Source organism: Sminthopsis crassicaudata, chromosome 4 (assembly GCF_048593235.1).
Source record: "Sminthopsis crassicaudata isolate SCR6 chromosome 4, ASM4859323v1, whole genome shotgun sequence".
NCBI lineage: Eukaryota > Metazoa > Chordata > Mammalia > Dasyuromorphia > Dasyuridae > Sminthopsis > Sminthopsis crassicaudata.
Window position 1 is genome coordinate 188,044,117 of NC_133620.1, and position 288,358 is coordinate 188,332,474.

The 288,358-nt window shown below is 33.7% G+C and overlaps 1 long non-coding RNA gene across 2 annotated transcripts; it reads right to left on the minus strand.

The window, feature by feature from the left end:
- Positions 1 to 48,825: 48,825 nt before the first annotated feature.
- On the minus strand, positions 48,826 to 155,162 carry LOC141541211 (uncharacterized). 2 transcript variants are annotated; one of them, XR_012481687.1, is made up of 6 exons: positions 155,060 to 155,162; positions 132,015 to 132,170; positions 130,644 to 130,999; positions 119,530 to 119,663; positions 59,700 to 59,888; positions 48,826 to 49,424 (listed from the first exon to the last, which is right to left on the minus strand). It is a non-coding gene; the product is annotated as an uncharacterized LOC141541211 (long non-coding RNA). The 2 variants fall into 2 exon arrangements; XR_012481686.1 differs by lacking the exons at positions 48,826 to 49,424; positions 59,700 to 59,888 and adding an exon at positions 111,172 to 111,427.
- Between the last annotated feature and the right edge of the window lie 133,196 nt (positions 155,163 to 288,358).

A 288,358-nucleotide genomic window follows, 5' to 3' on the forward strand; every position in this document is an offset into this window, starting at 1 on the left:
ATTCCCCCCTCTTTCCCTGCCATTCCCCCTCTTCCCCTCCTTCTCTCTCCTTCTTCCTCTCTTTCTCCCTCTTCTCCCTCTCTCTGTCTCTCTCTCCTCCCCTGTCTCTCTCTCTGCCCCCTTTCTCTCTTTCTCTCTCTCTGTCTCTCTTCCTTTCCTCCATTTCCTTCTCCCTTTCTTCTTCTTTCTCTGTCTCTCCCACACCTTCTCCTTCTCACTCCTTATCCTCCCTCCCTCATTCTCTCTCTCTTCCTCTCTTTCTTCTCCCTTTCCTTTTCCCTCTCCCTCTTCTTCTTCCTCTGTCTTTCCCTCTCCTCTTCCCTCTTCTTCTTCCTCTCCCTCTTCCTCTCTTTCTACCTCTCCCTCTTTCTCTTCCTCTCCCTCTCCTTTTCCCTTTCTCTCTTCCTCTCACCCTCTCTCTCTCTCTTTCTCTCTGTGTCTCTGTCTCTCTTTCTCTCTGTGTGTATGTGTATTTGTTCATAAGTATGTGCACAAATACATATAGAGTTATACTTTATAGCATATTATATGTACATAAATAATATCATGTGCTATATTATAGGTTTGTGTCTAAATACATATTTAGCACTTGGAGAAAATTAGACATAATTTGATTATAGAGATTCACCAATTGACTGAAAAATGAAAAATAGAACAGAAACAAACCAGTGAATCATTTTGGCACTATGTAGATACAATATCAATGTAACTTAACAAAGACACACATATACACATCTACTTATTCTTTCTTTCATGTTAGAAAATCTTTTAAAAACCTATCATCCTATATCATTTATAATAGTTCAGTTACTGCCTACCTTGCTAAATTATGTGGCTATTCCCCACCCCTTCATCTATTCAAAAAGAAATATTAGACATTATTTATCGACCATGCATCATAGTTCCTTAAGTTGATACTCTGATATTAAACTCATCTTTCATTTCTAGTTGAATGGAAATTTGATATCTTGTGTTTTCATTGTCATAGTTGTTTTTGTAATCTCAAGTCCAAGAATACTATTTTACACATGATATTACTTAATATATGTTTGTGAAATTAAGTAAGGACTAATGAAATTACATTCATACAACTTGATATTTCAGTAAACATTTTGTTAATATTCACCTCTATAATTTACTTCTTGCTATTTCTCCCATACTCATTATAAAATCCTAGTCTCAGATTTTAGAGGTCATAAATTCATAGATCAAGAACTAAAGGGATCTCAGCAACCATTTGGTACAACCTCATCATTTTAAAGATAAGGAAAAAGACCCAAGGATGTTTAGTGACTTACCAAAAATTACACAAGTTATTATTGTCAAAAATGGAATTTGAATCTGCAATCTCAGGATCCATTGTCAATGCTCTTTGTTCTATAACATTCTCTTATATATTCCCAAACCCCTTACTTTCAAGTATGGTTAAATGCTCAGATTTCTTCAAGAACTTTTTTTTTCTTTTGATATCTGTCTGTACTTTTTCCACTTAGTTTAGTAAGAAACTAATCCTGTTGTAATCTCTCAGCTTCATCTTTTTCTCTGCCTTCATATTATCATAATTTTGGCCCTTACTTTCCTGAATCACAAGTCTTTTACCTATTCTTTTTCTTCTCTTTGCTTATTTTACTTCTTACTAACACTATCAGATTAATCTTCCTAAAACAGCTTTCTAATCTAGTAATTTATGCATATGAATTCTCATGAAAATCATTGTGAAACAACTACTAATTTGGCCTGAAGCAGCTTGTAATTTGTGAACCAGCCTTCTCCACAGATAGTAAATTGATTGAATAATTACTCTAGTTTGAGCCTAGTCCCTCTGCTTTTCTGAGCAGCCACATTAGTAAAACTTAATAGATTAAAGCACTGTCCTTGTTAACACTAATCATAGAACTGGTTAAAATAACTGGAAAATATGTCAATAAATTCAAGAATAGCATGTAAAATCTAGTCTCCTGTCAACTGCTTTATTTAAGCCTATACTGTTTTCATTTTATTCAGTAAAATAATTTCTCCAGATTTGCTTAACATACAGATTAAATAAATCAAATCTTTCAACAGCAATTCAATATTGAGTACCCATGATGATGAGCACAGTGCTAGGTACTGAAGGATATAGAATTTTTCCATAAAACATAATCTCTGATCTTGTGGAGTTACTTATGGAGATAAGTTGTTACTGCTGAGTTATTTCTCACATCTACTACTTAGCTGCCCCAAGGAGATAAGACACATCCATAACTGCCAAAAGCAATACATTGTAATCAGAATCATAGACATGCAAAATTAAGTACTATCTAATGTCTAAAAGAAAACATGTCATTGGGGAAAGTGGAAAAGATGAATAAAGGAAGGCTTCCTATTAAAGGGGATATTTGAGGTGGGCTTTTAAAGAATACATTGAAATTGAACAGGTCAAGTAGAGAAAATGTTATATCACAGAGAATAATTTCTTTTTTTTTTCCTTTTCTTTTTTTATTTTTCAAAGACAGGCCCCAGAATACTAGAGTGGTAGCCACTAGGATAGAGAGGAGAGTCTGAATGTGAGAGATGTTGCTAAGATAGATTTAGAACATGGTACTTAATTTGATATGACAGGTTAGAGAAAGGGAAAATTCAAATATAAGATCAAAGGTGTCAGGAAAAGAGGCAGAATGAATGGTAGTGCCATATTCAGAGAAAGTGAGGTCAGTTTGGAACATGTTGAATTTAAGATGGTAGTAGCATAATTTAGGTGAAAATGTCTGATAAGCAGTTGAAGATTCAAGTGTAGAGGTGTAAGAAAATGACATGGACAATAAATGTGGATTTGGTAGTCATGTGCTAAATATGGCAATTTATTCCAAGAAAATGAGGGAGATGATCATTCTAGAGAGAGAAAAAAGAAAAGAAAAAAAATAGAGGGATCCACACAGACCTGTGAACTTCACACCTGCATTTAATGATAAACAATTTTGTGATACTTTGAATCTATTCTCAATGGTAATGAGACAGAAACTACTATATTTGGACTCGTACATTTTATGTGAGCAAGTAGCAATGTATCTTAAGAAGATGAAGTCAAGAAGAGCAATTGGATGTAACCAACTCAATACCTACCATAGAAATACACTTTAAGAATATTCAGTTCAATTTGATGAGAGATAGCAAAGGGGGGTACCTTGTTTTGGTCAGCACAAAGATAGTCCCATTACGGCACAGTGTCTCCTGTAAATGAATTTACAGGCCTGAAAATCTAGATTGATAAAAAAAGGTTTATTGTAGGGATTTAGAAGTAAAGTTTAAGGTAGAAAGATGCCAGGGCCAAAGGTAGTCGCCAGGTGAGCAAGAACCCTTACATGGGCAGAAGGATACCATGTTGGGGTGGAAGGGCTCCTGCAAACAGAGAGCTCCAGTTTGGCTCTTTTTATACCTAAAGGGGACTTGTGGGTAGAGTCCCAAGCTCCTGGTGAGCTTTCAGTCAGGGTCAGCATTAAATAGAATTCAACAGGTTTAAACTGTGGGGGTTGGGAAACCTGAGCAGATAGTGGGTGCAGGGAAAACCCAAGCCAGCTCAGATCCAGTAGAGGCTGTGCCCGATTATCATTGGAATTCAAAAGGGTGCTTTTTTGACCAGGATTTGTGAATCAAAGGTCAGCCATGGAGGTTGGGGAATCAGAAAGGAATCTTAAAGGGATCTCAATCCCCATCAAATTCTCAAGAGATATCAAAGATAGACAGGGTTTCAAAAATACAGGAAATAATACAAATAGTATTATGACATTGTTTTAAGATGGAAAATACATCAATATCTCTTCACCCATGTGTTTGCTTCATCAATTCTATTTTTACAAAATCTTTATGAGAATGATCCCTATACAGCAATGAGGCTTTTACAGATTATTTTCTTTAATAGATCACATCATTATGGTCAAATAGAACTCTCTGACTTATAGAAAATATATTATCTTTCTGGGTCTATTTTTTTTTCCTCTAAGAATTAAATTCAATAGGATAGGATGCCTAAATATCCCTAATCCAACAAATCATCTCCCATGCATGATGTAAAATAACACAATGCTAAATGATGATTTTGAATATGAAAATTGTTTTGAATTTTTTTTCTGCTGAAAATTGCCATTGCCATCAAACAAATGGCATCTTTTGTAGTCATGAAGGATGACTTATGTAATAGCTAGAGAGAAGACTGAGTACCAACTGATGTTAGAGTTCTCCAAATGTTCCTTTTAGTTGATGACATTGGCTTAATTTTAACATGACCTGAAACTCTTGAAAGCCTCCTCATGAAATTCACAGCAAGTTGGTCTGATTCTCCTCTTAAGAGATGGTAAAGAATTGTAAAGTGAATAAAAAATGCCTAATTCCCCCAGACTAAGAAATGCAGGGGGTCAAGTAGCCTTTCAAGTTTGTCTTTAAAAATGATTAAGACAAATGAACTATATAGATGACCAATGATTTGGATTCAAAATTGAGCATGAGGGGAAAATTGATTTGAATCTATTAAATTATAGGTAAGACTAAAATTAGATGGAAGTATGAGGGGAAAATTGATTTGAATCTATTAAATTTTTGGTAAAATTAAAATCAATTAGTAATTTTGTTAATTTGTTTAGAGTATAAAAATATGAGCTCCTTATGAACTTTTTTCTTTGATTCCTTAATGTTAAATATGATCCCTGTAACATGCTGGGTGTTTACTAAATGTTTATTGATTGATCAGAGACTGTTATATAATAGGACAGACATTTTCTTTAATCATAATTTTGTTTACATAATTTGGAGGAGGAGAAAGATAATCTTATGTTATCTTCTGAATAAAGTTCAAACTTTAACTCTTTCCCACATGATTTTTTCCCACTAATAATGGAACAGTTTGAGTACAATTTGTGGTAGCTCAAGTTGGTAAAACTCTTCACCATTTTCTATAATAATGTGTCACACTTTTATATCTCCATATTTTAATTAAGTTCTCTCTACTTTAACCTCCTCCAGTTACTAATCCATCAATTTCATGAATTCCTAGTCATACTTTAAAGTTTCCTTGAAAGATTAACTGTTTCAGGAAGTCTTCTCTGATTTCTTTTAAAAATGATTACTCTTTGCATTGATGTAAAATGATCCAACAATTTGGAACTATGCCCAAAATGCTATCAAATTGTATCTAACTTTTGATCCAACAGTGTCTCTACTGGGTCTATACTGAAAAGAGATCATCAAAGAGGGGAAAGGACCACAATTTAAAAAAAAAATGTTTGTAACAGTCCTTTGAATAGTGTCAAGGAACTGGAAATTGAATGGATATCTCTCAGTTGGGGAATGCCTGAATTAGTTGTGGTATATTAATGTAATGTAATATTATTGTTCTATAAATAGTGATGATCAAACTAATTTCAGAAAATCCTGGAAAGACTGATGCTAAATGAAGTAAGCAGAACCAAGAGAATGTTGAACACAGTAACAAGACTATGTGATGATCAACTGTGATGGACTTGGCTCTTTTCAACAATAAGGTGATTCTAGGCAATTCCAATAGAATTGTGATGAAAAGTGCCATCCACATCTAGGGAGAGAACTCTGAAGATTGACTTTACATCAAAGGATGGTATTCATTGGGATTGAGGTCCTTTAAGATTCCTTTCTGATTTCCAAAGCCCTGTGGCTGAAGAAGCTGGGATCATTTGATTCACAAATCCTAGTAAAAAAAAAAAAAAAAGAAAAAGCACCCTTTTTGAATTCCAATGATATCAGGATTTTCTCAGCCTCCCACTATCTGCTCATGTTTCCCCAACCCCCACAAACAGCTTCTTCCTTATCTAAGGACTCATTGAATTTCTATTCAATGCTAACTCTGGACCACACCAGCCAGGAGACTGGGACTCCACTCACCTTCAAGAATATAAAAAGGGAACGCTGGGGCCCATTCTCTTTGCAGGAGCCCCTTAAACATGATATCCTTCCAGCTATGTAAGGGTTCCTGTCCACCCAGTGACTGCCTCTGGCCCTGGCATCTTTCTACCTTTACCCTTATTTCTAAACCCCAAATAAACCTTTTTTAAATCAATCTAAATTCCTTTACAAGGGTCTCTGCACCTTCAGTAGACTTCATTTAACTATGTATCCTTGCGCCGAACCAAAAGGGGTTCCCCCTTTCCTGACTCTCATCAGTATTTTATCCTTTTTGTTGTTTGTTTGTTTGTTTTTCCTTTCTCTTGTTTTTTTTCTCTTTGTTATGATTATTTTTGTGAGCAGCATGACAAATATGGAAATAGATTTAGAAGAATTATACATGTTTAACCTATATATATTATACATGTTCAGATTGCTTACTGTCTTGGGGAGGAAGAAAGGGAGAAAAATTTGGAACAAGATTTTGCAAAGATAAATAAATGTTGAAAACAATCTTTTAATGTATTTAGAAAAATAAGATACTATTAAAATGACTGTTCTTTCTTAAATTTCCCACACTATTAATTCATGTATATTAATGTATTTTGTAATTATTTTATATTTACATATCTTCCTATTAAATTAAAAAGAATTGTAAAGTCAGGAATTGTATTCTAATTACATTGTTTCACCTCCCCTAGAAACTAACTTAGGACTCTTAACAATAAAGTGAAATGTTGTACAAATGTATGTGAAACTGAAATGCACATTTTTTTTGCCTTTCTCAAAATCTCTTCATACAGAATCTTTTACTAAATGAGTACATAATAAATGCTTGTCGACTAGCTGATATTTTTATGATTAGAAGAAGCTTCAGGTGAGGCAAAAACTTCATTAAATAATACACAGATGTATACATATATACATATTCTTCATTCATATAAAGAAGACACAAGCTAATCTTAGACCTTATGAGGACTTGGAAGAGATCCTTATAAATTAAGGAATTTAAACTGATTCTTTTTTTTTTCTGAGACAATTGGGGCTAAGTGACTTACAAAGGTTCACACAGCTAGGAAGTATTAAGTGTCTGAGGTCAAATTTAATCAGGTCCTCCTGACTTCAGGGCTGATGCTGAATCCACTGTGCCACCTAGCTGTCCCCATTTAAACTGATTCTTAAAGAATACAAATTTGACTATTGTAAACAAACAAATTAACCTCAAAGGACATATGAAGGAAGACACTATCTTCATCCAGAGAAACAACTTATAAATAATATTAACATTGTTTTATATACATATCATAAATAGATACACACCTATACATGTACACAGATGTGTTTGATAGTAGTAATCTTCAAGGTGGGGAAGGGGAAAATAAATTTAAATGATAACTTTATTATATATTTAAAAAGAATAGCAAGTTGTACAAAATAGATCACTAGTTGCATGTGAAATCATCTTTTTTATTGTGCTCAGTTATGGAAATGCTTATTTTATTCACAAATTAAAAAGAAAAAAAAATTGAAACTTTAAAAAAAAAAAGTTAGGGATTTCAAGGGATGAAGGAGAGCAGGGGCAGCATTCCAAATGTGGGAGATAGCCAGCACAGTGGTACAAAGCTAGGGAATAGAGCCTTTTTTTTTTTTTTTTAATAAAAAACGGCAAGTAAGCTGACATAGCTGAACTGAGAAGAATAGATAGGAACTCGGTATATAAAGATGGAAAAAGTACAAAGAAGCAGATTTTAAAAAAATAAACAAAAAACTTTGGATGAAAGAACTTTTATTTGATCCTAGAGGTAATTCAAAACCTCTATAATGTATTGACTAGGTGGATGATGTGGTCAAACTTTAGCAGCTATTTGGTGGATAGATTAGAGTGAGGAGAAAATTGAGGCAAAAACGCTATGAAGGAGTAGTCAGACCATAGTAGGAGAGCCAAATGAGTGTAACATCTGTGTGATTGTAAATGTTTAACAAGCTATTGTCACCCTCCTAATCCCCTCCCTCTGCAAAAACAAACAAAAAAAACAAAAAAACAAAAAACAAAAAACAAAACAAAACAAAAAAAAAAAAAAAAAAACTGCATAGCATACCTTGGGGTTTAATCTGCATCTTTGCTCCAGCAGTTCTTTCTTGAGTATAGAAAAATCAAGAAAACATCAAATTAAGCCCTGGTTTTTAGCATTTGCTACCTTTCAAGGTGTAAATGTAAACATTGAAAATTTAACAATTGGCTGTCTGAAATCTCTTGAAATTGGCTCCAATACTCCCTTGGACAGAAATGTCACTAAAATTCAGAGAAGAAACACTATACTGGAGTAGAAGTTAGTTAACAGTGTCAAATCCCAGAAATATCTGTGATTAAAAAAAAAAAAAAAAGACTACTAGATTTGGTAAAGAGATCATTGGTAATTTTTGAAAGTGAAGTTTTAGTACAATGATGAAATCAGAATCCATGTTGCAGAAGATTTAGAAGAGACTGAGAGGAAAGGAGATAGAGGCACCAAGTATAAATGGATTTTTTTCTCCAATTTAATTGAGTGAAAGGTAGTAGGGATGGTTAGGATTTTTGAGGGTTTTATAAGGATACAGAATCAGACATGTTTGTAGGCAACAAGGAAGGAATCACTTGTTAAGGAAAATTTATATTAAGAATAGGAAAAGAATAAAGGAATAATAGTGAGAACAATTTACTGGCAAAGACTGGAAGGGATAAGATGGCAAATATATGTAAAGCAGTTGACCTTGGTAAGGACAACTTTTATAGAGATTAAAATGAAAGAACAAGTGGTTTGGAGTAAATGCAAGGGAGGTAAAATAAGGAGAAGAGGGAGGTTCTCCATCAAGAGAGGATTCTTGGCAAATGACCTCAAATATTTTGGTGAAGCTTGAAAGATGTGAGGATAGAGAAATGCTATGGGAGATCTGAAAACTAAAGAGAATGATTGGAAGATTTGCTGTAAGTGAAAGATGAATAATTCTCTAAAGAAGAATTAAAATCATTTATTTTCCTGAAGTAAAAACTTAGTGATGATTAGACAGCATAAATTTGTAGTGGACAAAAGAGCCTGATTTCTTGACTTCCTCCAGTTTTATGCAAGAATATTAAACTGATACTAGTTGGTGTATATAAACTAAAATTTAGCAAGTCAAAGGAGGAAATTCTAAAAGAGTGTGAACCTTAAGATAGTTTTTATCCTAACTGATTAGTTGAAGAGTTTTGAAAGATAGGACAATATACCTAGAATATGGTTGATAGCCTGAGGAAAAAAACTGAAAGGTGGGGGATTTGGAGGTCTTAGCAGATTAAATAACACTTGAGAAGAAGCAGGTATGTGCTAGAGGCACCTTGTATAAACACAAGAGAGCTAATAGTTAATTTTTTTTTTAAATAATAAGTTTTTATTGACTACATATGCATGGGTAATTTTTTACAATATTATCTCTTGCACTCACTTCTGTTCCTATTTTTCCCTTCCCTCATCCACCCCTCCCCTAGATGGCAAGCATTTTTATACATGTTAAATATAGTATATCCTAGATACAATATATGTGTGTGCAGAACAAACAGTTCTCTTGTAGCACAGGAAAAATTGGATTCAGAAGATAAAAATAACCTGAGATGAAAAACAAAATTGCAAAGAGTTTGCACTCATTTTACCAGTGTTAAGTGTGGGTCCATGCCTAATTTCTGTCATACTAATTTCCAGTTTTCCCAGCAGTTTTTGTTGAATAATGAGTTCTTATCCCAAAAGTTGGGATCTGGGGGTTTGTTAAACACTAGATTCCTATAGATTCCTATAGTTATTGACTATTTTGTCTTGTGTACCTAACCTATTCCACTGATCAATTAATCTATTTCTTAGCCAATATCAAATGGTTTTGGTCACTACTAGTTTATAATATAGTTTTAGATCAGGTACAGCTAGGCCACCTTCATTTGATTTTTTTTCATTAATTCCTTTGAAATTCTCGACCTTTTGTTCTATATGAATTTTGTTGTTATTTTTTCTAGGTTATTAAAATAGTTTATTGGAAGTCTGATTGGTATAGCATTAAATAAAGAGATTAATTTAGGGAGTATTATCATTTTTATTATATTCGCTCAGCCTATCGAAGATCATTTAATATTTTTCCAATCATTTAAATCTGACTATTTGTGTGGAAAGTGTTTTGTAATTTGGCAAATATAATTCTGACTTTCCTTTGGTAGATAGATTCCCAAATATTTAATGCTATTGACTGTTATTTTTAATGAAATTTCTCTTTGTATCTCTTGCTGTTGGATTTTGTTGGTGATGTAAAAAAATGCTATGGCAGAAACTAAACATGGACCCACATTTAACACCACATACTAAGATAAGATCAAAATGGGTCCAAGATTTAGGCATAAAGAACGAAATCATAAATAAATTAGAGGAACATAGGATAGTTTACCTCTCAGACTTGTAGAGGAGGAAGGAATTTGTGTCCAAAGGAGAACTAGAGACCATTATAAATCACAAAATAGAAAATTTTGATTACACCAAATTAAAAAGTTTCTGCACAAACAAAACTAATTCAAACAAGATTAGAAGGGAAGTAACAAATTGGGAAAACATTTTTACAGTTAAAGATTCTGATAAAGGCCTCATCTCCAAAATATACAGAGAATTGACTAAAATTTATAAGAAATCAAGCCATTCTCCAATTGATAAAGGGTCAAAGGATATGGACAGACAAATTTCAGGTGATGAAATTAAAAATATTTTCACTCATATGAAAGAGTGTTCCAAATCACTATTGATCAGAGAAATGCAAATTAAGACAACTCTGAGATATCATTACACACCTGTCAGATTGGCTAAGATGGCAAGAACAAATAATGATGAATGTTGGAAGGACTGTGGGAAAACTGGGACACTGATGCATTGTTGATGGAGTTGTGAAAGAATCCAACCATTCTGGATAGCAATCTGGAATTATGCCCCAAAAGTAATCAAACTGTATATACCCTTTGATCCAGCAGTGCTACTACTGGGCTTATATCCCAAGGAAATACTAAAGAAGGTAAAGGGACCTGTATGTGACAAAATGTTTGTGGCAGCCCTTTTCATAGTGGCTAGAAACTGGAAAATGATTGGATGTCCATCAATTGGAGAATGGTTGGGTAAATTATGGTATATGAATGTTATGGAATATTATTGTTCTGTAAGAAATGACCAACAGCAGGAATACAGAGAGGCTTGGAGAGACTTACATTAACTGATGCTGAGTGAAACGAGCAGAACCAGGAGATTATTATACACTTCAACAATGATACTGTATGAGGATGTATTCTGATGGAAGTGGATATCTTCAACATAGAGAAGAGCTAATCCAATTCCAATTGATCAATGATGAACAGAATCAGCTACATCCAGAAAAGGAACACTGGGAAATCAGTGTAAACTGTGAGCATTTTGTTTGTTTATTTGTTTTTTTGTTTGTCTTACCAGATTATTTTTACCTTCCGAATACAATTCTTCCTTTGCAACAACAACAAAATTTGTTTCTGCACATACATATTATACCTAGGATATATTATAAGACATTTAATATGTATGGTAATGCCTGCCATCTAGGGGAGAGGGGAGAGGGAAGGAGGGGGAAAATTCAGAACAGAAGAGAGTACAAGAGATAATGTTGTAAAAAAAAATTACTTATGCATATGTACTGTCAAAAATGTTATAATTATAAAAATTAATAAAAAAAGAACCAACTCAGTTTTATTTATTAACTCAATGTTTTTTCTTTACTTTCAAATTTATTGATATTTCCTTTTATTTTTAGAATTCAAGTTTAGTGTTTGACTGGGGATTTTTAATTTGTTCCTTTTCTACCATTTTTAGTTGCAAGCCCAATTCATTGACCTTCTCTTTCTCTATTTTATGCAAGTAGGCGTCTAGAGATATGGAATTTCCCCTTATTACCGCTTTGGCTATATCCCACACATTTTTGTATAACATCTCATTATTGCAATTTTATTGGGTAAAGTTATTAATTATGCCTATGATTTGCTGTTTCACCCATTCATTCTTTAGGATGAGATTATTTAGTTTCCAATTATTTTTGTTCTATTTTCCCTTGGCTTTTTATTGAATGTAATTTTAATTGCATTGTGGTCTGAAAAGGATGCACTTACTATTTCTGCCTTATTGCATTTAAGTTTGTGGTTTTTATGTATTAATATATAGTGAATGTTTGTATAGATTCCATGATCTGCTGAGAAGAAAGTATATTCCTTTCTGCCTCCATTTAGTTTTCTTCAAAGATCTATCATATCTAACTTTTCTAGTATTCTATTTACCTCTTTGACTTCTTTCTTATTTTGTAGTTTGATTTATCTAATTCTGAGAGTTCAAGGTTGAGATCTCCCACTATTATGGTTTTGCTATCTCTTTTTGCACATCTCTTAATTTCTCTTTTAAGAATTTAAATGCTGCACCACTTGGTGTTTGTTTAATGTTGATATTGCTTCATTATCTATGCTACCCTTTAGCAAGATTATAGTGTTCTTCCTTATCTCTTTTAATTAGATCTATTTTTGCTTTTGCTAGATCTGAGATCAGGATGGCTACCCCTGCTTTTTTTATGTCACCTGAAGCACAGTAGATTCTGCTTCAACCTTTTACCTTTACTCTGTATGTATCCCCCTGATTCAGGTGTGTTTCCTGTAAATAACATATTGTAGGATTTTAGCTTTTAATCCAGTCTGCTAACTGCTTCCTCTTTATGGGGGAGTTTACTCCATTCAGATTTATGGTTAAAATTACCAATTCTGTATTACTTGCCATCTTGTTAACCCCTGTTTATGATTTTCTCTTTTCCTTTCCTTTTACCCCCTCCCCAGTATTAAACTTGTGAGCACCACTTGCTTCTCATAGTCCTCCATTTTTAGTATGCCTCCCCACACCATAGAGTTCCTCCCCCTACCTTACCCCTTTTCCTCACAATTTCTGTAATCCCTTCCACTTAGCTTACTCCTACTCTTTTCACTCCCCCCCACTTTTCAATGAGGTGGGAGAAGTTTCACCATAAATTGAGTATGTCTAGTATTTTTCTCTTTAAGCCAATTCTGATGTCAGTAAGATATACACTATGTTCATCTCCCTCCATTCTTTCTCTCAGATATAAAGAGTCCTTTGACTCTTCATGAGAAATAGTACTTCCATTTTACCTTTTTCTGGGTACAATTTCCTTTCCACCTCTAGTTTATAGAAAAATGTATACATGTATTTTTAACATGTATTCTTTATATATCTTTATAGCAGAAATATAGTTCCCAATATTTCTTTTTACCTTTTTAGGGTTCTCTTGAGTTCTATATTTGTAGATCAAACTTTTTGTTTAGTTCCATTTTTTTCAATCAAAAATAGATGAAATTCACTTATTTCATTGAATGTCCATCTTCTTATCTTCTTCCCTGGAAGAAGATGCTCATTTTGGCTGGGTAAGTTATTTTTGGCTGCATACCAAGTTACTTAGCCTTTTGGAATGTTATATTCCAGGCCCTTCAATCCTTTAACATGGATGCTGCTAGGTCTTGGGTTATCCTTATTGTGGCTCCTCCATATCTGAATTACTTTTTTCTAGCAACTTGCAGTATTTTGCAGTGTGAGCTGCCTGCTGTACTCTCACTACTGCTGCTTGCTCTCAGCCTGTGCTCAGTCTAACTATGCCCACCCTTAAGCAAACATAGACCTTTTCTGGTGAATTTCAAGGATGTCTTCTGTTGGTAATTATTTTTTTCAGTCAGACACTAATTCCAAGACTTGTCATGAAATAAATTCTGAGAGCAAAGATGGAGCTTAAGTAGATGTGTGTTTCTTATCCGCCATCTTGGCCGGAAGTGATAGTTAAATTTTCTGTGTGAGCATTTAGACTACTAAAATTGGCCACCTATAAACTAGGACTTAGTTTATTGCACTGTTTGTTCTCTAGATTTAAAAAAGTGACAGAGAAAATATTAACACTACAGATTAAACCTAAAGTGTTTCATACTAATATTTGTTTTGAGAGCTAGTTATTAATATTTATCTATACACCCTTGAGAGAAGTTAGGCATAGAGAAGAATGAGACAGCCAAAGATCATGGATTTCATAGTTCTTGAACATGAAAGTAGCATACTTGTGATTGATGACAAGATAAATAATATGACTATCTTATATAGCAAAAGTGAAGCCAAATAGACAAATAGATCATGGAAGTATCATTGATGGAAGCACCTGGAAGTTAGGGTAGTTATTGAAGTGGATAAATTAGGTAAAATATGTAAGGGAAAAGGTTAAAGATTGTTTAGTTAAAATAAGGCAGAGAAGAAAGAAGGGAATCTAAAGAAGCTTAATAGTAGAAAATTGAATTTAATTGAGGGGGTAGGAATTACACAGGTTGATCTAGGAGAGGAGGAGGGTGATTACAGCATACGAAGGATCATGGAGAACAACAGAGAAAGGAGGAAATATACTAGTTGTAATAGATCTATGGTAGTAGAATCTGTGTGTGTGTGTGTGTGTGTGTGTGTGTGTGTGTGTGTGTGTGGGTGTGTGTTGAATGTCTATTCAATTCAAGATGTTCTATAGCATTATAATTCTTCTGGTGAATATATTTCAGGAACCAGATTTGAGGAATATTTTTTTAAATTTTATTTTTATTTATAAAGGTTAGGCAAATATAACCTTTTTTTTAAAGATTTGGGGACAAAAAAAGCTTCAAGGACAAGTGATTTAAAAAGTAATTTAATCACATGCCACTAATTATTTATTAAAATAAGAATTAATACATTGAATAATGAAACCCCCATTGGTTTAGAAATACATGAGCAAAGACTACTTAGATACTTTCTAAAATTTACAACTTTACCCAAAGCTTATGAGAAATAGAGATAATTGTCCTGTGTTTACAGTGAGATATATTAATGCAAATCACCAATTTGTAGCAATTAAAAAAAAAAAAAACTTCTCCTAAGAAAAAAAAACCTGTCATTATTAAAGATATTATCATGATTGATACATTTTCTGGGATGGCTGTACTGTATTATAAAATATTTTTGAGTTCCTCTTTAAAAAGATTTTCTTCTCTTACCATGTTGGAAAATCTATTCTTCCCTATTATTTAGAGAACTATATTGTAAAATGTCTTAAAATAGCAGAATTTAACACTCTAGCTCACCTGAATTTCACAAGTGATAGGCAAACAGGAATTCATCATTCTTCAGAAACATCCATTTTAATCATTCAATAATAAATATAGTACATAAAAATCAATGCACCTTAAATTGGACTATCATTTGGAATCTGGAACTACATAAATCTGGCCCTTTTGTTTTTGTATAACCATGACTGTGGAAACACTGAGAAGAGGACTTGGGGGAAAAGGGAGTGATGGTTTTTAATATTTCCCAAGCTCTTTCCTTGACTTGAGCTTCCCCCCAAATAAAGAACTATGAAAATGTTATTTTCATCTAAAATATTATTAAAAGATCATCAAATGGTCTAAATTCATATCATTCTTTAAACATTGTAATAATAAGAAACACTTGTTTTGAATGACTAGGCCTCTTGTATTAAAGGAATGCTAGTTTTCAATAAGGGGGTTAGTTATCCCATAGTAAGTGGATCTGCTCAAACCATATCTGGAGTACAATATTCTGTTTTGGGCAACACCATTTAGACAGAATATTCATTATCAACAATTAGTCCAGAAGGAGAAGAACAAGAAGGTGAGAAGACCAAAGAACCTATTATAACAGGATTAGTCAAAGTTAATGGGAATAGTTATCTAACAAAATAAAATTTTAATCTAGATATAGGAGCCATCAAAGGAGGCTCATGTAGAAGATGCAGGAAATAGGAGAGAGAATCCTGGGCTTGAAATCAGGAACACCTGATTTCTCATTCTATGTGTTTTAAGTTACTGAGCCTTAATCAAACTGAGATCTCAGCTAAAAAAAAAAAAGTCTCTCATAGCATCCAGTGTCATCTTCAGTCATTCTGATTGGTATCTGGCCACTGGACCCAGATGACTCTGTAAGAGAAAGTGAGGCAGGTGACCTTGTACAGCCCTAGTTCATTTAAATTCAATTCACTTGCAGGTCATGGCAATATCTCCCTGTTGCCATGGTCCTCTTTGAGAATGAAAGACAAAGCACAGTACTCTAGGACTTTTCAAATAAGTCATAGATGAAACTATGCATTGGCACAATAGTTTCCACATCAGGAGTTTCCTGACCTGATAAAATGGCATGTCTTTCATGTTTCTATTTTATTGGTTTTAAAGACACAAACACACAGAATTAGGAACAAAGTATGGAAACCACAGAGAGTCAAATACAAGAATACTGAAATAAAAATGCTTAACAATCACAGAAGTAGGATGTGCTACCTTAAGTGTATATGAGTTCCTCCTTCCCCTCTGCCTTTAACTAGGGAGTTTCCAAAAAACAGCAGGTAGATAATTTGTCTGAAATTCTAAAGTAGATTTTGCTCAGTTAGGGCTTGTAGTAGGTAGCCTCTGATTATCTGTATAAAATAATCTTATACACACATACACACATGTACACATACATACATACAAATACACAAATGTGCATATATGTGTGTAGGTATGCCCATATGTATGTGTATGTATATACATATATACATATATATATATATATACATATATATACATATATATATATATATAAAACATATCTGTCTGTATATATAGTCTTATCTAATCACAACTTTGGAACTATTATTCCCTTTTATAGATTATCACAACTAGTGTCAGATTTGGGATTCAAGCTCAGGTATCTACTAATTCCAAGACCAGTATTCCTCCAATTTCACTTTATTTTTTCCATTAAGTCATTTATGCTTTAATATGATTTAAAGTCAATATATCATCCCTCCCTGGAACATTACTCTGCTAAATTATAGCTTTTATGATATAATGAAAAGTATGCTTCTCAGTTAAAATTTATCAAAGATCAGTAGGTGTTAGAGATATTGGGAGATAGGGAAGGGAAATCAATTTTACTACATAGCACTAGTAGTTAACCACCTTACAATCCCCCAAAACTAACTCCAGCCCTGACTGAAGATAATTTCCATGCCATCCACGTCTAGAACTCTGTTAAAAATTAGATGAACACTATCTGTTGCAAGGTTGTTTCCATTTAAATGAAAGAATTCATTTTCTTCTTCTGAAGGCAACTGAAAAAATTCAGTTAATCATTCTATTCTTAGGTAGTAATTTAATATACATGCAATAGATACCTACTTATCCCCCTGAAGTTGGCATTCCAGAAACAGGCTTAATTCATAAACTTGAAGCTTTTAATATGATATCTGTCCTGTTATTATATGGTAAATATCTATTTCAAAGGGTGCAAGAGAGGAATAGCCACAAATAATCAAAAGACTGTTATCAATGCTCAGAAGATTATCTATTCTACGTTTGTATTTGTGAATTTATAAAAGTCCTTTTTTCTTTCTGGGGCTCAGTTTTTTAATCTTGAAAATGAATGGAGACATTTAAGCAAAATAATCCCTGAGGTCTCTTCTAGCTTCCATCTATTTCTGTATGTGTCTGTTAATTTGTCAATTTGTACAACTTCACTGAACACAGGGTGTGAGTTTCTAGATAATATAAGTATACCAAGTCAAGTCAGATCCTGAAACTACATTTTCAACATTTATTCCTTAAATAGCTAAGTTATATAAGGATGATAACTATTCAAAAATCCAAGAAAAAAATCTTCATAACATTTTCCCAAGCACCACTTAAGAACTCTCTAACATACAAATTACTAAAGCAGATTTATGGATGTCTGTTTGGTGACAAATTAGCCAGACATTCACTAAGTATAGCATTATTCTTTTCTAGCAACCCAAGATAATTTTCCTAATAGCTAAGGAATCCTCTAATTGCATTAACATGATCTGCTAATATTGATTTCAGTGCAACATCTAAAGAAAGCAAAAATCTTTCAACAATTAGATATTGGAACAGGTTGAAAAATGGGGGAAAATTAAATTTCCTCACTTTTTAATCATTATGTAAACTCATGATTCTGTCCTATCGCCATTGCAGATTCCTGGTGGAGCCAAAAATTTTAAGATACTATTTGTTTTCATTGTTTGGTTGATTGATATGCTGGTCATACAGAAGTGAAAAGAACTTATGTAATTACTGTTCCCTATGGCAATTGTGGCATTATATCACTACTTCATCCCCTTTTATCATGGGTTTAAAATGGTGACCATATGTCTAATCAGCTAATGTAGGTGGCTACTTCTTTGCTTTCCCCACAATCCTACAAAATTAACTCTGCAGTGAAGGGACATTGTAAGAATGGATAATATTTGTTTGGCTTAAAAGTTTCATATGAGCTAAGCTTTAAATCTGGAAGACACCTAGGAGGTCATCTAATCTAATTTTCTCATTTTATATGAAACCAAGGCCAAGAGAGGCAAAATTGTTGGCCCAAGATTATACAAAGCCTAAGTGATAGAACTACTTTTTCCATATTCAACTGTTTATTTTATTTTTTTGTTTTCAACATTACTTTTGCAAGATTTTTGAGTTCCAAATTTTTTTTCTCCTTTCCTCTTCTGCCCCTCCCCTAGATAGCAAGCAATCTGATATAGGTTATATATATACAATTATAGTAAACATTTCTATATTAGTTATATTGTAAAAGGAAAATCAGAACAAAAAGGAAAAATCACAAGGAAAAAAGTGAAAATGTTATGCATCTATCTGCATTCATACTCCATAGTTCTTTCTCTACATGTGTATAGCCTTTTCCATCATGAATCTCTAGGATTTTCTTAGATTATTTTATTATCAAGAAGAGCTATATCTATCAAATTTCATCATTGCAAAATATCCAATATTATTTTTACTGTATTACTGTGCCTTCAATACTCCCCACAACAATATTGTAATCCATCAGATTAAAAAAAAAACAAAACCTGACTCTACTCCTACTCTAGAAATCAATCCATGGTTTTATGGTATAGAAAAATCTACCAAATTCCTAAAATATTTTGTATTATTTTTAAATGCAGATAGTTCACAGTGGTTATAGCACTGGGCCTCAAGAAAGGAAGATTTTAATTGAAAGCCAACTTCAGATACATACTGTGTGATTCTGCACAAGTCAATTAACTTCTGTTCTTGTGTTTTCTCAATTGTAAAAATGGAAATAATAGTACCTACTTCCTAAAATAGCTTTGAGGATCAAATTAACTAATATTTGCAAAGTTGTTAGTATTTAACAAGCAAGCAATAAATGCTTACACACTCAAACTATTTCACAAATTTGGCTTAAAATAAGGTAATTCAAAAGCAAATCTTTAATTAAATGAGAAAAATACATATACAGAAATAAACTGCTGAAGGACAAGGAATATCATTTCTTTTTTATTAATTTTATAATTATAAAATTTTTTGACATCATATATGCATGAGTAATTTTTATAACATTATCCCTTGTATTCATTTTTCCAGATTTTCCCCTCCCTCCCTCTACTCCCTCTCCTAGATGACAGGCATTCCCATACATTTTACATGTGTTACAATATAACCTAGATACAATAGATGTGTGTAAATCCAATTTTCTTGTTGCACCTTAAGTATTGGATTCCAAAGGTATAAGTAACCTGGGTAGATAGACAGTAGTGCTAACAGTTTACATTCACTTCCCAGTGTTCCTTCTCTGGGTGTAGATGTTTCTGTCCATCATTGATCAGCTGGAAGTGAGTTGGATCTTCTTTATGTTGAAGATATCCACTTCCATCAGAATACATCTTCATACAGTATTGTTGTTGAAGTGTATAGTGATCTTTTGGTTCTGCTCATTTCACTCAGCATCAGTTCATGCAAGTCTCGGCAAGCCTTTCTGAATTCATCTTGCTGGTCATTTCTTACAGAGCAATAATATTCCATAGCCTTCATATACCATAATTTACCCAACCATTCTCCAATTGATGGACATCCATTCATCTAAGGAATATCATTTCAAACACATTCTACACCTCTTTGATACATTTTTGCTGATTTTGTCTTCCTAGTGGAAACATGATTTTTTTTTTAATTTGGTGATTGCACACAACTATGAGTCTTCAAAACATTCTTATGTGGTCTTAGTAAACAGAAATAGTTATCTTGTAATGAGATGAACTTGGTGAACTCTGGTTTCTGTGCATTTTGATTATAGCAACATTATTTCTCTATTTACTAATGATGAAAAGGGGATTGTAATCAAGTGATTTTTGCTCTTAAATTCCACAATGAATAAATGAGTCAATTCTACTTTTATGCCTGTGGGTACAATATAAAAAACATATTTTATCTGTATAAGTACTATTTGAGAATCATTGCGGAATAGTGGATGTAGATCCAGCCTTGGAGTCAGGAAGATGAGACTTCAAGTCCTGCTTCACATATATGCTGCCCATGTGACCATGGGAAATTTTCACAATATTTCCATTAGATCACCAGGCAATTCTGACACTCTCCATTATAGATAAAGTGCTAATATGTAGGTGTTAATATAGTTTTGTGCTGATGAAATTAGAGGTCCAGTCCACAAAATATATTATTAATCAGACATTCATTAATGTCAATTATTATATCGAAAACACCACATTTCCAGAAAATTTCTAGAATTCCAAAATAGTAATCAAAAGGGAAATTTTTTCTCAAAGAAAATTATTAAAATGGAATCATGATCCTATCCATTTTCTGAAAGCCCAAGATAATTGTTTAGATCATATTTCAAGTTAAATAAATGAAAGAAAAATACCACAAATTTTAGTTATGATCTTCCTTTCAGATAAACTCTTTCAACTGCAAATATGTATGATTTCATAGATATACTGTGGTGATTTGAGAAATATAAATTCATAATCATGATCCAGAACATTGTTTAGTATAAGGTGTATGTGTGTGTGTGTGTGTGTGTGTATTCCCTTCCCCCATTGCAAAAGTATACAAAGTAGCACTCGGAAGAGCTCCCAGATTACAGACCTTGGGAAATGAACCATTTTCTTAGTAGAGAAAGAATTAAATAGACAACAAAAATGGGAGCTTCCATTATTGCTTTGCAAAGAGCCTCTGGCATCCAAACAATGAAAGATTTCACTGTAATGTGAAATGAAGCCTCAGTGTCCAAGAAAATTCAGGATATCTAGATCATCTGGAAATGTAAAATGTTGGTACACTTTTTGATGTATCATATTTATTATAATCTGTACCTCTGTGTACATTAATTCTGAGTCAAGTGTAATTTTCAAGGAAGATCAAATAATAATAAAAATAGACATTTATTTTGTATTTTAAAGTTTTAAGATTTTTACATGCATTATCTCATTTAGGCAGCTCTTTTCGTAGTGGCTAGAAACTGGAAGATGAATGTATGTCCATCAATTGGAGATTGAGGGGAGGGAGTAGAGGGAGGGAGGGGATAATTTGGAAAAATGAATACAAGGGATAATGTTATAAAAAGAAAAAAATTACTCATGCATATATACTGTCACAATTATAAATAAAATTAAAAAATAAATAAATTATAATAAAAAACATAAATAATATAATACATAATAAATACATTTATATAATAAAATATACATTATGTCAATATTATGTTATACATGTGTGTATATATGTGTATGTGTACATAGGTATATGCATGTATAACACATACACATGCATTTATACACATGTATACATATTTATTTATATTCTTTTTTTTTCAACAAATTAGGACTTTGATGAATTTGGGTAGTCAGATCTCTATAAATGAACTCCTTTTTTTTCATAATAAATATGCTGCCTCTATTTTCCTTATGAATAATTTGGGGGAACTCATAATTTCAGAAGTAGAATTCATTTTAGAAGTTATCTATCCCAACCTCCACACTTTCTACAGATAGACTCTATAGAGAGTCTATAGACTCTCAAAGTGCAGAGAAGTGAATCAATCTATCAAACAATCAATCAACAATTCTTTATAAAATGCAGAGGAGCAATTATATTTAATTGCTGGGGACATAAATATAAATAATTAAAGAATTTTACTCATAAGAAATTTACATGCTAATAGACTTTCCTGGATCAGACAACTAGCTAGTTTCAAAAGAATAATCAGGACCAAACTTCTCTAACTATTTTCTTCCAATTACACTCCATTCTCTTTTCTCATAAGCCATAGAGTGTCAAGTGACTTTTTCCTTTCTCAACATCTGAGTTTAAGATGATCCCTTAGAAGCCACAGTATCCTAACTTCCTATCCAAGTACTAATAATATATGCTTGTAGACAACAGGTAAAGAATAATTATCTATGGCAGATAAGAGAGTAAAATCAAATATATTTTGAAATAAAAATCACTTTTGGTAGCCAAGATTCCAGTAATTGTCCATAGTTGTACCCACATATGTTTCAGTCAGATTTCTAATCTAGAGCTTAAGTTAGAACTCACTAAATTATGCTACCCCTTATCAAAGCCCAAAATCTGTCTAGAAATATTTTGAGTCAAACATATTAAGCAGCTTCTATTACATTTAACCTCCTCTGCTATACCTACACACTTTTTCAAATTAACTATAGGATTACTTCAATATCTTATTTTCAGAAATTTCTTGGGTTAAAGAAAGATGTGCTACTCTTACTGGTACTATTACTTCTAAGGATAAATAAAAGTTAATTATCTTCTGGATTCTTTGTGGGGGCCAAATGAGATATTAGGTGTTCTTCATAATTTATATTTTATCAGCTTTACCAAACAAAATGTGTAATCAACTGATTTAAGTCCATATTTGAAAGGTAGTAAATTGCACTGCTATTTAATCTGTTGATTTTAGGTTATAGTAACTGTACAATTACTGCTTGTTTGTTTACTTCAAATTGTTCACTTTCATAATATAAAGACAAACATGGTAACTGTAGCTTCTTTTGTTTCTTTGGCTTTCCTTCCGAAGCCACAGTCTTATCTGAAGCAAATCTATTTCCAGTATTTTCTGGTTAGACATCTATACACCTTTGGAAATGACTTCGATGAAGGAAAATTTATTATTGTTGTTATCATTATTATTGATTATTAATTAAAGCCATATATTTGCCCAGTGTTCATGCTCTCATCATTGATCTTATGCAGTAAATTATGTCTATGAAGCAGTATTTTATGAAACTCTGTCTACTATGTAGTCACAATGACATATAGTTTTGCCAACCTTCTTTATTATATAATTATAGTAACTCTATAAAAATATGAACCTGGATTCTTTATTAAATTGATTTACAGGTAATTTCTCAAATAGTGCCAACTTTTTAAAACTAGAAAAAACATTGCCCACTTACTATTAAATGCTTAAAGCTGTTTCACTTTAATGCTAACAATCTTAATATTTATAACATCACAGAGATTTGAGCAGCTGCTAAAATGAAATCCCAAGTGAATATTAAGTATAAGCATTAAAATAACATACAATTAGGAATCCAATCTTAATACTCTTAGAAGATACCTGATTACCAAATATAAATTAGAAGTCCATGATATTGATAGATATTTTAGTGAACTATGGAAGTATATAGATCTCTAGCTAATTTATAGTTCAAACAGATTTGTTTTTCTAAAATAACTTCTCATGTACTAGAACTCTGAGGAGAAACAGCTAATTTAAAAAGGAATTCCCTTACTTTGAACCCAAACTTTGAAATCCAACTTTGAACAATGAAGTCAAAAGCTTGTCTAATCATTGGTATGCTTTGTGAGTACTAGGAAAGAAATATGAAAATATATCATAAAGGTTTACTACAGTGGATAGAGAACTATTAATATTACTGGATTTAAATCCAGCCTTATACCTTTATTGGTTGTATGATCTTGGGCAAATCACTTATTCTGTCTGTCTCAGTTTCCTTAACTGGATATAATATGGATATAATAATAACACCTATATCCCAGGGTTATTATGGGGATCAAATGAGATAATACATAATATGCATTATATTGTATATTGTCTGACATACAATAGTTGCTACATAAATGTCAGTAATAATAATGGTCATTATTATTATACAGCGTAAACAAGCTGACACTATCCAAAAGTATCAGCACTGCCTTAAATCTGAATGTTCAAGGTATAGGAAGAAATTGTTGCATGCCTATTTGCACTTTCCTGCAATGTGACAAAATTGCAAGCACAGGATTTTGTAATCATCAGGCTAAGAGAAATGTATTATTAACATATTAAATGTAAAAGTTTTGCCAGCCATCAGGCTGTGTGATGCAAGAAATAAAGCAAGGCTGCCAAACCTAAGGCCCTCGTTTGCATTTTGTCAATCAAGGTAATGTTTATTTTTCTCAGGGGTGATTTTAAATAGCTTTGAGAGATAATTATTAAGAACAATAATGATTATTTATTTTAGAGGAGATATACATAGCCATCATATAAAAATAATGGAATTTATTGTATTACTTTTTTTGAGTTTTATTCCAAGGCCACCTCAGGTCCTGAAGGAGGGCTTAGGTTCTAAGAGGTAATGATAGGTTTGGATAATTCTCATCAGATCCCAGAAAACTAGAAAGGGTTTATGTGGGTGTTATCCAAGGTCTAGCAAGTTCAAGAACGATCAGTACAAGAATGCAGCAGCAAGAGGAAGAGGATTTTGACCACAGCAGCTTATGAGGAAGGTCTACCAAGTCCTGCAGAGATTGTGTTCCCTGTGCCAGGAGTTCTCATATAAATAAAATCACATTCCTTCACAGGCTAATTGTAAACTATTTCAAAGTCTGATTTTTTTTTTGTACAGCAAAACAACTGTTTGGACATGTATACGTTTATTGTATTTAATTTATACTTTAATATATTTAACATGTATTGGTCAACCTGCCATCTGGGTGGGGGGAAGGAGAGAAAAAATTAGAACAAAAGGTTTGGCAATTGTCAATGTTGTAAAATTACCCATGCATATGCCTGGTAAATAGAAACTATTAAAAATATAAATAAATAACTAAATAACTAACTAAATGAATGAATAAATAAATAAATAAAGGTATACACAAATAAATGGATGAATAGATAAATAAATAAATGGATGAATAAACAAACAAACAAACAAATAAATGAATGAATGAATGAACAAATAAATAAATGAATGAATGAATGAACAAATAAATAAATAAATAGGCAAATTAATAAATAAATAAATAGATAGATAGATAGATAAATGAAATCAAATCACAGATATTTTCTGACTTTGAAGTGGTGAGAGTATGTAGCAGCCAGAGCACTGGATTTAGAATCAGAATGTCCTGTATTGTCCTCAAATAGGGGTTCAAACTTTATTAGCTGTGTGACCATGGGCAAGTCATTTAACCATTCTGTGCCTTAGTTTCTTCATCTGTAAAGAGATCATAATCAAAGGTCACTAAATTCAGCTCAAGAAATATAGTCTTATGAAGTAGGATACCTTGAGTCAAAGCTTTCTAAAATGTTTTTTTCTCTCCATCTCAGGTGTTTTGTAAAAGGAAAATATGTTAAAATAATCATTAACACGTCAAGTGAGATAACTAAGGTTTGTAAATTATTTGAAATTCATTATTCCTTCCTGAAGCAATCTGAGATGATAAATAATAGATGTAATTTATTTGAGGAATAGGTGGAAATGTATTCCTTTTAGAAGTAGAAATACAACAAAGAAGTCTCTCTAATTTTCAGTGTTTTCACCCAGCATTTCCTCCTTATTCATATAACTCTGTAGTCATCCCTTAGCCCAAAGCTTCTTAAACTGTGAATTCTACCCCATCTAAGATCCCATTAATGAATGTGAGGGTGATCATGAAATTATGATTTATTATCAGTAAAGCAGTAAAGGCTTGATTTGTACATATAAATATATAACTATATATATATAACTATATATATATATAACTATATATATATAACTATATATATATATATATAACTATATATATATAACTATATATATATATATATATATATATATAACTATATATAACTATATACTTGGGTCATGTAAAAATTTCTTTAACCAAAATAGATCTTGAGTGGAAAAAATTTAATAAGCCCTGTTTTAGGCTTAACATTCCTTGTTCTCAAAATAGTGAGACTCACTTCTTACTAAAAGAGACTGATTTTTAAAATTCAAAGGAAGGGGCAGCTAGGTTGTGCAGTGGATAGAGCACCATCCTTGAATTTAGGAGGACAGGAGTTCAAATCTGGTCTCAGACACTTTACACCTTTTAGCTGTGTGACTCTGGGCAAGTCACTTAACCCTAGCCTCAAAGGGAAAAAAAAATCAAAGGACATGGAGGTGTTGACACTTTTCAATTTGTGTTTTCTGAGTGCTGAAAATTCTATCTAATGGTATTCAAAATGAATTTGATAAATGTACCATGTCTCAAAAGAACATCCTGATTTCTCATAGGTATCAAATCATAGTTATCGACTTTCTCTAACTATAATAATGCATTCACTTACAAATTCTTTGTAGTTGATCAATGATAGAAGCAGGAACTGCCCAGAGAGCTGACCAAATTTTATGTGGGTCTGAGTATCATCAAGGAGGGAATGGAAGAAGCAAATATTAAATGTTTTCAGTAACAGATATCATGCTAAATGCTACACATACAAATGTAAGCAAAAATCAAAAACAAACAAAATAAATCCTAAAGATGGTCCTTGCCCTCATGAAAATTACATTCTAAGGATGAAAAGAATACATGAAAAACAGCTGAAAAAAAGGAGAAAGGGCAAGTTATATAGTTTGGAGCATTATTTTGAAATAAAAAGTCAGTAGCAGAATCAAGAGAAGCCAGCCTGAAACATTTCCCAAAAGGGAGGTTCTAAGGGAATTTTACTATTTTGAAGAGAGAGGTTTTATAGAAAGATGTTACACATTGAGAGAAGCCACAAGAGTAAGTAAGTGAATAGTTCAGCCAAAAAGAGACCCCAGGTACTTAAGGAGCTCTAGGAAGAGTAGCATGGTATGGAATTCCAGAATCCAGGAAAAGAGTCAGGAAAGGTTCATAATACTATGAAGACACTTTGAAAATGGTATTATAAATATATTAATAAGTGCACAGAAGTTTTAATAAGCCAAGTTTTATCATTGTTACTTCTTCTCTGGCATCTTTACCTTTTTCATCATCACTGCTATTCATATGGAATATATTAGCATTTAACTATGAATGATCAGTAAGATATGATTAGTATAATGGAAATGGGATCAGAGTTTGAATCTCAGTTCTATCTCTTATTACCTGGCCAAATTGCTAAATGCACTCTATTTTTCGGTTTCTTCAACTTAAAAAGAGAGGAGTTTGGACTAATTGAACTCTCATTCTTTTCCCATCTCTAAATTTGTGATACTATGATCCTATGAAAATTAATTTATTTTAAATGATTTCATTGATAACTATAAAGTACCATAATGTATGGGGATAGACAACCTTCAATTACTATAGCCTAATGCTCTTTTATCTCAATTTAATGAATAAAACTATAGATTATATTAACTTAAGTAATATTAATTGAACATTCTCTGGAGTATTTTGCATATTTAACTCCTTAGGGAATAGTACATAAAATGTGTACATCTCCCTCCCAAATAGTCATAAGAACTATTTGTGCCTTACTTATATAACTTTTTCAGATCTTATTGGTCTGATCAGCCAGACAGTCATAACCTTGATCCCAACATTGTGATGTCATTTTGGGCCTCTTTAAGCACAAAATTCAAAGAACATTTTCAAATTTATGGTACATATGGTACACTTGCAGCTGTCTAATTTTACCTGAATTTATTGATGATGATAATACATATTAGAATAGCTTTAGAGTTTGCAAAATGCATTATGTAAACATCTTATTTTATGCAAACCTCTGTTAAGAAAGTTGTGTTATTATTCCCATTTTTACACTTGGGAAATTGAGGTTCAGAGAGACTAAGTGAATCATGCAGGGTCACACAGATAGTAAATGTCATACGCAGAATTTGAAGTGAGCTTTAACTCTATGTTTTATCTATTTCATCCAACCTACCAAATCTACCTCTGGATACAGATGTTAAGGACTGCATAATATTTGTTAAAATTGATTTGGAACTTTGAAAACTTCTACCTGAGATAATTAGCATTATTAAAATTCAAAGAGCAGATCTTATCAAGTAACAAAATTTCATTTATTTATAGAGGTTATAATTCCTATTTATTATTATATGATTACGTATTCATAGACTACAAAATTGTTGGTAGCTTGTATGAAGTCAGTCTGGAGATATGTGAAATCTGAAATATTTCAATATTTTTACAGAACAATTATTTTGGCAAAAGAAAAGAAGAAGGGAATAAGTATTAAGAAAAAGCCTATTATGTGCCAGAGACTGTGCTAAGCACATTACAATTTTCATCTCAATTAATCATTACAGTAATCATAGGAGACAGGGATTATTATTCCCATTTTACAGTTGAAGAAATTGAAGTAAACAGAAGTTAAATGATGTGCCGGGATCATCCAACTAATAAGTGTGTGAAGCAGAATTTGAACTCAGGTCTTCTTTACTTTAGGATCAACACTTTATGTATGGTACCACCTATTTGCTGATTTCTTAAAATTACTTGTGTTTTTTCTTAGTTTATTATGACTCTTTTAGATTGTATTCCAGGGGTGTTTTCTTTCTTTTTGATTAATTAAAATATGAAGCTAATACTAATTTTTCTATCAATATGGCACTTACTACCTATTTAATGTATCAGATGTTCATTTGATTAGTAAAGAAAAGTAAGTTTAAGAGATATTAACAAAATTATTTGAAATTCAAACCAAATATTAACATGGAGCCGTGTATTGCAATGGATTACACGTTAAGAAGCTATATAAGTACCACTACACACCTGTCAGATTGGCTAAGATTGACAGGAACAAATAATAATGAATGTTGGAGGGGATGTGAGAAAACTGGGACACTAATACATTGGTGGAGGAGTTGTGAAAGAATCCCGCAATTCTGGAGAGCAATTTGGAACTATGCCCAAAAAGTTATCAAACTGTGCATACCCTTTGATCCAGCATTGCTGCTATTGAGATTATATACCAAAGAAATACTGAGGAGGGGAAAGGGACCTGTATGTGCCAAAATGTTTGTGGCAGCTCTTTTCGTAGTGGCCAGAAACTGGAAGATGAATGGATTCCCATCAATTGGAGAATGGTTGGGTAAATTATGGTATATGAAGGTTATGGAATATTATTGCTCTGTAAGAAATGACCAGCAGGAGGAATACAGAGAGGCTTGGAGAGACTTACAACAACTGATGCTGTGTGAAATGAATAGAATCAGAAGATCGCTGTACACTTCAATGTTGTATGAAGATGTATTCTGATGGAAGTGGATATCTTCAACCTAAAGAAGATCCAACTCACTTCCAGTTGATCAATGATAGACAGAAACAACTACACCCAGAGAAGGAACACTGGGAAGTGAATGTAAACTGTTAGAACTATTGTCTATCTACCCAGGTTACTTATACCTTTGGAATCTAATACTTAATGTGCAACAAGAAAATGGTATTTACACACATATGTTGTATCTAGGTTTTATTGTAACACATGTAAAATATATGGGATTGCCTGTCATCAAGGGAAGGAAGTAGAGGGAGGGAGGGGATAATTTGGAAAAATGAATACAAGGGATAATGATATTAAAAAATATTACTCATTCACATATAATGTCAAAAAAATTTATAAATAAATATAAATTAAAAAAAAGAAGAAGCTATATAAGACAAGTGAAATGAATAGTAGCTTTGCATGCTTGTACAAATGAATTTATGGAATGGGGTGCCAATACAGCTACTTCACACATAAATTTTTTAAAAAGTTGCCTTTGTGAAAAACCTGCAATGTGACACTTCGTAGATAAAGACATTTGATAGATAAAGGATTATTAAAACCTAAAATATACTGACTTCCTTTTTTTAAATTTAATTTTATTTATTTTTAAAATTAATTTTATAATTATAAATTTTTTGACTGTACATATGCATGAGCAATTTTTTATAACATTATCCCTTGTATGCATTTTTCCTAACCCTCCCTCCCCTAGATGACAGGCAATCCCAAACATTTTACATGTGTTACAATATAACCTAGATACAATATAAGTGTGTAAATCCAATTTTCTTGTTGCATGTTAAGTATTGGATTCAAAGGTATAAGTAACCTGGGTAGATAGACAGCAGTGTTTTTACATTCAATTCCCAATGTTCCTTCTCTGGGTGTAGTTGATTCTGTCCATCATTGATCAGCTGGAAGTGAGTTGGAGCTTCTTTATGTTGAAGATATCCACTTCCATCAGAATACATCCTCATACAGTATTGTTGTTGAAGTGTATAGTGATCTTCTGGTTCAGTTCATTTCACTCAGCATCAGTTCATGCAAGTCTCTCCAAGCTTTTCTGAATTCATCCTGCTAGTCATTTCTTACAGAGCAATAATATTCCATAGCCTTCATATACCATAATTTACCCAACCATTCTCCAATTGATGAACATCCATTCTAACCACTACAAAAAGGGCTGGCACAAACACTTTGGCACATACAGGTCCCTTTCCCTTCTTTACCATTTCTTTGGGATATAAGCCAAATAGTAGCACTGCTAGATCAAAGGGTATGCACAGTTTATCAATTGGAGAACAGTTTGATTTCTTATAAATTAGGATCAATTCTCTACACATTTTGGAAATGAGACCTTTATTAGAACCTTTAACTGTAAAAATATTTTCCCAATTTGTTACTTCCCTTCTAATCTTGTTTGCATTAGTATTATTTGCACAGAAACTTTTTAGTTTGAGGTAATCAAAATCTTCTATTTTGTGATCAAGAATGATCTCTAGTTCTCCTTTAGTCATAAATTCCTTCCTCTTCCACAGGTCTGAGAGGTAGACTATTCTCTGTTCCTCTAATCTATTTATGATCTCATTTTTTATGCCTAAATCATGGACACATTTTGATTTTAAATTGGTATATGGTGTTAAGTGTGGATCAATATCTAATTTCTGCCATACTAATTTCCAGTTTTCCTAACAGTTTTTTTTCAAATAATTAATTTTTTCCCTAATGTTGGTATCTTTGGGTTTATCAAACACTAAATTGCTATAGATGTACCCTTTTTTGTCCTTTGCACCTAATCTGTTCCACTGATCGACCGGTCTATTTCTTAGCCAATGACAAATGGTTTTGGTGACTGCTGCTGTATAATATAGATTTAGATCAGGTATACCTAGACTACCTTCATCTGACTTTTTTTTTCATTAATTCCCTTGAAATTCTCGACCTTTTATTCTTCCATTATTTTTTGTTATTTTTTCTAGGTCACTAAAATAGTTTCTTGGGAATCTGATTGGTATAACACTGTCATCTTTAGTATATTCACTTGGCCTTTCCACAAGCACTGGATGTCTTTCCAATTATTTAAATCTGACTTTATTTTTGTGGCAAGTGCCTTGTAATTTTTTTCATATATTTTCTGACTTTTCTTTGGTAGATGAATTCCCAAATATTTTATGGTCTCGACATTTGTTTGGAATGGAATTTCTCTTTGTATCTCTTGCTGTTGCAATTTATTGGTGATGTATAAAAATGCTGAGCATTAATGTGGATTTATTTTGTACCCAGCAACATTTCTGAACTTGTGAATTATTTCTAATAACTTTTTATTAGAATATCTGGGGTTTTCTAAGTACATCATATCATCTGCAAAGAGTGACAGTTTGATTTCCTCATTACGTACTCTTATTCTTTTAATCTCTTTCTCACCTCTTATTGCTGAGGCTAACATTTCTAATACAATATTGAATAGTAATGGTGACAGTGGACAACCTTGTTTCATTCCTGATCTTACTGGGAAAGGTTGTTTATTTCCATTACATATTATGCTTACTGACAGTCTTAAATATGTGCTCCTGATTATTCTAAGGAATAGTCCATCATTCCTAAACTCTCAAGCATTTTTAGTAGGAATAGATGTAGGATTTTATCAAATGTTTTTTCTGCATCTATTGATATGATCATATGGTTTTTATTCATTTGATTACTAATATGGTCAATTATACTAATAATTTTACTAATATTAAACCAGCCCTTCATTCCTGGTATAAATCCTATTTGATCATAGTGTAGTATCCTGGGGATGACTTTCTGAAGTCTTTTTGGTAATATCTTATTTAAGATTCTAGCATCAAGATTCATTAAGGAAATTGGTCTATAGTTTTCTTTCTCAGTTTTCAATCTACCTGGTTTAGGTATCAGTACCATGTCTGTGTCATAAAAGGAGTTTGGTAGGGTCCTTTATCCCCTATTTTTTCAAATAGTTTATATAACCTTGGGGTAGTTGTTCTTTAAATGGTTGGTAGAATTCACATGTAAATCCATCTGGTCCTGGGGATTTTTTCCTGGGGAGTTGATTAATAGCTTGTTCTATTTCTTTTTCTGAAATGAGACTATTTAAGCAATTTATCTCCTCCTCTGTTAATCTAGGAAGCCTATATTTTTGGAGGAAGTCATCCATTTCACTTAAGTTATCAAATTTATTGACATAAAGTTGGCCAAAGTAACTCCTTATTATTTCTCTAATTTCCTCTTCATTGGTAGAAAGATCCCCCTTTTCATTTCTAAGACTAACAATTTGATTTTCCTCTTTCCTTTTTCTGATCAGATTTACCAAAGGTTTATCTATTTTATTGGCTTTTTCATAAAACCAATATTTTGGTTTTATTTGTTAATTCATTTTTTTTTACTTTCAATATTATTGATTTCTCCTTTTAATTTTAGTATTTCAAGTTTAATTTTTGGTTGGAGGTTTTTAATTTGGTCTTTTTCTAGCTTTTTAAGTTGCAGGCCCAATTCATAAATCTTCTCTTTCTCTATTTTCTTCAAATAAGCCTCTAAAGATATAAAATTTCCCCTTATTACCGGTTTAGCTGCATCCCACAAATTTTGGTATGATGTCTCATTGTTTTCATTATCTTGGGTGAAATTATTAATTGTTTCTATAATTTGCTATTTCACCCAGATGATATTGTTCAGTTTCCAATTACTTTTTGGTCTATTTACCCCTAGCTTCTTATTAAATGTAGTTTTTATTGCATTGTGATCTGAGAAGGAGGCATTTACTATTTCTGCCTTCCTGCATTTAATTTTGAGATCTTTATGTCCTAATATATGGTCGATTTTTGTATAGGGTCCATGACCTTCTGAGAAGAAAGTATACTGCTTTCTATCACCATTCAGTTTTCTCCAAAGGCCTATCATCCCTAGTTTTTCTAATGTTCTATTTACCTTTTTTATTTCTTTTTTATTTGTTTTATGGTTTGATTTGTCTAATTCTGAAAGTGCAAGGTTGAGATCTCCCACTTTTATAGTTTTGCTGTCTATTTCTTCTTGCAACTCTATTAACTTTTCCTGTAGGAAGTTAGATGTTATACCACTTGGTGCATATATGTTTAGTATTCATATGGCTTCATTATCTATGCTACCTTTTAGAAGGATATAGTTTCCTTCCTTATCTCTTTTAATTAGATCAATTTCTGTTTTTGCTTTATCTGAGATAAGGATGCCATCCCCTGCTTTTTTGGCCTTACCTGAAGCATAATAGATTCTGCTCCAACCTTTTACTTTTACTCTGTATGTATCTCCCTGCTTTAAGTGTGTTTCCTGTAAACAACATATTGTAGGGTTCTGATTTTTGATCCAGTCTGCTATCCAACTGCTTTTAATGGGATAGTTCATCCCCTTCACATTTACAGTTAAAATTACTACTTCTGTATTTCCTGCCATCATATTATCCCCATATTATGCTTTTTGTTCCCTTGACCCCCCTGAACCCCTTCCCCGATATTTAACTTATAGACCCCACTTGTGATGCACAGCACTCCCTTTTTAGTATCCCTCCCCCCTCTTTTTAAGTTCCTTCCCCTTCCCTTATTCCCCTTTTCCTTTTCCCTTTTCCCCTCCCCCATTTTAATGCAGTGAGAGAGGATTCTCAGAAAAACAAATATGTCAATTATTTACTCTTTGAGCCTACTCTGATGATAGTAAGATTTGTACAATATTTCTCCCCCTCTCTAAATTCCTTCAGATGTGGTAGATTTTCTATGCCTCTTCCTGGGACGTAGTTTCCCTCTTTTTATCTCTCCTTCCCCTTTTTCTGATACTATCCCTTTACTACTTCCCTTTTTTAAAATATAATATCAGTGAAATCAAATTATCCATGAGAACTTTCTGTATATGCACAACAGAGATACACTTCTCAAAAATTCTTTTTACCTTTTTCTGCTTCTCTTCAGTCTTGTGTATATAGATCAAATTTTTTGTTTGTCTGTTTTTTTTTCCTTAGAAACAAATGGAATCCCTCTGTTTCATTAAATGACCATCTCCTTCCATGGAAGAAAATGCTAAACTTACGTGGGTAGTTTATTCTTGGTTGCAATCCTTGTTCTTTCGCCTTTCAGAATATCAGGTTCCAGACACTTTGATCCTTTAATGTGGACCAGCCAGATCTTGAGTGACCCTTATTGTGGCCCCTTGATATTTGAATTGCTTTTTCCTCACTGCTCGCAATATATTTTTTTCTTATTATGGTAGTTCTGCTAGCCACAATGTTCCATGGAGTTCTTTTTTTAGGGTCTTTTTCAGAAGGTATTTGATGAATTCTTTCAACACATATTTTCCCTTCTGTTTCTGTTATCTCTGGACAGTTCACTTTGATTATTTCCTGTAAAATAGAATCTAGGCCCTTTTTTTTATCATAGTTTTTGGGCAGTTCAATGATCCTCATATTCTCTCTCCTGGATCTATTTTCCAGGGCTATAGATTTTCCCAGTAAGTATTTGATGTTATTCTCCAGATTTTCATTTTTGTTTTGTTTTGTTTGACTGATTCTTGGTTTCTCAATGAATCATTCACTTCTATTTGTTCAGTCCTGATTTTTAATGAGTTATTTTCTTCATTCACATTTTTAGTTCTTTTTTATATATGCCCAATTGAGTTTTTAAATGAATTATTTTGCTCTATTGCATTTTTTTCCATTTCACTAATTTTTTAGGGAGTTTTTTTATTTTTCCAATCATAAATCCTACTTTCTTGAGACTTTTTTTCTTTTCCTTTTTTTTTCACTTGTGCAAAACTTTATTAGCCCAATTGTTCTTCCTCCCTCTCCTCCTCCACCCTCCCATAGACAACAGGAAATCCAATATACATTAAACATGTTCAATTCTTCTAAACATTTTTCCATTTGTCATGCTGAGCAAGAAAAATCAGATCAAAAGGGAAAAAAGAAAAACATGAGGAAAAAAATAAACAACAAAGAGAGAAAATACCATGGGCTTTGTTCCATATTCAGTCTCCATAGTTTTCTCTCTGGGATGTGGATAGCATGTTCCATCCCAAGTCTATTGGAATTGCCTTGAATCACCTCATTGTTTTTTTTTTTTTTTTTTTTTTTTTTTTTTTTTTTTTTGTTTTGTTTTGTTTTGTTTTGTTTTTTTGTTTTTGTTTTTTTTTATTTAGAATTTTTTTCACAGTAAATATGCATGAGTAGTTTTTTTTTTATAATATTATCCCTTGTATTCATTTTTCCAAATTATCCCCCCCTCCCTCCATTCCCTCCCCCCAATGACAGGCAATCCCATACATTTTACATGTGGTACAATAAAACCTAGATACAATATATGTGTGTAAATACCATTTTCTTGTTGCACATTAAGTATTAGATTCCAAAGGTATAAGTAACCTGGGTAGATAGACAGTAGTGCTAACAGTTTACATTCACTTCCCAGTGTTCCTTCTCTGGGTGTAGTTATTTCTGTCCATCATTGATCAACTGGAAATGAGTTGGATCTTCTTAATGTTGAAGATATCCATTTCTATCAGAGTATATCTTCATACAGCATTGAAGTGTACAGCGATCTTCTGGTTCTATTCATTTCCCTCAGCATCAGTAGATGGAAGTCTTTCCAAGCCTCTCTGTAATCCTCCTGCTGGTCATTTCTTACAGAACAATAGTATTCCATAACCTTCATATACCATAATTTACCCAACCATTCTCCAATTGATGGGCATCCATTCAACTTCCAGTTTCTAGCTAAAACAAAAAGAGCTGCCACAAACATTTTGGCACAAACAGGTCCCTTTCCACTCTTTAGTATTTCTTTGGGATATAATCGCAATAACATCAATGCTGGGAAAAAGGGTATGCACAGTTTGACAACTTTTTGGGCATAGTTCCAAATTGCTGTCCAGAATGGCTGGATTCTTTCACAACTCCACCAACAATGTATCAGTGTCCCAGTTTTCCCACATCCTCTCCAACATTCATCATTATTTGTTCCTGTCATCTTAGCCAATCTTACAGGTGTGTAGTGGTATCTCAGAGTTGTCTTAATCTGCATTTCTCTGATCATTAGTGATTTGGAACACTCTTTCATATGAGTGGAAATAGTTTCAATTTCATCATCTGAGAATTGTCTGTTCATATCCCTTGACCATTTATCAATTGGAGAATGGTTTGGTTTCCTATAAATAAGGGTCAGTTCTCTATATATTTTGGAAATGAGACCTTTGTCAGAACCTTTACTTTTAAAAATATTTTCCCAATTTGTTACTTCCCTTCTAATCTTGTTTGCATTAGTATTGTTTGTACAGAAACTTTTTAGTTTGATGTAATCAAAATCTTCTATTTTGTGATCAATAATGACCTCTAGTTCTCCTCTGGTCATAAATTCCTTCCTCCTCCACAGGTCTGAGAGGTAGACTAATCTCTGTTCCTCTAATCTATTTATTATCTCATTCTTTATTCCTAAATCATGGACCCATTTTGATCTTATCTTGGTATATGGTGTTAAGTGTGGATCCATATCTAATTTCTGGCATAATAATTTCCAGTTTTCCCAACAGTTTTTTTCCAAATAATGAATTTTTATCTCTCATGTTGGTATCTTTGGGTTTGTCAAAGATTAGATTGCTATAGATGTACCTTTTTTTGTCTTTTTTATCTAATCTGTTCCACTGGTCTATTTCTTAGCCAATACCAAATGGTTTTGGTGACTGCTGCTATATAATATAGCTTTAGATCAGGTACACTTAGACCACCTTCTTCTGACTTTTTTTTTTCTTTACTTCCCTTGCAATTCTCGACCTTTTATTCTTCCATATGAATTTTGTTGTTATTTTTTCTAGGTCATTAAAATAGTTTCTTGGGAATCTGATTGTTATAGCACTAAATAGATAGATTAGTTTGGGAAGTATTGTCATCTTTATTATATTTGCTCAGCCTATCCAAGAGCACTGAATGTCTTTCCAATTATTTAAATCTGACTTTATTTTTGTGGCAAGTGTTTTGTAATTTTTCTCATATAATTCCTGACTATACTTTGGTAGATGGATTCACAAATACTTTATACTTTCAACATTTGTTTGGAATGGAATTTCTCTTTGTATCTCTTGCTGTTGCATTTTGTTGGTGATATATAAAAATGCTGAGGATTTATGTGGATTTATTTTGTATCCTGCCACTTTGCTAAAATTCTGAATTATTTCTAAGAGCTTTTTAGCAGAGTCTTTGGGGTTCTCTAAGTATACCATCATGTCATCTGCAAAAAGTGATAGTTTAATTTCCTCATTTCCTACTCTAATTCCTTGAATCTCTTTCTCGGCTCTTATTGCCGAGGCTAGCATTTCTAGTACTATATTGAATAGTAATGGTGATAGTGGGCAACCTTGTTTCACTCCTGATCTTACTGGGAAATGTTGCAGTTTATTTTTATTGCATATTATGCTTACTGACGGTCTTAAATATATGCTCCTGATTATTCTAAGGAATAGTCCATTTACTCCTATACTCTAAAGAGTTTTTAGTAGGAATGGATGTTGGATTTTGTCAAATGCTTTTTCTGCATCTATTGAGATGATCATAAGGTTTTTATTAATTTGATTATTAATATAGTCAATTATACTAATAGTTTTCCGAATATTAAACCAGCCCTGCATTCCTGGTATGAATCCTACTTGATCATAGTGTATTATCCTGGGGATGATTTTCTGAAGTCTTTTTGCTAATATCTTATTTAAGATTTTAGCATCAATATTCATTAAGGCAATTGGTCTATAATTTTCTTTCTCAGTTTTTGATCGACCTGGTTTAGTTATCAGTACCATGTCTGTGTCAGAAAAGGAGTGTGGTAGGACTCCTTCATTCCCTATTTTTTCAAATAATTTATATAGCATTGGGGCTAATTGTTCTTTAAATATTTGGCAGAATTCACATGTAAATCCATCTGGTCCAGGGGATATTTTCCTGGGGAGTTGATTAATAGCTCATTCTATTTCTTTTTCTGAAATGGGACTATTTAAGCAATTTATCTCCTCCTCTGTTAATCTAGGAAGCCTATATTTTTGGAGGAAGTCATCCATTTCACTTAAGTTATCAAATTTATTGGCATAAAGTTGCGCAAAGTAACTCCTTATTATTTCTCTAATTTCTTCTTCATTGGTGGAAAGATCCCCCTTTTCATTTCTAAGACTAACAATTTGATTTTCCTCTTTCTTTTTTCTGATCAGATTTACCAAAGGTTTATCTATTTTATTAGCTTTTTCATAAAACCAACTCTTGGTTTTATTTATTAATTCAATAGTTTTTTTACTTTCAATATTATTGATTTTCCTTTTAATTTTTGTATTTCCAGTTTAATTTTTAGTTGGAGGTTTTTAATTTGGTCTTTTTCTAGCTTTTTAAGTTGCAGGCCCAATTCATTAATCTTCTCTTTCTCTATTTTCTTCAAATAAGCCTCTAAAGATATAAAATTTCCCCTTATTACTGCTTTAGCTGTATCCCAGATTTTGGTATGATGTCTCATCATAGTCATTATCTTGGGTGAAATTATTAATTGTTTCTATAATTTGCTGTTTCACCCAGTCATTCTTTAAGATGAGATTATTCAGTTTCCAATTACTTTTTGGTCTATTTACCCCTAACTTCTTACTGAATGTGGCTTTTATTGCATTGTGATCTGAGAAGAAGGCATTTATTATTTCTGCTTTCCTACATTTAATTTTGAGATTTTTATGTCCTAATATATGGTCAATTTTTGTATAGGATCCATGAACTGATGAGAAGAAAGTATATTCCTTTCTATTGCCATTCAGTTTTCTCCAAAGTTCTATCATACCTAGTTTTTCTAATGTTCTATTTACTTTTTTAATTTCTTTCTTATTTGTTTTGTGGTTTGATTTGTCTAAATCTGAGAGTGCAAGGTTGAGATCTCCCACTTTTATAGTTTTGCTGTCTATTTCTTCTTGCAATTCTCTTAATTTTTCCTTTAAAAAGTTAGATGCTATACCACTTGGTACATATATGTTTAGTATTGCTATGGCTTCATTATTTATGCTACCTTTCAGCAGGATATAGTTTCCTTCCTTATCTCTTTTAACTAGATCAACTTCTGCTTTTGCTTGATCTGAGATAAGGATAGCTACCCCTGCTTTTTAGCTTTACCTGAAGCATAATAGATTCTGCTCCAATGTTTTACTTTTACTCTGTATGTATCTCCCTGCTTTAAGTGTGTTTCCTGTAAACAACATATTGTAGGGTTCTGATTTTTGATCCAGTCTGCTATCTGTCTCCGTTTGATGGGAGCGTTCATCCCATTCACATTTACAGTTAAAATTACTAATTCTGCATTTCCTGCCATCATATTATCCCCAGATTATGCTTTTTCCCTTGGCCCCCCCTGAACCCCTTCCCCAATATTCAATTTATAGACCCCCCCTTGTGACGCACAGCCCCCCTTTTTTTTTTAGTATCCCTCCCCCCTCCCTCCACGTCCCTTTCCTTATTCTCCTTTTCCTTTTCCCTTTTCCTCTCCCCCCCTTTAATGAGGTGAGAGAGAATTCTCTGAAAAACAGATATGTCAATTATTTACTCTTTGAGCCTCTTCTGATGAGATTAATATTCACACAATGTTTCTCCCCCTCTCTAAATTTCCTCAGATATGGTGTATTTTCTATGCCTCTTCCTGGGATGTAGTTTCCCTCTTTTTATCACTCCCTCCCCTTTTTCTGATACTACCCCCTCCCCTTTACTACACCCCCCTTTTTTTCTTTTATATCAGTAAGATCAAATTATCTATGAGTACTTTCTATACAGCCACAACAGAGATACAGTTCTCAAGGTTTCTGTGTACCTTTTTCTGTTTCTCTTCAGTCTTGTGGATGTAGATCAAATTTTTTGTTTCAGTCTGTTTTTTTTTCTTAGAAACATATGGAATTCCTCTATTTCATTGAATGACCATCTTCTTCCATGGAAAAAGATGCTAAATTTAGCTGGGTAGTTTATTCTTGGTTGCAACCCTTGATCATTTGCCTTTTGGAATATCAGGTTCCAGGCCCTTCTATCTTTTAATGTGGAGGCAGCCAGATCTTGTGTGACCCTTATTGCAGCACCTTGGTATTTAAATTTTTTTTTTTCTAGTTGCCTGAAATATTTTCTCCTTTGTGTGGTAATTCTGCAGCTTAGCCACAATATTGCATGGTGTTCTGGTGTTCTTTTTTTTTTTTTTTTTTACTTTCCCTTCTGTTTCAATTATTTCTGGACAGTTCTCTTTGATAATTTCCTGTAAAATATAATCTGGGCTCTTTTTTTGGTCATAGTTTTCGGGAAGTGCAATGATCCGCAGATTATCTCTCCTAGATCTCTTTTCCGGGTCTATAGATTTTCCCAATAAGTATTTGACGTTATTCTCCAGCTTTTCATTTTTTTGTTGTTTGTTTTGTTTGACTGATTCTTGGGTTCTCAATGAATCATTCATTTCTATTTGTTCCATCCTGAATTTTAAGGTGTTATTTTCTTCATTCACAGTTTTTAGTTCTTTTTGTATATGCCCAAATGAGTTTTTAAATGAATTATTTTGCTCTATTGAATTTTTTTCCATTTCCCTAATTTTTTTTGAGAATTATTTTCTTTTTCAAATTCAGAAATCCTATTTTCTTGAGACTTTTTTTGTCTTTTCCAATTCAGAAATCCTATTTTCCTGTGATTTTTTAACCTTTTCTAATTCACAAATTTTGTTTCCCTGAATCTCCTGTGAATTCTTTATTTTTTCCAACTCCAATTTCATAGCTTCTCTTTCCTTTCCCCATTTTTCTTCACACTCTCTTAGTTTTTCATATTCTCTTCTAGGACAGAGTTATGTGATGGGGGGCAGGTATTGTTCCCCTTTAGGTTGTTATCTGCTGACTCTCTGTTGTTACCTTCCTTGGGGTTGGATACCTGCTCTTTCTCTGTGTAGAATGAGTTAGTGTTTTTTTTTTTTTTTTTTTTTTTTTTTTTTTTTTTTTTTTTTTTTTTTTCTTTTTATTCATACTTAAAAAATCTTTTGGGGTCTGTCCCTGGGCTAGGAAATTATTTATTTATTTATTTACCATCTTCCTCCCAGACCAGATGGATGCAGCGGCTCCTGCGCCTGAGCTAAGATAGAGCTCTGGGAGAGAGTTCCCCACCCCCTTCCTGGAATGCCTCACAGGTGATTAGCACTGCTGTGCTTTGAGGGCAGCACTATGTGTCCTAGCGGCTTCCCTGAGGTTTGAGACGGAACAGTAAAGGCGACACAAAGCAGAGCCTCTGCATCCCGGTGGGGCGTGGATGTCAGCAGCAGATGAAGTGAAAAGCCCCTGCACTCAAACTGGAAGTGTCTGCCCTGAAACCGCGGTCCCTAGTTCAAAGGTTCCACTTCTCTGGGACTTCCCGGGGCTGAGTTCCACAGCCTCCAGCCAAGCAAGGCACTACGAGTTACAATCCACTTTTCAATCTCTTAACTACCCCCAGGTGAAAGCCTGGACAGCCTAAGTTGGCCACACCCACAGTGCCGAGATCTGCTGAGTCACCCCCAGGATTGGGGAAGATCTAATCTGGTTTTTAATTTTAAAGTGGCTTTGATTTCTCCTCTGAACTGCTGTTTTATAAGCAGAGAAGAGCTAACAGCCTGTGCCAGATTCTTCTATCTCAGTGGCTTCTCTGATCCCAGAGCCCTCCCCAGCACGATCGGCGCAGCGTGCCAGCACCCAACCGTCTGTGCTGGCCTTTCTTCTCCCTCCCCTGGGAAATGACCTTTCCTGTTGAAACTCCAGATTCTCTTCAGCTGGTAAGTCGTGCTTCCAGTCTTTGTGGATTCTATTAGTCCAGAGCTATATTTTGAGGCTGATTTTATCTAGTTGGTATTGAGGGAAGAAAGGAGCTTACAGAATTGCGTGTATCTTCTCTGCCATCTTGGCTCCGCCCCCTTTTTTATCTTTTCCAATTCAGAAATCCTACTTTCCTGTGATTTTTTTAACCTTTTCTTATTCACAAATTTTGTTTCTCTGTACCTCCTGTGAATTCTTTATTTTTTCCAACTCAAATTTCAGAACATTGTTATTCTCTATCATAATTTCTCTTTCCTTTCCCCATTTTTCTTCAAACTCTCTTAACTTTTAATAGTCTCTTCTAGGAGAGAGTTATGTGATGGTGGATAGGTATCATTCCCTTTTAGGGTATTATCTGCAGACTCTCTGTTATTAGCTTCTTTGCAGTTGAATATCTGCTCTTTCTCTGTGTAGAAAGTGTCAATTGTTCTCTTCAGCTTCTTACTCATTGTTAAAAATCTGTTGGGGTCTGCCCTTGGGGTAAGACGTTTATTTATTTATTTAACAGCTTCCTCCCAGACTGGAGTGGGTAGAATGCAACAACCCTGTGCCTGAGGTAAGAGAGAGCTCTGGGAGAGGGTTCCCCTCCCCCCTCCCCAGAAATGCCTCAGAAGTGTTTAGCATGTCTGAGCTGTGAAGAGTGACCAGTAGCTTGATTTCTCTTCTGAGCTGCTGTTTTATAAACAGAGAAGAGCTAACAGCCTGTGTCAGATTCCTCTATCTCAGTGGCTTGTCTGATCCCAGAGTTTTCCCCAGCCTGATCAGCACAGTGTGTTAGCACTCAGTCCAACCCTGTCTGTGCTGGCCTTTTTTTTTTTTTTTTTTTTCTCCCCTTGGAACCGACCCTTTCTGTTGAAATTCTAGATTCTCTTCAGCTGGTAAGTTGTGCTTCTAATCTTTGTGGTTTTTATCAGTCCAGCATTATTTTTGAGGCTGATTTAACTAATTGGTAATGAGGGAAGAAGGGAGCTTACAAATTCGCATGTATCTTCTCCGCCATCTTGGCTCTGCCCCCAATATACTGACTTGCGTCAAAAGATCTACATTTGCATCATGGTGAGTAGTCTATCCAAAGAAGTAGGTCACAACTTATTCATACTTAATTATACTGAGTTCATAGATTCATAAGTTTGTACTCTTTCATATTCACCATTGGGAGTTTACCCCTCAATAAAAATCATTCAATTTTTAAAATATATTTATTTCTTTGTGTCATTGATGATAGAGTCTTTTTCAGAATTAGAGATTAAAAAGAATCAGTTAATTTTGTAAATAAATAAATTTTGATGTTTTGTGAAAATAGAATATGATTATATATATATATATATATATATATATATATATATATATATATATGCATATATATATATGTATATATATATATATATATATATCAGTATATATATATATATATATATATATATCACTGGTTACTATAGGAGTCAACCAATATGAGATTATTACTCCTCCAAGAGACAATGAGGAAGGCATTCCATGGAAAATAAGAGAAATATTCTTGAGATAAGTGACCACAGGTTTTATATATATATATATATATATATATATATATGTGTGTGTGTGTGTGTGTGTGTGTGTGTGTGTGTGTGTGTGTGTGTATGAAAGTAATATTAATTTTGATTGGTGTGGTAATGAATGTGTGCATGTATACATATATACATATATCCATATATACACATATAATATATGTATATGTGTGTGTATACACACACATACACACACACACACACACACACATACATACACACTTGACCAAGTATATTAAGATAATTGTAGAGAATTTCCAGAGAAGAAGCTTCTTCCATTGATGTGAATCTTAAGCTGTCCCACGATGTATAGATTTAGGGAGTTTTCTAGAGTAATGACAGATTAATTGAAAGTAGATTACTTTCCAAGTTCACATTGCCAATATAAATTTGAATCCAGAGCATTTTAATCAAATGCCAGTCCTCTAAAGTTATTTGCAATTATAGGCTAGTTTTCTTATCCACTGGGATTCTCAGGGGACATTTGACTTTTCTGAGATTGGATTTTAGAACATGAAGAATATTAGAAAGCAAGTCATCATTCAATCTCTCAGGTAATGTAAGAATTCCTTCTCAGTATCACAGACTGTGCTTAAATATTTCTAGAAATTGCGGAGGAAAATGTGCATTTACAGTGATTACCAGCTGAGAGCTAAGAAAGGGTATAAATGGTTATCTAAACTTACATAACATATTATGAAATCATATCAAATGAGTTTTTGAATTATCCAATCACTGTTCTCCTCTTTAGCTATGAATGAATATTAGGATTACTAGGTGAGAACTCAGGTTGTCTGGAGAGTGACAAGGTGAGAATTCAGGTTGTCTGGACAATTACAAGGTGAGAACTCAGGTTGACTTGATAGAAGGAGCAAGCTCATTGGCTGAAGTAGTTCTTCCCAGAAGCCCTTGCATTATCCCACGCCCATTCTCTGGGAGGATAAAAAGAGGCAACAGTGGGCCTGGAAAGTCAGTCTGCCTGGAGAAGGATAAGAGCTGGAGGAGATTCAGAGCCAGGATTCAAGAAGAAGACTCTGCACTACATCTGGCTTGACGCAGCTCTCTGCAGGAAGGGAAGTCACTTCTCTGGACAAGAGTTAACAGCAACTGCCTGGAGACAACTACTGGAGTTCACTACAGGAAGAATCTGTCTGAAAGATTTGAGTAGACACAGCAGATCTCTTCCCAGAGAGGGATCCAGCAGCTTCTGGAGACGGCAGCTCACTACAAATGAAGGTAATGAAGGTACACACAGGTACAGGTAATGAAGCATTGATAGTTCCTTTGGTTTTCTTATCTGTGACTAGCGATGAACATGAAATGTATTCACATATTGACTTACATTTGTGGGATCATAAATTATTGTTATGAAATTGTTGGATATCTTCCAGTCAAATCATTATATGAAGGTTAAATCACCTATATAATTTCAACCATTAGGTTCCTACTGCAGGCTTCCATATACTTGGATGTCACTGTTAAAGCATCTTATTTCTTTTATTGATACATATCATTTTAAAGAAGTTCTTCCATATTATAACATCACTGTAATTTGTATCCACTGTTTCTAGTTTGCCCATTTAGAGCCAAGCAAAATGTCTCTTCTGTTTTCCAAATAATAGCACTCCAAATACTTGAAAATTAAGACTTTTGCCAATCTTTTTCTACTTTGTTTTTCCACATATTTCAAATATTTTCAAAAATAATTTCTCATATTTTTCCAATTTGACTTTTTCAATATTAGATTGTTGATGAATAGCTTTTTCTATTTTTGTTGTTTGCTTTTCCCCAATTGTATCATAATTGATGGTAATGATAGAGCAGAAATGAAGAATTCAGTAAACTTCTTTTACAACTAAAATTTTCCTATCAAAATAAATTGTAGAAAAATCTCACTAAATAAAGATTATTTCATTAAAGAGAGAGATCAAGATTAACAAAAGTTATTAAATTATCAATAACTAATATATCCATTTGCAAATCAACACAAATGAGTATAACAACTTTTGCTTACCATCAACTGAGAATCTTTTCAGGACATATGACTGTTCAAGAAAGATATATTGAAAACATATAGAAAATGATAAGGAAATTCAGCATTATTTTAATGATTACATCTATTAACATTAACACCAAAATTTTCATATCAACTTTCTGCTCATATGATCAAATCCTTGAAATTTCCACCAAAATTTTATTTATCTTTTCTTATGTATGAATTAATATTGAAATCATAACACTTCAACAATGGCTGATGCAGGCTAAGTTATATTCCTTTAAACACGGTAGAAATATAAAGAGAAATTTACCTCCACTTTTTAGTTTGCTAGCAAATTAGTAGGCATCAGGCAATGGAAATTAAGAAGGATACACCTGGTCATTATAATCACCTATAATCTTGGGCTTTCATTCTTTGATCTAGTTCCTGCTTCATTTAATATCCTATATGCATAAAAATTATCTATGTTTCTTATTTATTCTTCCTCAATGGAAGGTCTACCTACAAATAGATCATCTTGCATGGTAAGCTGCGGTATTTATTTTCAATAAGAAAATAATTTAATATAATCACTATGTCTTACTTCTGCATGTTCTATGCAGTAGCAAACCAATTTCCTTTAGTATAAAAGAGGAAAATTTATGACAACATCAATGGATGTTCACCATTCAAATTGCTATTGTATTAATTAAAGTTCACCATAAATGAAAATATTTTTAAATTGTCCTTTATTAAACAAAAGATACTCCAATTCTACAGGGATTTATGAGTTTATCAATATGAATACTTCTTCCAGTGATGCAGATTGCAATTTGTCCATATCTCCTCATTCTGTCTGTCTACTTTCCACATATTCCCATAAATTTCACCAAATACTTTTCACTCATTGAGCAGACAGCTTTCTCATAATTTCTTGAAATTGCTTTATAATGCTGAAATATAACAATTACACAATATTGATCCTTGTTTTATGAGACTGCTTCTTCTGGCACCATAAAAAATGTTATGATACAATTAATAAAAGCAAGAAACTTCATTCCTATGTACCAATCCGCTCAAAGATGACAAGTGCCATTTTGACAGAACTACTTTTCTACATCAATAGTGTAAAACTCAAAAAGAAACAAGGTCCCCCCCCCAAAAAAAAAAACATACATAAGAATCCTTGTCAGGAACCATCAAAATGTACACAGAAACAGCAGGATTGTGCAATGATCAACTGTCATAGATTTGGTTCTTCTCAATGATTCAGTGATCCAAGACAATCCCAATAAACTTTGGATTGAAAATACTATCCATATCCAGAGAGGGGATTATGGAGATCAACACATGATGTTCCCCCCCCCCCTGTTTTTTATTTCTTTTTTTTTTTCCTAATGAATTTTCCTCTTACTAATTTCCTCTCTCAACATATTCATATAGAAAATGTAAAAAAAAAAATGAATGTAGGGCAGCTATATGGTGCAGTGAATAGAGTACCAGTCCTGGAGTCAGTAGGACTTGACTTTAAATTCAGCCTCAGATATTTAACACTTTCTAGCTATTAAACCATGGCAAGTTACTTAACTCCAATTTCCTAAACAAACAACAACAACAACAACAACAAGAGTGAAGTGCATATATATAACCAAAAAAAAAAAAAAAAATATATATATATATATATATATATATATATATATATATATATATATAGCTGGGGAAAATAAAAACAATGAATTTTTAAAAGAATCCTTGACATCTATTGACTTCGAAAAATGGACATTAACATTATATATGTTTTATGAGATTTATATTTGATTTGAAAAATATTTCCCAAATAATTTGGTTATGGGAGGGTTGAGGATCATTTTTTGAAACCTCTCTTCTACACCATGCTTTCCCACCAACAATAGCAGTCAATTCAGCAGTATATCAAACTAACTAGCATTTATCATATTTTTACTATAAATCATCTATTAGATATACAAATAATGGCAAAAAAAACCAGTCCTAATTTTAAAGGCTTGTGGCAAATGAAGGAGATAACATGCATATAACTAAGTACATGCAAGACAATTTCAAAGTAGATAAAAGATAAATTGAAAGAAGAAACTAGAGGTTGACAGGATCAGAAAAAAAAAAAAAACCTTCTGCAAAAAAGTGAGGCTTGAGTTCAGTCTTAGAGAAGCCAAGAAATCCCCAATTCAGAGGTGAAGAACTAGATCACTGAGAGACCTCCAATGCAAATACACTTATATGAAAGATGGAATGTTAGGTTGAAAGAATATCAAATAGGCCAATAGAGCTTGATCATAAAGTCAAAGGAGAAAAGTGAAGTGTGAGAAGACAGGAAAGGCAGAAAAAGGTCAAGTGTTGAAGAACTCTAAATGCCAAATAGAGGAGTTCATATTTAATACTTTAGACAATCAAAAATCATGGGAGCTCATCAAGTGGGATAGAAGGTAGGAGTTGAAAAGTTCTGAAAAATCACTTGACAGGACTTCTGGCCAAGATGGCGGCGTGGAGACAGACAGCTGCTTGAGCTCCATGGTTTTCTCTCAGGACTTACTTCATGACAAGCCTTGGCGTTAATGCTTGACCGGAAAAGAAACTCACAAATAATCATTAACAGAAGACATCCTTGAAATTTGCAAGAGAAGGTCTGTGTTTGCTCGGGGAGCGGACAAAGAGACTGGGTACAGACTGAGGGGAGGCAGCAAGAGAGAGGCAGGAAGCTCACACAGCTCAGACCAGAGGGGGGAGGGGCACGATCTCTGCAGTTTCTAAGAAAAGACTTTTACCCCAGTTCAGATACTCCATCTTGGCAGCAAGCCAGGAGCAGCAAATTTAGGGCCTGGAATATAATATTCCAAAAGGCTAAGTAACTTGGTATGCAGCCAAGAATAACTTACCCAGCAAAATGAGCATCATTTTCCAGGGAAGAAGATGGACATTTAATGAAATAAATGAATTCCATCTATTCTTTTTTTTTTTTTTTTATTTTTTTATTATATATATATTTTTTATAATATTATCCCTTGTATTCATTTTTCCAAATTATCCCCCCCTCCCTCTATTCCCTGCCCCCGATGACAGGCAATCCCATACATTTTACATGTGTTACAATATAGTCTAGGTACAATACATGTGTGCAAATACCATTTTCTTGTTGCACAATAAACTTTAGATTCCTAAGGTACATGTAACCTGGGCAGACAGATATTAGTGCTAACAATTTACATTCACTTCCCAGTGTTTCTTCTCTGGTGTAGCAACCTCTGTCCATCATTGATCAACTGGAAGTGAGTTGGTTTTTCTTTATGTTGAAGATTTCCACTTCCATCAGAATACATCCTCATACAGTATTGTTGTTGAAGTGTACAGTGATCTTCTGGTTCTGCTCATTTCACTCAGCATCAGTTGATTTAAGTCTCTCCAGGCCTCTCTGTATTCCTCCTGCTGGTCATTTCTTACAGAGCAATAATATTCCATAACCTTCATATACCACAATTTACCCAACCATTCTCCAACTGATGGACATCCATTCATCTTCCAGTTTCTAGCTACAACAAAAAGAGCTGCCACAAACATTTTGGCACATATATGTCTCCTTCCGCTCTTTAGTATTTCTTTGGGATATAATCCCAGTAGTAGCGCTGCTGGGTAATTCCATCTATTCTTGATGAAAAAGCCAGATCTACACAAAATGTTTGATCTTCAAATACCGAACTCAAGAGATTTCTAAAAAGATAAAAAGAAATCTTGAGAATTATTTTTTCTGCCATAAAGATATGTAAAGAACACATGTATAATTTATCCTAGAAACTAGAGGTGGAAAGGAAATTATATCATAAAAAAGGGTAAAGTGGTGATACTACATCTCATGAAGAGGCAAAGGTACCCTATTATATCTGAGGGAAAGGAGGGGGATGAACATAGTGTGTATCAATAGACATATTCGATTTATAATGAAACTTCTTCCACTTCATTGAAAAGTGAGAGGGAAAGAGTAAGCTAAGGGGAAGGGAATACAGAAATTGTGAGGAAAAAGGGTAAAATAGGGGAGGAACTTTAAGGTGGGGGAGGGTACTAAAAAGGGGGGGCTGTGAAAAGCAAGTGGTGTTCACAAGTTTAGTACTGGGTAGGGGGGTAAGAGGAAATGAAAGGAAAAAAAGCATAAGCAGAGGTTAACAAAATGGCAAGCAATATAGAATTAGTCATTCTAACCATAAATGTGAATGGGGTAAACTCCCTCATAAAGAGGAAGCAGTTAGCAGACTAGATTAAAATCCAGAATCTTATTATATGTTGTTTACAGGAAACACACCTGAAACATGGTGATACATTCAAAATAAAAGTAAAAGGGTGGAGCAGAATCTACTATGCTTCAGGTGAAGCCAAAAAAGCAGGGGTAGTCATCTTCATCTCAGATCAAGCAAAAACAAAAATTCATCTAATTAAAAGAGATAAGGAAGGGCATTATATCCTGCTAAAGGGTAGCATAAATAATGAAGCAGTATCAATATTAAACATATATGCACCAAGTGGTGCAGCATATAAATTCTTTTTTTTTAACTTAATAATTTTTTATTATATATATATTTTTTACAATATTATCCCTTGTATTCATTTTTCCAAATTATCCTCCCCTCCCTCTATTCCCTCCGCCCGATGACAGGCAATCCCATACATTTTACATGTGTTACAATATAGTCTAGATACAATACATGTGTGTGAATATCATTTTCTTGTTGCACAATAAACTTTAGATTCCGAAGGTACATGTAACCTGGGCAGACAGATATTAGTGCTAACAATTTGCATTCACTTCCCAGTGTTTCTTCTCTGGGTGTAGCTACCTCTGTCCATCATTGATCAACTGGAAGTGAGTTGGTTTTTCTTTATGTTGAAGATTTCCACTTCCATCAGAATACATTCTCATACAGTATTGTTGCTGAAGTGTACAGTGATCTTCTGGTTCTGCTCATTTCACTCAGCATCAGTTGATTTAAGTCTCTCCAGGCCTCTCTGTATTCCTCCTGCTGGTCATTTCTTACAGAGCAATAATATTCCATAACCTTCATATACCATAATTTACCCAACCATTCTCCAACTGATGGACATCCATTCATCTTCCAGTTTCTAGCTACTACAAAAAGAGCTGCCACAAACATTTTGTCACATATATGTCTCTTTCCGCTCTTTAGTATTTCTTTGGGATATAAGCCCAGTAGTAGTGCTGCTGGGTCAAATGGTATGCACAGTTTGATAACTTTTTGGGAATAATTCCAGATTGCTCTCCAGAATGGCTGGATTCTTTCACAACTCCACCAGCAATGTATTAGTGTCCCAGTTTCCCCACATCCCCTCCAACATTCATCATTATTTGTTCCTGTCATCTTAGCCAATCTGACAGGTGTGTAGTGGTATCACAGAGTTGTCTTAATTTGCATTTCTCTGATCAATAGTGATTTGGAACACTCTTTCATGTGAGTGGATATAGTTTCAATTTCTTCCTCTGAGAATTGTCTGTTCATATCCTTTGACCATTTATCAATTGGGGAATGGTTCGGTTTCTTATAAATTAGGGTCAGTTCTCTATATGTTTTGGAAATGAGACCTTTGTCAGAACCTTTGTTTTTAAAAATATTTTCCCAATTTGTTACTTCCCTTCTAATCTTGTTTGCATTAGTATTATTTGTACAGAAACTTTTTAGTTTGATGTAATCAAAATCTTCTATTTTGTGATCAATAATGAACTCTAGTTCTCCTCTGGTCATAAATTCCTTCCTCCTCCACAAGTCTGAGAGGTAGATGATCCTTTGTTCCTCTAATCTATTTATTATCTCCCTCTTTATGCCTAAATCATGGACCCATTTTGATCTTATCTTGGTATAAGGTGTTAAGTGTGGATCCATATCCAATTTCTGCCATACTAATTTCCCAACAGTTTTTTCCGAATATTGAATTTTTATCCCTAATGTTGGTATCTTTGGGTTTGTCAAAGATTAGGTTGCTATATATGTACCCTTTTTTGTCCTTTGTATCTTATCTGTTCCACTGATCTACTGATCTATTTCTTAGCCAATACCAAATGGTTTTGGTGACTGCTGCTATATAATATAGCTTTAGATCAGGTACACTTAGACCACCTTCCTCTGAGTTTTTTTTCATTAGTTCCCTTGCAATTCTCGACCTTTTATTCTTCCATATGAATTTTGTTGTTATTTTTTCTAGGTCATTGAAATAGTTTCTTGGGAGTCTGAGTGGTATAGCACTAAATAAATAGATTAGTTTGGGGAGTATTGTCATCTTTATTATATTTGCTCGGCCTATCCAAGAGCACTGAATGTCTTTCCAATTATTTAAATCTGATTTTATTTTTGTGGCAAATGTTTTGTAATTTTTCTCATATAATTCCTGACTTTTCTTTGGTAGATGGATTCCCAAATACTTTATACTCTCAACATTTGTTTGGAATGGAATTTCTCTTTGTATCTCTTGCTGTTGCATTTTGTTAGTGATATATAAAAATGCCGAGGATTTATGTGGATTTATTTTGTATCCTGCCACTTTGCTGAAATTTTGAATTATTTCTAGTAGCTTTTTAGCAGAGTCTTTGGGGTTTTCTAAGTATACCATCATGTCATCTGCAAAAAGTGATAGTTTAATTTCCTCATTTCCTACTCTAATTCCTTGAATCTCTTTCTCGGCTCTTATTGCCGAGGCTAGCGTTTCTAGTACTATATTGAATAGTAATGGTGATAGTGGGCAACCTTGTTTCACTCCTGATCTTACTGGGAAAGGTTGCAGTTTATTTCTATTGCATATTATGCTTACTGAAGGTCTTAAATATATGCTCCTGATTATTCTAAGGAATAGTCCATTTATTCCTATACTCTCAAGAGTTTTTAGTAGGAATGCATGTTGGATTTTGTCAAATGCTTTTTCTGCATCTATTGAAATGATCATATGGTTCTTATTAATTTGATTATTAATATGGTCAATTATATTAATAGTTTTCCTAATATTGAACCAGCCCTGCATTCCTGGAATAAATCCAACTTGATCATAGTGTATTATCCTGGAGATGATTATCTGAAGTCTTTTTGCTGATATCTTATTTAAGATTTTAGCATCAATATTCATTAAGGCAATTGGTCTATAATTTTCTTTCTCAGTTTTCGATCTACCTGGTTTAGGTATCAGTACCATGTCTATGTCATAAAAGGAGTTTGGTAGGACTCCTTCATCCCCTATTTTTTCAAATAGTTTATATAACATTGGGGCTAATTGTTCTTTAAATGTTTGGTAGAATTCACATGTGAATCCATCTGGCCCTGGGGATTTTTTCCTGGGGAGTTGATTAATAGCTTGTTCTATTTCTTTTTCTGAAATGGGACTATTTAAGCAATTTATCTCCTCCTCTGTTAATCTAGGGAGCCTATATTTTGGAGGAAGTCATCCATTTAACTTACGTTATCAAATTTATTGGCATAAATTTGGGCAAAGTAACTCCTTATTATTTCTCTAATTTCCTCTTCATTCGTGGAAAGATCCCCCTTTTCATTTGTAAGACTATCAATTTGATTTTCCTCTTTCTTTTTTTTGATCACATTTACCAAAGGTTTATCTATTTTATTGGCTTTTTCATAAAACCAACTCTTGGTTTTATTTATTAATTCAATAGTTTTTTTACTTTCAATATTATTGATTTCTCCTTTTAATTTTTGTATTTCAAGTTTAATTTTTGGTTGGGGGTTTATAATTTGGTCTTTTTCTAGCCTTTTAAGTTGTAAGCCCAATTCGTTAATCTTCTCTTTCTCAATTTTCTTCAAATAAGCCTCTAAAAAGATAAAATTTCCACTTATTACTGCTTTAGCTGCATCCCAAAGATTTTGGTATGATGTCTCATCATTGTCATTATCTTGGGTGAAATTGTTAATTGTTTCTATAATTTGCTCTTTCACCCAGTCATTCTTTAAGATGAGATTATTCAGTTTCCAATTACTTTTTGGTCTATTTACCCCTAACTTCTTTTTTTTTTTTTTTTTTTTTTTTTTTGATAAAAGAGGTTTTTTTTTTTTTTTTTTTTTTTTTTATTTTATATATATATATATATATATATATTTTATAATATTATCCCTTGTATTCATTTTTCCAATTTACCCCCCCTCCCTCTATTCCCTCCCCCCGACGACAGGCAATACCATACATTTTACATGTGTTACAATATAGTCTAGGTACAATACATGTGTGCGAATATCACTTTCTTGTTGCACAATAAACATTAGAATCCGAAGGTACATGCAACCTGGGCAGACAGATATTAGTGCTAACAATTTTCATTCCCCTCCCAGTGTTTCTTCTCTGGGTGCAGCTACCTCTGTCCATCATTGATCAACTGGAAGTGAGTTGGATCTTCCCTATGTTGAAGATTTCCACTTCCATCAGAATACATCCTCATACAGCATTGTTGTTGAAGTGTACAGTGATCTTCTGGTTCTGCCACAAACATTTTGGCACATATATGTCTCTTTCTGCTCTTTAGTATTTCTTTGGGATATAATCCCAGTAGTAGCGCTGCTGGGTCAAAGGGTATGCACATTTTGATAACTTTTTGGGCATAATTCCAGATTGCTCTCCAGAATGGCTGGATTCTTTCACAACTCCACCAGCAATGTATTAGTGTCCCAGTTTTCCCACATCCCCTCCAACATTTGTCATTATTTGTTCCTGTCATCTTAGCCAATCTGACAGGTGTGTAGTGGTATCTCAGAGTGGTCTTAATTTGCATTTCTCTGATCAGTAGTGATTTGGAACACTCCCCACCCGAACACATAGCCTGGGCTTCCTGCAGTCTTCACTATTCTACGCCCTCGAAGCACAGCAGTGCTAATCACCTCTGAGGCACTCCCAGGGAGAGGGTGGGGAACTCTCTCCCAGAGCTCTCTTTTAGCTCAGGCTCAGGAGCCGCTGCATCCATCCCGTCTGGGAGGAAGCTGGTAAAGAAGTAAATAATTTCCTACCCCAGAGACAGACCCCAAAAGATTTTTTTTAAGTATGAGCAAAAAAGCTAGAAAAACCATAGATTCCTTCTATATAGAGAAAGAGCGGGTGTCCAACCCCGAGGAAGTTGACAGCAGAGAATCAGATAACAACCTAAAGGGGAACGATTCCTGCCCCCCATCACATAACTCTCTCCTAGAAGAAGCTCTTAAGAAATTGAGGGAGATCGAAGAAAAATGGGGCAAGGAAAGGGAAGTTATAATAGAGAATAACAATGTCCTGAAATTGGAGTTGGAAAAAATAAAGAATTCACAGGAGATGCAGGGAAACAAAATTAGTGAATTAGAAAAGGTTAAAAAAACACAGGAAAGTAGGATATCTGAATTGGAAAAGATAAAAAAGTCTCAAGAAAATAGAATTTCTGAATTGGAAAAAGAAAATAATTCTCAAAAAAAAAAAATTAGGGAAATGGAAAAAAACTCAATAGAGCAAAATAATTCATTTAAAAACGAAATTGGGCATTTACAAAAAGAACTAAAAACTGTGAAAGAAGAAAATAACTCCTTAAAAGTCAGGATGGAACAAATAGAAATGAATGATTCACAGAGAACCCAAGAATCAGTCAAACAAAACAAAAAAAATGAGAAACTGGAGAACAACGTCAAATACTTACTGGGAAAATCTATAGACCTGGAAAATAGATCTAGGAGAGATAATCTGCGGATTATTGGACTTCCAGAAAACTATGACCAAAAAAAGAGCCTAGATTCTATTTTACAGGAAATTATCAAAGAGAACTGTCCAGAGATAATAGAAACAGAAGGGAAAGTAGATGTGGAAAGAATTCATCGAACTCCTTCTGAAATAGACCCTAAAAAAAGAACACCACGGAATATTGTGGCTAAGCTGCAGAATTACCACACAAAGGAGAAAATCCTGCAAGCAGCTAGAAAAAAACAATTTAAATACCAAGGTGCCACAATAAGGGTCACCCAAGATCTGGCTGCCTCCACATTAAAAGATAGAAGGGCCTGGAACCTGATATTCCGAAAGGCAAAAGATCAAGGACTGCAACCAAGAATGAACTACCCAGCTAAGTTTAGCATCTTTTTCCATGGAAGAAGATGGTCATTCAATGAAACAGAGGAATTCTATATGTTTCTAAGAAAAAAACCAGACTTAAACAAAAAATTTGATCTACATCCACAAGACTGAAGAGAAACAGAAAAAGGTACACAGAACCCTTGAGAACTGTAACTTTGTTGTGGGTATATAAAAAATACTCAAGGATAATTTGATTTTACTGATATAAAAGAAAAAAAGGGGGGTGTGGTAAAGGGAAGGAGGTCGGTTCAGAAAAAGGGGAAGGAGTGATAAAAAGAGGGAAACTACATCCCAGGAAGAGACATAGAAAATACACCATATCTGAGGGAACTTAGTGAGGGGGAGAATCATTGTGTGAATCTTACTCTCATCAGAAGAGGCTCAAAGAGTAAATAATTAACATATTTGTTTTTCAGAGAATTTTCTCTCACCTCATTAAAAGGGGGGAGAGGAAAAGGGGAAAGGAAAAGGAGAATAAGTGAAGGGACTTGGAGGGAGGGGGGAGGGATCCTAAAAAAAAAAAAAAAAAGAGGGAGGGTTGCGCGTCACAAGGGGGGTCTGTAAATTAAATATCGGGGAGGGGGATCAGGGGGGTCAAGGGAAAAAAGTATAATCTGGGGATAATACGATGGCAGGAAATACAGAATTAGTAATTTTAACTGTAAATGTAAATGGGATGAACGATCCCATCAAACGGAGACGGATAGCAGATTGGATCAAAAAGCAGAACCCTACAATATGTTGTCTACAGGAAACACACTTAAAGCAGGGAGATACATACAGAGTAAAGGTAAAAGGTTGGAACAGAGCTTATTATGCTTCAGGTAAAGCCAAAAAAGCAGGGGTAGCTATCCTTATCTCAGATCAAGCAAAAGCAGAAGTAGATCTCCTTAAAAAAGATAAGGAAGGAAACTATATCCTGCTGAAAGGTAGCATAAATAATGAAGCCATATCAATACTAAACATATATGCACCAAGTGGTATAGCATCTAACTTTCTAAAGGAAAAGTTAAGAGAACTGCAAGAAGAAATAGACAGTAAAACTATAATAGTGGGAGATCTCAACCTTGCACTCTCAGATTTAGACAAATCAAACCACAAAACAAACAAGAAAGAAATTAAAAAAGTAAATAGAACATTAGAAAAACTAGGTATGATAGACCTTTGGAGAAAACTGAATGGCAATAGGAAGGAATATACTTTCTTCTCAGCAGTTCATGGATCCTATACAAAAATTGACCATATATTAGGACATAAAGATCTCAAAATTAAATGTAGGAAGGCAGAAATAATAAATGCCTTCTTCTCAGATCACAATGCAATAAAAGCTACATTCAGTAAAAAGTTAGGGGTAAATAGACCAAAAAGTAATTGGAAACTGAATAATCTCATCTTAAAGAATGACTGGGTGAAAGAGCAAATTATAGAAACAATTAACAATTTCACCCAAGATAATGATAATGATGAGACATCATACCAAAATCTTTGGGATGCAGCTAAAGCAGTAATAAGGGGAAATTTTATATCTTTAGAGGCTTATTTGAAGAAAATTGAGAAAGAGAAGATTAACGAATTGGGCTTACAACTTAAAAGGCTAGAAAAAGACCAAATTATAAACCCCCAACCAAAAATTAAACTCGAAATACAAAAATTAAAAGGAGAAATCAATAAAATTGAAAGTAAAAAAACTATTGAATTAATAAATAAAACCAAGAGTTGGTTTTATGAAAAAGCCAATAAAATAGATAAACCTTTGGTAAATTTGATCAAAAAAAAGAAAGAGGAAAATCAAATTGATAGTCTTACAAATGAAAAGGGGGATCTTTCCACCAATGAAGAGGAAATTAGAGAAATAATAAGGAGTTACTTTGCCCAACTTTATGCCAATAAATTTGATAACTTAAGTGAAATGGATGACTTTACCCCTAACTTCTTACTGAATGTGGCTTTTATTGCATTGTGATCTGAGAAGAAGGCATTTATTATTTCTGTCTTCCTACATTTAATTTTGAGATCATTATGTCCTAATATATGGTCTATTTTTGTATAGGATCCATGAACTGCTGAGAAGAAAGTATATTCCTTTCTATTGCCATTCAGTTTTCTCCAAAGTCTATCATACCTAGTTTTTCTAATGTTTTATTTACTTTTTAAATTTCTTTCTTGTTTGTTTTGTGGTTTGATTTGTCTAAATCTGAGAGTGCAAGGTTGATATCTCCCACTATTATAGTTTTACTGTCTATTTCTTCTTGCAATTCTCTTAACTTTTCCTTTAGAAAGTTAGATGCTATACCACTTGGTGCATATATGTTTAGTATTGATATGGCTTCATTATTTATGCTACCTTTCAGCAGGATATAGTTTCCTTCCTTATCTTTTTTAACCAGATCTACTTCTGCTTTTGCTTGATCTGAGATAAGGATAGCTACCCCTGCTTTTTTGGCTTTACCTGAAGCATAATAGGCTCTGTTCCAACCTTTTACCTTTACTCTGTATGTATCTCCCTACTTTAAGTGTGTTTCCTCTAGACAACATATTGTACGGTTCTGCTTTTTGATCCAATCTGCTATCCGTCTCCGTTTGATGGGAGCGTTCATCCCATTTACATTTACAGTTAAAATTAATAATTCTGTATTTCCTGCCATCATATTATCCCCAGATTATGCTTTTTTCCCTTGACCCCCCTGATCCCCCTCCCCGATATTTAATTTACAGACCCCCCTTGTGACGCGCAACCCTCCCTCTTTTTTTTTTTTAGTATCCCTCCCCCCTCCCTCCAAGTCCCTTCACTTATTCTCCTTTTCCTTTTCCCTTTTCTTCTCCCCCCTTTTAATGAGGTGAGAGAAAATTCTCTGAAAAACAAATATGTTAATTATTTACTCTTTGAGCCTCTCCTGATGAGAGTAAGATTCACACAATGATTCTCCCCCTCACTAAGTTCCCTCAGATATGGTGTATTTTCTATGCCTCTTCCTGGGTTGTAGTTTCCCTCTTTTTATCATTCCTTCCCCTTTTTCTGAACCGACCTCCTTCCCTTTACTACACCCCCCTTTTTTTCTTTTATATCAGTAAAATCAAATTATCCTTGAGTACTTTTTATATACCCACAACAGAGTTACAGTTCTCAAGGGTTCTGTGTACCTTTTTCTGTTTCTCTTCAGTCTTGTGAATGTAGATCAAATTTTTTGTTTAAGTCTGGTTTTTTTCTTAGAAACATATAGAATTCCTCTGTTTCATTGAATGACCATCTTCTTCCATGGAAAAAGATGCTAAACTTAGCTGGGTAGTTTATTCTTGGTTGCCTCAGAGGTGTCTTGGTTGCCTCAGAGGTGATTAGCGCTGCTGTGCCCTGAGGGCGCTGTGTTTTAGCGGCTTCCCTGAGGTTGAGACTGACCAGTAAAGGCAGCACAAAGCCCAGCCTATGCGTCCCGGTGGGGCGTGGATGTCTGCAGCAGGTGACGTAAAAAGCCCCTGTGCTCAAACTGGAAGTGTCTGCCAGAAACCGCAGTCCCTAGTTCAAAGGTTCCGCTTCTCTGGGACTTCCTGGAGCTGAGTTCCACTCCCTCCAGCTAAACTAGGCAGTGTGTGTTGCCTTGGGCCGTATCCACCCACTTGTCAATCTCTTAACTATTCTCAGGTGGTAGCTGAGGCCATACCCCCTGGTGCCGAGATCTGCAGAGTCACCTCCAGGATCAGGGGAAAATCTAATCTGAGTTTTTAAAGTATTTTAGCTTTCTCTTCTGAACTGCTAAATAATTAGCAGAGAAGAGCTAATAGCCTGTGCCAGATTCCTTTATCTCAGTGGCTTCTCTGATCACAGAGCCCTTCCCAGCACAATCGGCAGAGTATGATAGCACCGAGCCGTCTGTGCTGGCCTCTCTTCTTCCTCCCCTGGGGACTGACCTTTTCTGTTGAAACTCCAGATTCTCTTCAGCTGGTAAGTCATGCTTCCAGTCCTTGTGGTATCTATCAGTCCAGGGCTTATTTTGAGGCTTAATTTATCTAATTGGTTGTGAGGAAGTGAGGACGTTCACAGAGGCATGTGTTTCTTCTCTGCCATCTTGGCTCCGCCCGTCTCTCAGCATCTAAATTCTTAAAAGAGAAATTAAGAGAGCTACAAAAAGACATAGACAGCAAAACTATAATAGTGGGAGATCTCAACCTTGCACTCTCAGAATTAGATACATCAAACCACAAAATAAATAAGAAAGAACTCAAAGAAGTAAATAGAATACTAGAAAAGTTTGATATGATAGATCTTTGGTGAAAGCTAAATGGAGACAGAAAGGAGTACACTTTCTTCTCAGCAGTTCATGGAACCTATACAAAAATTGATAATATATTAGGACATAAAAACCTCAAAATCAAAAGTGCAGTAAGGCAGAAATAGTAAATGCATCCTTTTCAGACAACAATGCAATTAAAATTACATTTAATAAAAAGCCAGGGGAAAATAGATCAAAAATAATCGGAAACTAAATAATCTTATACTAAAGAATGATTGGGTAAAACAGCAAAGCATAGACATAATTAATAACTTCACCCGAGAAAATGACAATAATGAGACATCATACCAAAATGTGTGGGATACAGCCAAAGCAGTAATAAGGGGAAGTTTTATATCTCTACAGGCCTACTTGCATAAAACAGAGAAAGAGAAGGTCAATGAATTGGGCTTACAACTAAAATTACTAGCAAAGGAACAAATTAAAACCCCCCAGACAAACACGAAACTTGAAATTCTAAAAATAAAAAGTGAGATTAATAAAATTGAAAGTTAAAAAAAAAAACTATTGAATTAATTAATAAAACTAAGAGTTGGTTCTATGAAAAAAACAACAAAATAAACAAACCCTTAGTAAATCTGATTTAAAAAAAGGAAAAAGAAAAAGAAAATTGTTAGTCTTGAAAATGAAAAGGGAGAACTCACCACTAATGAAGAGGAAATTAGAACAATAGTTAGGAGCTACTTTGCTCAACTTTATGACAGTAGCAGAAGTAGTCTAAATAGTCCCATTTCAGAAAAAGAAATAGAACAAGCTATTAGCCAACTCCCTAAGAAAAAAATCCCCAGGACCAGATGGATTTACATGTGAATTTTACCAAACATTTAAAGAACAACTAACTCCAATACTATATAAACTATTTGAAAAAATAGTGATTGAAGGAGTCCTACCAAATTCCTTTTATGACATAGACATTGTACTGATACCTAAACCAGGTAGATCGAAAACTGAGAAAGAAAACTATAGACCAATTTCCTTAATGAATATTGATGCTAAAATCTTAAATAAGATATTAGCAAAAAGACTCAGAAAAATCATCCCCAGTATAATACACTATGATCAAGTTGGATTTATTCCAGGAATGCAGGGTTAGTTTTATATTAGCAAAACTATTAGTATAGTTGACCATATTAATAATCAAATTAATAAAAAAAACATATGATCATCTTAATAGATGCAGAAAAAGTATTTGATAAAATCCAACATCCATTCCTACTAAAAACGCTTGAGAGTATATGAATAAATGGACTATTCCTTAAAATAATGAGGAACATATATTTAAAACCGTCAGTAAACATCATATGTAATGGCGATAAACTGGAACCTTTCCTTGTAAGATCAGGAGTGAAACAAGGTTGCCCACTATCACCATTATCATTCAATATAGTACTGGAAAAGCTAGCCTCAGCAATAAGAGCAGAGAAAGAGATTCAAGGAATTCAAGGAGTAGGAAATGAGGAAATCTTACTATCACTCTTTGCAGATGACATGATGGTATACTTAGAGAACCCCAAAAACTCTGCTAAAAAGCTATTATTAATAATGCAGAACTTTAGCAAAGTTGCAGGATACAAAATAAATCCACATAAATCCTCAGCATTTTTATACATTACCAACACAACCCAAGAGCAAGAGATACAAAGAAAAATTCCATTCAAAATAACTGTCTATAGTATAAAATATTTGGGAACATATGTATCAAAGGAAAGTCAGGAATTATATGAGAAAAATTATGAAACACTTGCCACAAAAATAAAGTCAGATTTAAATAATTGGAAAGACATTGAGTGCTCTTGGATAGACCGAGGAAATATAATTAAGATGACAATACTCCCTAAACTAATCTATTTATTCAGTGCCATATCAATCAGACTCCCAAGAAACTATTTTAATGACCTAGAAAAAATAACAACAGAATTCATATGGAACAACAAAAGGTCGAGAATTTCAAGGGAAGTAATGAAAAAAAAATAAATGAAGGTGGTCTAGCTGATCTAGAACTATATTATAAAGCAACAGTCACCAAAACCATTTTGTATTGGCTAAGAAATAAACTAATTGATCAGTGGAATAGGTTAGGTTCACAGGGCAAGATAGTGAATAAAAATAGCAATCTAGTGTTTGACAAACCCAAAGATCTCCACTTTTGGGATTAGAATTCATTATTTGACAAAAACTGTGGGGAAAACTGGAAATTAGTATGGCAGAAACTAGGCATGGACCCACATTTAACACCACATACTAACATAAGATCAAAATGGGTCCAAGATTTAGGCATATAGAATGAGATCATAAATAAATTAGAGGAAGATAGGATAGTTTACCTCTCAGACTTGTGGAAGAGGAAGGAATTTGTGTCCAAAGGAGAACTAGAGATTATTATTGATCACAAAATAGAAAATTTTGATTACATCAAATTAAAAAGCTTTTCCACAAAAAAAAAAAAAAAAAAAAAAAAAAAACTAATGCAAACAAGATTAGAAGGGAAGTAACAAATTGGGAAAACATTTTTACAGTTAAAGATTCTGATAAAGGCCTCATCTCCAAAATATACAGAGAATTGACTAAAATTTATAAGAAATCAAGCCATTCTCCAATTGATAAATGGTCAAAGGATATGAACAGACAATTTTCAGATGATGAAATTAAAAGTATTTCCACTCATATGAAAGAGTGTTCCAAATCACTATTGATCAGAGAAATGCAAATTAAGACCACTCTGAGATACTACTACACACCTGTCAGATTGGCTAAGATGTTAGGAACAAATAATGATGAATCTTGGAGGGGCTGTGGGAAAACTGGGACACTGATGCATTGTTGATGGAGTTGTGAAAGAATCCAACCATTCTGGAGCACAATTTGGAACTATGCCCCAAAAGTAATCAAACTGTGCATACCCTTTGACCCAGCAGTGCTACTACTGGGCTTATATCCCAAGGAAATACTAAAAAAGGGAAAGGGACCTGAATGTGCCAAAATGTTTGTGGCAGCCCTTTTTGTAGTGGTTAGAAACTGGAAGATGAATGGATGTCCATCAATTGGAGAATGGTTGGGTAAATTATGATATATGAACGTCATGGAATATTATTGTTCTGTAAGAAATGACCAACAGGAGAAATACAGAGAGGCTTGGAGAGACTTACATTAACTGATGCTGAGTGAAACGAGCAGAACTAGGAGATCATTATACACTTCAACAATGATACTGTATGAAAATGTATTCTGATAGAAGTGGATATCTTCAACATAGAGAAGAGCTAATCCAATTCCAATTGATCAATGATGGACAGAATCAGCAACACCCAGAAAAGGAACACTGGGAAATGAGTGTAAATTGTGAGCATTTTTAAAAAATTTTTCTTCCCACATTATTTTTTTACTTTCTGAATACAATTCTTCCTTTGCAACAACAACAACAACAAAATTCAGTTCTGCACATATATATATATATATATATATATATATATATATATATATATATATATATTGTACCAACAATATACTATAAGATATGTAATATGTATGGGAATGCCTGCCATCTAGGGGAGGGGGTGGAGGGAAGGAGGGGAAAAATTCAGAACAGAAGTGAGTACAAGGGATAATGTTGTAAAAAAAAATTACCTAAGTATATGTACTGTCAAAAAAATGTTATAATTATAAATTAATTTAAAAAATCATCTTGACAGAATAGTGGAGCTGGTTAGGATGGGGAGAATATTGAACTAGATCTATTAGAAAGATATTTGATTAAAAGGGAGAGAGAGAGAGAGAGAGAGAGAGAGAGAGAGAGAGAGAGAGAGAGAGAGAGAGAGCTTGAATTTGGGTTTTATCCAAGTGAATGGCAAAATAAGAGACAAATATCGGAGGTAATCTATAGGGAACAGTAAGTGACAATAGATTAGATATGCACAATGAGGTTGGGAGGAGTAGAAAAACATTATTCTTTATTTAACTTGATGTCCTTTTAAATTTAACATCTCTTCTATGGAGAAGGAGACTGGAGATCCCATATTTTTTGTGTGGGCACAGTCTGGAAATTCTTATAAAAACAATACACATGGTAGTTGGATTTTGATAACAACAGTCAAAAACAAGAATCTAGACTTAACATTATCCACTACCCTGAATCAGATGGTAAAAAAATCAATGAGCACAAGGGAGATATATATCATTAATTAATTAAAATATCTATATACAAAAGTTAACTTCAGTCCCAGGGGTGATATGATCACTGATAACATTCTGATGAAGAAAGGATCCTAAACGAATACATATTTTGACCTTATAGATGATGTTTTTCATTGCAAAGAAATTTATTATATAATTAACATTGTAGAAGGATCCCAATTCCATTTAATATCATTAGAAGACCAAAAGAACATTTAATTGTGATTCTTTTCCTCTCAATACCCCTAGTTTCCTATCAAATGAAAGTAACTTTTCATTAGTATAAGAGCACCCATTCCACTAGCACTCCTTAAGTACCATTATCTACAAATAATTAAATAGATATATTGATTGATGATAGATTGATAGACAGATAAATAAATAGGAAAAAAAAAAAACTAAGTGAAGGAATGAATAAAGATGTAGCCAAAATAGATATAAGTAAAATTGAACTTATACATGAATAAATAATTAAATGGATAGATGAATGAGAGAGAAGAGGGGGGGACAAAAAGGGAGAGAAGAGAGAGAAAGAGAGAAGAGAGGAGAGAAGGAAAGAGAGACATAGAGAGAAGAGAAAAAGAGAGATGGAAAAGCATTGTTTTTTTTGTGTCAGTTTTACTGACAATTGTCACCGGATTTCTCAGTTCAGCCAAGCATTATTTCATTTTTCTATTGCCCCTCCACTATGTAATTTTACAAGCTGAAAATAACATTTTCACTCTTTTCTCTCTTTCAGTGACCTTATTTTCATCTAATGAAACCGTCATCTGACCTCCAAGCCATCAGCCTGACTTTGATAAGCATGCTTTTCTAATATACTCTTTAAAACACATGCACACCTGGTCCAATTATATTTCAGGCATTCGGCTTTGTGCATTCGAATCTGCAGAATGTACAAAAATTGGAAGAAGATATTAAAAAGGGCACTGTCAGCTTGTCTAAGCCCTACATTTGATTTGCCTTTAAATTACTATAATCGGGAGGAAAACTGTTAGATGAACCATGACCCTCCCATGCTTTTGCAATTTATGAGAGAAAGATGAAAATGGTTTAAGAAAATGTGGGGGAAGGAATCATTTTGACTTCTAAGCTAGGAAGTGGTGAATGTCTAATCAGGCCTTTGTCCCAACAGGAGCTTTGGCTTGCATACTTGAAGAGAGTGATCTCAGGAACTCTATGAAGGAGTTTCTTTTCTTATTATAGTTTAAGTATTCATATTTTTTTTTACTTTCTTGTAGTTATGTTAACCAATTTTTAGGATGGACCTACTAGGGATTGCCAGAAGGGGTAAGTACAAGGAATAGAAACATCCAAATTCAGAATATGAGCATTTTCTCTCATTATAGTCATCATTTAATTCCCAAGATGTAAAATTTTACTTATCTCATTTGCAGAGGGTGGGGTAGAAACCTTGAAACAAAATTGATCAGAGTAACATGAAAACAAGAAAAAAAGAGACCACAGAAACATTATATATAATCCACACATAGATTTATATATTAGTAATATAGAAATAACTTTACCCACTACATGCACACAGGCATATAGGTAGAAAAGTAATTTAAGATCTAGTCTAGAAATCAAGTAAAGTTTTAAGCCTGCCTCAAGTATTTTAGTCTTGTAACCTTGAAATAGTCAGTTAAATTCTGTCAACCTTCATTTCCTTCTCTCCAAAATGAGAACAAACATTAAATTTATCTCACAGGGCTATTATGAGGGTCACGTGAGATAACATATATAGAGTGCTTAACAAACTTTAAATCATTGTAATAATGCTAATGATTATTGTTATTAGCATCATTAGACATATCTATGTATGTATCTATATACCTGGTGTATCTATATACCTATCTATCTAAATATCTAAACATGAAAACATGTAAGGAAGAGGGAATCAAAAGCAGTTCTGAGAGTAAGGAAGCCCATATTGCAAGGCCTATCTTTGATATATCCTGAATGTGTGATCCTGGACAAGCCAATACCTTTCAGTTTTATTATTACCAACTGAATTGTCCAGTTTCTTCCCTGTGAGTTCTCTGTACCATCTATAAAATCACAAGTACCTTACAGAGAAGAGAAAAAATACATAAATACATAATTAAAAGTTGCTTAAATATGCAAGATAGATATTATTACAGAATACTCAGATATATTATGAAAAGTATGATTGAATTAGAAGAGTACCAAATCTGAACTCAAAAGAACTTTGTAAAGCAATATATTAATTGCATTATTGTTGGTCAGCAATTAATTTTATGTACTTCTTCACTCTGCCCCCCCCACTCAAAACCAATATTTTTGCCTCCACACAGCAGCACTGAGCTCTTCTTTTCTTATGCATCTGCATCTGGAAATTAATATACTTTAACATTTTTAGTAAAACAAAATAGTAAGATATCACATATAAATAAATATACACAAACACGTATGTACATTCATACATGTGCTAATATACATCAGTATGTGGGTTAGTAATCAGATTAAAAAGAGAGATACAGAGACAGAGAGAGAGAGAGGAGGAAGGGAGAGTTGGGATAAGGAGTGTTAAGAAGAGACCCTTCAATTTAAAAAGTCTTTTGACAAAAGAGGAATTTACTTGACTAAGACCAAGACTGAGGCATCTCCTTCCCACAAAGCTGTGACAGAAAACCACACTTCTTCAAGTTTCTGAAATGCATTATTTCTCAACTTGTTTGATAATTTATACATGATTTGCAGGGAGAAGTCAACTTTTCTCACCCACAAATCCTAGATTCTTGTGCAACTACATTCCAGTTTGAAAATCACTTTTCCACTTAGTCTAATGCCTATGTCTGAATTTATTGATTGGATATATTATCCCTTTAACTGAGCTAGAAATGAGTAATCATTTAATCACTATTCCATTATGTTCACATATAGGCACATATATATATATATATATATATATATATATATATATATATATATATATATATATATATATATATATATATATATATATATATATATATATATATATATATATATATATATATATATATATATATATATATATATATATATATATATATATATATTATAATTTCTCATTATTTATTTATTATAGCTTTTTATTTACAAGACATATGAATGGGTAATTTTTCAGCATTGACCCTTGACCCTTGCAAAACTTTCTTTCCAACTTTTCTTCTCTTTACCCCCACTCCCTCCCCCAGATGGTAAGTAGACCAATACATGTTAAATATGTTAAAGTATATGTTAAATGTAATATCTGTATACATATTTTAGTTATCTTCTGTACAAGAAAAATCAGATTTAGAAATAAGGTAACCTGAGAAGGAAAACAATAAATGGACAATAATAGAAGGAAAGGAAATTCTAAGTTGTGATCCACACTCATTTCCCATAGTTCTTTCACTGGGTATAGCTGGTTCTCTTCATTACTGAACAATTGGAACTGATTTGGTTCATCTCATTGTTGAAGAGAGACATGTACATCAGAATTGATCATTGTATATAATCTTGTTGTTAAAATGAATAATGATCTGGTTCTGCTCATTTCACTCAGCATCAGTTCATGTAAGTCTCTCCAGGCCTCTCTGAAATCATCCTGCTGGTCATTTCTTACAGAATAATATTTCATAACATTCATATACCACAATTTATTCAGCCATTCTCCAACTGATGGGCATCCATTCAATTTCTAGTTTCTAGCCACTACAAAAGGGGCTGCCACAAACATTTTTGCCCATACGGATCCCTTTTCCTTCCATAAGATCTCTTTAGGATATAAGCCCAGTAGTAATACTACTAGATCAAAGGGTATATATGCCTATATTTTTCTATGTTTACATATACATGTGGATATATATGAATATGTATGTATACATGCAATGCTTTAAAAATAACAAAATACCAGTTTAAAATGAATTTTGTAATGAATTTATTGTACAAATTAATAAACTGGGCTTTTAAGAAGTTAATTAATTTGCTTGAGGCCATAAGATATAATTGATACATGTTAGAACTTAGTCTCAAACCTAGAATTTTGATATGGAGTCCAGGACTATTCCAATTACATAATGTTGTAATCAACAAAAGCTTAATATACCTCTAGGTATATTTATCATCAAATAACATCTTTAACAGAAATACTTTTATATTGGTTAACCCAAATGAGCACTTTAATACTGTCTTGTCTGATTTAATTTTGTACTCTAAAGTTTTTTGTTCTTAGGTTACTTATTTGTAATGTTAAAAAATCACCAGAATGTTATCAGTGGATTCAAAAAATAGAATACTATATAGACAAAAGTAAATCATTCCTGTTATGTTTAGAAAATAGAAAAATCATAAATCCACCAAAAGCAAGGAAATACATTAAATTTCTGTGGTAATGAAAGTAAACAAACATACACACATATTAATACTCAAATTCTATTTCCTATTTTGGTGGCATTTTTCTTCATTGATTATCAATACAACCAGTCTTTCTTGATATCCCTTTAGAAATAGAAAAATGAAATTTCATTTTAAAATTAAAATCAAGGCTAGTAGAACAGAAACAAGTCTATTTAAACTAATAGGTGAAAAGATGTAACTCTAATTATATAATCAACTCATGTTCTTCCTACAAAATCCATTATGCTATTTGGTAATGTGGGAGGCATGAGGGCAAGCAGGAAGATGAGGCTGGAAAGGAGACATTTCAGTGAAATACCTCTGACCTTAATAGAATTTTCAATGCTGGAACCTTTTTTCTTTATTTTAATAATGTTGTCAACCTAAGGTGACTTTATTGTGACTCTATTTTACATTATAATGTATTCTATTTATGCAATGTTTATCTCAAGAAAATCTTATCATTAAATCATTTACAAAGATGCTTTGAGGAACAAATTATATTCAATAACAAACAGGCCATATATAGAGAAATAATATCATAATCTACAAATCCTTAAAAAATAAATGTTTCATATATATGTATGCATGTATGTATATACACATTTCTTTTCCTTTAAGATTAAAAAAAAATATCCTCCTTACCTAACCTCTCTGTTTTAGGTATAAAATTTCATCAATTGTCATGTCAGCTGAACATGTATGTTATGTGGACAAAAGGACAAACCCCATTCTAAAACATTACCAGCACTCTACTAGAATTATAAGACATCTATTGGCTGTTCTTTTGCTGTAATATCAGAAATCGCATAGGCCTAATTCCGTCTAAATGCCTAGCTATTTGGTATAGTAAGATGTTGTTACTGAGCCTAAATGCTCCTCCCATTTCACACATAAAACAAGTCTGACAAGCTCTGTGTTAGATGAAATCCAAATTTCGCCTTTGGGGGATTCATATGTAGCCATTAGTCTATTCTTTTCTTTCATTGTTATATCTTCATTCCAGTGGTTGAAAGTGGTGTCATGTCCCCTTGGCAGAGAAGAAATCGTGCATCATAACAAATCGTGCATCATAACAAAATATTTCAAAAAAGAAAAATTGGTTCCAGAAAATACACCAGCCAATCAATACATTTCCACTAGTGACCAGCTTAATCACCCAACCCTCAAGTCAAAAGACCCTCAATTGAAATGCTGTCCTGTTCTCTGCCTTCAAAAATTCAAAGTCTGCTCAACAAAACATTGACCACTTTACAGAAGTGGCTAGATCTGGGAAACCAAGTATTGACTTACAAACGAAGGCATTGCTAGGCTAGCCAGAAGGGCCAAATGCTTATGCTTAGGAGTAATCAATAAAGAGTTCTTATTCTCAGCTTCATCTATTTATTTCTGTCAGTTGTCTCCTGCTGATTTTTTATATCCTAGAAATAGCAAAAATGTAGGGAGGATGGATTAGTTGTCTCTTAAATGAAGAATCTAGTTGACTTTACAAAGGACTAAAAAGTGACATTCAGCTGTACAAAAAATACTACTTTTTCTCCTTAGAGGATGAATACTTCAGAAGGCAAGGAACAATGCCTACAGATGTGGCAAATCAGAGTTCAAGGCTAATAAACACCTATGAAGTATCTACTCTGTGCTAGGCATTTTGCTAAGCCTGGGAATAGTAAGAAAGTCAACAAAGGTTCCTTTTTTCTTCACCTCACTGCAAATCCAACAAGCAACTCACAATATAATGGGAGAAAACAACATCCAGAAAAAAGGCTGAAAATAGGAATTGGGGTGAGGTGGGATCCTGTTATATTCTAGCTTCTAGAGTGGGAAATTATCATTAGTAATGAATTTCTAGAGTTGACATTCAGGAAAGTAGTCAGGAAAGATGGGAAATGATAACGAGAATTTCCTGGGTGCCATACTTAAAAATGGAAGACTTATGGAGGAGCTTATATCTGTTCATATTCCACTCTCCCAAGAAAGGGTGATAGGAGCTTATATTATATTTCATACATCAATTGTCCTTATTTTCTTAAACTAAATTCTAAGAAACTTAATTTTGCAAATCCATAATTGTTTGTTTCCTTTTTATAATGATTAGGCTAAAGCTTAGTAAAGACCAGGCTACATACTGATATGCATGCATATATGATCTCCTGTTAATGTCTATACTGCTCTACTAAATAACATCGATTCTTGATTAATATTTTTGAAATCTCACTGTCCTAGGAAGTCATGGGCACCAAGTACATATCCTAGCTCTAATACTGACTAGCTGTGTTAACTAGAGAAAATGCATTATTTTTCTACATTTCAGAATTTTCATTTTTAAAGTGATAATAACACTTGGGTCTATCTGACTCAGATCAGGGAAGTATTTGTCAACTGCAAAGCTTTATTTGAATGTGGATTATGATGAAGTTGAAGGCAAGCTTTAAAAAATTCTTCCAAGTGAAACACTAATATTTCTAATTCCACACACTGGTCCTGGAATTATAGACATTTCAGAATGTTAAAATGTCCTTTGCAAGTGATTGAACCCATGATTTTCAGAGCTCAGGAATGTTTGCTGTCCTCTCTTGACTGGAAGTTATTCATGCTACTCAGTATTTGTTCTCTTCATTGAATGCATATTTTTTGTTTTTCTTTTATTTTGTTTTTTAGAACAAAGATTTGGTGGATATGTAGAACAATAATTATATAAATAACAATTCCTGCTAAGCCATATATATATAGTTCATGCATTTTCTTAGCAGAGACACTTTTTTCCCTTTCCCTAAAAATATGATGATCATTTTTTCAATAATAGAACTAAATGGAATGTTGGACTCATAGACAGGAATAACTGGTTTCAAATCCTGGCTTTGATAGTAAATATGTGATGCTGTTCAAGTCAGTCAATAAACATTGATTAAATCAGTGGGTCCTCAAAACTTTTTAAAAAGGGGGCCAGTTCACTGTCCCTCAGACTATGGGAGGGCCCGTCTATAGTAAAAACAAAAACTTACACTCTGTCTCTGCCCCTCAGCCCATTTGCCATAACCCAGCTGGCCGCATAAATGCCCTCAGCCTGATGCCTCTGGCCTGCTGGGTAGTTTGAGAACTCCTGGATTAAATGCTTACTGTAATGTACTAATGGCTGGAGATATAAAATGAGTCACAAAACATTTCCTACCCTTGAAGAGCTTACAATCTAATGAAAAAGATGACAATGAAACAATTATATACAAATAAGCTGTATACAGGATAAGTAGGAAGTAATTAAAAGATAGGAGGTGTTAGAATTAGGAAGGATTAGGAAAAGTTTCCTACAGAAAGCAGGAATTTGGCTGAGGGATCTGGAAATCAGGAGACAGAGATGAGAAATAAACCTATTCCACATAAATAGGACAGAGAAATTACTCAGAGAAGAGGGAGTCTTGTTCAAGTCATATTGGCCTATTTTTCTCATAAATCATGTAAGTATGATAATACCACCTATCTCATAGTACTGTCATGGGAATCAAATGAGATAAGGCTTATAAAACATTTTGTAAACTTTACAATGCTAAAAAATGTTGGTGGTGGTCATGGAGATGAAAAATCCTAGGTCCAATCCTATTACAACTGCATAATAGTGACCAAATCATTTTATATCCTATTGATCAAGACAGCTCTCAAAGATTAAACATTTCAGAGATGTGAATTTGCAAAAACAGAAGTTTCCACAATGGAAGTTCCTTTACTAAGTCTGGAATAAAAAGCTGTATATGGAGGGATAAAGGAAAGAGAGGAAATAAATAATAGAACCTTTAAAAATGTTTTCTGCTATTAGTCAAGGCAAATTGAATAAACTAATAGAGTGTACCTGCCAACTGTTTATTCTGAATGCAATTTATATCAAGATTTCTTCACACTGTAATGGGATATTTTGTGCAATAACTGAAAGTATAATGTTTTTCTATGGATATTTTGAGGATAAATGTTTCAAGGGTGAAAAGAGAAAGCCTATGAATCTCAGGATCACAGCCTTTGGAGGAGAAATATTCTCTGATTTCCTACATAGTTGCAATGGAAAGTTATGTTACTGATGTCAGAAACAGGCAGCCTTTTGTTTGAGGGCTATCATGAGCTATATCTCATATGAACATAATTTAGAGCTGGAAGAGATTTTAGAGCTCATTTATTATAACCCCTTCATTTTACAAGTGAGGAAACTGAGGCCCAGAAATTTTAAGTCACATGGCTACTAAGTTGGCAAAACAGGATTTGGAGCCAGGTGTTTTTAACTATAAGTCCAATGTTCTATTCACCAAGTTACTTACCAGAAAATAAGTTAAAAAATGATACATTTGACACACAATGGTATTGGGTTTGAATATTTTCAGAAATTTGTCCAAAGAGAAAGTCTTTGTTAATTTTTTAGAAGTCATCATTTCACTTCTTAATATAATTATTATAAAAATTGCTCACAAGACATTTTATTAAAAACCCTCAAAAGTTTGTTTTCTGTTCATTTGCCTTTTTCAACCTCCTTAGCCAGATTCTGAAACCATTCTAACTGGGTTCCCCATACTAGGAAAATGCAGATACATATGGGTGCTTGTGGGACCACACAATCATACAGTATCAAGACTGAGGAGAATAAAGAATAGGAAACAGAAAAAAAGAAAGAAGAGGTATTTGAACTGAGTTTTTAAATGAACTACAATTTCCAAGAAGTAGAGTTAAGAAAGGAGAATATGTTCATACTCTGCACTTAACATCAAGACACTGAGAAATTCCATGGCTGCAATACCACATAGGCCATTTGACTGAAATACAGAATATCAAATGTATATGATTATGAAAATTCTAGAGTGTTCCTTCCTTTATCCCCTTCCTCTCCTACTTTCCCACAAAGTAAAAGATTTCTATAATTTCCTCTTTGAGGCAATTCTGAGTGTAACAGTTTCTTCACTTTCCTTTATCTCCCTCCCCACTTCTTCTCCACTGTAAAAACTTTTTCTTGCCCCTTTTATATGAGACAATTTATCCCATTCTGCCTCTCCCTTTCCTTTTCTTACAGTACATTCCTCTCTTTAAAATTTGTTTTTAAATATCACTTATATTCAACTCACAACTGTGCCCTCTATCTACATATACGTCTTCTAATTATTGTAATAAGAATTTTTTTATGAAAATATAATCTGCCCATGCAGGAATGTACCATTTAATATTATTAAATCCTGGAAGAAATGTTTTGTTTAAAATACGTTATGGATAGAATACTGGATTTGAACTCAGGAATAGCTAAATTTCAATCTTTGATGATTTATTGATGATTTTATTAGTCTTTTTTCCTAATATAGAACATATTCAAGTCATTTCTGAGCTGTCAGTAAAACACTCCCATCATCTCAGTTTTCAGTTTTATCTCCTGTTCTGAGGATGCCTGGAGCTTATCTGAGATTTACATATCTTAAGACCAAAAGGCCCTGACAGTAAAATCCTAGTGGCTTCCTCTGATTTATCACATCTTACAAGAGTGTGTTTGTTTTTTATTAATATATGATCCAATCTTTAAATCTAACTATCCCTACCTCCATCACACTCTTTTTTGTGTCTTTCTCCCTTTCTCATGTACACACACACACACACACACACACACACACACACACACACACATGCACCCATAACTATATTTATTACTCTCTCTAGAGACATATGGACATGTATATGTGTGTCCTTCTATGTATATGTGTGTATTTATATATGAGATAGAAACTCAAAATGGTAAGTTATTTAGATCTAGAATTAAGAAGACGGGAGAGTGGATGAGCTTAGGATATTTTAAAATTCTCATAGAGATCCAGCACAAACTTCTCCTTGAAATGAAGTTCTTCCTCTTTTTAATTCCAATATTCTTCTAGAAACATTGTATGGCTTTGTGTAATGGAACAGAACAGTGTTCAAGAAATTAAAGTCAATGAATTTCTAAAGGGCAAGGACAAGGCTCAAACTGGCTTATTTCTATACCATATCATATAAATAAGAAAGTAAAAAAGAAAAGAACAGCGGTAAATGTGATCAAAGAATTGCAAAGGAGATGAACTGGTTATATAAATATATAATTTGGTACAGAAAACTGATTTTTAGCCCTACTTCAGTTCAGAGCTTTTGAACTCAAGTACTCCACTAGCTTTAGCTTCCCCAGAATGAGAGATCATAGTCTCTATTTTCAAGAATCAATTACTTGGAGAAAATTTATTTTGCATTTTTGTTGTTCATGAGAGTGATTTAAATTTTAATATTGGTCCCAATAGCCCCCCCCAAGAAACTTCCAAGTACATTTGAAATTTAAATTAATCTTGGAGGGAAAAAATAGATAATTTTAAAGACAATGAGTGAAACATTCTAGATTTAAGAAAAAAATAGAAGCATTGTAAAGTAAGAAATAGAAAGAATTGAGCAAAGGTTTCTTGAGAAGCAGAAAAAAAGCAATAATGGAAGGGCTCAAAAATAGCAAAGATGGAACTTTTCAGATCATACAAATTCAAAAATCCTGGGTCTGTGTAAAGTATAAATTTGACAATCTTAATTCATATGTAAATTTTTATTTTATCATTAATCATCTACCAAAGTATTGGTGAAAATCAAAATATGTGTGGCACAATGGATAGAGCTCCAGCCCTGAAGTCAGGAGGCCTCAGACACAACACTTCCTAGCTGTGTAACCCTGGGCAAGTCATTCAATCCCAATTGCCTCAGCAAAAAAGAAAAGAAAAGAAAATCAAAGTATGTATAGAGAATCAACTGTAGTCTCAAAACTGTTTTAATGTTAGAGAAATTCTAGAGTGTTCAAAAACTGAAAAGACCAGATCTTTGTTATTTACCCCTAAGGAAGATATGATTTAATTTGAGAAATGAAGATAATGCTTAGATGATCTATCTATCTATCTATCTATCTATCTATCTATCTATCTATCTATATAATATCAATATGAATTGTAGACAGTGGGATAAAAGTTTGGGACATCAACTTGTAATATCCACTAAATTTCATTTGAAATACTGTCTATCCAATTTCAGAATCTAGAGAATTACTGATTTTTTCATTTGTGTGCTATACTGCAACCAATTTACCATTACAACTCCTTGTATTAGAAAGTATTTGTATTGAATTCTTTATGAGAATTGCTATTAAGTTACTGTGAGAATTTTAAAACTACATTATTACTCTTTAGTAGAAACATCCTTATTATTCTTTTTGCATTTAAATGGATCTATACTGTTTGCCTTTTATGAAAGCATAATACCCTCCATCTTCTTAGGGCAAAAATGCTTTGTGCCTTAAATCCACAGGAAGTTCATAGTCTGTGCTATTTCTCTGAGTCTTCTTCTCTTCTCATTTTGATGGCTGAGTTTGCTATTCCATTTGGTTTGTCCAGGCAATAACAAGGATCCATGAGGGAATTTCATGTGCCCTTTCATATGAAGAACTTAAAAGAAATTATCTGGATCCTTAAGGGGATTACCAATGTTAGAGGGACTGCCAGAGAATTTTTAAATTGCCCTCTGTAGAAAGGTTGTGTGTGTGTGTGTGTGTGTGTGTGTGTGTGTGTGTGTGTGTGTGTTAAATCCAGTCCTTATGTACTAAGGAAATTATCAGAAGAGTTTCCACCCAGAGAAAGGGGCCATGTCAAATTGTCCCAAATTCCTCTACAGAGAGTTTTATTTAACTTTGAAAACTCAGAGTAGACCAGATTTCTGTTTAAGAAAGAAGCCAGTTCTTTTGTTTTGTTTTGCTTTGCTTTGCTTTTTGTTGTTTCTGTCAATTCCAAATGGAGAAAGGCTCTATGAAACCAAAATGAATAAGCAAAATGATTTCTCATAAATTTTGTAAAATGCTTCTTATTTTGTTAGCTTATTCTAGTAACTTTGAAAAATGCCCCTTATTCTATTGATCTGCAAATTTTTGTATTTGGAGTAAATTGGATTTTTAGCTGCAAAAAAACTTTATTCTCATTGGTCTTTTTATTGAAATAATGTAACTTTTATATTGGAAAATCTCAACAGATCAACAACAATCTTCACATCTTTAAAATTGTCTGTCATTCTCATTAAAACTAATAAATATAATCTTGGGCTACATTAAGAAAAGCCTATCATACAGGAAAGAAGTAATTGTCTTGCTCTACTCTCTCCTGGTCAACCCATATCTGAATCATGATCTTTATTTCTGGCTCTGCCTATTAGGAACGTAATTAATAAATCACAAATATCCAAAGCAGTCTCAAGTATACATTGATTGATTAAAGATATGGTGAGGTGTTTAACTGGGAAAAGAGAATATACAGTTAGGTTAATTGTGTTCTAATATCTGAAGGACCACTATATGGAGGAAAGAATGAACTCATTCTATTTGACACAAAAGGCAAAATGAATTGTCATATAAAAAGGTGAGAAGAAACAGTCTTAAAATTAATGTCAGTCAAGAAAAAAGAATTTTTAAAATTAGATGCCTTGGATAGGCTACCTTAGAAGGCAATTGGTTTCTGTTTATTAGAGGCTTGTGAATAGGAGCTAGATGATTACTTTCTGGATAAATTATAAAAACAATTCTTACTAAGGTATGATTTGTAGTAGATGGACTCTGAAGTTCCTTTGTAATTTCAGAGTTTATGACTTGTTCTTTTTGGAATTTTGTATCTGAAGGACAAAACAGCCAGCTTATTATGTCCAAATTGTATTTAATAATCTAAAATACCCAAATAAACAGAAATAATCATATATATCCACATGAAATTATGTGTACATTTGTAGTATGTTTGAACATATACACTATATATCTATAAATATGTGTGAGGATTCACATATGTTTTATACACATGTGCATACATACATTCATATGAGTTTGTATTCTTAGATGTATGACAGATTTTACATGAAATAATAAAATTAAACAAAGTTATGCTTTGCTGACTTTGGAAATTGAATTAATCAGAGCAAATTAAGTTAAAGAATCAATAGAGATGGATTATTTTTGGATAGAAAACACAGATTTATGTGTGTTCTCACTGCTTATAGCACTGTTTATTAAATTTAACTTGCAAACTTTCAAATAAAATACATTACTGTCCATTTAAGTAATTCTTAAAATTCCATGTTGTCCCATACTACTAGATTTGGTCATTTCTAGAACACATTTAAGTAAAAATTAAATTTCTGAATGCTTTGATTGCCATGTTATATTTTAATCTTCTGGTTCCAAATTTGTGTGCTAAAAGATTATCATCCCCAAATGGTCTCCCGATAGATTTTATTATTTTTCTTCTAATGTTAACATGTAAAAATATAGACGTTCTGAGACACTCCTGAGAGTAATATCATTTCATTTTCCTTTATTTTATCCTGAGCATATTTTTACACAGTTTATTTTGAGGGTGGGAAGATTATATTTGTCTAATGCCACTTATCAGCAGATATTCAAAGGGAAAAACAAAATAAAATAAATAAAAAATATCTTGAAATGAATTTATGCTCCTGTAGATTCAGATTATGCCTCCCCACTTTTTCTTCAATTGGTCCAAATTAAGCACTATGTTTAAAACACAAATATTATTCAAAAATTTCTGGAGATGTCTGTGTCCCTTTCCTTTTCTTACCTTCATGTAGTGCCTTTTTATCAAATTAAATCAATTTTGTTCCTATGTGTTTCCAAACCACCCTCTATAGGGACCCAGGAGAACAGATGATGGTATACATTCATTCACTCATCAAGTCTTTTTGTCTGGCACATATCATTTCTATAACCCACATAAGATGACAATGTCATCTTTTAGGATCAGAATCACTATAAGTGATTGTTTAAATCTTTCAGCCACTAATCCAGCAAATTGAATTTCATTATAGTTGCAGCTTCTCTTTTCTCAATTAAAGATGCACTCTCACTTTTGGAATTAAGCTTCATTTGGGACACAGGATATCGTATTGCTAATGTATTTGACCTGAAATGTATTGAATAGTATATCAGCATGTAGATAATAAAAATATATTCTCTGAATTTGCTGTCTATTTATTAGTGGTTTATGACCTTCCTGAGAAAACTGGAGTCAATACATGTTCAATAATAATAATATATACAATTTATGTTGTATTTTAAGATTTGCAAAGTTCTACACATATAATATCTTATTTGATCCTAACAACAATGCTGTGAAGGTATTTTAAAGCAAATTTAAGAGACAACAATAGAAACAACATTGAACTTGGATCTCTAGAACTTTTGTTAAAATGTTGTTTCTGTCATTTACTACTGAAATGACTTCAGACAAGTTATATAACCTAAATATACCTGTTCCTCAGTTGTAAAATTGGGGAGTTTAACCATGTTCTCTGGCATACTTTCTAAGGAACTAACCCCAAAATAATACAAACAAGAGTTAGTCTTCCCCCAAAAAAATTATAAAAATGAGAATGTAAATATCTGACTGGCCCTACCACCCCCAAATCCATCTCAACCCCAATTTTCCCTCTCCATCAGGTCAATATTGCTTAGTTCCTATTATTTGACCTTAGTTTTCAAAGACAAATAATAATGACACAAGATAATATCTTGATTCCTATGTAAATCAGAGTTAAGGGAGGCAGACTTGTACAAAGTTGTAAGCCTCCTTCTTTCTTCCAGTGACCAAAGTCCAGTGGTGGGCTAAAAGTCATAATTACAGGTGATAATTTGGGATGTAGTGGATGACACTGGCATCGTTAATGTCTGACCAACCTCTAAGCATTCCACAGTTCCTGTTTCACCTGCCTTCATGGCCACTGAAAAAAATATGTTCACCTGGTGCTAACTGAAGTGAGCAGAACTAGAAGAACACAGTCCATGGTAGTGACATGATTATGTGATGATCAACTGTGATGGACTTTTCTCTTTTCAAGAATGAAATGATTCAAAACAATTTCAGGAAATTTGTCATGGAAAGAGCTATCTATGAGAAAAAACTATGGAGATTGAATGTGGATAAAAGCACATTATTTTCACTTTTGTTGTTGTTATTGTTGTTTTCTTTCTCATGTTTTTCTCCTTTTGATCTTATTTCTCTTGCACAGCATGATGAATATGGAACTATCTTTAGAAGAATTGCACATGATTGCTTGTTGTCTAGGGGACATGGTGGAGGGGAAAGAGAGAGAAAATATGGAATATAAGGTCTACAAAGAAGTAGATAGCCCCTTAATTCAGTAATGGTTTTGAGCCTTTGTATTACCCTCAATACGGTTTAGCCCATCTGCTGAGACAGTATATCTGGATGTGGCCACTGCACTTTGTACAATTTTTTGTAATCATAGGTGATAGTTGAGTCAAGGTAGATAATGAAAGTGGAAGAACAGCCTTGATAGGAGTTCAGCTATCACTCATAACAAAGGTGCTAATTTTCCTTGAACACCCCATATACTCTCAATACATGTTACACCATGTTCCTAGATCAATATTCTCTGTCTCTGCTCTTTCCTCTCTTCTTCCTCATATTGTCTGCCATCTTCTACCATCCTATCTGCTGTGCTTACATTGTTTGCCTCTCTATCCCTTTTTATGACTTGTCTCTATACTTTCTATTTTGTTTTCCTCCCCATTTTCTGCAGTTATTAAACTATGATTATTGCCTTGTTTCTCATTACCAACATTATCTTTCCTGGTAAGTACCCAAAGAACCTGGTATGCTTTCCTCTAGTCCATACTTCCTATCTCCAATATGTAATTCTTTTATTATCATTTTTATCTCTTTTGTGTTTTTTGGTAAATAGTATATTATGTTTTCAAATTACATATAAAGATCCTTTTCAATATTCATTCCTTGTAAGATTTTGACTTTCAATTATTCCCTCCCTTTCTCCCTTCCCCCAAAATAGAAAGCAATCTGATATAGGTTACACATGTGCAATCATATTAACATATTTTCATATTAAAGATGCTGTGAAAGAAGAATCAGAAAAAAGGGGGAAAGCCACCTCAAGCAAGTGAAAATAATATGCTTCAAAATCCATTCAGATTTCACATTTTTTTCTCTGGATAGTGATAACATTTTCCATTAGAAGTTTTTTGGAATAGTCTTAGATCATTGTATTGCTAAAAAGAGTCAAGTCTATCACAGTTGATCATTGCACAATATTGTTGTTACTGTGTACAATGGTCTTTCTCAGTTCATGTAAATTTTTCCAGGCTTTTCAGCTGTCAGCTCATCATTTCTTATATTTCCTTAGCATTTCATCATACTCATATACCACAACTTGTTCAGCCATTTCCAAATTAATGGGTATTCCCTCAATTCCCAATTCCCAATTTTTTGTCACAACGAAAAAATTTTCTATAAATATTTTTTATACATATGTCCTTTCCCCTTCTTTTAAAGATCTTTTTGAGCTATAAATCTAGTGTAATATTACTGGATCAAAGCAAAGGTATAGTTTGATTGTTCTGTGGGCATAATTCCAAATTATTTTCCAGAATGGTTGGATCAGTTCACAACCCAATTCATAATTTTGTAAATGAATTATCAATTTACATGTCTGCTAATTTTCACTGGAGAAGAATTTATATTTGGAGTGCCAGCAGCTAAATTAATTATGTAGGTCTAATTTTATGATTTTGAACACCCTTTGCCCCTTTTCTTCTACCATGTAATCATTACTGTAGAAGAAAAAGTAGACCACTCAGGACTGAGGGCCATTTTGTATTTTTTTTCCTGTGGTGATATAATCAAATGATTACCAAGAGCCAAAACTATTGATGATAAGGTTCCCTACATTAAGCTAGGCTGGTATTAGGGAATATAAATGAAAACTACTATCAACAATAATGGACAGCACTAAATAATATTCAACTAGTGGCAACATTAAGACTTAAAGTAAAGTTCCCTGGTGCTTGGTTGAAAGATTTTCTACCAATCCCATGTGCTCAAGCATGTCCACTAATTACAACTTTCAGTAATTGCCTCACTTTAGAAAACATCACTGTCAACAAAGATAGGAATATTATTTTGTGGATCTTTGTTATATGTTATTGTTTTTAAAGTAGTACCCATGTACACGCTTACACTGACAACATTTTGCTTCCTAATCATAATGAAACTCAGAATCAGAAAAGGGAACCTCCTACTTAAACTTATAAATGTGTGCTACAAAAAAAAAAATTGTGATAAGGGGGAGAACAGTCCTCTATCTTTCAAATAACCAAAAGCAAAGATACATATTTGGTATGTAGAAAAATGCAGATTTGAAAATCCCCTTTATAAAGAGATTAGCAAGTACCTCTGTGTGAAAACAAGGTAGGTTGTGCAGCACTGAAATACAAATCAATTGTTTTTGATCTAACACTAGCCAGAAGCCTTACTGTTAATTAAAGGGATGAACTCAGGGTTCCCTCTGCTACAGCTCATTAAAGAGTTCATCACAAATGTTAAAAAAAAATTCTCAGGATAAGCAAATTCCAGAGCATTACTACTGAGAGAAGGCAGATGTCCATCTGGTTAGGATTATCTATAATTCAAGAATGAAAGGGGGAAAAAAGATATATTACTGAGGTAAGGAGATGGGAGATGAAGAGGTCATCATAAAGATTCCCCAATAGGCTTCAATTGACATTTTAACAAGGAATAGCTCAATGTCAAATAAGTAGGTTAGGTAATTCATCTTTTTTCACCTATTGAATTCATTGTATTTTTTCTTTTTTTTCTTCTATTTAGGATTTTAGGTCAAACATCCAATTCACGTTGGTAATCCTTCCCATGTAAAAAGATCCAAAAATCCCAAGGGATTTTATTGCACCGCAAACTCAGTGTGAGAAGTCTTGAGAATAGGAAGCTGAAATGAAGGAACAAAAATTAGTATGAACTTGAACTATGTGAATGGAAATATAACATTTCACACAAGGGACATTATCAGCACCTCCTAAGCCCTGATCATTCTGTAGCCAGAGAATTTTGTCCCATACAAGGCAGCTAGGTTACATGATGGATCAAATAATAGACTTGGAGTCAGTAAGATTTGAATTCTAGTCCTGCTTCAGATGCTTATTAGCTGGATGCTCTTATATGAGTCACTTGGATCTCTTTCTATTTTGACAAAGCAACTGGAGTTAAGTGACTTGCCCAAAGCCACACAACTAATAAGTGTTAAATGTATGAAATCAAATTTAAACTCAGAGACTTCTGATATATGGCCCATGTTCTATCCCTTGTGTCATACTTGACCTCTCTAAATCTCAGTTTTTTTCATCAATAAAATGGCAAAAATTTACTTCACAGGATTGTTGAGATGATGAAATAAGATAATATATATAAAGGGCTTTGAAAACTTTAAAACACTAAGTATTTATTGCCATTCTTAGTATAGTTATTTAAGAGGAAAATGGAAGATGAAAAATATATAGAAGATGAGGATGAGAATGAGATTATACACTTTACCATGCATTAATAAAAATGAGAGTCTTCAATAGATGTAGAAAAAGCTTTTGATAAAATCCAACACACATTCCTATTAAAAACACTAGAGAGTATAGGAATAAACAGACTTTTCCTTAAAATAGTAGCATCTATTTAAAACCATCAGCAAGCATCATATATGTAATGGGGATAAACTAGAACCATAACCAATAAGATCAGGGGTGAAACAAGGTTGCTATTCAATATTGTATTAGAAATGCTAGCCTTGGAAATAAGAGAAGAAAAAGAGATTAAAGAAATTAGAGTAGGTAATGAGAAAACCAAATTATCATTCTTTGTAGATGATATGATGGTATACTTAGAGAACCCCAGAGAATCAACTAAAAAGCTATTATAAATAATCCACAACTTTAGCAAACTTGCAGGATACAAAATAAATCTACATAAATCATCAGCATTCTTATATATCATTAACAAAATCCAACAGCAAGAGATACAAAGAAAAATTTCATTTAAAATAACTGTTGAAAATATAAAATATTTGGGAATTTATTTGCCAAGGGAAAGTCAGGAATTATATAAGCAAAACTGCAAAACACTTTCCACACAAATAATGTCAGATCTAAGCAACTGGAAAAATATCAAGTGCTCTTGGATAGGTAGAATGAATATAATAATAAAGAAGACAATATTATCTAAACTAATCTATTTATTTAGTGCTATACCAATCAGACTCCCAAGAAACTATTTTACTGACCTAGAAAAAATAACAACAAAATTCATCTGGAAGAACAAAAAGTCAAGAATGTCAAAAGAATTAATGAAGAGAAAAGCAAATTAAGGTGACCTAGCTGTACCAGATCTAAACCTATATTATAAAGCAGCATTCATCAAAACCATTTGGTACTGGCTAAAAAAAATAGTAAAGCTGATCAGTGGAATAGGTTAGATTCAGAGAACACAATAGCCAATGACTATAACAATCAAGTATTTGACAAACCCCAAAGCCCCAACTTTTGGAATAAGAATTCACTATTTGAAAAAAACTGCTGGGAAAACTGGAAACTAGTAAATCAGAAAGTAGGCATAGACCCACACCTAACACTGTATACCAAGATAAGGTTGAAATGGATACATGATCTAGATATAAAGAACGATACTATAAACAAACTAGAAAAACATAGGATAGTTTACCTTTAAGATTTGTGCAGGAAGAAGGAATTTGTGAGCAAAGAAAAAGTAGAAATCATTATTAATCATAAAATAGATAATTTTTATTATATTAAGTTAAAAAGTTTTTGTACAAACAAAACTAATGCAGACAAGATTAGAAGGGAAAATATTTTTACATCCAAATGATAAAGGCCTCATTTGTAAAACATATAGAGAATTGACTCAAATTTATAATAGTTTAAGCCATTCTCCAATTGATAAATGATCAAAGGATATGAACAGACAATTTTCAGATGAAGAAATTGAAACTATTTCTATCCACATGAAAAGGTGTTTCAAATCACTATTGATCAGAGAAATGCAAATTAAGACAACTCTGAGATACCACTACACACTTGTTAGATTGACTAAGATGACAAGAAAAGATAATGACAAATGTTGGAGGGGATGTGGGAAAACTGGGACACTGATTCATTGTTGTTGAAACTGTGAACAGATCTACCCATTATGGAGAACAGTTTGGAACTATGCTCAGAACGTTATCAAACTGTGCATACCCTTTGATCCATCAGTGTTTATACTGGGATTATATCCCAAAGAGATTCTAAAAGAGGGAAAGGAACCCACATGTGCAAAAAATGTTTGTGGCAGCCCTCTTTGTAGTGATAAGAAACTAAAAATTGAATGGATGTCCATCAAATGGAGAATGGCTGAATAAATCATGGTATATGAATGCTATGGAATACTATTGTTACTATAGAAACAGGATGATTTCAGAGAGGTTTGGAGAGACCTACATGAACTGGTGCTAAGTGAAATGAGCAGAACCAGGAGATCATTATACATGGCAACAAGAAGATTATATGACGATCAATTCTGATGGACATATCTTTTCAACAATGAGATGCTTGAAACAAGTTCTACTTGTGCAGTGATAAAGAGAGCCATCTACACCCAAAGAGAGTACTGTAGGAACTGAGTGTGGTTCACAACATAGCATTCTCAGTCTCTCTGTTGTTAATTGCTTGCATTTTTTTTTCTTTCTCAGTTTTCCTTTTACTTCCTTCTTGATCTGATTTTTCTTGTGCAACAAGAAAACTGTATAAATATGTATAAAATAAAAAAGAAAAATAAGATTCTTTAATCTAGAGGTGAAAATACAGAATGGCAAAAAGCTTTGTTTAAGGTGATAAAAAGGTTTCACACTGGATTTGAGATAGAACTAGTTCTGATTAGTCTATAAGACAGAACTAGAATCAAAGTATATAAATTACATGGAAACATATTTTATAGCAGGCCAGAACTCTGAAAGGATATACTTGAATCTAAGACAGCAGGGTGCTTGTAGTTAAGTACCTATTCAATGTGAGATGGTCTTACTCTAAGCACATACTTGATGTAATGTAATGATGTGGTCAATCTAGTTGGCATATACTTAGGGTATTATGGTGATATGATGTTCTACAGCTGCACATGTCCAGTGTGGTGTGGTGATGTAGTCTTGCTAGGGAATTTAAGGGAAGTCCCAGGGACAGAAAGTTCTATCTCAACTGCAGCTCTTAGCAGCAGCTCTCAGCCACAGAAGACTTCAGGTCCAGACTCCAAACTCCATTGTGGACCACTCCTGTAGGGACTCTCCTGTCTCCTTCACTTCTCCATCCTAAGACCAAGGACTTTGCCTGATCCTGAGGTTCTCTAGAGAGCAGGCTTGGACATTACAATATTTCATCTTAACTCAAGGAAAGCTTCTTCACAATTGGAGTTTTTCCAAAATGGAATCATTTGCTTCAGGAAAAAGTGTGTTAATCTTGGTCCTGGAAAATAATACAATAAAACATCCAACTTTCTCAGTGAATGGGGTGATGGAGTACAGGAATGGAATGTTGCATACACTGACATATTCTATTATTATATTGGTTGTTTTTATTAACTGTTTTTCATTATTAAATTGAGAGCAGCATTTGGGAGCAAGCTCTACATAAAAAACACTACAATGAGGAGAGAAAGAGAGAGGCAGAGACAGAAACAGAGAGAGAGAGAGAGAGAGAGAGAGAGAGAGAGAGAGAGAGAGAGAGAGAGAGACAGAGAGAGAGACAGAGAGAGAGACAGAGAGAGAGATAGAGAGAGAGAGGAAGGAAGGAAGGAAAGAAGGAGGGAGAGAAAGGGGGGGAGGGAAGAAGAAAGGAGAGGAGGAAGAAAGGAGGGAAGGAGGGAAAGAAGAAGGGAAGGAGGGAAAGAAGGAAGGAAGGAGGAAAGGAAGAAAAAAGAAAGGTGAGAGAGGAAGAGAGAATGAGAGAGTAGAAAAAGAGAGGAGGTGAAAGGAGAGAGGGAAAGAAGATTAAAAAGAAGAGAAAGGAAAGAAGGCAGGGAGCTAGAAAAGGAAAGAAGGGAAGGAAGGAGAAAATGTACAATGATTTTGGTACGTGGAAAACCTAGTAAAGATATTTTGAGAGAAATTTTCTACTGTCCTCTATTTCTGGACATCAAAAACCAGTAACAGGAGAAAAATCAGTTTAACTGAACCAATTTCTTAATTACTATTGTGTGTTCCATATCATGCTAAGCACTTAGTATAGAACATTTAACTACTCATAATGTAAAGACTATTGCAAAACTGTTCAAGATGTAAGAGATGCTAATAAGATTAGAGAATGGGGGGGAAGGGGAGGGTTAACTATATTTTTTTTGTTATCATATGCCAAACATCTTGAAAGAAGTGAATGTACTACCTCATAGACTATTTTACTGATTTACCAGGAAAGAAGATTGCTGGAACTGTCTTCCCAGAAATCTGCCCGAGTCAGAATAATCAAAAGTCTTTATTCTTGGTCTTTTGAGGTTGGGGTCAGGGGATTAGATCTAGTAATCTCCACACCTCCTTCCTCTCTCTCCACCTCCAGGAGAATGCCTCAATGTCCCTCCTTCTACTCTACCCACTCATGTCACTTCCCCTTCTTTTTCCACACCCACCAATTGAGCCAACACAGAATAGTTGGGGAGGGTTATCCTTCAAACATGTTAATAGAGAATTGTCCAATTGGCAATTAGTCTCACGTGCTCCATTATCCAAGTGCATTTTCTCAGTTCTAGCCCTTTACAGAAGATAATGGAAAGAAATGGATGGTCACTTTCTTTTCTTTTAAAAGTACTAAAATGGACCTCTTCTAACTGTGTGGGATGGGAGCAAGATCCCTTTTCTCAAATTAATTAATTAGAGCCATCTTCAGGTACAAAGAAAAAGCATTTATTTAACCCCTGCAGGGAGAGATCTAAATATATCTGGGAGCCATCCCAACTTTCTCCATGTGTTCATTGGATAGAAGGAACTAACCATCCTTGCTCAATGTTGTCTGCTTCCTGTGGGTACATCATTTCCTATGGACATGACTTCTTGAGAGTATGATCTTTAGAGACCATGGACTCCCTGCAACTCAGGGTTCAAGACTGTGAATAGGAATCATGTGACTTCCTGACACATGAGCCCCAAGACCTCATCTTCCCACTCTGGGTATAGGGATCATGTGACTTAGGCCTAGTCTCAATATTGAGAAATTTTCATCCAATCCGTCCCATTCATCACTAAACATCTTAATACACTTAAATTAACTTGTTGGTAATATTGAATGCTAAGTCTTTTATTAATGATAACTTTTATTTGCATTACTTTCCCTTCCAATATTAGCAATGTCCTTTATATATATTTAGTGACTCCAACCATTCTTATGTTTCAGCTCAAGTGCCAGACTACCTTGATCAATAAAACCCAAAGTAATTTTGTCTTCCTGTGACCCATTAGAACACTTACCTAAATTACTCATTTTACTTATAAAAAAGATAAAATTTTATCATCTTTTTGTCTTTTCTTCCCACATAGGCTATAAACCTCCTTGAGGGAAAAGATCATGTTCCTTATACTTGTGTATACTTTTCTTAGTGATAAACATAGTGACTTCTGAATAGTAAGTGAAGTGAAAAGTCATAAATAATTTAAAAAAATATTCCTTTGGAGGGCAGCTAGTTGGTGTAGTGGATAGAGCAGCAGCCCTGAAGTGAGGAGGACCTGAGTTCCAATCTGGCCTCAGACACTTAACACTTTTTGGCTGCATGACCCTGGACAAGTCACTTACTGTTAGGTTCTTACTAAGTGCTAATGAGATAATGAGATGATAGGTTCTTACTAAGTACTAAGTCTGTACATAACAATTCTCTAGTTCCACCCTTTAGGGGAGTTTTACCCCTGTGAACTCCTGGGGAGGAGCTTGCATGCTTAGGAGGAACAAGTTCATTGGTGGAAGTATTTCCCCACGCCCCACTGAGTTCTTACACGCCCATTCTCTGGGAGGATAAAAGAAGGGCAACATTGGGCCTGAGGAATCCACTCTGGGATAGAGTTGTGGCACCAGGCAGGCTGAAAGGAGACCAGTCTGATTTGGTGAAGGACAAGAGCTGGAGGAAATTCAGAGCTCCCAAGAAACCTGCACACAGAGGAAAAGATTTTACAGATCTCCTCTCAGAGAAGGATTATAATTGAGCAGATGACCAGACCCTCACAATTCAAGAACTTTATATATTAGCACCCAATGTGGGGCAAGGACTTTTGCTTATCCTGACAAGGACTTATTCTGAGCCCTTCAGAGGAGCTAGACCGGACCATTGCAATTTGGCGCCTGAACAGGGACAGACACAATCCTGATTCCAGTGGAAAAACCTCTGATTCAGATTCCAGTGGAAACAAATTTGTTAAGCAGAAATAACCGTGAGTAACAAGGAAACTTTGTTAAAAGATTAAGTGAGTGTTCTAATAGACAAATAAGGAACTTAACTTGTTAAGGGCTAAACCAGCAATCTCTTATAGCTTATAGTGTAAGAACATCTGCCCCATGTTGGACAATCCCTCAACCTCAGCCATTTCAGCCTCAGTGGCAGCCTCAGCTCCACCCCCAATCAAGAATGGTACTATAGAGAGTATAATTAAAATAATTGAGGAGCAGAGTTTACTTGTAACCTGGGTACAGATTGCTAAACTCTTGGCTGCATTAAGACGCACGTCCTCTTGGTTCTTAGAGGAAGAAAAAATAGATGTAGATAATTGGAAGCTAGTGGGATTTGAAATGAAAGAATTTCACACAAAAAAATGGGCCTCGTTCAATTTTTGCAGAGGTATTTTATATCTACAACATAGTTCAGTTAGCCTTAAACTATCGAGCAAGTTGTAGAAGAAGGAAAAGTTTTAAAAATGAACAGAGGAGGAAGTGTGAGGAAAAAAGGAAAGATCAAGATCTTTCCCAAGAGCAAGAGGATTTAAATGGGGAATTAGGGTGTGATGACTCTGAGTCTCTTGAAACTTCCACCCCACCTAGAGAGCAGATTACTGACAGGCCCACATCAACTCCACCTTCAGGAGTGGAGGAAGAAGGAGGAGGAGGGGAAGAGGCAGAAACACAAACAGAATTGCCTGTGAAGCAGCCTATGAAAAGATTAGAAAAAGCATTTGTTAAAGTTAAGAGAGAAGGACAGGATATAGTGATTTTATACATCCATATCCTGTGATTGAGGATATTGACTCTGTAGGTCATAAAAGGAGAAAATATGCAACTTTAGATTTGAATAAAATTAAAGATTTGAAAAAAGGTTGTACCCTTTATGGGGCTACATCAGCTTATGTTAAAATGTTACTAGATGGTTTGTCTTATGAAGTCCTAACCCCAAACGATTGGAAATCCATAGCAAGGACATGCCTAGAAACTGGAGAAAATTTGTTATGGCTTGTGGAGTTTCATGAATTATGTAAAATCCAAGTAAGATGCAATTTGGAAATAGGAGTTAACACACAATTCCCTTTTGAGCAATTAGCTGGTGAAGGTCACTAGGGAGAGAATTCAGAACAGGTTAAATATACCATGAGCAAATTGCTAAAGCTGCAATAAAAGCTTGGGGTGTCCTCCCTGGACAGAAAGATCGGGAAGGGCTTTCAGTAAAATAGAGCAAGGTCCCAATGAACCTTTTGTGGATTTTGTGGGATGTTTGCAAACTGCTGTCAAAAGAACTATTGGAGAAAATGCAGCTACATAAATAATGACCAGACATCTGGCTAAGGAAAATGCCAATGAGATGTGCAAAAGAATTATATAGGGATTAGACAAAGATGCTCCTTTAGAGGAGATCATAAGACGATATGCCACAATGGGAACAAATGCTTTTTACACCTGGACTATGATGAACATGGAAAGACAGGGTCCCTCCTGGCAAAGGGCTTGTAGAGAAACTCAGTGATGTTTTCAATGTGGAAAAATTGGACATCTAAGAGCTCAGTGTAAATATGGAGATAGAGGGAGAAGACAGGATGAAAGAAGACCTAAAACCCCATGTCCAAAATGCAACAGAGGACTCCATTGGGCATCAGAGTATAGAATAATTCAAGGAAATGGGATGAGGGGCCCAGGTCCAGGGTTCCAGGCAAAAAAGACTTGGTGTATGATGGAAGCTGATGTTACACCCAAAGAGCCTTTAGAAGGTCAGGACCCTGATAAACCAGCAGAAAAGCAATCACATGGCAGAAAGGGATTACCTGATAAAGTCACCCAAAAGGCAATCAGGTTGCAAAAATCGATTACACTTGGGGAGAATACAGGCCTTTCAAACAACATGACTGTGTCCAGTGCAAACAACTCCAATGTAATTGCCATATGATGAGAAGAGATTTAGAAAGTGGTAAATAGAAGGAAATTAGATAGGTTAAATGCCTGGGAGAGAGGCTTTGCTTATATTTTAACAGACAGAAGGAAACAGATGAAGAAGGAAACAGATAGGTGGCCACAAGCGCCTGGAGAAAGACAGAAAAAGAGAAAGACCTCAAAACAAAGGAGAAAATCTAAGAAACATCTGACACTGAAAGAGCATTCCTAATAAGAAGACTGTTAAAGAACTTTAAAACCAGCAGGAATCATTGGATTTCCTAACACAAGATGAGACTAATGGACAATGGACTTATGGACATTTATAAATTCTCAATTTATGATTATTTGATCATGTTAATATTACATACTTCTAGCATGTTTTATGTTACTATGTTACTATGTGTTTATATAATCTATGTAATTATGTGTCATGCCTCCCATATTGATAGATTTATGTTTCAAGGTCATGACCACCCTATGTTCTAAATCAAAAGAAAGGGGGAGATGTTAGGTTCTTACTAAGTACTAATGAGATAATGAGATGATAGGTTCTTACTAAGTGCTAAGTCGGTACTTAACAATTCTCTAGTACCAGCCTTTAGGGGAGTTTTACCCTTGTGAACTCCTGGGGAGGAGCTTGCATGCTTAGGAGGAGCAAGTTAATTGGTTGAAGTAATTTTTCCCAGAAGCCCCTGAGTTATTCTATACCCATTCTCTGGGAGGATAAAAGAAGACACATTGAGCAAGAGGAGAGTTTTGCCTGGGCTAGACCTGGGATGGCTCTCTAGAGGAAGAAAGAGTTGGCGGCAGTTCAGACAGCAGATCTCCTCCCAGAGAGCGATCGGCAGTTTCTGGAGACAACAGAACATTACAACTTACCCCAAATTGCCTTAGCCAAAAAAAAATTCCTTTGTGAAATTGATAATAGTCACTTTTAAAAGAATCATTAATAAAAAAAGAGAGGTAGAAATTAAAACAACTTTAAGATACTATGTTGTGCCTATCAAATTGGCAAAAATATCTGAAAGTTTCAAAATTATTTATAACCTTTAATTCAATAATCTAATTGTTGGAAATAAACACAAAAAAAGTAATTAAACAAAATTTTAAAAGTCTTTTTTTTTCTAAGATTTTTTAATAAAAATATAAAATAATTACAAAAATCAAGGACAAAACCTAGAAATAATCTAAATATTAAATGATAAATAAGTGATAGAATAAATTGTGGAATACTAATCTAATTGTATTCAGGCCAATTCACAGGAACTTACCAAGTAACACTGTGCTAGAAAAATTCTATTTCTATTCCATAGGGAGGAAAAAGAAAAAAATGAAACTTTATTCTCAGGCACTTGGCCTTTTAGAGATTGGATCTGAACCCAGGTTTTGCTGAGATTTGTTCATTATCTACTATGCTGTTAACTCCTGCTGCTTATCTCAGTGGGGGTCAACTGTTTTTTTACCTTCTCCAGGTCTTTGGATGTCTTCAGCTCCAATTATCTCAATTAGAGAGCTACCTCTTTAGAGGTTCCCCAATATAACACCCGAGTCACTCAAGTATGTGGCAACAGGTCTTTATTCAAACACTTTATACAATGGTGTTCTCTGACATTCCCTCTAGCTTTCCCTCTGGAGTTCCCATCTTTCTTCCTGGAGTTCCCTCCAGAGTGCCCTCTCCCCCTGTCTTCTGCAACCCCCTTTTTATAGCCCCAAGGTCATATGCCTGAGAGTGCATGAGTTTGAGCATGATCAACAAGAAGAGCTCAGAGACTTTTCCTCATTAATAAGGTTTACTCAATACCTTCAATGCCCTGTTTATCAAGCTCAGGCAGAGTAAGCTTCAAAATGCCTCTTATACTCTGCCCTTAAGATCTGCCCCTGAATCTAACACTATGCCACGCTTTTTAAATCAAAATCATGATAAATTAATTAGTCAATCTCTGGCATGGAATTCTATGGCTATATATTTTATATTAGAATATAGAGTTCTCAAGGTATTTGCCAAGGAGATTTTGGGTTGTATGTGTTGTAAATTAAATAAATGTCTTGATATAACTCTTAATAAATGAGAACTGTTCAATTAAATTAAATAAGTAATAGTAGAAATAATAGATAAAATGTATAGAGTTGGTATAATCTAGGCCTCTATCAGTTAGCTATATATATTGCAACTTTGAATGAGTCATTTATAAAAATGATCTTTCCATTTAAATAATTTTGCCATCTAGGCAAGTACAGTTGAAAGAACTTTCCTGGGCATTGCTGTGAAGATTTCTAATCCTTTTCTACAACAGATCCCTCTGCATATGGTTATATTTCTAGGGTCCTCTTCCTTACCTCCTCTCTCCTATTATTTTTCCCTATTTTTACTGCCTTCCTCCCTTCTCCAGCCCATTCCACCATCAGATTATTATTTCCTTTTCTTAACTCTCCACATCAGCTAGTTAACATAGTAGATAGAAAGCTGGGGTCTATAGGCAAAAAGATCTGATTTCAAATCCATTCAGACACTTAGGAGATGTGTGGCCTTGATCTTAACTTCAGTCTACTTCAGTTTCCATAACTATAAAATAGGCACAATAAAATCTACCTCCTAGTATTGTTATGAGGATCAATTGAGATTTCTATAAGACACTTAGCACAGTGCCCCCTTCCCCAGTAGCAGTATATATATATATATATACATATATATATATTTATATACTTTGCTTGCTCCATCATTTATTGTAGATTACAAGAAGATTGCAGCTAAACTTGCAGAACATGTCAAATAGGATAATTTCATGTGTGCTCCAGTTTTGCTGACACAAAGAAATTAGAAAGCATTATTAACGATTATGAAATATTTGTTAGAAAAACAAAAGAAAGTTTTTTTTTTTAATAACCATTGCTAGTCAAAAGCAAGCGTGATGATATGAAAATAGGATGTGAATTTCTAACCATAGTTTAAAATATAAGAACAAAGGTTTCCAGAATAGGGTTGGAGTATACCTAATTAGGGCTTATCTAATGTCTTAAAAAATCTAAATAAAATGGGTTTAAATTTAAAAAAAAAAAAAAAGGAAATGAGAGAAAAGTATCTATGTACATCTACTCAAACTACAATCATAAAGAAATAGGTACAATTTTAGAAGGAGAATGTAAGTGAAAATGCCCAGAAATGTATGCCAGACAAAATTCATAAAGGGCCTTACTATAATACTCATGGCCTCAGACATTTATGCACAAATGTAAAAGTTTATTTCATAGGCCCATTGAAATAATGCAATGAGGCAAATTTGACTTTACAGATATTGCTGAGATTAGGTGTGATAGCACTTATGCACGAAAATGACTCTGAGAAGGAGAAAACATTATTCAAAAAGAACAATGTACATAAAAAGAGGTACATATATGGCATAATGGATGATTTGAGTTTGATTCCCACCTCAGATTCTTCTTGGGCTATTTATGCAAATCACTTGATTTCTCTCAGGTGAGTAGACATTTATAAAATGGGGATAATGATAGTACTCTCTTCACAAGATTATTGATAGAATTTACATGTAAAGTGATTGTCAAACCTTAAAGAACTGTTTAAATGCTAGTATGAAAAGATATAGAGGAAAAATAATATCACATAAGATTTTTGTCATGTGTAAGTATTGTGACTTACTCTCTTCCTCTGTCAGGAAGAAGAAAACTCTCCTATCAGATAATTCCAAGGAATAATCTAGAAATTATTCAAGGAATTCTAGGAAAGAACTGTTTATAAACCCCTTTGATCCATTCCCCAACCTCTGAGTATCCTTAAACAACCTTTTAAGATATTGATTAGCATATCTTTAGGCAGGTCTGGGACCTGGTTCCATCTGGCTCCTCTGAGTTCCAGTCTTTAATTCTTTGGTCTCTCTGAGAAAAACCTCTAAGGTTGTATTTCCTCTACAAAAGATATGATTATGATGAAGACCTTTGGTAAATTCTTTTCTGGATTAAGCCTACTATAAGATATTTTCTTTCACTTGCTTATAGAGCCTTCCTTTAATGGCATCGTTCTCTTTTATTCTATCTAACTCTGTGGTCAATCGAAATGATGTAAACTGTGTCCCCAATCTTTGGGAGCAAGGGTCAGAAATGAACCTTTTGGGAAGTGTGCTCCTGACTCCCAAACCCTCCTGGCTTCTAGAGTAAAGAGATGGTATGAGGGTGTTTCAATTCAACCAGAAGGAGAAAGGGTGTATCCCCTTCTTCAAGGGTTTGTTCTTGTGAGCCATAAGAAGAGGTGTAAGAATCAGGGACCTGGGAGATCAAAGGCACTACCACCAGGGGTGAACAGGCAGCAACCCCAGTAGCTTGATGAGCAATCCTATTTACCCTTGCCTTGAAGTGAATCTCCCTTCTGATGTCCTTTACAAAATATAACTGAAAGCTCTATGGATTTATGGACTTGTAGTAGCTGTAGACTTTCTCCTGCATATTTAATAGGAGAATTGTTTGCTGTTAAAAGTCCCCTTTCTTTTGATATAGCTCCCTGAGCAGGCAAAATATGAAAAGCATATTTGGAGTCTATATAGATGTTCACTCTCATTCCCTTCCCCAGTTCCAAAGCTCTGGCCTTAGCAATAAGTTCTGCTTTCTAGGCAAAAATCCCAGGGGGCAGTGGCTGAGTCTTCAGAGTGCTATTGAAGGACATCACAGAATATCCTGTCTTTCTTTCCCCATTTTCAAGAAAGCTGGACCCATCTGTATTATCTGCTGACTGAATGTCTGGGAACAAAGTTCTAGGATTTAGAGTATGGCAGAACCAGAGAGTTAGATTGGGGGTATCTAGCAGGAGAGAGCCTGATATCTAGTAAGCCTCCCACTAGCAAGACACTGATGCCTGTTGGCTTCTAAAATGCTCTGGTGCCATAGGGTAAATTTTGAGGCTTCTTTTCTAAATCACAAGAGCTATTCTAGGGAAACTAAGTCCAGTTCTTTTGAGAAATAGGCTACCAGGCTGGGATCTCCCAGGGCAAGGCCCTGCCTTTCAGGACTGCATATCAAGATAAGAATTCAGTGGCTCCAAATCTCCTAACTCTAGCTATAAGTTTATGCTTAAGAAATGTTTCAATCCTGACTAAGTCTGGAGTGGCACAAACAGAGAAATCCATTTTCTCCCAAATTTCAGAGGGAATATGGGAGGGCTTTGGAAGCAACACAAAAAGGTCATCTGGAGGTCTGAGAAGAGAAAATTGGGTCCCCAGTTTCATCATTAAATCATGCCCCACTAAGGGAGCAGGATAGGAAGGAATAATAAGAAATGAGTGTTTAAATAACAGGTCACCAAAATGGCAAAGCAGAGGGAAAGTCTCCAAACAATTCTTAAGTTCCCCTGCAATCCCCATTCTATGGGGGGAGGAGCAAGCAAGACCAGAATGCCAGAGCAAGAAGGAAGAAGTCCCCATAGCAAAAAGAATTTCAATGGTCTTACCAGCCACATCCTGGTGTTGAGCTGTCATGGTGGAGAAAGGGGGAGCTTGACCAAGCCCCAAACTCCTGCTGGAGGACAAGGCATTGGGGGACCAGCTTGTCCCCTGTAGGCAGTTTCTCCTTCAGTGCTCCTCAGGGCAAGATCTTGGGGAGTTTCCTCGGACAGTTTCCATGATACCTAAAGCACAAAACTCTTTGTTTCCTGGAAATGTCAGCTGCCAAAAGTAGAGACTGTTCTCCATCTCTCCCTTTAATTCTGCAGTCTTTTTTCTCTGCTGCAGTTTGATCCCTATCATTAAAGACTCCAACAGCTGTTTCTAACAACAGAGTGGGAGAAATTTGAGGGCCCAAATCTGGCTTCTGTAGCTTCCTCTGTATATCTGTGGCAGATTGTTTAATATTAACATCTCCCCAGGAAACATCAAGGAAGGCATTGGGCATGGATCCCTCAACAAATTGGGTGGGATCCTTAGAGTAATGGCCAGGTTTTTCCTTAGTCTGGAAGAGATTTGACATTGAAAGAAGCACCTCTGCTCTAAGTGTTTCTCCCTGAGAGTCTGCTGCTTCTCTTAGAGGGCAGAGGTTAGAAGGGGTGGCTGAATCCTGAGTTTTCTGAGGAGGAAAAAATGGGTCCCACTCCTTGTATCAGAGGGAATGAGGAGTGAAGGGCTAGGAAGTCTCAGGATCTGGTTCAGGCAGTGAGGCAGATAGAGTTAAAGAAATATTGGACATAAGGTCCTGTTCTAGAAGGGATTCAGAAGTCTCCTGATAAGGACTGCATAGGGGTGCAGAGGAAGGATCTTGTGACCCAAGAGGAAGGAGGGAGTTTGATTTTTTTCTAATAAATTTAAGCAGCATCATGCAGTGCTGCTCTTTTAATTTAAGCTTTTTTAGTTTTGAGATCTTTTAAGCTGAATTTATCTCTGTTTTTTAAGAGACTGCCTAAGGTAGAACCTTTAGGGATAGAGGTAGATTGTCCCATTTTGCCACTAACCTTAGATTTCCCTGATTCTATAGCACCTTGTTCTTCTCTTAGACATCTTCAGAGAGGGAATTGGCCAAAGCTCCCTGATTTCTGTTAGAGCACAGGAATTCCCAGCCAAGGAATTCTACTTCTAGCATGGAATTCCCAACAACCCAAATTTTCCTGGTAATTAGGGTGTCTTAGCTACAGAATAGACAACCAGCAAAAAAGGCTTACCTTGACCAGACCCTCAGGGATCTCCATATGGTCCACCAAATGGTCAGGTGGAAGAATTTGGGGTAAGAGATTCCCTTTAGTCAATGTCGCAAATTCCTTGCAAAAGAATTCACAAACCCCAATAAATAAAGGCAGAAGGTTTGTTGCAAAGAATGGGTTTATTTATGCTAAGAAAGCAGTACTCTAAGAAAACTTTCTTAATGGGCAAGGTCCTGTTAGGACTTCTGTAAGGATGAGTTGACACTGAGAAGAAAATATCTTCATCAGTGGGCTAAGTCCAGAAAGGCATTTAGCAAAGATTAGGGGTTAAGAATAATCTTTTATTAGCCTTCTGAAGTTTGAGGTTGAGGAGATTAAGGACTAGTTTTTTCAATTCAATAGAGGGTGGTGATTATACCCCTGGACAAGATCTCCAATTGAATAATATTACTTATTATGAATGGGTGTGGCCCCTCCCAGAGCCTGAGAGGGTTTGGGAGTCAGGAACACCCTTTCCCCAAAGGTTCCTTTCTGACCCTTCCCTCCAAAGATTAAAGGGGACAGAGTTTACATCATAACCTGCCAGTTAATAGCTTACTCCCACCTCATGGAGTATTTCCTTTCTTCTGGTTAAGTGTGAGTTCCCCAGGATAATTTGTCTTTTCCTTGCTAAATATATGCTCACCCAACTTTATTGCATATTTGCCTCTCCTGGTGTTTATTTTACCTCTTATTTTTATCTATAACCTCTTCCCCTAAATAAATCTGCCTTTTGTTAAAAAGAATGGGCATTGTGAATTTGTCACATGTTTATTTCAAACTAGGCATTGTTACCCAACCTCATCATGAAGGGAAATTGTCTCCCACATAAGTGATTTTTATTTCACTCATTTCACACTTTTCTATTATATGTTCTGACTATATGCATGAATTGAAAGAACAAGAGTGACAGTTTTGTTTAAGACATATAGAGCCCGTTATGAAAATAAGTGCATAAAATACCATTTTCATTGGTACAAACACTTATTAAGCACCTACTCTATATCAGACTTTTGCTAAGTGTTAGGGATATAGAGAAAGTAGGAGAGAAAGGAAGTCCAGTTCCTGCTCTCAAGGGGCTAAAAAGACTAAAAGGGGAGATAACATACAAATAACTCTATACAAACAAGATATGTAATGAATATATTGGATATAAAGGAATCATAATTGTGATCTGGAAAATCTTGTAGAAAGTAGGACATGAAGGAAGCCAGGGAAGGAGAGTAAAGGAGGAAGAGAGCTCTGAGCAGCAAGCAAAATCTCTATATAGAGTTAGAAGGTGGAATTCTACTTCATAAGGTAGAATGTCTTATGTGAAGACCTGTGAGGAGACCAAAGTTACTATATTTACTGAGTACATTGTATGGGGTAGATGAGAGTGTCACTTTCCAGATGAGGAAACTGAGATAAACAGGGTTAAGTGACTTACCCAGGGTTATACAACTAGTAAATATTTGAAACCAGATTTTTAAGCATAAAGGATATGATAGTAGGAAGGACTTTGAATGCCAAACAGAATATTTTATATTTGATATTGGAGCAATAGTGTGACACTGAAATTGATTAAATAAGGGTGGTGGGGGAACATCTCCTGACCTGTATTTGAGAAGATTAATTTGACAGCTGAGTGGAGGATGAACTAACATGAGGAAAGAAGATAAGCCAGCATGCTATTGGAATATGATAGGAGTGAGGGAATGGGGCTTTATTAGGCTGGTACAAAAAGGGAAAATTTACAAGATTTAGCAGTTCTTGTATAGGAAAAGAGAAAGAAAGGGAGGTCATCTTCACTCCAAGTCCATTACCCCATTCACTATACAAGGTTGACTCTAAGTGGAAGTACTTGAATATTGGTTCATTGACTGAAGAATCAGTGCTTTCTGTTCCTTTCACTCAAATTGGACCCTAATACATAATTATTTTATATACACACCACACCTTTGTATACACACATACATATACTTATAGAAATACATATATATATGTATATATGTATACATATACATATATTTATATATCACATATATATACATATATATATATATATACAACTACATATGCAAATACAAATATAGGACATATATGTATATTACTTACATGCAAAGATATAAGCTATTCTAAAGATCTTAGTGGAATCTTGCTGTTAAAACTTAAAGCTTCCACAAACATACACACAGAAATACACACGCATACACACAATGTAATTCCATTAGATTTTAAGTTCCTTGAGAATGGGGATTGGTTCTTTCCTCTTTTTCAATCTCCTACATTTAACCTGGAAAATAATAGATGCTTAATAAAATTAATTAAGTGATTTTAATATATTTATATATAGATATATAAAAATTTATGGCATTTATATTAAAGTATTATAATACTTTAATTTAATTAGTATTATAACATATAATATTGTTATCTTTGCTGTAGTACATGTAATGTATGTATGCATTATTTATTATTCTTTAGTTTCAACTTGGTCTGACTCTTTGTGACTCCACTGTGTTATGGGACCTCCCTGCTAGTGGCTCCTAGGGATCTAATTCTGACCAGTAGAATAGATCCCGTCATGTGAGAGAATGATAAAGATACAATGAGACTGAGAGGCAATTGCATTCTCTGACCTCTCTCCTCCTCCTCTTGCCTCTGATTTATTTCATTCCCAATTCACAGGCAACATCTGTGTCAGTAAAGACTGATTTGCAATTCTTCCAAGTGTGTTATTATTCACAGCTGTGGGGGCTTTCAGAGAACTGTCCGACCCCATAATGTACAGTTCCCTTTAAGCCTTTACAGGGTTTCTGGGTTTGACTTAGGTGTGGTCCTTAACACCACAGGGTTTTTTTTTTTTTTTTTTAGCAAAGATGTTGGAGCGGTTTGCCATTTTCCTCTCCAACTCACTTAAAAGATGAAGAAATTTCTTGTATAGATTACATAGCTTATATAGAGACACATATACAGACATGATACAAGTTTGCACACATATTACAAATATGTATACATATTTGTTTAGTTATATAGTATAGATAATGCTTAACTCCAGACATGTGATGAATTAAAAAGGCATTTTATGGTCCTAGGAACCTAACTCTCCTAATTATCTATTAGATTAATTCTTTAAGAAAATGTACTTTGCTTTCCCAAAGTTTATTTGGAAATTATTTATTTGGATCATAATATTTACAAGATTGGGACTGCCTACACTCTTATTTCTTAATAATAGTTACTGAAGATTTGAAAGTCATATACTAAGAAAAAAAATAAGTAGAGGAAAACACAGCTGTAATCCTTGATTCTGCTCGCAACTATATTGCCTACTGGCTGCAATAATATGTATGAAGACAAGATCTTTCTTCCTCATCCCAAATCTCTAATCTGTACTTGCAGACATATCTGATCAAGTGTTCTAGAAAGTGAGTCCCCTAATCCTATTGGCCAAACAGCCCAAGACTGGACCACCAAACATGGCTTCTCAAATATGGTTCTCTTCCTAATTTTAGCTTTTTGACCCAAAGCATCTGCAAACCAAAGAAGGCAAGCTTATATCAAATCTATTCAAAACTACAAATATGTTTTTGTAGACAATGCTAGTTTTCTGGACTCACAAGCCTCTCAAAAAGAAAGGAATTCTTCCAAAATTTAAAAGTCAATCATGTCTTGAATTATTATTTTGGTCATTATAGATAAAGATACAAAAGATGGGAATAGACATATAGATATGGCTATATCTTTACATATTTAAATCTCTCTATATAGGTATGCACATATACATACCTACATATACATATATGTTTAATAGGGGAAATATTAAAATGCTTAGCAAATATCTATTAAAGCCACTAAGATTCCTGGAATTAAATTTGATGTTCAGGAATAATCTTACAAGGTAAGCTTCTAAAGCTGTCAAAAATGAAATAAAACAAATGCAAATAATAGAGACCTTTTTAAAGAAAATTATAGCATTCAACCTGCAATCATATGTCTCACTGGAACAAATGTGTTAATATAGCAAACTTGCTTATTTCTAAATAATATTTGCCTAGGCTTTTAAGTAGAGAAAAATGAATATAGTCAGAAGGAGAAATAGATTTTGAATAAGTCAGATGATCTAAAGGAAGCATGGATTCACTTATTGATCTATAGCTATCTATCTTAGTAAAATTTTTCTTACTCTGTCCTTATAAAATTACCAATTTTGCCCCCATTATAATCTTAAAATATGTTATTTGATGTTGTCATAAAAATGTTAAGACTCCAACATGGAGACATTTAGGCTAAGTGACTCTAATGACCATAACCATATAAACAATGACATATAATTGTCCACTCTCATAACATCCATACATCTGCACACATAATAGTTTGAATAAGCATATATATATATATATATATATATATATATATATGTATATATATATATATATATATATTTTTTATATATATATATATATATAATCACATATGGTATATGATGTTCTACATAAGACCACGCTGTAGGTAAGCAATTAGTGATACTCCATGATAGTGTTGCTTTTACCAGATATATAGAACATACATTAGTTTAAAAAGTGAAAAAAAAAAATTAACAACATTGGGAAAAACAAAACAAACAAACAAACAAAAAAAAACAGACAAACTTCTCCCTAATCACACTTTGTCCTATATTACCAATACTACCATACATACTACCAACTGGTTGGAGTACAAAGGTAAAGAACATATGTGACCAAAGCATATTCATTGGAGGTATACGTGTTCAGGATACAAGTAGTCAGAACAACTGAGAGCTCCAAAACTGGAAAGTTATTTTTGTCCTCTGGTGACTTAATCATTCTGCTCTCTTGCTCACTGCTAACCATAATGCCCCTGTTCTCTGCTGGGAATGTTATCACCATTGGGCATAACTTCTCTGCTTGGCATTTCTGTGGGTTTTGAGGTCGTTGATCTGCCCTCTGCTATCGGTTTCTGAGTTTCTGCTCTTCAGAGCCATCTGTTAGGTCCTTAAGGTCCATCTGTAAAAGTAGTAGTAATTGCAATCTCTCCCTGATATCAACAGTCTAACAGATCATTAGTTCATGAGCCACCACACTTAGCTAGGGACATTAAAGACATTGTTTTGTGATAAAGTCTACGTTTTAAATTGTCTATGTTTGGTAATCATTTGAAGTCCATATTTCCAAGCAAATATCAATCTTGGGTGTTAACAAAGTATTTTGTGATACCCACTTAAATTCTAGTAAGGGTCCTTTGTCCCAGTTTCTCTATTATCACCCACAAATACCAATACAAAACATTTCAGGACTTTACCAAAAAAACAATCCCATAAGTATTTAGTGGAGACTGAAACAATTAGGATCCTTCCTCAAACTTCCCAAATATCATGCAAATGAAGCTGAACTACATAAAGGCTAAACAAAGAAGAGTAGGCCATTACCCTCCATTCTCCAGTCCCATAATATTTTCTTTATTATTGAAGAATTTATCCACTGCCATTATGTAAATCTGAGTATACCTATGATTCCCTTTTCCTTTATAAATATAAGTAACAGGAAGCTGCATGGGTAAGCTTCCTCTTAAGGAAGCTGCCCTATATACTAGACTATGGGAAGTACACATATGTACCCTGATTCCCTTTAGTAATCGTTCACTTACTTGGTTTGTTAACTCATCACTTATAAAACACTAATCCATTTCCTTTAATCTATTAGAATTTTTTAGTGTCAGACACATAAGATGTACATGCCTTATATATAAGAACAACCATATCTTTCCTGAATCAGCTTGATTTCTTTAGGGTGAAGCCCTAATGAAGAATTTTCTTTCCACATTATGCATGCCTGTTGGAAACAAAACAGCAAACAATAAAGCTGGGTTTTGATATGTGTTTCAGTCAGTATGCACACATGCATGTACACATACATGCATGCATATCTTCATTTAAATGCTGGCTATAGTTCTACTCTTTTCAAATTCAAATTATAAAGAATTAGTAAATACCTACCAAATACCCATATTACACTATTCACTGGTAAAAAAAAAAAAAAAAAAAAAACACACACACACACAAAAGAAAAAGTCAGCCCTTTCAAGGAACAATATGTATTATGCTTTCCTATCATCATTTCATTTCAGCTTAAAATCAGGTAATCTAGATTCTGCCTTGGAATTCTTATGGGCTAATGATGCATGCTGGGATAACTGACTTTAGGGACACAGTCTCTGTATCCTACATGCCTGCTATGATAAGTAAATCTTAAAATAATTCTGCAAGGCTTGGTTTGACATTGTTGCTATATAAGTCTTCCTTTTCTGTCCCACTTCTACTGTAAGGATGGTTGTCATTGAGGTGCTATATGTTAATATAGGTAATATACATAGTTAATACATACTACTATTCTTGTATTATTTGAGAAGAAAATAAATATTCTTGACATGGTATTTGATTTAATGATTGTTAGGTTTTCATCCATTCTGTTGATTTTGTTATAGTTTTATTTAGATTTATAGTTAAGATAATATTTTATCTATCCAATTTTTCTTTCACAATTTTGTATGTTCTAAAAATATAAAAATAATATTAATAGCTTTTAAACTTTCCAGTCAAAAATGTAAATGAAATGTGGTTGTTTTTAGTTTGGGAATTTGTTTTTAGTTTCAATTATAAAACTATGTTAGATGATTACCATGTACTGGAAATAGGGGCCTACTTGATATCAATCATTTTATTTATTTAAAAATAAAAAGGAAGCATGGCATAATGGATAGATGATTGCCCTCTAAGGGCAAAGTTCAAGTTCATATAACCAATAAAGTCATATGACCAGGGGGGGATTCTGGAAAATTCACATTATTTTTAGATTGCAAAGCACATACTAATCTGCATTAATAGAAGATCATTTTGTATTGGTTAAAATACAAGTTTGATTTGAAAAAAAAATGTCAATAATATGAGAAATGCAATTAAAGTTCTCACTGACTTATGTTAAGTCATTTATTTGTACATTGCTGGTCTCCTCTCTCCATCACCAACATTTTCATCAATGTTTTCATAGTTCCAATAATCCATGCTGTTCAATGAAAAACATATTCAATCTTAATAGGAAAAAGCCAGTGGTTTGCATACTGAAGCAATTGGAAAGCATCCTCAGTGTAGCTATTCAAATGAAGGATTGGGTTATTTCATGGAATATACATAATATTCTGTTACACTCATTTGGCAACCCTATGCCAAAAACAAAGTACTTTATATATTTTGTATATTAGCATCACTCAATCCAAAGTGTCACACAACAGATAAACTCTGAACACTGTAATCATATCAGATATTCAAAAATTTGTTTGCTATGAGACATAGAATATTTATAAATGGGAGTCTATTGTTGCTGTTCTAACTCATCAAGGATTGTGAAAATAAATATATCTGAATTATCAAAACTGTGATGTATCTCTGTAATGTCCCCACTAGCTTTCTAGAAGGCCTTGGGACCAGCCTTGGTGTCAGCAGAATAATCACCACATGAATAGTCAGGAATAAAGTCCAAAATCTTCATTATCTCCTTCACAGTCTGTCTCCTTCTCCTGGGGCTGAGCTAGCTTTCTTGGGGACCTTCAGACCAACCTTAGACTCAGTGGAGGAATGCAGAAGGCAGGAGAGCCACCAGGATGATGAGAAATGGAATGTCTCTGTCTTCCAGTCCTTGTTGGCTCTTATATACCATATTGTAATTACATAATTACAACATACTGATTATGTGTGAACTTAGAGAACCATTACATCACCACACTAAGTCCAAAGTATATATATAAACTAGATAACCATTGTCTCATCAAGTCTTCTGAGTTAACATCTTGTTTCAAGTATACTTCTCCAGAGTTCTGGCACTCTACATATCTCATTAATTTTAATTTTCCAGGAAAAAGAAGTATGGATGAAGCTAGTGTTTTCTATCGATCTTATTCATTAGAGATTATAGATATAACAAGCATGGAATCTATGATTCCATGACATCTGGTCCTAAAATCTTGAAGACTTAAGAAACCTCTCTGGGTCCCTGAAACATTTATGTTATCAAAACAGAGCAAATTCTGTATGTCCAGATTTATCATTTCTGAGTTCCCTATTGTAGTGATAGGCTTACTACTTTGCTGACCAAAAGGAAACAACATAACCACAAAATAACTTGCTTTGCCTCCAAAAGAAGCCGGCTTTCTCAATATAGGGATGATAGACATTTTAATTTATGAATCTGGCACTATATCATTAAATAAGAAATATCAAGTTTTAAGAATACCATTGGTGTAGCCAAATGACTGTCTATCAATAATTATGAATAGCATTGGGTAGAAATGAAAAGCAGATCAGCTTAGGCTCCATATAAACAAATACTTCCTAATAGTTATAGCTATCTAAAAGTAGCAAAATCTTTCTGAGGAGATAGTGGGTTCTGTCTCATGGAGGTTCTCAAGCTAAAGCCGAATGATATTTGGCTATTTCACAGAAGGGAACTTTACAGAAATGTGTTGGCTTAGATGGCCTAAAGCCTCTTTAACTTTAAGAATGAATGCTTCAATAATAGATAAGTCCTTCATGTCAATTTCAAGTCAAAAATTATACTTTTTTTCTCCATGGATTAATCCACCACCTAATTAATATTTTTTTTGGTTCTATCTCCCACTATTACTACCATCACTACCACCACTACTACTATGCTGCTGCTGTTATCTTTATATAACACTTATAAGTTTACAAAGAATTTTACATATATTTTAGGACTTGTAAAGGAGTGTAGAGGGTTAAGGAGTTAATTTATACACACATATGCACAAATGACATGTGTATAAGTACTTGTACATTTATACATATGTGTATATATTTATGTGTGTATACACATGTGCGTGTCTATGTGCATTTAGAACTGAAGTAGACTTTAAAGGTAATCTAGTCCAACCACCTCATTTTATATCAGGAACTCTGGTCCAGGGAGAGTGAATGATTTATCTAAAGTCATAAGTAGTAAGTGGTAGATTTTTAAATTGCATTTGAACCCAGTCTTCTGGATCCAAATTTTTTTTTTTATATATATATATATATATTTTATAATATTATCCCTTGTATTCATTTTTCCAAATTACCCCCCTCCCTTATTCCCTCCCCCCGACGACAGGCAATACCATACATTTTACATGTGTTACAATATAGTCTAAGTACAATACATGTGTGTGAATATCATTTTCTTGTTGCACAATAAACATTAGAATCCGAAGATACATGTAACCTGGGCAGACAGATATTAGTGCTAACAATTTACATTCCCCTCCCAGTGTTTCTTCTCTGGGTGTATCTACCTCTGTCCATCATTGATCAACTGGAAGTGAGTTGGATCTTCTTTATGTTGAAGATTTCCACTTCCATCAGAATACATCCTCATACAGTATCGTTGTTGAAGTATACAGTGATCTTCTGGTTCTGCTCATTTCACTCAGCATCAGTTGATTTAAGTCTCTCCAACCCTCTCTGTATTCCTCCTGCTGGTCATTTCTTACTGAGCAATAATATTCCATAACTTTCATATACCACAATTTACCCAACCATTCTCCAACTGATGGACATCCATTCATCTTCCAGTTTCTAGCTACAACAAAAAGAGCTGCCACAAACATTTTGGCACATATATGTCTCTTTCCGCTCTTTAGTATTTCTTTGGGATATAATCCCAGTAGTAGCGCTGCTGGGTCAAAGGGTATGCACAGTTTGATAACTTTTTGGGCATAATTCCAGATTGCTCTCCAGAATGGCTGGATTCTTTCACAACTCCACCAGCAATGTATTAGTGTCCCAATTTCCCCACATCCCCTCCAACATTTGTCATTATTTGTTCCTGTCATCTTAGCCAATCTGACAGGTGTGTAGTGGTATCTCAGAGTGGTCTTAATTTGCATTTCTCTGATCAGTAGTGATTTGGAACACTCTTTCATGTGAGTGGATATAGTTTCAATTTCTTCCTCTGAGAATTGTCTGTTCATATCCTTTGACCATTTATCAATTGGAGAATGGTTTGGTTTCTTATAAATTATGGTCAGTTCTCTATATATTTTGGAAATGAGACCTTTGTCAGAACCTTTGTTTTTAAAAATATTTTCCCAATTTGTTACTTCCCTTCTAATCTTGTTTGCATTAGTATTATTTGTACAGAAACTTTTTAGTTTGATGTAATCAAAATCTTCTATTTTGTGATCAATAATGATCTCTAGTTCTCCTCTGGTCATAAATTCCTTCCTCCTCCACAAGTCTGAGAGGTAGATTATCCTCTGTTCCTCTAATCTATTTATTATCTCCCTCTTTATACCTAAATCATGGACCCATTTTGATCTTATCTTGGTATATGGTGTTAAGTGTGGATCCATATCTAATTTCTGCCATACTAATTTCCAGTTTTCCCAACAGTTTTTTCCGAATAATGAATTTTTATCCCTAATGTTGGAATCTTTGGGTTTGTCAAAGATTAGATTGCTATAGATGTACCCTCTTTTGTCCTTTGTATCTAATCTGTTCCACTGATCTACCGGTCTATTTCTTAGCCAATACCAAATGGTTTTGGTGACTGCTGCTATATAATATAGCTTTAGATCAGGTACACTTAGACCACCTTCCTCTGAGTTTTTTTTTCATTAGTTCCCTTGCAATTCTTGACCTTTTATTCTTCCATATGAATTTTGTTGTTATTTTTTCTAGGTCATTAAAATAGTTTCTTGGGAGTCTGATTGGTATAGCACTAAATAAATAGATTAGTTTGGGGAGTATTGTCATCTTTATTATATTCGCTCGGCCTATTCTGGATCCAAATTTATCAAGTTATATGCCACACCACAATGTCTCTGCCTAAAGGCTTCCAGTTAGGAGGAACTCATTATATCAAGAGACAAGTCATCCCACTTTTAGAAAATTTTGTTTATGCTTTTTCCTCCTTGCCTGAAGCCTAAATTTCTTTCAGAAATGTCTACTAATTATTCTTAATTTTATCTTCTTAGATTAAGAAAATCAAATATCATTTCTCTTCCAGATGATTGATGATGAATTCTCAAAAACAGTGATTATCTTTCTCTAAATCTTTTCTTCTGTCACCCAAAATCCCCAGTTCCTTTAAAAATTACCCTTGCATGATGTGAACAGAAATCAACCTTTCATCATCCTGGACACTTGCACTGGTATTGAGAAAAAATATATCTACATTCTTCCTAAAATATGGCATCCAGAAGTGAATACAGCAGTCCAAATGTGTTCTGACATAGGCAGATATATATTTCATGTATTTTCAAGTATTCCTCAGTGTTTAAAACACTCTCATTCCATTATTCTCTCTTCATCCAAGTGATTTTAAGCCTTAACTGCCATTAATTTAATCTTGTTCATGGTCACTCTTTTTCTCTCAACCCAACCCTGCCAATATGCCATTTTAAAACTTTCTACCCCTTCCACTATACACTTTGTAATATCTGCTCCATAAGTAGCAAACTAGCTTTCCTCTTAAGCCTTTTCCATTCTTGGTCTTTGCATCTTTTGACTATTACTAACATCCAGCTCCCTCATTATTATGCAACTTTTCTGAATATCTCTTCTAGGACTGAGTGTACTTTCACAATACTCCTCAATTGACTTGTCATGAAAGGCAGTTTGAATATCCCATGTTCCTAATTGCTACTAAAGGATTCTCCCTTTATCACCATCACTCAATAACTACTCTTCCTTTGAGGTTCATTCAATCCAAGGTTAGATGGCTAAATTGTGGTGACTATTGGCTGTTGAACTGTAGGATATTCTTCTTCCTTTTTCAGTGAATTCAATTTCTAAATCCTTTCTCATATTTTACTTATCTCCAAATCCTTATCTTATATTCAAGAACTTCAAAATTCATATATTAGAACTATCTTAAACAATCTTCTATTTCCTTAGCTTACTCATTTGCTATGATCTAGTCTTTCAATCCACCATAGCTTTCTACAGAAATGGTCACACACTCAATCGTGCCATTGACCCAAAAGAGATCACTTTTGAAATTCCTTTATCTGATCATCTGCTGTTATTTTAACTCTTCCCTCTGCTTTGTAATATAAGATCTTGGTCTTCATCTGAGGATGACTTCCAATCATTCCCTCCCTGGCTAAGTTCTCTTTCATTCCTCATCTAGACTCCTCAGTGAATTAGTTGACCTCTATACTGTTCTTTTTTCTCACTTCCCTTGCCAACTTATCATACCTTTAACTGTGCTCTACCAAATCTCAAACCTGGCTTACTCCCAACACCTGCTAACTTTACTTGTACTCATATGCCATTGAATGAAGTTGGAGAAAATCATGAAACTGCTGAATGGCTCTAGTATAAAATTGTTTTATATACTCTGAACTGGGCCATCATTGTAGCAAGGTGATCTTTTTATACCCCTCTAATTGACTTCTCTATCACACTCACTGCATTGGCTAGTGCAAACCTTTTTATTTCTCTCAAATATCTTAGTTTGTGCCCTGTAAGGTAAAAACCTTATTTAGCATTTAACTTTTAAAAAAAGAGCTCATTTTCTAAGAGCTGTCTGTTCTCCCTTCCTTCTTGTATCAGATTACTATGTTAATAACCTCTTCTTTATGTAGCTCTAAAAGTTTTGTACAATATTTTACAAAAATTATCTTATTTTATCTTCACAACAGGCAGATGGGATTATTATTTACATTTTATAAGTGAGGAAACTGAAGCAGATAAAGTCACTTGCCCAGGGATGTACAGGCTAATAATTTTTGAGGTCAGGTTAGAATTCAGGCTTTTCTAGATTCAGATTCAGTGCTCAAAATTTTTTACCACTTTTTTCTATTTCATTGTTATCTCATATAAAAATGGATTTCTTCTTTTTGCCAAGGAATACCCCCACATGGACACATGACCCCATTCTACTTTGTGTTCTCCATCAGACTGCCTCACCAATTGTCCTTATTCATTTGTCTTCAACAATTTCCTATTGCCTCCATGTGTCTTCCATTGTAAAAAACAAACAAAAAATCAACAAAAAACCTTAATTGATCCATGATCCATACATTTGTAATATTAACTGTCCCATACCTCTCCACCTTTTATGGTTAAGCTCCTTGAAGAGACCATCTATAATAGGTGTTTCTATTTCCTTTCTTTTCTCTGGGTATCACCACTTTGGGGTGACAATGGCTCAGGCAGAAGCGGACATTTATATGGTATATTTAGCACAATCATCTCACAACACTGTTAGGTAAACAATACAAAAAATACTATCCTTATGATATAGATGTGGAACATAAAGCCCAGAAAATTTAAGTGATTTATCCAGGGTCAAATAGCTAGCAAGTTCTAAAAGAGTGACATGAATCCTGCTTCTTCTGATTCTAAGTCCGGAATTCCTGTATAAGAAATATTGGACTTGGAGTCATAAAAAGGGGAGTTCAAATCCCATATCTAACACTTGCAAACTGTGTAAACTTAGCAAGTCAATTAACATTTCTAATACTTAATTTGCTCATCTCTAAAAAGAGGATCATAATCTCATATATTTAACAGTTATAATTTTAAAAATCAAACCAGAATAGGGAAAAGACCTTGGAAGAAAGTTTATGGAGAGAAGATTTCCCATAGTGTTCATTCTGTTATGCCCTTTAATCTACACAGTGGTCTGGAGAGAGTGTGAGCTGAGAAAGATAAGGCCAGCTTTGAGGGGCCTCATTCAGTCCTCCAGTGAACAATGTTGTGGATCAAAGACAGTAGTAGAGTCAGGAATTCCTCGATTTAAATCAAATCTCTGATGCTTACTTTGTAAACATGGGCAAGCCACTCAACCTTTTTGAGGCTCAGTCTTCTCATCTATAAAACAGAATAATAACTTCTGTAATATATCCATAATGACATGATTGTTTTGAAGTACTAATTATATAATGATTCTTAAACACCTTGTACACTTTAAATTGGTGTACAAATAAAAGATAGTAACACTATTCATTGGTTGTGTAATATAATAATTATAAAATATTAAGTATTATATAGTGCCTGCCCTGTGCCAAACATTGTGTTAATCACTTTATCAATATTTTCCTTTGATCCTCACTACAATTCTGGAAGGTAGGTGCTATTACCCTCATTTTCCAAGTGAAGATAAGCAAAAATAAAGTGACTATTCAGCGTACCACAGCTAGTAAATGCTTGAGGTTAGATTTGAACTCTAAACTTCATGTCTCTAGGCCCAGTGTGCTACTCACTGTGCTACTCACTGTGCCACCTACTATGAATAAGAACTATTCAAAAACCTTATTTACATAGCACAAAATATACATATCTGACTAAAGAAGCTCAAATACACATTCATTGGTACACTATTATGTGCTAAGTTTGAATCTAAATTATTTCCTCTTCCAAAGGTCATTACAAACCTGGGGAGGAGGGGGGGGGAATTCAAATCAGCATGATTTTATTTTTAAGAAGAAATATTCATGTTCCTCAACATCTTAAAATCTCTTTCCATTGAAAATACTTTTGAAAAATGTCATGGATTTACAACTTACAATTAGAATCTAAACTGAAATCACCACAGTATTTACTTTCAAGTAATTTAAAATTATTCTCAGGCATATAACCATCTATGTTTCATTGACCTCAATTTAAATCAGTTAGATTGAGAGGTTTCTGATCTTTTCCATATCACCCATACTGAAAATATCAGAAAAGAATACCCCCCATTATCCAAAAATATATATGAAAAAGTCACAAAGATATCCCTAGGGAAATTGAAATTGTAGTGAACAAACAAGTGTCACAGTTTGAGGTTCTTTAGAGAAACTAGGAATAATAAAAAAAAATTTAATATAGCCCTATGTCATTAGTGAGAGAATAGGAAAAGGGCAATCCTAATATCAAAGTCAAAAGCTATTTTCAATTATTTTCTCACTGCATTAAAATTTTTGAATGGCTTGAGGGTTCTCCAGACCCTACCAGCTCTAAAATTATGATTTTTCTGAATTTCTACCATGTTCTTTTTTAAAAGGAAAATTATGAATTTTTAATTGTGAATCTACATTATAAACAAAGAATATTTTTACTTATCTGGAATATGGGATAATAATAGCACTTCTCTCAGAGAACTATCATGATATAAGTTATTTGTAACCCTGAATGGATAGATTCAAAAAATGTTAGCTGTTATTATAAAAAAAAATAATGTGAAAAGGATAATGTTGAAGATATATAATAACCTAGTTGTCAATTATCTATAAATACCCAAGATCCACAGAATGACTAAAATGATTGCATTTAGTTAAAGATAAAACGATTTAATTTGAGGGGAAAATTTTTGTCATACTTACTGCAAAGGCAAATTCTGCTGAACTCAGTGGCATATGATTCAGGCAGTGACTGCAATGACTACTCCCAAGACAAAGATCTAGTCAATGTATATGACCGCAGGTCATACATCAGTCTTTCTAATCAGGGAAATAACTATCCTATGAATAGCAGCTCTTAAAAAGCAACATTACTGACACTGTTTATCCATGGACAGAAGCTGGCATTAAATGCTTAATTCAGATTTTGTACTATCTTCAACATGTAAATGAATGTGAATTGACATGTCATGAATTGACATTTCTAATTTTACAATGGGCCAAAGGGGTTTTCCCCTCTTTGGCTTTCCATGTGATAATGTAATAACATTACCTCAAAATGAGCAAATAGAAAAAAACATAAATAAAGCTCTTTTTTATTCTGGGAAGCAATCAGTCTTATTTCCTCAGAATGCTTTTAATGTTCCTAACAAAGTACTTTTAATTATAGCAGCAATGACCCATTTTGAATGGAAACTACATCTCAGCTGTTTTTTATGACAAGCTAGAGCTCAGGGAAAATGTATATATACATATATATATATATATTTTTTTTTCTAGAACATTCGAGCAATTCTTCAAATGATTTTGAGCCTTCAATTAGGAAAGCAGCACTTACATGGGATTGGGGGAAAGGCACTCATACAAAACCTCCAATTTTACTTTGCTGGATAATGATATAAAGCACAAGGCATCACAAAATAGAATGAGCTTTTAGAGCTTTCTCCAAAATCTCATGAGCTTAAATCAGATCTTTCTGCATCTAACACATGCCTTAAATTTTTACTGATCATGAAGAAAATTGCTGAAAGACAACAATCTATGACTTGTTAGTTTGTAAGACTTTTATAATACTGACATAGAATTGATGAGTCTTGTTGGATACAAAGGACTTGCTGTCATAATATGTATGACTCTCATAGAAACAAGATCCAATTATCAATTTAAAGACTGATACAGACAACTTATTTAGAATAAGAGTTTACTCTTGTTCTTTTGAGATGCCTCATTTTGACAAAGAGATAACTGGAATTACTAAAAGATGTCTGTGCTAGTAGGGGTCCAATGTGTGAAGTCTTGAGTATTCATTGCCTAGAGACAGAACCTAGTTAAATTTGGTGGGATTCTTCATAACTCTCTAGGAGATGATTTTTTTTCTGACATACAAACTTAAAACAATGATTTAAGAGAGAACCCATCACTATGTAGTCATGTTTGCTTGAATGCTAAAGCTTAGAAATCTAACATATTGTTTTAAGATAACGGTTAACCCAATTTTGTGCAGAGATGCTATCATATTCATCTGAGTAGTCTGACTGGTTTATACTTAGAGAGGAGTAGAAGAGAAAACATTTCAAATTTCATATGAAAAACAAAATAAGATCTTGCTGCATTTCTAGGAATTAATTTTTTTCTGAGCAACAATCTGTGTTATAGGTAGAAATTAAAAAGAAAAGAAAAGCCATGGTTTCAAATATCACCTCTGATGTGTACTGGCTGCATCTTTCTGTTCCAGTCTGGAAACCTCTCAGTGTCCCAAGAAAATTTAAAGAAATTAATGTGCAGAGCAAGTGCTCCTTTGAAGTAGATTTCCTTATAACAGTAAAATTATAGAACAGCATACAAACAAAAAAGCCAAAAATTATTAGTATTCACTACTTTTTCTTATCAAAATATTTATTGAGCTCAATTTAATAAACATCATTAAGCACTTACTGTGCTAAAGCACTGTGCTAGATTATGAAGATGCAAATAAGAAAGGGAAACATACCTTGCCTTCTTTTGGAATATACGTTCCTCTAAGGTTGAGAATGTGTGTGTGTGTGTGTGTGTGTGTGTGTGTGTGTGTGTGTGTGTGTGTGTGTGTAGATATAGATAAGTTATTGTTTGTTCTTCATTCTTAAAGAGGACCATGACAGCAAGACAGTGATTCAGTGAATTGAATTTAAGTGATGGAGGACTATGCATATATATATATATGCATATATAGTTATATATATATATATATATATATATATATATATATATATATATATATATATATATATATATATATATATATATATATATATAACTGGAGATAGCACAGTGATGATGTAAACTGAAGGTAACTGAAGCAAAAGAGAGGAGTAACAATTGGAATCCTGAACATTTTGACTGGGATTTTGTCCCTTTAAGGAAAATAAGGAGTCTGTGAGAAGGGAAAAAAAAAAGCATTACAGGCATAGTGAATAAAGAAAGGTATGAAAAATGACATAGAATTAGGAAATAAAATACCAAATTCAGATAACAATTAGAGATCCAGTTTGGCTGGGTGATACAGGGCTTATAGGAGCATGAAAACCAGTGGAGGCTAGTCAGGTTGTAAAGGGCTTTTAATACTATGATGAGTAGATTTTATTATATCATATTTGTAATTAAGGAAACACTGGAAATTTCTGAGAAAGCAAGAGTTGTAATAAGGAGAGTTTAAAAAAGGGAGACTATAACCTCCATTTATTAATCCAAATGAGTGGACAGCCTGCTAGTGGACATGGGGGAAAAGGGAGAGTCAAAGAATCAAAGATGATATCAGAATTGCAAACTTTAGCAAGTAAAAAAATGCCAATGGCATTTGATAACATAGTAAAAAGATTGCTACACCTGAAGTCAGAAAGATCTGATTTCAAATATGACTTCATATTTTACTAGCTGTGTGAACAAAATTATCACTTAACATCTGTATGTTTCAGTTTTCTCATTTAGAAAATAAAGATAATAATAACATGTAGTTCCCTGTACGATGGTAAGGATATAATTAGACAATATTTGTAAAGCAATCTGCAAAACTTGAGTGCTATATAAATGTTATTCATCATCATCAGCATGATGGTATCCTCAACATAGCTATAAAAGAAGGAAATTTGGGGGGTAATGGTAAAGTGTTCTATTTGGGGAGTCAATGAGATGTGCTCCCTTCACCCCAACTACTTAGCTGATATTTCTCCCTTCAGCATTACAGTAGATATTGAGGGTGATTTGCTAATGCTATATAGTACATGGACTATACCAAAACTTCCTAAACTGTGGGTTATGCTCCCATACAAAGTCATGTAACTGAATATGGGGGTTGCAAAATCAATAAAATATATCAAATATTCTGCCAAGATTTAATTCTTTATATAAAAACAAAACATACATCTGTTTCATTAGTATGCAAATTGGTTTTCACCTTTAATAAATTGTAAAATGATATGTATACCAAATATTTGTTTTAAAATAAAGTTCTTTGAGATTTATTTTTCAGTAAATATTTGATTTATATACCTATTTTATAAATTTATTTATGTGAAGTCATGTAAAAGTTTTTTTTTTGGGGGGGAGAAAGTGGTCATAAGTGGGAAAAGTTTAAAAAGCGTTGTGGTATGCAGTGTGTTTCCCCCAATAGATATCAGTCTATATAAATTAGCCAGATTTAATTAGCACTTATAAAGGTCTGTTTACTAAGGTGATAGAATAAGCACAGTTGGTACAAATCACCTCTCCAAAATTCTGTAACATATTTTTAACACAAAAACATGTAGAGTCCTAAGAAAAAATGGCCTCACACATAGAAAGTATATGTGACAAAACAATCCTGGTTACTAAAATTTCTTTCTTCCCTTAATATATTACTTATGAAATTTCCTTTAGGATTGATGCATTTTCTACTATTAGGCTCCTTATGAAGTCTCTTGCTTTACTCAGTATGTCTAGTTGATCCCTGGTCCCTAATGTTCTAAGTATATTTATAAGATGTCAAATAAAAAATTCAAATCTTCTGCCCTTCTGAATACAATTAGAAGGGGAAGACTGAAGTTGCAGCCACAGTCATGATTTTTCTTTTCTACTCCTCAAAACTATTCCTCTCATAAATATGGATAGGATGATTTTTTCCTCTCCATTCTTAGTCACTTAAATTCAAGTTTCCATATTGGCTTCCTATTTTATATAAAAATCCACAGAGCACAATCAATTCTTTTTAACCAATCTGAATGCATGTCTTCTGCAAAATCATTTCATTTCACCTAATGCCTTTCAAGGGTTTCTAATTGACCAAAGACTTTTCATACTTATTCTAAAGCCTTTGATTGTTTGGTATTTTCAAAATGGATTCTCAAGCCTTGGATCTCAAATCTGGTTCACATCTCTCATTGACTGGCTAAGCAAAAGTGTTCTCACAGGAATTTAGAGTTGTCAAGTGGAAATGGATGATTGAATGATTGACTTAACAAACCACATCATTCTTACAGAGAGAGAAGAACAAGTTCCCAGATATAAATTTAGGGGATATCTGTGTCCAGAGAGTAGGAAATCAGTGATAATTGATCTAGAAAACTGATCAAAAGCATTCAGAAAGATATACGGAAAACCAGGAGAAAGCAGTGTGACTAAAGAGAGAGGAAGAGAGAATATCAGGGAAATAAGGTTGTTCCAAAAGAATGGGAAAGAAATAAGCATTTATATAGTACCTACTATCTTCCAGGCACTGTGTTAATATCATTTTTATGATCTTTGCAAGAGCCCTTACAGATAGGTTCTGTTATCCTCATTTATAAAATGAGGAGATTGAAGCAAAATGAGGTTGAATAACTTGTTTAGAGCCTCACAGGTAGTAAATATCTGAAATTGTATTTGAAATCAGGTCTTCCTGATCCCAAGAATATCTCTCCATTCACTGTGCCAACTAACTTCTCCTTTATACCCTCTTATATAGAGTCTGAAGCTACAGTGAAGTTAAGTACAAAGAGAATTAAGAAAATTCTATTGGCTTAGCATTAAAGATACTATTGGTAACATTGGAAAGAGTAGTTACAGTCAGTGGTGGCAACATTATTTGTATATTGTGAGGATTTTGAGAAGTAAGTAATGAGTAAAAGGAAACAGAAAGGATATATAGTATTTTCTAAGGTTGGGGCTATGAAGGAAAGAATAGATTAGACAATTTTGAGGGGATGAAATGATTCATTGGAGGCATTTTTAAGAATAACAGAGATCTGGACTTCCGGCCAAGATGGTGACGTGGAGGCAGACAGCTGCTTAAGCTCCGTGTTTTTTCTCAGGACTTACTTCATGACAAGCCTCTGAATTAATGCTTGACCAGAAAAGAAACCCACAAATTATCACCAACAGATGACATCTTTGAAATTTGCCAGAGAAGGTATGTGTTTGCTCGGGGGAGGGTCGAACAGACTGGGTGCAGACTGAGGGCAGGCAGCAAGAGTGAGACAGGCAGCTTACACAGCTTGGGCCTGATGGGGAAGGAGTGCAATCTCTTCTGTTTCTGCAAAAAGACTTTTACCCCAGTGCTGATACTCTGTCTTGGCAGCAAGGCAGGAGCAGTAGAGAAGGTGTAATCACCGGAGGTGAAGAACAAAACCCTGGAAAGCTAGCATCTCTCCAACCAGCCGCCCCCACCCCCACCCCCACCCTCACCCTGGGTGACTCAGCACATTTTTAGAGCCTCAGAGCACAGACTCAGCACAGCCATTGCTATCCTGTTAGTGCCTCACTGCTGTCTCCCACAGTCTATACAGGAAGCTCAGTAACAATATCCAGCCCCATCCCCCCCCCAGAAACAGATCAATTGTTTCTCTTGTCAATTTGTTTTCTTCAATTCCAGCTCTGACAAAATGAACAAAACATACAAAAGGCCTCTAACCATTGACAGCTTCTGTATGGAGAGAGAGCAGACTTCAAATACTGAGGACACTAAAAGCAGATTGTCTCCAGAGGAATACCCTAAGGGGGATATGAGCTGCTCCTCAATACAAAAGAATCTTATAGAGGGAATCAAAAAAAGGTTCTCACAAGAGAACTAGAAGAGAAAGGGGAAAAGGAAAGGGAAGATTGGCAAGAGAGTCTGGAGAAGTTATCCAGAGGGGATAAAGAAAACAAATCATTGAGAAATAAAATTAGTGAGCTGGAAAAAGAAAACAGCTCTCTAAAAAATAAAATGGATGAAATGGGAAAAAAATTCCATAGAAGAAAAAAAACTCACCTAAAAACTCAATTGGACAATTACAAAAAGATATAAAAAAGTGAGTGAAGAAAATACATCATTAAAAATTAGACTCAAACATGTAGAAATGAATGACTCAAGGAGAAACCAAGAAGTAGTCAAGCAAAACCAGAAAAATGAAACAATTGAAAAGAAAGTAAAGTACCTTATTGGAAAGACAACAGACCTGGAAAACAGATCCAGGAGAGACAATTTGAGAATAATCAGACTCCCTGAAAAATGTGAGGAAAAAAAAAAAAAGCCTGGACACTATTTTCCAGGAAATTATCAAAGATGTTTTGGAAACAGAGGGTAAAATAGACATTGAAAAAAATTCATCACCTACTGAAAGGCACCCTAAAATCAAAACGCCAAGAAATATAGTGGCCAAGTTCAAGAACCATCAGGCAAAGGAAAAAATACTGGAAGCTGCTAGAAAAAAGCAATTCAGATATGGAGGAGCCACAATAAGGATAACCCAGGATCTAACAGCGTCCACATTAAAAGAACAAAGGACCTGAAATATGATATTCCAAAAGGCTAAGGAACTTGGTATGCAGCCAAGAACAACTTACCCAGCAAAAATGAGCATCATTTTCCAGGGAAGAAGATGGGCATTTAACAAAATAAATGAATTCCATCTATTCTTGATGAAAAAACCAGAGCTGCACAAACTGCTTGATCTTCAAATACAGAACTCAAGAGATATCTAAAAAGATAAAAAGAAATCTTGAGAACTATGTTTCTGCCATAAAGATATGTAAAGAACACATGTATAATTTGTGCTACAAACTAGAGGTGAAAAGGAAATTATATCATAAAAAAGGGTAAAGTGGTGGTACTACATCTCATGAAGAGGCAAAGGTAACCTATTATATCTGAGAGAAAGAAAGGAGGGGGATGAACATAGTGTATATCAATAGACATATTCGATTTATGGTGAAACTTCTTCCACTTCATTGAAAAGTGAGAGGGAAGGAGTAAGCTAAGGGGAAGGGAATACAGAAATTGTGAGGAAAAGGGGTAAAATAAGGGGAGGAGCTTTAAGGTGGGGAATGGATACTAAAAAGGGAGGGCTGTGAAAAGCAAGTGGTGTTCCCAAGATTAATATTGGGTAGGGGGGTAAGAGGGAAGGAAAGGAGAAAAGCATAAGCAGGGGTTAACAGAATGGCAAGCAATATAGAATTAGTCATTCTAAGCATAAATATGAATGAGGTAAACTTCCTCATAAAGAGGAAGCAATTAGCAGACTGGATTAAAAGCCAGAATCCTACTATATGTTGTTTACATGAAACACACCTGAAACAGGGTGATATGTTCAAAATAAAAGTAAAAGATTAGAGCAGAATCTACTATGCTTCAGGTGAAGCCAAAAAAGCAGGGGTAGCCATCCTCATCTCAGATCAAGCAAAAACAAAATTTGATCTAATTAAAAAAGATAAGGAAGGGCATTATATCCTGCTAAAGGGTAGCATAGATAATGAAGCAGTATCAATATTAAACATATACGCACCAAGTGGTGCAACAGAGAGTCTTGGCGAGACATCAACTGATGCTGAGTGAAACAAGCAAAACTAGGAGATCATTATACACTTCAGCAATGATAGTGTATGAGGATGTATTCTGATGGAAGTGGATATCTTCAACATATAGAAGAGCTAATCCAATTCCAATTGATCAATGATGGACAGAATCAGCTACACCCAGAAAAGGAATACTGGGAAATGAGTGTAAACTGTGAGCATTTGTTTTTTTGTTTTTCTTCCCAGATTATTTTTACCTTCCGAATACGAATACAATTCTTCCTTTGCAACAACAACAACAACAAATCTGTTCTGCATATATATATATATATATATATATATATTGTACCTAGGATATAGTATAAGATATTTAATATGTATGGGAATGGCTGCCATCTAGGGGAGGGGGTGGAGGGAAGGAGGGAAGGAGGGAAAAAATTTTGGAACAGAAGGGAGTATAAGGGATAATGTTGTAAAAAAAAATTACCTATGCATATGTACTGTCAAACAAAAATGTTATAATTATAAAATTAATTAAAAATAAATAAATAAAGGAATAGAAGATATCTGATTTTATATGGTTGGAAAACATAGAGAAAGAAGAAAAATGAAGATGATAGAAAGACAATTTCTTGATATGAAAAGGATGGAAATAAGAAGAATATCAGATATGGCAAAGAGGACTATCTCTTTCTCAGAGACTGAGAAAAAGGAGAATGATGGGTGGTGGAATTGGGGAGAAGACCTTATAGCTAATTTATAGATATTTTTCTTAATTCTCTCAATAAAATATTTAAAAAAATATCCCTTGAAAGAAGCAAAGTTGAGAACAAAAGAATAGACTTGGAATAGCCCTAGTGTTGAATGTAACTAAGATTAGTTACTTTCAGGGAACAATAAAATTATGGCCATGTAACTATCAAAACAATTAGTTAACATGATTTTATAGAGCAGTAACTTAGCACAGCTTTATGACTTTCCCAAGTGGGGAAAGGTTTAGATTTTGACTTATTCACTGGGAAAATGCAATATATATTTTACCTTGTCAAGGGCAGTTTGAAAATGCTGAAGAGATAAAAGGGGATTAATGCAAAGATAATGAACTAGGAGAACAGGAAGAAATAGAGGAACTGCAAGGCCAATGATAGATTTAAAATAAGTGAGATAGTGGAGGAAATGAAAATACATAAGTTTATGCTCAAAGAGGGGAATTTCATCATCACCAAGCTGTAAACTATTTGAGAACAGGGATGATTCTTTATTTATAATAGTGTTTAGCACAGCTCTATGCTCACTATTCAAACCTGACTACCCTGACAAGTGATATTCCTAGAGGGCATTTGACTTCTTCTCCAGTCCTGTTCTAGTAGTAGTGCTAAAGGGATAATATGGATAGTTTCTCTAGAACTAGAGCTCACAAGCATACACATGCATCTGCTTTCCCCAATATGATTATAAATTAACATCAATTAGCTAATCAGACTTAATTAACTTTTTGTTAAGAATAATTACAGAAATGGTATAGTAAGAATAATTAGTACAACTCCCCACCAATATCTATCTATCTATCTATCTATCTATCTATCTATCTATCTATCTATCTATCTATCTATCTATAATGTGTATATATATATATTCCAATGTAAGTGGACTCAACTTATATAGCTCATATCCCAAAGTTGTGTTTTCTCAACACCTGATTACTGAATATTCTTTTCACCTTAATCTTAGTGTTCTCCTTCAGTGTAATATTTTCTGCTTGTCTCCTTGTAGAGTTCTAAAGGTTCCTTTCCTCAGTGTGTCTAATTTCACTCTGGTTCCCATTGAAGCCGTTGCATTCAGCTATACTGGAGATACTGCTAAAAATCTATTAAAATATTCCTATCTTTTAAGGCTTAAAAAGTGTTCTGGTTAATGCAGAGAAAGAACAGGGAATAGAGTTTCTTTTTTTTCTTCCTTTTCTTAAGTGATAACCTCTCAGGAGGGAACTATCTTCTCCTCTAACCTGGATGGCCACTCAAATGCTAAAATCTGAACTGGCTTGCTGTGTTTCATATAAGCTCCACAACCCTGAGTCCCTTCAACAAATCTCACTGTATAGCTCACTGACTTTCACTCCTTTCAAACTGAATAAGAATTGGTCACACCTACTTTAACTGTTCTTGATTGAAGAGGTGTTCTTACCTGATTAAGGTAGTTACTATGAAAGGAGTGGTTTGATTGATTCAGCTGTCCATATATTACTATCTCTGCTACATGCAGCAGATACTTCATAAAATTTGGTTGTAGAATGAATAAATAAGTCAAATTTTTCTGAATGCACATTGTGCGTATGAATATACTATCTAAATATATGTAAATGTGTGTATATGTGTGTTATGTGTATAGTACTTTTTATATTCAATTGTATTTTATTTTTCCAATTACATGTAAAATAGCTTCCATTTATTTTTATAAAGCTTTTTATTTTCAAAACACATACATAATTTTCAACATTAACCCTTGCAAAACCTTATGTTCCAAATTTTTTCTCTCTCCTTTCCCCCTTCCTCCTCCCCTAGATAGAAAATAATCCAGTATATGTTAAAGCATGTGCAATTCTTCTATACATATTCCACAAATATTATGCTGTACAAGAAAAATCAAAAAAGGGGAAAATGAGGGGGGAAAAAAACAAAATACAAGCAAACAACAACAAAAAAGTAAAAATAATATATTGTGATCTACACTTAGTCCCTGTAGTCCTTTTTCTTGGTACAGATAGTTCTCTCCATTACCAGACCCTTACAAGAATTGGCCTGAATAACTTAATTGTAGAAGAGTGCCACATCCATTACAATTGATCATCAAGTAAACTTCTTGTTGCTATGTACAATGCTCTCTTGGTTCTATTGACTTCACTTACCATCAGTTCATGTAACTCTCTCCAGGCCTCTCTGAAATCATCCTACTAATTGCTTCCTATAGAACAATAACATTCCATAATATTCAGATATCACAACTTATTCAGCTATTCTCCAACTGATGGGTATCTAATCAGTTTCTAGTTATTTGTACTACAAAAAAAAGGCTGTTTCAATGTGGGTCCTTCCCCCTTTTTTATTGTCTATTTAGGATATAGGGCCAGTAGAATGTGTATAGTGCTTGAAGGTAATTTTAAGCCATACTGCCAACAGTGTGAAATCAGCAAATTCATGTTTTAATTAGATATTTTCCAAAGGCACAAAGTAGGGTTTTAAGTTTCATTCCTTTAATCATCAATTGAAGAAAACTTTTTGCAAATTACCATGAGTTCTGAAATACATTTTATTAGTCTTATCCAACAACAAACAGAAATAAAAGAACCCCAAAGCCCTTTACAGAATCTGCCCAAAAGAATGGGGGAGTCCTGGTGATTAAAATTATTCATGCAATTTCCTCCAACTGGGGGGCAGGAATTGTTAATAAATAGAGCCAATTAAATATTGTTAATGTCCTAAGTTTGTTAATGGTGTCAGATAGTTTCCATTTTCATAAGACACTGAGCTCTCCAAAAAGAAATTGAATAAATGAAAGATTTCCAAATTCAACTCCCTTGGACTGAAATTTTCTTGTTTCATAAGACAAAGTTACATGTAGATGAGATGGATTCAGATTTACCACAAAATTGGATGAAGATTTGAAACTTCACAGTGAGAGAAGGGGTTGCTGAATCTACAGCAGTCAGCCAAGTTCTCTCCAAACCCCAACTCCTTATTCCCCAACCTCCTGAGGAAACTTTGAAAAGGAAGGTCAAAAACTTCTGATCCTAGTCCCTTTGTCTAAAGACCACCAAGAGGCAGTTACATGCCTTCTGGGATCAGCACAGCAAAGCCACAAGACACAAATTGATTTTCCCTATTTCTTTTAACAGCATTTGTAGAAGATACTTTTGTGGCAAAATCAAAGGAAACTTGATAAGCATGACCTGTATTTAGAATATCTTTCCTTCAATGACTCCAGTGAGTGGTTTATAAATAAAAGCTCATTCACTTAGACCAGCATTTTCCAAATTGTATTCTGTGTGATCTGAATAGGGACTATATAAGAAAATGTCGATGCTAGCATTTTTTTTCTCTGAAATATTAAATAGAAAGTTAGACTTCAAAAAATACTGTTGAATGGCAAATTTCTGTTTTTAAAAAAGCAAAATGTTCTTTATTTTTTCAAACTTTTTTTTACAAACTCCATTATCTTAGAGTTATTATCTATCTATCTATCTATCTATATCTATATCTATATCTATATCTATATCTATATCTATATCTATATCTATATCTATATGTATAGTTTCCTTCTAACTAGTACTTATTGTTTTCAAAAATATATTTCAAGTTCCAAAATCTTCTATAATTTATTTTCAGAAACCCCATCAAAAAGTTAATATGACATAGACAACAAGGTCATTTTCATTGTTTTGATTATGGGGGCACAGAAACTCATTTAAAGGAAGTGTGGCAAATTAATTAAGAGTCTAGAAGTCAAATGCCTATGAGCAACTTGGTAGATCTTACTATTACATGAATCTTTTTCACACCTTCTTTCATAGTACATTTTCCTGCTTGAATCTGTATTTCATTTAAAAAAGATACTTTTAAGCAACCTATAGGTTTTCAGTTAGTTTTATAATCTTGTAAAGGTGCTTAATTTTATTGAGTCTCACATCTCCACTTTAAAATGAGAGAACTAGATTACACAAAAGATGCCTTTCAGCCATAATTGTACAATCCCACACCCTCCTCTTTCACTAATAAGTATTTCTTTTTCCTCTCATTTCATATGATCTAGTATGTCACCAAACTATTAAATAAATCCTCATCAACAATCCATGATGAAAATAAGTTGGACTTAAAACTCTATTGCAGAATAACCTTTATATCCTGCCTTCCCATGCCCTATACAATCTTTTCATCTTCTCTTCATTAGTTTTCTCCACAAATCTTCTCCTGGAGTTGAACTAATCATTCTTGTCTAATACTTATCTTTCCCATTCCCACTTTGTGTTATTCCTCATGCTACAGTTATTTGACCTTCATTCTTGACATGCACATGAATTGTATTAAAGTGAGGAAGGGCAATGTAAAGTCATTAGCCTCACTTTCTCCTCAAAAGTCATCTCAGTCTAGTAACAAGATAAAGATGAAGCCAAATGGAGAAGGCCCTCTCATTCTGAACAACATATCTAGTGTATTCTCTTCCAAAGCTCTCAGCTGCTATAGCAATTATCACTCATTTAGCAAACTATATATACATATATATATACATATACATATATATATATATATTTGTGTGTCTGTATTCATATATATATACATATATACATATATAAGTACTTATATATGTGTGTGTATGTGTGTGTGTATATATATATATATATACACATATGTTTACCAAAGTCATATGGGTATGCTTCTTATTTTCTCAATCACATCTTTTGAGAAAAGGGACCATGCCTTCTTTAGATTTCATATACTCCCCAGTGGATTTATGTAGCAGAAGAACAATAATATGAAATAGTATAGCCAGGGAGTATATGAAGATGGGCACCAAATCCGGTCCACCATCATTACAAATAAATAGGCAGTAGAATAGTGGAAGTACTTGATTTGATATAAAGAACATGGGCTCAAATCCCAGCTCTATTGCTACCTATAGAACCTTGGACAATTAACTTCTTCCTTCTCGGATTCAGTTTACTTGTCAGTTATCACTAATTCATCTCTAAAATTCCTCCCAAATCATTGTTATGAATAAATGACCAAGTACTTGATAAAATTGCTCTTAGTTCATTCTTTTCCTATTACAAGTTGTTGTTCAGTCATGTCTGACTCTTCATGATTTAAATTTGGGGTTTTCTTGGAAAAGATACTAGAATAAATTGCCAGTTCTTTCTCCAGCTCTTTTACAGATGAGGAAACCTGGTTATGTGACTTGGTCAAGATCCCACAAGTAGTGAGTTCATAAACAACTTTTTACTAATTTTACTAATTTGTAAATCATTTAACTAGGCAGATTTGAACTGAGGAAGATGTCTTTCTGACTTCTGTAAATAGATAACTGATAAACACATTGATAAATAACAGTTTAACTTTTCCTTCATTAATCTCATCAGATATTCCAAAGGAGCTAAGTGATGCAATGTATAGAGCAGTGGGTCTGAAGTTGAGAAGACCTAAGTTCAAATATGACTTCAGACAGTACACGCCTCGGATATTTGATTTTAGGGAAGTCATTTAACTTCTGTATGGTTCAGTTTCCTCAGCTATAAAATGAGAATAATATTAGCACCTACCTAAAGGATAAAATGAAATATTTATAAATTTAGCATAATATTGTACAAAGAGGAGGCAATTGATTGCTTTTTCTTATTTCTTATTAACATCTATCTTCATGCTCACAAGAGTCTCTTCTCCACTCAAATAAGTAATGCAGATCATTGATGGCTATTTTTTTCTCTCTCTACCTGCTACTGGAATATTGACAAAAATTGTGTTTTATTGGTTGAATAATCATCCCAGTAGGGCTGGTTTTTTCTCATGCATTTTGTAGATGTCCACTGTGGGTACTAAATACTGTGACTATTATTATAACAACAGAAGGTCTTTATATTTTTTACAACAAAATTAAGAAGCATCAGATAATTTTAAATTAAATCACATGGAGAGAAAAGAAACTGGAATACACATAAGAAGCTACTATAATGCTATTGCTTATATAGACTTTTTTCTATTTGGAATCAAATAAGTCTATAGATTCACCTATATAAATAAGCAATTTTGATCCCATACTTAGACAGTTTGCTTTAGTTTTAAATATATCCTTCCCATTCTCAGTCTTGTAATAAACTAGGTGCATCTTATACAAGGGAGACTAAAAAGAAAAAAAGAAGTTGTGCCCATGTAGGCAACTGTAAGGACACCAAAGATTACTTTTTCAAGATACTTATCTTATTTTTCCAACTGGATTGCAACTTCAGTCAATTATAGTATGTCAGACTAGTCACAAGATTTCTGAATTCTTAGGAGCCATTAAAAGAGGTCACTCAAGTCATATTGTAAATGCTAAGGATTTTCCAAGTCTGAGAATCAACACATATTTTGGCTTTCAGGTTCTTTCTGAGTCCTAAACTTTAAAAGAACCAAGTGTTCAGAGTACATACTATCAAATTTACTTCAGGGTGAAAACAATTCAGTGCCCTGAGAATAAAATATGAAATCTTGGCTTGAAAACCCTTCACAGTTTGGCTCCAATACTACTTTTCCATGTTTATTGCACATGAATCTCCTTAATGTAGTGTAGAATTCAGCCAGATTGGCCTAACTACTGTACCTGATATACAACATTCCAACTATCACTTCAGTGCCTTTGTACATGTTGTCAAGCATGTCAAGAGTGAAATGCTTCCTTATTTCAATCTCTTAGAATCACTACAAATTTTAGGTACCACCTTTTATACAAGATTTAGAGATTTCCCTCCCATATTTTGTATGTATTTTGCATTTACTTATGTAAATGTTTCCTGCAGAAGAAGGGAAGCATCTTGAGTGCAATAATTATTTCACTTTACGATTTGCATCACTATCATTTTGTACACTATTTGACTATAATAAGTATTTCATATATTAATCATTAATAAGGAATGAAAGAATAGATCAAGTATTTATACTAGTTGCAATGCTGTAGAAGTCCTTGAGGACCATAAAAATAGACCATGTCTGAAAAAGAGCACTCTGTCTATCTGCAAATGTTTTATAATAGCTTCAATCACCACATGTCACCTGTAGGAGTCTGGGTTCTGAAAATACCTATAGGGTTTGATTTGTTGAAAGAGAAATATGAACTATAGCATCAATTTATGCTTATGCACTCATTCCATATGCAACTCTTCTCACATTGTTCCACTATAGTTTCTCATACAAACAAGAAGGAAAAGTTAGTCATTCCTTTAGATGAAACTCCTTTTTCACATATCTATAATAAAGAATGGTTCATCCTAATGTACTTCAATAATAAGCTAATCAACACCTTAATCCCTGTTGGAGAGAAATTAAATATATGACTATACACAGTAACATTATATTAATGTTGAACTATTGAAACAAATATCTTCCATGTATACATATATACATATATATATATATATATATATGTATACTGTTGGGTTAGAAAAGAGTAAAAAGGAACATTCCTATCTAACAGAGGACAGTTTTTGTTAGCTCTTTATTTTAGTCTTTCAATCATTTTTTTTTCTTCATGCTGCATGTTAATAATAGCAAGTCTTCTGTTTTCTCAGGCATCTAAAGCAAATGAAAGGTTTTTCTGTTATTGGTAACCCTCACATGAACTCACTGATCGATGGTTAAAAGGCAAAAGGCTCCAAACAACATATGTTGCTAAAAAAAAGCCCTAGGGTAGGGAGCATAATTTTGATTTAATAGCAGCAGAGTCTAGGCAATGTGCTACTATCCATATGATCTCACAAGAGCATGACTGAAATGGACAGTATTTTCAACTGTGATAGAAATAGTTTTATTTTCAGCACACTAAAAAAGAGGAACATATTTTTAAGAAAAAGTAGCAGAGGTAGTAGAAAAACAATGTGGAAATATTATGAATATTAACTATTCCTGATTGCCCATCTTCACTAGAAAAATAGAGGATTCAGACAGTAATTTAACCTATGGGGCTTTGGTAAAGACATATGCAATCTTTTATAAATAAAGCAGCATTTAAATACTGATAGAAATATTTTAAAAGTAATCAAAATTTCAAAGTGTATAATTATATAAACCAATTCATATAAGCTACTTTAATGAATGTATTTTAATTTAGGGTCACACTTGTTAATTTATTTAGTTGAAGACTATAACATAGCATAGTAACTAACTATGGATATTTCTGCTTTAAAAGCACTGAGAATTGATTTCAAATCATTTGAAATGAAATGAAATGAGTACTATATCAACCACAGATTTGTAGGATCAAAAGATCATAGAATAATAAAACAGGAAGGGTCCTTAGAGATCATCTAGTATAACCTGTTCATTTTGCAAATGAGAAACAGAGGCCCAGAGAAATACAGTAAATTACTTAATACTTCAAAATTTCAATTTTCGGGAACAACATAATTTGCTTGTTGCCTTATGTTTTGGTCAGATCACATTTGAAGAACCATGTTTCATTCTGGTATAGCACTTTATGGAGGACATTTGCTATATCAGAAAGTTATTAGAAAAGAATAAAGAGTAATTTTCTTATTCAGCAGTTTTCAGTTATATCCAACTCTTTGTAATTCCATTTGGGGTTTTCTTGGCAAAGATACTGGGAATATTTGCCATTTCCTTCTCTAGCTCATTTTGCAGATGAGACTATTGGGGCAAAGAGGAATAAGCTCAGGGCCACACTGCTTATAAGACTAAATTTGAACTCAGGTCTTCCTGACACCAGTCCCAAAATTCAATTCACTTTGCCACCTATCTATTCTGAAAAGGTATAATGAGAAATATACAATTTATGTTAAATACAGGTCATATATAATAATGAGGAGTGTTTAGCTTAGAGAAGAGAAAATTTATGAAAATATAATCATTGACTTCCACTGAAAGGCTTTGACCTGAAAGAAGGATTTGATTTATTTTGTTTGGTCCCAGAAGTCAGAACTAGAAGCAATGAATACTCTTTTCAAAGAGGTGTGTTTATGTTCTATATAAGTAAAAATGTCTTAACAATTGGAACTCTCTAAGGTAAGAATGAACTGCTTTAGGAGGTATTGGTTTTCCTTACATTAACAGTATTCAGGCAAAGATTGGCTAATGACCATTTGCCTATTAAAAATGAGATTATTTTTCATATATATATATATATATATATATATATATATATATTATATGTTTGTGTGTGTATACACATGTACATATTACCAGTAAAGTCTCTGCCATTTCAGAAATTTTCTAATTATCTAAGTAGTGGAGCCAGAATTACTTGCATGCTAAAAACAGATTTTGTGACAATAGGAAACAACAAATGAAAGTATTCTAAAGTAAAAGTTCTGTTTCATTATTGAGGATTCACAGAATAGTGACAAAATGATGTTTTAAGAATGAACATTAACAATAGTGACATTTTATAAGTAGAATATTTTATATTACCTTGAAAATAGAAGGAGGAAAAATGAGCCAAATTCCAAAATTGAGTCATCTTTAACAACCCTCATGGGAAAAGAAAACAGGAAGACTGTCTTGAAGAAGAGTTGCCTTGACATGCTTGACCAGAACAGATGGGCCAATAGTAGAATGACAGCACAAGGCAATGGCAGAAAAAGCAGACAACCTGCCAGACCTGGAGCCCTCCATTTCAAGAATTAAATAAACTTTTCAAGCTTCCAAGCTGATAGCCACCCAGCAGGATGGAATCCCCATCAAGGCTTTCCAGACGGTATTATATTTTGGCCGAGTCCTCTGTCCAAAATTATGGTCCAAAACTCATAAGCAAGCTGTGCGATACCCTGGATTTGCAATAAGAAAAGCATTCCTATTGTTAGAAACTCATCTAAACAGATAGATATCATTTGGAAAAAATAAAAATACAAAATCAATGCCATAAAGACCAAATCATTTGTTAATGCCAGCAAAGGGAATATGTATATATATATATATGTATGTATGTATGTATATATACACGTATATATGTATGTATGTATATATACACGTATATATGTATGTATGTATATATACACGTATATATATATATATATATATATATATATATATATACACATATATTGTCTGCAAATAGAGTTTCTCTCTTCTGTCTCCCCAACTTTAGGAGTGAATCATAAATACATTGTAATGCAACCTGTTTTGAGGCCTTATTCTTTTTGAAGTGTGTGTGTGTGTGTGTGTGTGTGTGTGTGTGTGTGTGTGTGTGTTTGTACTCATTTCTCACAGTCCAGAGTGTGAAGCCACCTGGATACACAAATTACTGTTGGCAATTGGCACTATTTTCCTCACTGAAAGCCAACTCCTTGACAAAGGACTGTCACGGGTTATTTTCATTACCAGAGGCTTCACTGTTCATTGGAATCCTGACAGGAAGAAAAGAAAAGTAATTTTTTGTATATTCATCTTTGTTTCTATTCAAAGGTAATAACTCCATTATTATATAAATTATTATATCAGCACTTCATAGTTTAGAATACGATGTCTTAAATTATAAGGGTATTATTTTTTTTAGTTATTCTTCTCATCTTTTCTTAAAGTTGCTTCTGGAAAATGAAAAGTTGTTAATTTTTTCTTCATTTCTTTTGCAAAATTCCAAAACAATACTCTGAAATAGTATTATAAGAGATCACTAGTTCAATGGTTTAACTTAAGCTCTTTTGAAAAATATCTGTCCCTCTTAGAATGAATTAAGTTTAATTAGCTTTAAAAAAAAAAACACTATATGTCAAAAATTAAAGTTCTAGTCATTATTTTTTAAGTGTTGGAGAAATTAAAGACAAAAAATGAAATAGTGCTTACCTTCAAAGAGCTTGCATAACATTGGGATTGGTAAAAGTGAGTACATAGATATGTAAGTTAAAATTTTAATTAAACATGCAGACATGCACAAACATCATAAAGCCAGTAACTTAATGAAATTTGTCCCATCTCATATCCAGGAGTGAAAGGACTGATCTAAATGGACAAAACAGGAAAAAAAAAAAAAAAAAAAAAAAAAAAAAGAAAAAGAAAAAAAACCTCAGGTTTGTAAAAAGATACCTAATCAGATCAATATTAACATATTCAAAAAAACAAGTTTAAGGGAATGTTAATGCAGAAAGAATGAAAGCTTAGAATTTAGTAATTACTGGTTGTTTTTGAGTCCTTCCCAGAAAAGAAGCAGCTAAGTTTAGCAGCTCACTAACAAGAATACTCATCAAAACTGAGAGCTCTCACATAGGTTCTTTGTATGTATACCTCCTTTCCATTCTTCTCCCTTACTTGCCCCCAGACATTTTTAACTCAACTAGTAGATGGAGGGCTGTACCTGAAGTCAGGAAAACATGAATCCAAATTCAACCTTCAACTCTTTCTGTCTCAGTTTCCTCAACTGTAAAATGGGAGTAATAATAGCATTTGCCTCACAGGATTGTTGTGAGCAACATATGAGAAAAGATTTATAAAGTTTTTAGAACGGTAACTGATACATGGTAGGTATTTAATAAATTATTCTGCTTCTTCCCTTCTTATCCCTTCTTTTCCTCCTTGCTTTCCTCAGTTCACCTCCTGTCAAACATTCCACCTCCTTCTCCTAAAACATTTGAAGGCACACATTTCATTTCATTTGCTTGGGGCACAAAAAATTACTCTGTTCAAAGACTACAAAAAGCAGAACAACTTTGACTTTTGATATAGTATCTATATTAACATGTTATCATTTTTAAATGACATGCCATAAGATAAATCATGTTGCTCACTGACATAGACTAAAAAAGCAAGTTGTCATGCCAAGGTCAGAACAAATATGATTTTTTAAAAATTCAAAATACTGAATAAGCTCCCTAAAGTCCTTCCTAAAGTTTCATGTGGGTCCAGAAAAAGACTGACTTACTCTTAATCCAAACAAAAAGAAAAAAAAACTTAGATGTTTTCCTAACCTCCAGTTCAACCATCATTTCACTAGCCTGGGAGAAGTCATTATCAGCTTTTTGGGAGCTTCTTATTGTCTGACCTTTGATTATTGCTAATGATCCTCAGCTGCTCAGCTGCCTACTCTCCCACTTATGCCCCTCTTTTTGAACTTCTGTCTCTGATTAGACGTTCTCTCAAGAAAAAAAAATGTGTTTGATAAACATGACTGCTACTCCACCATATGCACCAAGGCTCCACTGAGGATGAAAGCCCTGGAGAATGTAACACACGGGAAGTAATCTGGTGTGAGAATCCTCTAAGGTCAAGCAAGATAAAAACTAAAGCTAAGTCCCCACTGCTTTTAGGGGATTAAACTTGTATTCTTTCATATCATAACTGCCCCCAAGTTCCATGGTAGTAAATGCACATGGATATCAAAGTAACAGAAGGAAATATCAATGAATGAGACTGGATTTCCAAAAGAAAATGACAAGCATTTAAAACAATAACTAAATTTTCTACTTACTATGGGCCCCTGGTGTATCAAATTCATAACAGTACTTAAATGAGAAAAGCTTACTTGCAAATAACAAGTAAAAATCACTTGTAACTAGAAACTAAAGTCATGCTGACTTTCCCCAATTAAAGAAATAACCACAGTGGGGGATCTCTTAATTCTACCTGCTTTACAAAGTTTTCCTAGATTGATCAGACAAGGACTGATTTTTTCCTCTCTCTGTCCTTAGCCTGGTCTTGGAATTCCCATGGCTAAACCTTTTCTTTTGCAATATATGCCAGAGTACCATAATTTCCAAATTCTTAGAATGTTTTAATCTTTAACCTGGAGATAATACCAATTCTTATAATGTTTCACTATGCATTGGTTGAATGTCTTCTTGGTCTTTACTAGTTCATCCTCTATCTTATAAATTTGTGTTAGTTTTGTGAAGAATTCAAACAGTAATTCCATTCAAATTAAGAAATATGGAAAGTGACAATAGGAAAGACTAACATTTAGACTGAAACAAAGTTTTTGTTTTTGTTTTTGTTTTTTCCCCAATAATACACAGGAACTACTATCAGGAAAGAACAGAGTTAAAGCAGCTCACCACACCACAACTACTGAACCAGAAGTGCAGAAAGATAATGCATTATCTTCTTCTCAGATTCAAAATTAGTAGGGATTTAACAAGCCTAGTAAAAAGACCACTGAGAATTCATGAAAGAGTTAGGACTACTATATCAAGTGCTGAGAAACTCAAAGTACACCCCTCTGGGGAATTTATTTTTCTTAAAATACATCTCAGAAGACAGGTAGAAAAAGTTCTAACAGTGTTTTTGGTTTCATTTGTTTTGTTTTGTTTTATTTTCACTGAAGCTAGTCCATTAAGGTGTAGGGTTATATTCATAATTAAGCATGGGGTTTATCACTTTTTCCATAAGGAAAAAGTCTTCACCTAGTCTTGTGCAAGGCACCAGAAAAAGAGAAAGCTACACAGATCATCCCCATCTTTGGTACAGATGGAAAAGGGGACAAAAAGGAATCCACAACTGAAGGAAATAAATTACCAGGACAAAGAAACTTGAGGAGAAAAATAAAACTCAGATTTGAATATAAACACATGACATTTAATATATAAGCATGGAAAGGTGTTTAAAAGAGGAGATTAAACTTTCAAGCTTACTTTATAGAGCTACGACCAAAAAAAAAAAAAAAAAAACCTGCTAGTTATTTCAGGTGATTCATATGATTATAAATGATACTAAATGATTTTATAAAGAATTCCCAAAGATTACTTAATCTTTGGCAAGATACTGCAGGAACATATTATGGTCTTATCTTTAATGCCCATTGAAAACAAGGGTTTCAGAATGGAAAACTGATTTAAGAAGTAAACAACTGTATTTTAAAAATATATCTCAAAGAGACTTCTGGGAACCAAGATGATGGAGTAAGCAATAAATTATCATAACTTTCTCATATTCTCTTCCAAACAACCATAAAATAGCACAACTAAATAAATTATAAAACAGAACCAACAAAAAAAACAGCAAAAATTACTGGTGAAACAATCTTGGAGCTCAAAAAACTTGAAAGATCAGCAGGAAAGATTTGTCTCATTCAGGTAAAATGGGAGTGTACCACAATATGGGAAACATCCCAGCAAGCCAGGAGCAAGCCTCACCTCAGTAAACCGGTGGTAGACTCTGAGTTGTAGTGCAATGGAGTAGGTGAATCTCAATACCAGTACACCTTTTCCCTGCCAAGTGTATCAGCATAGGTAGGGGCAACAGGCAAACTCCTGCTCTGAGAATCACAGCCAGACATATATATGCTTCATTGTAGCTTGAGGAAATGCAATAATAGTCCACCAGTTTCAGTACACATCAGACAATAACACTAGGACTCCAGCTCTCAAGTAAGAATTCTGGGTCTCCTAAATACCACCCTCTCCTAAAAAAATCCCCTCAGAGCAGCCACAGAGATTAGGATACCCTGTGGGCTTCAGGGCAATGTCAGTGCAACAACAGATAAAGGGCTAAGGCCTACAATCCCTAGAACAAGAACCCTGAGATAATTTGCAGAGCTCAAGTTTAAAAGAAAGGAAAAAGGCCAAAAAAATAAAAACACAACAGAAGAAAGTGACCATACAAAATTTTTATGGTAATAGAGAAGATCTAGACACAAACTCAGAAGAAGATAATAATATTAATACACCTATGAGCAAAAACCCAGAGAAAAATAAGAAGTGGTCTCAAGTCTAGAAAGAACTCATGGAAGTGTTCAAAAAGGAGTTTAAAAATCATATGAGTGGTAGATCCCTCCAAATTGGGAAAATATATGAGTGATCCTCTTGTATCAATCAGAGGATTATGGGAAAAGCGTTAAGAACATGAAAAAGAAAACAATGGCTTAAAAGGTAGAATTCACCATGTGGCAAAGATTAAAAATTCCACTTAAGAAAACATACATTGAAATTGAAAGCATACAGTTGGCCAAATTGTAAAGGGAAACAATTTCTTAAAAGTTAAAATTGGACAAGAGAAAGCTAGTAAGTCCATAAAACAACAAAATTCAATCAAATGAATTCAAAGAATGAGAAAATAGATGGAAATGTAAAATAGCTTATTGGAAAAACAACTGACCTAGAAAATAGGTCACAGTGGTGACAATATCAGAATCACTAGGCTATCGGAAAGCCATAGTCAAAAGGAGATCCTGGCCAGTATCTTTCAAGGAATTGTAGAAGAAAACTGCCTGATATCCTGAAATAAGCATTGGAAGTATCTCTTGATCACCTCAGGAAAGAGATCCCAAAATACAATCTTCAAGGAACAGTACCAAATTCTAGAACAATCAAGTCAAGGTAAAAATACTATAAGTAGCCAGAAGAAACAACTCAAATACTAGAGAGCCACAATCATGATTACATACAGGTCTTAACAGTTGCAAGATTAAATAATAGGAGGTTGTGGAATATGACATTTTAGAAGGTAAAGGAGCTAGGAATATGACCAAAGGTCACCCACCTAGTGAAATTGAGCATGATACTTCAAAGGGAAAAATAGTAATAATGCTTTAGAGAATTTTTTCATATGAATAGAACTGGTTTTAATTTCTTCATTTGAAAATGGTCAGTTTATATGTTTGGCCATTTATCAATTAGAGAATGGCTTGTATTCTTATACATTTGAGTCAATTTTTTATATTTTTTTAGAAATGAAGCCTTTATCAGAATCCTTGGATATAAAATTCATCTCCCCAGATTACTGCTTCCCTTTTAATCTTGCCTGCAACTGGTTTTGTTTATATAAAAAGGCTTTAACTTAATATAATCAAAATTATCCATTTTGTATTCCCAAATGTATTCTAGTTTTTCTTAGGCCACACTTACCTTTTTTCTCCACAGATCTGAGAGGTATACTATCCATTTCTTATAGTATTGCCTTTTATTTCTAAATCATGAACCCATTTCATTAGGCATTTATTCCCATCTAACATCCTATACCAAGGTAAGGTATAAGATGTTAGATGTGAATCAATGTCTAGTTTTGCCATACTAATTTCCAATTTTCTCAGCAATTTTTGTCAAATAATGAATATTTATCCTCGAAGCTAGAGTCTCTGAATTTATAAAACACTAGAGTACTATAGTCATTGATTATTATTTCTTATGAACTTAATCTATTCCACTGATCAGCTATTGTATTTTTTAGCCAGTACCAAATGGTTTTGATAACCTCTGCTTTAAAATATAGTTTTAGGTTTAGTATGGCTAAGCCACCTTCATTTGCACTTTTTTTCATTAATTTCATTGAAATCCTTGACCTTTTGTGCTTCCAGATGAAACTTGTTATTATTTTTTTAAGCTCTGTTAAATTTCAATCTGATTTATATGGCACTAAATAAGCAGGTCAACTTAGATAGTATTGTCATTTTTATTGTAATAACTCAGCCTACCTATGAGCACTTGATGTGTTTCCAGTTGATTATATCTGTCTTTATTTGTGTGGAAAATATTTTTTGTTCATATAGTACCTGTCTGTCTTGGCAGGGAGACTCCTAAATATTTTATATTATCTACATTAATTTTAAATTAAATTTATCTTTGTGTCTCTTGCTGTTGGACTTTGTTGATAACATAAAGAAATGTTGATGATTTATGTGGATTTATTTTGTATCTTGCAACTTTGCTAAAGTTGTGAATTGTTTCTAGTAGTTTTTGTAGTTCATTCTCTAGGATTCTCTAAATATATCATATCATCTGCAAAGAGTAATAATTTGATTTTCTCATTACCTACTCTAGTCCTTTAATTTATTTTTATTCTCTTATTGCTAAAGGTAACATTTATAATACAATATTGAAGAATGATGGTGATAGTGGGCAACCTTGTTGCACCCCTGATCCTATTAGGAATGGTTTTAGTTTGTCCCCATTAAATATGACACTTGCTGATGATTTTAATTAGATGCTAGTGATCATTTTAAGGAAAAGTTAAGTTATTCCTATATTTTCTAGTGTTTTAATAGGAATAAGTGTTGAATTTTGTCAAATTATTTTTCTGCATCTATTGAGATAATAAGATGATCTTTGCTAGTTTGGTTATTTATATAGTGAATTATGCTAATAGCTTTTCTAATATGGAACCAGCTCTGAATTTCTGGTATAAATACCACTTGGTCATGGTATATTATCCTGGTTATAATTTGCTTTAATCTCTTTGCTAAAATTTTATTTAAGATTTTTGCATCAATGTTCATTAGGGAAAGTGATCTTTAATTTTCTTTCTCTGTTTTGACCCTATCTGATTTAGGTATCAGAATTATATCTGTGTCATAAAAGGAATTTGTTAGGACTCCTTCTTTCCCTATTTTTCCAAATAGTTTGCATAACATTGGAATTAATTGTTCATTAATTACTTGGTAGAATAGACATTTAAACCTGGAGATTTTTTCTTAGGGAGCTGGTTAATAGCTTGTTCAATATATTTTGCTAAAATTGGAATATATAAGTAACATTTCTTTCTCTGTTAATCTGGGTAATCTATATTTTCATGTGCATCTCTATTTCATTTAGACTATCAAAGTTATTGGCATACATTCAGGCAAAATTGCTCCTAATTATTGCTCTAATTTCCTCTTCATTGGTAGAAAGTTCATTCTTTTCATTTTTGATATTAACAATCTGATTTTTTCTTTCTTTTTTTATAATCAAATTAACTAAATGTTTTATCTAATTTTCATAAAACCAAATTTTAGTTTTATTTAATACTTCAATAGGTTTCTTATTTTCTATTTTATTAATCTTCCTTTTATATTCAGAATTTTTAATTTTGTATTTAATTGGAGAGTTTTAATTTGTTTTTTTTTTTTTCGAGTATTTCTTCCGTTGCCTACTCAATTAATTGCAATTAATTGATCTTCTATGCAAGTAAGTATCTAGAGATAAAAAAAAAAACTTCCCCTTAGAGCTATTTTGGCTGTATCACATAAATTTTAGTATTTTGTTTCATTATTGTCATTATCTTGGATAAAATTCTCCATTTTGTCTGTGATTTCTTGTTTCACTCACTCATTCCCCCCTCCCCCAGGCTGGGGTTAAGTGACTTGCCCAGAGTCACACAGCTAGGTAGGAAGTGTTAAGTGTCTGAGACCAGATTTGAACTCTGGTCCTCCTGAATTCAGGGCTGGTGCTCTATCCACTGTACCACCTAGCTGCCCCCTCACTCATTCTTTAACAAGAAATAATTTACTTTTCAATTAATTTTTGGTCTAGGGAAAATCTTGACCCTTTATTATATGTAATTTTGTTATATCATGATCTGAAAAAGATGTATTTATTATTTCTGCTTTTTTGCCTTTGATTTTGAGTTTTTATGCCCTAATACATGGTCAATTTTGTGTAGATTCCATGTAGCGCTGAGAAAAAATATATATATATATTTCTTTGTCTCCATTCACTTTTCTCCAAAGGTTTATCATACCTAACTTTTCTAAAATTCTAATTGCATCCTTAACTTTCTTCTTATTTGTTTTGTGGTTTGATTTATCTAATTCTGATAGAACAAGATTGAGACCTCCCACTAGCAGAGTTTTGCTATTTATTTCTTCTTGAAGCTCTCTTGACCTCTCCTCTATGAATATGGATATTACACCATTTGGTGCATTATGTTAAGTATTGGTATTACTTCCTTATCTATGATATCCTTTAGCAAGATGTTGCTAAGAAGAGTAAGAGATTCTGCTCCAGCCTTTTATCTTTACTCAGCATGTATCACTCTGCTTTAAATATGTTTCTTGTTAAAAACAAACAAACAAACAAACAAACAAACAAACAAACAAAAAAAAAAAACATATTGTAAGATTCTGACTTTTAATCCAGTCTGCTATACACTTCCACTTTATGGGAAATTTCACTCATTCATATTCACAGTTAAAGTTATTAACTCTGTATTTCCCACCATCTTAATTTTCTCCAAGTTATACTTTTCTTTTTCCTTTTGTTTGCCCTACTCCCCAGTGTTTTGCTTCTGACCATCACCTCCTTGAAAAAACCCTTCTCTTTTATAGCCCTTTATCCCTTTCTTATCCTTTTCCCCTCTACTTCTGTTTTCCCTTCTATTGACCTTTCTCTTTCCTTTCCCTTTTCCCCTTCTACTTCCCTGGGGAAGAGAAATGAAAAGAATAAATGAAAATTTTACACAGTTAAAAGATTATGTGATGATCAATTGTGATGGACTTGGTTCTTTTCAACAATGAGGTGATTCAAAGAAATTCCAGTAGACTTGTGATGGAAAGTGCCATCCACATTCAGAGAGATAAAACTATGGAGAATGAATGTGGATCAAAGTTTAGTATTTTTACTTTTTGTTGCTATTGTTTGTTTGCTTGCTTATTTTATTTCCTTTCTTATGTTTTTTCTTGTTTGATCTGATTTTTTTTTTTGCACAACATATATGTTTAGATGCAGAAAAAGCATTTGATAAAATCCAACATCCATTCCTACTAAAAACGCTTGAGAGTATAGGAATAAATGGACTATTCCTTAAAATAATAAGGAGTATATATTTAAAACCTTCAGTAAACATCATATGTAATGGTGATAAACTAGAACTTTCCCTGTAAGATCAGGAGTGAAATAAGGTTGCTCACTATCACCATTACTATTCAATATAGTACTAGAAACTCTAGCCTCGGCAATAAGAGCCGAGAAAGAGATTCAAGGAATTAGAGTAGGAAATGAAGAAATCAAATTGTCACTTTTTGCAGATGACAAGATGGTATATTTAGAGAACCCCAAAGACTCTGCTAAAAAGCTATTAGAAATAATTCAGAATTTTAGCAAAGTCGCAGGATACAAAATAAATCCACATAAATCCTCAGGATTTTTATACATTACCAACACAATCCAACAGCAAGAGATACAAAGAGAAATTCCATTCAAAATAACAGTCGATAGTATAAAATATTTGGGAATATATCTACCAAAGGAGAGTCAGGAATTATATGAGCAAAATTACAAAACACTTGCCACAAAAATAAAGTCAGATTTAAATAATTGGAAAGACATTCAGTGTTCTTGGATAGGCCGAGCGAATATAATAAAGATGACAATACTCCCCAAACTAATCTATTTATTTAGCGCTATACCAATCAGACTCCCAAGAAACTATTTTAATGACCTAGAAAAAATAACAACAAAATTCATATGGAAGAATAAAAGGTCAAGAATTGCAAGGGAACTAATGAAAAAAAAAGTCAGAGGAAGGTGGTCTAAGTGTACCTGATTTAAAGTTATATTATAAAGCAACAGTCACCAAAACCATTTGATATTGGCTAAGAAATAGACTAGTTGATAATGGCATAGGTTAGGTTCACAGGGCAAGATAGTGAATAAAAATAGCAATCTAATCTTTGACAAACCCAAAGATCCCAAATTTTGGGATAAGAATTCATTATTTGACAAAAACTGCTGGGAAAACTGGAAATTAGTATGGCAGAAACTAGGCATGGACCCACATTTAACACCACATACTAAGATTAGATCAAAATGGGTCCAAGATTTAGGCATAAAGAACGAAATCATAAATAAATTGGAGGAACATGGGATGGTTTACCTCTCAGACTTGTGGAGGAGGAAGGAGTTTGTGTCCAAGGGAGAACTAGAGAGCATTATTGATCACAAAATAGAACATTATGATTATACCAAATTAAAAAGTTTCTGCACAAACAAAACTAATGCAAACAAGATTAGAAGGGAAGTAACAAATTGGGAAAAAATTTTTACAGTTAAAGGTTCTGATAAAGGCCTCATCTCCAAAATATACAGAGAATTGATTTTAATTTATAAGAAATCAAGCCATTCTCCAATTGATAAATGGTCAAAGGATATGAACAGACAATTTTCAGATGATGAAATTAAAACTATTTCCACTCATATGAAAGAGTGTTCCAAATCACTATTGATCAGAGAAATGCAAATTAAGACAACTCTGAGGTATCATTACACACTTGTCAGATTGGCTAAAGATGACAGGAACAAATAATGATGAATGTTGGAGGGGCTGTGGGAAAACTGGGACACTGATGCATTGTTGGTGGAATTGTGAAAGAATCCAACCATTCTGGAGAGCAATCTGGAATTATGCCCAAAAAGTTATCAAAATGTGCATACCCTTTGACCCAGCCATACTACTACTGGGCTTATACCCCAAGGAACTACTAAAGAAGGGAAAGGGACCTGTATGTGCCAAAATGTTTGTGGCAGCCCTTTTCATAGTGGCTAGAAGCTGGAAGAGGAATGGATGTCCATCAATTGGAGAATGGTTGGGTAAACTATGGTATATGAATGTTATGGAATATTATTGTTCTATAAGAAATGACCAACAGGAGAAATACAGAGAGGCTTGGAGAGACTTACATCAACTGATGCTGAGTGAAACGAGCAGAACCAGAAGATTATTATACACTTCAACAATGATACTGTACGAGGATGTATGCTGATGGAAGTGGATTTCTTCAACATAGAGAAGAGCTAATCCAATTCCAATTGATCAATGATGGACAGAATAAGCTACATCCAGAAAAGGAACACTGGGAAATGAGTGTAAACTGTTATTTTTACCTTCTGAATCCAATTCTTCCTGTGCAACAAAAAATTCGGTTCTACACACATATATTGTATCTAGAATATACTGTAATATATTTAACATATATAAGACTGCTTGCCATCTGGGGGAGGGGGTTGGGGAAGGAAGGGAAAAAATCTGAATAGAAGTAAGTGCAAGAGATAATGTTGTAAAAAATTACCCATGCATATGTACTGTCAAAAAAAGTTATAATTATAAAATAAAATAAAAAAAGAAAGTTCTTATATTTAAAAAAAATATGTTTAGAGGAATTGTACATGTTTAACATATATTAGTTTGCTGTTTTGCAGAGGAAAGAGGAGGAAAGAGAGAGAAATTTTGGAACACAAGGTTTTCCAAAGGTGAATATTGAAAACTATCTTTGCATGTGTTTGTAAAAATGAAATATTATTGAATAAAAAAATTAATAAAAATCGAATACTAAAAATTGTCTTGACATGTAATTGGGAAAATACTATTTGAAAATGGGAAAATTATTTCTGAGAATACAATTTGGATTTCTGAATTTCAGCTTACTATAGAGATAATAGTATCTTGACCCATTATAGAGTATGCTTACAAAAACTAGTAAAAAAAATGAGAAAGAGATTTTCATATATCTATCTCTAGATTGGTGAACATATCTATACAAAGATATGGATATATTCACCAATTTATACCATAAATATCAGAGAAAACCATATTCAGTAAGGAATCCAATATCAGGTGATTATATATACCTACACATATACACATAGGTGTTACATACTTATAACATATGTATATGCATCGATACATAGAACCTCAAAGTTTAATTAAAAAGCAAGATAGTTCTTAAATGAGAAAGTAAGTTTGACTTCGAAGGCATTAATGAGACTTTAGTTTGATGAATCTGTGGCTTGATTAAAACTGGAAATGTATTCCTTATGATAAAATAGGGCAGCTTTTTATATTGAGAAGGTTTACTCATTCAAGGATATCTTGGAGGCAGAGAAGCATGATGGAGAATATATAAAGATCTAATGTTATATAAGGGAAAGAATTTGTTCCAGAAGTCCCAGGATGCAATTTGAATCATAGAGCCTCCTAGCCATGTTACTTGCTATACTTGTTTTGAACAAACCTTTTAACCTTATAGCATTACTTCTTCCTTATTAAAATTAGGGTGTGGGACCTCTCATATCCCTACTAGCGAAAAATATATGATTCTATAATCTACTACACTGAAAAACAAGTTATTATTGTCAGAAAATACTGCAGAATACCTGAATAGTAAAGAAAAAAGATAAAAAGTTTAAAAAAGACAATAAGTCTAATAACACAGGTATAATAAAATAAATTAAATTTCAGTTATCTATTTGCTTTCACTGTCTGCCAAATAACAAACAAAAAATAAAATCTGACTGTCTGAATACTTCCTAATTTGCATTAGTAGTAAATGTATCCTTCTATAGGTAGATAAACCAGAAAGGGACATTGTTCTGGATTTTATTATTATAATTATGAAAAAAAAAAAACAACTATTGTTGGAAACTTTGGAAGAAAAAAAAAACACTCTTACCTAGAGTTTGTACTAAGCATAGTTTGCCATATATTTTTTTCTAGTTCTTTAAAGTTTTATATATAACATTGAATGAGCAAATTAATTCAGATAGTATTATAATATGTATCATTGTCTCAATTTACTTATGTCAATGACTATTTCTCCAAATACTTGAGCCTGTCTTCATTTTTCAATTTCAAAGTTGAATTTATAGAGTTCCTATATGTGTTTTGGTGATTATACTTCCAATTATTTTGTAAATTCTATAGTTATTTTATATAAAATTTATCTATCTCTTCCTGCTGATTTCTGATTTACATGGACTTATTTTATACTTTTTAAAGTTTATTATTATTGTTTCAATTAGTTGATTCTTTCAGGAACCTGTTTTATCAACTTCATAAAGCCCCAGTATAATAATATGTTTGATAGCTATTCCCTCAATTTATATTTTGCTTTTTCTATTTCTATTATAGCTGATATATCTAGCACTATATCAAATATTAGTGGTGATAATTGATTGCTAATAATCTCTACTTTACCCTCAATCTGTAAACTCATAAAAATTTGAAAATGACATGCAACAGAGAGACACAGCTACCACACTAGATAACAAAAGAATTTTGACATAAACATTGTGATTTGAGGACATTTTACCATCTCTATCTTCTCTCTTATTATCACCTCTATCTTAAATGATCAGTTCCTAGAATCTAAACAAAGCATGTAAAAAGTGAGTTAGATAGTGCTGCTATTGGGTTAAAACATATCTTCTATTTAATTCCATTTGGGGTATATACCCATCTCTTGATGGTCATTTTCTCTTTTCTTTGTCCTGTTTCATAAACATAATTATGAATTAAATGAAATAAGTCTTTTCACATAAATTCCTTGAAGATATTTTTTTTTGCTTTCATCTTTGTATTGGTAACAACTGAAAAAATGGAACTTAATAATTCCTTAAAGCATTTATTGGTTGAACTATTTGGCATTCTATCATTTCCATTTTCAATGATGCGTTTCAAAATTTTGTGGATGGGAAAAGGACATATGCAATGTATACTGAAATATTCTTATATTCCTAGACAGAATTAAAGTCAACCAATTTGCAGTGTATCAGCATAAAGGGTATGATAAAACAGCTTTAATCTCAAGAGAGAATTGAAAAATATTGCATTAGATTTAATAAATGTATGTCTTGGGCAGGTCACCCTAATTCTTTGGAACTCATTTTTTTCTCATTAAAAATAAGGAAATTAATTTTTAAAATCTCTACAGTTTCTTTTCATTATTTATCTTATAATTTTTGCATATAAAATATTTTCTAAATTATTATGTAGTAATAGTTTGAGGTGTTAACTTTCCCAGAAATGTGTGCATTTTAATAGGGAAGGTTTTTAAAAAATCAGTAAGAATTAAAGAATTGAAATTATTAATGTATAACATCAGAATTCTATATATCACAACAAGACAGAAAGAATTTTAGCCAAAACGTTGAAATTTAAGAAATTCCACAAGTAGCTAGGTATGAATTACCCATGATAATCATAAATAGAGAAATTTACTTCTCTGATCATTGTTAGTACAATACAAATCCTTTTTGTCATAAATATACTCATTATTAGCATTATCAACACAGGGCCTGCTTCATTATACTTGATATATCTTCTTGTGAACTCAAATACAAACATTCAATTATTAATCTTCCCTGGCCTTGGACATTCCTGGGCTACTCCCATTATATAGAACCAGATGGTGCTATTCCTACAAATAGTTTCAAGTAATTGGATGGAGAGGAAGAATTATGCTTTCAGAGGGCCTGTTTGATCTCAGTTAGAAACATAGGGAAATGAAGAAGAGGAGGGACTAAGAAAGAGACATAGAGATAGAGGCAAAGATGAATAGAACATTATTCCAGGGAATACAAATAAAGTAAACAAGATAGTTTCTACCTTAACAAAGCTTAAATTCTATTGGGAAAATATAAAACATAAAAGATACAGTATGGAAAGTAAATACAGTATCTTAGCTGGGTATGGTGAAAAGATTTCAGGAAATAGTAATGGGCAATGATTTGGAATCCTGTTTCTGGCCAAATAAGGCAAAAATTTCATATCTTAGAGCTGGGAATAGGAGTGAGGGACAGGGATAGAGATTAAGTTTCTTGTGGGAAGGAAATAGTTAATGAATAGGGTCATAGTAAGAAGTGATAATTATAATATATGGTTAACAGATCAGTGAGCTTTTCCTTCAATTATCAGGCTTTAGATTTAGCTTTTTCTTTTTGATTGTTGTTTTAATAAAGTTTAAAAATCTTGAAGAATAATATATAACTGTAATATTATTACAACTCACTTTGTGAGTTGAAAACTTGTAGAAAGAAAATACCAAAATGATGATTGGTTTTTAAAATATTTATACCAAAGAACATGCTTGGTGAATCATAATGAAATGTTGGCCTTGGTTCTTCTGTGAATGACATTTTCATCCAAGGAGTTAGAAAGTAAATAAAATGAAAATAATAAACTTGTTTCTTAAAAGTCTTTAAAAATCCTTCACCTTGGGTTATAGATAATGTGTGACCTCTTTTAAGAAAATAATTTAAATTCATCATCATTCACCACATAATGGCAGTGCACAATGGAAAACTCAGAAGCTGGTGCTAGAATAGATTTGCAATACTCATTTTAATTTTAACTCATATTATGAAATAAGAAAAGATTTTGTGCTAGAGAAAGGATGAGGTAGAAAGAGGAGAAAACATAAAAATATAAGTTGTTGAAGATTGTTCTAATAAATAACACAAGGGGGCACTAATATTTAGAAAAGATTTCTAAAGAGAACTGGTAAAGAAAGACATTTTGCATAAAGAATTTCATTTTATGGTTAAGTGAAAGATGGATATTTGCTGCTGGTTTTATGTGAGTCTATTTCTAAAAATGTCTTTGTTTTTACCATGTGGTTAGAGTGTGCATATTATTGATTGCCTACTGATATAATCCTATTATTTAATATAGTCTTTTTTTTATGAAGGCCATTGTATTTATAGGTGGAGTGAGAAATGAAGATACCCCAGTTCAACAACTAGCTCTAAAGTCTGATTTTTAAAGACTTTCTTACTACCAGACATCTTGATTTTCATGAATTATTCAAAATTTAAGGCTCCCTCCAGAATCATGATAACTATAAAACTACTCCTAGCATGCATTTCTATTTTTAAAAGAAAGTCTGATCCACAAAAGAGTAGAAAATTATATTTCTCTGTCTTTTTTTGTCTCTCTGTGTTTCTGTCTTTGGGAATCTCTAACTGCTTCTGCCTCTGTCTCTATTTCACTATCACTCTGTATTTCTCTTATCCCTTTCTCTTTGTTCATTCTGGTATTTCACATAGGAATTTTTCAAGATTCACTAAATGGTGGCAACTCCACATTTTAAGAAAAAAAGGGCCAGGACCAAGCTCAGAAGCTAATATGGCTTACCTGGTATTCTTGAAGTAAGGGATTTTTGTTAGACTGTAATTAAAATAAATTCTCTGCTATTACCATCTCTCCTCTCCTACATAAAATCTTCATAAAGAAAGTTAGAATTGTACTGTACCTTAAAAGATGGAATAGAAATGAAGAAAAAGAAACACTGGAAAAGCATAATCTAGATAGGGAGGGGGTTGATGAGGCCTTAGAAGCAGCAGGAATAAAATTATAAAAGTAGAATTGAGTAGCATTCATGCAGGTGAAAGTGAATAAAAACCAGTATCTTTAACAGAAATGTTTGTTGGAATGTAATGGGAAGAGTCAAAGCTGAAGGTGGATTTCTTTTGTAGTGTGACCTGCTTCAGATGTTCTTGTTTATGGGTGACATTGTACTAATAATATCAATTCCTATAACACTGTCAACTGTCATGGAAAAAAAAATCTGAAATTATTCAAAGGAGAGTGATTTGACCAATCTCATACAATAGATTAAATGGCAACATGTCTCCCGATTATAATATTCATTTGCATAGTTTCTACAATTTGTCAAAAAAAATAAATAAGTATTTCTGGGACAGACAGTAGAGAGGGCAATGAATTGAGCCCTGGTTGAAAAGGAGGAAAAAATTTGACTGTTTTGTCTTTGGAAAATTGCAAAGCTCTTTAATGACCTTAAACTTACTTTAAAAGTAAAGATTCAGTTTTTTTTTAATATCAGAATTTTATCCATGTTACCACATGGTAATAAATCAGGAAATACAAGTTTCAAAAAAATTTAAAAATGAGTATCACAAAGAGACACTCTTTTTCTTGGTCTTTAATTTCACTTGCCCAGAAATAGACCATTTCCAGACCAACCTATCTCCAATTCAATCATCATACTTGACCCTCTTCCATCAAAGCTGCCTAAATTCAATCACCTCAGGAACCTGGGCTCTAATAAGTTCCTGAAATGAAGCCAGCACATTACTTCTTAGACATTTCTAAAATCATGCTACTCTGTATAGTCCTTATCTATTCCTCACCTTTTAGCTTCTTTTTATGTAATGTCTGTTGTATTATAATGTAAGCTCCTTGAGGTAAGGCATTATTTTGCTCAAATTCATATCCCCAGTGTTTAGCACAAATATGTAGTTATGCGTACATTATATTTATTTTCATTCATTCAGATTAGTGAAGTCCATGGTAAGTGTAAGTATGCTGGACCATTTAACCAATGAGAAACTAAATGAACTAATTTCATGCAATTATATGGAAAAAAAAAAAGAAGACAGACTCGTCATATGTTGGGGGTCTGCATGACAGGGTGTCAGCTAGAATGCTCCATTAGTTCTGTTGCAGTGTCAGGAAAATGAAATGAAGACATTTAAAAATTTGGGCAAAGCCTCTGTGTTGAATGTATGGGTAGATATGGACAAGAGTCATCCAGAAAAGACAGTTGTCAAGGCGTTATTCTCTGTATCATCAGAGGGAACTACTAAGTCAATGAGATTACAGATGTTTTTGACTATTTCAGAAATGGGAAATATATTTGTATAGATAAGATGAGAATAGTTTGTTATTTTTAGGGGAAAAAAAACTAAGCAGAGTAATTCAAACTTGGTGAAGAGCTATAAGACTCATAGGATCATAGGATCATCATTTTAAAGCTTTAAGGGATGTCAAAGGTTACCTGGTTCAATATGTTCATTGACAGATGAAGATACTACAGGACGCCAAGAGAGGTTTTCTGACTTAACCAAGTTCAAAAAGAAAGTGTCAGTTATTCAATAAGCATTTATTAAACACGTTTGTTCCAAGAATTGTGCTCAGCATTGGGAAGACAAATAGAAGCAGGAAAAAAAAAAAAAAAAAAAGAATCTCTGCCCTAAGGATATTTATATTCTAATGAGGGGATATAAAATATAAAAAGAAGCTGAAAATTGAGTGGGGGAAAGAAGACATCAGCACAGCATAGTAGGAAAAGTCCTGTGGAGATGAGTTATTGAGTTATTAGTAAAGCATGAGAAGAAGGGGGGAAACTTTTTTTTTTTTTTTTCTGAGGCAATTAGGATTAAGTGATTTGCCCAGGGTCACACAGCTGGGGAATGTTAAGTCCGAGGTCAAATTTGAACTCAGGTCCTCCTGACTTCAGGGCTGGTATTCTATCCACTGCTGCCTAGCTGCCACAGGGAAAATATTTAAACAAGCTCCTCTCTTTCTAACTTGAAATCTAACATGATTTTACACACCTTCAATCTGTCCTTTTTAATATTTTTTAAAATTTATTTTTATTATTGTATTATCTTTTTCTGATTATATAAGTACATTAATTTTTAATACATATTTCTTTATAAATCAGGTTGAGAGAAAAATCAGAATAAAAGGGATAAGCCAAGAAGGAAAAAAAAAAAAAAACAGAAGAAAAAGAAAAAAAAAAAAAAGTGAACATGGCATGTGTTCATTTACATTCATGTCCATAGTTCTTTTTCTTTGAATGCAGACCATGTTTTCTATCCAAAGTTTTTTGGGATTTGCCTTGGATCACTGAACCCCTGAGAATAACCAAGTCTTTCATAGTTCATCAATACACAATCTTGCTGTTACTATGTACACTGTATTCCTGGTTCTAATCATTTCACTCAGCATCATTTTGTGTAAATCTTTCCAGGCCTTTCAAAAATCAGCTTGTTTATCATTTTTATAGAACAATAACATTCCATTATTTCTTAGGCCATAACTTATTCAGCCATTCCCAATTGATGAATCTGCCCTTTTTATGAGTGGGTTAGTCAATGTTTGTTTTATTAAGCATCTATATATGGTAGGGACTGCTTAATTCTAGGGATACAAAAAAAAAAAAGCAAAACACAATAAAAACAACAGAAGTCTATTCTCAACTATCTGATTGGAGAAACAATATGCAAACAGTTATAAATAAAGTATGTAAGATAAATATTGAAAATAATCAACAGAGAAAAGTAACTAGCATTAAGAGGGATTAGAAAATGCTTATAAAAAAGGATTTTGTAATACTAATAAAGTATAAAGCTATGGAATACAGTAGATAGAGATGAGGAGGGAGAGAATCTTAGATATAAGGGACAGCCAGTGAAAATGTCTAAAATTGGGAGATAATGATGTATCTGAGAAACAGCAAGGAGACCAGTATTACGGGATTACAGGATTAATGGAGTCAAGGAAGTATAAGGTATAAGAAGCTAAAAAAGTAGATGGGAGCCAGGGATTTAGGGTGACTTCTGTGAGAAATAAGAGCAATGGGTAACATACAGAGATGCTTTGAAAGGAAAAATGATTATAGCTACAGTATAATAAATAATTAAAGACGTCTGTGGTAGTGCAATAGTCACATCTAGCATGTTATTTCAATTTGCTGTTTTCATCATCTTAGTATATCACATGTATGGCTAAAAACTACATTTCTTTTAATATAGTCCTGGTCCTCTCCCCAAGTTCTACCCCCCAAAAAAAACAAACAAAAAAAATAACACAAGTTATTCGAAGGACAATGAAAAGCTACATGTTAGTTGTAAGTAAAGTAAAACATTTCTTATCATGTTTCATGTATAGGAAATATAAAAAAAAGTAAAGGAAACCATGTACTCTGAAAAGGGGTATGCTGGATATACAGTATAAGAAAGGCTAACACTGGCAGCCCATATATTATACTGGTACCCACACAACTTTTCAATATCTTTTTGTATTTGGGGCAGATAACTTTTGAGGAACTTCAGAAAGAAAACAAAAATTGCCTAAGATAAGTCATAGATATATTATAATCTCCATCAAGAACTCAAAATAAGTCATAATTTCCAGGTTCGCATATCATTTATTTTATTGATGACAATTTAATTTTAGTTTAGGTCCTTTCTGAGTAAATGCAGAGTTATCTTCAAGTTCTGGCAAAGTTATATATCTATAAATGTCATTTTCAGATTGTTACTCTTGGGAAGGTTTCATATAGGTTAGTTAGTTATTAGATTCATGGTGTGTGATTTTCTGTGAGCTTTACACTCAGAATATGGCCCTTCCTGACCTGATCCCTTTACAAATAAAAAAAAGGAATACAAGTTTTGGTGCCATAAACAGAGATGGTGGCAATGGGTGGTATAGTGACTCTAATTCTGGAATCAGGAAAACCTGATTTCTAAACTAGTACTAGATACTCACTAGCTGGGTAATCCTGGGTAAGTCAATAACTCTGTTTACTTCATTTTCCTCATCTATGGAAGCAGGTGGATAAGGAAATGAAAAACTCCAGTATCTTTGCTAAATACTGTCAGGAAGTAGGCACATACAACTGCCACAAGTGAATAACAACAAACATAGAGGAACAGGAAATAACTGAGAGGAAAGAGGAGACAGGAAGGAAAAGAGAAAGGAAAGAAGAAGAGAGAGAGTCAACAGGAAATTTGATTTAATGTTCAAAAGATTATGCTTCTCAAACATAAGAGCACTCTAACGTGTATTGTTATTTCATTTATTATAGTTTCTAGACTAGAAGAATAGAAGTATAATAACATATAATAAATGTTAAGAGGAACCATTATGAAGATGGAGGTGATTTTAACTTTAATTTTGCATGCATTCTATTTGAAGCAATGAAATCCAAATGACTTATAGGAAGTTGGAAGTATAAAACTAGATCAAAAGTTAAGAAAAGTAATATAATGTGTTATTTAATAATCAATATTTCTTTATAATCCATCTTATTCTCCATTTAATCAATCTCAACTTTTCAGCCTAGCTCAAAATGAAAACTCTTTCACATTATCAAAATAAAATTTTTACTCCTAGTCCCTGGGGCATCTGCTCACTAATTAGTGTAAAGTGGGACCCTCAATTTTGCTTAGATAAATAGAACAGTCAGCCTCTTTGGGGGTCTCCGTAAGTCTGGAATTTTCTTTTTAAAAAAATTGTTTTAATAATCATTGCTTTTGAATTATGTTGGGAGAGAAAAAATAGAGCAAAAGGAAAAAAAACATGGGGGAAAAAACATTCAATCTCCAGAGTTCTTTTTCTGGTTGCAGATAACATTTTCTGTCCAAAGTCTGTTGGGATTGTGTTAGATCACTGAAACGCTAAGAACCAAGTCTTTCATAGCTGATCAATGCAAATTCTTGCTATTTTTGTGCACAATGAATTCCTGGTTCTGTTTGTTTTGCTCAACATCAGTTTGTATAAATCTTTCCAGGCCTTTCTAAAATCAGCTTGTTCATCATTTTTATAGAATAAAAACATTCAATTATCTTCATATATCAAAACTTATTCAGCCATTCCCCAAATGAGGAAATAGTTTTCCAGATTTTTTTTTGTTACAACAAAAAGAGCTTCTACAAACATTTTTGCACATTGGATCCTTTTCCCTCCTTTATGATTTCCTTGGGATACAGACCCAATAGTGACACTGCTGGGTCAAAAGGTATGCACTATTTTAGGCATACCTTTTGGTCATAGTTCCAGATTGCTCTCAAGAATGGCTAGATCATTTCCCATCTTCACAGATCTGGTATTTTCAATCCCATCATTGTCACTGACCCACTGAGGGGGAACAGTTTGACTTATTATCAACAATTACATGTCTCGATTTTCAGATGAAGAAGTTGAAACTATATCCACTCATATGAAAGAGTGTTACAAATCACTACTGATCAGAGAAGTGCAAATTAAGACAACTCTGAGATACCACAACACACTTGTCAGATTAGCTAAGATGACAGGAACAAATAATGATGAATGTTGCAGGGGATGTGGGAAAATTGGGACACTAATGCATTGTTGGTGGAGTTCTGAAAAAATCTGGCCATTCTGGAAAGCAATTTGGAACTATGCCCAAAAAGTTATCAAACTGTGCATACCCTTTGATCCATCAGTGCTACTACTGGGTCTATATCCCAAAAAATACTAAAGAGAGGAAAGGGACCTGTATGTGCCAAAATGTTTGTGGTAGCTCTTTTCGTAGTGGCTAGAAACTGGAAAATATATGGATGTCCATCATTTGGAGAATGGTTGGGTAAATTATGGTATATGAAGGTTATGGAATATTATTGCTCTGTAAGAAATGACCAACAGGATGAATACAGAGAGGTTTGGAGAGACTTACATGAACTGATGCTGAGTGAAATGAGCAGAACCAGAAGATCACTATACACTTCAACAACAATACTGTATGAAGATATATTCTGATGGAAGTGGATATCATCAACATAAAGAAGATCCAACTCACTTCCAGTTGATCAATGATGGACAGAAACAACTACACCCAGAGAAGGAACACTGGGAATTGAATGTAAACTGTTAGCACTACTGTCTTTCTACCCAGGTTACTTATACCTTCGGAATCTAATTCTTAACGTGCAAAAAGAAAATTGGATTTACACATATCTATTGTATCTAGATTATATTGTAACAAATGTAAAATGTATGGGATTGCCTGTCATCTAGGGGAGGGAGTAAAGGGAAGGAGGGGAAAATTTGGAAACATGAATACAAAGGATAATGTTATAAAAAATTGCTCATGCAAAGGTACTGTCAAAATTTTTTATAATAATTAATATAATAATAAATAATAATAAAATTATGTCTCAAGAAACTGGAAACTGAGTGGATGCCCATCAATTAAAGAATGGCTGAATAAATTATGGCATATAAATACTATGGAATACTATTTTTCTGTAAGAAATGACCAGCAGGATGATTTCAGAGAGGCTTGGAGAGAACTACATGAACTGATGCTAAGTGAAATGAACAGAAACAGATTACTATATATGGCAACAACAAGAGTATAGGATGATCAGTTCTGATGGACGTGGCTTTCTTCAACATTTAGATGATCCAAACCAGTTCCACTTTTGCAGTAATAAAGAGAGCCATCTATACCCAGAGAGAGAACCATGGGAACAGAGTGTGGAACACAACATAGCATTCTCACTCTCTGTTGTTATTTGCTTGCATTTTGTTTTCTTTCTCAGTTTTTTTCTTTTTCTTCTTTCTTGATCTGATTTTTCTTTTGCAACAAGATAACTATATAAATATGTATACATATATTTGATCCAACATATATTTCAACATATTTAACATGTATTGGACTACCTTTAAGCAACTAAGGGAGAGGGTGGGGATAAGAAGGGCAAAATTTGGAACAAAAAGTTATGCAAGGGTCAATATTGGAAAAATTACCCATGCATATGCTTTGTAAATAAAAATTTACATTTAAAAAAAGCAATTGAATGTCTGATTTTTGGTAAACTATTATCTTGATCAAAACAAAAACCCTTGCCTTACTATACCTTTATGATATTTTTACTCACCACAAAAGTAATAGGCTGAGCCTTGAGACTCTCTGAGAGTATTTGAGAAGACAAATCTCTTTCTTGATTCTTTTAAATGACTTTTCCTTCCCATACTTGTCCCTGTATAATTAACAGAAAAATCAAGATTATTTAGTAAAATGGGACTACAATGACTTTTCTCCTAAGAAGTTGATCACTAAAATGAAAATAGTTAAAAGGAAAAATTTATCATTAATCCAGTAACTATTTAAAAGTGGATATGAGTTTTTAGTAGTTGTGATGGTTTTTATGGTTCAGCCAATATGGAAAAATGTGGAAAGCCAGTAGGCAAATCTAAATATTTCTATGTCATTTCCCAATATTCCCAAGAAACAGTTATATAAAGCATTTTTCATCTTTTCCATGGTAAATAGCATCAAACAATACACAGTATTGTATACCATGAGCTAAAAGTAGGATGAACCATAAGCAATTATGACTGATGATTAGACTAAAAGTTTTAGGATGAGAAATTGTGGTCTAACAGGCCCTGGTGATGTGAACATAAGGGGATATTATGTGCATTAAACAACATTTCGCCATCTATCCCATGCCTACCAAAGGATCAAGGTAAATACTCAAGCTTCCTTAGGGAACTGAGAAGATAGGGCTTAATGTAACCACTCTCTCATGAGCATCAATTGTGAAAGTGAAAGGAATATGTTATATCTTATCTAAAAACTTTACTCTTCACATACTGTTCTGCTGTAAGGTGAATTTGTTGCTTGTGATACACATTTGGAGTTCCACAGAATTAGCATGGTCTTCCTCTTATTTTGAAAAGTTGCCATGTTCACTTGTCAGCATGTGTGTTGCTTATAGTATTCAGAGATATAAGGTAGCAGAAACTTCCTTAAAAGCCATCTATAGGATTTAAAAGCAATGCTTTAATATGTCCTTGAGCCAATTCATCTCAATGTGCATTTCTCTTGTCAAAGCATTTTAATTATCCCTATTCTAGTGAGAGGCAATCCTTTTTTTGAACAATGGTAGAAACAGGTTGGGTAACTGAAAGTACTGTGACAAAAGCAAAAAAAGGTTCATCTGCCTATCAGGATGATAATGATGATGATAGATGATGATAGAAGATGATAAATCAGTAAGGAAATATCCTCACTAAATTATTTTAGAAAACAAACAAAAAAATGTTTCTTAAAGAAAATAGCAAAGGACCATTGGTGAATATGTTTTATAAATGACTACTAAGTAGATTGCAAAGTTAGGCCACAAAGATACAATGCAACTAATTCTAATAATCAATACTTTGTATACTCAATAATCAAATAGGAAGCCTAAAGCTTTTTTCTGAATCTTAGGAAATGGATTTTTATTTTTAAAAAGAATCACACAGAAAATTTCAGGAGGGCAGAGGCTAGAATTCATTTCTAAATACTCAAATACCTTTATTTAGGCATAGAGTAAGTACTTCAGAGATAATGGAAGAATAAAATAACAGCAGGCATTGTACACCTCCCTCATTAAAGACTGTCATAAAGACAGAATAAACCACAATACATCTTGGGATAAATTTACCTTTTCAGATTCGCATTTGATTAGATCTTTTGGATCACTAAAATGACTATTCTATGGGCAGCTTTAGCCTTGGATCTTGAGCAATACAATCATTTCCATTCTTTAGAGGTCAATTTACTCTACCACTTAAAGAAATAATGACCTAACCACTCTCTAAAATGTATACATAGGAGAATTACCTTCCATGACATCAGTGTAGACTCAAGGATATAGCTGTTTTCCATTTCTAGTTTACACACCTTTAATGATGTGAATTCTGAGAAGCTTTTGGTAACATGCAAATACTTATTAGCTCATTTTACACTTGTAGGTTTGAGAAACTGTTAACTTGGTAGGGGAGAAAATATTTTTGATTACATATCTAGACTAGATTTAAATTAATATAAAGTGTTTGAGCAAACTAATTCATCTTTTACAGTTGGCAGTGCAAGAAGTATGTAGGAAGTCATTTGGGCTGTCGCCATTAAGATAACAAAGATGTTTGATGGATCTGGTGAGAAAGTTGGAAATGTACTGTTGCATGAGAGAGTTGCTATTGCATCTGTAAATTCCTTGGTTAGTTTCATAACTCTTCCAGTCATGGACATCAAGGACAAAGCAGCAGCCTATCTGCCATGTTTACTTTATGTTTTCTAACTATTACTAAGTATGTACACTTTGTTAAAGTCAAACCACACAACTATCTTATTAGAAAGTCACTTTCTGACTCTTAGAAAGTCACTTAAGGAAAGTACTAAAATAACCAATTTCATTATATAATATCAACTGAACACAGACTGGCAACATTATTGCTGTAAATGGATATGGAATGAATTAAAACTGATAAGGGCAACAATGTTCCAAATGACAGTGATGTTTTCATTTGCATAATGTCATCTCAAAAGTGTATCAGTATTCAGCTTTACATTTCAGAAACTGTGTTGAAAACCAGAGTTTATATATTTAAAAAAAGACAGTTCAATGTCTTCATCAAAAGGTAAGTAGATTTTGCACACCTATAGGTTTTTTTTCTTATTCCTTATTGCTATTGACATTCATTTTTAAAGTTAGGATTTGGCATCAATTATTTGTTTCATTTCCCAGTTTGCTTTTTTTAATATTAAAATTATGCTTTCTATACTTTCAATAAATCATTTCTAGGAATAAAAATCCCTACCACAAAGTGGTTGTGTGTATATGTTTTATCTGATCTAGAGATCTAGAAAACTCCCCTTCCTTTCAAGCCCTTCTCTAGATTATTGGATTATTCTTTTTTGTTTTTATTCATTTTTCCAAATTATCCCCCCCTCTCTGCACTCCCTCCCCCCGATGACAGGCAATCCCATACATTCTACATATGTTACAATATAACCAAGATACAATACATGAGTGTAAATACCATTTTCTTGTTGCACAATAATCATTAGATTCCGAAGGTACATGTAAACTGGGCAGACAGATATTAGTGCTAACAATTTACATTCACTTCCCAGTGTTTCTTCTCTGGGTGTAGCTACCTCTGTCCATCATTGATCAATTGGGAGTGAGTTGGCTCTTCTTTATGTTGAAGGCTTCCACTTCCATCAGAATACATCCCCATACAGTATTGTTGTTTCAGTGTACAGTGATCTTCTGGTTCTGCTTGTTTCACTCAGCATTAGTTGATGTAAGTCTCTCCAAGCCTCTCTGCATTCCTCCTGCTGGTCATTTCTTACAGAGCAATAATATTCCATAACCTTCATATACCATAATTTACCCAACCATTCTCCAACTGATGGACATCCATTCATCTTCCAGTTTCTAGCTACAACAAAAAGAGCTGCCACAAATATTTTGGCACACACAGGTCTCTTTCCGCTCTTTAGTATTTCGTTGGGATATAAGTCCAGTAGTAGTACTGCTGGGTCAAAGGGTATGCACAGTTTGATAACCTTCTGGGCATAGTTCCAAATTGCTCTCCAGAATGGCCGGATTCTTTCACAACTCCACCAGCAATGTATTAGTGTCCCAGTTTTCCCACATCCCCTCCAACATTCATCATTATTTGTTCCTGTCATCTTAGCCAATCTGACAGGTGTGTAGTAGTATCTCAGAGTTGTCTTAATTTGCAATTCTCTGATCAGTAGTGATTTGGAACACTCTTTCATGTGAGTGGATATAGTTTCAATTTCATCATCTGAGAATTGTCTGTGCATATCCTTTGACCATTTATCAATTGGAGAATGGTTCGGTTTCTTATAAATTAGGGTCAGTTCTCTATATATTTTGGAAATGAGACCTTTGTCAGAACCTTTGCTTTTAAAAATATTTTCCCAATTTGTTACTTCCCTTCTAATCTTGTTTGCATTAGTATTGTTTCTACAGAAAAATTTAGTTGATGTAATCAAAATCTTCTATTTTGTGATCAATAATGATCTCTAGTTCTCCTCTGGTCATAAATTCCTTCCTCCTCCACAAGTCAGAGAAGTAGATTATCCTCTGTTCCTCTAATCTATTTATTATCTCCCTCTTTATGCCTAAATCATGGACCCATTTTGATCTTATCTTAGTATATGGTGTTAAGTGTGGATCCATATCTAATTTCTGCCATATTAATTTCCAGTTTTCCCAACATTTTTTTTCCGAATAATGAATTTTTGTCCCTAATGTTGGTATCTTTGGGTTTGTCAAAGATTAGATTGCTATAGATGTACCCTTTCTTGTCCTTTGTATCTAATCCGTTCCACTGATCTACTGGTCTATTTCTTAGCCAATACCAAATGGTTTTGGTGACCGCTGTTATATAATATAGCTTTAGATCAGGTACACTTAGACCACCTTCCTCTGAGTTTTTTTTTTTTTTTTCATTAGTTCCCTTGCAATTCTCGACCTTTTATTCTTCCATATGAATTTTGTTGTTATTTTTTCTAGATCATTGAAATAGTTTCTTGGGAGTCTGATTGGTATAGCACTAAATAAATAGATTAGTTTGGGGAGTATTGTCATCTTTATTATATTCGCTCGGCCTATCCAAGAGCACTGAATATCTTTCAAATTATTTAAATCTGACTTTATTTTTGTGGCAAGTGTTTTGTAATTTTTCTCATATAAATCATGACTATTCTTTGGTAGATGGATTCCCAAATACTTTATACTCTCAACATTTGTTTGGAATGGAATTTCTCTTTGTATCTCTTGCTGTTGCATTTTGTTAGTGATATATAAAAATGCTGAAGATTTATGTGGATTTATTTTGTATCCTGCCACTTTGCTGAAATTTTGAATTATTTCTAATAGCTTTTTAGCAGAGTATTTGGGGTTCTCTAAGTATAGCATCATGTCATTTGCAAAGAGTGATAGTTTGATTTCCTCATTTCCTACTCTAATTCCTTGAATCTCTTTCTCGGCTCTTATTGCCGAGGCTAGCGTTTCTAGTACTATATTGAATAGTAATGGTGATAGTGGGTAACCTTGTTTCACTCCTGATCTTACTGGGAAAGGTTGCAGTTTATTTCTATTGCATATTATGCTTACTGACGGTCTTAAATATATGCTCCTGATTATTCTAAGGAATAGTCCATTTATTCCTATACTCTCAAGAGTTTTTAGTAGGAATGGATGTTGGATTTTGTCAAATGCTTTTTCTGCATCTATTGAGATGATGATATGTTTTTTATTAATTTGATTATTAATATGGTCAATTATACTAATAGTTTTCCTAATATTAAACCAGCCCTGCATTCCTGGTATGAATCCTACTTGATCATAGTGTATTATCCTGGGGTAGGACTCCTTCATCCGCTGTTTTTTCAAATAATTTATATAACATTGGAGCTAATTGTTCTTTAAATGTTTGGTAGAATTCACATGTGAATCCATCTGGTCCTGGGGATTTTATTCTGTGGAGTTGATTAATAGCTTGTTCTATTTCTTTTTCTGAAATGGGACTATTTAAGCAATTTATTTCCTCCTCTGTTAATCTAGGGAGCCTATATTTTTAGAGGAAGTCATACATTTCACTTAAGTTATCAAATTTATTGGCATAAAGTTGGGCAAAGTAACTCCTTATTATTTCTCTAATTTCCTCTTCATTGGTGGAAAGATCCCCCTTTTCATTTGTAAGACTAACAATTTGATTTTCCTCTTTCTTTTTTTTCTGATCAAATTTACCAAAGGTTTATCTATTTTATTGGCTTTTTCATAAAACCAACTCTTGGTTTTATTTATTAATTCAATAGTTTTTTTACTTTCAATATTCTTGATTTCTCCTTTTAGTTTTTGTATTTCAAGTTTAATTTTTGGTTGGGGGTTTTTAATTTGGTCTTTTTCTAGCCTTTTAAATTGTAAGCCCAATTCGTTAATCTTCTCTTTCTCTATTTTCTTCAAATAAGCCTCTAAAGAGATAAAATTTCCCCTTATTACTGCTTTAGCTGCATCCCACAGATTTTGCTTTGATGTCTCATCATTGTCATTATCTTGGGTGAAATTATTAATTGTTTCTATAATTTGCTGTTTCACCCAGTCATTCTTTAAGATGAGATTGTTCATTTTCCAATTACTTTTTGGTCTATTTATCCCTAACTTTTTACTGAATGTAGTTTTTATTGCATTGTGATCTGAGAAGAAGGCATTTATTATTTCTTCCTTCCCACATTTAATTTTGAGATCTTTATGTCCTAATATATGGTCTATTTTTGTATAGGATCCATGAACTGCTGAGAAGAAAGTATATTCCTTTCTATTGCCATTCAGTTTTCTCCAAAGGTCTATCATAATTAGTTTTTCTAATGTTCTATTTACTTTTTAAATTTCTTTCTTATTTGTTTTGTGGTTTGATTTGTCTAAATCTGAGAGTGCAAGGTTGAGATCTCCCACTATTATAGTTTTACTGTCTATTTCTTCTTGCAGTTCTCTTAACTTTTCCTTTAGAAAGTTAGATGCTATACCACTTGGTGCATATATGTTTAGTATTGATATGGTTTCATTATGTATGTTACCTTTCAGCAGGATATAGATTCCTTCCTTATCTTTTTTAACTAGATCAACTTCTGCTTTTGCTTGATCTGAGATAAGGATAGCTACCCCTGATTTTTTGGCTTTACTTGAAGCATAATAGGCTCTGTTCCAACATTTTACCTTTACTCTGTATGTATCTCCCTGCTTTAAGTGTGTTTCTTGCAGACAACATATTGTAAGGTTCTGATTTTTGATCCAATCTGCTATCCGTCTCCGTTTGATGGGAGCGTTCATCCCATTCACATTTACAGTTAAAATTACTAATTCTGTATTTCCTGCCATCCTATTATCCCCAGATTATGCTTTTTCCCTTGACCCCCCTAATCCTCTTCCCCAATATTCAATTTATAGACCCCCCTTATGGACTCCCTCCACGTCCCTTCCCTTATTCTCCTTTTCCTTTTCCCTTTTCCTCTCCCCCCTTTTAATGAGGTGAGAGAAAATTCTCTGAAAAACAAATATGTCAATTATTTACTCTTTGAGCCTCTTCTGATGAGAGTAAGATTCACACAATGATTCTCCCCCTCTCTAAATTCCCTCAGATATGGTGTATTTTCTATGCCTCTTCCTGGGATGTAGTTTCCCTCTTTTTATTATTCCTTCCCCTTTTTCTAGGACGACCTCCTTCCCTTTACTACACCCCCGTTTTTTCTTTTATATCAGTAAAATCAAATTATCCATGAGTACTTTTTATATACCCACAACAGAGTTATAGTTCTCAAGGGTTCTGTGTACCTTTTTCTGTTTCTCTTCAGTCTTGTGGATGTAGATCAAATTTTTTGTTTCAGTCTGGTTTTTTTCTTAGAAACATATGGAATTCCTCTATTTCATTGAATAACCATCTTCTTCCATGGAAAAAGATGCTAAACTTAGATGGGTAGTTCATTCTTGGTTGCAGTCCTTGATCTTTTGCCTTTCAGAATATCAGGTTCCAGCCCCTTCTATCTTTTAATGTGGAGGCAGCCAGATCTTGGGTGACCTTTATTGTGGCACCTTGGTATTTAAATTGTTTTTTTGTAGCTGCTTGCAAGATTTTCTCCTTTGTGTGGTAATTCTGCAGCTTAGCCACAATATTCCATGGTGTTCTTTTTTTAGGGTCTATTTCAGAAGGAGTTCGATGAATTCTTTCAACATCTACTTTCCCTTTTGTTTCTATTATCTCTGGACAGTTCTCTTTGATAATTTCCTGTACAAAGAATCTAGGCTCTTTTTTTGGTCATAGTTTTCAGGAAGTCCTATGATCTGCAGATTATCTCTCCTAGATCTATTTTCCAGGTCTATAGATTTTCCCAGTAAGTATTTGACGTTGTTCTCCAGCTTCTCATTTTTTTTTTTTTTTTGTTTTGTTTGACTGATTCTTGGGTTCTCTGTGAATCATTCATTTCTATTTGTTCCATCCTGACTTTTAAGGAGTTATTTTCTTCTTTCACAGTTTTTAGTTCTTTTTGTAAATGCCCAATTTCGTTTTTAAATGAATTATTTTGCTCTATTGAATTTTTTTCCATTTCCCTAATTTTTTTTGAGAATTATTTTCTTTTTCCAATTCAGAATTTCTATTTTCTTGAGACTTTTTTATCTTTTCCAATTCAGAAATCCTACTTTCCTGTGATTTTTTAACCTTTTCTAATTCACAAATTTTGTTTCCCTGCATCTCCTGTGAATTCTTTATTTTTTCCAACTCCAATTTCAGGACGTTGTTATTCTCTATCATAGCTTCCCTTTCCTTTCCCCATTTTTCTTCCAACTCTCTTAACTTTTTAATAGTCTCTTGTAGGAGAGAGTTATGTGATGGGGGGCAGGAATCGTTCCCCTTTAGGTTGTTATCTGCTGACTCTCTGCTGTTAACTTCCTCGGGGTTGGATACCCGCTCTTTCTCTGTGTAGAAGGAATCTATGGTTTTTTTGGGCTTCTTGCTCATACTTAAAAAATCTTTTGGGGTCTGTCCCTGGGGTAGGAAATTATTTATTTACTTCTTTACCAGCTTCCTCCTAGACTGGATGGATGTAGCGGCCCCTGTGCCTGAGCTAAGAGAGAGCTCTGAGAGAGAGTTCCCCACCCCCTCCCTGGAAGTGCCTCAGAGGTGACTAACACTGCTGTGCTTTGAGGGCGCTTTGTTTTAGCGGCTTCCCTGAGGTTCGAGACTGAACAGTAAAGGCGACTCAAAGTCTAGCCTATGCATCCTGGTGGGACATGGATGTCTGTAGCAGGTGACGTGAAAAGCCCCTGTGCTCAAACTGGAAGTGTCTGCCAGAAACCGCGGTCCCTAGTTCAAAGGTTCCGCTTCTCTGGGACTTCTGGAGCTGAGTTCCACACCCTCCAGCTGAGCTGGGCAGTGTTTGTTGCCTTGGGCCGTATCCGCCCACTTCTCAATCTTTTAACTATTCTCAGGTGGGAGCTAGGGGCCACACCCCCCAGTGCCCAGATCTGCTGAGTCACCCCTAGGATCCAGGAAGATCTAATCTATCTTTGAATTTTTAAAATAGTTTAGCTTTCTCCTTTGAACTGCTATATTATAAGCAGAGAAGAGGTAACAACCTGTGCCAGATTCCTTTATCTCAGTGGCTTCTCTGATCCCAGAGCCCTTCCCAGCGCGATCGGCGCAGTATGCTAGCACCCATCTGTCTGTGCTGGCCTCTCTTCTTCCTCCCCTGGGAACTGACCTTTTCTGTTGAAACTCCAGACTCTCTTCAGCTGGTAAGTTGTGCTTCCAGTCCTTGTGGTATCTATCAGTCCAACACTATTTCTGAGGCTGATTTATCTAATTGGTTGTGAGGGAGTAAGGATGTTCACAGAGTTGTGTGTTTCTTCTCCGCCATCTTTGCTCCACCCCCCTTAATCGATTATTGGATTATTCTAATCCAAAATAATCTAATCCATGGACATCTTGTTTCTTTTTAAAGGAGCTACTATATTTCTATTTGTCATAAACGTAATACTTAGGTGGGAGGAGGCAGTTTTTCAATGTTCTTTAACATTTTATTCTTACTATGAAATTTGAAAAAGGAGAAAAAAAGTAGGTGTAGCCAAAATATGAAAAAGGAAAAGAGAAAAGGAAAGAAAGAGACAGAAGGAAAAATACAAAGAGGTAAAGAGAAGCAGAGATAAAACTGGGGATGGGAGAGACACAGACAGAAAGAGAGAGACATAGATAGAGAGACAAGAGACAGAGACTGAGAGAGATGGAAACTGAGAGACACACACAAAGAGAAATAGACAAAGAGACAGATAAAAGAAGAGGAAGCAGAAAAAGGAAAAGAAGAAGAAAGAAAAAGAATGAAGGAGAGAAGAAGAAGAGAGGGAGAAATCTATTATTGAATCTGTATCTATTGAAGAATGTTAAAAGTTTTCCTTAGAGCACTGTCTTCTTTTCTTAACTGAGCTTTGCAAGAAAGGAAATCTAAATTAGGATGAAATGATACCATAACGAGTTGTAGGTATGATTTTCATGAATGCATATCAAGCAAGAAGGATCATCCAAATTTGAATCTATAGTCCTTGGAGGAATTTCTGCTCAAGCATTAAAAGAGTCTAGAAAATGACAAATAGAGGATTCTTTTTGGTAGCCTCTGATTATAGCTGAGCTTTGGTCTTTGCTCCCATGTTGCAGAATTATATTATCCAATAGCTTAACAATAAGCTCACATTGCCAGCATGATCACCCTACAATTCTTCTTATGTACCCAAAAGGAATAGGATTTTTCACCATGTTTCTAACTTAAATATAGTAATGGTAAACTAAACCAGCAATTTCATTTCAAATTGATTGAAACCTGTATGTAATAGTTCTAGAAATTTATTTTCATATTCAGTTCTCAAATACATCCTTCTCCTCCTTTTTGGGTGATAGTCAAAGCTGCTTGAAGAATTTTCTGTATTTTTCATCTTCTACTCCTAACCCCAGGGCTCCATAGGGCTACAGATTTCTGCTAAATTCAAAATGACTACAACAGGCCACAGTCTGATTACTTCTGGTTTTCTATACAGACATTTTCTCTACATAAAATTATCACTGACAGAGAATTGATCCCAGGAATAAAATATTATTCCAGCAAGTGCTGTATGGTTGGTGAATAGAACTCACTCTGAAAATTAGTGTTTTTCATAGAACATTGCATTTGAAATAGATATGTGCAACCCAAACACTGCCTAAGACCATGAATATACACTGCCAATTCCCCAGTAAAGGCACAGCCAATGCCTACTTGAATATCCCCTGATATTTATGTATTGGATTTACAGCACTGAGAATCAGAAAAATGTATTCAGTCTTCACATTTTACCCCACATTACAGTAGAATGTTGTGCTAGATGAAAATCAAGTAAAAGTTACTTTTGGAATTGAAATCACCAAAAATAGCTCCAAATTATATTAGAGATTATATTAGAGACTTCTAACTTTCATCATTGTTCATTTAACAAACATTCATTGAATGCCTAATAGCTTCAAGAGACCAATTAGACATTGAAGAACCCCACTATAATGATAATATTTATGTAAACAGAAGTTTCTCACAACATAGCATGGGACACTATACATATTCTCTCTCTTCCCTCCCATCTGTAGTAAAGAGAACTATAGTTCTGCACCCCCATAACAGGTAGGAAATAAAAAAAAAAACTGAGTAGGGTCACTGTATCCATCTCTGGTGTAATGGTCAATAGAAGACATCTCTCTTCTCAATAAATATATGGCAGTATAAAAGAAAGTATTATTTGGATTGGTGACCACAAGAAAAATAAGATAAATGAGGGCAGTAGGGAGAACATTGTGAATAATTGAAGTCTTTATTAAGTGTTTATGATGTGCAAGATGCTATAACAACGTGGGACATAGGAGACAACTAAGATAAGGAACTACATTGTACTATACAACAAGTTCAACCAGGTTAGCAATGTTTAATGAACAATAAGTACTAGAATCCACAAGTAACCCATAGGTTGAGGTTAATTGACAGGTTTCAAATCTGTCATTAAGTGAGTGGGATTATCTACCGCAGGCATGTGAAAATTCCTCCTGCAGAAATCAGTGCATGCTTTTTTTTCCCCAAAAGCCATAAAATGGCTAAAGCAAATGGTCTAGAGAACTTAGAGTTTGGTCACACATCCAAGATACCATGGTCATCCACCACATCTCTGGACATCACTAGTCATCTGATCTTTTGTCTTGCCACTAGACTTTGGTGATTGGAGGAATGAGTGAGACTGATAACTTTGTGCCACTCTGCATCACTTAAATCCAATTCACAATCAAATTAACACATAATCCTCTGATATCATTGTTTCCCTTGGAAAATGAAGGACAAACAACAGACTTTAGGAGGAATAGTTTTCCAGTAGTGATGCCAAGATCACCTATTTTGAAGACATGACACGGGCTGATAGGGGGACCTGGCCTGTGTCTGCAAGCATTATATCTTACTTGGTCTCCCTTCAATTTTTCCCTTCTTCAATCCATTCTCCACACAACTGTGAAATTAAGTCATTAATCATGAGACTTCCAGGATGCTGGGATTTTTTTTTGTTTGTTTTTGTTTGTTTTGAGTTTTTTACATTCAGGGGGAAAATTTTTGGTATTTAAAGTGATTTTAAAATTATCTAGTCTATCTCTCTAGGATTATCACATTAAATTTATTCCCTATCACTTACTTTTTGCTCCAGGTAAGCTGCTCTGCTTAAAATTCTCAATGTGAAACATTTTATTCACTTTGTGCTTTTCCAAAGGCTGACTTCCCTGCTTGGAATAATTTGACTCCTCTCCACCACTTCATAAAATCCTTAGTTTCCTTCAACAAGCTCAAGTGATCTCTCCTATAAAAGGTGTTTCTTAATTCTTAAAATTGCAACTTTATCTTATGACAGGAAATAACAGCATTAATGTAGTACCACCTGTAGGCTACCCTCAACTTTAAATTCCAGGTTGTATCAGAGACGGTCAAGGTCATCCTACATTCAAGGTAATATGTTGGTATTCATGCTTGAAATTATATCTCATGACTTTCCACTGGTGTATTAGTTAATTAGGTTCAAGCAAAATCACTTCCTAAAATAATTCATAATGAGTAGTTGTAATTCTTCCTTCCCTCTATAATCCTAGGGCATACTATACCACTAATTAAACAGTGTTAAAAGGAAGAGTGGGCACACACTTGGGATATTAGAAGAGATACACACATAAGAAACATGTGTGGCCAAGGCAAATATTGTGAATGTTGAAGGACCCTAGTGTCTTTTTTATTTTCTTAAAATGTCCTTACATTGCTCCCCTTAGTAACCTCTTGGCTCCCTAGATAAATCCCCTGCAGCTGAACTCTGTTGACTGGCTCTCTGCTGGGCATAATGTCCTCCATACTAAGTGAACTGCTCCTCTGCAAGTTATCATTGTTGACAAGGCAAAGAAGGAAAGAGAGAAATCTCTCCTCCCTACTCACAAACTTTCACTATATTGTATTCTAGGAGAGACAGACAAGAACAATTCTTTAGGAAGAGCTAGATTCTTCTTCTATAGCAATTTTCTTCTTTACTATCAGAAGTTACTGACTCCTCAAAGTTTATATTTGATTTGTAAGGACAATAGGGTATAGCCGATCCATATAATTTCATTAAATGAGTTGAAGAATTTCTTACCTCTTAAAAGACTTCCTTTTAGGTTTTAGATTTTTTTGGCTTTCTTTTGTTTTTTAGTGGTTGTGGTGGTGATGGGGAGATTGTGTCTAAATTAATGTCTGATGTTACCTGTTATTGAACTAGTTGGAGATAAGAAAACTATAGATGGGTACAGTATTTACATGAGAATCAAGTTTTGTTTTTTTTTTTTTAAATTTTATTTTTTTACACATAGGCATTTGGGATTAAGTGACTTGCCCAGGGTCACACAGCTAGGAAGTATTAAATGTCTGAGACCAGATTTGAACTCAGGTCTTCCTGACTCTAGGGCTGGTGGTCTATTCACTGCACCATCTAGATGCTCCATAAATCAAGTTTTAAAAAACTTAATGTTGGTATGCTCAGAGATTATCATTATTATAAACCAGTGCACACCTGATGCCTTCAATCTCTATGAGATAAATTTTAGTGTCTCTCTGTTATATATAGGATCACATATATATTCCTCCTTTGGCCACTTGATTCCATTCACCTTTTATTCCCAACCTAATTTTTTATTACTTATTACTTTAATATTTATAATTCCACTCCACATATCCTCAGTGAAGCAATTATTTTTATTGTTCCAATAAATAACATTACATTTCCAATCTAGTTATCTTGCATTTCTGTAATTTTTTTTGACCTTGATTTTATCATATAAAATCCTAAGAATCAGGTATTTTGAATTTCTCAACTACTAGTGACCCTACCATCACCACCACTACAAAAAAAGTTAACAGTTATATGTTGTTTATGTTTTGTTGATCCTTAAATATACCCTTAGGACCCTTATGCTAACCTCCACTATTGCTGACAAATCAGGTACCCAGAATTTAGCTACATCTTCCAATTGAGACTCAAAAGTCTTAAGAGCCTTAGGGTTCAGTAGTGATCCTTCAATGCCTTTGGCTTCTGTGCTAAATCCAAAGATTTTCCTCTATAATTAAAAATTAAGAATCAAATTAATAAGTCTATCTTGTATACCTTTTAGAATGTTCTATTTACTAACAGGGCATAATGTCTGTGACATATTTTCCTATAATACATATAGAGTTCAGTGTAGAGTAATATCAAGACCATTTAGATAGCATATTTGATAAAGGTGGAATGCAAATTCTGGTCCCTAGAAGCTTTTTTATCCCATTTGCAAGGTGTGCAAGAAATTCCCTTTATGCATAGTAAATCTCTGTCATTCCTCTTCTTTTCATACGTGTCTCCAGCTACTATTATCCAAGGGAAAGAGTCTAGGATAGCAATAAGTTCAAAATTTTCCAGGACTTAGCACAGTGCCTGGCACATTTTAAGTACTTAAATAGATTTAAATATATTGATTTCAGATGTTTTGAATTTTGACAAGTCCTTCTTCAGCTAAGTAGGAATAAGGAGAAAGAAGACCTGACTCAGGCTAAAATAACAGCCTCTCCATTTCTCCCCTCATCAACTCCTGATCACACTTACTCATGGTTGCTCTGATTTCTGGAGTTCTCTGATTCCTTCTAACTCAATATTTTTATACAGGACTCAGAGCATGTAGCAAAATCTCTTAACCAATTAGAATAGACTTTCTGTCTAGCATCATTTCATTTACCAAATGTTTTTCAAAGACTTTTCACACAGTCTAATGCCTATGATTGTATTGATTAATTGGGCATCTTGTCACTTATTTTAAGTGGAGTGGAGTTGAGTAAATCAATCAATCTTACCCTTATATATGTAAATTCTGTCTAATCTAGTAAAATATAACATTTTAAAGCCAGAAACTGTTTCACTATTTTCTATCACCTTTTTCTATCTTTATTTTTGCTATCTATCCCTAGCACCTAGCATAAGTGAAATAATGAACATGAAACAAAACTACATACAGGAAAGCTTAATATAAAATGAATTAATCTTGTTTCTCACTATCAACAACATAAAGTGGATTAACTGGGCTAGCATTGTTTACTGTTGTAGGAATTCTTCAAAATAATTTCTCTTCCATGTTTCATTCTGACACACATTTTTGTGTGTGTGAATCCATCAAATTAATGAATTTCTGAACCCTGCTTAAGAATTTAAGTTTAACCTTTTGATTGTTTCCTCATGTCTACTTAGCAATCGTGCTGAAGAGGAATGTAATAGTTTTCCATCTAGTATATTTGATCTTTCTGTTTGTGACCAAAAACAATAAACTATTTTATAATACTTCATATCTAGTATTGCAAATTACCACACTCAAATGATTTTACTATTAAAATTATTATTTTATTTGGTTTTCAAAGAAGGATTTTAATTATTTTCCAGTTTTCTTCATATTGGGGATACACAGTATTACTTTCCCCCTAGGGAAACTTGATCATAGAAAAAAAAAAAAAAACAGAATTCAGTGGGCAATAGTATCAGCATTATTTCACTATGTTTCTATAATGTGGTTATCTTTCTTCTAGTCTGATGTTCTATCCACTGCTTCCTGTAAGTAGTTCAATTCAACAACCTATCTTCTTGCCCATCAGCATTTCTTTTCCTTTGATTGAGATGCATAGATCATAGTTCAATTGCAAGATTTATTTTTATTGACAGGAGCTATCCAAAAAGGCAAAAGAAATCCTATTGTTATCATATGAAAGTAACAGGTATATGTACTCATAAGTAAATGTGTGTGTGTGCATGTGCATGCACATGAGTGTGTTGTGCAATAGTAAAGTATGTTTGAGGCACAATAAAGTGAGTTCATCTGAATATCAGTGGTATACTTTAAAAAAAATCTCAAAAATGAAAATTTTTTTTGTTTACTTCCTCATCCACCCCTATTGACTCTTTTAAATCCATCCAACTCTGGGAACTGAGCATTATATAAGCTCCATAAATACCAAGTGAATGAATAAAAATTAGTACCTTGGGTTGGAGACATTATATAAAATGTAGTGTATTTTTGCAATAGTTTTGCATGAGTTTTTAAATGTTCTATTTTATAGAATCTCTTTAGTTCTCATAGTATATGATGAATGCTACTAAGTCATATTGGCCATTTGTCCGAGTATGAAAATCCATTGGTTGGTAAGTTACCATAGTGAGGATAATAGGGATTCCCAATTTATGCTTGTAAAAATTTCAGTCTGGTCATACCTAAAATATGGTGTTCTCTCTAGGAATGTTGTTTTAGTCATCTAGAATTTTCTTTTTATTTGATGTTGTAGTTAATTTGCTTTTCCTTCTGAAAGCATTACAAAAATGAAGTTACGCCAGTCTTTTGAGAAAACTGTAGATTGCAAAGGATGATGATATAATGATTAGAGATATCCAAAAATGGAATGGCTTGCTTTGGAGCTTAAAGAATTCAACGTCACTATTCATCTCTTCTCTAGCCAATATAAGATGATGTTATTAAAACAGTTTTTCCACTAACATCCTTTAAATGTCCTATTTGTATTTGTATTTGAGTGACTTTGGACAAATCATTTAAACTATTTTTTCTTTGGTTTCTTTATTTGTAAAATGATCTCTTAAGTTTTTTCAACTACTAAACCATATGATACCTATTTTTGAAGAGATTATCTTCTCTGGTTAAAGAACTTATGTTACTCTCTGAAATAAAGATTTGTCTTTTTTCATTATCAACATTCGATTTATATAGTATGACTGTGAATTACAGAACACTACAGTCTCTGATGATTCAAAACTGTGTATCTCCCAGAGGGCAATGGAGAGATGCATACTGTGTGTGTATAACTGACAAATAAGGGGCTATCGCCAAAAAAAAAGAAAAAAAAAAAAAAGAAAGAAATAAAATGAAGATGACAGAATAGCCATGTGATGAGAGTGAGGTACCCTATTCTCTGGAAACTTCACATGAGTAAGTGATAGTACCCAACAACATTGACTAGACCAACTATAATGACTTTATGGAAAGAGATAAAAAGGAATAAGAGAGTATGGATAGACATAGATGGGTTTTGATCATAATAACTGGAAAAAAGTTCCATATTACTGTTTGTAAAATTATTTGACTTGAGAATTTAAGTAATTCTGACTGGGACTTCGGCCAAGATGGCGGCATGGAGGCAGACAGCTGCTTGAGCTCTGCATTTTCTCTCAGGACTTACTTCATGACAAGCCTCAGATTAATGCTTGATGGGAAAAGAAATACACAAATAATCACCAACACAAGACATCCTTGAAATTCACCAGAGAAGGTCTGTGTTTGCTCGGGGTAGGGTCGAACAGACTGGGCACAGACTGAGGGCAGGCAGCTTACACAGCTCAGACCAGAGCAGAGAGGGGTGCGATCTTTGCTGTTTCAGTGAAAAGGCTTTTACCCCAGTGTGGATACGCCGTCTTGGCAGCAAGCCAGGAGCAGCAGAGAAAGTATAAATGCCAGAAGAAAAGAATAAAACCCCAGAAAGCCAGCATCTCTCCAGATCGGCCACCCCCACCCCAATCCAGAGTGACTCAGAGCGTTCTTAGAGCCTCAGAATGCAGCCATCCCTGTCCTGTTAGTGCCTTGCTACTATCTGTCTCAGTCTACAGAGGAAGCTTAACACCATCCAGCCCCATACTCCCCCAGAAACAGACCAATTGTTTATCTTGTCAATTTGTTTTCTTCAATTCACACTCTGACAAAATGAACAAAAAATGTAAAAGGGCTCTAATCATTGAGAGCTTCTGTATGGAGAGAAGACTTCAAATACCGAGGAGATTAAAAACAGACCCTCCCCAGAGGAATCCCCAAAGGGGGATTATGGTCTGCTCCTCAATACAAAATAATTTCATAGAGGAAATCAAAAAGGCACTCACAAGATAGAAGAGAAATGAGACAAGGAAAGGGAAGCTTGGCAAGAGAGTCTAGAGAAGTTATCCAGAGTGGATAAAGAGATCAAATCATTGAGAAATAAAATTAGTGAATTAGAAAAGGTAAACAACTCCAAGGAAAACAGGATTCATGAGCTGGAAAAAGAAAAGAGCTCTCTAAAAAATAAAATGGATAAAATGGAAAAAAAATTCCATAGAAGATAAAAACTCAATTGGACATTTACAAAAAGATATTTTTAAAAAGTGAGTGAAGAAAACACATCATAGAAAATTAGACTCGAACAAGTAGAAATGAATGACTAAAGGAGAAACCAAGAAGTAGTTAAGCAAAACCAGAAAAATGAAACAATTGAAAAGAATGCCAAGTACCTTAATGGAAAGATAACAGACCTGGAAAACAGATCCAGGAGAGACAATTCGAGAATAATCAGACTCCCTGAAAAAAGAGCCTGAACACTATTTTCGAGGAAATTATCAAAGAGAACTGCCCAGACATTTTGGAAACAGAGGGTAAAATAACCATTGAAAAAATTAATCGATAACCTACTGAAAGGGACCCCAAAATCAAAATGCCAAGAAATAAACTGGCCAAATTCAAGAACCATCAAACAAAGGAAAAAATACTGGAAGCTGCTAGTAAAAAGCAATTCAGATATGGAGGAGCCACAATAAGGATAACCCAGGATCTAACAGCGTCCACATTAAAAGAACAAAGGGCCTGAAATATGATATTCCAAAAGGCTAAGGAACTTGGTATGCAGCCAAGAATAACTTACCCAGGAAAAATGAGCATCATTTTCCAGGGAAGAAGATGGACATTTAACAAAGTAAATGAATTCCATATATTCTTGATGAAAACACCAGATCTACAAAATGTTTGATCTTCAAATACAGAACTCAAGGGATTTCTAAAAAGGTAAAAAGAAATCTTGAGAACTATGTTTCTGCCATAAAGATATGTAAAGAACACATGTATAATTTGTGCTACAAACTAGAGGTGAAAAGGAAATTATATCATAAAAAAGGGTAAAGTGGTGGTACTATATCTCATGAAGAGGCAAAGGTAACCTATTATATCTGAGAGAAAGAAAGGAGGGGGATGAACATAGTTTGTATCAATAGACATATTCGATTTATGGTGAAACTTCTTCCACTTCATTGAAAAGTGAGAGGGAAGGAGTAAGATAAGGGGAAGGTAATATAGAAATTGTGAGAACAGGATAAAATAGGAGGAGGAACTTTAAGTGGGGAGGGATACTAAAAAGGGAAGGCTGTGAAAAGCAAGTGGCGTTCACAAGTTTAATACTGGGTTGGGGGGTAAGAGGGAAGGAAAGGAGAAAAGCATAAGTAGAGAGTAACAAGATGGCAAACAATATAGAATTAGTCATTCTAACGATAAATGTAAATGGGGTAAACTCCCTCATAAAGAGGAAGCAGTTAGCAGACTGAATTAAAAGCCAGAATCCTACTAAATGTTGTTTACAGGAAACACACCTGAAACAGGGTCATACATTCAAAATAAAAGTAAAAGGTTAGAGCAGAATCTACTATGCTTCAGGTGAAGCCAAAAAAGCAGGGGTAGCCAACCTCATCTCAGATCAAGCAAAAACAAAAAATTGATCTAATTAAAAGAAATAAGGAAGGGCATTATATCCTGCTAAAGGGTAGCATAAAAAATGAAGCATTATCAATATTAAACATATACGCACTAAGTGGTATAGCATCTAAATTCTTAAAAGAGAAATTAAGAGAGCTGCAAAAAAGAAATAGACAACAAAACTATAATAGTGGGAGATCTCAACCTTGTATTCTCAGAATTAGATAAATCAAACCAGAAAATAAATACAAAAGAAGTCAAAGAAGTAAAGAGAATACTAGAAAATTTTGATATGATAGATCTTTGGCAAAAGCTAAATGGGGATAGAAAGGAGTACAATTTCTTCTCAGCAGTTCATGGAACCTATACAAAAATTGATCATATACTAGGACATAAAAACCTCAAAATCAAAATCAGGCAGAAATAGTAAATGCATCCTTTTCAGAACACAATGCAATTAAAATTACATTTAATAAAAAACCAGGGGAAAATAGATCAAAAAATAATTGGAAACTAAATAATCTTATACTAAAGAATGATTGGGTAAAACAGCAAAGCATAGAAATAATTAATAACGTCACCCAAGAAAATGACAATAATGAGACATCATACCAAAATGTGTGTGATACAGGCAAAACAGTAATAAGGGGAAGTTTTATATCTCCAGAGACATACTTGAATAAAATAGAGAAAGAGAGAGTAAACGAATTGGGCTTACAACTAAAATTGCTAGAAAAGGAACAAATTAAAACCCCCCAGACAAACATGAAACTTGAAATTCTAAAAATAAAAGGTGAGATTAGTAAAATTGAAAGTTAAAAAAAAAAACCTGTTGCATTAATTAATAAAACTAAGACTTCATTCTATGAAAAAACCAACAAAATAGACAAACCCTTAGTAAATCTGATTAAAAAAAGGAAAAAAAAAGGCAAATTGTTAGTCTTATAAATGAAAAGGGAGAACTCACCACTAATGAAGAGGAAATTAGAACAATAGTAAGGAGCTCAACTTTATGCCAATAAATTCGATAATGTAAATGAAATGGAAAAATGCCTTCAAAAATATAGCTTGCCCAGATTAACAGAGGAAGAAGTAAGTAGTCTAAATAGTCCCATTTCAGAAAAAGAAATAGAAAAAGCTATTAACCAACTCCCTAAGAAAAAATCCCTAGGAACAGATGGATTTACATGTGAATTTTACCAAACATTTAAAGAACAACTAACTCCAATGCTACATAAACTATTTGAAAAAATAGGGATTGAAGGAGTCCTACCAAATTCCTTTTATGACACAGACATGGTACTGATACCTAAACCTTGTAGCTTGAAAAATGAGAAAGAAAACTATAGACCAATCTCCTTAATCTCCTTATTGATGCTAAAATCTCCTTATTGATGCTAAAATCTTAAATAAGATATTAGCAAAAAGACTTCAGAAAATCATCCCCATGATAATACACTATGATCAAGTGGGATTTATACCAGGAATGCAGGGCTGGTTTAATAATAGGAAAACTATTAGCATAATTGACCATATTAATAATCAAATTAATAAAAAAATTATGATCACCTCAATAGATGCAGAAAAAAGCATTTGATAAAATCCAACATCCATTCCTATGAAAAAATATCTTGAGAGTATAGGAATAAATGGACTATTCCTTAAAATAATAACAAGCATATATTTAAAACAGTGAGTAAATATCATATGTAATGGCGATAAACTGGAACCTTTCCCAGTAAGATCAGGAGTGATATAAAGTTGCCCACTATCACCATTACTATTCAATATAGTACTAGAAACGCTAGCTTCGGCAATAAGAGCCGAGAAAGAGATTCAAGGAATTAGAGTAGGAAATGAGGAAATCAAACTATCACTCTTTGCAGATAACATGATGGTATACTTAGAGAACATCAAAGACTCTGCTAAAAAGCTATTAGAAATAATTCAGAACTTTAGCAAAGTTGCAGGATATAAAATAAATCCACATAAATCCTCAGCATTCTTATATATCACTAACAAAATGCAACAGCAAGAGATACAAAGATAAATTCAATTCCAAACAAATGTTGAGAGCACAAAACATTTGGGAATCCATCTACCAAAGAAAAGTCAGGAATTATATGAGCAAAATTACAAGGCACTTACCACAAAAATAAAGTTAGATTTAAATAATTGGAAAGACATCCGGTGCTCTTGGATAGGCCGAGCAAATATAATTGAGATGACAAAACTCCCTAAATTATTCTATTTATTCAGTGCCATACCAATCAGACTCAAAAGAAACTATTTTAATGACCTAGAAAAAATAACAACATAATTAATATGGAACAACAAAAGGTCGAGAATTTCTTTTATTTATTTATTTATTTTTTTTTTTTTTTTTTATTTCTTATTCATTTTTCCAAATTATCCCCTCCCTCCCTCCACTCCCTCCCCCCAATGGCAGGTAACCCCTTACATTTTACATGTGTTACAATATAACCTAGATACAATATATGTGTGTAAATACCATTTTCTTGTTGCACATTAATTATTAAGTTCCGAAGGTTTAAGTAACCTAGGTAGATAGACAGTAGTGCTAACAATTTACATTCGCTTCCCAGTGTTCCTTCTCTGGGTGTAGTTATTTCTGTCCATAATTGATCAACTGGAAGTGAGTTGGATCTTCTTTATGTTGAAGATTTCCACTTCCATCAGAATACATCCTCATACAGTATTGTTGTTGAAGTGTATAGTGATCTTCTGGTTCTGCTCATTTCACTCAGCAACAGTTGATTTAAGTCTCTCCAAGCCTCTCTGTATTCCTCCTGCTGGTCATTTCTTACAGAGCAATAATATTCCATAACCTTCATATACCACAATTTACCCAACCATTCTCCAATTGATGGACATCTATTCAACTTCCAGTTTCTAGCTACAACAAAAAGAGCTGCCACAAACATTTTGGCACATACAGGTCCCTTTCCACTCTTTAGTATTTCTTTGGGATATAATCTCAATAAGAGCAATGCTGGGTCAAAGGGTATGCACAGTTTGACAACTTTTTGGGCATAGTTCCAAATTGCTCTCCAGAATGGCTGGATTCTTTCACAACTCCACCAACAATGTATCAGTGTCCCAGTTTTCCCACATCCCCTCCAACATTCATCATTATTTGTGCCTGTCATCTTAGCCAATCTGACAGGTGTGTAGTGGTATCTCAGAGTTGTCTTAATTTGCATTTCTCTGATCATTAGTGATTTTGAACAGTTTCATATGAGTGGAAATAGTTTCAATTTCATCATCTGAGAATTGTCTGTTCATATCCCTTGACCATTTATCAATTGGAGAATGGTTTGGTTTCCTATAAATCAGGGTCAGTTCTCTATATATTTTGGAAATGAGACCTTTGTCAGAACCTTTACTTTTAAAAATATTTTCCCAATTTGTTACTTCCCTTCTAATCTTGTTTGCATTAGTATTGTTTGTACAGAAACTTTTTAGTTTGATGTAATCAAAATCTTCTATTTTGTGATCAATAATGATCTCTAATTCTCCTCTGGTCATAAATTCCTTCCTCCTCCACAGGTCTGATAGGTAGACTATTCTCTGTTCCTCTAATCTATTTATGATCTCATTCTTTATGCCTAAATCATGGACCCATTTTGATCTTATCTTGGTATATGGTGTTAAGTGTGGATCCATATCTAATTTCTGCCATACTAATTTCCAGTTTTCCCAACAGTTTCTTTCGAATAATGAATTTTTGTCCCTAATGTTGGTATCTTTGGGTTTGTCAAAGATTAGATTGCTATAGATGTACCCTTTCTTGTCCTTTGTATCTAATCTAAAGCTGTTCCACAGCTCTATTTCTTAGCCAGTACCAAATGGTTTTTGTGACTGCTGTTATATAATATAGCTTTAGATCAGGTACACTTAGACCACCTTGCTCTGACTTTTTTTTCATTAGTTCCCTTGCAATTCTCAACCTTTTATTCTTCCATATGAATTTTGTTGTTATTTTTCTAGGTCATTAAAATAGTTTCTTGGGAGTCTGATTGGTATAGCACTAAATAAATAGATTAGTTTGGGGAATATTGTCATCTTTATTATATTCGCTCGGCCTATCCAAGAGCACTGGATGTCTTTCCAATTATTTAAATCTGACTTTATTTTTGTGGCAAGTGTTTTGTAATTTTGCTCATATAAATCATGACAATTCTTTGGTAGATGGATTCCCAAATACTTTATACTCTCAACATTTTTGGAATGGAATTTCTCTTTGTATCTCTTGCTGTTGCATTTTGTTAGTGATATATAAGAATGCTGAGGATTTATGTGGATTTATTTTGTATCCTGCCACTTTGCTAAAATTCTGAATTATTTCTAATAGCTTTTTAGCAGAGTCTTTGGGGGTCTAAGTATACCATCATGTCATCTGCAAAGAGTGATAGTTTGATTTCCTCATTTCCTACTCTAATTCCTTGAATCTCTTTCTCAGCTCTTATTGCCGAGGCTAGCGTTTCTAGTACTATATTGAATAGTAATGGTGATAGTGGGCAACCTTGTTTCACTCCTGATCTTACTGGAAAAGGGTGCAGTTTATTTCTATTGCATATTATGCTTACTGATGGTCTTAAATATATGCTCCTGATTATTCTAAGGAATAATCCATTTATTCCTATACTCTCAAGAGTTTTAGTAGGAATGGATGTTGGATTTTGTCAAATGCTTTTTCTGCATCTATTGAGATGATCATATGGATTTTATTAATTTGATTATTAATATGATCAATTATACTAATATTTTTCCTAATATTAAACCAGCCCTGCATTCCTGGTATGAATCCTACTTGATCATAGTGTATTATCCTGGGGATGATTTTCTGAATTCTTTTTGCTAATACCTTATTTAAGATTTTAGCATCAATATTCATTAAGGAAACTGGTCTATAGTTTTCTTTCTCAGTTTTCAATCGACCTGGTGTAGGTATCAGTACCATGTCTGTGTCATAAAAGGAGTTTGGCAGGACTCCTTCCTTCCCTATTTTTTCAAATAGTTTATATAACATTGGGGCTAATTGTTCTTTAAAAGTTTGGTAGAATTCACATGTAAATTCATCTGGTCCAGGGGATTTTTTCCTGGAGAGTTGATTAATGGCTTGTTCTATTTCTTTTTCTGAAATGGGACTATTTAAGCAATTTATTTCCTCCTCTGTTAATCTAGGGAGCCTATATTTTTGGAGGAAGTCATCCATTTCACCTAAGTTATCAAATTTATTGGCATAAAGTTGGGCAAAGTAACTCCTTATTATTTCTCTAATTTCCTCTTCATTGGTGGAAAGATCCCCCTTTTCATTTGTAAGACTAACAATTTGATTTTCCTCTTTCTTTTTTTTGATCAGATTTACCAAAGGTTTATCTATTTTATTGGCTTTTTCATAAAACCAACTCTTGGTTTTATTTAATAATTCAGTAGTTTTTTACTTTCAATATTATTGATTTCTCCTTTTAATTTTAGTATTTCAAGTTTAATTTTTCATTGGCGGTTTTTAATTTGGTCTTTTTCTAGCCTTTTAAGTTGCAAGCCCAATTCGTTAATCTTCTCTTTCTCTATTTTGTTCAAATAAGCCTCTAAAGATATAAAATTTCCTCTTATTACCACTTTAGCTGCATCCCACAGATTTTGGTATGATGTCTCATCATTGTCATTATCTTGGGTGAAATTATTAATTGTTTCTATAATTTGCTGTTTCACCCAGTCATTCTTTAAGATGATATTATTAAGTTTCCAATTACTTTTTGGTCTATTTATCCCTAACTTTTTACTGAATGTAGCTTTTATTGCATTGAGGTCTGAGAAGAAGTCATTTATTATTTCTGCCTTCCTACATTTAATTTTGAGATTTTTATGTCCTAATATATGGTCAATTTTTGTATAGGATCCATGAACTGCTGAGAAGAAAGTATATTCCTTTCTATTGCCATTCAGTTTTCTCCAAAGGTCTATCATACCTTGTTTTTCTAATGTTCTATTTACTTTTTTAATTTCTTTCTTGTTTGTTTTGTGGTTTGATTTGTCTAAATCTGAGAGTGCAAGGTTGAGATCTCCCACTATTGTGGTTTTACTGTCTATTTCTTCTTGCAACTCTCTTAACTTTTCCTTTAGAAAGTTAGATGCTATTCCACTTGGTGCATATATTTTTAGTATAGATATGGCTTCATTATGTATGCTACCTTTCAGCAGGATATAGTTTCCTTCCTTATCTCTTTTAATTAGATCAACTTCTGCTTTTGCTTGATCTGAGATAAGGATAGCTACCCCTGCTTTTTTGGCTTTACCTGAAGCATAATAGATTCTGCTCCAACCTTTTACCTTTACTCTATATGTATCTTCCTGCTTTAAGTGTGTTTCTTGCAGACAACATATTGTAGGGTTCTGATTTTTGATCCAGTCTGCTATCCATCTCCATTTGATGGGAGCGTTCATCCCATTCACATTTACAGTTAAAATTACTAATTCTGTATTTCCTGCCATCATATTATCCCCAGATTAAGCTTTTTCCCTTGACCCCCCTAATCCCCTTCCCCAATATTCAATTTATAGACCCCCCTTGTGACGCACAGCCCTCACTTTTTTTTTAGTATCCCTCCCCCTCCCTCCACGTCCCTTCCCTTATTCTCCTTTTCCTTTTCCCTTTTCCTCTCCCCCCTTTTAATGAGGTGAGAGAGAATTCTCTGAAAAACAAATATGACAATTATTTACTCTTTGAGCCTCTTCTGATGAGAGTAAGATTTACACAATGCTTCTCCCCCTCTCTAAATTCCCTCAGATATGGTGTATTTTCTATGCCTCTTCCTGGGATGTAGTTTCCCTCTTTTTGTCACTCCCTCTCCTTTTTCTGATACTACCCCCTTCCCTTTACTACACCCCCTCCTTTTTTTTTTTCTTTTATATCAGTAAAATCAAATTATCCATGCGTACTTTCTATATACCCACAACAGAGATATAGTTCTCAAGGGTTCTGTGTACCTTTTTCTGTTTCTCTTCAGTCTTGTGGATGTAGATCAAATTTTTTGTTTCAGTCTGGTTTTTTTCTTAGAAACATATGGAATTCCTCTATTTCATTGAATGACCATCTTCTTCCATGGAAAAAGATGCTAAACTTAGCTGGGTAGTTTATTCTTGGTTGCAATCCTTGATCTTTTGCCTTTCAGAATATCAGATTCCAGGCCCTTCTATCTTTTAATGTGGAGGCAGCCAGATCTTGGGTGACCCTTATTGTGGCACCTTGGTATTTAAATTGTTTTTTTTTTCTAGCTGCTTGCAAGATTTTCTCCTTTGTGTGGTAATTCTGCAGCTTAGCCATTATATTCCGTGGTGTTCTTTTTTTAGGGTCTATTTCAGAAGGAGTTCAATGAATTCTTTCAACATCTACTTTCCCCTCTGTTTCTATTATCTCTGGACAGTTCTCTTTGATAATTTCCTGTAAAATAGAATCTAGGCTCTTTTTTTGGTCATAGTTTTCGGGAAGTCCAATGATCCACAGATTATCTCTCCTAGATCTATTTTCCAGGTCTATAGATTTTCCCAGTAAGTATTTGACATTGTTCTCCAGCTTCTCATTTTTTTTTTTTGTTTTGTTTGACTGATTCTTGGGTTCTCTGTGAATCATTCATTTCTATTTGTTCCATCCTGACTTTTAAGGAGTTATTTTCTTCATTCACAGTTTTTAGTTCTTTTTGTAAATTCCCAATTTCATTTTTAAATGAGTTATTTTGCTCTATTGAATTTTTTGTTCCATTTCCCTAATTTTTTTTTGAGAATTATTTTCTTTTTCCAATTCAGAAATCCTATTTTCTTGGGATTTTTTTATCTTCTCCAATTCAGAAATCCTATTTTCTTGAGACTTTTTTGTCTTCTACAATTCAGAAATCCTACTTTCCTGTGATTTTTTTACCTTTTCTAATTCACTAATTTTGTTTCCCTGCATCTCCTGTGAATTCTTTATTTTTTCCAACTCCAATTTCAGAACGTTGTTTTCCTCTATCATAGCTTCCCTTTCCTTTCCCCATTTTTCTTCCAACTCTCTTAACTTTTTAATAGTCTCTTGTAGGAGAGAGTTATGTGATGGGGGGCAGGAATCGTTCCCCTTTAGGTTGTTATCTGCTGACTCTCTGCTGTTAACTTCCTCAGGGTTGTATACCCGCTCTTTCTCTGTGTAGAAGGAATCTATGTTTTTGGGTGGCTTCTTGCTCATACTTAAAAAATCTTTTGGGGTATGTCTCTGGGGTAGGAAATTATTTATTTACTTCTTTACCAGCTTCCTCCCAGACTGGATGGATGCAGAGGCCCCTGCGCCTGAGCTAAGAGAGAGCTCTGGGAGAGAGTTACCCACCCCTCCCTGGAAGTGCCTCAGAGGTGACTAGCACTGCTGTGCTTTGAGGGCGCTGTGTTTTAGCGGCTTCCCTGAGGTTCGAGACTGAACAGTAAAGGCGACTCAAAGTCTAGCCTATGCATCCCGGTGGGACGTGGATGTCTGCAGCAGGTGACGTGAAAAGCCCCTGTGCTCAAACTGGAAGTGTCTGCCAGAAACCGCAGTCCCTAGTTCAAAGGTTCTGCTTCTCTGGGACTTCCTTTCCACCTCCTCCAGCCAAGCCAGGCACTATGAGTTACCGCCCCACCCACTTTTCAATCTCTTAACTACCCCGAGGTAAAAGCCTGGATTGCCTATGTCGGCCACACCCCCAGTGCCAAGATCTGCTGAGTCACCCCTGGGATCCAGGGAGATCCAATCTGGTTTTAAATTTTAAAGTGGCTTATATTTCTCCTCTGAACTGCTGTTTTATAAACAGAGAAGAGCTAATAGCCTGTGCCAAAGTCTTTTATGTCAGTGGATTCTCTGATCCCAGAGCCCTCCCCAGTGCGACCTGTGCAGTGTGCCACTACCCCACCGTCTGTGCTGGCCTCTCTTCTTCCTCCCCTGGGAGCTGACCTTTCCTGCTGAAACTCCAGATTCTCTTCAGCTGGTAAGTCATGCTTCCAGTCCTTGTGGATTCTATCAGTCCAACGCTATTTCTGAGGCTGATTAAATCTAGTTGCTTGTGAGGGAAGAAAGGAGCTTACACAGTGGCGTGTATCTTCTCCGCCATCTTGGCTCCACCTGAAAGGTCGAGAATTTCAAGGGAAGTAATGAAAGAGAATTAAATGAAGGTGTTCTAGCTGTACCTCATCTAGAACTATATTATAAACAACAGTCACCAAAACCATTTGGTATTGCTAAGAAATAGACTAGTTGATCAGTGGAATAGGTTAGGTTCACAGGGCAAGATAGTGAATAAAAATAGCAATCTAGTGTTTGACAAATTCAAAGATCCCAACTTTTGGGATAAGAATTCATTATTTGACAAAAAGTGCTGGGAAAACTGGAAGTTAGTATGGCAGAAATTAGGCATGGACCCACATTTAACACCACATACAAAGATAAGATCAAAATGGGTCCAAGATCTTATCTTGGTATATGGTGTTAAGTGTGGATCCATATCTAATTTCTGCCATACTAATTTCCAGTTTTCCCAACAGTTTTTTTTCAAATAATGAATTTTTATCCCTAATGTTGGTATCTTTGGGTTTATCAAACACTAGATTGCTATAGTTGTACCCTTTTTTGTCATTTGTACCTAATCTGTTCCACTGATCAGCCGGTCTATTTCTTAGCCAATTCCAAATGGTTTTGGTGACTGCTGCTATATAATATAGCTTTAAATCAGGTACACCTAGATAACCTTCATCTAAGTTTTTTTTTCATTAGTTCCCTTGAAATTCTCGACCTTTTATTCTTCCATATGAACTTTGTTGTTATTTTTTCTAGGTCACTAAAATAGTTTCTTGGGAGTCTGATTGGTATAGAACTAAATAAATAGATTAGTTTGGGGAGTATTGCCATCTTTATTATATTTGCTTGGCCTATCCACGAACACTAGATATCTTTCCAATTATTTAAATCTAACTTTATTTTTGTGGTAAGTGCCTTGTAATTTTGCTCATATAATTCCTGACTTTTCTTTGGTAGATGGATTCCCAAATACTTTATACTCTCAACATTTGTTTGGAATGGAATTTCTCTTTGTATCTCTTGTTGTTGCAATTTGTTGGTGATGTATAAAAATGCTGAGCATTAATGTGGATTTATTTTGTACCCAGCAACTTTGCTAAAGTTGTGAATTATTTCTAATAACTTTTTATTAGAATCTCAGAGGTATTCTAAGTATACCACTATATCATCTGCAAAGAGTGACAGTTTGATTTCCTCATTACCTACTCTTATTTCTTTAATCTCTTTCTCGACTCTTATTGCAGAGGCTAGCATTTCTAATACGATATTGAATAGTAATGGTGATAGTGGACAACCTTATATCACTCCTGACCTTACTGGGAAAGATTCCAGTTTATCTCCATTATGTATCATGCTTACTGAAGGTCTTAAATATATGCTCCTGACTATTCTAAGGAATAGTCCATTTATTCCTATACTCTCAAGAGTTTTTCATAGGAATGAATGTTGGATTTTATCAAATGCTTTTTCTGCATCTATTGAGATGAGCATATGGTTTTTATTAATTTGATTATTAATATGGTCAATTATACTAATAGTTTTCCTAATATTAAACCAGCCCTGCATTCCTGGTATAAATCCTACTTGATCATAGTGTATTATCCTGGGGATGATTTTCTGAAGTCTTTTTGACAATATCTTATTTAAGATTTTAGCATCAATATTCATTAAGGAAACTGGTCTATAGTTTTCTTTCTCAGTTTTCAATCGACCTGGTTTAGGTATCAGTACCATGTCTGTGTCATAAAAGGAGTTTGGCAGGACTCCTTCCTTCCCTATTTTTTCAAATAGTTTATATAACATTGGCACTAGTTGTTCTTTAAATGTTTGATAGAATTCACATGTAGATCCATCTGGTCCTGGTGATTTTTTCCTGGAGAGTTGATTAATAGCTTGTTCTATTTCTTTTTCTGAAATGGCACTATTTAAGCAATTTATCTCCTCTGTTAATCTAGGAAGCCTATATTTTTGGAGGTAGTCATCCATTTCACTTAAGTTATTAAATTTATTGGCACAAAGTTGGGCAAAGTAACTCCTTATTATTTCTCCAATTTCCTCTTCATTGGTAGAAAGCTCCCCCTTTTCATTTGTAAGATTGACAAATTGATTTTCCGCTTTTCTTTTTCTAATCAGATTTACCAAAGGTTTACCTATTTTACTGGCTTTTTCATAAAACCAACTCTTGCTTTTTTTTTTATTAATTCTTTACTTTTTTTTTTTTACTTTCAATATTATTGAGTTATCCTTTTAGTTTTAGTATTTCAAGTTTAGTTTTTGGTTGGGGGTTTTTAATTTGGTCTTTTTCTAGGTTTTTAAGTTGCAGGTCCAATTCATTATTCTTCTCTTTCTCTATTTTGTTCAAATAAGCCTCTAAAGATATAAAATTTCCTCTTATTACCACTTTAGCTGCATCCCACAAATTTTGGTATGATGTCTCATCATTGTCATTATCTTGGGTGAAATTATTAATTGTTTCTATAGTTTGCTGTTTCACCCAGTCATTCTTTAAGATGATATTATTCAGTTTCCAATTATTTTTAATCTTTTTACCCCTAACTTTTTACTGAATGTAGTTTGTATTGCATTGTGATCTGAGAACAAGGCATTTATTATTTCTGCCTTCCTGCATTTAATTTTGAGATGTTTATGTCCTAATATATGGTCAATTTTTATATAGGTTCCATGAACTGCTGAAAAGACAGTATACTCCTTTCTATCACCATTCAGTTTTCTCCAAAGGTCTATCATCCCCAGTTTTTTTAATGTTCTCTATTTACCTTTTTAATTTCTTTCTTATTTGTTTTGTGGTTTGCTTTGTCTAATTCTGAGAGTGCAAGGTTTTGATCTCCCACTATTATAATTTTGCTGTCTATTTCTTCTTGCACCTCTCCTAACTTTTCCTTTAGGAAGTTAGATGCTATACCACTTGGTACATATATGTTTAGTATTGGTATGGATTCATTGTCTATGCTACCTTTTAGCAGGATATATTTTCCTTCCTTATCTCTTTTAATTAGATCAATTTCTGATTTTGCTTGATCTGAGATAAGAATGGCAACCCCTGCTTTTTGGCTTTACCTGAAGCATAATAAATTCTGCTCCAACCTTTTACCTTTACTCTTTATGTATCTCCCTGCTTTAAGTGTGTTTCCTATAAACAACATATTGTTGGGTTCTGACTTTTGATCCAGTCTGCTGTCTGCCTTCGTTTAATGGGAGAGTTCATCCCATTCACATTTACAGTTAAAATGACTAATTCTATATTTCCTGCCATCATACTATCCCCCGATTGTGCTTTTCAAAAATCATTTAACTTTCACAGCAACCATGTGAATGAAGTAGAAGAAATATTATGATCCTGATTTTCCCGATGAAGAAATTTCAGCTCAGGCAGGTTAGGTAACTTATACCAGATCATCTGGTTAATAGAAGTTTTCTGACTTCTATTTTCTATGACTCTTAGTCAGTCATTTAAAATATTTGAACCTCAATTTCCTCACTAGTAAAATGAAGTAATTGTTTAACATGATCCCTGTGATCCTCTATATTTCTAAATTCAAAAAAAATCTATTACTTCAAGTCCTCTGAACTTTGATGTGTATTATGGTACTCTAGTTGCAAAACATCTAAACACACTTTGTATTTTTCAAACAAAAAAAATTTTTTTGAGGTAAAAAATAGATTGTACATATGCAGTGGGATAAGTACTAAGCCTCTGATTTCATCATATAGGGAACTTCCAGATGAGGACATTCCTCCTACCAATGTGAGATAGTAAGTACCTTATTTACAAGTTAGAGTGCTGCTGAGAGAACTGAGATATTAATGGCTTGCCCAGACTTAAATAGCCAATAAATATTAGGGGCAGTACTTAAACTCAACTCTTCCTGGCTTCAAGGTCATCTTTCTCTCCTGTCACATATAATCTATTTTATTTTTTTCCTCTCATTTTTCATATCTAATGCTTTTTTTCTGGGTTAATGATAGGATGGGAGTGGCAATGATTTGGGCAGTTAGATGCTATGGTGGATAGAGTGCTGTACCTGAATTCAAGAAAATTCATTTTTGTGATTTCAAATCTGTCATCAGACATTTCTAGTTATGTGATCTTGGGAAAATCACTTAACCTTGTTAGCCTTGGTTTTCTCCTCTAGAAAAAGAGCTGGAGAAGAAAATGGCAAACCAATCCAGTACCTGTGCCAAGAAAACCTCAAATGGGATAATGAAGAGTTGGACATAACTGAAAAATGACTCAGCAACACAACAAAATAAGCAATGATACTGTAAAATATGATAGTACAGAAATCACTTATATTGGCATTAAATGCAGTATGTGTTTGTGTAACTATGAGTGCACATGCATTGATTTGCCTTAAATATGTTTTACTTTTGCAGCACATAACAAATGAGAAGCTGGCAAAACCTGTGCCAAACAAGAAAAGTAGTTCACTATGGTAATAAAACAAAATATAATTCTGTTCTAAGCTCTTTCTTGCTTAAGAAGAAGTACAAGTTTAAAAATTTATTTTTTTTTCATTTTTGATGGTAGTTATGTCTCTATAGAATGTCATTCATTTATTCCCATATTTGACATTCATTAAACAGGCATTCCATAAAAGGTATTGTAATGGGTGCTGTAAGTACAAACAGATAAGATGCAAAAGTATTAATTCACTTTTACATGAAGCTTTAGGATTTATAAAGTATTTTAATATATTCATAAATCTCTTGAGGATGTTAAAATCAAAAATATAAAATAAGTATAAGACAGAATTATCTATAAGTTTGAAGGGGAGGGCCATACAAGGTGAAATAAGAACTCAGAAGAACAGGGACTTGACTTCTTCATGTACAACTATGCAGGAAAGTTTCATGAAAAAGGTGGGTCTTGAAAGAAGGGAGAGATTCCAAGAGATAGAGGTAGGGGGATTCCATGCTGGGGAAGTTGAGCAATATAAACAAATACATGGGAGTGGGAAAGAACGAAATGAAAATGATAAGTAGAATATAACTAGGTTTTGCTGAAAGAAAGAGCACAGGAAGCAAAACAGTAACAAGTGAGTCTAGAAGAGTAATTTGAACCCAGATTGGGGATGTCCTTGGATATCAGCATTAGGAGTTTATACTTTACTTGCCTGTTGAAATGTATCTACTGATATGTGTAGGAATAACATGATGCTAGCAGTTCATTAGGAAGATTATTCAGGCTTTAGCACAAAGGAGGGATTGGGAAAGGAAACTAGAAACAAAAGCACAAATTTGGAGACAATTAGAGCAGTTGAGTCAAGAAGAAGGTAGAGTCTGAATTTGAGTTATTTCAGTGAAATAGAGAGGAAAAATTTAGATATATAAAAGGTATTTCTAAGGTAAAAATGCCAGGAGTTGGAAACTGAATGCATATAGAAGATTATTCCTAAATCCTACGAGGTATCTATTTTATTTAATTTTCTCCAATTATATACATATAGAAAGACACAGAAATGTTAAAATACAATCTCAACAGCACATAGTAAGTTCATGGCATAACAATATTAAAATATTCCAGTACATTTTGCGCTAAACCACATGGATTTCTTCAGTTCTCCATTATCTTTATGCCTAATGGAGTTTATGATATCCATTTATTTTCTTTTGTAGTATGAGTGATAAGAACAAAGTCAGAAAGCTTTGAGTCTTTCCTAGTACACATCAGATTTTGCCAGGTAGCAGCAGCCAGCTGAATCTCAACCTAAGGCCTTAGATTTCCTCACAGGGTACCTTAATGCTGTTTGCCAGGCTTTAGCTGGTAGCATCAGTAGTAGAATAAATGAAAGAACCTTCAAACCTTTAGGGAGTGGGATGGTGAAGGTAGGAAAAGAGGGGTTGTTCAGGAGATGCTCCTGTTCATATCCACTGTCAACACTTTTGCAAACTGATTCACTTGCTGCCTGGAATTAATTACTAGCAACATGCAGTCCCTCTATCACTCCCCACACAAAGAATTTTACACATGAGTGAGAATCCTTATCTCCAACGAAAGGCATATTTCTATATTTCCTTACACCAAAGGTTGGGGGGAGGGAGGAGAAAAACATCTCAGCATTACTCATTTGACCAACACAAGATGTATCTGCCTAGTCCTTATGTTCCTTCTTTTCCTACAGGAGGCCAAGAACAATCTCTGGCCCTATAACACTGGCATATGATGGATAAAATACCTAACACTATATGGTTCCTCATCCCCCTCTTTATCTATGTAAATATTATAACAATAAATCCGGCAAAAGATAAGACTATATGTAAAAAAATTATTCACTGTTGCAAATATAAATGTGTTATTAATCATAAAATATTCAAAATATATTTACCAGCTGTTCATAAAAAATATTTTATTGTAAGGTAAAATGCCTTATTGTTACTAGTTAAGTTAACTCTCTATCATTTAAATAATTGTTATTTAGCCTAAACCTTTTAGGAGCCCTCTTTTAGAATTTTTTCATGATTCTCTATTAAATAGGCTAGGATTGGAAATGGGAAAAAAAAAAGGAAAGCTATCTGTTTTGCCTTTGGGGAATTGTATAGGGATTTTAGTGACCCTTAACTGGTCCTTGAGATAGAGACTTATCTCCTTTGTAATTATAATCTTCTGTGGAAGTTGCATAGCTGTGAGTCATGCCATACCATTATTACCAAATAGCCAAAGCTGAGGTCACCCAGAGAAAAACTTAAAAGTCAATGAGACAAGCATTTTAAGGTCTGTCATCAGAGAAATGACTGACCTGAATAAAAGATGAAAGGTTCATGTGTTTATAATGATATCCTCTGGGAGGCAGCATAATGAAGTCAAAAAAGTACTTGATTTAGAATTATAAAATCTCTATTCAAATCCTGGTCATTCAATTTACTATATCATCTTGTCAAGTCTCTGTATCTCCATTTCCTCAGTCAGAAGGGATTACAAGAGAGGATGCCAGATATCCCACCTAACTTTAAATATGTGATCCTATGGATAATATATAGATTCCTTTTGTAAGTCCATTTTAGGAAGAGAACTAACAGTTTTGTGTTTTGTGTTTATGTTTTGTGAATATCCTCACCCCTAATCCAAAGAAAACTTATTAGAGGACATGGACATAAGTCACACTAGAATAAGATAGCATAGATAGGCTACAACACATTCTAAAATAAGTACCCACATCACTAAGATCATAGATTCATTCAGGAATTACCCTTGGTATTTGTATTATACTCTTCCAAATACCATAAATCATTGCTTGTCTTGATTTGGTAAAGATTTATATGATTTTTGGAGCCAATAAAATCATTTAGAGAATAGATTAGTGAATCAAATAGCTGATCAAATGGGATTCAAAAACAATAAGAAAACCACTAAAAAGGACTTTCTGGCAAGGCACATATACTAGTTCAGAAGGAGTAACTTCCAGAAACGAATATTATTAACATTAGCTGCATCACTGGTATTATTGTATAAGGTGTTTAAATACCAACTTTGAAGTAGACAAACCTCATTTAGATGAATGCATTCTTCAGAATCTTGTTAAAGTAAAATAAAACAATAAAAGTCTCCTTTCTAATCACACCAGATATCCTAACACCACTGAATCATTATCGTGACAGGGAGGCTATATGGAACCTAACCAACCTTATACAAATTAGACTTGTTGGCAGACACACACAAAATTCATTGAGTAACATCCTGACATCCTGTGCCTAGTTTACTCAAGGAAGTACTGATTTGTTTGGTAAAGGTTTCCATCCTGTAAGCATTTCAAACTCAACACATCCAAATCAAAATTCATTATTTTTCCTCTCAAGTCAATCACTCTTTCTAAATTCCATATTTCAGTCCAAGGTACCACTTTCCTTCCATTAAACCAAGTAAACTATTTTACAGCCTTAACTTGGAGCTCTAATCCAACCCTCAAATTTTGGCAAGTTCTTTCAATTCTACCTTCACAATTTGTTCATTTCTTTCTACTGGAGAAATTGCCACTCTAGTTTTCATACATTCAGCATTTCTACTTAGATTATCATAAAATCTTTCTAATTGGTTTCTCTGAGTTTATTCACTCCCCAGTCTTTATTCATTTCAAGTACTTGATAAAACCATAGAATTTTTCAAAAGCATATATCTGACTATATTAAATCCTTGTTTAAAAAGGCCCATTGGCTCCCTGTGGACTTTTAGATAGGAATAATCTCCTTTATTTGGCCTAGAAAGTCCACAATCTGGTTTTAGCTTAGCTTTCCAGGCTTACTAGACTTTTTTGTGTACCTGTTTTCCTTCTCATAAAATCTAAGCTTCTTGAGGACAGAAACTGATTCATTTTAGTTTTTGTAACAGTGTCTGGTAGAGATTTCCAATAGGCAATTAGGCAATATAGTATTAGAACTCAAGGAAGAAGTCATAATTAAAGCAATTTTGCAAATAGCTTTTGAAATGTAAACATACTATCTCTATAAGAATCCATCTGTCCTCCCAGTTTGGCAAAATTCACAAAAGGATGTGAGTTTAATCATCACTTGGATCTTAAAAACTAAATTTGGTTCCTAATTTCCATTGCAGTTTCATTTTTTTTTTGTTTTTTGTTTTGTTTTGTTTTGTTTTGCAAAGTGCATGATTTTTTGAAGGGCATATAAACCACTTGATAGATCTATAATTTTAATGGGGATCAAAATAAGATTGATCAAACTACATATCAACTATCAAACTAGATTATGAAATCTATTTTCTTTTCCCTTTTGAAACTTGGCCTATCATTCAGCAATCATACATTTACTGAGCATTTACTATGTATCACTCCTTAGACTAAGCACTAGGAATGTAAATAAAAGCAAAGATTACCCTTGGTATCAATGATAACCAGTCTAATGGGGAAGATGACATAGAGTAGATGGCAAGTAAACTTTGAGGGAATGGCACTAGCAGTCAGAGAAGGGGAAGTCTGCTATAAAGAGTGGTGTTTGAACTGAGTCTTAAAAAAAAGCCAGGGATTGTAAGAAGTAAAATTAAGGACAGAGAGTATTCCAGTAATGGGGAACAACAGATGCAAAAACATGGGTACTGGGATGAAGTATTTTATATGAGGAATAGCAAATAGGACAGATGGCTAGATCCTAGTAAGGAATGATCAAAATTCACATATAAGATGACTAGAAAAAGACAAAGAAGTCAAGTTGTGTTAACCAAACATTGGATCGTTAAGGATTTTGTTACCATTTTGTTCTTCATTATTCTTTGAAAATTATTGACAACAGTTCTGGTTTTACATGTGCAAGTCAGATTATTGCCCTGGAATAAACGATATAATGAGACTTTAACTCTTTTAAATGATAGTTTCTATTAGATATTTTTCCTTACTATCTTTTTATATATCTTGAACTCAGTTATTGCTAAGCTATATTTATTCTACCACTTCCAGTTTTAAGATTATTTATATTAATAAAGGAAAAAATCCAAATTTAATAGTTCTGTTTTCTATCATAACATTATACTGTCATATAACAGTTACCTATCCCCTATTCTTTTCCTTCCAAATATTCCATCTTTAGCATTTCATAGAAGACACAGTTCATTCTGGAGTTTAATATCTGATAGCAATTCTGTGTTCAGACATTTTTCTATCCTTTTGCTATCCTCCACCCTTAGCAATTCCCTTGTTAATATTATTTATGGTGAAACTTCTAAAAATAACCTCACTGGAGAGTTTCCTGTGCAGTCACATTGAGTTTCTTAAATATCACCCCTCCCCATCTCTGTTTTTGTTTTTATCTTCATAAACATATTTCATTTTACTGTTCCAATTTTCATTTAGAGAAATTTCTAGCTTTTTGAATCATCTTCCTTATGAGGTTCTGTGACTTTGGATTTGTTTTCTTAAAGTTTCTAGTACAAATTTTATTATGCCTAGGATTCTTTTTAATGAAATCTTAAAATATGAAGAATACTCATTTAAAACAAATCAGCTGTACCATATCTAAAATTATATTATAAAGCAGCGGTTACCAAAATCATTTGGTATTTGCTAAGACATAGACTAGTTGATCAGTGGAACAGATAGTTTACTTCTCAGACCTGTGGAGGAGGAAGGGATTTATGACCAAAGAAGAACTAGAGATCATCATTGATCATAAAATAGAAAAATTTGATTATATCAAATTGAAAAGTTTTTGTGCAAAAAACAAACAAACAAACAAAACTAATGCAGACAAGATTAAAAGGGAAACAATAAAATGGGAAAACATTTTTACAGTCAAAGGTTCTGTTAAAGGCCTCATTTCCAAAATATATAGAGAATTGACTCTAATTTATAAGAAATCAAGCCATTCTCCAATTGATAAATGGTCAGAGGATATGAACAGACAATTCTCAGATGAAGAAATTGAAACTATTTCTAGCCATATCAAAAGATGCTCCAAGTCGTTATTAATCAGAAAAAATGTAAATTAAGACAATTCTGAGATACCACTACACACCTGTCACATTGGTTAGAATGACAGGAAATGATAATGATGAATGCTGAAGGGAATGTGGGAAAACTGGGACGCTGATACATTGTCCGTGGAATTGTGAACTCATCCAGGCATTCTGGAGAGCAATTTGGAACTATACTCAAAAAGTTATCAAACTGTACATACCCTTTGATTCAATAGTGATACTACGGAGTTTATATCCCAGAGAGATCTTAAAGAAGGGGAAGGGATCTGTATGTGCAAGAATGTTTGTGGCAGCCCTCTTTGTAATGGCCAGAAACTGGAAACTGAGTGGATGGCCCTCAATTAGAGAATGGTTGAATAAATTGTGGTATATGAATATTATGGAATATTATTTTTCTATAAGAAATGACCAGCAAAACGATTTCAAAAAGGCCTGGAGAGACTTACATGAACTGATGTTAAGTGAAATGAGCAGGATCAGGAGATCATTATATACTTCAACAACAATAGTATATGATGATCAATTCTGATGGATGTAGCCCTCTTCAACAATGAGATGAAATAAATCCGTTCCAATAGAACAGTAATGAATTGAACCAGCTACACCCAGCAAAATAACTCAGGAAAATGAGTGTGAACCACTGCATAGAATTCCCAATCCCTCTATTTTTGTCTGCCTGCATATTTGATTTCCTTCATAGGTCAATTGTACACTATTTCAAAGTCCAATTCTTTTTGTGCAGCAAAATAACTATGCACGTGTATACATATATTGTAATATATATATATATATATATATATATATATATATATATATATATATATATTTAACATATTTAACATATATTGGTCTACCTGCCATCTGGGGAGGGGATGGGGGGAAGGAGGGGAAAAATTGGAGCAAAAGGTTTTGTAACTGTCAATGCTGAAATATTATCCATGAATATATCTTGTAAATAAAAAGCTATAATAAAAAAATAAAATAACATAAATCAAGTCCAAATTCAGAAAGTACTTATTTCTTGCTATTTCATTCAATATGTTAATGAAAGAAAAGATCGATAATTTTGATATTTCAAGTCAATTTCCTTTTATGTTATTTATATAATTGGCTTATAAGAAAATATGCTAAAATTATTGGTTACCTGAGAAACCAATTCACCACAAGCAACAAGTTGAAATTAATGTCAAAACCTAGAGCTATATAATCATAGTAAGCAAAGAAACTCACCAAAAATTATAGAATTTAAAAGTTGGAAGAGACCTTCATGGTATACAGTGCAATCCACATAGCAAAGGAAAACCCACTATAGCATATTTGAAAAATGGTTGTACAATCTGCTTGAGGGCCTTGTTGAAAGGAAAATCCATCACATTCCTAGGAAGCCCATGCTACTTTTTAGAAGGTTTTAATTGCTAGGAAGCTTTTCCTTACATACAGCCTAAATTCTACCTCAACAACTTGAGTCTATAACTCTTGGTTCCATCTTTGGGACCAAAAAGAATAGTTACAGTACTTCCTCAACTACTTGAAGATAGCTAGCATGATCTTGTAGAGTTTTCTCATTAAGCCTAATTCCCCTACCCTGTATTGGTCAGTTTTGTTTGACATAAAAAATCCAAGTGTAACAAAACAAATAATTAGTAAATCACATTCCTATAAACAAATTAAGTAAAACAATGACAAGAATAATTATGGTGATAATACATGCAAGCTTATATAGGTAAAATATTTGTTAAAAGGAAGAATCATATTTTACTTGTAATAAATAAGCACCAACATTGGCCTTTGTATTTTACCTAAGGAATGTTATCATTGATCTTACTAATATTTTACTACTTAAAATTGTTTTCTTTGCAGTCTTTGGTTATATATTTTCATCCATGTGTGAATGAATGTTATTTTGCTTTTTTATATTGTTTTCATGTACATTGTTTTGGTCATTGAACATTTAATTATTTTACCTTTGCTTTCTATATCCTGAATCATTTCCAACAATTTCTTCAATTGTTTATATTATTTTATGACTCTCTTCTGCAATCCTGTGATACTGGATTCCTGGCAGTTCAAGAAAGAAGATACTCTTTTCCTCAGCTCCCAGAATTTTCTCTGGCTGTTCTTCATGCCTGGAATGGGATTCTACCTGTGCTTGGCCTACTAAACTCCCTATATTACTTTAAATCCCACTAAAATCCTTTCTTTCCTAGAAGGGATTCCTTTCCAGAAGCCTTGTCTGAGCCACTTTAATTCTAGTGTCTTCCTTCTGCTAATTACTTTCTATTTATCCTATAAATATAGCTTGCTCTTTATTGCCCTGTACATAGTTGTTCACATGTTATTTCCCTATTTGATTGTAAACTCCTTGAGGGCAAAAACCACTTACCTACCTATCTACCTACCAACCTACCTGCCTACCTATCTAATTGATTATTTTGATAGTTTTAGTGCTTAAAAGCAATACCTACTACATAGTATGCTTAATAAATGTCAATTTATTGATTTATGTTGCTTATAAGAACAGTACTATTAATAAACTAGGCCAGTTCTCCTTCTACTAGCTTTCCCATGGCATAGTAGAAAAAGCACTGGTTTCAGATTAGAAATCCTGACATTACTGATACAAATCTTTTCCCATTCTGGGACTCTGTTTCTTCCTCTATAAAATGAATGATATAATTAGATGATCTCTAAGAGCTTTTCTATTTCTAAATTTGTAATTCTATCAATATCTCTTTTCTATACATATATTTACTTACTTTCAAATTCCTTAGCATTTATGCCTGTTGCCTCATACTGTTATGTACACTACATTTACTTAATCAGCTTGCTGTCCCATCATCATTTTCCTTTTGTAAATCCTATCTGATTAACTATATGGCAAGACCATTAAGTATAATATATAAGCTTTTCTTGAATGCTACCCCATCTCCTGCTAACATCATATGATAGATACTCAATTTTTCTACTTTATGAATTTACTTTAAACACATGATTTATAATAGTCTGACACTCACACCAACAAAAATAAGTGTTTTTTTTTCAAATCATGGTTTTGTGAAAGTGTATTTAGTAATCTTTCATTAAGACTCACTACTAGAAGAAATTTACAATGAAAAATTTGGAGGTGTTACTTCATCATATTCTAAAACAGTCTGTTGTGAACCATTTTGTTTTAATAAGTTTTTGCAAGGAATGTTTCCAATCTCCTTCAACTTTAAACCATATTGGAGTCCCTTGAGTTTTCTGAAACTATGTGTAAAACTAATGATAAATAAATTTGTTTGTTTTTTTCTTTCTAATTCTTTCCAAACGGAATGGCAGTTTGCTCCCCCTTGTGGTTATACTGAGAATAGTTTTGTTGACCTTTGGTGCCTTTAGGTTTAATTTTATATAGGACTTAATTGATAATCTAGAATTTTAATGCAATGTCTTGTAAAAATAAAATGGAGAGTAGAAATTTGAAACATTTGGACATGAATGATTTATGAACTCATGCTTTAAATGTGTATCTAACATTAATTTGGATTTTCTCCCAAAAATTATATCTTTTTAAAAAATAACATATTTGATTTTGTTTTTAATTTAAAAGGTTTATATTGGTAATTTTCTTTTTTTAATATCCCATATGTTTCCATTTGGATCCATTCACATACCCCAGATACTTCTTTTACCAGTTTTTATTTTTTAATAAAGGAAGGAGAAAAGAAAAATAGAAAAAAAATCAGCATGTTAAAAAGTATGATACTATATTAAATATTACAACTGGAGATTCCTTTACCTTTGCAAAGTAGTAAGGACAGAAGTTATATTGCTTCTTTTAGACCAAGTTTATTTTCTATACCTTTGTATATAATATTCAGTTTCAATAGTTTTATGATTTTTGTTCCTTTTCTCTACACAGTTCCAATATGTATATTGGTTCCTTGGTTATGCATACTTAACTTTGCTTCATTGCAGGTAAGTCTTTTCATGTTTCTCTTTGTTCAATGTGTTCAATTTTTCTGATAGCAAAGTCATATTTCATTACATTCATTTGCCACAATTTGGCCATTCTCCACAGGGTATTTATTTTGCTTCCAGTTTTTGTGACTTCAAAATATGCTACTATAAATATTTGGGTGTATGTGAATTTTCCTTTTTTGGGGGACTCAATTATCTTCTCAGTAAGAATTCTGGGTCAAAAAGCATGACCATTTTAGTGACTTTATTTTGCTTATTATATTTCTAATGATTAGAAATACAACAATCTGTTCTTATTTGTAATGATGAAATTAAAAAAAAAAAACCACCAACAACTGACCAGGTGTTATAAAATTGAAGTAACAATGAAGGAAAAGAAATCAGAATACATTCACTTTGGGGAAGGGAATACATATCTGTACAATGATTGCTATGTACTAGGCACTTTGCTAAGTACTTTTTACAAATATTCTCTCATATGATCCTTTCAACAATCCTTTGAGATAGATACTACTATTTTTCAGTAGAGGAAACTAAGGAAAACAGAAATGAATTTGCCCAAGATCAAAAAGATATTACTTGATGGTAGATATGAATCCATGCCACTAGCAACATTTTTCTATTCTTGGCTGACGATCCATTTTGACAAGTCACCACCACCATTACCTATTTCACAGTAAACTTTATCTTTACTTCTGGAGTAATTTTTGAGTGATTCTCACAAAAGGCATGCACAAAAAGATATACAGTTTCAAAGAAATGAGATTGAGATGTAACAGACCTCCAAATGTTTATAGCATAAAAGATAAATTGAGAAGCACTTTATTTTTTAATTATACCATCATTAAAACATACCACACAGTATCAACATAAATTCTATGTCAAATTCTAAGATAGAGTAACTGTATCAAAATGTCAAAGTAGCTGCTGAACTTGAGAAGTCTTCAGTGAAATGTTTTAAGTGCAAAGAGGAGGAGAGCTGTCTTTAATTCAATATGTGAATATGCTGGAAAAGAAATGAAGTGTTTTTTGTTTATTTGTTTGTTTGTTTGTTTGTTTTTTTTCTGAACTCTTCATGCTGGAGAGGCCTTTCAAGAAAAATCTACAATATATTTTCATCTGATGCCTTTTGGTGAAGACTTTGCATCTTTTAAGCCTTTCTATCTGTCAGACACCAGTGAAAAGATGGATACACTCCAGTAGGTTTTGAAAAAGCTACTGAGTATTAAGAATAATAAATGAAAAAAAGAGAGAGAAAACAAATGGAAGTCAGTTGAAAGTTCACAGAGAAACCATGAAGACTTTTAAAATTTTTGGTTTTAAAAATTATATGATTTAAATTATGAATACTCAAACTGGTTTAGAAATTAGTAGATAGGAAGATTGGGATGGTTTTATGGACTTTTTATTCAAGTGATGATTCATTATAGATTCTGAAAGTGTGACCTCCCTCCCAGCATCATCTGCTTAAGGGTTACCTTTAACTATATTAGCAGGTAGTAGAAAAGCTTGGTGTCTCTAGAATTCTCTGGAGAAATTATCTCTAGTGATCTCTTGAAACAGGAGGGCAAAAAAGGCTTTCTTCTATTGATTGTGAGGAATAGAAAGTAAGACACATTGAGAAAATGATGGTAGACAAGGGAGGAGAGCCCTTCACATTGACAAAAGCCCTAGTCTGAACAGTGGCCAGCTGTTCCTCATATAGCCTTCTGCAACACACCACACAAGGCTTTGTTGTATGGAGTTCTCCACAGCCAATTAAAATTTGACATTTTGTACCCTGTGTAATTAAAATGCAAATGAAGGGATGAATTATGTTTAAAAAACAGATTATGCAGGTTAATTAAGATGAAAATATACCTAGACCCCGAGTTTATAGTGAAGTAGGCTTTAAAAGGAACTTGCTGACATGGTAGAATATGGTGTCTGAGTGTTTGATGTGTTCTGTAATGGAAAGATCCTTTATCTACACCAGAAATGAAGAGAGAAGGCCCCTAAAGAGAGGAAAATATAATTATTAAAAGCATTTTAAGTGGAGATAAGTTGAGAGGGGGTTACTCATTTCTGTGTAGGATGCATTTTTGAGGGTGCCATTTTGGTTCTGACAGAGAAAACATAATCTTGAAAATGTGATGTTTTCAAATTGCACAGAGAAAAAAAACATACAACAAATGCATTATTGGGAACTGTAGGCTTTTGTTCATGCACTCCAGTGATATTTCACTACCTGAGCAATTAAAGGTGAGCTTCTGGACAGAAAAGAGCTATTGGAGCCATGCTTCAGGGCAAGCAGTTCCCCTCCCTTCCCAAGAGAGAAGGTGAACAAAGCCAAGAAAAGTAGACACTTTAGAAATGACCTTGTATCTGTAAGAAGAGATACTACTAAAAGATTCATAGAAAAGAATAGAAAAGCAGCATTCATTTTCAAAATCAAAAAGTCAAATAATACTGTGTTTATGCATGTGCAAGTATATTACATAGATAGATAGATAGATAGATAAACATGCACACACACATATATTCCAAAGAACATTTTCTAATCTTTGCCACTAAATCATAACCCAGTACCTTGTTAATACAAAGAACCAAGCCACATTTCAATTTTAGCCATTAGAAAGATGGATACTGTGTAGATGGTGAAAACAACAAAGTAGCAATTAACTGTGTTCTGTACACAAGGAATGAAAATACTGCTTGTTGTAAGCTAGAAGACATAACATAGAATTCATAATTGGGAGGCACAGAACAATTAAAGTAGAAGTGAGAAAAGACACAATAGTTACTTTGAAATCAAGAGAATCATTACATTAGAAATTAGTCAATTGCAGGAGAAAATAGAGGAGTCCAGCTAGGATCATCAACATGGTAGGGAATCCTGGGGTTTCCAGTTAATGGTTCCATATTGATGAAGTACTTTACTATCCTAGGCATATATTTCTTAGTATATTTTGTGCCAAAGACCATTAAAAGGATAAAGGAGTATCAGGAAGAACCTAAATGAGTATTGCTTAGAAAAGCTCAAGTAATAGTAGTAGTAGTGATCAGAAGGATCTCAGAACAAAAATTTTTTTTCTATCAAAAAAATCATGCTCACTTTTCCTTCATTCACATTTTTCCCTCTGCTTCACCTCATGCCCTCTCTGCACTCCAATTCCTGATTTGTTAGTAGCAGAGAAGAAAATAATTTAAACAAATAGTAGGAAGTGAGGCATTATAAGGTTTTTTGGTTGTTTAATTTTGCTTTGTTTTTATTGTTTGTTTTTCTGGACTACTGTTTCTCCATAGGCCTTTCTTTACATTAGTCACATACCTTCCCTTTTTAACAAATCTTCTAGGAATCTTCCATATTTAAAAATCCTATGTTCTATTTAATCTTACTGATTCTGATATCCACATTTCCTTCCTCCCATTCTAGACCTTATCATAGACAATATGTTCCCAAATTATACAAGCAATTGGCCCTATTAATCAAATAGAGTGTTTATTTACTGTGAAGCAATGTGTCTTCAAATGTCATTACATGATTTACATATGATAGGCAAAAAGATAAATAGATAGACAAATAGATAAAACATTTATTGAACACATTATGCGTCAGGTGCTGTACTAAGTTGGTGATACCAATACAAGAAGACAACATGGCCTTTCCTGGATGTATTTTCCAGGTCAGTTGTTTTTCCAATGAGATATTTCACATTATTTTCAATTTTTTTTCATTTTTTTTGGTTTTGTTGAATTATTTCTCAATTTTTCATAAAGTAATTAATTAGCTTCCATTTGCTCAATCATTTTTAAGGAATTCTTTTCCACCTCTCCCATTTGGCCAATTTTGCTTTTTAAGGCATTTTTCTCAGTTTTTTTTTTTTTTTTTTTTTTTTTTGTATTTCCTTTTGTATCACTCTCATTTCTCTTTTCATGTTTTCCTCTACCTCTCTTATTTGATTTTCAAAATCCCATTTTACTCTAACAGGGCCTGAAGAAATCGATTCTTATTTTTCTTGGAGGCTTTGGATGCAGGAGCTTTGACTTTGTTTCTTCTTCTGAGTGTGTTTTGATATTCCTTGTTATATAGAAACCATAGAAACTTTAATGGTTTTTTTTTTCTATTTTTCTATTGTTTTTCTCTTGTTTGCTTATTCCCCTAGCCTATTGCTCAGCTTTTATCTCTTTGTTAAAGTAGAACTTCATTTCCAGGGTGAAAGGTGCACTGTCCCAAGCTTCAAGAGGCTTTTGTGCAGCATTTTTTGAAGATCCTTCTAGGGACCTGACTTCAAGTACTCTTTTCTGCCTTACTATTATGAGTGTGACTGTTCCACTGTGGCTATAAGTTCTAGTGTGCTAAAGAAACAGATTCCTTCCTCAGTTCTAATAAAAAAAATAAAATAAAAAAGACTTCCTTTGAGCTAAGGCCTCTGGAGACTGTTGCTGCCACAATCAACCATACTTACTCCTTGTTTGCTTGTTTTCCAAGACCCTCTCACCCTACTGACAAACCTTTCTTGCTGACCTTCCAAATCATCTTTGGTGTCTTTGGGCTGAGAGGTCTGGAAACTGCCAATACTGCCACTGATTCAGAGTTCATAAGCCTGATTCCTCCTTCTCTGATACCAACCTGGGAGCTGGGGCTGAGGCTGCACTGGCAAGGCCTGCATTGGGACTATTTGCTGAACTACTACCCTGGTGCAACAAACTTTTCCTCTTAGTCTTCTAAGTCTTTAGCAGAAAATTGTTCCATTCCATCTTTTTTTTAATGTGATCTGATTCTCTAAACTTTATTTAGAAACATTCTTTAAAGGAATTTAGAGGAGTTTGGGGCAGAGCTCATTGAGTTCCTGCCTTCATTCAGTCACTGTGGCTTTGCCACCAAACAAGACATCTATCCTCAAGATACTTATATTCTTTTAAGTATTTTTTAAATTTATTGAATAAGGCAAACATTTTTCTAACAATGAATTTTTTTTAAAAGATGGTATATGAAATGGCAAATCCACTATTCACAACTTGTGATTTCTTTCAAATATACAACAAAATTATCATTTTTAAAATTGTCTTCCGTTAAGATGAATACTATTAGACACAAATAGGTATGTACATACACATATGTCTGTATGTGTATATGTGTATACATACACTTCTATTTATCAGTTCTATGGATGCAAATAGAATCTTTCTTCATGCATTCTTAATAGTTAATTTTGGTATTTATAATAGATATATAATGCAAAGAAAATCAGTACATTAATTTGTTGTTAGTAGAATTGCAAAACAATCTAACAATTTTGGGAAACAAAGTGGAATTATGCTCAATATGTTGTTAAACTACCTATAACAACTGATATGATCTATTTCCAATGATTAAAAAAAGGAAAAGACTCTTGTGTTCTAAAAATTTTATATTAGCTCTTTTATTATGGTGGCAAAGCCCTGGAAATTTTAGGAATGTATATCAATTGGGGAATGACTGACAAATGATATGATTGTGATGGAATACTACTTTGCTATAAGAAATGATATGCTCAATGATTTTAGAAAAACATAGAAAGAGGCACAAAATAATTAAGAGTGAATAAGCGAAACCAAGAGAATATGTGCATACAATAACAGCAATATTGTTTTAAGAACAAATTTGAATAAATAAGAAGTTTATATTCTCATATAGAAGTACAACACATAAAAGAGAAGTGAGTGGTAGCGGGTTACTTCCTTGAGACAAGGTTATTAGTGAGAAGATACTAAGAGAATCAAGGGAATTAGGGGGATGAGAATAAGTAATATTGGGAACTGAATGAACTACATTAACTCCATCCTGTGACTAAATTCTGGATCTAGCTCAATTCTTTTTCTGTTCAGTGATTGGTTTAATCTGTTTTGTGAGAAAATTTTATTCAAATATGAGAATCATGAAAAACTTTTGTCACATTGTTTAAACCTAGCCCTGCATTGCTGGGAAGCTGGACCATCTCTATCTACTACTTAAATATTCTTCATTAAGTATCTAGATTATAATGATCAAAAATGGTTAGATCCAAAAGATTGATGCAAAGAGTTATCTCAAAATTATAAATCTCTTATTTGAAAACTGTCTCCATGCTGATTAATATTGTTTCTATGTTCTTTTGGTTAAATAGAGATCTTTGGGGAGAACAGAGCATCTCTTTTTCAGCTTTTAACAAAGTACCTGTTTACTTTTCCCCTCTCAACATGAAAAGGCCCAAATCTATCCTGCAATTAGAAATCAGATTATCTAAATTGGCATTTTAATTAATTGTTCTCTTTTGATGAATTTGCTTTATTTGATTGTTGTTAATACATAAAAATCTGCATTTCTCTGTATATTGGATCTGGTCTTAAATTGAGATTTAGTTCTTATTTGGTTTTCTGTTGTTGCTGTTTTGTGAGTGATTAGGGTTAAGTGATTTGCTTAGGGTCACATAGCTAGCAAGTGTTAAGTGTCTGAAGCCAGATTCAAACTCAGGTTCTCCTAACTCCAGGGCCAGTGCCCTATCCACCGAACCACCTACCTGACTCTAGTTCTTATTTGTTAAGCAATTGTCATGCATTACTTAATAAATTGATATGCATGGAAGCTTGAACCTTAGTTTTCTTAGTCATTTTGTCTTTTACTCACAATAGTAGAGCAGTGTGGAGAGTGAGTAGCCTTAGGAGTGAAATGAAGTGACCTGGCTTGTCCTTAATAAAATAGCAGACCCATTCAGAGACCCAGTAATTAGGATCTTGAATATCAGAATTAGGATCTTAAAGATCAGATTTGTTGCATAATAGCTAGATATCTCATAGCTTAGAAAAACCATCCTTTCCAAATGGATTGTAGTGTGTTATATGGAGTGAGTTATCAGTGATCTGATTTGGGAAATTATCAGCTACTTTTGCATCACTATCTGACTATTGACCATAAAAAATACTTTATATTATGACTCCAATCTGCAATAGTAGAGATGAAAGGTAATATTCTAAAGACTATTGAGACTTTTTGAGGAGAAAAAGTGAATTCTGATGAGGTTTCAATTGTTATGAAATTAAGAAAGCCTACTAATATTGATTCTTGTAGAGGCAATAAACCAGTGCAGAGTGTTCTTGAAAAAAAAAAAAAAAGGATCCTTTTTACTGACCTTGACATTTATGGGATAATGATGAATCCAGGAATCCCACATTTTGAAGTAGCCACAACGTGTCATTATGAGCAAAGGTCTAGAAATCTTGCCCTAAAAACAATTGTGTTCCAAGCTCTCTAGAAATATCTTTGTTACATTTCCTTCCCTAATCTTTCTCCTGATACTTTAGAGATGAAATCAGCTGCCTGAGTTTGGAGTGTTATATGTTATCTCAGTGCATATATATTGCATATAGATAGATAGATAGATAGATAGATAGATATGCATACTTGCAAGCACACATAATATATTCATACATGCAAATAGACATACACCATATGTTCTTTTACAATATGCATGATAATATATATGTACACAAATATAATGGGCAGGCATATATGTAGCTGCATACATAATATGCATATACAAATATTATAGATAGATAGATACAAACATATACATAACACATATATATCTCTTTCTGATCTGTTCTCCTGCTTCTCATGTTTGTAGGCTTTAGCTAGACAAATTTTTATCCTGAGATCATAATGCTATTATTTTATTCTTTTGTTTTAATGAGTTTGTAGCTTACCCATTCTTGTATTCCACTGATCTCAGACAGTTGACTTCAAAAGGCTTTGGTTTTTCTATATTCAGACTCAATATGATTTCTCCCCCATTTTGTCCTCGTAGGCATTTTTTGAGAGACTAAATGAGTTATCTGGATTTATATATTTACTAAGTATCTGAAATGTTCTAAACTATGTTGAACGTAAAGGTAACTGATAGGCCTGACCTGTCAGTGGGTTAGGTAGATGTCTGCCCTAAGCACATGCTTGGCATGGCAGACTGGTCAGATGAAAACAATTTGTTCCAATGATCTTCAGTAAGGCAGTAGAACGAGGCCCTGTGGAACATATATAGCTTAGTTAGACACTGAAGATGTCAAGGTCATCTACTATATCCTAGTGTATCCTAGGTCATCTCTTGTATCCTACTGTGTCATTTCCAGTTTCCTAAATTTTGACCTGCCACTAGACTTCTATGATTCTTGGAGAGTGAAACTGATGATTGCACAATTCTGTCTCACTTAAATCCAATTCAAATATGTCAAAACATATATGCTTTCTCTCTGAAAGCAAAGGAACAAATATCTGAAACAGGATTTTAACTTTGGTCTTCTTGACTCCATTTCTAGTGACCTATATCTTTTAGTCTCCTCTAAAAAGAATACATATAAATATGAACTACCTTTACCTCTTCCTGCTCTCTTAGAACATTAATGCTTTAATAACATAAAATATTCAGTACTTTAATTTCATAGCTATATATTTAGAAATAGTCAACTGTACAGACACTTGTATTAAGTGCAGTCCCTATAGACATAGGTCTGTATTAAACAGATATAGGTATAGATATGGGTATAGGGAATACACATACACACATATATACACATACTTATATATATATATATATATATATATATATATATATATATATATATATATATATATATATATATATATATATATATATATATATATATATATATATATATATATATATATATATATATATATATATGTAGGTATGAATATTTATGTCTGCATACGTATATACATATTCATGTGTAGATATGCATATTGTATATATGAATCTACATACATGTGAGATTTAAACTCGGGTTTTTCTTACTCTAAAGTCATTAATCTACTCTTCTAAATTGACTAAAAGCTAGAATTTATATAATACTTTGAGATTTGAAAATAATTGATCAACAGTATTTTCTTTGATAAAATAGAATCCATTTGGTAAAATGTATGAAGCTTTAAAATTAGGAAAAATATATGTATTTTCATAAATGAGTATCAAAAAAGCCCTGTGAAGTGATATAGTAATGCTCCAGTTTTAGAGATGAAGAAATTGAGGTTTGGAAAGATAAAGTGATTTCCCCCTGTTCCCTTAAGCAAAAAAAACAAAACAAACAACAATAAAAAAAAAAAAAAACACCTTTCTTATACATAACAGTTCTTCAGACACTTTAAGACTTCTTCTGAAACTTCTCTTCTGTAGGAAATTTTTTTTCTAATTCCTTCTATAGATTTTCCCATAGTATCAACTCAAAACCCACTCTTCTGCTTGCTCTTCTCTGAATATGTTCTCCGTGTTATCATAATCCTTCATAAAATGGAACACATGATTCAACAGTAAAATAAATTTTGTCTGATCAGGGCAGAGAACAGTAGAACAATCATCTCCCTAGTCCAAAATGCTACTCTTTTCATTGTATTCTTGATTCTCTCCTTATCACATCAAATGTCTTCATTCTTTCTTTTATCGTTCTCATTTTAAAAAAATGAAAACTCAACATTAAGCATAATCATTTCTCTGTCACTGCTTCAATCCTCATGAGGATACTTTTCTCACTGAAACACATTTTCTAATATATTGTGGTAGTTAGTGAAATGCACACAGTTTAATTTGAACTTTTTAGTTTTTTTCTAGATTTCTTTTTTGTTATCATAGTCATGAGTTTTAATAGAATTACAGTATTTCATTATGTTAACGAATCACAATTTACATAATTTGCAATTTCATAGTTTACAATTTTGGTTGTTTTCAGTTTTTTGTTTTGTAAGTTGATATTAATATAATCATGAAAATCTTTGAAAAGTTATTTTTCTGTTGATATATACACACATATATATGCATACACATTGCTGTCAGTATATAATAGCTGGCAAAATAACTATATAACATAAGAATAACACTTTAGATCTTCACCATAATGTACTATTTCAGCCCCATTTTACAAATGAGGAAATTGAGGTTCATATAGAGGTTAAGGGTCTTTCCCAGAGTCATACCACTAGTATCTGAGGCAGATTTTGAGCTCATCTTTCACACTCTAAGGTAATTTGATTCACTGGATACATACTTATTAACTTTTACTATTTACTGCTAGATGACTCTCAAAAAAGATTCTACATTTTTTCCAATTTCACCAAAAATTAATCTAACATTCTCATCCATACACCTAAATTGGATCAGAATAATTTAATTATTTTTGTCAATATAAACTGGTATGCCCAATATAAGCAGATAACAGAAATTTGTTGAAATTTGCAACTCTTTATTAGTGATGTTTTATATTTTGTAAAGTGATTAACTGTTTTTTTTCCTTTGAAAATTTTCTGCTTTTCTTTAATCAATTGTAGAATGAGAATTACTAATAGAACTTCTTTTGAACTGAACCCTATTGTTTTGTCAACATGAGGAAATCCCATGAAAAAGTTTTATATCTATATACTTACAAGCACAAAGAATTTTCAGGAACACTAAAATGTTACCTAATTTAATTGCGCCGGTTGTATAATTGTCAGAGGTGAAATATGAACCTAGATTTTTTTGATCCACTTCATTTTATTGCTTCTCAATTTAATTCTTTCAAAAATTTTATATGTCTTTGATATCAAGTTTTCATCTTATGCTATCTGACATTTTTTAAATCACCCTATGATTTTTTGATATTGCATATTTTCCTATTATCAACTATATGTAATATTTTAAAATTCTACTGTGATTTCTTTTTAAAACATTATCTCTTTTTCCAATTAAATTAGGTACTTTGTTCAGTTTTCCCCCATTGTTTTTATAGTTTATGTTTATGCTGCCTCTCATCCTGTTGATATTTATTGGGGTATATGATATAAAATACTTCTTCCCTGACAAATTGCTGGCCAAGTTTTCCAAAGTATATTTGATAAATAATTAACAATTTCTCTTGTTGTTGTTGTTGTTGTTTTAATTTTCTCTAAGGTTCTCAAATATTTACATTGTATGAATTTGTTTGGTTTTAGGTACATCTATTCCACCGATCTCTTCTTTCATTTCCCTCAGTATCAGATTATTTTTCTTTAATGATAACTTCTTTATATTATGTTGTAAATTCTAGAAACCAAATTATCTTTTCAGTACATCCCTTGAAATTCTTTCACAATGCATTTCATTAAAATTTGTGTCTCTTTCTATTAAGAAGTCCCTTAGTATTTGATTGATATTATATTAAATATATACATTAACTGGGGAGGAATACTACTTATTTCTCCATTAATTTGACCTATCTCTGAGCATGATTCTTTGCCTAAATTGCTACCTAGTTTAAAACACTGAATGGGTGTGGCCTCAGTCAAATTGAGACCTGTTGAAGATCTTATTAAAGAGGCCAAGATCTCCCATTTTATCCAGACTCTGCATCTGGCCACTGGACCCAAATGGCTATGGAGGAGATTGTGAGGAAAGTGACCTTGCACAACTCTCCTGTTTTTAAATCCATCTTACATGTATATCATGGCATCACCTCCCTAATGTCATGGTCCTCTTTGAGAACAAATGACAAAAAACAAGAAGTCCTTTTTAATTTGGGTCATTATATAGTTAGTTTTGTATAGGTTTTATATATTATGCAGTTGGTTAGTTTTCCAAATATGTCTCTATTAAGCTTTTGATTTTTTTTTTGAATTTTTAGATTTAGATCATAACTGAAAGAAACATTTCTTTTGTTTTGTTTTTTACCTCTTCGAGTCAATGTTAATCCCTTTAACACAGTGGTTCTTAACCTGGGGCCATGGATAGATTTTGTAAATTCTGTAGACTGGGATAGAAAATAAAAACACTTGATTTTCCATTATCATCTGAATGATATTTTTTAGTTATTTCAATTATAAATGTAAGCACTAAATATTATTCTGAGAAGAGTTCCACTGACTATCACAAATTGTCCAAGAAATATATTAACCTTAAAAGATAGAGGTAAAAGGACTTCTGGCCAAGATGGCAGAATGGAGGCAGACAGCTGCTTGAGCTCTGTGTTTTGTCTCAGAACTTAACTTTATGACAAGATTTAATGCTTGACTGGAAAAAAACCCCACAAATAATCACCAATATAAGACATCCTTGAAATTCACCAGAGAAGGTCTGTGTTTGCTCAGGGGAGGGTCAAACTGGGCGCAGACTGAGGGCAGGCAATGAGAGTGAGACAGGCAGATCACTCAGCTCAGCCTGGAGGGGGGAGGGTAAGATCTCTTCTATTTCTGCGAAAAAGACTTTTACCCCAGTGTAGATACTCCATCTTGGCAGCAAGCCAGGAGCAACAGAGAAGGTGTAAATGATGGTGGTAAAGAAAAAAACCCCAGAAAGCTAGCATTACTCAGGACTGGCTACCCCCACCCCCACCTGGAGTGACACAGCCTGTTCTTAGAGCCTCAGAGGGCAGACTCAGCACAGTCATCAAGGTCCTGTTAGTGCCTTGCCACTCTCTCCCTCAGTCTGTAGAGTAAACCAGGGAAGACCATCCAGCCCCATCCCCCCCAGAAAAAGACCAATTGTTTCTCTTATCAATTTGTTTTCTTTGAGAACTGCTCTGACAAAATGAACAAAAAATTCAAAAGGGTTCTAACCATTGACAGCTTCTGTATGGAGAGAGAGCAGACTTCAAATATTGAGGACACTAAAAGCAGATTGTCTCCAGAGGAATCCCCTAAGGGGGATATGAGCTGCTCCTCAATACAAAAGAATCTCATAGAGGAAATCAAAATGGCTCTCACAAGAGAGCTAGAAGAGAAGTGGGAAAAGGAAAGAGAAGATTGGCAAGGGAGTCTGCAGAAGTCATTCCACACATTTAAAAACAGAGTGGATAAAGAAAACAAATCATTGAGAAATAAAATTAGTGAATTAGAAAAGGTAAACAACTCCAAGAAAAACATGATTAGTGAGCTAGAAAAAAGAAAACAGCTCTCTAAAAAATAAAATGGATGAAATGGAAAAAAATTCCATAGGAGAAAAAAACTCACTTAAACACTCAATTGGGCAATTACAAAAAGATATAAAAAAAAGTGAGTAAAGAAAATACATCATTGAAAATTAGACTCGAACAAGTAGAAATGAAGGACTCAAGGATAAACCAAGGAGTAGTTAAGCAAAATCAGAAAAACAAAATGATTGAAAAGAATGTCAAGTACCTTATTGGAAAGACAACAGACCTGGAAAACAGATCCAGGAGAGACAAATTGAGAATAATCAGACTCCCTGAAAAATGTGAGGAGAAAAAGAGCTTGGACACTATTTTCCAGGAAATTATCAAAGAGAATTGGCCACACGTTTGGGAAACAGAGGGTAAAATAGACATTGAAAAAATTCATTGATCACCTACTGAAAGGGACCCTAAAATCAAAACACCAAGAAATATACTGGCCAAGTTCAAGAACCATCAGACAAAGGAAAAAATACTGGAAGCTGCTAGAAAAAAGCAATTCAGATATAAAGGAGCCACAATAAGGATAACCCAGGATCTAGCAGCGTCCACATTAAAAGACAAAAGGGCCTAGAATATGATATTCCAAAAGGCTGAGGAAGGTATGCATCCAAGAATAACTTACCCAGCAAAAATGGGCATCATTTTCCAGGGAAGAAGATGGACATTTAATGAAATTAATAAAAAAAAAAAAAAAAAAAAAAAAAAACAGAGCTACACAAAATGTTTGATCTTCAAATACAGAACTCAAGAGATTTATAAAAAGGTAAAAAGAGGGGCGGAGCCAAGATGGCGGAGAGGAAACACACGACTCAGTGAACGTCCTCACTCCCTCACAACCAATTAGATAAATTAAGTCTCAGAATTAGCTCAGGACTGATAGATACCATAAGGACTGGAAGCACGACTTACCAGCTGAAGAGAATCTGGAGTTTCAACAGAAAAGGTCAGTTCTCAGGGGAGGAATAAGAAAGACCAGCACAGACGGTGGGGTAGGGGCACACTGCGCCCATTGCGCTGGGAGGGGCTCTGGGATCAGAGAAGCCACTGAGGTAAAGGAATCTGGCACAGGCTGTTAGCTCTTCTCTGCTAATTATTTAGCAGTTCAGAAGAGAAAGCCAAAATATTTTAAAACTCAGATTAGATTTTCCCCGATCCTGGGGGTGACTCAGGCACAGATCTCGGCACCAGGGGGTGTGGCCTCAGCTACCTCCTGAGAATAGTTAAGAGACTGACAAGTGGGTGGATACGGCCCAAGGCAACACACACTGCCTAGCTTAGCTGGAGGGAGTGGAACTCAGCTCCAGGAAGTCCCAGAGAAGCGGAACCTTTGAACTAGGGACCGCGGTTTCTGGCAGACACTTCCAGTTTGAGCACAGGGGCTTCTTACGTCACCTGCTGCAGACACCCACTCCCCACCCGGACACATAGGCTGGGCTTCTTGCTGTCTTCACTATTCTACGCCCTCTAAGCACAGTAGTGCTAATCACCTCTGAGGCACTCCCAGGGAGAGGGTGGGGAACTCTCTCCCAGAGCTCTCTCTTAGCTCAGGCTCAGGAGCCGCTGCATCCATCCGGTCTGGGAGGAAGCTGGTAAAGAAGTAAATAATTTCCTACCCCAGAGACAGACCCCAAAAGATTTTTTTTAAGTATGAGCAAAAAAGCTAGGAAAACCATAGATTCCTTCTATACAGAGAAAGAGCGGGTGTCCAACCCCGAGGAAGTTGACAGCAGAGAATCAGATAACAACCTAAAGGGGAACGATTCCTGCCCCCCATCACATAACTCTCTCCTAGAAGAAGCTCTTAAGAAATTGAGGGAGATCGAAGAAAAATGGGGAAAAGAAAGGGAAGTTATGATAGAGAATAACAATGTCCTGAAATTGGAGTTGGAAAAAATAAAGAATTCACAGGAGATGCAGGGAAACAAAATTAGTGAATTAGAAAAGGTTAAAAAAACACAGGAAAGTAGGATTTCTGAATTGGAAAAGATAAAAAAGTCTCAAGAAAATAGAATTTCTGAATTGGAAAAAGAAAATAATTCTCAAAAAAAAAAAATTAGGGAAATGGAAAAAAACTCAATAGAGCAAAATAATTCATTTAAAAACGAAATTGGGCATTTACAAAAAGAACTAAAAACTGTGAAAGAAGAAAATAACTCCTTAAAAGTCAGGATGGAACAAATAGAAATGAATGATTCACAGAGAACCCAAGAATCAGTCAAACAAAACAAAAAAAATGAGAAGCTGGAGAACAACGTCAAATACTTACTGGGAAAATCTATAGACCTGGAAAATAGATCTAGGAGAGATAATCTGCAGATCATAGGACTTCCTGAAAACTATGACCAAAAAAAGAGCCTAGATTCTTTGTACAGGAAATTATCAAAGAGAACTGTCCAGAGATAATAGAAACAGAAGGGAAAGTAGATGTGGAAAGAATTCATCGAACTCCTTCTGAAATAGACCCTAAAAAAAGAACACCACGGAATATTGTGGCTAAGATGCAGAATTACCACACAAAGGAGAAAATCCTGCAAGCAGCTAGAAAAAAACAATTTAAATACCAAGGTGCCACAATAAGGGTCACCCAAGATCTGGCTGCCTCCACATTAAAAGATAGAAGGGCCTGGAACCTGATATTCCGAAAGGCAAAAGATCAAGGCCTGCAACCAAGAATGAACTACCCAGCTAAGTTTAGCATCTTTTTCCATGGAAGAAGATGGTCATTCAATGAAACAGAGGAATTCTATATGTTTCTAAGAAAAAAACCAGACTTAAACAAAAAATTTGATCTACATCCACAAGACTGAAGAGAAACAGAAAAAGGTACACAGAACCCTTGAGAACTGTAACTTTGTTGTGGGTATATAAAAAATACTCAAGGATAATTTGATTTTACTGATATAAAAGAAAAAAAGGGGGGTGTGGAAAAGGGAAGGAGGTCGGTTCAGAAAAAGGGGAAGGAGTGATAAAAAGAGGGAAACTACATCCCAGGAAGAGACATAGAAAATACACCATATCTGAGGGAACTTAGTGAGGGGGAGAATCATTGTGTGAATCTTACTCTCATCAGAAGAGGCTCAAAGAGTAAATAATTAACATATTTGTTTTTCAGAGAATTTTCTCTCACCTCATTAAAAGGGGGGAGAGGAAAAGGGGAAAGGAAAAGGAGAATAAGTGAAGGGACTTGGAGGGAGGGGGGAGGGATCCTAAAAAAAAAAAAAAAAAAAAAAAAAAAAGAGGGAGGGTTGCGCGTCACAAGGGGGGTCTGTAAATTAAATATCGGGGAGGGGGATCAGGGGGGTCAAGGGAAAAAAGTATAATCTGGGGATAATACGATGGCAGGAAATACAGAATTAGTAATTTTAACTGTAAATGTAAATGGGATGAACGATCCCATCAAACGGAGACGGATAGCAGATTGGATCAAAAAGCAGAACCCTACAATATGTTGTCTACAGGAAACACACTTAAAGCAGGGAGATACATACAGAGTAAAGGTAAAAGGTTGGAACAGAGCTTATTATGCTTCAGGTAAAGCCAAAAAAGCAGGGGTAGCTATCCTTATCTCAGATCAAGCAAAAGCAGAAGTAGATCTCGTTAAAAAAGATAAGGAAGGAAACTATATCCTGCTGAAAGGTAGCATAAATAATGAAGCCATATCAATACTAAACATATATGCACCAAGTGGTATAGCATCTAACTTTCTAAAGGAAAAGTTAAGAGAACTGCAAGAAGAAATAGACAGTAAAACTATAATAGTGGGAGATCTCAACCTTGCACTCTCAGATTTAGACAAATCAAACCACAAAACAAACAAGAAAGAAATTAAAAAAGTAAATAGAACATTAGAAAAACTAGGTATGATAGACCTTTGGAGAAAACTGAATGGCAATAGGAAGGAATATACTTTCTTCTCAGCAGTTCATGGATCCTATACAAAAATTGACCATATATTAGGACATAAAGATCTCAAAATTAAATGTAGGAAGGCAGAAATAATAAATGCCTTCTTCTCAGATCACAATGCAATAAAAGCTACATTCAGTAAAAAGTTAGGGGTAAATAGACCAAAAAGTAATTGGAAACTGAATAATCTCATCTTAAAGAATGACTGGGTGAAAGAGCAAATTATAGAAACAATTAACAATTTCATCCAAGATAATGATAATGATGAGACATCATATCAAAATCTTTGGGATGCAGCTAAAGCAGTAATAAGGGGAAATTTTATATCTTTAGAGGCTTATTTGAAGAAAATTGAGAAAGAGAAGATTAACGAATTGGGCTTACAACTTAAAAGGCTAGAAAAAGACCAAATTATAAACCCCCAACCAAAAATTAAACTCGAAATACAAAAATTAAAAGGAGAAATCAATAAAATTGAAAGTAAAAAAACTATTGAATTAATAAATAAAACCAAGAGTTGGTTTTATGAAAAAGCCAATAAAATAGATAAACCTTTGGTAAATGTGATCAAAAAAAATAAAGAGGAAAATCAAATTGATAGTCTTACAAATGAAAAGGGGGATCTTTCCACCAATGAAGAGGAAATTAGAGAAATAATAAGGAGTTACTTTGCCCAACTTTATGCCTATAAATTTGATAACTTAAGTGAAATGGATGACTTCCTCCAAAAATATAGGCTCCCTAGATTAACAGAGGAGGAGATAAATTGCTTAAATAGTCCCATTTCAGAAAAAGAAATAGAACAAGCTATTAATCAACTCCCCAGGAAAAAATCCCCAGGGCCAGATGGATTCACATGTGAATTCTACCAAACATTTAAAGAACAATTAGCCCCAATGTTATATAAATTATTTGAAAAAATAGGGGATGAAGGAGTCCTACCAAACTCCTTTTATGACACAGACATGGTACTGATACCTAAACCTGGTAGATCGAAAACTGAGAAAGAAAATTATAGACCAATCTCCTTAATGAATATTGATGCTAAAATCTTAAATAAGATATTAGCAAAAAGACTTCAGAAAATCATCTCCAAGATAATACACTATGATCAAGTAGGATTTATTCCAGGAATGCAGGGCTGGTTTAATATTAGGAAAACTATTAATATAATTGACCATATTAATAATCAAATTAATAAGAACCATATGATCATCTCAATAGATGCAGAAAAAGCATTTGACAAAATCCAACATCCATTCCTACTAAAAACTCTTGAGAGTATAGGAATAAATGGATTATTCCTTAGAATAATCAGGAGTATATATTTAAGACCGTCAGTAAGCATAATATGCAATAGAAATAAACTGCAACCTTTCCCAGTAAGATCAGGAGTGAAACAAGGTTGCCCACTATCACCATTACTATTCAATATAGTACTAGAAACGCTAGCCTCGGCAATAAGAGCCGAGAAAGAGATTCAAGGAATTAGAGTAGGAAATGAGGAAATCAAACTATCACTTTTTGCAGATGACATGATGGTATACTTAGAGAACCCCAAAGACTCTGCTAAAAAGCTACTAGAAATAATTCAAAATTTCAGCAAAGTGGCAGGATACAAAATAAATCCACATAAATCCTCGGCATTTTTATATATCACTAACAAAATGCAACAGCAAGAGATACAAAGAGAAATTCCATTCCAAACAAATGTTGAGAGTATAAAGTATTTGGGAATCCATCTACCAAAGAAAAGTCAGGAATTATATGAGAAAAATTACAAAACACTTGCCACTAAAATAAAATCAGATTTAAATAATTGGAAAGACATTCAGTGCTCTTGGATAGGCCGAGCGAATATAATAAAGATGACAATACTCCCCAAACTAATCTATGTATTTAGTGCTATACCAATCAGACTCCCAAGAAACTATTTTAATGACCTAGAAAAAATAACAACAAAATTCATATGGAAGAATAAAAGGTCAAGAATTGCAAGGGAACTAATGAAAAAAAACTCAGAGGAAGGTGGTCTAAGTGTACCTGATCTAAAGCTATATTATATAGCAGCAGTCACCAAAACCATTTGGTATTGGCTACGAAATAGACCGGTAGATCAGTGGAACAGATTAGATACAAAGGACAAAAAAGGGTACATCTATAGCAATCTAATCTTTGACAAACCCAAAGATTCCAACATTAGGGATAAAAATTCATTATTCGGAAAAAAACTGTTGGGAAAACTGGAAATTAGTATGGCAGAAATTAGATATGGATCCACACTTAACACCATATACCAAGATAAGATCAAAATGGGTCCATGATTTAGGCATAAAGAGGGAGATAATAAATAGATTAGAGGAACAGAGGATAATCTACCTCTCAGACTTGTGGAGGAGGAAGGAATTTATGACCAGAGGAGAACTAGAGATCATTATTGATCACAAAATAGAAGATTTTGATTACATCAAACTAAAAAGTTTCTGTACAAATAATACTAATGCAAACAAGATTAGAAGGGAAGTAACAAATTGGGAAAATATTTTTAAAAACAAAGGTTCTGACAAAGGTCTCATTTCCAAAATATATAGAGAACTGACCATAATTTATAAGAAACCGAACCATTCTCCAATTGATAAATGGTCAAAGGATATGAACAGACAATTCTCAGAGGAAGAAATTGAAACTATATCCACTCACATGAAAGAGTGTTCCAAATCACTACTGATCAGAGAAATGCAAATTAAGACCACTCTGAGATACCACTACACACCTGTCAGATTGGCTAAGATGACAGGAACAAATAATGACAAATGTTGGAGGGGATGTGGGGAAACTGGGACACTAATACATTGCTGGTGGAGTTGTGAAAGAATCCAGCCATTCTGGAGAGCAATCTGGAATTATGCCCAAAAAGTTATCAAACTGTGCATACCCTTTGACCCAGCAGCGCTACTACTGGGATTATATCCCAAAGAAATACTAAAGAGCGGAAAGAGACATATATGTGCCAAAATGTTTGTGGCAGCTCTTTTTGTTGTAGCTAGAAACTGGAGGATGAATGGATGTCCATCAGTTGGAGAATGGTTGGGTAAATTGTGGTATATGAAGGTTATGGAATATTATTGCTCGGTAAGAAATGACCAGCAGGAGGAATATAGAGAGGCCTGGAGAGACTTAAATCAACTGATGCTGAGTGAAATGAGCAGAACCAGAAGATCACTGTATACTTCAACAACGATACTGTATGAGGATGTATTCTGATGGAAGTGGAAATCTTCAACATAAAGAAGATCCAACTCACTTCCAGTTGATCAATGATGGACAGAGGTAGCTGCACCCAGAGAAGAAACACTGGGAGGGGAATGAAAATTGTTAGCACTAATATCTGTCTGCCCAGGTTGCATGTACCTTCGGATTCTAATGTTTATTGTGCAACAAGAAAATGATATTCGCACACATGTATTGTACCTAGACTATATTGTAACACATGTAAAATGTATGGGATTGCCTGTCGTCGGGGGGAGGGAATAGAGGGAGGGGGGGTAAATTGGAAAAATGAATACAAGGGATAATATTATAAAATATATATATATATATATATATAATAAAAAATAAATAAATAAATAAATAAATAGGAAAAAAAAAAAAAAAAAAAAGTAAAAAGAAATCTTGAGAACTATATTTCTGCCATAAAGATATGTAAAGGGGGGCAGAGCCAAGATGGTGGAGAAGATACACATGAATTTGTAAGCTCCCTTCTTCCCTCATTACCAATTAGTTAAATCAGCCTCAAGAATAACACTGGACTGATAAAAACCACAAGGATTAGAAGCACAACTTACCAGCTGAAGAGAATCTAGAATTTCAACAGAAAAGGTCGGTTCCAAGGAGAGGAAAAAAAAAAAAAAAAAAAAAAAGAGGCCAGCACAGACAGGGTTGGACTGGGTGCTAACACACTGTGCTGATCAGGCTGGGGAGAACTCTGGGATCAGAGAAGCCACTGAGATAGAGGTATCTGACACAGGCTGTTAACTCTTCTCTGCTTATAAAACAGCAGTTCAGAAGAGAAATCAAGCTACTTTAAAATATAAAGCCAGATTGTAAATCCACCCCAGTCCTGAAGTGACCTAATAGATCTCCTCATGGCTGTGCAGACTGTGCAGCCACTTTCTCTGCCCAGGGCTACTCTTTGGGGTAGTTGAGAGCCTGAACAGAGGGGACACAGCCTGAGGCAGCCTCTAATCCACATATTGTGGGGCTCAGTCTAAGGCAATGGAATTCTAGCAGCAGCAGAACTCTCAGAAAAGCAGAACTTCCAGAGAAGCAGAACCTTTGTAGTATGAAACATGGTTTCCGGGCAGACACTTCCAGTTTGAGTACAGGGGCTTTTCAAATCAGCTGTGGACATCCACGGCCCCAAGAGAGGCATTGGCTGGGGTTTGTGATGCTTTCAATGTTCAGCCTTAAACCTCAGGGCAGTCAGTAGGCCACACAGCGGAGACCTTCACTAGGGACTCCTCAAAGTTCAGCCATGCTAAACACTTCTGAGGCATTTCCGGGGAGGGGGGAGGGGAACTCTCTCTCTTACCTTAGGCACAGGGTTATTGCATCCTTCCCCCCCCCCCCCAGCCTGGGAAGAAGCTGGTAAATAAATAAATAAATAAACTTCTTACCCCAAGGGCAACCCCAACAAATTTTTAACAATGAGTAAGAAGCTGAAGAGAACTATTGACACTTTCTATACAGAGAAATAGCGGGTATCCAACCCCGAAGAAGCTAACAAAAGAGAGTCTGCAGATAACAATCTAAAGGGAAATGATACCTGCCCACCATCACATAACTCTCTCCTAGAAGAGACTATTAAAAAGTTAAGAGAGTTTGAAAAAAAATGGGGAAAGGAAAGAGAAGCTATGATAGAGAATAACAATGTCCTGACATTTGATTTAGAAAAAAATAAAGAATTCAAAGGAGGTGCAGGGAAACAAAATTTGTGAATTAGAAAAGGTTAAAAAATCAAAGGAAAGTATGATTTCTGAATTGGAAAAGATAAAAAATTCTCAAGAAAGTAGGATTTCTGAATTGGAAAAAGAATATAACTCACTAAAAATATTAGGGAAATGAAAAAAATTCAATAGATCAAAATAATTCATTTAAAAACTAAATTGGGCACATACAAAAAGAACTAAAAAATGTGAATGAAGAAAATAACTCACTGAAAATCAGGACTGAACAAATAGAAATTAATGATTCATTGAGAAACCAAGAATCAGTCAAACAAAACAAAACAAAACAAAACAAAAAATGAAAAGCTGTAGAATAACGACAAATACTTGCTGGGGATATCTATAGACATGAAAAAAAGATCTAGGAGAGATAATCTGAGGATCATTGGACTTCCCCAAAACTATGATCAAAAAAAGAGCCTAGATTCTATTTTACAGGAAATCATCAAAGAGAACTGTCCAGAGATAATAGAAACAGAAGGGAAAATAGTCATTGAAAGAATTCATCGAACACCTTCTGAAAAAGACCTATGGAACATTGTGGCTAAGCTGCAGAACTACCATACTAAGGAAAAAATGTTGCAAGCAGCAAGGAAAAAACAATTCAAATATCAAGGTGCCACAATAAGTGTCACACAAGATCTAGTTGTCTCCATATTAAAGGAACAAAGGGCCTGGAACCTGATATTCTGAAAGGCAAATGAACAAGGATTGCAACCAAGAATAAACTACCCAGCTAAGCTTAGCATTTTCTTCCATGGAAGAAGATAGTCATTTAATGAAACAGAGGAATTCCATTTGTTTCTAAGAAAGAAAAAAAAAAAAACAGACTTAAACAAAAATTTGATCTACATGCACAGGACTGAAGAGAAGCAGAAAAAGGTAAAAAGAACTTTTGACAACTGTATCTCTGTTGTGGATATACAGAAAGTCCGCATGGATAATATGATTTTACTGATATAATATTTTTTAAAAAGGGAAGTAGTAAAGGGAAGGGGACAGTATCAAAAAAAGGGGAAGGAGAGATGAAAAGAGGGAAACTACATCCCAGCAAGAGGCGTAGAAAATCTACCACATCTGAGGGAATTTAGAGAGGGGGAGAATTATTGTGTGAATCTTACTCTCATCAGAGTAGGCTCAAAGAGTAAATAATTGACATATTTGTTTTTCAGAGAATCCTCTCTCACCTCATTAAAGGGGGGAGAGGAAAAGGGAAAAGGAAAAGGGGAATAAGGGAAGGGTACAAGAATGGGAAAGGGACTTAAAAGGAGGGGGAGGGACACTGAAAAGGGAGAGCTATGCACCACAAGTGGGGTCTATGAATTAAATATTGGGGAAGGGATTAAGGGGGGTCAAGAGGAAAAAAGAGTATAATCTGGGGATAATATGATGGCAGTAAATACAGAATTAGTAATTTTAACTGTAAATGTGAATGGGATGAACTCTCCCATGAAACAGAGGCAGACAGCAGACTGGATCAAAAGTCAGAACCCAACAAAATGTTGTTTACAGGAAACACACTTAAAAGCAGGGAGATACTTTAAAAACCCCAAACCAAAAACTAAACTTGAATTACTAAAATTAAAAGGAGAAATCAATAATATTGAAAGTAAAAAAAAAAAAAAAAAAAAAAAAAAAAAACTATTGAAATAATAAATAAAACCAAGAGTTGGTTTATGAAAAAGCCAATAAAATAGATAAACCTTTGGTAAATCTGATCAGAAAAAGGAAAGAGGAAAATCAAAGTTTTAGTCTTACAAATGAAAAGGGGGATCTTTCCACTAATGAAGAGGAAATTAGAGAAATAATAAGGAGTTACTTTGCCCAACTTTATCCCAATAAATTTGATAGCTTAACTGAAATGGATGACTACCTCCAAAAATATAGGCTTCCTAGATTAACAGAGGAGGAGATAAATTACTTAAATTGTGCCATTTCAGAAAAAAGAAATAGAACAAGCTATTAATCAACTCCCCAGGAAAAAATTCCCAGGACCAGATGGATTTACATGTGAATTCTACCAAACATTTAAAGAACAACTAGCCCCAATGTTATATTGAAAAAATAAGGGATGAAGGAGTCCTGCCAAACTCCTTTTATGTCACAAACATGGTACTGATACATAAAACAGGTAGATTGAAAACTGAGAAAGAAAACTGTAGACCAATTTCCTTGATGAATATTGATGCTAAAATCTTAAATAAGATATTAGCAAAAAGACTTCAGAAAATCATCCCCAGGATAATACTCTATGATCAAGTAGTATTTATACCAGGAATGCAGGGCAGGTTTAATATTAGGAAAACTATTAGTATAATTGACCTTATTAATAATCAAATTAATAAAAACCATATGATCATCTCAATAGATGCAGAAAAAGCATTTCATAAAATCCAATATCCATTCCTATTAAAAAAGCTTGAGAGTATAGGAATAAATGGACTATTCCTTAGAATATTCAGGAGCATATATTTAAGACCTTCAGTAAGCATGATCTGTAATGGTGATAAACTGGAACCTTTCTCAGTAAGATCAGGAGTGATATAATTTTGTCAACTATCACCATTACTATTCAATATTGTATTAGAAATCCTAGCCTTGGCAATAAGAGTCAAGAAAGAGATTAAAGGAATAAGAGTAGGTAATGAGGAAATCAAACTGTCAACTCTTTGCAGATGATATGATGGTATACTTAGAAAACCCCAGAGATTCTAATAAAAATTTATTAGAAATAATTCACAATTGTAGCAAAGTTTCTGGGTACAAAATAAATCCACATAAATCCTCAGCATTTTTATACATCACCAATAAATTGCAACAGCAAGAGATACAAAGAGAAATTCCTTTCCAAACAAATGTTGAGAGCATAAAATATTTGGGAATCCATCTACCAAAGAAAAGTCAGGAATGATATGAGCAAAATTACAAGGCACTTACCACAAAAATAAAGTCGGATTTAAATAATTGGAAAGATATCTAGTGCTCGTGGGTAGGCTGAGCTAATATAATAAAGATGACAATATTCCCCAAACTAATCTATTTATTTAGTGCTATACCAATCAGACTCCTAAGAAACTATTTTATTGACCTAGAAAAAATAACAACAAAACTCATATGGAAGAAAAAAAGGTCGAGAATTTCAAGGGAATTAATTTAAAAAAAAATCAGATGAAGGTGGTCTAGGTATACCTGATCTAAAGCTATATTATATAACAGCAGTCACCAAAACCATTTGGTATTGGCTAAGAAATAGACAAGTCAATCAGTGGAACAGATTAGGTACAAAGGACAAAAAAAGGGGTACATCAATAGCAATCTAGTGTTTGACAAACCCAAAGATACCAACAATTGGGATAAAAATCATTATTTGAAAAAAAAAACTGTTGGGAAAACTGGAAATTAGTATGGCAGAAATTAGATATGGATCCACACTTAACACCATATACCAAGATAAGATCAAAATGGGGTCATGATTTAGGCATAAAGAATGAGATCATAAATAGATTAAAGGAACAGAGGATAGTCTACCTCTCAGACTTGTGGAGGAGGAAGGAATTTATGACCAGAGGAGAACTAGAGATCATTATTGATCACAAAATAGAAGATTTTGATTACATCAAACTAAAAACTTTCTGTACAAACAATACTAATGCAAATAAGATTAGAAGGGAAGTAACAAATTGGGAAAATATTTTTACAGTTAAAGGTTCTGATAAAGGTTTCATCTCCAAAATATACAGAGAATTGACTTTAATTTATAAGAAATCAAGCCATTCTCCTATTTATTAATGTTCAAAGGATATGGACAGACAATTATCAGATGATGAAATTAAAACTATTTCCACTCATATGAAAGAGTGTTCCAAATCACTGTTGATCAGAGAAATGCAAATTAAGACAACTCTGAGATACCACTACACACCTGTCAGATTGGCTAAGATGACAGGAACAAATAATGATGAATGTTGGAGGGGCTGTGGGAAAACTGGGACACTGATGCTTTGTTGGTGGAGTTGTGAAAGAATCCAACCAGTCTGGAATTATGCCCAAAAAGTTATCAAAATGTGCATACCCTTTGACCCAGCCATACTACTACTGGGCTTATATCCCAAGGAAATACTAAAGAAGGGAAAGGGACCTGTATGTGCCAAAATGTTTGTGGCAGCCCTTTTTGTAGTGGCTAGTACCTGGAAAATGAATGGATGTCCATCAATTGGAGAATGGTTGGGTAAATTATGGTATATGAATGTTATGGAATATTATTGTTTTGTAAGAAATGATCAACAGAAGGAATACAGAGAGGCTTGGAGAGACTTACATCAACTGATGCTGAGTGAAACAAGCAGAACTAGGAGATTTTTATACACTTCAACAATGATACTTGTGAGGATGTATTCTGATGGAAATGGATATCTTCAACATAGAGAAGAGCAAATGCAATTCCAATTGATCAATGACAGACAGAATCAGCTACACCCAGAAAAGGAACACTGGAAAATGAATGTAAACTGTGAGCATTCTGTTTTGTTTTGTTTTCTTTCTTTGTTTATTTTTACCTTCCTAATACAATTCTTCCTTTGCAACAACAACAATAAAATTCGGTTCTGCACATATATATTGTACCTAGGATATACTATAAGATATTTAATATGTAAGGGAATGCCTGCCATCTAGGGCAGGGGGTGGAGGGAAGGAGGGGAAAAATTCAGAACAGGAAGGAGTACAAGGGATAATGTTGTAAAAAAAAAAAATTACCTATGCATATGTACTGTCAAAAAAATGTTATAATTATAAAATTAAAAAATAGAGGTAAAAACCTTGCTAAAGCATCTATTTTCCCATTCTGCTGCAATTTTTAGAATTTAAAATAAAACTATGTCCAAAACCATGGTCACAGTGATTATCTATAATTTTTGCCCACTTCTGTCTTTTAACTATATATCTCTATAATATGAATTCCATTTTGTCAAATATTTTGGCCATTTTCAAGAAAAATTAACAATATTTTTATATTTAAAATTTCTTACAAGAAATATACAAAAGTTCCTTGATCTACATTTCACTTCCTATTTCTATAATTCACACCATTCATCATACTATAACAAATTTAACTTGTTTCTGCAATTTTCTTCTCATTATTCTTGATCCTATCAATATGTAGTATAAATAGGGTCTAATTATATAAAACTATTTCATTTAAATTCGGTTAAAAAAAAGCAGATGTCATTAATATTTTTAATTTGTTCATTCTTAGACTTTCACGGCTTCTGTCCTTTCACCATTTATATTTTAGAGACAGGAGCTTTCCATTTGGTTTTGATGTTTCCTTTTCTTTTCCCTCTCTTCCCCATATTTTTGGTGCCATTACTTTTCACTGTGATAAAGCATTTTCAATAACAATTACTATTAATGGGAGCCATGATGGAGGAGAAAAACCAGAAAGCTAACTGAATTCTCCGGTATCTCCCCCACAAACAATATAAAGTCAAGCCTCTAAATGGATTCTGGAGAGACAAAACAATTTTCTAGTACAAGATAAGTTAAAAGTACTTTGATAAAGTTGTGTCTCAGCTGATAAAAGGGGTGCACAGTCCAATGAAGAGGGTTTCCAGAAAAGTGAGTCCTCTGGCCCCAATAGAGAAGGCAAACTTCTAGCCCAAAACCCAGGGCACAAGTCACCAGTATTTGAAGTCCTGGAGCAGAAAGCCAGTTATGAGACCTCTGGTTTCTAGTACATGAAACATGGGACAGCCTACCTTGCTTCCATGCCCCAGAGCTCAACTTTTAAAATCACTAAATCAGTTAAAAATTAGCAAAAACTATAAAAAGGCCCTGAACATAGAAAATTACTATGGCAACAGGGAAGACAAAAACATAAACTCAGAAGAAGACAACAATGTCAAAATGCTTATATGCAAATGCTTAAAAGAGAATATGAATTGGTCTCAAGTCCAAAAATATTCTTAGAAGAATTCAAGAAGAATTTTAAAAATCAAATAAGTAAGGGGTTAAAGCTCAACTTTTAAAATCACTAAATCAGTTAAAAATTAGCAAAAACTATAAAAAGGCCCTGAACATAGAAAATTACTATGGCAACAGGGAAGACAAAAACATAAACTCAGAAGAAGACAACAATGTCAAAATGCTTATATGCAAATCCTTAAAAGAGAATATGAATTGGTCTCAAGTCCAAAAATATTCTTAGAAGAATTCAAGAAGAATTTTAAAAATCAAATAAGTAAGGGGTTAAAGAAAACTTGGGAAAATAAATGAGAGTTATGCAAGAGGGAGTCAACAGTAGAAAAATAAAGAACAAGAAATGCCTGAGAAAAATAATTCCCTAAAAAATACAATTATTCTTTGTAGAAAATACCTTTTTAAAAAGTAGAATTGGCCAAATGAAAAAGGTAAAGAAAATAACTCATTAAAAATTAGAATAATACATCCTCACTATGTGTCCCTGGGCAAGTCATTTAACCACAATTGTTTCAGAAAAAAAAAAAAAGAAAAGAAAAAGAAAAAGAAAAAAGAATTGGGTAAATGGGAACTACTACACATCAAGAACTGAGTCAAGCAAAATCAAGCTTTCATTGGAAAAACAACAGGCTTGGAAAATAAATATGGGACAGGTAATTTAAGAATTATTATAATAACTGAAAACATGATTTTAAAAAATGAACCTAGATATATCTGAAGAACTTATCAAAGAAAATTGCCCTAATATTCTAGAACTGAAGAGTAAAAGAGTGATTGAAAGAATCTATCAATTTCTTCCTGAATTAAATACCAAAATGAAAACTTCAAGGAATATGTTAGCCATTTTCAAGGAAATTATCAAAGAGAACTGCCCAGACGTTTTGGAAACAAAGGGTAAAATAAACATTGAAAAAATTCATTGATCACCTACTGAAAGGGACCCTAAAATCAAAACATGAAGAAACATACTGGCCAAGTTCAAGAACCATCAGACAAAGGAACAAATACTGGAAGCTGCTAGAAAAAAGCAATTCAGATATGGAGGAGCCACAATAAGGATAACCCAGGATCTAGCAGCGCCCATATTAAAATAATGAAGGGCCTGGAACATGATATTCTGAAAGGCTAAGGAACTTAGTATGCAGCCAAGAATAACTTACCCAGGAAAAATGAGCATTGTTTTCCGGGAAGAAGATGGATATTTAATGAAATAAATGAATTTCATCTATTCTTGATGAAAAAACCAGACCTACATAAAATGTTTGATCTTCAAATACAGAACTCAAGAGATTTCTAAAAAGGTAAAATCTTGAGAACTATATGTAAAGAACATATGTATAATTTGTCCTAGAAACTAGAGGGGGAAAGGAAATTATATCATAAAAATGTGTAAAGTGGTGGTACTATACCTCATGAAGAGAGAAAGGTAACCTATTATATCTGAGAGAAAGAAAGGAGGGAGAAGAACATAGTGTGTATCAATAGACATATTCGATTTATGGTAAAACTTCTTCCACTTCATTGAAAAGTGAGAAGGAAGAAATAAGCTAAGGGGAAGGGACTATAGAAATTGTGAGGAAAAGGGGTAAAATAAAGGGAGGAAATTTAAGGTGGGGGAGGGATACTAAAAAGGGAGGGTTGTGAAAAGCAAGTGGTGTTCACAAGTTTAATACTGGGTAGGGGGGTAAGAGGGAACTAAAGGGGAAAAGCATAAGCAGGAGTTAATAGAATGGCAAACAATATAGAATTAGTCATTCTAACCATAAATGTGAATGGGGCAAACTGCCTCATGAAGAGGAAGCAGTTAGCAGACTGGATTAAAAGTCAGAATCTTACTATATGTTGTTTACAGGAAACACACCTGAAACAGGGTGATACATTCAAATTAAAAGTAAAAGGGTGCAGCAGAATCTACTATGCTTCAGGCAAAGCCAAAAAGCAGGGGTAGCCATCCTCATCTCAGATCAAGCAAAAACAAAATTTGATCTAATTAAAAGAGATAAGGAAGGGCATTATATCCTGCCAAAGGGTAACATCAATAATGAAGCAGTATCAATATTAAACATATATGCACCAAGTGGTGCAGCATCTAAATTCTTAAAAGAGAAATTAAGAGAGCTGCAAGAATAAATAGACAGGAAAACTATAATAGTGGGAGATCTCAACCTTGCACTCTCAGAATTAGATAAATCAAAACCCAAAATAAATAAGAAAGAAGTCAAAGAAGTAAATAGAAAAGTTTGAGATGATAGATCTCTGGTGAAAGCTAAGTGGAGACAGAAAGGAGTACACTTTCTTCTCAGCAGTTCATGGAACCTATACAAAAATTAATCATATACTAGGGCATAAAAACCTCAAAATCAAATGCAGTAAGGCAGAAATAGTAAATGCATCCTTTTCAGACCACAATGCAATCAAAATTACATTTAATAAAAAGCCAGGGGAAAATAGACCAAAAAATAATTGGAAACTGAATAATCTTATAATAAAGAATGGTTGGGTAAAACAGCAAATCATAGACATAATTAATAACTTCATCCAAGAAAATGACAATAATGAGACATCATACCAAAATGTGTGGGATACAGCCAAAGCAGTAATAAGAGGAAGTTTTATATCTCTACAGGCCTATTTGCATAAAATAGAGAAAAAGAGGGCCAATGAATTGGGCTTACAACTAAAATTGCTAGAAAAGGAACAAATTAAAAAACCCCAGACAAACACAAAACTTGAAATTCAAAAAATAAAAGGTGAGATTAATAAAATTGAAAGTAAAAAAACTATTGAATGTATTAATAAAACTAAGAGTTGGTTCTATGAAAAAAAAAAAAACAAAATAGACAAACCCTTAGAAAACCTGATTAAAAAAAGGAAAGAGAAAAAGCAAATTGTTAGTCTTGAAAATGAAAAGAGAGAACTCACCACTAATGAAGAGGAAATTAGAACAATAGTTAGGAGCTACTTTGCTCAACTTTATGCCAATAAATTCAATAACTTAAATGAAATGGAAGAATGCCTTCAAAAATATAGCTTGCCCAGATTAACAGAGGAAGATGTAAGTAGTCTAAATAGTCCCATCTCAGAAAAAGAAATAGAACAAGCTATTACCCAACTCCCTCAGAAAAAAATCCCCAGGAACAGATGGATTGACATGTGAATTCTACCAAAGATTTAAAGAACAACTAACTCCAATACTATATAAACTATTTGAAAAAATAGGGATTGAAGGAGTCCTACCAAATTCCTTCTATGACACAGACATGGTACTGATACCTAAACCAGATAGATAGAAAACTGAGAAAGAAAACTATAGACCAATTTCCTTAATGAATATTGATGGCTAAAATCTTAAATAAGATATTAGCAAAAAGACTTCAGAAAATCATCCCTGGGATAATACACTATGACCAAGTGGGATTTATACCAGGAATGCAGGGCTGGTTTAATACTAGGAAAACTATTAGTATAATTGACCATATTAATAAGCAAATTAATAAAAACCATATGATCATCTCAATAGATGCAGAAAAAGCATTTGATAAAATCCAACATTCCTTCCTACTAAAAACACTTGAGAGTATAGGAATAAATGGACTATTCCTTAAAATAATAAGGAGCATATATTTAAAACAATCAGTAAACATCACATGTAATGGTGATAAACTGGAACCTTTCCCAGTAAGATCAGGAGTGAAACAAGGTTGCCCACTATCACCATTACTATTCAATATAGTACTAGAAATGCTAGCCTCGGCAATAAGAGGCAAGAAAGAGATTCAAGGAATTAGAGTAGGAAATGAGGAAATCAAAATATCACTCTTTGCTGATTACATGATGGTATACTTAGAGAACCCCAAAGACTCTGCTAAAAATCTATTATAAATAATTCAGAATTTTAGCAAAGTTGCAGGATACAAAATAAATCCACATAAATCCTCAGCATTTTTATACATTACCAACACCATCCAACAGCAAGAGGTACCAAGAGAAATTCCATTCAAAATAACGGTCGATAGTATAAAATATTTGGGAATACATCTACCAAAGGAAAGTCAGGAATTATATGAACAAAACTACAAAACACTTGCCACAAAAATAAAGTCAGACTTAAATAATTGGAAAGATATTAAGTGCTCTTGGATAGGCCGAGTGAATATAATCAAGATGACAATACTCCCTAAACTAATCTATTTATTTAGTGCTATACCAATCAGACTCCCAAGAAACTATTTTAATGACCTAGAAAAAATAACAACAAAATTCATATGGAATAACAAAAGGTTGAGAATTTCGAGGGAAGTAATGAAAAAAAAATTTAATGCAGGTGTTCTAGCTGTACCTGATCTAGAACTATATTATAAAGCAACAGTCACCAAAACCATTTGGTATTGGCTAAGAAATAGACTAGTTGATCAGTGGAATATGTTAGGTTCACAGGGCAAGATAGTGATAGTGATAGTGGACACCTGGACTATGATGAATGTGGAAAGACAGGGTCCCTCTTGGCAAGGGACTTCTAGAGAAACTCGGTGATGTTTTCAATGTGGAAAAATTGGACATCTAAGAGCTCAGTGTAGATATGGAGATACAGTGAGAAGACAGGGTGAGAGAAGACCTAAAACTCCATGTCCAAAATGTCACAAGGGTCTCCACTGGGCCTCCGAATGTAGATTAACCCAGGGAAATGAGAGGCGGGGCCCAGCTTCAGCCCCCCAAGTAGGGCATGATGGCAGCTGAGGTTACATCCAGAGAATTTTAAAACATGATCAATCAGCCAAAAGGTAATCAGATGGAAGAAAGGGATTGAAATTAGGAAAAATAAAGTTGTGTGCAGTAGAGACTATTGAGATACTCCCTGGAGAAGTGAAATCTGTTCCTGTTGAGCCTATGGATCTTTTGCCTCCAGGAACAGTACGCTTGACCATTTCACCTTCTGAGAGTGCCTACAAAATAGTATCTATCCATACACTGATGTAGGAAACTGGAGAACGTGTAGCTAATATCCCAGTCACTAACACAGGTATACAACGTGTGATTTATCAACCAGGAGAAGTAATAGCATCAGGCTTATTGTTACATACCCCAATAAGCAACCTGGTGATGGTCGCCTAGATGTGACTCCAATGAACAAAATCCAGGAATATATTGGACAGCAGCTATGACAGCTGACTGACCTATGCTTACTATTTATATAAATGGAATACCATTTGAAGGATTGGTAGACACGGGTGCAGACCGTACAGTTATTAGAGGTGCCAATTGGCCCAGTCATTGGCCAAAATTAAGGCAGACACCTACATGTCTGGGGTAGGAGGATCTATAGCAGCAGAAGTTAGTGGTAGGCCTTTGAGATGGATATTTGAAGGTAAAACAGGAGTTTTTACTCCTTTTGTGGTTGAAAAAATCCCCATCAATCTGTGGGGAAGAGACATTTTACAGCAGATAGGATTACAAATAAGCACTTCAGCTTTTTAGGCAGGGCTGCTGTTGAAGGCCTACCTGCACTTTCACCGGTTCCTATTCAGTGGAAGACTGATTCACCAGTGTGGGTAGAACAGTGGCCCTTAAGAAGTGATAAAATTCAGGCCTTATTAGACATAGTGAACAAACAACTTGACCAAGGACACTTGCATCCTTCTCTAAGTCCTTGGAATTCCCCAGTATTTGTGGTGAAAAAGAAATCTGGGAAATGGAGGATGTTAACTGATCTAAGAAGAGTAAATGAACAGATGGAAACTATGGGAACTCTTCAGCCTGGACTTCCATCTCCTACTCAGTTGCCAAGAGAATGGCCTCTATGGGTTATAGACATTAAGGATTGTTTCTATTCTATCCCTCTAGATAAGGAGGATATGAAAAGATTTGCTTTTTCAGTGCCTAGTGTTAATTTGGCTGAGCCTTATAAAAGATATGAATGGACAGTTTTGCCACAGGGAATGTAAAACAGCCCTACTATGTGCCAAATGTATGTTGCTGCTGCTCTTGCTCCAATAAGAAAAGCATTTCCAAAAGTAATATTGTTACATTTTATGGATGATATTTTGGGATGTGCACCTGAGGAACAAATGTTAGAAGCATGTCTACAAAAGACCATGGAAACACTAAAGTACTACAAACTGCATATAGCTACAGAAAAAATTCAAAGACATGCTCCTTTTCAATATTTAGAATATGAAGTATATCCTAAGACACTCACAGTACAAAAGCTTTCTTTAAGAACAGAGAAGTTGAACACCTTAAATGATTTCCAAAAATTAATAGATATCCAATGGATGGGTCCAGTGTTAGGCTTAACTACCAATCAACTACAACCTCTATATGACATTTTAAGGGGAGGCAGTGCTTTAAATTCACCACGCCAGCTTACAAAAGAAGCACCAGAGGCTTTGAGAGAAGTTGAACTGGCTTTATCCAAAGTGGTTGAAAGAGTCACTCAAAAACCCTTGGAAATATCAGTTTTTGCTACAAAAGAGGCACCCACATAAGTCCTTCACCAAGGAGACAGTGTGATTGAGTGTGTGAACCTCCCAGCACAACCAGAACAAAGTCTTACTCCTTACCCAGTGCTTGTGGCTAGGATTTTATTAAAGGTTATTAAGAGAGTAATATAATTATCTGGAATAAGTCCTGAAAAAATATACACCCACAGGTGATGGACTTTTGAAGAAAAGGTTTCTAAGGTTCCTCTTAAAGGACCAACAATCTTTGCAGATGCTTCCAAAGAAAATATTTGTGCTGTATACTCTCATGATTTAACCATAAAGAGAGTAGTCAGGACTCCTTTTCAATCCACTCAATAGAATGAATTATTTGCTATCATGCTAGCTCTGACTTATTACCCAGGAAACGTAAATATAATTACTGATTCAGCCTATTCAGTAGGTATAGTACAAAGAATTGCCACAGCCCAAATAAAATTTGCAGCCTCTAATATTTATCAGCTCTTTAAGGAACTTCAAGAGCAAGTGAGAAAACATCCAGGCAAGATTTATATTTTGCATGTCCACTGACATAGTGGACTTCCAGGTCCTATTTTTGATGGAAATTCAAAGACACATAGCCTTCTAACCATGTTAGCCAGTAGTCATTTATTTCAGGAAGTACAAGAATCTCATTCTAAATATCATCAGGCTGCTGGAGCTTTACATTTACAATTTGGAATAACAAGAGAGGAAGCTATGAGCATAGTAAAAAGCTGTACAGCTTGTCTTCCTTTCCATGCTCCTACACTCCCTCTAGGGAAGAATCCTCATGGTTTGAGACAAATGAAATCTGGCAAATGGATTGACCCACTATAAATCTTTTGATCATCTGTCTTTCATCCACATGGTAGTAAATACCTTTTCAGGATTCACTCTTGCAGAGCCAACAGCAAAAGAGACAGCCTGAGTGGTCACTGATTTCCTTATCCAAGCATTTGCAATTATGGGTGTGCCACAAGAAATAAAAACAGATAATGGACCTGCATATAGTTCTAAACATTTTGCACACTTCTGTGCTCAGTATAAGATATTACACATTACTGGAATACCTTTTAATCTGCAAAGTCAGACAATAGTAGGAAGAAGAAACAGAGACATTAAGACACTCCTCCAAAAACAAAAGAAAGAGGGAGCCACAGGTAGCCCTAGGGAACTTCTAAATTTAGTTCTCTATACCATTAATTTTCTAATTTTTGACAAAGATGCACTGGCTCCGGCAGACAGGTATAACCCACCAGAAGGGCAGTATCCAGTGGGAGCAGCTCCACTGTCCTTAGATAATCGCCGGGTGATGTGGAGAGACCCAGAAAGTGGTGAATGGAAGGGTCCAGATAGGTTCTGCCTGGGGGAGAGGGTTTGCTTGTATTTCTTCAGATGGAGAAGGAATCAGATGGGTGCCAACGAGTCATATTCGCCTTGTCCATCAGAGAGAGACAGAAAAAGAGAAAGACCTCAAAACAAAGGAGAAAATCTAAGAAACATCTGACACTGAAAGAGCATGGCTAATAAGAAGACTATTAAAGAACTTTAAAAACAAGCAGGAATCATTGGATTTCCTAACACAAGATGAGACTAATGGACAATGGACTTATGGACATTTATTCATTCTCAATTTATGATTATTTGATCGTGTTATTTGTTACATACTTCTAGCATGTATTATGTTACTATGTGTTTATGTAATCTATGTAATTATGTGTAATGCCTCCCATATTGATGGATTTATGTATCAAGGTTATGACCACCCTATGTTCTAAATCAAAAGAAAGGTGGAGATGTTAGGTTCTTACTAAGTGCTAATGAGATAATGAGATATTAGGTTCTTACTAAGTGCTAAGTCAGTACTTGACAATTCTCTAGTTCCGGCCTTTCCTGGGGAAGAGCTTGCATGCAACGGCTCTCTACAGGAAGAAGAATCTGTCTGAGAGATTTGTAATTGGAAAAATAAAATGCTAATAATTAGGGAAATTTTTGAAAAAAATTACCAAACCTGAATGAAAGTTATTCATAACTTACCTCTTTCTTACTGTTCTAATCTTACTACACTTCCTTCCCTCATTCTTAGTACTCTGTGAATCAATGATATTGGTCTCCTTGATATTCCTTGGACCAAACACTCCATCTCCAACTGTCACTCATTTAATAAACATTGAATAAGTATCTACTATGTACCAGGTATTGTACTAAGCACCAAGGATAGATATACTAAAAAGAAAGATAGTCTCTGCACTCAAAGAGCTTAGAGTGACATGGAGGAGAGAACACAAAGGGAAGCTGAAAATGAAAATGGAGGGGGAGGGGGAGAATAGAGAAAAGGTATACAACATATAGTAATATGAATTGAGAAATCTAAATACTATATCCCAGTAAGAAATTGTAATGCGCTGTTGTCTCCAGAAGCTGCCAATCGCTCTCTGGGAGGAGATCTGCTGTGTCAACTCAAATCTCTCTGACAGATTCTTTTTCCTGTAGAGAGCCAATTCAACTCTGGCCTAGAGCAGAGACTCTCTAGCTCTGGAGTGCTGCCCTCTTTTATGCTCCCAGAGAGTGGGTGTGGGATAATGCAAGGGCTTCTGGGAAAAATTACTTCAACCAATGGACTTGCTCCTCCTAATCATGCAAGCTCCTCCCCAGTAAAGGCCGGAACTAGAGAATTGTCAAGTACTGATTTAGCACTTAGTAAGAACCTAATATCTCATTATCTCATTAGCACTTAGTAAGAACCTAACAAGAAATGAAGAAAAATGTTCATTTTCACTTTACTTCCACACCTGTAATTTTCTTACCTAATCACCATATCTGGATTTCTGTGGCTTCCTTCAAGTCACAGTTAAAATACAACTTTCTATAAGAAGCCTTTCCTGATGCCTATTAATGCCAGTTCTTTACTACAATTGGTTATCTACAATTTATGCTATATATGTCTTATTTGTCTATAGTAGGTACTTCAAAAGAACTTATTGACTGACTGAAATTTTTCCATTAGTTGTCTTATAATGCAGAATTGCTTTGCACATTTTATTGAGCTGAACCTTTTTTTTTTTTAAATTTCCTTTTCATTTTTTTTTTCTGCTGGAATAGGAGCAGTACAAGTGGTCTAAGTCTTGAGTTGGAATGGATATGATAAAAAGAAAGTTGAGTTCTAGCTATTATTATTGTTTGTCCTTCATTTTCAAAGAGGACCAATGAATTATAGAATTGTAACTTGTGTATGAATTAAATTTAAGTGAAGCAAAGTTGCACAAAGTCATCAGACTCACTCTCTCTACCTGAGTTATAAAGTCCAGTGACTGGACAAAAGTTGGGAGTATTATCAATGACCTGGAATGCAGTGAATGACCTTGGTGTCTTCAATGCATGCTTCACCTACCTTCACAAACATTGGAACAAATTGTTCTCATCTACCTATTTTCTCAGGAAAAAAATTCACATGTTTGGGGCAGACATTCCTTTAATTGTCCAATGGGTTTGAGGCTGGTAGGGTATCCTTAACCTGATTTAGACCATCTGCTGAGGTGATTTTAACAAGGTGTGCCCCCTGAACATGCTACAACTTCTTGGAGCTATAGGCAAGACTTGGGTAGACACCAGTGGTAGATGAACAGTAATGAAAAGGCCTCACCCTTAAATAGTCCAAATGCACCCAATGAATGAAGAAAGCATTATACAGAATATGTAATTTTTGAGAAGGGGAAAAGTAGCAGGAATTCATGTTCACCAATTGTATACAGAAAGTAGAAAAAAAGGAGAAAGTTTCTGAAGAGAAATGGGGAAATCTCCCAAGGTTAAAGTATCAGTCCAGCAAAAGTTTTACAGCTGCTAAAGATATCTAAATTAGAAGTTACTAAATGGGGAGCCATATCCTCACAGTGGTACTTGAGATTATTTCTGGGTGATCAATCAATGAATCAGAGAATAAGGGAATGATTTGTATCATCCTCTCAGTTGCCATCCTTCTCTTCATTCTGCCATTGTATCATTTCCTGCATTTGGCTTCTTATTTTTGTAGAAGCTCTAAACCTCTCCCATTGTGCACCAGATGTGAGAACCTCATAATGGATAGTTTCAATCCCATGATCTGCAGTAGCTTTGTATATATTATTGCAAAAATATCTTGTCCAGCAATCTCATAATCCCCCATCTCCAAACAGATCAACTAATGACTATAATATGCACCCTGTATGGTACTGTGGGCTTCAGGTCAATGAATAAAAACATACCCTTACCCATAAATTGTTCAAGAAGAAGAGACATGAAATCTGCATCATCATTTCCCTAGAACCTAATTTTCTCCCAAAAATATTCTTCTCAAGAGTACTACTATACTTCCAATTACCTAAATTTGTAACTTTATTGTCATTCTTGATTCCTTATTTTCACTTATCACACATATCCAATAAGTTTCCAGATCATATTTTTTTTCTCTCTAGCATTTATCTCTTGCATCTATTTCCTTCTCTCTATTCACATAACCCTCATCCTAATTCAGGCCCTAATCATTTCTCACTTGGACTATTGCAATAACTTCCTAAACTTCCTAAAAGATCTCTGCCTCAAGTCTCTTTCCTTTTCAAAGTTATTTTCCTAATACACAAATCTGATCCTTTCCCTGATTAGTAAGTCCTACTGGCAGTTTATTACAACTAAGCTCAAATACAAATTCATACAAAGACATGTCAGTGTCTTTACAACATAGCCCCAACCTATTTTTCAGCTACATCATTGCCCTTCCTGAATGCTATGGCCTAGCTAATAATCTACCCCACCAAGTTAAAAAAAAATACTTTTTAATGGAAAGCTACAGGATAAAATGGGAAAAAATAAGAGAGCCTAGGTATTTTAGCAGACAATGCTTATTGACAATGATGAAAGAATTATTCTTCCAACAAGAGCTGGTAATGATAAGTCCTAATTTGCCATTCATATTAGAATGGATATATCTACAGACAATTAATTAAAGAATTTTTCCTATGCATTCTAAGAAAGGTTTCAGAGTACATGCATACCACCATGATAGGATACTTATATTGTAATCCCATCACATTGATTAGGTGAACTCATCAAATTATTCAGTAGCTCACTTGATTAATTCCCCCTCACCCTAATTGTTTTGTGGAGAGGGAAGGGAACTTGAAAATGTTTCCATTCTCTGTTACTATAGTTACAAAAAAGTTTTGTTAGCCATATGTATATATAATGAATAGATCAAACCTGAAGTCAAAAAGAACTGTGTACAAACCCTACCTTTGACAGTTATTCATTTTGTAGCCTGAATAAAATAGTAATCTTTATATAAATAAGAAAATACTTAATTTGTAGGATTATTGTTAGGAAAACATTAAAGAATACATAGATGTGATTATATTAAGTAAAGTGATAATGTTTACACAATAATATCATTCAATTGAAATTGTTCTCTCAAAATTATCAAAGGTCTTTTAGTTGAAAAAAAAAATCCAATAGTTTTATTTCTTCACATAATCCTTCTCAGCAAGTGATTTTCCTTAAACACAGATGTGATCAAGTCTCCCCCTGACTCATGAATTTCCACTTGCTTTGTAGTACCTCTGAAATTAAATAAAAACAGTTTTTAACTTTTAAAACCCTTCACAACCTTGTTCCAACATACACTTCCAGCTTCATTTTGTGTTACTCCCTCTCTTGACCTTGGAAATTTAATAAAACTGACAGTTCTGTACCTTACTTCCATTATTTCATAGATCATTCTGTGCTTTGCATTCACTGTGCTATGTGAATGGAATAGATTTCCTTTTCATATTGGTTTCACAGAATCTCTTTCCTCCTTCAAAATTCAGCTTAAATAATATCTTCTATGGGAAGTTTTTCCTGATCTTGTCAACTGCTAGTGACCTTGCTCACAAATAACACTATGTTCAATACTCTGTTTATATACTTTAGTTTGTTTCTTCTCATTTAGAATATAAATTCCTTACAAATAGATATTACTGCCTTTATTGGATTTGTATATCTAGCACAAAGCCTGACATTTAATAAATACTGGAATGAATATTTGAAATAGTTGAGTATTTTTCTCTAGATACTCTTTTCTGTGTGTGTGTGTGTGTGTGTGTGTGAGTGTGTGTGTGCGCACATACGCGCGTATATGTTTAATGTTGCTATGTTCTTTTGTTTATCTTCTTACCAACCTGACCTTTCCTCATTCCACTTTGCTTAATTATCATCTGAGTCACTGCTGTTAGGACAATGTCATAGTGGATGGAGTCATAGATATGGAGTCAGAAAGATTCTTCATGAGTTCAAATCTGGCCTTAGACAATTAACTAGGTTTGTTATCCAAATACATTAACATTGTTTTCCTCAGTTCCTTATCTGTAAAATGAGTTAAGAAAGGAAATGGTAAATTGCTACTTTGCCAAGAAAACCCTAGCATCAGATTGAAAAATGATTCAACAACAGAGACCCTATCTTTAACAGTGTTTTGTCTTTCAAAGTCTCTGTCCAAAGCCCCATTTTTTTTCTTTTTTAATAACGTCACCACTATTATTTTTATCAGTTGCTAAAGACTTCATTATCTTTTTGTTAAGCTCTTGCCTTCCAGAGGTTTTGTCTTGGCTCTGAATTCCATTTCAATGATCTAATGGAAATTTTAAGCTAATAACTTAAAATATCTTACTCTCAATTTCCTCAATTACAAAAAGAGATAATTTTATAATATGACATAAAATATATGTAATAGGTTTAGAGTCAAATATCAATCTCTGCAAATTGCTCAAATTGTAAATAAGCATGAAACTTTTTGTCTCTGGCATATTCATGGTGGCCAGTTGTGTTGATACCTACAGTACCAGAACTACCCTAGTGTCTCAAAAAATGAAATTTTCTATCCATTTTTGGCTAGCTAGAAAATATTTAAGGAAATTTTTATTTTTAGTTAATTATAATTTTATATTTATTTAATTTGATAAATAAAAATGTTATTATATTAAATAGTAAACAATCACCTTGTGTTTTTTTTTAATCCTGTAAACTCAACTGAATGCTACTTTTCTCTGATTCTCAGTTTACTCATCTTAAAATGAAATTGGATTAAATAATATGATCCTTTCAGGTTGAACTCCTTAGATTTCATGAATAAATAATTGTAAGGAGATTTATTTCCTAAGAAAAAAGAAATGATCCCATGTTTGGTGTTTTTCTATGGCTAAAGCAATATCTTTATTAACAAACTGTTTATAATAGTGAGGTCATACATTTTAAAAGTCTATACATTTATCATTTTTCAAGGTCACAATTCTTTATTGTTGCACTTCAATTCAATTTGAATAAACAAGAACTATTGGAAGAAATGTTCACTAAGTGTTCCAAGTAATAAACGTATAGCTTATCACATACAGTCATTAGCTAGTTAGTCCCAGGTGTTCAATAATAGTATTTCTCCAGACACACTCTTAATGTCTTTGTAGATATACACATCAGTTCATCTTGACATCAATGACCCTCATCATCAACATCAATTTATATTATTTGTTACCACAGTAGACTTTCATGCCTTGTAGAATATATATAGAGGGTGATATGAGGTCTTTCTTCTACAAAATAAGAGAGATCAACCAAGAACAACCTCCATTACTCACTTTCTCCCAAAATCTTTTATTTTTCCCCTTGGGTGAGTGCCTGTACCATTTTTCTGACTTCTTTACATAGAGCACACCATTCCACAGTTTGGATCAACAGCTTTTATCTGAATCCTCTTAAGCTTTTTTTTTTTCCTCTTTCTCCCAATGCAGAATGCACTTTATTAAGCCTATCCTACCCAGTCTTGACAAAACTCAATAAGCTTAAATTCTAAGGAGCATAGAATAGAAATTCTATTTCTTGGAGCATAGATGTCTTTAGAGAATGTTACCAAATTCCTTAACAACATTGGCAAAGATATTTAGGGTATGTGACGACATGAGAACCCAGATAATTTTTCTGGGCAAACAACATAAATGAACAAAAAGATGGTATACTGCTTCTCTTTTCTTTGTAGTTCTGGGAGCCGAGTCAGAGAATTTACATTCATATTTTACAATCCTTTAATCTAGGAATCAATGTGTAACCAGAGGCACAAAGTTAAAAGCTTACAATAACGAGATGGGGCAGATGGCCTCATTGATCCAGTATTCTCCTTTTCAAAAAATCCCTAAAAATACCTGGTAGAAGGATTGCTTAGGCACAAAGGATTCTCTTCTTTCCATCCCAACTATTTCTAATCTCTATGTGATCTACACATGTATTTTTCACTGCCTCAGGACTCTATAAAAGTGGGATTTTGTTTCCTTTTTTTTTTGGGGGGGTGAGGATTTTTATTACACCACTTGTCTTTTTCAAATGCACATTTGTAGCAGGATAATAATTCTATCAATTCACACTATGTTGTCATTTTCCAAAAACTTTCTCGTTTGATAACTCTCATTGCATATGTAGGATCATACGGTGATAGAGTTTCCCAATTAAATGAATTGAATTGCCAAATTTCAAATATCTTCATGTACATACAAAAATTATATATATATATATATATATATATATATATATATATATATATATATATATATATATATATATATATATATATATACTGAGGATTGACTAAATCTCTTTTCTTTTGTGTGGGTAAACTGACCCTGAGTGTGCCGGGCAAGAAGAGAATTGTCTACAGAGGAAGAGATTATCTTCTAAGAGAGTGCTTATTTTTGAGAACTTATTTGTACCTTAAGCATAGAATAGCAGTTTGGGAGGAGCTATCTCTCTTCTCTTTCTCCTATTCACAATGACCTCCATCAGATACACATGGCAGTTGGAAGATGAGCTGTTATGCATCCCTAGGAGACAAATTGAATATTTTGATTTTTAGAAAGTCACAAATTTCAGTGTAGAAAAAATTGGGAGAGAAAAAGATTGATATCTAGAGAAGGCATCCTGATTCATAGGAGATAGTAAGTCTCAAACTTTAGACTATGAAAAAATGTAAATGAATTTTGCCATTGTTCCTAGAATAAAAACATTAGTCATTTCTCAAGGATCCTGGCAATATGCTAACCAATAATTTTGTTTTGCCAAAAAGTGTGTTGACTATGACCAACCGGCAGAACTATGTCTCCTGCAGAGAGCAAATCCAGAGAACATCCGACCTTTTCTCCTGCAAGGAGCATTACAGATAAGTTGCAAGAAGAAATTAGTCACTCTACCATATCACAAGAGTTCTTCCTGTAAAGGCCCATCATGGGCAAATTTTATGCTTGATCTGTTTTTCCAACGATGGTGTATGTAGCAGAAGAGTGCTCTATTGGTGATGTAAGTCTTATTATGACCAATCAATGAATTCCTTTACTTTGAGTTGACTATCTTCTCAAATTTGATATTAAGTAGTAAACATGCCAGTGGGACTTGGACTCTAAAATTTTAGAAATATAAACAAGAGAATACCTTGAACTTTGGAAGATGACTCTTCTAGGGAATTCAATCAATACCTATGACTTGAGGGTAGTGGGATACAACCCAAGGGACATTACACCTGATAATCTGGAAGTATAGCCACTCGAAATTTAAAAAGGATACATGCTCGCATTTCATTATTTTCATTTTCTGCCTCGTAACCTAATAATGATGCCATTTAAAGCCTGGAAGTATGCTTTATCCCACATATCCTTACAGACTTCAAATATGGTCAAAGTCTGAAGTTCTTTATAATATTATCATCAATCATCTGATTGATCAGAAGTTCTCTGATGAACTCGCTACATATAAATTCTCTTCAAAATGAAAAAAAAATGGACAGATGCAATAGTATTGGTTTTCCTTCATTTCAGAATATGGCAGCTATAGGGTCTAGTCAGTAAACATTTTGCTTTGGAGTGAGGAAATTGTTATTTAGTTGCCTTTAGTCATGTCTGACTCTTTATTTGAGATTTCTTGACAAAGATACTAAAGTGGTTTCCTTCTCCAGCTCGCTTGACAGATGAGGAAACTGAGATCTACAGGTTTAAGATACTTGGTCAGGGACATATAGTTAAGGACATAAAGAGACACTAAATCTGAGGCCAGATTTAAACTTACAAAGATGAATCTGCCTGACTCTAAGCCCAGCAGTCTATACAGTGTACCACCCAGCTTTGTTCAAATCTCACTTCAGATACTTATTAGTCATGTGACCTGGAAAAGACACTTAACTTCTCTAACTCTCAGTTTTCTCATTTGGAACATAGGGATAATTATAATACCTACCTCTCAGGATTGTTGAGACTTTCAAGTGAAAGAACACGTGTATAGTACTTTGCAAATCTTAAAACATTATAGCTACAGTTACTGTTGCATTTAATTTGATGCAAGAAATCCCTTTTCTTAGTGCCAACATGGGTTATTTCAGAATCAACTTGTGCAATCAAATCACTGACTGATTAGAGTATGGATCAAAATTCATAACATGTAAAGGAAAAAATAAAGACAAGAAGAAACTGCATACAATTTCAACTTCTTTCATCCAACCAGCTGAAATAAGTTGTTGATTCTAAAAAAAAATGAGAAATGGACAAAAGTGGATTTTAATTTTCACTATTTCTTAGACAGTATAACGAATCCAAAACCATGATTATAAAGAGAAGACATAACCCAAACCAACAAAAACCTGATCCCCTTGTCAAGCAGATATTTAAGCCAGACATGGTACATACCAAATATAAACTCACTTACAATTTCATGATGATGAAGGAGGTTAATGAAACATAATGCTCAAAATGGCTGCCACCAAAGTTCTCAAAAGAAAGCAATCAACACTCATAGGGAAAAATGCTTTATATTACTAAGAAAAATGCAAATTAAAAAAATCTAAACTTCTACCTAATACTTATCAGTTAGGAAAAAAGTGGTGGTGGAGCAAGGAAGAAAATGAATTGTGGTGGGACCTATGATAGCACAAGCATAATAACACACTGTTGGTGAAAAAATGAATTGGTGCAAACATTCTGGATACTAAAAGGTTAGGTGACTTGCTCAGGTTACAATCTGATTATATTTCAGAGGTGGAATATGAAATCAAGTTGTTCTTTAAAAAGTTAGGGATTCTAAGAAACAGAGGTGAAGGAAGGTATTGCAGGTATGAGTAGGCACTAGAGGTAGCAAAACAAAAAAGTGAAGACAAATTTCATTTAGAACTTATGTTGGGGAGTGTTGCAGATCTGTTGGAAAAAATAATGAAGTACTATTACTCCTAAATAGAAAAAAGGTGTAGTTTTTCTGGAGGCAAATGGATCCATTGAGATTTTTTGAGCAAGTAATGATATGGTCAGATTTGTGCTTTAAAAATATTACTTTGACAGCAGGAAGAAACTTGAGGCAGAGAGACAAATTAGGAAGCTACTGCAAAAGTCAAAGTGAAAGGTGATCAAGTTGTGAAAGGGATGGTGGGCACATGCATGGAAAGAAGAGAATGTATACCAGGGCTAATATATCAAGATATGGCTAATTAATGAATATAGGAAGTAAAAAAAAAATAAAAGTTCCAAATCTGAGTAATTGGAAGGACATCAATGTTCTAAGAGAAAAAGAGAAGTTAGAAAGGGATGAAACTTTGGGGGAAAAGTTAATGAGTTGTCTTTTGAACATGTTAAATTTGCATAGCTCATGTGAAATGAACTTGGGTAAACACTAGGGTTAGTTGTGTAGATCTGAGAGTCCTATGTACAAAAATTAAAGAAAACCAATAATAAAGGTGATATGGAGAAAGAAAAAAGAGGGTTGAAAAAGAGGGAATGGAAAAAAGAAAAGAATAAAGCCTACACCAGAATAGAAATTTCAAATATGCTACCTGGAAATAGCAAATTGCCCACAATACTCCTAAGTTTGCAAGAACATATAAAAATACAATTAGGAAATATCTAGTGTAATCAGTGAAAATACAATAAAATAGATAGCTTTACATTTGAAATTTAAGTCCATATGCAACCCACAGATATTCTTTTGTATGATCTAATATCCTCATTCCTATTAAATACACTTGGGTAGAGTCACAATTATGTATCCACAGTTAATCAAATAAAGCATAACATATAATGTAAATGACAAAGGATTTATCATGGGACTCTTGGGAGATGCTTGATGAAAAGATCAAATGGAAGATTGACTTCCTATAGAAGTGATATTTTATAGATTCTATTTGTTGATGGCATTGTGCTTATTGAAACAAAACCCAGATCTTCAGAAATAAAATGATATTTACTGAAAAAGATTAATCTAGCATTCTAGAAAACAGTTAAATAATAGAAGAAGGATGAATATCCTTCCGATTATGAGATACATTTGGACAGCCAACCCATTGTATCTACCATGTATCTTGTACAGAAAGTACAAATGGACAACATATTAGATCCAAAATTGAATAGTGAAAGGAAAAGGTATTGAACCACATTTTAAAAACTTCTGCATATATTTTGTGATTTCAAACTATTTCTTGTTGACAAAGTACTTGTTTTTAGACTTCCATCACATCATTAATTTTCCTAAGGATATCTCCTACTTTCAAATTATGAAACACTAAACTCTTAAAAGAATTAAAATTGCAGATATCTCAAAGGGCAATTGAAGGATTTATAGTGCATATGAGTACAGAATGATTAGTGATCATGTTTATAAAGATATATATGAATGTGTGTGTATTATCAGTAACATTATATATAATGGGAAATGGGATTACTTAAGTCATCATAAAACTAAGTAGCAAAAGAAGTTGCATTGATAGCCATAAAACATTGCAAGATTCAGAGGATAACTACAAGGGCTTAAGGCAGAACTTGTAATGATTTGTAGGATAACATGGATAATTGTTCTGGATGAAAAGACTCTGGGTGACATATCTATTTTGGGAAAAGGATTTCCCTTATCAATGAGATAGTAGATTCAATAGAATCAAATTCAATGGAATCAAAGAAACTAAACCATGATATTTTTCTTTTTTTTCATCATTTTTTCTTGCTCATTTTTAGCTTTCCTCCTATCACCTGAAATATAAATCCATTTTTATTTTCCCCAATTTCCTCCTGAAAAGAGCCAGATCTTAACAATCAGAGGTGGACTGTACCTTATGGGTTACTTATTTCAACAAAATTATATTATAGACAAGGTCATTGAGTTCAAGAATGTAAAGTGATTAATCAACTTTAAAATTTCATCTTACACCTATCAGATTGACTAAAGTGATTGAATAGGAAAGTGATAAATGTTGGAGGGGATGTGAAAAAAACAACAACAACTGGGAGGCTAATTCACTGTTGGTGGAATAGTAAATTGATCCAACTGTTTTGGAGAGCAATCTAGAATTATACTCAAAGAGTTATTAAATTGCCTGTACTCTTTGACCTACAAATACAACTACTAGGACTGTTTCCTAAGATGATTAAGGGAAAAAGAAAATAACCCAAATGTTCTAAAATATTTATAGTAGCTCTCTTTGTGGTAGCAAAGAACTAGAAAGTTCAGCAATGTCTGTCTGCCAATTGGGAAATGGCTGAAGATGTAGTATATGATTGTGATCAAAAAGGAGACTAGGAAGGAAAATTATATAGTTAAAGAACAAGCTACACTGTTTGATATTGGGGAAAATATTTCCTCTCTAAATATTATATCATCTACAAAAAGAGAGCAAGGAATATAGAATTAAATGAGTTGATGAAAACAAAATACTTTGTAAACACAAAAGGCCATATGAACATAAACTATTATGAAGCAAATAAAACAGACAAGTAAAAGGCAAGAAGAAATGAGGAGCTCAATGATGTTGGAAAAACATGGATAGATTTGCATGAAATAAGGAAGATCAAAATAAACAGAAACAAGAGAATGTTGTACACAGTAATAACAATATTATTTCAAGAACAATTTTGAGTGACAAGTAATTTCCACTATTATAAATAACAAAATAACTACAAAGGACATATAAAGGAAGACATTATATCTAGAGAAAGAACTAATAAATAGAAGTATGCATAGAATATACACGTACACACAGTTATGTAATATATAATATTGTGCATATAGATAATACATATATATGCATAAACATATTTGTATCTAATTGGTAGCCATGTATAAAGTGGAGCTAGGGAAGGAAAAAATAAGAGAAAAGAGGTATATGATAAATTTATTATATATTCAAAGGCAATAACAAGTTGTACATTATAGATTTGCTGTTTCATATACAATAACATTTTCCTATTTTATTCTATTTCTATTCTTCTAGGAAAAAATATAAAAGTATTTATCCATTGTCACACACTAGCAAAACAAAGATTCCTATGAAGGTTTTCTGAATCCATAGCCACTGCTCTTTTCATTTTAGGATCTTACTTAAAAACTACTCTTTTCTCTAATTTAGAGATTCTTAACTTTTTGTCTATGGACCGTGAAGTATGATGGCAAGTTTTAACAGTAAGTTCTCTTAGGGGGAAAAAAGTATACACAACATACTTTCAAGTTTAAGTTTGTGGTATTAACATTTTCTCTACTACTTCTTAAATCTAGGTAATCAACAAAACAAACTCATGATGCACAGTATTCACTGATTCCTCAGGTATGAATGCTCACACTGAAAATAAATCATTTGCTTTTGTGAGAAGGTTATTGCTGATTCCAGCAAACCCTTCCAGGTATTCTTTGGTAGTCTGGTAAAACCTAAGTATTCCTTCTCAAATATTTTAATACAAATAATAAAATATTTAAGATTATATGAAAAGCAGTTTTATATATATATATATATGTATATAGGTATATAAGTATACATATATGTATTCATAAGTGTATACGCAAATTTATTTAAGAATCATAGAACATATGTTAAGAAAATAACCAAAGATGATTACACTCAAGTATACATCTCTTACTTTTTACAATTTAACTACTTAATTTATTCTTTTCTCCATTTCCTCATTCCTGAATCACCAGAGATTACCTCAATGATGTCTTGGTTAACTTCTCTAATTCCTGATATTCTATATCATATAAATGCTACATTCTGTGATTATACTTATTTCCTTAAACATTTCTTTCTTCATGTCACTTTCTGGCCAAAAACAAAAATCTTCAATGTTTCCCTTTTTTCTTATGCTTTGAATATTTTTATTTATTTATTTAAACTTTCTTTTACATCCATAATCCTCTCCCTCCTAGAAGCCCCTCCACTACCCATTGAAAAGACAAAGAAAATGATACCTATAGTACATGTGAAACTATATAAAACCTATTTCCCCATTAGTCAAGTTTTATAAAACAAACGTTCTTTTACTGATGACCCTTCACAATAGATTTTACCTCTTCAGATTTATTTATTATTCTCTCTGTTAAAATATCCTCCATTTTGGTCAGGCATGATTTTCAGCACACAATTATACAGGTCTTCAATTGTGTCCAACTTTTTATGATTCCATGGATAGTGTAGTCCACTGGATTTTCTTAGTAAGAGTACTGGAATTGTTCACCATTTCCTTCTCCATTGAATTAAATCACAAAGATATTAAGAGATTTACCCAAAGTCAACCAACTGGCAAGTGTCATTTAAACTCATGCCTTTTTGACTTTAATCTTAACACTCTACTTAGTGAGCCTTCTCACATTCTTGATAATTGATTCTAGATTCTTGAGCCTTTAATGAAATCATTCTCTTCTCTTCTGTTTAATCAATGCATTTAGCAAGGTGGTACCCAAGTGGTGAGAGAAAGCTTTTATTGTTCCTTACATATCTTGTTTTTTTTTTCTTTTTCTTTCCTTTTTTACTGGATTACTAACTCAACTTCCTCAATTTATTTTCTTTCTTTTTATCTCTCCCTGAATTTTTCCTGATTAAATTTCAATCTCCATTTCCATGTACAACCTCCTATCCTCCCTTTAGTATATGGTCTTCTTATAGAAGTATTTTCCTTTAAGGGACAAGTCAAAAGGAGCCTTAAAAACACACTCATCCACACCATCCATTCTACCAATTTAACCACATCAAGTCACATATATATATATATATATATATATATATATATATATATATATATATATATATATATATATATAGACAGATTATCAACATTCCCTGCTTCCTTTCATTTTGGGCTCATTCCAAAAGACAATAACTGAATACGTCTTTATTGTGTCAGTTCCTAGTCACCAAAATAGATGAAGATAATGACTCAAAGAAGCAGTCAAGGAAGGAATCCCTTATACTGCAGTCCTATAACTTCTTAATAGAGGAAGTCCCAAAGTGGGACAATAGCTGTGGAATTATTAACATCCCTACTTTAAAACAAGCTCTCACAACAAGCTGAGAAAAATGACCAATTATAGCTGTTGCTGGTAAATTATAGCTCCAGGCTAACTGACCCTGGTGACTACAGAAACTGATGAGAAAGTGCTCATAGCTGCACCACCTGCGTTCCTTTTTTGCCCCTACTGCACACCTGCAACCTCAGTCAAATGGTAGGTTCCAATGGCTAAAGCTGTGGCAGAGTTCCATGCATTTTTTTGCTTCCTAAAAGGTTGGATTGGGGATTTTATTGCATTTACCTGCTATAAGTGGCTATGAATTGCTCCCAGAAATTCTCTAATTTGCAAAAAAAAAGTTGCTGATCTACATTAATAGGAATTTCCTATGTAGAAGTTCTTAATACCAACAAACCTATAAGTCTGCTTGAGGGGGAAAATCATCAATCATGCATGGTCTTAAAACTATAAGTGAGCCAACAAAGACTTACACTAAGTTGATCAGAATAGCTAAGCCTTTCATATTCTGCCATTATTACAATATTTATTATACTATTTACAATGTTCTCCTGGTTCTTCTCACTTCAGTTTGTATCAATTCATATGTTTTCCCAGGGTTTTCTGAAACCATCTTTTTATCATTTCTTATATCACTATTTTTTCAGTCACTCCACAATTGAGAGGTATACCCTCAATTGCCACAAAATAAGTTCTATGAATATTTGACAAAAGCTGTTTGGGAAAACTAGAAAAAAGTTTGATAGAAATCATGTATAAATCAATGTCTCATCTCATATGCCAAGATAAAGGCACATTATTTAGGCATAATGAGTGTTATAATAAGCAAATTAGAGGAACATGAAAATTTTTACCCATCAGATGTATGGATAAAGCAAGAATCTATGACTAAACAAGAAATGAAAACCAATGTAGTTAAGATTAGAAAGAAAGAAAGAAACTAAGGGAAATTTTATAGGAAGTTTCTGTAATAAAAGTTTAATTTCTCAAATATTTAGGGGACATAGATACATTTATAAAAATAAGAATAATTCCATTTCCATTCTACTTCAGCCACATAGAGGGAAGATGATTTGATCATCTAATAATTGTTCCACTTCTACCAACCAGGATTTTGAAATTTCTCTCTCCAAGCACAATCTTCTATCCTTCAAAATCAACTGCCTCATCTCCCTTAAAGCTATTAAGTTAACCTTCTGTCTATATAAAAATATCCTTTGGTGACCTCATCAATTTTCAGGTGATCCTATATTTCTTCTGAATAAATGATTTCTATTGTAAATATTTGGGTATCATCTCTCTTCTGACTTCTAATCCTATAATTCCATTCTCTTGGAGAGTAAAATTGCAACAAGTCTAATGTCTTCTCTTCAAACTTCATTCTGTTCACAGCATCAGTAGTCCTTAAGATACCCTACTATCTTTCTAGTCTCCTTACTCTCATATATTGTATAATCCAATCACTCTGGCCTCCTCACACAAAATATTCCATTTCCTGATTCCTGACATTTTCTCTGACTGTCCCCCTATCCAGAATGCTTTCCCTCTTCATCTCTACTTCCTGAATATTCTGACTTCTTTCAAATCCCTAGTAAAATACCACCTTGTACAGAAAGTCTTTCCCAATCTCTTAATTCTAGTCTCCCCCATTAAACTGTTAACTCCTTGATAAAAGAAAGTTTTTTTTGTTTTTTTTTTTGTTTGTTTTGTTTTGTTTTTTATTTTCTTTATATCCCCAGCCCTAAGAATAATGTTTGATACAGAATGGGCACTTAACTGAATGCTTGAATACTGATAGACTTGCTTATGTACTCTGCTCATAGAATCTTTCCCTCGCTTCAAATCACATCCAAGACACTACTTTCTACATAAACTTCCCCCTATGTGTGTTCTCCTTCCCCAATGATCTCACACATGATAACATTATATGCATTTAAAAAATTATTCTCTTTAATTTTCTACCTACCTTAATACATATGTACTGTCCTTACTTGATAGAATACAAGACCCTTGAAGAAAGGGACAATTTTATTTTTACCTTTGTGTCTTCAGGCATAGCACAGGGTCTCCTACCTAGTAAATGCTTAATAAATATTTATTAAATTAAATTAGCTATTTTTCCATGGTACTGTGTGAAATCCTTACTGCCATTGTTCTCTTTGAACATTGCTGTCTGATGGTTTGTTCTGCTCATATTGTACTTTAAATATTCAAAAAGAAATGAGAAATGTTTTGGCCTCTGTTAAAAATAATTTTATCTTTAGAAATTTAAGTAAAAAAAAAATCAGAATTAGTTGCCAGGGAAGAGGGTCAGTTTACAAGGACTGTAGAAATATAGAAAAATATTGAGAGCTTTTGTCCAAGAATATGAAAAAAATAACTCCTAATTCCAAAAAGAAAACCAAGCAAGGGAAAGGAAAAATTCAACATGCTGGGAAAATAAAAGGTATTATCTGGACAGTACTAGAATATATCAGTTTAACTGAAAACAAGGTGAAGTGACAGAGGGAATACAGGATTGCAACAATCATAAAAATAATGTTAAAAATGCTAAAATTCAGAATGATCTGACTATAGTGTTAGAAGCTAAGGAGAGCAAAAAGTGCTTTGTCTTTGTTGTAGTTTAGGGTTTTTTTATGCTTATATTGAAATAAAAATGTTGAATCAAAGAAAGGATATATAGCTTTTGTTTAAGATGGAAAGAATACTATTATTGACAAAAGAAAGGAAACAGAACTAAATAATTATACTTGGTTTTGGATTTCTCTGCAAAAGACAATGATAGAACAAATATGACTAACAGGGAACTTAGGACAAAGATAAACAACGATATTTTTTAAATGCCTAGCTATCCTTGATGAACTCCAGTCACTCGACCAAAATGACGTACATCCTTAGGTCTAAATAAACAAACAAACCAAAAGTCAAAACTTGGTAGATAATTATTGTTAAGCCAATGTCATTGATCTTTAAAAGTTTATAGAGAACCAGTCTAAAATTCTTCTCAGCTGTACATGGCTTCTACAAAATTGACCATGTGTTATAGAATGAAGACCCTCTCTACTCCCCCCAAAAAGGTAAAAAAGTTGAAATAAAATAAAACATATAATTTATCATAATATAATAAAATTATATTCAATAACAGGCAATAAAAGAATAATTAACAAGTTTGGGGAGACAGCATAATTCTAAAGAACTGGTGGATCAAAGAAAAATATAGGAAAAAAAACAGGAAAGAAAGTAAAGAAAATAACAAGACTGAAGTTACATACTAAAACTCATGGGATGAGTGAGCAAATTTTATTATTTCTAAGCAATTTCACTTGGAAAAAGAAATGAAATAGATACTAAATGACAATAACAACAACAATTTAAATAATAACATAAAAATTCTCAACTAAGCAACAGAGTAGAAATTCTAAAATTAAATAATATATTATTTATATTAATAATACAAATTTAAAAAGTCCATTGAACTGAAAAAACCAGGAGACTTTAAATTTAATAAAATAAATAGTTTATTTAATTTTTAATTGACAAAAGCCTATTTTTTCTCATCAAATTTTTCAAAAACATCATTTGAAAAAATTGAAAAGAAAACAAATATGTCAGAAACTATTTTTTCAAAGTGCATGCTAACTAAATTGAGAACTTAGATGAAATAGATTCATTTTTGTAGAAAAACAAAATATCTATGTATTTTACAAAAGAAGAAACTAGATAAAAAACTGATATCAGCAAATGAAAATGAACAAGTTATAAATGGACTTCTAATAGGAGAAAATAGTCTAGGACTAGATGGATTCACAATTAGATTTTGTCAGTTTTTTAAAGTACGATATTTTTAAGATGGTTGTAATTATAAGAAAAAGATGACACTTCTGATCTCTTTCTATGATAAAATATGGACTTAATACTTAAACGAACAAACAACAAAGCAGAGAAAAAAACTTCTGTACAATTTCCCTACGTGACATTGCCACAATATTTTAAAATAAAATAGTCACAAACAGTTAAAACAACATATTAAAAGCCTTATACAGCATGACAAGGTTGTATTTATACCATTCGGGGTCCAGTGAAGAAAAGTATTGCTCCAAAATAATCAATCATACTAATAATGTAACTAATCAAATATTCCTAGGAATAAATATTTTCATTAATATAACAAAATGCTTTATCTAACTCCAACAGCAAATATTTCCTATAATAAAGAAAAGTGAGAGGTTTTATTAATATGATTAAGGATAAAGCAAAGCTGTTGGCCATGATAATCACTAGTTAACATGGTGATAGTAATGTTAATTGGAACAATAATTTAAACCACAGTAATTAAGAGAACAAGTATGGGCAAAAATATGTATTATTTTTTGAAATATGATGATTTACTTAGAAAAATCTAAAATTTAAAATGAAAATTAATTGAAACAAATTCAGCAAAATTTCAGGTTGTAAAATAAATTCACATAAATCATTAGCATTCCTTTATGTCATTACCAGATAATGAATCAGAATAGGGAGAAAAAGACATTCCTTTCAAAATAATGTAAAAACAATTAAATATTTAGGAGTGAGGGGCGGAGCCAAGATGGCGGAGAAGAAACACACGACTCTATGAATGTCCTCACTCCCTCACAACCAATTAGATAAATTAAGTCTCAAAATAAACCCAGGACTGATAGATACCACAAGGACTGGAAGCACGACTTACCAGCTGAAGAGAATCTGGAGTTTCAACAGAAAAGGTCAGTCCCCAGGGGAGGAAGAAGAGAGGCCAGCACAGACTGCTGGGTGCTAGCACACTCTGCCCATTGCGCTGGGAAGGGCTCTGGGATCAGAGAAGCCACTGAGGTAAAGGAATCTGGCACAGGCTGTTAGCTCTTCTCTGCTAATTATTTAGCAGTTCAGAAGAGAAAGCCAAAATATTTTAAAACTCAGATTAGATTTTCCCTGGACCCTGGAGGTGACTCAGCAGATCTCTGCATCAGGGGGTGTGGCCTCAGCTACCACCTGAGAATAGTTAAGAGATTGACAAGTGGGTGGATACGGCCCAAGGAAACACACACTGCCTAGCTTAGCTGGAGGGAGTGGAACTCAGCTCCAGGAAGTCCCAGAGAAGCGGAACCTTTGAACTAGGGACCGTGGTTACTGACAGACACTTCCAGTTTGAGCACAGGGGCTTTTCAAGTCACCTGCTGCAGACATCCACGCCCCACCCGGACACATAGGCTGGGCTTTGTGCTGTCTTTACTATTCAACGCCCTCGGGCACAGCAGTGCTAATCACCTCTGAGGCACTTCCAGGGAGGGGGTGGGGAACTCTCTCCCAGAGCTCTCTCTAAGCTCAGGCGCAGGAGCCGTTGCATCCATCCAGTCTGGGAGGAAGCTGGTAAAGAAGTAAATAAATAATTTCCTACCCCAGGGACAGACCCCAAAAGATTTTTTAAATATGAGCAAAAAAGCCAGAAAAACTATAGATTCCTTCTATACAGAGAAAGAGCGGGTATCCAACCCCGAGGAAGTTAACAGCAGAGAGACAGCAGATAACAACCTAAAGGGGAACGATTCCTGCCCCCCATCACATAACTCTCTCCTAGAAGAAACTTTTAAAAAATTAAGGGAGTTTGAAGAAAAATGGGGAAAGGAAAGGGAAGCTATGATAGAGAATAACAACGTCCTGAAATTGGAGTTGGAAAAAATAAAGAATTCACAGGAGATGCAGGGAAACAAAATTTATGAATTAGAAAAGGTTAAAAAAAACACAGGAAAGTAGGATTTCTGAATTGGAAAAGATAAAAAAGTCTCAAGAAAATAGAATTTCTGAATTGGAAAAAGAAAATAATTCTCAAAAAAAAAATTAGGGAAATGGAAAAAAAATTCAATAGAGCAAAATAATTCATTTAAAAACGAAATTGGGCATTTACAAAAAGAACTAAAAACTGTGAAAGAAGAAAATAACTCCATAAAAGTCAGGATGGAACAAATAGAAATGAATGATTCACAGAGAACCCAAGAATCAGTCAAACAAAACCAAAAAAATGAGAAGCTGGAGAACAACGTCAAATACTTACTGGGAAAATCTATAGACCTGGAAAATAGATCTAGGAGAGATAATCTGCGGATTATTGGACTTCCAGAAAACTATGACCAAAAAAAGAGCCAAGATTCTATTTTACAGGAAATTATCAAGGAGAACTGTCCAGAGATAATAGAAACAGAAGGGAAAGTAGATGTGGAAAGAATTCATCGAACTCCTTCTGAAATAGACCCTAAAAAAAGAACACCACGGAATATAGTGGCTAAGCTGCAGAATTACCACACAAAGGAGAAAATCCTGCAAGCAGCTAGAAAAAAACAATTTAAATACCAAGGTGCCACAAAAAGGGTCACCCAAGATCTGGCTGCCTCCACATTAAAAGATAGAAGGGCCTGGAACCTGATATTCCGTAAGGCAAAAGATCAAGGACTGCAACCAAGAATGAACTACCCAGCTAAGTTTAGCATCTTTTTCCATGGAAGAAGATGGTCATTCAATGAAACAGAGGAATTCTATATGTTTCTAAGAAAAAAAAAAACAGACTTAAACAAAAAATTTGATCTACATCCACAAGACTGAAGAGAAACAGAAAAAGGTACACAGAACCCTTGAGAACTGTAACTCTGTTGTGGGTATATAAAAAGTACTCAAGGATAATTTGATTTTACTGATATAAAAGAAAAAAAGGGGGGTGTAGTAAAGGGAAGGAGGTCAGTTCAGAAAAAGGGGAAGGAATGATAAAAAGAGGGAAACTACATCCCAGCAAGAGACATAGAAAATACACCATATCTGAGGGAACTTAGTGAGGGGGAGAATCATTGTGTGAATCTTACTCTCATCAGGAGAAATTAACATATTTGTTTTTCAGAGAATTTTCTCTCACCTCATTAAAAGGGGGGGAGAGGAAAAGGGAAAAGGAAAAGGAGAATAAGTGAAAGGACTTGGAGGGAGGGGGGAGGGATCCTAAAAAAAAAAAAAAAAAAAAAAAAAAGAGTGAGGGTTGCGCGTCACAAGGGGGGTCGGTAAATTAAATATCGGGGAGGGGGATCAGGGGGGTCAAGGGAAAAAAGCATAATCTGGGGATAATACGATGGCAGGAAATACAGAATTAGTAATTTTAACTGTAAATGTAAATGGGATGAACGATTCCATCAAACGGAGACGGATAGCAGATTGGATCAAAAAGCAGAACCCTACAATATGTTGTCTACAGGAAACACACTTAAAGCAGGGAGATACATACAGAGTAAAGGTAAAAGGTTGGAACAGAGCCTATTATGCTTCAGGTAAAGCCAAAAAAGCAGGGGTAGCTATCCTTATCTCAGATCAAGCAAAAGCAGAAGTTGATCTCCTTAAAAAAGATAAGGAAGGAAACTATATCCTGCTGAAAGGTAGCATAAATAATGAAGGCATATAAATACTAAACATATATGCACCAAGTGGTATAGCATCTAACTTTCTAAAGGAAAAGTTAAGAGAATTGCAAGAAGAAATAGACAGTAAAACTATAATAGTGGGAGATCTCAACCTTGCACTCTCAGATTTAGACAAATCAAACCACAAAACAAACAAGAAAGAAATTTAAAAAGTAAATAGAACATTAGAAAAACTAGGTATGATAGACCTTTGGAGAAAACTGAATGGCAATAGAAAGGAATATACTTTCTTCTCAGCAGTTCATGGATCCTATACAAAAATAGACCATATATTAGGACATAAAGATCTCAAAATTAAATGTAGGAAGGCAGAAATAATAAATGCCTTCTTCTCAGATCACAATGCAATAAAAGCTACATTTAGTAAAAAGTTAGGGGTAAATAGACCAAAAAGTAATTGGAAACTGAATAATCTCATCTTAAAGAATGACTGGGTGAAAGAGCAAATTATAGAAACAATTAACAATTTCACCCAAGATAATGACAATGATGAGACATCATATCAAAATCTTTGGGATGCAGCTAAAGCAGTAATAAGGGGAAATTTTATATCTTTAGAGGCTTATTTGAAGAAAATAGAGAAAGAGAAGATTAACGAATTGGACTTACAACTTAAAAGGCTAGAAAAAGACCAAATTATAAACCCCCAACCAAAAATTAAACTTGAAATACAAAAATTAAAAGGAGAAATCAATAATATTGAAAGTAAAAAAACTATTGAATTAATAAATAAAACCAAGAGTTGGTTTTATGAAAAAGCCAATAAAATAGATAAACCTTTGGTAAATGTGATCAAAAAAAAAGAAAGAGGAAAATCAAATTGATAGTCTTACAAATGAAAAGGGGGATCTTTCCACCAATGAAGAGGAAATTAGAGAAATAATAAGGAGTTACTTTGCCCAACTTTATGCCTATAAATTTGATAACTTAAGTGAAATGGATGACTTCCTCCAAAAATATAGGCTCCCTAGATTAACAGAGGAGGAGATAAATTGCTTAAATAGTCCCATTTCAGAAAAAGAAATAGAACAAGCTATTAATCAACTCCCCAGGAAAAAATCCCCAGGGCCAGATGGATTCACATGTGAATTCTACCAAACATTTAAAGAACAATTAGCCCCAATGTTATATAAATTATTTGAAAAAATAGGGGATGAAGGAGTCCTACCAAACTCCTTTTATGACACAGACATGGTACTGATACCTAAACCAGGTCAATCGGAAACTGAGAAAGAAAATTATAGACCAATCTCCTTAATGAATATTGATGCTAAAATCTTAAATAAGATATTAGCAAAAAGACTTCAGAAAATCATCTCCAGGATAATACACTATGATCAAGTAGGATTTATTCCAGGAATGCAGGGCTGGTTCAACATTAGGAAAACTATTAATATAATTGACCATATTAATAATCAAATTAATAAGAACCATATCATCATCTCAATAGATGCAGAAAAAGCATTTGACAAAATCCAACATCCATTCCTACTAAAAACTCTTGAGAGTATAGTAATAAATGGACTATTCCTTAGAATAATCAGGAGCATATATTTAAGACCTTCAGTAAGCATAATATGCAATAGAAATAAACTGCAACCTTTCCCAGTAAGATCAGGAGTGAAACAAGGTTGCCCACTATCACCATTACTATTCAATATAGTACTAGAAACGCTAGCCTCAGCAATAAGAGCCGAGAAAGAGATTCAAGGAATTAGAGTAGGAAATGAGGAAATTAAACTATCACTTTTTGCAGATGACATGATGGTATACTTAGAGAACCCCAAAGACTCTGCTAAAAAGCTACTAGAAATAATTCAAAATTTCAGCAAAGTGGCAGGATACAAAATAAATCCACATAAATCCTCGGCATTTTTATATATCACTAACAAAATGCAACAGCAAGAGATACAAAGAGAAATTCCATTCCAAACAAATGTTGAGAGTATAAAGTATTTGGGAATCCATCTACCAAAGAAAAGTCAGGAATTATATGAGAAAAATTATAAAACACTTGCCACAAAAATAAAATCAGATTTAAATAATTGGAAAGACATTCAGTGCTCTTGGATAGGCTGAGCAAATATAATAAAGATGACAATACTCCCCATACTAATCTATTTATTTAGTGCTATACCAATCAGACTCCCAAGAAACTATTTCAATGACCTAGAAAAAATAACAAAAAAAATCATATGGAAGAATAAAAAGTCAAGAATTGCAAGGGAACTAATGAAAAAAAACTCAGAGGAAGGTGGTCTAAGTGTACCTGATCTAAAGCTATATTATATAGCAGCAGTCACCAAAACCATTTGGTATTGGCTAAGAAATAGACCGGTAGATCAGTGGAACAGATTAGATACAAAGGACAAAAAAGGGTACATATATAGCAACCTAATCTTTGACAAACCCAAAGATACCAACATTAGGGATAAAAATTCATTATTCGGAAAAAACTGTTGGGAAAACTGGAAATTAGTATGGCAGAAATTAGATATGGATCCACACTTAACACCATATACCAAGATAAGATCAAAATGGGTCCATGATTTAGGCATAAAGAGGGAGATAATAAATAGATTAGAGGAATAGAGGATAATCTACCTCTCAGACTTGTGGAGGAGGAAGGAATTTATGACCAGAGGAGAACTAGAGATCATTATTGATCACAAAATAGAAGATTTTGATTACATCAAACTAAAAAGTTTCTGTACAAATAATACTAATGCAAACAAGATTAGAAGGGAAGTAACAAATTGGGAAAATATTTTTAAAAACAAAGGTTCTGACAAAGGTCTCATTTCCAAAATATATAGAGAACTGACCATAATTTATAAGAAACCGAACCATTCTCCAGTTGATAAATGGTCAAAGGATATGAACAGACAATTCTCAGAGGAAGAAATTGAAACTATATCCACTCACATGAAAGAGTGTTCCAAATCACTACTGATCAGAGAAATGCAAATTAAGACCACTCTGAGATACCACTACACACCTGTCAGATTGGCTAAGATGACAGGAACAAATAATGATGAATGTTGGAGGGGATATGGGGAAACTGGGACACTAATACATTGCTGGTGGAGTTGCGAAAGAATCCAGCCATTCTGGAGAGCAATCTGGAATTATGCCCAAAAAGTTATCAAACTGTGCATACCCTTTGACCCAGCAGCGCTACTACTGGGATTATATCCCAAAGAAATACTAAAGAGCGGAAAGAGACATATATGTGCCAAAATGTTTGTGGCAGCTCTTTTTGTTGTAGCTAGAAACTGGAAGATGAATGGATGTCCATCAATTGGAGAATGGTTGGGTAAATTGTGGTATATGAAGGTTATGGAATATTATTGCTCTGTAAGAAATGACCAGCAGGAGGAATACAGAGAGACTTGGAGAGACTTAAATCAACTGTTGCTGAGTGAAATGAGCAGAGCCAGAAGATCACTGTACACTTCAACAACAATACTGTATGAGGATGTATTCTGATGGAAGTGGAAATCTTCAACATAAAGAAGATCCAACTCACTTCCAGTTGATCAATGATGGACAGAGGTAGCTACACCCAGAGAAGAAACACTGGGAAGTGAATGTAAATTGTTAGCACTAATATCTGTCTGCCCAGCTTGCATGTACCTTCGGATTCTAATGTTTATTGTGCAACAAGAAAATGATATTCACACACATGTATTGTACCTAGACTATATTGTGACACATATAAAATGTATGGGATTGCCTGTCATCGGGGGAAGGGAATAGAGGGAGGGGGGGATAATTTGGAAAAATGAATACAAGGGATAATATTATAAAAATATATATATAATAAAAAAAAATAAAAAAAATAAAATAAAAAAAATAATTAGGAGTAAGTATATCTATTACAATGCACTGCCTAAGTGTATGGATCTAAATGTAAAAAAATGTTCTTTGTATATATAGAGACATACTTCAATAATTTGGGAAAAAATCATTACTTGCTCATGGGTAGGTTGAATCAATATAATGAAAATGAAAACACTACCCAAATTAATTTTATTAAGCTATACCACCCCATTACCAAAGTAATATTTTATAGCACTAGATAAAATGATAATGCAAATTTTTGTGGAAGAACAAAAGTACAAGAATCAAAGGAAATTATGAAAAGTATGACAATGATGTGGGGATGTCTTATTCAATACCAAATTTCATTCTTCTACAAAGCAATAATTAAAATCATGTGGAATTTATTAAAGAAGAAAACATTATTTAAAAAGATTAACTGCACACCTACAGAAACAAATATAATAGCATAAGAACTCAGTCCCAAAAAATTTTGGGAAAATTAGAAGTAATTTGGTTTAGAGTAATATTTCATACAATATAACCAAGAAAACCTTAAAATACACATTATTTCCATTTAAAAGGATGACATCATAAATAAATCAGAGGAGCAAAGAACAAATTAGTGTTCAACTATAGGGATATGGAAGGATTGATGAATAAACAATTGATAAGGGAAAAAATGAGCATTTTCTATTGAAATAACAGAAGTTAGGCACAAACAAATCTGGTTAAAATAAGAAGGAAAATAGGTGAATAGGAATAAAATTTTGTATCATTCCTTTTACAAAAATCTCATATTCAAGATTTATAAGAAACTGGTTCAAATTAATAAAGCTAAGAGCCAATCAACAATGGTTTTAATGGTCAAAACATGAAAATTCACTTTTCTTTTTTTTTCTTTTTAAATTTTTAAAAATTAAATAATGATCTTTTATTTTCAAAATACATGCAAAAATACTTTTTACCATTCACTTTTGGAAAACTTTGCGTTCCAAATTTTCTCCCTCCCTCCTCCACCCCTCCCCTAGACAGCAAGTAATCCCAATATATGTTAAACATGTACAATTCTTCTTCATATTGATCATGCTGCACAATATATTTCTACCATGTTTAACATATATTGGATTACTTGCCATCTAGAGGAGGGGGTGGGAGCAGAGGAAGGAAAATTGGAACATAAGGTTTTGCAAGGGTTAATGTTAAACAATTATCCATGCATATGTTTTGAAAATAAAAAAAAGTTTTAGTAATAATTTTAAAAGATCATGATGCATATGAAAAATTACATCCCAATGGTGTTGAAATGTGACCCAGAAGTACTTCTATAGCCAAGACGGTAGAGAAAAGTCAGGAAGCTGCTCAAGTTTTCTCTTTTTCCTCAAAAACCATATGAAACCAAGCCTGTCTGGTGGAATGAAACCATTGTCCAGCTCAAGATAGACTGAAAAAGCTTCAAGAATTATCAGTCTCACTGGGGTGAAAAGGGTGGTCAGCCCAGCTCAGATAGATTGTGGGAAAGCCAATGAGAAAGTCCCAATCACAGCAAATCAGCAATTAAGCCTTCACACCTGGCTCAGTAGAGGAGCAAATAAGTAGGCCAGCTTTTAGTACCAGCTCATGAATCAAATTCTGGGAAATAAGGCTCTTTCCTGAACAGAGTAGAGAAAGCTACTCCCTGCAATATAAGGATCCCCTGTGTTCAAAGCCAAGGCTCAGAGCTACACAGGAGCCTTGGAATAGCATCCCCTATACTTCAGGAAAAGACCTTAAACTTAAAAGCAAAAAAAAAAAAAAAAAAAAGAAAAAAAAAAGAAAAGAAAACGAGCAAGAAACAGAAAAGAACCCTGACTACAGAAAGCTACTACAGTGACAGAGATGAGCAAAACACAAACTACTCAGACAAGGAAAAAAATATCCACAGAAGAAATCTCAAAGTGTGATATAAATTATCTCAAGCCCAAAGAGGCTTCTGAGAAATTCTCATAAAAGACTTTAAAGGGCAAATAAAGGAGGTAGAAGAAAAAAATTAGAAAGAAGATGAAAGATATGCATGAGAGTCAACAACTTGGAAAAGAAAAGAAAAAAAAAGCCTGAAATGATGAAAACAATACCTTAAACCAGGGGTTCTCAAACTACATCTTGTAGGCCAGATGCTGAGGATATTTATTCTGCCTGCCAGGTTATGGCAAATGGGCTGAAGGGTAGAGACAGAGGGTGAATTTTTGTTTTTACTATAGTCCAGCCCTCCAACAGTCTGAGGGACAGTGAACTGGCCCCTTATTTAAAAAGTTTGAGGACCATTGCAAAACAGTAGAATAACCAAATGGAAAAAGATATACAAAAGTTAACTGAAGAAAATCACATGTTAAAAACTAGAATAGGGCAAATGGAAGCTACTAAAATTGTAAGACAGCAAGAATCAATCAAACAAACTAAAATGAAAAAAAATGGAAGAAAATGTGAAATACCTCATTGGAAAAACAACCAACCTGGAAAATAGATCCAAAAGAGACAATTTAAAAATTATTAGCTTACCTGAAGGCCATGACGAAAAAAAGAGCCTGAATAGCATTCTACAAGAGAAATTAAGGAAAGCTGCCCCAACATTCTAGAAAAAAGAGAGAAATACTGATTGAAAGAATCCACTGATCATTACAGCAAAGAAATCCCACAAAGAAATCTCTAAGAAATATAGTTACAAAACTCCAAAACTACAATCTCAAGGAAAAAAGTATTGCAAGCTGCCAGACAAATATCAAGAAGCAACAGTCAGTATTACCCAGGATTTAGCAGCTTCTACAATAGTATCAGAGGGTCTGGAAAACCATATTCTAGAAGGCAAAGGATCTGGGGTTACAAAAAAGTTAACCACCCAGTGAGACTCAACATCATCTTTCAGGGGAAGGGATGGAACTTCAATGAAATAGGAGACTTTCAATCATTTCTATTAAGATAAAAACAAAAACTAAAACAAAAAACAGAACTAAACAGAAAATCTAATCTTCAAACATAGGACTCAAGAGAACCATAGAGAGGTAAATGGGAAAATATATATTATTTAAAAGTGAAACTATTCACATCTGTAACTCCTGAGAACTGTATCTATTATGAGGGCAGACTAAGGGGAACATCACATGGACTGAGGGTGTGGTTGTAAATGGACTCTGAATGACAACATCAAAAAAGAAGATATTAAGGGGTGGGGAAAGATCTGTACTGGACAAAGAGGAAAGGAGAGTTATAATGGCACAATTAATTTACATGAAAAGGTGCAAAAGACCTATTATAATCAAGGGAAAAAAGAAAGGGAGATGAGCATTGTCTAAAGCTTGATCTCATCAGTTTGGGCTCTAAGAGTCAATAACTTAATCATTCGGTTGAGTATAGAACTATATCTAAGCCTATAAAGAAGGAGGCAAAAGAGGAAAAGAAAAGGGAAGTATAGGTAGAAGGGAGAACAGAAACACCAGGTGAAAAGGTCAGAGAAGGGGGGAAGAGATAATAGAAGATAAGGTAGTAGATGGAATGAGTTAAAAAAGCACTACTAAGAAAAGCAGGGAAAGGTGATAGGAGACAAAATAGTGTTTGCAATGTCTTAAAAAACACACAACTGAGGACAAGGTGGAAAGAAAGAACAAAAATATATACAGGGGAGAGAAATACAGAGCTAGTTAGTAATCATAATTGTGAATATGAATGAGATGAATTCACCCTTAAAACAGAAGCAATTATCATAGTGGATTAAAAAACAGAATCCTACAATATGTTGTTTACAAGAAACACATTTGACACAGAGAGAAACATACAGAGTAAAGGTAAAAGACTATGGGTCCATGATTTAGGCATAAAGAGGGAGATAATAAATAGATTAGAGGAACAGAGGATAATCTACCTCTCAGACTTGTGGAGGAGGAAGGAATTTATGACCAGAGGAGAACTAGAGATCATTATTGATCACAAAATAGAAGATTTTGATTACATCAAACTAAAAAGTTTCTGTACAAATAATACTAATGCAAACAAGATTAGAAGGGAAGTAACAAATTGGGAAAATATTTTTAAAAACAAAGGTTCTGACAAAGGTCTCATTTCCAAAATATATAGAGAACTGACCATAATTTATAAGAAACCGAACCATTCTCCAATTGATAAATGGTCAAAGGATATGAACAGACAATTCTCAGAGGAAGAAATTGAAACTATATCCACTCACATGAAAGAGTGTTCCAAATCACTACTGATCAGAGAAATGCAAATTAAGACCACTCTGAGATACCACTACACACCTGTCAGATTGGCTAAGATGACAGGAACAAATAATGACAAATGTTGGAGGGGATGTGGGGAAATTGGGACACTAATACATTGCTGGTGGAGTTGTGAAAGAATCCAGCCATTCTGGAGAGCAATCTGGAATTATGCCCAAAAAGTTATCAAACTGTGCATACCCTTTGACCCAGCAGCGCTACTACTGGGATTATATCCCAAAGAAATACTAAAGAGCGGAAAGAGACATATATGTGCCAAAATGTTTGTGGCAGCTCTTTTTGTTGTAGCTAGAAACTGGAAGATGAATGGATGTCCATCAGTTGGAGAATGGTTGGGTAAATTGTGGTATATGAAAGTTATGGAATATTATTGCTCGGTAAGAAATGACCAGCAGGAGGAATACAGAGAGGCCTGGAGAGACTTAAATCAACTGATGCTGAGTGAAATGAGCAGAACCAGAAGATCACTGTATACTTCAACAACAATACTGTATGAGGATGTATTCTGATGGAAGTGGAAATCTTCAACATAAAGAAGATCCAACTCACTTCCAGTTGATCAATGATGGACAGAGGTAGATACACCCAGAGAAGAAACACTGGGAGGGGAATGTAAATTGTTAGCACTACAATCTGTCTACCCAGGTTGCATGTACCTTCGGATTCTAATGTTTATTGTGCAACAAGAAAATGATATTCACACACATGTATTGTACTTAGACTATATTGTAACACATGTAAAATGTATGGTATTGCCTGTCGTCGGGGGAAGGGAATAGAGGGAGGGGGGGTAATTTGGAAAAATGAATACAAGGGATAATATTATAAAATATATATATATATATATATATATATATATATATATATATATATATATATATATATATATATATATATATATATATATATAATAAAAAAAAAAAAAGGAAAAGACTAGAAACAGAATTTAATATGTTTCAGCTAAAGTTAAACAAAAGCAAGGTAGCAATCCAGATCTCAGATAAAGCAAAAGTAAAAATAGATCTTATTAAAAGAGATAAGGAAGGAAAATATGTCTTGATAAAGAGTACTGCAAATAATGAAGTAGTACTAGATATGTATGTATCAAGTGGTTGAGCAAGTAAATTCCTAGAGAAAATTTTAAGTCAGTTACAGGAAGAAATAAACAGCAAAACTATTCTAGTGGGAGACCTCAATCTTCCCCTCTCAGAGTCAGACAAATCTAACCGCAAAATAAACAAGGAAGAATCTAGGGAGGTAAATAGAATCCTAGAAAATCTAGATATGATAGATCTCTGGAGAAAATTGAATAGAGACATAAAGCAAAAAATACTTTTTTCTTGGAAATCTATAGCACCTCACAATCAAATGCTGAAAGGTAGAAATAGTAAATGCTTCCTTTTTAGATCACAATACAATATATTCAATGAAGGGCCTGGGAAAGATAGGCTAAAAACCAATTGAAAATTAAATAATCTACTTCTAAATAATGAGTGGGTCAAACAACAAATCACAGACATAATCCATAATTTCATTTAAGAGAATGACAATAATGAGATAATATACCAAAATCTATGGGATCCAGCCAAAGCAGTTCTTAGGGGGAATTTTTTATCTTTAAATAACTACATGAAAGAAGAGATCAATAAATTAGGCATGCAATTTAAAAAGCTAGAACAATAAAAAAAATTTAAAACCCAATTACATACCAAATTGGAGAGTCTGAAACTCAAGATTAATAAAAAAAAAGAAATGAAGAAAAATATTGAGCTAATAAATAAAACTAAGAGTTGGTGTTATGAAAAAAAACAACAAAATAGATAAACCTTTGACTAATTTTATCAGAAAAATGAAAGAAGAAATCAAATTACCAGCATCAAAAAAAAAAAAAAAAAGAAAAAGAAAAGAAAAAGGTAAACTTATCGCCAACGAAAAAGAAATTAAAGCAATAATTAGTAGCTATTTTGTCCAACTATATGGCAGCAATCTGATGATCTAATTGAAATGGATGAATATTTACAAAAATGTAAATTGCCCAGATTAATAGAAGAGGAAATAATTTACTTAAATAGTCCCATTTTAGAAAAAGGAATTGAACAAGTCATTAATGAATTCCCTAAGAAAAATCTCCAGGCTCAGATACATTTACAAGTGAATTCTACCAAATATTCAAATCAAATAGTATGTAAATTATTTGGAAAAATAGGTAAAGAAGGATTACTGCCAATGTCCTTCTATGTTACAAATATGGTACTGATACCTAAACCAGAAAGAATCAAAACAGAGAAAGAAAATTATAAACCAATCTACTTAATGAACATTGATGCAAAAAAAATTAAATAAAATATTAGCAAAGAGATTACAGCAACTTATCTGCAGGATAATATATTATCATCAAGTGGAATTTATACTAGGAATGCAGGGCTGGTTCAATACCAGGAAAACTATTACCATAATTGGCCATATCAATAACAAAACCAACAAAAATCTTATAATAATCTCAGTAGATTCAGAAAAAGCTTTTGATGAAATATACCACGCATTAATATTAAAAACCCTAGAGAGGGGGAAGGTAGGTGGCACAGTGGATAGAACACCAGTCCTGAAGTCAGGAGGACCTGAGTTCAAGTCTGGCTTCAGACTCTTAACACTTCCTAGCTGTGTAACCCTGATCAAGTCACTTAACCCTAATTGCCTCAGCAAAATAAAATAAAATAAATAAACCTAGAGAGAATAAGGATAAAGGGAACTTTCCTTAAAATAATAAGCAGTATCTATCTAAAACCTACAACAAGCATTATTTGTAATGAAGAGAATTTAGATGCATTCCCAATAATGCCAGGGGTGAAACAAGGATGCCCATTATCACCACTATCATATAATATTATACTAGAAATCCTGAATTTAGCCATAAGAAGAGAAAAAGAAATTAAAGAAATTATAATAAGGTAATGAGGAAATAAAACTATCAACTTTTCTATGATAGGATGATACAGATAGAGAATACTAGAAAATCATCCAAAAACCTATTGGAAGCAATTTACAGCTTGAGCAAAGTTGCAGTATATAACAGAAACTCACACAAATCATCAGCACTCCTATATATTACTTTCAAAACCATCAGCAAAAGATAAAAAGAGAGATTATATTTAAAATTACTATAGACAAAAAAAATACTTGGGGGTCTACTTGCCAAGACAAACTTAAGTACTATGTGAACATAATTACAAAAACACTTCTCACACAAATAAAATGAGATGTAAACAATTGGGAAAATATCAATTGTTCATGCTTAGGCCAAGCTAGTATAATTAATAAAAATAACAATTCTGTCTAAATTGATCTACTTGTTCAACCCCATGCTAATCAAACCCACCCATTATTTTATAAAACTAGAAAAAATAATAATAAAAATTCATCTGCAGGAACAAAAGATCAAGAATATCAGGGTAACTAATGAAAAAAACTACAAAGAATGGTGGCTTAGCAGTATCAAACCTAAAACTATATTATAAAGCAGTAGCTATCAAAACCATTTGGTACAGGATAAGAAATAGAGTGTTGGATCAGTGGATTAGTTTACATACACACAATACAAAATTCAAGGCCTATAGCAACCTAATGTTTGATAAACCTCCAAACTCCAGTTTCTGGAAAAGGAACTCACTATTTGACAAAAATTTCTAGGAAAACTAGAAAATAACATGTCAGAAACACAACATAGACCAAACCATACCAAACCCATACCAAAATAATGTCAAAATGGATACAAAATTTGAGTATAAAGGATGATATCAATTAACAAATTAGGAAAACAAGGAATAATTTACTAACAGTGGATGTCCATCAATTGGGGAATGGCTGAACAAGTTTTGGTATATGAAGGAAATGGAATATTGCTGTTCTATAAAAACTGATGAACAAGGTAATTTTAGAAAGGCCTGGAAAGATTTACATGAACTGATGCTAAACAAAACTAGCAGAACCAAGAACACATTTTACACAATAACAGTAAGAATGTGCAACAATCAGCTATGAAAAACTTGGTTCTTCTCAGTGGTTCAGTGATTCAAAGCAGCCCCAATAGATTTTGGACAGAAAATGACATCTGCATCCACAAAAAGAAGTAAGGAGATTGAATGTAAATCAACTTATGCTATATTCACTTTTTTCTGTTTTTTTTTTTTTTTTTTTTTAATCTCTCCCATGTATTTTCCTTTTTGCCACATGCACAATATGCTATACTTATGTAAGTGTATTAGGGGATATAAGACTGAGAAAAATTTGAATAAACAAACTCCTGTTTGACCATCTTCATGGGTTCTGTGTATTCACTTCTCATCCATGAGGCTTGTACCAAATTCCTATAGTAAGCAGATAAATATTGATTTAGAGAATTTTTCATATGACTATACATGGTTTTAATTGCTTCATCTGCAAATTATCTGTTCATATCCTTTGACCATTTATCAATTAGAGAATTCTTATAAATTGGAGTCAATTCTCTTTATATTTGAAAATTCAGTTTTCAAGGAAAGGAAATCTAAGTCATAAACAAATTAGAAAAAATACCTCTTACTATTAATTAGAGAAACTAAGATGTAAAACTCTGGTTCTTTCTTAATCCTATCAATCTAGGAATAGTACAAAAAGGGAAAGGGCAAATGTTGGAAAGGCTGCAATTATTTTCTCTTTATATTATTGGTAAAAATATGAACTAATACTAGCATTCTGGAAAACAATCTGGAACTCATCTCCCCAAATTATTAAACAGTTACTCATCTTTAGCACTAATGACTTCTATCCCCAAACATATTCAGGAAATAAGAAAAAAAATCCTATATATGCAAATGATTTATAACAACTTTTTTCGTAGCAGAGAAAAATTGGAAGCTAATAAGTTGCCCATATAGTTAATATTAATAATAATAATACAAGTTATATAGGTAGATAAGGACATATTATTACGTTGAAAGTAATCATAAAATGGGCAATGTTAGAGGAAGCTGAAAAGAACTGACTAGAAGAGATAGAGAATATAGTGAGCAGAATTTGTAGAACATTTAGGAAAATGACAAAAAATATTGTCAGAAAGAAAAATAACTTTGAAAGACTTTAGAAATGTGATCAATGCAATGATAAACTATAAGTTTATAAAACTAAATTTGAACCTTCAGAGAGGTGATGAACTTAAACATTTTAGATGTGATCAATATAATAATTTATTCTGTTAGACTATGCATGTTTATGATGAGGTTCCTTGGAGGGAGGGAAAGTTGTGGGAAGGACAGATTATAAATTCATGTAAATAGATAATGGATAGAGAAATGGATGGATAGATAAAAAGAATGAATAAATGAATGGGAATGTAAAAGGCTGAATAAATAAATAAATGCAACCATCCTTGTTTAGTGGAAAAAGATAATACAAGAATGGAAAATAACAAATGTCCCAATTTTTTAAAAAGAAAGTGAACAGAACATGTAACCCATAAGTCAGTACGATTAACTTTGATTCCTTAGGAAATTCGAGAATAAACGGCTAAAGAGATGATCTCTGAATGAAATAGTGAATTATAATAAGTCCACGTGACTTTATTAAAAAATAAATAAAGTCATGCCCAGATAGCCCCATTTCCTTTTTGACAGTATTACTAAATTATTAAGTAATAGGAATGGTTTAGATATGGTTTATAAAGATTTAAGATTTTATCATACCACTTAATAAAGTATCTCATTCTAATGGTGTGGTAAGGATGAAAGATATGGTTCAGGTCACATCTTATTTCTATAAAAATTTCTTTGATCATCTCAGTCCTCAATGATTTTCTATTATTAACTCACCCAGTGCATTATCTTTGCCATGAACCTACAACATATCATACATAATTATATAATATCTCTTCTGTTATTATATATTAGAATATCCCATCATTAATTTTATTATTCTCTTTCACCTCAACTTAATTAGAAGCTCCTTGAAGACAAAATGGTATTATCAACTAAAATAAACAAATACTAAAAGATTATGTGTGTCCTGGTTGACTTTTCAACCAAGGAATGGAGTGTGAAAAACTCTGAAACTTGCAAGGTAAGCAGAAGATTAATGAGAACCAGACATGGGTCAGAAGTACAAATGAGAATATTCTGGGAAGATGACAATAAGTCAGAAAATTCCAAGCTCTCCAGATTGCTCTCACAAACAAAACAAAAAGTATGCCATAGGACAAATATAGGCCAGTTAAAAACAATTCAGATTTGGAGCAGAACAGGGGTCCTTCTGGGAGAAATTGAGAATCCCCAAAGAAAGACACCAGGACAGAGGATTAATTATTGTGATGGGTAAGCACCTCGAGGCTAGATCACCTAGAAACACAAGCAGAAATTCCTGGAGATAGTTGGTAGATAGCCTCAGTCCTGGACAATTTGGGGAGGCCATAATCTGAATCTGGGAAGATTGAGGGAATCTTTGCTGATAAAGAAAATAAGGCCCAGCTTTGTTGCTGAGGCATTCCCCTGGCTGAGAAGAAACCAATGCATGCTGCTAATAATGTAGAAGCAGTGAGGCAGGGGTTGTGGGCTCTCCCAGGAAGGTAAATTTTGGTTTTGGTTAGAAGGGAGAACTAAAGGAAGACCTCTACCCAGAGGCAATACCCCATCTCCCCATTAGAGGTGATTAAGCTAATATGTTCTTATTAAAAAAAAATGAAGAGGCAAAGGACCCAATCACAGAAAGTTACTTTGGGAAGAGAAGAGAGTGCAGTTCATCCTCAGAAAAGGATGCCAAAATTTAAAAAGTCTCTTCTACCTCAAAGAGTAATGTTAAATAGTTGCTTGCCCCCCAAAAATTTGTAGAAAACTTAAAAAAACTTTTAAAATCACATGAGAAATTAAGACAAGTTTGAGATACCACCTCTCAGATTGGCTCAGATGACAGGAAAAGATAATAATAAATGTTGGAGGGGATGTGGGAAAACTGGGACCCTAATACATTGTTGGTGGAGTTGTGAACTAATCCAACCATTCTGGAGAGCAATTTGAAACTATGCCCAAAGGAATATAAAACTGTGTATACTCATTGATCCAGTAGTGTCTCTACTGGGCTTATATCCCCAAAGAGATATGTATATATGTATATGTATATGTATATATATATATATATGCATATATATATATATATCCTTTCTTAACTATAGCCTGCTTAGGGTGGTAGGGGAATGAAAGGGGGCGAATAATAAAGTAGAAAAGGTGAGCAGCAGAGAACAAAATTTAATTTATAAGGATGTAAAGAAAAGACGGACACTCATGAATATAATTTCTTCTAATATATATTTTCTTGAACTGGTATTTATAAATACTTTGAATTCTTCCTGATATTCTGCTAGATACATGACAATGTCCTCTTTTGTTTTGTTTAATTTTGTTTTGTATTCCTTCTCTGTTTTTTTTTTTATTTTTTTCTTTCTTTAAATAAAATAAATTTGGGAAAAATAAAAATAAAATACCTATAAAGATGAAATAACGTATAGTTCTGCTTCCAAGGCAGATTGTACATTGTCTAAAGCTTTAGAGATTTTTTGCAAATATTTTCAGAAATACTTCTAGTTTCTAAGGGCCTATAAATTTTCAGTTCTTCCAGAGTAGTATAATCCAAGGAGAAGAATGTTTACTCCTCTCCTGGCCTAAGTTCATGTCTATGACTGACCACAAACACACTTCTGCCTTGGAAGTGCAAGAAAGGTCATTGCACCAGTGTGGTTGGAAGCTCTGGTGTGCTGGTATACCTTTTCACCCTGTCACTACCACCTAGGGCTGTGACCCAGATCAGAATATGGGCAAAGTAACAGAGATCTGCCTCAGTGATAGCAAAAAGATCCTTGTAATCTCTCTCTGACCAGTTGTTTATTCCTCTTTCCAATTCTGTAGACTGAGACCTCCAGAAGCCATTGCCACTACAGATTCAATGACGCCCAAGGCTGGTTCTTTGTCTGTTGGGACATGGGCTGTGATAATCTGGCCTGTGTTAGACTGCACCCCACACTCATCTGGTCCAACAAAACTTTCCAGTTAATCTTCCAAGTTGGCCTGGTTTGGGAAACTTTTTTACTCTAATTTTTTGTGAGATTTTATGCCAAAAAAATTTGTTTGCAGTCCTTATTTAAAGGTATTTGGAAGGATTTCATGAAAAGCTTGGGAGAGTCCATGCCTTTCTCTGCGATCTTGGTTCTACCCACTTGTTTTATTTTCTTACAAGAGACTTTATATTTTGTGGGAATAATCCGTATATATATTTTAATGGGAAAAAACAACAACAACAATAACAAACCTATAAAACTTTTTTAAAAAAATTTTAAAAGGTATTTAGTGCTAGAAAAACATTGTATGATTGATGTTTAAGGTAAACCCCACTCCATGATACTCTCAATTTACACAGATCAAAAAGAATCCATGACTTTACTAGGTAAATCTTGGTGAGATTTGCAAATAGAATTTGCCTTATCCAGGTTTACTCAACAAATAAATATCTACGTTACAATTCAAACTCAGGGCCTTCTAATCTTAAGTTTTGCATGCTTCCTCTATTCCACATTGCTCAATAAAATGTTTATATACCCTGTATCAGCCTAGTATGTATTTGTGTGTGTGTGTGTGTGTGCTCACACGCTAAGGCAATTGAGGTTAAGTGACTTACTGCTAGGAAGTGTTAAGTGTCTGAGAGCAGGTCCTCCTGACTTCAGGGCTGCTGCTCTATCCACTGAACCACCTAGTTGTCCCTTAGTATGTATTTTTAAAGGAATAAATTAACTCTAGTTTCTGATTCAGAACTCTGTGGCTCTTACCGGAAAAAAAAAAAAAGGTGTGGAAGTAATTGCTGAATTACTGGCATCAGAGGTTTAAGTAGGGTTAATGGTATAATAATACCATGTTGCCCAGTTACATTTGCATTATACTTTTCAGCACTCCAAAATAAAATACAGAGAGAATCCCATCAGGCTCTCCAATATTAGCACTAGTAGACATCCAATTCCTCCTAGGTCTCATTTTCTGATCCAGAAAAGGTGCTATTTTTCATTTTTAGATAGAAGGAAAGTATGATCTTTAAATTGTTCATGAGATTAATGTCATAATCTTAGCCCATTTCTACTTGATTGTAGAACTAATCTGTAAGTAGAAGTGAAAAATATAAGCATCTGTGCATGTTTGTATATTTATATACACATATGTATGTTTATACATGTAGAGATATATGTATATGTATATTTTAAATTCAAAGATGAAATGTATTGTAATCCCTCATGCTGCTCTATCTATGGAAAATATGCTTGTATCTTTAGCTAATTCTCCCATCTTCACAGGTTACAGTTCAGTGAACAGAAGACATATATCGAACGGGTGCTGTGTGCCAGCAGTTTTCCCCTATATGACAGCAGTGTAGGCATTAGGTGAATATGTATGTTGGGGTATATGGGACAGAGATAAAAAATTATTGTTTTGTAATGATGAAGCTTCTTCCCTGTTTCTACAATAAACCAGGGCCTTGCACTGAAAAGAACATGCATTGAACATAGCAATTTTGTTTATACCTTCCAAGGTTTTGTCTTCAGAGCTTGACTCTGATATGATCTTTTTTCTTGGGAACCTTCCAGAGAGGCAGAATCTGATCCATTAATTTATCCTCCCAGTTTTTCACTGAAAAAGTAATAGCTAGACAGAAAAGCATAGAGAGGAAGAAATATGGGAGGGTAAGTTAGATAGAAGATGGGGGAGGGGTGAGGAGACATGGAAAAGCGAATGAATAAAGAAGACAGTAAAAGAAAGTGAGGGGAAATTTATACTTTACTATTTAGAAGAAAGGGACATTTATCTGTCAAGGTAAAAAGACAATGACTTTCAAAATTACTCAGATCAGTGAATTCAAGATCCTGAGGAAAACCCTGAAGTCTCCACTCTCTGTAAAGTCTGAAGCTTTTTACAATAAGAATGCCACAACATTAATGAGACTATCAGCTACTTTGAAGTATAATTCAGGATACACTTTGATTAATGTCACAATCTAGTATGTAATTTATTGCTCTAAAGACTTCTGCAAAAGCATGTGGACTGAACAGTATGCAACTGTATTCTATGAGAGCCCACAGAAATTATCCAAAATCTCAGATAACAATTAAACCTCCATAATACAAAGTCAAAGAACTTGTTCTTTATTCATTTATAGTAATCATTCTCTATTCTTTTAATCTTTTGTTTCCAATAATATGATTTCCCAGCTCATGTCTAAATCTACATGACTATTAAGAAGAGAAAATTATGGATTTCTCAAGGTACAGAAGTGTCCCCTTTCATAAGCTCATCATCTTTTGGGGGTATTATAAAAATTGAAGAAGCAGAGTTAAAAGTTCAATAAAATACAAAATAGCAACAGAATATACACTAACTCCCCCTTTCTAGTTTAGAAATAGGAGTAAAATGAAACACTTAAGATGCTTAAAACAAAATATCCCTTCAGGCCATTTGTAAGCTATTATTTCATTTGGAAGCCTGAAATTTGGGGTGTTTTAAGGCCCTCCAAGTCCTTAATCAGTTTTGCTCCCTTGGAGTCCTTGTTTTCTCATATGCAATATGTCTCTCCTGCTGTTAGTGCTACAAACAGTGACACTAATTCTGTCAATAAAAACAGCATTGATGCTAAAAAGCATTTTAGAATATTGATCTTTAACAGTCTACTATAATCTAAAACCACTGTTTATTTTCCATTATCACCCATTGCTAGTAAAAAAAAAAAAAAGCACCAAGTATATTTCTTTTCTCACTCTCAAATTTCAGCCCATTATCTGGCTGCTGAGGCTGCTGTTATTATAGCCTGGGATGCTTTCGGTATGAAACTCCATAATTGTACTGCAGGGGAAAATTCAACAGAAATTCCACTTTAACTTTAAGGAAGGACTGGGTATGGAGAGAATGGCTTGCAGGGGAGGAGGGAGTGGAAGGATGTTCTCTCTAAGGAGGCAACCCTGCTTGAGTTCCTGGAACAGCAGGCCTTCAATAGGCCCATGATGCTTTGGTCTGAACCAACCTCTATTGATTCCAGCTGCTGCTTAATTGGCCTGTAATGGAGCAAAATCCCCCAAATATGCTGCATCTGTATCACCAAAGTAAATAAGCAATCTTCTCCCTTCATAACTCTAGTGCTAGCATTTCCTATGCAGAAGGCACTTACTGAGCTGCTCCGTTTCCAGATTTCTGAGTGCCGGTGGCCTTTCATATAATCCTTGTTGTTGAATTCCTTGACAAGTAGAATCTGAGCAAGCATCTGCATTGAGTTGAGCATAGCATCAGTAGTGTTGTCATACACTCTGACTAATAGCAAATTTAATAAGAAGCTCCAAAGAGAGCTGGTTGCATGGCCAAAGTGAGTTTAAAGGAATAACCAGCTGCTATTAGAAATACCCAGAAATGAATGAGGGAAATGGATTTTTTTTATTTTGCTTTCCTGAAAAAAAAGGATTAATACCTCCTTTGAATACACACAAAAGATCTTTGTCTCTTTCTTCTGCCTTACCTCTGGAAAATTTGGGTATTAAGTATTTAATTTTTAGACAACTGGAGTAATCTTTTATTGGGGGCGATAATTTTCCCTCCCCCTAAAAAGGAGAGGGGAAATAGAGTTAGTCTATAATTGATCTGGGAGGAATGTTGCTATCCTGTACTGTTTAGATTCTATTATGAATGAGTAGTGTAACAGCTGGCATCTGTGAAGCCAATGGTAAAGAAGAACCTAATTATCACCAGCTGGATGATCAGGTTAGGTTTGCTTAGTGATAACCTAGGACAAGCTGTAAATAAAGCAAATAAACAAAGTAAATATGATTTAGAAACTTCATTTCTGGTAAACATTTTCAAGGGGTAGGCTAGTTTTCAGCAGAAATCCTTAAACATGCCTTGTATCCCACAAGATCAATAATACAATATTCACCAAAAGATCTTATGCATGATACACCATCCATGCTACTAGGGCAATCATTAATTCCTGACATTTGAATTAGACAAGAAGGCTAAAATCTCTGAGACAGTACTGGGCTCCTTGCTTCTGAATTCCCAAAGAAGCAAGGCTATAAAAACAAACAAACAAACAAAATCTAATGTTCAATTCATCCATTGCTTTATCTTTCTTTTCAGTGAATTCTTATTTGGCAACAAAGAAATGGATCTTTACAAAGAAGTTTATATATATATATATATATATATAGGTGTGGGGGGGGTTGTGTGTATATACACACACACACATATTATATATAATTTTAAACCTAAAAACCCTAGAAACTCTGCTATTCTGCTAAATAAGTAAAAGTAACAAATATAAATGTAGAATAGGGAAAAAATGTTGAATTTGGAATTAATGACCTGAGTTCAAACCCCATCTATACCATTTACTATTTGTGTGACCAGACCAATAATTAACCTCTTTGAGTCTAATGTCTTCATCTTTAAAAGGAAGGGGCTGAATTATACTGCTTTTATGGTACCTATTAACCCTAAATTTATTGTCCTTTTGTTTTTTAGCACTAGCTCTTATGGAACTTTCAAGTCCATAAGGCCAGGTTCAGAGGAGAAACCAAGAAGAAAAATCATTTTTCCCCAAAACACCTCAATGTGTTTTGAATTAATAAAAATATTGGTGGTAGGACTATATTTTTCATGAGAGCAATTTACAAAATAACTATGTCCAAATAGCTTCTTAAATATAAGTTCAACCTAGTCTCATACCAAGTAATTCTTATTATATAGCATTTTATTTGAAAGTGTTTTTCTTACCATAATACTATGATGTGAATAATGAGATTATTCTTATCCATATTTTGTACATAAGGAAATAGAATACTTAGAGAGGTTTAAGGAAACACCTTGGTTATATACTCAAACCTAAGTCTTCAGATTTCAACCACAATGCTTCATCAATTTTACCATAACTTCCTTTTTTGTTTTCTTGGAATGAAAAGACTTAAGAAAAAAAAGAACTAAAAAGGTCCAAATAGTTATCAAAGATTCCTTCAGAAACCAGAACTATATTGTGAGGAGTGAGCTCTAAAGAGCAATCTGTTTGAATCATCCCAACTGTTAACTGATTCAATACCTAAGACACAACATCCTACAAACTACAGTCACTACCAGCTATTGCCCTACCTAAAAATGAATTGGAAGAAGGCTGGTTTGGGGGGATTTTGTTTTTGCAGCCATTTTAACTTTAAAGTTCACTTTCTTCAAGGACAAAAGGATGAAAATGTTCTTTCAGTTTAAAAGATATTGTTCTTTGGTTCTTGCTCTACCTCCCAGTATATGTTCCTTTGTTTAAAAAATAGTGTTAATTGATTATTCATATTAGAGAGGCATTAATTGGGAAGTGGCAAGATAGAACATGCAAGATGAAGGGGTTTTAGTTATAGGCCAAGGAGGAAAATCCCTGAGATCTTCAGGGTTATCTGTAGAGCCTTGAGATAAGAAATAATAGTCTTGCTCTGGGAATTCAACCTCATAGTCAGCTTCTACTTGAAGAATAAAATTCAAAAGCATTCACCAACTGCCTACAATTTATCTTTTTAAACTTTCCCCTCATTTCACCTCTTCATGTACTATACTCCAATAAAATCATACTTTAACTTTTATATATTATTATATATTTATTTAATGCACATATTGTTTTAATCTAGTAGAATGTGAGCTCCTGGGGAAAGAGATTATTGTCAGTTATTTCTTTGTATTCCCAGCACTTAATAATGTCTGGAACATAGTAGGCATTTTAGACATCTTTATTCAATTGGTGGCTACATTTGCCAAACTGTTTCATGTTATTATTTTATTTAAAATAACTTTAATATTTACCTCAAATATATGTAAAAACAATTTTAATAATATTTAAAAAAAAAAAAATATATATATATATATATATATCAGATATGACTAATGAAGAGCTCATGAGGCTACAAATAAGGATTAATAGTGACATTTAATAAGGATAATAAATGGATCAAATTTTCCCTAAGATGTTATTTTAGGAAAGGTATTGTTGCAGCATGAAAAGAAAATAGGGCTTGCACTGAAGGAATAGGGAGTGAAATCCCTTCATAGACCCATTTTAACAGTGTGACCCTGGGCAAGTCATGTCATCAAATAAGAATAGTAGTTTCTATATCTATAAAAATAGAACAAATTGTGTAATATCTACATTTCAGGGTTACTGTGAAGAAATCTAAGAACTTAGGGAAAATTCTTAATGATCTTTTCCTATTTTCTTACTATCATATAATATCCCCCAAATGAAAAAAAAAACAAAACACAATGTTAGAATAATTAGAATAAGAGACCAGCAGAAACAAAAATAATGACAATGTAAAGTAGAATAGGAGAGGAAGAAAGAGGCAGAGACAATGATGAGAAAGAATGAAAGAGGGAGACAGAGACAGAGAGAATATGAGAATTTCTCTTCAATAGCATTGGTTATTTTTTAAAATGTCATTCAATTCTCTATGTATATTGAAATTATATTTGTTATTTAAAACTATTTCATTACCAAAGGTTTTATTGTTTGTTTTCACATGGAACTGGCATACATACTTATATAGTTGGTTTCCTGCTCCACCCCACACCCCTTGTGTGAGAACTTTTAATATAAAAGGAAAAATACATTAATAGAAACAAAAGACATTGACACAGACAAGTTTACAAACTTTGAATAGTCACGTTAAATGAATATGACATTAATATAAGCTTACAGGGAAGAACATTTTGCATTTTTGTGACTTGTTTTTTCCTTTGACTTTTATTGTCAAGGATAATTTACTTCTTTAAGCAGAGACATTTATTTGCCTTTCTTCCATAGATGGCATCTCATATTAATGAGAGTAGTAAGGGCTACCCTTCTGAATGAATGGAGATAGGTATCTGAACAAGATATAAGATGAGAAGTGACCAAGTAAGAAATTAAAAGATTCAAAGACTTTCATTTTAGGTGACTGACTAATCATTTGGATGTAGGAAATGCCCAGAAGAGAAATCTAATTTGGGAGAATTATCTGGAATTCCTTGAGTTCTCTTAATTTCTCTGCCAAAGAACAGCATAGAATCTACATATCTGCTTGGAACCCACTTTTTATGAAAACTTCTTTTTAGTTTTCTACTGCAGCAGGATCTTTACCATGGCATCAATACCAGAATCTTAAAAATATTAAAATCAGATAATGTATGCACATTTCATTCAACTTCTCATTCATGGAGCCCCCTTTAAAAATATCCCAAATTTAAGATATTCCACAGTTGAAAGCTTCATATTTTGTCTTGTTCTACAAATCATATTTTTGTCTCATATTTGGCACAACCAAAGTTATCTTTTTCTTTAATAAAATTCTTTTAGGGAGTCAGTATTAAAAAGTGAACCCCAACTTATTCCAAGCTTATATTATTTTTAAAAAATAGTTAAAATAAATATAGTAGCTCCCTGCCAAATGGAACACTTAATTTGCTTATCCTTCTTTATCATTAGTATTATCTTCCTCTGATGCCTTTTGATGATATGAAAGTGACCTTTTGTTCTTAAATTCTATATAAGAACACTGGAATTATCTACCAAAATGGACAGCTTTCAAACACATACTCACAAACAACCTTGGTAAGTGAATAGTCACATCAGCAGATTCAAAAGCAGATAGATCCCATTTATTAGATAACAGAGAGAATGCAATTTATAGTGGTTGCAAGACTACTCACAGCAATGAAATTACAGATTCTTGAAAACTTTTAAGTGTAAGTTCTACTTGGTTTGGAGGTGGAAAGAGAAGTCACTTTATTCAAGAATTTCTACTTAGGTGATATCCAATTAACCATGATCTTCAAACAGAAACATATGAGACCGATGTCCTATAGTATGATAATATTTCATCAAGTGTGACTGAGTTTGATTATTTAATATAATCTTTACAAGCACATAAATATACTACAAAAGTTCTACCTTCTCTTTCCTCCTTTCTCCCTCCCCCCCAAAATTATTTTCCATTCATTCTTGGCAATGTGGTTTGTCTAATCAGGATGTAAAATTTCATAAAAGCTGTAGCTGAACAGCACAAAATTACCACACTCCTAATATTGCAAACATAATTAACTTTGAATTATGTGAATTAACAGTGCCTAACAAATTATCATTCAGCTCTGAAATTAAATTCTTTCGTACCATTAGATTTGTTTGTTAAGCTCAAGTAGGCAAAAGTAGTATTTAATAAAGTAATAATGATGCTTTGCTGAGAGTGCCTTTGAGAGATATATAGATTTATCCAAAATAAATCATGGAACCCCTATTATTACCTAATTTGAGACTATCATTGTATCTGCATAATAAAATTAAGAGAAAGTAGGATACAGCTACAGGCTACTGTATGTCTATTACAGGAAACTTTTTCCTAATTACCTCTTTAATTAGATCTTTATATGGCTGTTTAGCTCTGCACACTACATATAATATAAATACGGTTAACATTTATTATAAATTCACATGTCTTTTGCTATTAGAATTCTATTAGGTCTTGTAGAAGTGAGAGAGAGGCAGAGAAGAGAGAGACAGAAAGAAAGGAGCAAACTTTCTTTCAATTGTTATAAAGAATTCATTTTTATAATCTTTGCATCCTGATTCAATCACAGGTCTGGCAAAAAACAAAACATACATGTTTCCCTTATTTAATTTCTTGTTCTTTATTCAATTATCCTTTTAATAGCTGATATTTATGAAAGAAAAGACCTTTTTTCCAGCTTTTCACATTGTATGTTTTCCCCCTTCATTACTATTTGTAAATGTTTGTAAATAAGAACAAAGCCCTATATCTGAATTTTAGAAAGAATTTCATTGAGTCATTTGGCAAAGAATAGAGACAAAAAAAAAAAAAAAAAAAAAGGTACAGCTCTCTCCTTAAATCTTTGTGAAGTTACATAAAATTAAAAAAAAAAAAAGGCATAAGGACATTTTCCACATTGGCTACAGGTAGACAATTGCATAGTTTGATAGATATAATAGCACTGAAATATAAACATTTAAATTTGGGAAACTCAAAACAAAACTTAGATGGGATCGAAACCATCCAGTTTCCTAGGAACATTTCTAAAGTCAGCCTGACTGCTATAACTTTGAAATCAGAATTTTTTTTTACCATATAAAACTAGGTTCAAACAATATTAGTAAAAAAGAAATAATTAAATAATTATCCACAACTGTATTCTTTTGGGGATTATTAACCCCAATATTCTTATCAACATAGAGTTGGTTTAAGGTCTCAAATAAAGTTAATTAAAGTAGTCTGAATCACTGGAGACCTCTTCCTCACTACCAACTTATTTATAAATTGATAGATTTTTTATGGTCTAACTTTTCCTAAACTCTCAAGATCAGAAGAATCGATCTGAGTAATCATCAGAAGTTGTAAATCAAGGTGCTTAAATTTATACCAGAAAATGAATATTTTGTAATTCTTGCAAAAAGAATAATCCTATGCTTTTTCAGTGTCATAAATGTTGACCAAATTTAGTTTTTTTTATTTAAATTTTAATTTTTAAATTTATATATATTATATGATTATTAAAATATTTAAATTTAAAAAATAACTTTTTATTTTCAAAATATATGCAAAGATAATTTTCAACATCCAGCCTTTTAAAACCTTGTGGTGCAAATTTTTTCTCCCTCCCTTCCCCCTATCCTTCTCTTAGACAGTAAGTAATCCAATAATATGTTGAAAATGTACAATTCTTCTATACATATTTCCACATTTATCATGCTGCACAAGAAAAATCAGATCAAAAAGGGAAAAAAATGAGAAAGAAAACAAAACAACAACAAAAAGTGAAAATACTATGTTGTAATCCACATTCAGTCCCCACAGTCCCCTTTCTGAATGCATATCCATCACAAATCTATTGGAATTGGCCTGAATCACCTCATTCTTGAAAAGAGCCGCATTCATCATTGATCATCTCAAAATCTTGTTATTGCTACGTATAATGTTCTCTTGGTTCTACTCACTTCACTTAGCATCAGTTCATGAAACGCTCTCCAGGCCTTTCTGAAATCATCCTGCTGATCATTTCTTATACAACAATAATATTTCATTACATTCATATATCATAACTTATTCAACAATTATCCAATTGATGAGCATACACTCAGTTTCCAATTCCTTGCCACTACAAAAAGGGCTGTTACAAACATTTTTGCAAATGTGGGTTGTTTTCCCTTCTTTATGAACTCTTTGGGATACAGACCCCATAGAGATATTGCTGAATTAAATCACAGCAACCAAATTTAGTTAAGCAGAGTCATAATCTCATATGTCCCTTAAAGAGACAAGCCTCATTAAACAGACTTTATATGTAAATTAATTCAGGTTACTGATTCAGCTATATTTAGAGGGTTCACAATGGACTAATTGAGAGGGGAGATTTACATATCATCAAAATAAAAAACTTTACATCAGGAAAATTCTTTCTTACACATTTTAAAAAAATAAATTTTGGGAATCTCAGTCACTTTGGTGTCTACCTAAAGAATTTAAAACAGTTGATACTATTATTCTCAAATTTTGGATAGGTGAGATTAATATATGTTTAATTTTGTAATTATAAAAATTTTTGACAGTATATATGCATGAGTAATTTTTCATAACATTATCCCTTGTATTCATTTTTTCCAAATTTTCCCCTCCCTCCCTCTACTCCCTCCCCTAGATGACAGGCAATCCCATACATTTTACATGTGTTACAGTATAGCCTAGATACAATATATGTGTGTAAATCCAATTTTCTTGTTGCACCTTAAGTATTGGATTCCGAAGGTATAAGTAACCTGGGTAGATAGATAGTAGTGCTAACAGTTTACATTCACTTCCTAGTGTTCCTTCTCTGGGTGTAGTTGTTTCTGTCCATCATTGATCAACTGGAAGTGAGTTGGATCTTCTTTATGTTGAAGATATCCACTTCCATCAGAATATATCTTTATACAGTATTGTTGTTGAAGTGTATAGTGATCTTTTGGTTCTGCTCATTTCACTCAGCATCAGTTCACGTAAGTCTCTCCAAGCCTTTCTGAATTCATCCTGCTGGTCATTTCTTACAAAGCAATAATATTCCATAACCTTCATATACCATAATTTACCCAACCATTCTCCAATTGATGGGCATCCATTCAACTTCGAGCTTCTAGCCACTACGAAAAGAGATGCCACCAACATTTTGGCACATACAGGTCTCTTTTCCCCTGTTTAGTATTTCCTTGGGATATAAGCCCAATAGTAGCACTGCTGGATCAAAGGGTATGCACAGTTTGATAATTTATTGGGCATAGTTCCAAATTGCTCTCCAGAATGGCCGAATTCTTTCACAACTCCACCAACAATGTATTAGTGTCCCAGTTTTCCCACATCCCCTCCAACGTTCATCATTATTTCTTCCTGTCATCTTAGCCAATCTGACAAGTACGTAGTGGTATCTCAGAGTTGTCTTAATTTGCATTTCTCTGATCAGTAGTGACTTGGAACTCTTTCATATGAGTGGATATAGTTTCAATTTCATTATCTGAGAATTGTCTGTTCATATCTTTTGACCATTTATCAATTGGAGAATGGTTTGATTTCTTATAAATTAGGGTAAGTTCTCTATATATTTTGAAAATGAGACCTTTATCAGAACCTTTAACTATAAAAATATTTTCCCAATTTGTTATTTCCCTTCTACTCTTGTTTGCATTAGTATTGTTTGTACAGAAACTTTTTTAGTTTGATGTAATCAAAATCTTCTATTTTGTGATCAATAATGATCTCTAGTTCTCCTCTGGTCATAAATTCTTTCCTCCTCCACAGGTCTGAGAGTTAGACTATCCTCTGTTCCTCTAATCTATTTATGATCTCATTCTTTATGCCTAAATCATGGATCCATTTTTATCTTATATTGGTATATGGTGTTAAGTGTGGATCCATATCTAATTTCTGCCATACTAATTTCCAGTTTTCCCAGCAGTTTATTTCAAATAATGAATTTCTATCCCAAATGCTGGTATGTTGGGGTTTGTCAAAGACTAGATTTCTATAGTTGTACCCTTTTTGGTCCTTTGTACCTAATCTGTTCCACTGATTGACTAGTCTATTTCTTAGCCAATACCAAATGGTTTTGGTGACTGCTGCTATATAATATAGCTTTAGATCAGGTAGACCACCTTCATCTGACTTTTTTTTTTCATTAATTCCCTTTAAATTCTCGACCTTTTATTCTTCCGTATGAATTTTGTTGTTATTTTTTCTAGGTCATTAAAATAGTTTCTTGGGAGTCTGATTGGTATAGCACTAAATAAATAGATTAGTTTGGGGAGTATTGTCATCTTTATTATATTCGCTTGGCTGATCCATGAGTACTGGCTGTCTTTCCAATTATTTAAATCTGACTTTATTTTTGTGGCAAGTGTTTTGTAATTTTGCTCATATAATTCCTGACTTTTTTTTGGTAGATGGATTCCCAAATATTTTATACTCTCAACATTTGTTTGGAATGGAATTTCTCTTTGTATCTCTTGCTGTTGCATTTTGTTGGTGATGTATAAAAATGCTGAGGATTTATGTGGATTTATTTTGTATCCAACAACTTTGCTAAAGTTGTGAATTATTTCTAATAACCTTTTATTAGAATCTCTGGGGTTTTCTAAGTATATCATCATATCATCTGCAAAGAGTGACAATTTAATTTCCTCATTATCTACTCTTATTCCTTTAATCTCTTTCTCAACTCTTATTGCAGAGGCTAGCATTTCTAATACAATATTGAATAGTAATGGTGATAGTGGGTAAACTTGTTATACTCCTGATCTTACTGGGAAAGGTTCCATGTTATCTCCATTACATATTTTGCTTACTGAGGGTCTTAAATATATGCTCCTGACTATTCTAAGGAATAGTCCATTTATTCCTATATTCTCAAGCATTTTAAGTAGGAATAGATGTTGAATTATATCAAATGCTTTTTCTGCATCTATTGAGATCATATGGTTTTTATTAATTTGATTATTAATATGGTCAATTATACTAATAGTTTTCCTAATATTAAACCAGCCCTGCATTCCTGGTATAAATCCTACTTGATCATAGTGTATGATCCTGGGGATGATTTTCTGAAGTCTTTTTGCTAATATCTTATTTAAGATTTTAGCATCAATATTCATTAAGGAAATTGGTTTATAGTTTTCTTTCTCAGTTTTCGATCTACCCAGTTTAGGTATCAGTACCATGTCTGTGTCATAAAAGGAGTTTGGTAGGACTCCTTCATCCCCTATTTTTTCAAATAGTTTATATAACATTGGGACTAATTGTTCTTTAAATGTTTGGTAGAATTCACATGTAAATCCATCTGGTCCTGGGGATTTTTTCCTGGGGAGTTGATTAATAGCTTGTTCTATTTCCTTTTCTGAAATGGGACTATTTAAGCAATTTATCTCCTCCTCTGTTAATCTAGGAAGCCTATATTTTTGGAAGTAGTCATCCATTTCACTTAAGTTATCAAATTTATTGGCATAAAGTTGGGCAAAATACCTCCTTATTATTTCTCTAATTTCCTCTTCATTGGTGGAAAGATTTGCCTTTTCATTTTCAAGACTAACAAGTAGATGTTCCTCAAACTGGAAGTATCTGCCCAGAAACAGGGGCACTATTTCAAAGGTTCCACTTCTCTGGGAATTCTGCTTCTCTGGGCATTCCAAGGCTGCTAAAATTCTACTGCTTCAGGCTGAGCCTGGCACTATGTGGATTAGAGGCTGCCTCAGGTTGTGTACCCGCTGTTCAGGCTCTTAATTACCCCAAGGAGAAGCCCCAGGCAGCAAAAGGGGCTGCACAGCAGTGCTGAGATCTATTAGGTCACTTCCTGATTGGGGTGGTTCTAGGATCTGGCTTTATATTTTAAAGTGGCTTGATTTCTCTTCTGAACTGCTGTTTTATAAGCAGAGAAGAGCTAACAGCCTGTGTCAGATTCCTCTATCTCAATGGCTTCTCTGATCCCAGAGTTCTCCCCAGCCTGATCGGCACAGTCTGTTAGCATTTAACCTTGTCTGTCCTGATCTTTTTTCTTCCTGCCCTTGGAACCAACCTTTTCTGTTGAAATTCCAGATTCTCTTCAGCTGGTAAGTTGTGCTTCTAATCCTTGTGGTTTTTATCAGTCCAGCATTATTTTTGAGGCTAATTTAATTAATTGGTAATGAGGGAAAAAGGGAGCTTACAAATTCATGTGTATCTTCTCCGCCATCTTGGCTCTGCCCTCGTGAGATTAATATTAATAGAAGTTAGGTTTTCAGTTAACCAAAACTTGTAGGAAGCATGGCCCCAATGCCCTGAACAGTGAATAAAAGTAATTAGGGTATATCCTTTTGCAGGCAAAAATAAGTACCTCAAAATGCAAAAGTAAGAACAGACTGAAAATAATCATAGATATTAAATTGCATAAAGTTTCCTTGTTCCTGGTAATTCACTCCCTTAATCAGTGTATATTATCTTAAGTTTGAACTGTCATATAAACCATGGAAATGTCCTCTCTTGGAAATCCTAAAATAATCCTTGTTTTCAGGGCAGCTCTTGAGGATGTTTTTCTAGTTCCAAGTCATTTGCAGAAATTCCATAGGTACTGCTGCTTCAAAACTAAACAAACACCAGCTCCAACCTTATGGAGCTAATCTTTTCAGTGCTAGAGCTATTAAAAAATCCATCAAATTAAGACTTGGTAAGTCACCTTAAAGTTGAAACTTCAGTTTTCACATATCACTTTCACATATCACTTGCTTTCTCTATTTTAACCTGAACCTTGTACATGATATGGGCCATAGCTTCCATAGGCAGAAGGGAAAATCTTTAAAAGGATTCATGGAAGCTTGACTTGTAAAAAGATTGTCTGTCTCTTAATAATATGTAACCAAGACTTCAAAAAAAGAAAACAATTAAAATGTTCATTACAATCAATTAGCAATGCATTTTTACATGTTAAATCCTTAATACAACTTTGAAATTTTTATACCGAAATGTACTCAAACCTGCATATCCCATTAGAAACATTTGAAAGCCACTTATATTTCTTGGCTTTCCTGATTTCCTTCAATACTCAATTCCATAGTCCATGATCTTACCTTGTTCCCATACCAGACTATTCCTATTCCTAATGCTAAAGACTTTCCCCAAATTAAATGCTTCATTTGTGCTTCATATAGTAATATGGACATAGTTATTTACATGTTAGCACACCCATTAGATTCTGAACTCATTAAGGGGAAGAACTCTTTTAGACTTTTTTTTTTTTTTTTTTTATAACCCTAGATTGTAAGAGATTACCTGGAACATAATAAGTAACCAACAAATGCTGTTGAGTGACTGACTCTAACGATAAAGCTTTGTATATTGCTACCTATCTTTGGATTTCAGGGAATTGTCTGAGAAGATGGAAATGCACAATCTGAAAATAGAGATTAAAAGATCAAGGTCCATATGTGGAATTGTGCCTCAAATTAATTTTTTTAAATATCCTGTGATCTCATACTTTTGCCTCCCATTATGTTATTTTTCTTATTTCTTTAGCAATGTGATTACATGCAACTTATTTGTCTTCTTTGAATCTCAATTTTTTTATCAGCAAAATGGGGAAATAACACAAACATTAACTAAATCATAGAGAGGTACTAGGGAAAGCACTTTGCAAAAAATGCATCATAAAAATGTGAGTGATGATGACAATGGAAATTTTTTTAAGACCCACATTTTCCATGCCTTCTTAGGTTATTTGGTTTTTGTTACTTTTATGAACTGATTTCAATGAAAGACAAGTCTGGTTTTATGGAGCCAGCAAATTCTCCACAGTCACAATCCACTGGAGACTAATTGTGACTCATGGGGAAGTGTCTAGCCCTTGAAACCACTTCATACAGAGTCACTTTGTATACTTTGGTTATTAAATTCGCTTTTAAGCCCAAGAATAATGCACTTTATATCGACAGCTACACTAAAAAGAATAATGTTGTGTATATATGGAAGAGTTGTCCTGCATGTATAAAATGACAAAAT